The 288,358-nt window shown below is 34.7% G+C and overlaps 2 long non-coding RNA genes across 5 annotated transcripts; one reads left to right on the top strand and one right to left on the bottom strand.

The window, feature by feature from the left end:
• Positions 1-26,270: 26,270 nt before the first annotated feature.
• LOC130455059 (uncharacterized) lies at positions 26,271-181,363 on the top strand. The gene is made up of 4 exons (XR_008912879.1): positions 26,271-26,881; positions 56,376-56,450; positions 165,354-165,421; positions 179,352-181,363. It is a non-coding gene; the product is annotated as an uncharacterized LOC130455059 (long non-coding RNA).
• A 7,070-nt stretch (positions 181,364-188,433) lies between these two features.
• LOC103103763 (uncharacterized) lies at positions 188,434-203,486 on the bottom strand. 4 transcript variants are annotated; one of them, XR_001622969.2, is made up of 5 exons: positions 203,347-203,486; positions 202,156-202,365; positions 199,889-200,019; positions 197,530-197,661; positions 188,434-188,595 (listed from the first exon to the last, which is right to left on the bottom strand). It is a non-coding gene; the product is annotated as an uncharacterized LOC103103763 (long non-coding RNA). The 4 variants fall into 4 exon arrangements; XR_468918.3 differs by having other exon boundaries at positions 188,434-188,693; XR_001622970.2 differs by lacking the exon at positions 197,530-197,661 and having other exon boundaries at positions 188,434-188,693.
• Between the last annotated feature and the right edge of the window lie 84,872 nt (positions 203,487-288,358).

Below are 288,358 nucleotides of genomic sequence, written 5' to 3' on the forward strand. Positions count from 1 at the left end.
AAGGAGTTTGGTAGAACTCCCTCTTTGCTTATTATGTCAAATAGTTTGTATAGTATTGGAGTTAGCTGTTCTCTGAATGTTTGATAGAATTCGCTGGTGAATCCATCAGGCCCAGGGGATTTTTTCTTAGGGAGATCTTTGATGGCCTGTTGGATTTCTTTTTCTGATATGGGATTATTTAAGAAAACTATTTCTTCTTCTGTTAGTCTAGGCAATTTATATTTTTGTAAATATTCATCCATATCACCTAGGTTGGTATATTTATTGCCATATAGTTGGGCAAAGTAGTTTTTAATGATTGCCTTAATTTCCTCTTCATTGGAGGTGAGATCCCCCTTCTCATCTGTAACAAGGGAATCACTTTAAAAGACTGATATATATTAATTTAAGGTCGCCAAGGAATCAGCTATGTAATTCCTAAATGAAAAACTCAAGTCAGCCATCAGCCTTTTTTGGAGTTTAATTACAATAGGAGTAAGAAAGGAATTAGAGATAGAGAGAGAGAAAAAGGGAGAGAAGGGAATAGGGCTTAAATACCCCTTCTGTTTAGGCTGGGCCAAAAGGCCCAAGCCCTTAGATAGCTGGGGCAAAGAAAAGAGATCAGTCCGTATTACTCACGTGTCCAAAATGGAGAAACAGTCTCAGAGGCCCCCACCTTCAGCTTCCTTCAGAGCAAGCCTTCTCAGAGCCCACAGGAACCACACCGACCAACTCTCCACTCTCTCCTGGAGTCTTCAGACCCCCTATCTTTAAGGAAACCATCCAAGTTCCTCCCCTCAGTTCTCCCATCTACCAATCACTGTTCATCAATTTCCCTGTGCCAATGGAGGCTCTAGCTTAACCCAGGACCGCCCAGAGGTTTCTGGCTTTTGCACATGTCTGTTGAAGGTCATATTTTCAAATGATTAAATCTTTACTCCTTTGCTACAGCCCTTTCTAAATCCTGTTAACCTGAGTAGGGTAGAGATTGGAATAATTAAATTTTGATCTAGGCTGCAGCCCTTACTCAATCCTATTAGGACTGAATAGGGTGGAGATTGATTCCAAGTATCTCCATTGTATCAATTCTAAAATCAATCAAGACTCAAAGAAATTCCTGTTCTATGCTTAAGCATAGGTCAAAGTCCTTTCCATTGTTCAGCAAAGGGTTTCTGTCCTAAAGTAATCTTAAGAAGGGAAGAGAAGGAACCTCCCATGCCAATGGGGTTCCCATTCCAATAGACTATCAGTAAGAAATTTTCCAAGTATGAACTATCCCAATGGTGAAATTTCCAACATTTATAAGTCTAGGGAAATTTGAGGTTTACAATCCCCCCTGATGATCATTGGGAGACTAGTCTCCCCATTGATCATTTAACATAATTATTTTGTAGTTCTAAATTCACTTCTAACTAAAGATATACACAATATTCAATTTTCTAGGAGAAATTAGAATAGTGAGAGAGGAAATAGAAAAGAAAAGAAAGCAAAACAAATGTTTGCTAGGCGCATTGACAGAAAGCCAAATTAGGGGCAGTCCCTTTTGGCATAAGTGTGTATAGTTATAATAAATTTTCAATCAAAAGTTCAGTCCAATCAACCACATCCAAAGTTCATTCTTGATCTTCTTGATGAAGTGTAGGTTTTCGGCATCTTTCTGCAACAGTTCATTCTCTGGATATAAAAGTTTCAAGCTTCTTTCTTGAAGATCTTTTCTCGAACAAAATCAAAATCTTTGAAATTTTTATAAAAGTAAAATCTTAAACAAAAGTCTTGGATTTTTATAAAAATACAATCTCAAACAAAAAAATTTCCTTAGACTTATAAATGTTGGAAATTTGAGGTTTACACATCCTTGATGCTGTTAATTTGCCTTTCTTCTTTCCTTTTTTTAATTAAATTAACCAGTACTTTGTCTATTTTGTCTGTTTTTTCAAAGTACCAACTTCTAGTCTTGTTTATTAGCTCAATAGTTCTGTCACTTTCTATTTTATTAATTTCTCCCTTAATTTTTAGGATCTCTAGTATGGTTTTCTTCTGGGGGTTTTTAATTTGTTCATTCTCAAGTTTTTTGATTTGCATTTCCAATTCCTTGGTCTCTGTCCTCCCTAATTTGTTAATATATGCACTCAGGGATATGAATTTTCCTCTAAGTACTGCCTTGGCTGCATCCCATAAGGTTTGAAAGGATGTTTTGCCGTTGTCATTTTCTTCAACAAAATTGTTAATTGTTTCTATGATTTCTTCTCTAACTATCCAATTTTGGAGTATCATGTTATTTAATTTCCAATTAATTTTTGATTTGGGTCTCTATGTACCCTTGCCGATCAATATTTTAATTGCCTTGTGATCTGAAAAGGCTGCAGTTAATATTTCTGCTTTTCTGCATTTGAGTGCCATGTTTCTGTGACCTAGTGTATGATCTATTTTTGTGAATGTGCCATGTGGTGCTGAAAAGAAGGTGTATTCTTTTTTGTCCCTATTTATTTTTCTCCATATGTCTATTAACTCTAATTTTTCTAAGATTTCATTCACCTCTTTTACCTCTTTCTTGTTTATTTTTTGGTTTGATTTATCTAAATTTGATAGTTGTTGGTTCAAGTCTCCCACTAATATGGTTTTACTGTCTATTTCCTCCTTCAATTCTCCTAGTTTCTCTATTAAAAATTTGGATGCTATACCATTTGGTGCATACATGTTGATTAGTGATATTTCCTCATTGTCTATACTTCTTTTTAGCAGAATATATTTACCTTCCCTGTCCCTTTTGATCAGGTCTATTTGTACTTTGGCTTTGTCAGATATCATGATTGCAACTCCTGCCTTCTTTCTATCGGTTAAGGCCCAAAAGGTCTTACTCCAACCTTTAATTCTAACCTTGTGAGTGTCAACCTGTCTCATATGTGTTTCTTGAAGACAACATATGGTAGGGTTTGGGTTCTAATCCAATCTGCTATTTGTCTACATTTTATGGGTGAGTTCATCCCATTCACGTTCAAAGTTATGATTGTTATTTGTGGATTCGCTGGCATTTTGATATCTTCCCCTAGTTCTGACCTTTCTTCTTTAGCTTTCTCCTTTTGAACCAGTGATTTACTTTAGGTCAGTCCCCCTAGTCCCCTCCCTTGAGATGCTTCCCTTTCTAGCCCCTCCCTTTTTATGCTCCCTTCCCCTCCCCCCTATCCTTCCCTCCCTTTTTGTACTCCCTCCCCCCACCCCCTCCTTGGGTTTCCTTTCTTTCTTGCCCTAATGGATAAGATAGAATTCAGGATCCCACTGGATCTAGATGTTCTTCCCTCTCAGATTTGATTTCACTGAGAGTAAGGTTTAAGTAATTCCACTTCACGCTCTCTTCCTCTCCTTCTCGTATGAGAGTTCTTCCCCTCCCCTTCCCATGTGTATCTTTATATGGGAAAGATTATTCTATTTATTCCCCCCCTATTTCTTGAAGTTAATCTTAGTATTATCGCGATTCCCCCCTCCCTTTTCCTTTCTTTGCCCCCACTTTCCCCAAATCTTCTTAATGCCCCAATCTTTCCCTATGCATGTTTCTTCTAACTACTCTTATGATGATACAATTTATGAGAGTTACACGAAACATTTTCCCCACATATTAATATATATAATTTGATGTAAATATAGTCCTTATAGAAGAGAGTTTGATTTAAAGAAAAAGATAAGATTTATCTCCTTTTCCCTTTCTTTCATATTTACCTTTTCATGTTTCTCTTGCTTTCTGTGCTTGGATATCGAACTTTCCACAGAGCTCTGGTCTTTTCTTAGCAAATGCTTGGAAATCTTCTATTTTGTTGAATGCCCATACTTTCCCCTGGAAGTATATAGTCAGTTTTGCTGGGTAGTTGATTCTTGGTTGGAGACCCAGCTCTCTTGCCTTTCTAAATATCATGTTCCATGCTTTGCGGTCTCTTAGTGTGTTAGCCGCTAAGTCGTGTGTGATCCTTATGGGAGCCCCCTTATATCTGAAGCTCTTCTTCTTGGCTTCTTGTAGGATTTTCTCCTTTACTTGGAAGCTCTTGAATTTGGCAATTACATTCCTGGGAGTTGTCTTTTGGGGATTTAGTATAGAAGGTGTTCTATGAATCCTTTCTATTTCTATTTTGCCCCCTTGCTCCAGAACGTGAGGGCAATTTTCTTTTATAATCTCCTGTAGAATAATATCCAATTTGTTGTTTACCTCTGGTTTTTCTGGGAGACCGATAATTCGGAGATTTTCTCGTCTCCCCCTGTTTTCCAGGTCTGTGACCTTCTCAGTGAGATATTTTATGTTTTCTTCTAATTCATTAATTTTTTGGGTTTGCTTTATTGATTCTTGCTGTTTTATCATCTCATTTTCTTCGAGGTGCTTAATTCTGGTCATTAGGGACTGGTTTTGCTTTTCAGCCTTGTCTGCCCTTCTATTGGATGCTTCGAGTTCTTTTTCCAATTGAGCATTCTTATCTGTCAGACAGCTGATCTCTTTCTCCCATTTTTCTTTCCAGGTTTCCATCTTTTGGATAAGTTCCAGTTTGAGATCTTCCAGAGCTTGTTGATAGTTTCCATTTTGGGAGGCGTGTTCTGAATTTTTTTGGATTTCTTCCTCATTCTCCTCTTTTCCTTGGGTACTTCCACCATAAAAGTTTTCAATAGTCACTTTTTTCCCTTTCTTCCTGGAGGCTTGATTTTGGGCCATGTGAGCCATCCCTTTGGTGGTTTTATTCCCCTTTCCTTTTTGGTCTGGGATCTGGGTTATATGTGTGGTTTTTCTGTGAATTTAGGTTGCTTCAGACTAGTTCTTCCCAGCCTCCAAGGTTTGTTAGAGCGCTGGGTCCCTGATCACAGCCACACTGCCCAGGTGTTCAGCTCCGCCCAGATAATCAGCAAGTGGTCCGCCCTGGTGTTCATTGCAGCCCGCCCGGGTGTTCAGCGCAGCCCGCCCCAAGTACAGCTCTGCTGGATTCTCCAGTGAAAGCGCCCTGAGACGTTTTTTCCTGCCAGTCCCCAGATCCCAAGGACCCTGGAGTGCCCCCCCAGACAGAGACGCTCCCCACTCACTCGCTGTCCTGGTGAGAGCTCAGGTAGCTCACTCTGGTTTAGTGGGGGAGGTGGGGTGGGGGAAGGGCGGCTCAGTTCACTTTTCTGTGCAAGCTTTTCCTTCTTATTTTAGTGTGGAAATGTTCAAGCCCCACGTACCTTTGCCTCTGTGGGGTACTGGGGAGTCCTTTTGTTCCTCCAAAGGTGATTTTATGCTCCTTTGATGTAGTCTATTTCGTTCGGTGCTGGGGAGAGGAAGCGTGTGGCGTCTAGATTGCAGCCATGATTACCCGGAAGTCAGTTTTTATTTTTTTTATAACGTATACACAAAGCAGTACCACTGCAATTTTAAGAAGGAGAGTCTATTCATAATTGTGAGAATCAGGAAAGGTCTCAGGCAGGTGATGATGCCAGAACTATGGTATGAAGTGGGGAGACTGATGCCTTCTACATATTCCTCTTTCTAAATGTTCTAAAAGTGAATTTCCATATATCTGGAGCATATTGAGGAAATATATAAAAATATAGAAATTAGAAAAGGCAAATGGGACAGTGGCTAAAAAGCTGGACTAAATTCTTACATATTGGCTATGTGGCCTCAGACAAATCAAAGCAACTTCACTTTTTAAAAAATTGATTTTCTTTATTTTATTACATTAATAAATTTACATGTAAGCTTTCCAAGGTTACATGATACCTGTTGCCTTTCTCACCTCTTCCCTTCTCTCTCCTAGCATTTCCACTGGGTTATATATGTATTATCATTCAAAACCCATTTCCATATTGTTGATTTTTGTAAGAGAGTAACCTTATAAAGCCAAAATACAAATTATATACCCAAATAAACAAAAGTCACTTCTCTTTTGAGAGTCCTAGGGTCAATCTCTAAAACTATGTTGTGGAGCATGCTCCACTAGCTTGCAAAGTAGAGGGATATGAATTCCTTTACCAGGGAAACTGCAAAAACCCCCTCCCTCCAACAGTCCCAGCTTTGTACTTTCCTCCCTTTATCTTGCTGCTGGCTTTGACAAAGTTTTCATTATTCTTACTCTTACCCCAGGTCTCAAGGAACTTGCTGCTGGTAGATGCATATTTCAGGCCTTTATTGTGTGATTATGATTCTTTTGATCTGAATCCTGCTTCTTGCCAGCATTAGTGATAGTCATGTCTGAGTGCTATTTTGAATGTTAAACACTCAGTACAGACTTGTATACTTAAGGAAATAAAGGTCATTCATAGTGTTTCTGCACATAGTTTCCAGATATGCCTCTAAGGGAACTAGACTGTCTATTTTCTGTGAAGAATAATTTCTGGAGATACCTGACCTTATTCCTTCTCACTTAATTCTTCTCTATAATAATAACAAAAAAGAGTGATTATAACTTAATGACATAAGACAGCCTTTTGATATGATGTTCTTTGGTATGTAGCCCCCTAGTATTTTTTTAAAAAAGTATTTTCAGTAGCTCAATTCAATTTTAAATCATAGAATGTTAAAGTGAGAGGGTAGCTCAAAGAAGATATTATCAAGTCCACAGGTAGGTAGAGAGTGACCAATGGCCCAAATGCAATCTGTTTTTGTTGGGCTTCTAAGATAAGGATTTTTAATTATTTTAAAATACAATAAAATTTTATTTAAAACTGTAAAAAACAGATCAAGATGTCAGAGTGGAGGCAGGAAAAGCTCAAACCATTCTGAAAATCCTCTTCAATAAACCTTAAAATTATGCTTCAAAATGAATTCTGGAGTGATAGAACCAACAAGGGGAGATAGCGACGTAATTTTCATGCAGAAAAAAACTTGAAATGTAGTCAGAGAAGGTCAGTTTCACTGTGGTTAGAGGGGAGTTCAGACAAGAGCAAGATGGTGCAGCCCATAGCAAAGTTGTACCAAGGTACAAGCCAACAACAACCCCCCACCCCATATCTACTTTCTAGGTTCTGAAACTTGGTCCAAGCTAACTCTGAGACCCCACGAGACTGTCTAAGCTAACTGCAGAGCACCCCAAGCCTTAGCACAAGACTGCAGTGAGAGCCCATGCCCTAGTGCAAAATAATCTAAATAATGCCTGGCTGGTGTAGATCCAATGTGAGACTCTGAGCTCTTGATTTATCCCAAGGTGAGGCCACTAACTCCATTGAAAAGAAGTCTGTCACACACCTACCTGGTATAGGCCCAGTGTGAAGATCAGAACCCCTGCCCATACCTGAGGTGATCTCTGAGTCCAGCACAAGGTAGACTCTACTCTGAGTCCTGAAAGCCATCAGTAGTTTCTGGGAGAGACACAATCAGCTATGAAAGGTGACTTTCAGAGCTCCCAGCCTACAGATCATCATACCACCTTGGAAGAATTAAAACTTGCAGAAACCAGAACTAGAGCTGAGAGTGACAGCAAAAGAAACTTAAAGTTTAAGAATGTCTTCTCCACTCTGAGAAAAGAGCCCACTTTTAAGATAAAAGTAAAAGTCAAGAAAAAGGCTGGGAAACTGAACAAACAATTACAAAAAACCACCTTCCCATAGAAAGTTATTATAGAGACAAATATGAGCAAGGCACAGACTCAGAAGGAGACAGTTATACCAAAGAAGTCACATACAAAACTTCAAAGAAAAATGTGAATTTGTTTCAGGCTTAGGAAGAGCTCATGAAGGATTTCAAAAATTGATTGAGAGGCAGTGGAAAAATGAGAATGAGAAGTGAAAGTAATTCAAAGCAGAATTGGCCAAATAGAAAAAGAGGTACAAAAATCCAATGAAAAAAGGAATTTAAAAAAAGTAGAATTGAATAAATGGGGAAAAGGGTTCTAAATCTCATAGAAGAACATAATTCCTTAAAAGTTTGAATTGGGCAAGTAGAAGCTAATGATTTCATGAGACATCAAGACACAATAAGACAAAATCAAAAGAATGAAAAAAATTGTTGAAAAAACAAATGACATAGAAAATAGATCCCGGAGAGACAACAGAAGAATTATTGGACTACCAAAAGGTCATGGGGGAAAAAATCATGAGCATAATATTACATTAAATTACAAAAAGAAAATTGCCCTGCTATTCTTGAAAAAGAAAGTAAAAGAGAAATGGAAAGATTCCACCAATAAATTCTCAAATAACAGCTCCCAGGAATATTTTAGCCAAATTTAAAAGCTTTCAGACCAAGGAGAAAATAATGCAAGAATACAGAAAGAAAAATTCAAGTGTCATAGAGCTACAGTAAAAATTACAGAGGATTTAGAAGCTTCCACATTAAAGGTTCAAATGTTTTGGAATATGATATTCCAGAAGGCAAAGGACTAGATTTACCTAGAATCTCCCAGAATAGCATAGAATCACCTAACCAGCAAAACTGAGTATATTCTTTCAGGGGGAAAATGGACATTTAATAACATAAAAGATTTCTAGCACTCCTGATGAGAAGACCAGATCTAAACAGAAAGTTTGATGTTCAAATGCAAGCCTCAAAAGAAGTATAAAAAATGATTAAATAAAAAAGAGAGAATTTAGGGGATTTGATAAAGTCAAACTGTTTATATTCTTACATGGAAATATGATATTTGTAAGACTTTATATTTTTATTAGTATTTAAGCAGTTAAGAGTATCAATAAATAATGTAGGAAAAATCTGATTAGGATGACATGATATGCAAAAAAAATCAATCTGTGAAAAAGAGGATTGTACTGAGAGAAAAGGGAAGAGAGAGAACAGAGAAAATTATCTCACTTAAAGAGGCATGAAAAAACTATTACAGTGGAAGGGAAGATGAAGGTGGTGACATTGGAATTGGTGCATAAAGAAAATTACAAACATACTCATTGGATTTAGAATCCCATCTTACCCTATAAAGAAGTTGGAGAAGAATAAGATGGTGAGGGAGGTTAAAGGAAGAGAGAGAAAAGTTGGGGCATGGTGATTAAAAGAAAACCTTGTGAGGAGGGGCAGAGTGAAAGGAGAGAGAAAGAGCAAGATCAAAAATGGAAATAAGATAAAAAGAAACACCGAGATGTTAATCATAACTGTGAATGTGAATGAACGAATTCATCCATAAAACACAAGGAGGTAGCAGAGTGAATTAAAAAGCAAAATCCTACAATATATTGCTTAAAAGAAACAATTGAGGCAAGGAGATATACAGAGTAAAGGGAAGGTGCTAGATCAGAATTTATTGTAAATCATCTGAAGTAAAAAAAAGTAGGATTATGAGGGATATATGACAAAGAATGCTTTCCATCTCCAGAGAAAGAACTGTTGGAGTTGGAATACATCTCAAAGCAGATTGTTTTTTTCACATTAGTCTATTTATTATTTTATTTGGGGATTTTGGTTTTATATTTGTATTCTCTTACAACAATAACCAACATAAAAAAGACAATAACCAACATGGAAGTATATTCTGTATGATAATACATGTATAATCCAAATCAAATTGCTTAACATTTCTGGAAGTAGGGAGAGAAGTGAGAGAGGGAGAAAATTTGGGTCTTATAAATTAGGAAAACATATGTCAAAAATTGCTATTATATGTAAATGCGAAAATAAAATATCATTTAAAAAGGTGCAAAAACAATTTATAGTTGTGAAATGGATATAGCTTACTGAGATCTAATAGTTCATTCTTTTTTTAACAGGGTATAGTTCCAATTACCTTGTATTCATTAAGATGATTTTTGTACCCAAGCATATAAGTCCTTTTGACTTAAAGTATAGGACTCTTTATCCTAAAATATGATAGTTTATGTTTATAGAGTCATCCAAGATACAGGACCTATTTTGAATTTAATAATACAAATGAAGAGGTAATATTTTATGTGGTAAGTATAAAACAAATTTTATGGTTCTGTCATAATATGGATTTTACCATCATTTACTGACTTGTATCTTTATCATGAGATCTCTCTACTTTTATTTTCCTTTCCTTTTTAGGATTCTAACAGTTTATTAAAACATAAATGTTAATATAACATAGTATACCAATGAAATACACAAATGATAAATACACAATGGAAAATATATACAAATGGAAATAAAAACTTTATTCCTGTTATCACCAACTTTATCATCAATACAAATATTCATTGTTTTTAGTCAGCCAAGTATCTCAGAAGAGAGATCAAAGGACCTAGCATCAAGAATATCAGTCTCATACTTAGCAGCTTTGTTTTCATGGGCAAGTCACTTAACCATATCCCCCATTTTCTTACCAGGAAAATAGAGATAATAATAGTATCCATCTCTCAGGATAGTTTTTAAAACAAAATGAAATAATATTTTATAGCCCTTTGCAAAACTTATGGTGCTATATAAATGCTAGTATTTATTCAGCCTCAAGCTAGTTAAATCTAGTACATACTACTAGTTATATTTGTAATAGATAAATCATAAATTCACCTAATATGTGGCATAATTTTATTCATCATATAGATTTTGGAAACAATTTTTGTTTTTATTGAAACCTTATTCTATTGTAAAGGTTTCCTTTTCCTTTAAACCAGTTGATTGAAACATTCTATTGCTTGCTTTCTATACACTTGAAAATTTATAGTATCTTTAAAATAAATCATGATAACTCAGATATATAGTGTATTAAATCAGAAAGTTGGCATATATTGCAACAACCCAGATATTATGAGTTTATGATATCATAAATATTTTGAAATAAAAAAAGAGAGAGATTTACACCCTTTTAAAATGTCTCATTTTTTAAAGAATACAGAAGCAATAATCAAGGTAAATAGAAAATAATATACTTATTGCTTATCCAAAGTTGACATTAAAAAAGTAGTGTTTGATAGATATCTAGGAGTTACTAAGGTTGAAATACTCCACTGGAAACTTTGTAGTATAATAGAAAGAAATCTAGTTCTATCCATACTTATTCACTAGCTATATGAACACAGACAAAGCATTTGATTTCTCTTGACTTCACTTTTTTTCATCTATAAAATAAGAGGACTAACCTAGATTATCTTTAAAATTCCTATCCAATTTATAGTTGTATGAACTAATAACTTTCTGGTATTTAAAAGAATGGAATTCGGTCAAGTGAATTCTCAAGGCTTTTTGTACAGATTTACCCAGTAGCATATATGATTATCTATGTCCATCTGATTATTTATATTTGTATGTTTTATTATTGCCTTTTGTTTTTATACTAGTCATTTACCCATAACTTCTCCCCCATGAATCCTTGTGGAAGTAAAAAAACATTGAAATAAAACCAACCAATACAATGACTTTATGGAGAAGGAGTGGCAATCATTTTGGAAGATGAATGGATGGATTGTAGTGGAAGAAACTTGAGTTAGGGAAATCAGTTGGAAGGCCCACCTACATCATTGTGTAAGGTGATGAAGATTTACAACTGGGTGGGAGCAGTGTTAGAGGAGAGAAAGGGGTGTTTAGTACCTGTTTTGCTATGAACCTTTTCACAACAAATCATGACTCTTTGGTGACATAAGTTTTGTTGTTGGTTTTGTTGTTGTTGTTGTTTTTGTTTATTTTTGTTGATATCTTTTCAAACACATTGTCCTCCCTATTTGTCAAATTTTTTTCAAATTCCACACCATTGATGTTCATTTCCATTCTACCTCAGCCATCTAAAAGAGTAGTCAGTTTAGACTTCATTATTTCTCAAAGTAACTCTTATTAATTTTGACTTGAAATTCTCTTCTCTGACCAATATCTCTTATTTCTACCTTCTAAATTATTCATCCTCCTTGTGATCTATGATTTCTCTATTCTTCCCTGTTTTCTTTGTTCATTGCTCCTGGCTTGAATTTTTTTAACTCTTTATAGCCATGATGATATTTAGTTAGTTTGCCTCTTCAAAAGTATTGTTCTTCTAGAATCTTTAGTCTCCTTGTGCTTTTACTATTCACACTCTGATTACCCTTAAACTCAGGTTACTCTCAATATCCACTTTCATTAATTTTATTCCTGCCTTCATAAATGCTGCTTGTGGAGTCTTCTACTGGTTGGAAAGTCTGCCTTCTCAGAACTATATTAAAGCAAAAATAATCTTTAAAAGAGAAAATCAGGCAACCAGGCTATCTATAAGGATTCAAAGGAAAATGAAAGCAGTTAACTGGAAAAAGTCTACACAGCATGACATTATACTTTTACAACTAAAAATACTAGCTTAAGTGAACTACTTATTGACAATTTGGTAGATAAATCAAGATAATTGTTAGCCGATTCTGATATTAGGAATTCTAGAGGAAATATCCAAGGAGATTTTCTTTTTTTCCATGTTAGTGAAATTGGCCCCATCTTTCCTCCAATTAGTGATAAAGTAGCTTGAATAGAGTTTGGGAGTATGTTCTGAATCTGTGACCCAGGTGCTAGAAGGTTGAGAGGGGGAAGACTTAGACCCTGTATCAAGCTGCCAAGGACTTCTAAGGTCATTTGGAACACAGAGCCACTGATCTGATCATAGAAAGCTTTTGAACTATTGTAGAGGTAGCAATTGCAACTTCCTTCCCTCTCTCCCACCCCCCTCCACCACATCCCCAGCATAAAGCCTGGTGGGGTAGATAGGGCAGGCATTGTCAATTTTTAAAAATTTGTTTCAAATGCTGAATAAATTTTTATTTAATTGAATAGTCACATGTATAATTAGAAAAAATGATGGTCTCCCACTAAGGGGATATCATATGGCAGGTGGCAAAATGTAATGATTCCTCATTCCCATTATATAAACATTGTGTGGTGTCTGCTAAGCTGATGGACAAGAAAGTAATGTGAACTTCTAAAGCCAATGGCATTAGTGACTAAGTGTACAGGAAAGAAATCTTGGAGTGCAATTTGGAATTATACCCAAAAGGCTATAAAAGAATGCATGCTTTTTGATCCAGTAATACTACTAACTATGTATCCCAAAGAGATAAAAAAATAAGAAAAGACCCATTTGTACAAAAACATTTTATTTATTTTTTTAACATTATTTTATTTGGTCATTTCCAAACATTATTCATTGGAGACAAAGATCATTTTCTTTTCCTCCCCCCGACGCATGATTCCACTGGGTATTTTACAAGTGTTCTTGATTCAAACCTATTTCCATGTTGTTGGTATTTGCTCTAGAGTGTTCATTTAGAGTCTCTCCTCTGTCATGTCCCCTCAACCCCTGTAGTCAAGCAGTTGCTTTTCCTCGGTGTTTTTCCTCCCACAGTTTGTCTTCTGCATGTGGAGAGTGTTTTTTCTCCTAGATCCCTCCAGATTGTTTAGGGACATGGCATTGACACTAATGGAGAAGTCTATTACATTCGATTGTACCACAGTGTATCCGTCCCTGTGTACAATGTTTTCCTTGTTCTGCACCTTTCGCTCTGCATCACTTCCTGGAGGTTGTTCCAGTCCTCATGGAATTTCTTCACTTTATTATTACTTTGAGCACAATAAAATTCCATCACCAACATATACCACAATTTGTTTAGCCATTCTCCAATTGAAGGGCATCCCTTCATTTTTCAATTTTTGGCCACCACAAAGAGCCCAACTATGAATATTCTTTTCTTTTTTTTTTTAAACCCTTACCTTCCTTCTTGGAGTCAATACTGTATATTGGCTCCAAGGAAGAAGAGTGGTAAGGGCTAGGCAATGGGGCTCAAGTGACTTGCCCAGGGTCACACAGCTAGGAAGTGTCTGAGGCCAGATTTGAACCTAGGACCTCCCATCTCTAGGCCTGGCTCTCAATCCACTGAGCTACCCAGCTGCCCCTTATGAATATTCTCGTACAAGTCTTTTTCTTTATTATCTCTTTGGGGTACAAACCCAGCAGTGCTATTGGCTGGATCAAAGGGCAGACAGTCTTTTATCACCCTTTGGGCATAGTTCCAAATTGCCCTCCAGAATGGTTGGATCAATTCACAACCCCACCAGCAATGAATTAGTGTCCCTACTTTGCCACATCCCCTCCAGCATTCATTACTTTCCTTTGCTGTCATGTTAGCCAATCTGCTAGGTGTGAGGTGATACCTGAGAGTTGTTTTGATTTGTATCTTTCTGATTATAAGAGATGTAGAACACTTTTTCATATGCTTATTAAAAGTTTTGATTTCTTTGGCTGAGAACTGCCTGTTCATGTCCCTTACCCATTTGTCAATTGGAGAATGGCTTGATTTTTTGTACAATTCATTTAACTCTTTGTAAATTTGAGTAATTAAACCTTTGTCAGAGGTTTTTATGAAGATTGTTTCCCAATTTGTTGCTTCCCTTCTGGTTTTAGTTACATTGGTTTTGTTTGTACAAAAGCTTTTTAATTTTATGTAGTCCAAATTATTTATTTTACATTTTGTGACTCTTTCTAAGTCTTGCTTGGTTTTAAAGTATTTCCCTTCCCAAAGGTCTGACATGTATACTATTCTGTTTTCTCCTAATTTACTTATAGTTTCCTTCTTTATGTTTAAGTCATTCGCCCATTCTGAATTTATCTTGGTGTAGGGTGTGAGGTGTTGATCCAAACCTAATCTGTCCCACACTGTCTTCCAATTTTCCCAGCAGTTTTTATCAAATAGTGAATTTTTGTCCCCAAAGCTGGGATCTTTGGGTTTTTCATACACTGTCTTGCTGAGGTCACTTACCCGAAGTCTATTCCACTGATCCTCCTTTCTGTCTCTTAGCCAGTACCAAATTGTTTTGATGACTGCTGCTTTGTAATATAGTTTGAGATCTGGGACTGCAAGGCCACCTTCCTTTGTATTTTTTTTCATTATTTCCCTGGATATCCTTGATGATTTGTTCTTCCAAATGAACTTTGTTATGTTTTTTTCTAAATCAGTAAAAAAAAAAATTTGGAAGTTCAATAGGTATGGCGCTAAATAGATAAATAAGTTTGGGTGGGATGTTCATTTTTATTGTATTAGCTCATCCTACCCATGAGCAGTTAATGTTTTTCCATTTGTTCAGGTCTAGTTTTAGTTGTGTGGCGAGTGTTTTGTAGTTGTGTTCATATAGTTCCTGTGTTTGTCTCGGGATATAGATTCCTAAGTATTTTATTGTGTCTAAGGTGTGTAAAAATAGACTCGAATCCAGGACTTCAATCCCCAGAAATCCTTGCTCCACTTCCCCAGAATGCCCTCTAATCTCACTGAATTCTCACCTGAGCTGAGAGCGAGATGGGGTATTTAAACCTGGTTGTGAATAGGCTTGCCCTCTTTTTACTTCTGCTTCGGAGCACATGCGGCTCTCCACCTAGCAGGCAAGATGTGAGTGGTTGTGTCTAGGCCTTTGTCTGGCCTAGACACATGCTTTTCTTTATTTTTTTTTTTAAAACATTATTTTATTTGGTCAATTTACGAGCTTTATTCATTGGAGACAAAGATCCTTTTTCTCCTCCCCCACTCCTCCACCTATCCTGTAGCTGACACGCGATTCCACTAGGTATCACAAGTGTTCTTGATTTGAACCCATTTCCATGTTGGTATTTGCACTAGAATGTTCTTTTAGAGTCTCTCCTCAGTCATATCCCCTCCACCCCTGTAGACTAGCAGTTTGTTTTCCTCGTTGTTGTTACTCCCACAGTTTGTCCTCTGCTTGTGGATACTGTTTTTTCTCCTAGATCCCTGCAGATTGTTCAGGGACATTAATTACACCGCTACTAATGGAGAAGTCCATTATGTTCGATTGTACCACAGTGTGTCAGTCTCTGTGTACAATGTTTCCTGGTTCTGTTCCTTTCAATCTGTATCACTTCTTGGAGGTTGTTCCAGTCTCCATGGAATTCCTCCACTTTGTTATTCCTTTTAGCACAATAGTATTCCATCACCCACATATACCACAATTTGTTCAGCCATTCTCCAATTGAATGGCATCCCCTCATCTCAATGCCCTGAGAGGTCGTTTTCTAGCAGTTTTTAGATCCCAAGGACCCTGGTGGGCCCCCCCAGACAGAGGTGTTACTCGCTGTCCCAGTGATGGCTCTGATCCCCTACTCTGGTTTAGTGGGGGAGTTGGGGGGGGAAGGGCAGCTCAGTTCACATTTTTGTGCAAGCTTTTCCTTCTTTTAGTGTGGCAATGTTCAAACTCCAGGTACCTTCGTTTCTGTGGGATACTGGACAGTCCCTCCGTTCTTCCAAAGGTGATTTTTATGCTCTTTTGAGGTAGTCTATTTCATTTGGTGCTGGGGAGAGGAAGCAATTCGCATCTTGATTGCAGCCATGTTTACCTGGAAGCCCGACACGTGCTTTTCTTACTTGAGTTTTCTTTATATTTTAATCTTCAATAAACCTCATAAAAATATAATACTCCTTGCAGAGAGAAAGTAATTTCTACCTGCCTCAGTTTCCCCCAAATTTTAATTTTTACAGTTGGCTTACCACTTCAGGAAAATAAAATATCTCAATCTTCTGATTCTTTTCTTTACTGATCTTAAGTTTAGCTTTTAATAGCTAGTGCCTAGAAATTTTTTTGATCCATGTTTCTCTGGCTGAGGTTTTTTTACCCTTGCAAAGCTGCTGCTCATTCCAGCCATTAGATAGCTCACAGGCTCGCTCTGGACCTGTTGCATTTGCCATCCACCTGGCCCCTTGCTGCTAAGTTCTGCCTGCCTGTTTCTCCTGCTGCAGCTCCCGGCCTTGCTGCTTGCCTGCGTTTCTGTCGCACTGCCCACCCTGGTGTTCTTTCTCGCTTACCTGGTCCACCTGATTCAACCCAGATCTCTATCACCTGGTGACCTGCCCACCGGCCCCAGCAACTCTGGCCTTGGAGCAGATCACTCATCACTCAAGACTCATTTCTACCAGCTGGCAACAAACTGGGGTATTGGCCATGTGGGCTGAGGGGAGAGAAAAGAGGGAAAGGAGAAAGGGTAATTTTCCCTTAGGCTAAGCCTCCACGTGGATGGGGGTGTTGACCACATGGGAAGATCATAGGAGGAGAGAGAGAAAAGGGAGAGGAGAAGAAACAGACTTTTTCAAACAGGAACTTAAAAGCAATGGGCTATTTAAAAGGATACCTTTTGACTGTTCTGGTAATTTCATTGATTTCACCTGAGTGCCAGAAGAAAGATTCAGCCCAAAGATTTAACTTTGAAGTTGAAAATGGGTGGCTTAGCGAACTGAGAGCCAGACCTAAAGACATGCGGTCCTGGGTTAAAATCTGGCCTCAGATACTCCCCAGCTGTGGGGCTCTGGATGGGTCCCTTAATCCCCATCGCCTAGCCTTTACCACTTTGACTTCCAACAATAGACATTTAAATGGATAATTAATAATAAAACACACCCCCACACACACAGCTAAGGAACTTTAAAGACTGGAGGTTATATATTTTAAGGCATTTCAGACTCCAATGGTTTATAAAAAAATCTGTATTTCTATTTCATTTTCCTGATTGTTTTAAGATATAACTTTGTGATTTTAAGTTCATATATTACTGTATTCAATATTATTCTGTTACACTGTTCATTTAATGTACTGAGTTTTAAAATTCTGTTGCTTTTCCCCTATAACAATTGAACAAATATCATTGTAATTAAGCCCATATAAAAAAAGAAAAAAACAGCTTTTTTCTATTTTTGCCTTTGTAAATTGTCACATAGAGGATAGATGGACTTCTTCAGAACTGGTTACAATTGCTATAATAACCATTGGAAAATTTAATGTGCTAAATAGCTCAATTGATTTTAAGGGTTTTTTAAATACGATTTTTGTAATTTTTTTTTAACAATCTCTGGTTATTTTTGCCTGCCCCTACCACGAGGTAAGGCCCATAGCTGAAGTGAAATACAATTATAAATCCCAACCTTCCTACATGTGAATAGAAGTTGGGCAGTTAATCTCAGGGCATTTGTACCCCTAAAAAGCCTCCAAAAAGGAGCACCCCTTTATTTATACTCTTCAGCTCACTACTTTACTTCTATCTGAATGATATATAGATTTTTTGGTTATGCTTAACCCAAAATGAGTTTTACCTTGTTTAAAAAATATATATTTAAATACCAAGGTTGAAAGATTGCTACGTTTGTAAAAAACTTGTAACAAATATTCATCAATTCATAGGTTTTTAAAAATGCCATACAGCAACTCATGTGAAATATGATAGTGTGTTTGTTTGCTATTGTAATTAATTGGGCTATTGATAATTTTGGGGATATTGATATCTGCATATTTGTACTACTATTCTTTAAAAATGAAAAATGTTACCTTGCTCAATTCATTTGCCTTCACTCACAGTGATCATGACCAGATATGAAGAGAACATGGATCTCATTTTTGGTGAGAAAGCCTTGCATTCTATATTTTCTTAGCTGACACAGAGTGTCAATGACTATAAGCTACATTTTTGAATTTTTAAAACTTTTATTATATTTTTCTTGCATGTGCAATGTACTTTTTGAGTTTTTTATTATTTCTCTCTCCTTTTTTATATTTGAAGCACATGCCACCAGCATTAAGATTTCCTTTAACTTTTTGATTTTGCAGTACTATAAGTTTAAGATACATTTGCTAATGCATGCCCCAAAAAGCTTGAGACTATAAAAATGATGCCACTAATTATTTTTAAAAATTATGGGACTTTACTTAATGATTCTGTCTGGTTCCAGGACAAGATATACACAACAGAGCCAAAGAAAAGCCAATCCAGGATGGATTGATGCACTTCTAAGCCAATACAAAGGTCTTGAACCTAGTATGAAGACTCGAGGTTACTGTGTTTAACATGTTGTTACGACATAGGCTTTCATTGTGTCCACACTCACTCTGAAAATACTCACAGACGAGTATCCCCGAAACCTTGGCTCCTATAATCTGGTCCCTTTTCTGTCTTTCATAGTGTGGTACCTTTCTATAGTCCTGGCTACTGAGTGGGTAAATGCATCATTGCTTAGATCATTTTTGATTGGGCCCTGATTCAAGGACCTGTTATAGATTTATTTTTCTTTTACTTAAATTTTTTACACATAAGACTTTGATAGTTTATATTTTCATCCAGAAATTTTTCTTTTGTATTTAGATTTTTCTGTTACCTTTTTAATTTCTTCTTTCAATTGATTCATATACCTCATACCTCAGCCACGCATCCCTAAGTGATCCTGTATTTTTCAATCACCCTCTTAATGGGGGAATGTAAAAAATATCATTATTTAAATTGCAAAGTTTAAAATTCCTTTTGAGAAGAACTTTAGATAAAGAAAGATGCTACCTCTCTGAATCTAGAAACTGAACTGTTGGAGAAGACACCATGAAGAAGCCTCCAGACCACATGATGCACAAGAATGAACTTTGGGTGCAGTTGATTGAACATTTATTTGTAGGTATACTCTCATGCCAAAGGGGATTGCCCCCTAACTGGCTTTTTGTCAATGCGTCCAACAGTTATTGGTTTTTTTTCTCTTATCCTCAAATTATTGTAATCTTTAAAATTTATTATGTTTTTATGATCCTTTGGGGAAGTCCTCCCCAGAAGATCAAACGAGGGAATATAAAAATAGACTCGAATCCAGGACTTCAATCTCCAGAAATCCTTGCTCCACTTCCCCAGAATGCCCTCTAATCTCACTGAATTCTCACCTGAGCTGAGAGCGAGATGGGGTATTTAAACCTGGTTATGAATAGGCTCAGCCACTTTTTACTTCCGCTTCGGAGCACACGTGGCTCTCCACCTAGCAGGCAAGATATGAGTGGTCTAGGCCTCTCTCTGGCCTAGACACATGCTTTTCTTACTGGAGTTTTCTTTATATTTTAATCTTCAATAAACCTCATAAAAATATAATACTCCTTGCAGAGAGAAACTAATTTCTACCTGCCTCAGTTTCCCCAAAATTTTAATCTTTATAGGTGATTTTGAATTGGATTTCTCTTTCTAATTCTTGCTGCTGAGATGTGTTGGAAATATATAGGGATGCTAATGACTTATGCGGGTTTATTTTGTATCCTGCAACTTTGCTAAAGTTGTTGATTATTTCTATTAACTTTTTGGTTGAATCTCTAGGATTCTTTAAGTAGACCATCATATCATCCACAAAGAGGGATAACTTGGTCTCCTCCTTGTCTATTTTAATGCCTTCAATTTCTTTTTCTTCTCTAATTGCTACTGCTAGTGTTTCTAGTACAATGTCAAATAATAGAGGTGATAATGGGCATCCTTGTTTCACTCCTTATCTTATTGGGAATGCATCTAGTTTATCCCCATTGCAGATGATGTTAGCTGATGGATTTCGATATATACTATTTATTATTTTTAGGAATGACCCTTCTATTCCTATGCTTTCTAGTGTTTTTAATAGGAATGGGTGTTGTATTTTATCAAATGCTTTTTTTGCATCTATTAAGATAATCATGTGGTTCTTGCTAGTTTGCTTGTTGATGTGGTCAATTATGTGGATGGTTTTCCTAATATTGAACCAGCCCTGCATCCCTGGTATAAATCCTACTTGATCATGGTGAATGACCCTTCTGATTACTTCCTGGAGTTTTTTTTAGTATCCTATTTAAGATTTTTGCATCTATATTCATTAGGGAGATTGGTCTATAGTTTTCTTTTTCTGTTTTTGACCTGCCTGGTTTTGGAATTAGTACCATGTTTGTGTCGTAAAAGGAGTTTGGTAGAACTCCCTCTTTGCTTATTATTTCAAATAGTTTATATTATATTGGGATTAGGTGTTCTCTGAATGTTTGATAGAATTCACAGGTGAATCCATCAGGCCCAGGGGATTTTTTCTTAGGGAGATCTTTGATGGCCTGTTGGATTTCTTTTTCTGATATGGGATTATTTAAGAATTCTATTTCTTCTTCTGTTAGTTGAGGCAGTTTATATTTTTCTAAATATTCATCATTATCGCCTAGATTGATATATTTATTGCCATATAATTGGGCAAAGTAGTTTTTAATGATTGCCTTAATTTCCTCTTCATTGGAGGTGAGTTCCCTCTTTTCATCTTTGATGCTGTTAATTTGCTTTTCTTCTTTCCTTTTTTAAATTAGATTGACCAGTACTTTGTCTATTTTGTTTGTTTTCTCAAAGTACCAGCTTCTAGTTGTATTTATTAGTTCAATAGTTCTATCACTTTTAATTTTATTAATTTCTCCCTTAATTATTAGGATCTCTAGTTTGGTTTTCTTCTGGGGTTTTTAATTTGTTTGCTTTCAAGTTTTTTTATTTGCATTTCCAATTCATTGATCTCTACCCTCTCTAGTTTGTTAATATATGCACTCAGGGATATGAATTTTCCTCTGAGTACTGCTTTGGCTGGATCCCATAAGGTTTGAAAGGATGTCTCACCATTGACATTTTCCTCGATGAAATTATTAATTGTTTCTATGATTTGTTCTCTAACTTACAGATTTTGGAATATCATATTATTTAATTTCCAATTGATTTTTGATTTGGCTCTCCATGTACCCTTACTGCTCATTATTTTTATTGCCTTATGATCTGTAAAGACTGCATTTATTATTTCTGCTTTTCTGCATTTGTATGCCACAGAAACATTTTATAGCTACTCTTTTTCTTTGTGAAGGCAAAGAGCTAGAACCAGAACTTTCCCTTTGGGAAAGACTGAACAAATTGTGGTATATGATGGTGATGCTGCTTTAAGGAATGATCAACAGGATAATTTTAGGAAGAGTTGGAAAGACCTACATGAACTGATGCAGAGTGAAATAAGCAAAACCAGAACATTATGCACACTCCTGCAATATTGTGGAATGATGAATTATGATAGACTTTGCTACTAACAGCAATACAATGATCCAGGATAATTCTGAGGGTCTTACAGAAAAGAATGCTATTCACCTCCAGAGAAAGATTTGTTGGAGTAGAAATGCAGATGAAGCCATGTGGTTTATCACTTGTTTATTTGGGTACATATTTGGGGGGAAAAGGAGGGAGACAATATGGATCATAAAACTTTGGAAAGCATATGTAGAAATTGGTTATTAAAATAAAAACTTTGAAATAAGTAAACAAAAAAGATCCGGGACAGAATAGCTGAATGTTTCCATCTAGGAAAAGGAAATGACAAATATTAGCAAAATAAATAATGACCTTGATTTTAACTCTATAATCAGTCAGTGCTTCTAGAATGTAAAATTCATAGATATTGTTCCTTTTTATATTTCTCTGTATTATGCTTTTGTACCTCTTATGCATATTATATAATACTTTGATGGATATCCCTCAAATTTTTCATGTATTGCTGCATATTTTGATAAAATGAGTCTATAGTTTATCTTTCCAGGATCAACCTTTACTGCATCACATTTAGACTCTCTCTATAGTTGTAGTTTTTGTTGCAATCTTAGGTATGCTTTTTTGAATGTATCTGGTTATTTCTTCTTGACTTTCTACTTGTGGAACTTTTTGAAGGTTTCTGAGTTTTCCTCATTTGCAGTTTAGTGAATCCTCTAAGCACAATGAGGAAATCTAGCACTAAAATATATATTTTAACATTTTATTCATTTTTAACATTGCAATTATTCCTAGATATAACACCTTCTCCTCTAAAGTAAACTTTCTTTTGTAAAAAAAAAAACAAACTTTTCCAAAAACAGGTAAAATTGTGACTAAGCTGACAACAATGATTACAACTGACAATGTATACAGCATTCTTCCTCCTTCTATTCTTTTATGATTCTTTAAAAAAAGAAATAAAATACTTTGTTGTTTGTTTTCTGAACCACAGTTTGATTATTTCAGTTAATCAAGAGTTTAGTTTTTTAGTGTTTTTTTCAATTGCTGTAATGATTCTTTTATTCACTCTGCTTATTTCATTTTACATTGGTTCATACAAATCTTTATTTCTCAGAATTTCCCATATTTGTAATTTCTTGCTCAACAGAAATATTCTATTATGTTCTTATAACATTTTGCTTACCCATTCTTCAAACAACAGAAAACTACTCTTACAGATTCTTTTTCTCCAAAAAATATTGTTGCTTTGATCACAATTTAGTCATAACAACACTTTTTTGATATATGCATATACATTTGTAATCAAATGTATATGCATGTGTGTATATGTGCATGTGTATGTCTTTTTTTTGACTTATTTGGAGGGGTATATGCCTATAGTCACTTTAGTCTCATAATTCCAAGTTATATTTTAGAACAGTACAATCAATTCATAGTTTCACCCTCAGTGCAGTAGGGGGTTTATTTTCCCAGCAGAGGGCACTCATATTTTGAAAAGGGTTATATGTGGTCACCAAAAAGTCTACATGGGATGACAGAGGACAGTCTTCACTAGTTCAGTTTTATAATAGCCCTTTTTATTACAATTCCCTTTATTTATTTTTGAATAAAATTTTAGGTTGTTAAAATACTTTCTAACAGAAAAAAACTGGTCAAGTAAATTAAAAAAAAATTCTTGTCAATATAATCTCTTAAAATCATATTAGTAGTAGCAAAATTTTTTATAGAACTTTAAGATTTTCAAAGTACTTTATATCTCCAATCTCATTTGAAGCTCATACCAACCAAGTGATGTGTAAATGCTGTTTTATAGATGAAGAAACAAACTGAGACTGACCCAGGATCCTGCAGCTAACGTGTCTAAGGCAGGATTTAAATTCAAGTCTTCTTGACTCACAGACCATCACTCAATTCACTTCCCACCTAACTACTCACTGCATTTTAAACTTTTCAGGGAGAAAATGTTCTAGACACTTAATAGATGTCCAGAAAATATTATCAAGTTTTTACTCTTTATCTGTGAGTCTAAGTATGTGTATGTTCAGTAATGGATAGATTCTAGGAAAATGCCTTGGTACCTACAATGAATATTCTGCTTAATGTTAACAACCATTTTAGATAGAAAATTTGTGATTAAAGGATATTGCTAAGCCAGTACAACTTCTAAGGTCCTCAGTTTCTTTATTTGTAAAATTATTATTTTTTTTAGATTTTATGATCCCTAGGGGAAAGTTCCTTCTGACTTTAAAATTCTACATAATCCCAAATATGGATTAGACCTATTTGTTTGGTACCAAAAGGCAGAAATAGGAACAGGGAGGAAATGGAGGCACAAATTTCAGTTCAGTAAAAAGGGAAAAAGAATAACTTTACAACAGTATTCCAAGTTGGAATAGCTGTTGTGGGAGGTAGTCAATTTGTCATCACCAGAGAGTTTTAGGATATAAAGATGGGATGGGAAATCATCATGGACACCAAAGATTATTTTTCTGTGGTTCATGCTCTAGGAGAACATGCCTAGATGAACACGAGATTATATGAGTCTGCATTTTTAAACTTAAAGATACTTTATTTTCCCAATTGCATGTAATAATAATTTTCAACATACAATTTCCAAAATTATCAGATCCAAACTGTCTCTTTTCTTTCCCCCATTTGGAGATCTTAAGCAATTTGATCTATATAACATATGTATTATCATGTAAATCACACTTCCACATTGGTCATTGTTGGAAAAACATTCCTACAAAACCCAAACCCCCAAATAAAACCATAAATTCACTAATGTGAAAGAGAATGTTCTTATCTGCATCCATCTGCCTCAAAAGTTCTCTCTCTGGACCTAGATAGCATTCCCCATCATAAGTCCTTTGGAATTGTCCCAGATAATTGCATTGTTGAGAGTGGGCAAGTTTTCACAATTGATCAATATAAAATATTGCTGTTACTGTGTACAATGTTCTCCTGGTTCTGGTTGTTTTGCTCTGCATCAGTTCATGCAGATATTTCCATCATTTTTTGAAATCATCCTACTTATTATTTATTATAGCACAACAGTATTCCATCACCAACATATATAATAACTTGTTCAGTCATTCCCCAATGGTTGGACATCTCTTATAATTTCCAATTCTTTGTTACCACAAAATGAGCTGCTATAAATATTTTTGGACAAGTACATCCTTTTTCCTTTTTTATTATCTTTTTGGGATATGGACTCAGTATTGGTATTACAGTACCAAAGGATATACGCAGTTTTATAACCCTTTGTGCAAAGTTCCAAATTGCCCTGAGTCTATGTTTTTATTATGGTGGGGAATTATGTTACAGCTTAATACAGCTTAATATATATTTGATGTTTTTGATATTTTAGAATTATATAGAGATAATTTTGGAAAACCTTGTCTAGGAGGCATCTGAGTGGCAATTTATAAAAGAGAATTTGAAGAACTGAGTAGAAAATAGTGAGAAGCCAAGAAAGACTGAACAATTAAGGGTACATCACTCATTTCTGTTTGTTAACCATATGAGAACTAGAACAGTTTATGAGAGGAAACAGGAATTTGGAGACTCACCAATTTTGAATCAAAAAGAGACAGAAAGTCTTCTTGATTCATAGAACAGAAGTGTTTAAATGAACTTAAAGGCCAATGTTTCTCAGTCTGTTTTACACTGGGGGAAAATGATGTCTTTAATGGTATGGATTGCTTTATTCTTTGTTTTTGTATATCCAGTGCCTTGAAGAATACATACAATTTAGTAGGAACTAAAAATGCTTATTTAATTAACTTGACTCAACTGAGATGTATGATTAAGCTTAAGATTCTAATTTTTTTTTTTTTGCTGACCATTAGGTGACAGTTTACCAAGAGGTTAGGGAGGAAATAGAGGATATGGGTATTAAAAAAAAAGTTCAAAGAATCAGTTAAGAGAAGAGTTCATAGGGCAGAGGAATTTTTATACTATATATCTCTCTGTGCTTTTAATGTACTTTGACTGAAGAGCAGAGACTTTTATAAACATTGACTGAAAAGAGGGTCAAATGCTTCAGAGCTATCAGCTAAGATGCCTGAATGAGGCAGAGAAGAATAGCTAAAGAATGCTTTGGGCTTCTATGGCAGGGCAGAGAGTTTTACTCATCAAAGACCCATTACCCCCTTACTCCAGAATCAAAAGGTTTGGGTATTTTGTGGAGGATTGTGTTTAAAGTAACTCTAAAGATAGTAACTCCATTGAGATTTAGAGGTGAAGAACAGATGTCAGTAGTAATTTCAATAAGCCGTAGCTTCCTCCTTCTCAGTGGAAGAGAAGCTTCTTCACCCCCAAAAGTTAATGAATAGCTAAGATGACTCAAGGTTAGATGAAAGGGTTGTGATCATCACATTGATAGGGTATTATCTATTTATCTATCTGTCTATCTGTCTATCTATCTATCTATCTATCTATCTATCTATCTGTCTGTCTGTCTATCTATCTGTCTGTTTGCCTGCCTGTCTGTCTATTTTTCTATCTGTCTATCTGTCTCTATCTGTTTGTCAGTCTATCTCTCTCTATATGTTTATATTAATACTTTATGAACTAATCTACAAATACATGAAAAATTTTAATTACTTAAAAATAAGTAGTCTTTGTACTTTTACAAAAGAAAATAAAAGTTAATGTCCTTTATTTACCTACTATAGTTCTAACCACACACAGGCTTAGTTAGAATTAGACTAGCATAAGAATTAGAAGTGTTTGTAATGAAAATATGAAGTGGGAAATACCAAGTTAAATAGTTCTTAATAATACTAGTGACAAACACAGTATCTTTCAAATTGGTATTTTATTGTGCTATAAATCTCTCAACCTTTTCCTGTATAAGTGTTAAAACATATATTTAAACTCTTTGCTGAGGGGATTTCCATGTATGAAGTTATAGGAGGAAGTTACTTCCATCAACCAGAAAAGAAGTGATTTTTATGGGAAAAGCTGCCCTTCTTGACAACTCATTTCCTCTGATCTTATTCCTCTGCCATGTTCCATTTACCTTGGAATCATTAAAATGTAGATGCTTTAATACTCTCAAACAAACTAATTGGTAGCAGGAATAGTGTACACCCGTAGGGAGACCACTGGGTGATGTAACAATGCCATGTAGTTGCAGGGAATGCTAAAGCTGTGTAATATATAGGTTAGTCATCATTGAGTGAAACTAGCCAGCATATGCTGGCCAAGATCACTTCTGCAACAGCTGTGCAGAGGTAAGATTGCTGAAGTTAGTGCTCAACTTAGTTGTATCACTTGGCTTATTTGGGGGTTTTAGTTTTTTTTCTTTTCTGATTTGGTGCATCCCTAGCAGCTGCCATCTCTGCTTGACTCTCGTATTTTTCTGTGCTTCCCTGTAAACTCAGGATGAAATGATCATAGGATCATGGCTAGAAAAAGTCTTAGAGATCATTCTTGAGATGTGAAGCTATTCTGAAAACTCTGAGTCTCATTTTGAAATAATGTATCAACACTGTCTGTACATATAGAGGTATGGTCAAAATAGATAATGTGTTTTTGTTTTTTGTCACCATGGAATCAGCCCATCACCTTCAAAGTAAAGCCCAAAACAAAACAAAACAAAACAAAACAAAGGCAACTACTGAGCAGTAAAGCAGAAAGTTGAAGTGCAAATGCTCTAGAGAATGGCTTATTCTATCCACATCTATGGATTTTCATTCTTATTTAGTTTTTAATCCTTTCCACAGTCATAGATATTTTTTGCTTTTTTATTTTTTTCTCCTTTTGTGGTTTCTTTCACTTATTTCTTGCCTTCACTTACCTGACCCCTACCCCTTGATATTTGATATATATAATGGTTATTTTCCCCCCTACTCCCAATCCTGGATAAGATGAATGGGGAAAAAAAGAGAAAAGGAAGTAGATTGGAAAAGAGAAAGAATGAAAATCTATTGCAGATATTGGGTGTTTTTAACCTACTTAGAGTGAGAAGAAAACTGGATCAAATAACAACACAGTACTTATTATACAAAAGAAACATTATATTAGGACTTGATTTTGATCCCTCAAAAGAGCTTTCAATTTGATAAGTGAGTAAAAAATCCTCATCTTCTCTCCTCCATAAATTTTTTTCCCTGACTCATTTCTTCGTTAATGCTCTCTATTTTGTGCTTTCCCTCATTCTTCAATAGAATGTAAACTCCTTGAGGATAGGAAAGGATTCATTTTTGTGTCAGGGCTTAGAACAGTATCTTATGTCATAGTCCCTTGTTTCATTTACTCAAATATGAGAACAATTCATTTCTAAAGTGGTCAGTACTACTTGTCCCTTCAGTGAAGAAAGAGCCAGCAACAGACTTCAGGAAGAGGTAGGTCTAAAGACAGATCTTTAATGAGTAGTGGGCTTTTTTCTAGGCAGATAGATGAAAAAGAAAAAAAACATTTCTAACAGGAGGTATAACATAGAGGTGGGACTAAGGATTAAATTTCTTCTTTTTTGTTTTTTAAAGGACTGGAATATTATCCCACCTTGCTTCTCTCCCCATTCTCAAGCTCCTCTCACTCACAGCTGTAAGAGCACTCTTCAGAACTCTTGAATGTCATAGACAAGAACACAAAGTATTAAATACCATGGGTATCTGAAAAGCCAAATGAAAAGTGTATAAAGGCACCACTTGTCTTGCAGAAGTACAGCACTCAATAAGCCTATGTTCAATGAATTGCTGTCTTTCTGACAGAACGGATGAGGCAGGGGGACACTATTAACAGTAATTGTACACTATGAGAGATGTGGCTTTCACAGCAGGGATTTGTCATACCAGCCTAGATTTCATTTAGGAAAACTGTAAGCAGTTTCCTAAGCTTGTCTATATGGCTTGGCATAAATGTCTCTCACTCTTGCCATGGGCCAGCCTATATAGATGGCCTTCCCTTTGTGGCTGCTTCATACTGACTGTCAACTCATTATTGGCTAGATCTGATAAAAGCCCTGCCAAAGAATCTTCCTGTTGCATAGAATAAGGGAAGGAACTAGGTATAAAGTGCTTAATCTTGAGAAAAAAAGTGGCAAAACCTGCTTTTTTTTATTCCTCTTGGTGGCTTCAGTTGATATAGCCTTGAGTTTTTATAAATGTGCTTTCTGCCATTGCCTTTTCCTCCTTTTCTTTTATTGTCATATTGACAAGGGCCTGTGACCTTCTGGGTTGCACAATGTTGAAAAAGAAAGTCATTCATTTTGAAAGGACTGATTTAAAGAATCATTGACTGACAGAGATGGAACCTACCAGTGGGAGATAAAAAAGTCCTGCAGATGGCAAATGAATAGAGAACTGATAGTTATTAACATTAAAAAAATTACTGCAAGAAGCTGTTGACAAGAAAGCTTTGATTTACTAAATAACTGGGAAAAACTCTAATGGAGGAAACTTTTCTCCATTTTCTCTAAGACTGTATTTGCTGAGAAGACTCTAGATGACCTTAAGAAGCAGAGGGCATCATTTATTTGTAGGATATGTAATCTTACACTGACATGTTACTGTATTAGTGTTATGCTCATTACCCACTTCTAAAAAAAGGTAGTAAAACCCCCTAACAAAGCACCTTGATACTCCACAGATTCAATTAGCACTATACTCTAAATTGTGTTCCTTATGTACACATAATGGTACATAGGGATCTCTAGAATTATATACCATAAAAAGCCTAAAATGCAATATTATTTCTGTATCTCAACTTCAGGGTTCTTCTGTATATTGGAGACTGCAAGATCAATTTTAAAAGGCAGAAAGCAACATCCATTTCACAACAATATCCCAGTACTATTAGCAAGCTTTTCTTTTAAAGAGAACCATTTTCAGGAAGTAATTTTAGCAATAGACTTTTGGCACTGCATTAAATGTAAATGATAAGGATTTAAAAATAAACAAATAAAAATAATACCACTTTTCTTGAGTCATGGCTATAATGTGGAAATATGGTATTATTTTATTTCTAGTATAGTCAACTGTGGCTCACAGCTTTAAGGAATAATGAAGCAATTGTTAAATATAATATTGAAAATGTGCAAACACAAATGACCCATACATCTTTCCAAAAGACATTTAATTGTGCCAACCCTATTAGACCAGATAAAACACAGGTAGAGATGTTAGAGAGCTCTGCAAATAGTCACATCATGAAATGTTCTGCCCCTTATGATAAAAGGGGTGAAAACCTGCTATAAAACACAGTGCTGTGGACAGGCAATATTGTCTTTGGTACACACTTTTCTCAACCTCCCCCTTTTTTTTTTTATTAAGAAATGGAAATGAAGGCAGCCTGGGAAGTTATTGTTGCTTATGATGTGGAACAAGAACTATAGTGTCTTTGCAAAGAAGAGCAAGGTTTTATTGTGAAATCTTGATTCTTCTTTACTGCTTCTAAAGTTGTCAATAAATTCATTTTTAGTATTGGCTCTTTAGTTGAGTCACTTACTGTAGAGAAGCTGTTGATGGTAGAATTTGATTCACAGGATAGGAAAATAATCTAAGATTTTATTTTACTTATAAACCAATGAGGTAGAAGAGAATTATATGTACACCTTATGTACTCAGTGGGCAGCAAGTTGGACTGGAAGTCAGGAAGATCTTAGTCTTGCCTCTGACATTTTAGCAGTGTGACCATGCACCAGTGTTAAGTTGTATTATCTCTTAGTGTGGTTCAAAATCATAGGTCTTTGATGAATTCACGTATCTGGAGCTATAGAATCAAATCTCCCTGATGAAAAAAAGGTTTTGTCATTGTTTGTTTTTCACTGACTGGTATTTTATTTTATTTTTTTTGAAAATTTTATTTAATTATTTAATTTAGAATATTTTTCCATGGTTACAAGATTCATGTTCTTTCCTTCCCCTCCCCAAACCTCCTCCTGAAACTGATGCACAATTCCACTGGGTTTTTACATGTGTCAATGATCAAGACCCATTTCCATATTATTGATATTTGCACTAGGGTGATCACTTAGAGTCTACATCCCCAATCATTTCCCCATTGACCCATGTGATCAAGCAGTTTTTTTTTTTCTGTTTCTAATCCTATAGATCTTTCTCTGAATGTGGATAGTGTTCTTTCTCATAAGTCCTTCAGAATTGTCCTGGATCATTGCATTCCTGCTAGTAGAGAAGTCCATTACATTTGCTAGTGCCACAGTGTATCAGTCTCTGTGTACAGTGTTTTCCTGGTTCTGCTCCTCTCACTCTGCATCAATTCCTGGAGGTTGTTCCAGTCCCCATGGAATTCTTCCACTTTATTATTCCTTTTTGCACAATAGTATTCCATCACCAACATATACCACAATTTGCTCAGCCATTCCCCAATTGAAGGGCATCCCCTCATTTTCCAATTTTTGGCCACCACAAAGAGTGCAGCTATGAATTTTTTGTACATGTCTTTTTCCTTATTATCTCTTTGGGGTACAAACCTAGCAGTGCTATGGCTGGATCAAAGGGCAGTCTTTTATCGCCCTTTGGGCATATTTTGGAGGCAAATTGCCCTCCAGAATGGTTGGATCAATTCACAACTCCACCAGCAATGAATTAATGTCCTAACTTTGCCACATCCCCTCCAGCTTTCATTACATTCCTTTGCTGTCATGTTAGGCTTTGTTATTGTTGAGAATTTCAGTGATCTGATCAAGGTGGTCACTTTGATGTTAAGATAAAATATTTTTAGTCCCACAGAAATCACATCATGTACTTGCTCATCTGTTCCCTGCCACCAGCATATGATTAGTTTATAGTTGGATTACTTAGTAAGTAAAACTAAAACAAAAATAAATAAAATAAACAGGAGAAATATATAGTTTCCCACAATAGATCCAGGAGTCACAGATGTTCCAAACAAAGGTTAGAGTTTACTTAAGTTTTAAAAGTCCAATGCAATATTCATAATAGCAAGCCATTTGGCAGTTTTTGGAGGATTATAAATAACTGTTGTTTCTTCCCTTCCCTGTAACAATGACTACAGTTTTACAAATCCATTTGTGCTTACTAGTTGCCCTCCCAAATGAGTATAATCTTATTTCTCAGTGATATAAAAGTAATGCAATCTATGTTGTAATGAAATATATCCTTAATATAAGGCTAAAACTATCTGACACTTAAAACTAATCATAGAATGGGTTCCTTTGGGTTAGTAACTACTTACTTGATGGACATGATTAGTAAAGGCTCAAGGATCATGTGTTGCTTGTGTTCAAAAGAGAGTTCTTATTCAGGTAGGGATTGATGCAAATGGCTCCTAGGTGTATCTAACTATAACATCAAAAATTATATATTTGATATCCACACAGTGTCAGAATATCCCCTTGGAGGATTCATGGGAAGACCTAAACTAAGAGTCATGCTGGATGAATTGTCAATTGGTTGGCAATTTGTGTCTTTGTAAGGAGTGACCCTATTGATTAGATAAGAAATACACCAAAATATGGAAGTATGAATGAAGTCTGGGAGACATCATTTATTCCCCAAAATGAAAAGAAAATAATTTGAATATCAATACACAATACCCTGGTCCTCATGATTTTAAAAGCCTATGTAGGTGGTATTAGGGTTGTTTAGTATAGCTTTGAAAAGATGTCCTGAATTATGCATAGATATTATGCTATGAGTTTCTTTTAACTCACTGTCACCAAAAGAAACTTTATAATCATGATAAAATTAAGCTTTTTTTTCAGGAATTTATGGATTTTGTTATCGTAGTTGTTTCTAAAAGACTTTGAATGAATCTTGATTTTTTAAATAACATTTTTATTTTTCCAGATTACATGTTGATTCATTTTTAATAATCATTTTCTGATTTTTTGTGATTCAAGTTCTTTTCCTACTTTCACTCCTCCCAACCCCTCAATATAGCAGATAATATAATATACATTATATATATATCATCATACAGTACACATTTCCATGTTTGTTATATTGTAAAAGAAGACATAGTGCTTACATTAGAGAAAAAATCACGGTAGAAGTGAAGAATGGTATGCTTCAATCTGTATTCAGTCTCTGTCAGTTCTTTCTATGGTAGGGGATACCCTTTTTTATCGAGTCCCTTGGAGCTGTCTTGAACTCTTGCATTGTTGATAATAGTTAATTCATTCACAATTGATGATCATACATTATTGTTACTGTGTACAATGTTCTCCTTCCTTCCTTCCTTCAATTTACATCATTTCATGTGTCTTTCCAGGTATTTCTGTGATCATCTTGTTCATTATTTCTTATGGCACAAGGGTATTCTATTACAAGCATATTCCACAATTTGTTTAGCTATTCCACAATTGATGGACGGTTTCCAATTCTTTGCCACCACGAAAAGAGCTGCTATAAATAGTTTTTGAATCTTGATTTTTTAAGATAGTAAAGTAGCAAGAAAAACATTAAAAATAAACAATAGAGTCATGATAGACTATGGCAATGGATTATGCAAATACATATTTAGGGCTGAACTAAATTATGTAATTAACAATTACACTATTACATTATAGATAGCATCTGTCTACCCATTGTCTGAATGCATTCTATAGCTTTATTATGCTCAGTTTTATTTTGTAGTGTTTGGTGATGTTATTTAAGTTGATGTCTCACAGAATCAAATCTGTAAAAACGTTGCTTTCAGATTTTGTTATTAGTAGTATCTTTTATTAAGAAATATAGATTAGACATTTAAAGGAACCATAAAATTCAGGCTTTTCAGACTACCAATCATGATGAATTTACTTTTTTGGGGTTAATTCTATTTTGCTGATTGCCCATGCTTACTATGAATACTTGATTATAATATTCATAAAAAAGACATTTGATGTTTAGGATTTTTCCAATTCATCTTTGCCAGGTACATTGTTCTGTGCTAGAATTAGCCTTTTTTCATTCTTATTCATAAGAAATGCCCCAAGAGTACATCATCCTATTAATTCGCTTAAAAAGCTCTTTTACTGTGTGATAATTTCATGTCCACCTGATTTCCTGAAGGCTTTGCTTCAAAGCCTAAATGTCCAATTTTATTTCACACTTCCTGGTACTATTTTTTCACATCAATATCAGAGATTTTAATTTTCTTTTTGTTCTTTGCTTTTAAGTTCAAATATTTGAAGAGTGGGTATTCATCTTGATTTTCTAAATCACTGAATAAAGGTCAAACTGTAATAGCTACTTCTAGACTTCCCAATGTACTTCTTTCTTCCATGCTTCCTAACACTCTTGAGAGGCAGTGAAGTACAGTGGAAAGAATCCTGATTCTGGTATCAGGGTATCTGGGTTCAAATTCCATCTATGATGGTTACCATTCTAGGTGTCATGGGGCATGTCTCGTAATTTCTCTAGATATCAATTTCTTCATCTGTAAAATGAGGAATTTGGACTAGACAGACTTTGAATTCCCTTCTAGCTCTACCCATCTGAACCTGTGATTCTATTATTCACACACACACACACAGACACACACACAGAGACAGAGAGAGAGACAGAGAGAGTGACAGTGAGAGAGAGAGAGAAAGAGACAGAGACAGAAACAGAGGCAACAGTGAGGTGGTGTTGGTTGTCATAACTAATACTTGGGCAAGAACAATGAGGAAAATTGGCCAGACCCTGCAAAGTAGACCTGGGAGCCACATTATACAGTTCTAATGACTCCAGTCAGAGGATATAGGTTCCCATCAAAACTTTAACTACCTCTGTGGCTTAGGAAACTCGATTAACCCGCTTGGACCTTAGCTTCCATCTGTAAGATAAGGAATCTGCCCTAGATGACTTCAAAAGTTCCTTCTAGCTCTACAGCTAAGATCCTGACATCCTTATGATCAGACAGAGACTGGGGTTCTGAACAGGAAACCAAGACTAGAAATTTGACGGGTTTTTTTTCTTGGCTTTGGTGTAGTAGAAAGAAATATGATCTAGAAATCAGGATAATTGGGTTATAATCCTGTTTGTAACACAGGGCAAGTCAGTTGATGTAACTACAATTACTCATTTTCCTCATATTGAAGAAATGAATTCTAAAGTCTCCTCCATTTCTTCTTTTATGGGAGAGGTAATTGACAAATATTAATTTAATTTTGTTTTACTTTCTTTGCTGAATAAATTAGTCAAAATGAGGATTCCCCCCCTTAATTTATTTATGTTGTAAACACCTCAGTCCCCATAGTAGGGCTATAGCCTGACCCCAAGGGATCTGGGACCAATCAGTCACCTTCTATTGTCTTTGCAGTAAGTAGCCAATTGTGGGGCTACTCTTTTTTACAACCAGCCCATACATCCCCTGACACTTTCACACTTTAATCCCTTCCTCTGTTTTACAAGCTTCTCACTTCTCTTTTTCTGAGCTAGGTATCAGTTCCTTAGGGTTGTTATAACCTAAACTATACACTAATAAGAGTACCTGAAAGTAGTATGACTCTACCTTTTACTCCTTAAATGTTATGGTCAAAATTCTCTGGAGATTGTATCTTAATTTACAACTGTTAAAAAATAAAAATTGGGCCAAAGAAGGCATCAGTAACACATGACTGTCCTGCTCCCTTTGTCCCCTTCCCTCTCCATCCCCAAAGATGGATGACCACATATCCACTGATTCATGATTCAAAAGGAAAAATCCCTACTTCTTCCTTGTACTCCAATTTATGCTCTTCATGATATCCCTTCCCCAAGCCACTCTAATCTTACTCTGGATGAGAGGTGAATCTTCATGATGGCAGGAGTCACTTTTAGACCACCATGCTCAATTTTTTCTTCCACACTATCTTAAGAGGCTTGTTCACAGAGAAACAAAAAGCTTTGTCTCTACCCTTACTCAGGAAAGGGGTTGGGTGAGAAACACTTTGTAGCTTCAACTTTATTTTTTTTTCCTTTAAAATCAAGGTTGTTTTGGGATGCTGAAAAAGGGGTGTAGGCTCATGTAAACTTTCCACATAGATCTTTCCATGGTTATAACATGTGTCCTTCAGAGATCCCATATCTGGGGACAGTATTCCACGTTTTGAGGAGTCTTGCTTCCCTTTTTTTCACTTTATGTTGGATGTGAGTTCATCAGTATAATCAGATTCTAATAGGTTATGATTACGATCATAGTTATCATTGCATTATTATTCCTTCCCAAGCTAAACCATCTTTCTAGTTATCTGGGTTCTCTCTAATTGGTATCATCTTTGTTGCTATCATCTTCACTTATCCTCTTCTTATATCTATATGTTTAATTAGCTACTATAACTTTTTGGTTCTACCTCTGTATTTTGCATATGTGTCTCTTTTGTTTATTCACTCAGCAGCCATTCCAGTCAGACCCTCATCATCTTTCCCCTGGACAGTTCTTCAAATCTCTCCCTCCTCCAATCCATTTCCCCCACAAATGCCAAAGAGATTTTATTAAAGTGAAAATCTGACCAGGTCACTCCCCTATTCAATAAACTCCAATCATTTGCTCTTTTTTGGATCAAATATAATTTCATTTTTATCACATGTAAAAATTTCTATTTTTGCATAATCTTTTTAATGTATATAAATTACAAAAATGATAGTACCTGCATACAGTTTATATGTTGGTTAATGGGTGCATATTCAAAAAAATTTCACTGGTAGAAGAAGATAAAAATAGAGAACACTGGTAAAATGAAAAGGGCACTTTATTTGTATTCATAGGGATCACAGTTGAATCCTAACTCTTGCTATATAAATATTTCACAATAATTTTGGAGGCACTTTATGGGTTAACTTTTACTCAAAATTTTGGCTCTCAGCTACTTATTTACTTTTACTAAGTCAATGATCAGTGACATGTTAGTTAAAAGCAAAACACCAGCAAAATCAAGCATCATAGAAAATCAAGTGACAAGAAAACCTTTTCTTAGAGACAACTAAATTAACAGTGAGAGAGTACACAAAATAATGTGTACATATTAACATATGTGTTATGGAAGCCATGTGTAAAGTGACCATGTATATAGTGACCTAAAGTTAGGCATGTGTAAAGGATACATGTGTTCATATACCTACTGCTAAGTCATTCATTTTCAAGGGAAAGTTAAGCTCTTTTATTTTCTTCTTATTTTTTTTGGCTAGTGATTTCATATATTTTGTGCAAATATGAAGAAATATAGAATTTCTCCATAATTGTTCATTTGATATTTGAAAACCTTTTCCTTTCTTGGCAAAAACATATTTCCACATTATTCATTAAAAAATAAAAAGTGTAAAAGTGAAAAAATAATGATGCTTCAATTTGTTTTCAGAGTTTATTAGATCTGTATAGTATTTTTCATCACGAGTCCTTTTGAATTGTCTTGGATCATTGTCTTTATCAGAGTAGTCTTTCACATTTATCATTGTTATAATATTGCTGTCACTTTTTACAATAGTTTAAACATTTATAATAATTTCAAAATATCATGCTGATTTATAATATACTGATTTTACAATATTATACTGATTCTGCTCATTCCACTTTTCATCACGTCATGTAACTCTTTCCAGGGTTTTTTTCTGAAATCATAATACTTTTCATTTCTTATAGCACAATAGTGTTGCATCACAATCAAAAATCACAATTTATTCAATCATTCTTCAGGTGATAGACATCCCTTCAATTTCTAGTTCTTTGCCACCACAAAAAGAGCTGCTATAAATATTTTTGCATACATAGGGCCTTTTTCCTTTTCTTTCATCTCTTTGGGATACTGATCCGAAGTGATATTGCTGGGACAAAGAGTATACACAGTTTTATAGTACTTTTGAATAGGTCCATCTTGTTCTCTAGAATCGTTGGATCAGTTTACAACTTCAACAACAATACATTAGCGTACCTATTTTTCCATATGTCATTTCCACGACCCAGCATATGTCATTTCCCTTTTCTGTGCCAATCTGATAGGTTTGAGATAATTCCTCAGGGTTTTTTGATGTTCATTTGTTTAATAAATAATATTTTATAAGATGGCTCTTTTATAAGATGTTATTTTATCTATTCTGCCTCTCAGTTCCCTCTACTCTCATTGTATCCATTTTTCTCAATCATTCTTGCTTTGAGAACATTCAAAAGTAATTCACTTCCTCTTGTGATCTCTGTTTGTGTATAGCCCTTCTAACTTTATAATAATAAATTTTCTTAGGAGTTAAAAGCATCATTCTCCCATCTAGGAATATAAACACTTTAACCCATTGAATCCCTTATGATTTCTCTTTCATGTTTACATTTTTATGTTTCATTTTAGTCTTGTATTTGAAAGTAAAATTTTCTATTTCTCCTTTTTCCTATTTTTCTCAAGGATACTTGAAAGTTTTTTTTTTTTCATTAAATATCCTTTTCCCACTGAAGGATTATATTCAGTTTTTTTTGAGTAGGTTATTCTTAGTCGTAATCCTATCACCTTTTCTCCCAAGAATATTATGTTCTAAGCCCTTCACTCCTTTAATGTAGTAGCTGTTAAATCTTGTGCAGTCTTTTATTTCTTTTTATTTTTCCCAGATTGCATGTTGCTATAATGTTTAATATTCATTTTCTGACATTTTGCAATCCATGTTCTTTCTCTCCCAACCTTCTCTCTTCCTCAAGAAGGCACGAAATATGATTTGGGTATACTTTTATTATCACATTATACATATTTCCATGTTAACCATTTTGTAAAACAAGACACTCATTGCTTACACTAGAGAAAAATTCATTGAAGGAATAAAATTAAGAATAGTTGTTTCAATCTGCATTTGAACTCTGTTTCTTTTATGGTGATGGATAACTCTTTTTGTCTTGAGTCTCTTGGAGTTGTCCAGGATCCTTGCCTTCTTGTTAATAGTCATTTACAGTTGATTATCATATAGTACTATTGTTAGTATGTGCAATATTGTTCTGGTTCTGCTCACTTTACTTTGTATAATGTCATAAATTTATCTAGGCTTTTGGTGATTATCTTGTTTGTCATTTGTTGTGACACAATAGTATTCCATTGGAACTATAAACCACAAAATTTGTGTCATCCTGATTATAACTCCACAATTTTTTAATACTTTATTTTTGGTATTTGATGTATTTTCTCTTTCACCTGGTAGCTTTTCATTTGGCTCTAATAGTCCTGGCAGTTTTAATTTGGTATTTCTTTTAGTAAGTGATTGGTAGATTCTTTTGTTTTCTATTCCCTTTGATTCTAGGATATTAAGACAGTTTCATTTTATAATTTCTTGAAATATGATGTTGAGCCTTTTTCTTAGAACATGGCTTTTCAGTAAGTGCAGTATTTGTTATTTTATCTCTTCTTGATCTATTTTCTGGATCAGTTATTTTTCTTATAAGAGATTTCATATTCTCTTCTATTTTTCATCTTTTGAAATTGATTATTGTTTCTTTATATTTTTTGAGTCATTATCTTCCAGTTTCTCAATTGTAATTTTAAAAGAATTATTTTCTTCAGTGAGTTTTTAAGACCTCCTCCCGAATTTGGCCAATTCTTATTTTTAAGAAATTATTTTCTTCAGCAAAGTATTGTACCTCTTTTACTATCTGTTCAATTCTATTTTAAACATATTACTTCAATATTTGTTTGTTTCTCTTTTTCCAAGCTGTTAATTGTGTTTTCATAATTTTCTTGCATTGCTCTCATTTATTTTCTAAATTTTTTCACTATAACTCAATGGATTTTTCAAATAGCTCTTTAAGAGCACTTTAAGAATTCTTTTTGGTCCTGTGTAGAGTTCAGATTTTCTTTAAGACTTTGCTTGTAGCTGTTTGGACATTGCTATCTTCCTTTAAATTTGTGTCATGATCTTTCCTGTCACATAGTAGATTTTTATGCTTCGATTCTTTTATGGTTGGATTTAGTTGCTCATCTATCCAGACTATTATTGATTTTGAATTTATGTTGAAATTGTTTTCTGTTCCTGGAGTTAAATATTATCCCAAGCTTCAGGGTTTTTGCTCTTTTCTTTTCAGAACTAGTAACAGGTGAGAAAGAGAAGAAATAGGAACTCTGTGCTAGTACTGGACAGAAGAGAGGGAACTATTTGGTTCTTGAGTCTCATCCAATGTGTTTTCTTCTTATACATCTGCTCACAGATCTATAATTTTGTATTTTTGAAACTCCATGCAAATGAGATATATTCTAAATTTTGCAAAGTAATTTAAATGTTTATGACAGAATTATTTTGTACAAAACTTCAAAGAAATTATTTTTGTCATATGTGTATTTTCCTAATTTTGGTTAATTCAAAGTTATTTCCATGCTTCTTTCAGGCATAATAATGTTAATCTTTGGCAAAACAATGTATTACCTCATTGTTTAGTTAATTTCTTTATATGAAAACTATTTTATGCCCTTTGTATCATCAAAACACTCCATATTAAAAAAGCAGCTCCTTAAAGTAAATGTATTTTTTACATAATGATTCTGATAAAGATTTTCTATAAATGGGTGAGTAGGCATATTCATCAGTAGTTACTCTAGTTTGGATTTTTCAGCGCAAATATCATCTGATTTTTTTCATGCTTTTGTCATCTGAATCTCCATAAGGTACTTTGAATATCAATCCTTTCATTTCATCATACTTATGTCATTTCCATGACAGATACCTCTATAAATGCTTGTCATATCTTAACTGCTATTCCTTTCCCTGTTTTCTTTTGTGTCATTTCTAGCTTCCCTAGAAACATATCTAAGACTGTGACCCTACATTCCAAATGTGATGTTTCCACTCTCCTTCTTAGAAAAAGCAACTTGATATAATACTTTTAATACATTTTTTCATTTTTTTTTTTCTGTTTGTTAGATCAAGATAGTGATATGGGGCATAAAACCCTAGACCTAATAAGTTTTTTAACTAGATAAATCACTTATCCTCTTTGAGGCTTAGCTTCCTATCTATAAAACATAGATAATAAGAGTATCTATCTCATAAGGCTGTAAGGTAGAATGGTGATAATAATGGAAACCTTAAGCACTGTATAAATGTAAGCCATTAGAGCTAATAATTATTCTCTTTCCATTTTTCCATGGTGTCCTTTGAATGACTTTCATCTGTTATATGTGTTGCCAACCCTTCTTTAATCTGGTTTTATCTTCCACTGCTTCTCTCTGCTTTATGAGATGATACTACTCATAATCATCCATCATCTTCCTTTGTAATAATCATAATAGCTAACATTTATATAGCAAAGGCTCTATTTTCATTTCAAGGAAACTGAGGTTGAAAGAGCTTAAATTTCTTGCTCAGAGTATAAAAGTCCTAAATAGTCTGAGGCAATGGTATTCCTGACTCCAATTCAGTATTCTGTCTAATGTACCACCTTTTTGCATATATACTTTAAAAACATACCTATAAAAACAGGCCAAATGGTACCTTTGGAAGCCATCTCTTTATTTTGTAAAGTAAGCCAAACATTTGCTGACTAAGGTTCTTTCTGGACTCTTGATTACAGCAATTGCTTTGTTTCTTCAATATCTCCATAAAATTATTATAATTGATGTTTATGTCATTTTTGTCATCTGTTGTCTATGTTTGATGATCAATTACTTATTTAAATAACTCAGGATTGAGTTTTCTCAATCGTCTATTGTATATTTTTTCTCATTATTTTCTCATTATTATATTATTTTTTGTCTTTTACTCAATATGATCCTAGCTCTGAGAAGTAATTGGTTCACTTGATCCAATAATAAGATTTTCCTTTCTGTTAAATAATATTTTCCAGTTTTTGCATTATTGTATGGTGATTATCATGCCTAATACCTGCCTAATCTTATCCTTCATTTTAGCATCAATTTTATTTACTTTCACCTCTAAATTCTCCCCTGTCCATTTCCCCAAGCCTCCCTATTAATAAAACAAAAGAAATAAAATTCATTATGAACATTTGTAATCAAGCAAAAAAAATTTCCATATGTTATGATTAAAATTTTCTGGAGTCTACATATTAATTCATAATTAGTAATTAGTAAACTTGATAGAGAGAGAAAGATCACCTGATTACCTGGCTACCCTAATTCCTATTCCCTTTATACATGTTGCCTCAGCTCATTCCACAAGGGGCTGCACCTAACAAGCTATAAAATAAGCCAAGCATTAAATACTTTAGACATGGAGAAAGAGTAATGAGTGTCCAGCAAGAGAGACAGTATTTCCTGCATCCCTTATATTATAAAGCCAATTTTTGTCACCCCTCCTGGGACTCTTTGATTAGACAAACTTAACCTTATTCTGGGTGAGAGTCCTAACTTTTTTCCATACCACCTGTCACTCAGGGACTTCTGCCAGCCCCCCTTCCATTCACCAGGATTCCATGTCAGGACATCAGGGAGCCACACAGACCTCTGGCATCCACCCATAGTGCATGTGTGTGGGCAGTCAAATGGCAGGGCTGATATCAACCAAGAGTTATTTTTCAAAGAGAATAAGAGGTACAATGTATTTTAAATTCATACATATATTAGCAATGTCAAAAAAAAAACCTCTCTGGAGGCAGGTTTTACCAATAATTCTCCTGACTTCATTTTGCATCAGTTTTTAGGTTTTTTAAAAGCATCCTATTCATCATTTCTTTTTTTTTTTTATTAAAACCCTTACCTTCCATCTTGGAGTCAATACTGTGTATTGGCTCCAAGGCAGAAGAGTGGTAAGGGCTAGGCAATGGGGGTCAAGTGACTTGCCCAAGGTCACACAGCTGGGAAGTGTCTGAGGCCAGATTTGAACCTAGGACCTCCCATCTCTAGGCCTGACTCTCAATCCACTGAGCTACCCCAGCTGCCCCCCTATTCATCATTTCTTAAACAAAATAGTATTCTATCACATTCATTTACCATCATTTCTTTTTCATTTTCCAAATGGTGGTTACCTCCCAAGTTTCCAGTTCTTTATGTATCTTTTTCATTTTATTGTTCAACTTGGATGGTGGCTCTAGCAGTAGAATCACTAGGACAAATGGGAATGCACAGTTAAATAGCTTTTTGGGCATAGTTCCAAATTGCTCTCCAATATGGAGAACATTTTTTCATGCTCTCACATGATGCAATTCACAATTGCATCAACAATACATTAATGTTTTGACATGGCAAAGAACTGGAAACTGAATGGATGCCCATCAACTGGGGAATGAATGACTGAATCAGTTGTGGTGTATGATTGGAATAGAATATTATCATGCCATAAGAAATGAGAAATAAGATGATCACAAACAACCCTGGAAAGCCTTATATGAAGTGATGCAAAGTGAAGTGAGCAAAACCAGGAGAACATTGTACATAGTAACAGCAATAAAGTATGATCAACTATGAATGACATAATGATTATCAGCAATGCAAGGATACAGGACTTGTAGAAATACAGAAATAAGGAAATAATGAAGTCTGAATGCAGATTGAAGAAAGCCATTTTTCACTTTTGTTTTCTTCATGATAACTAGTGATCTGTATCTTCTTTAATAACATTATGAACAGTGAAATATGAATTATATAAGAAAACATGTACAATTTATATTACTTGCCATCTTGGGGAAGGGGGAAGATGGGAAGGAGAGAGAGAGAAAGTGGATTGTATAATGTCAGAAAGTGATTATTGAAAATTGCACCAACATGCAATATGGAAAAACATTTTTAAAGTTTTTTTTTTAATAGTGAATTAATGTTTTCCCATAGCCTCTACAAGATTTATCATTTTACTACTTTATTAACTTTGGCATTCTGATGAATGTAAGGTAGTATGTTAGAGTAATTTTAATTTACAATTGTCTAGTTAGTGATGATTTAAAGCATTTTTTTCCAATATGTCTATTGATAGCTTTGATTTCATTCTTTGAAAACTGACTGTTCATATCCTTTCATAACTTATTAATTGTGTAATGACTCTCATTATCTCATATAAATTTGAATAATTTCCCTACATATTTTAGAAAAGAGACTTTTATCAGAGAACTTTCATTCAAAGATTATTTCCCAATTTCCTGTTTCTCTTCTAGTTTTTTTGCATTGATTTTGTTTGTTTTATGCAACTTATATAATCACAATTGCTCATTTTATTTCTTGTGAACTCTTTCTCTCTCTCTCTTTTTTGTCATAAAATCTCTCCCTGTTAATAGATGTGATATTGCCATGTTCCTATAAAGTATACTACTCTTTTATATCTAACTCACGTATAAATTTGGAGTTTGACTTTGTATATAATATAAGATCTTGGTTTACACCTAGTTTCTGACAGACTGTGTTCCAGTTTTCCCCACAGTTTTTGTTGAATAGTAAATTCTTGCTCCAATAGCTAAAATTTGTGGGTTTAGCACACACTACTGTGTTTATTTGGTTTTTGTATATTGTTTAATTAGTCTCTATATTTCTTACATAATCAAATTTTCTGTTTTACCAATACCAAAATGTTTGATGATTACATCTTTGTTGTATAGGTCAAGATATAATACTATTAGGCCTCATTCCTTTATACTTTTTCATTAATTCTATAGATTCTTGACCTTTAATTTTTCTGATGGATTTAGTTATTATTTTTACAGATTTATGAAGTAATCTTTGTGATGCTGCTATAGTTTTCTTGTTAATATTTTATTTAACATTTTTGTAACAATACTGTCAGATTGTTGGTCTATCTAGTTTTATTTCTTTGTTTTGATTCCTCTTAATCTAGGTATCAACACCATATCTTTGTCAGAGAAGAAATTTGATACAATCCCATCTTTTCCTATTTTTCCTCAACAGTTTATGTAATATTGAAATGAATTGTCCGTTAAGTCTTTGTTAGAATTTGTTCATATATCTACCTGGTCTTCAGTATTTTTAAAATTTATTTATGCCTTGTTTAATTGATTTTTCTAGTATAAAGTCATTTAACTCAATTTCATCTTCCCTGCCCATCCTTTTCATGAAGATCTAAAGAATTTAGAATATAGTATACAAATCTTTGGCAAGTTTCATACCTTCTATCCCCCATTTTTCCTCCCCCTTCATTACCTTTTCTCACCTTTGCAATGAAGGTGTGAAATTTCAAAGTGTATGCTGATATAATTTGAAGGATTTTGACAGCATCATAAAAACTGAAACTGGATCCATCTTAACAAACAAGAAATAATTAATTACTGATGTGGAAGGCATGTCAGAATCAGTCATCTTTGTATAGCTATTTAATTGACTACTTAGAGTACAGGTTTAAAATTATCATTAGATTAGAAGAGTAGCTAACAGTGAGAAAAAACATACAATTCCTCCAGCTTCTTTCTGACCCATTCAAATGATCCATTAACTCCCACTCCTACCTCTCACAATGGGAAATGAAATTAGACAGAGACTTACCTCAATTATCTTTATTTTCTGCAAATTTTAATCAGTTAAGAAGTTTCTCTAAGAAAGAAAATTCCCCTTACTACTGTCCTCCAAAACCCCATCAAGCCCAGAAACTACTTTGATAAGCAAATTAAATAAAAAAAAATTAATAAGGAGGTCCATGGAATTCATGGATAGAAGCAGTTCAGAATTAAAAAAAATGAATAAAACATTTTGTTAGGACATGGTACAAGATTATGAACACTATTAATCTGAGATAAAATAATGAAAAGCAGTGGAAATAAAACAAAAAAAAAACCAGAAAGTTTTGTATGATACTCTACTGACTCATATCTTCCCAAGAATACTCATAGACAAAATTTGAGAGAGCATCGCACATCTAAAATGAAACATATTCATCAATACTTCTATTATAATATTTTTTCAGCATTAGTAATAGAGAAGCACATTTATACCTTAATATTTTTATCCTTGATGTACTATATGAAGAAGTAGAAAAAAAAATTCCAAAGATGAAGCCAGGACAAGCATGTGGGCTCTGATATATACCCCGAAGAAATCTATTCTGGAAGCAACACAATTTTGAAAACCTTGATGAATTAATACCCACAAAAGGAGATGGAAACATTAATAACTACTGACTGATACATCTTCTTTTTCATTTTATAAAATCTTTCTGAGAAAGATGTATGTGAATAAGAATGTATATCAAAAGTACCTTTATTGAAAATATAAGAAGAGAACTGGAAATCTTTTTTGAATGATATTATTTAGTGACCATATCTTTAGAGTGGCATATGCTACTCAAAGATAAAGAAAATGATGATTATGTTTTGTTAATTATTTATCTGCAAAAATTCATGTCTTGGTTGAACAAAAAGACTTTAATATTTCATCCTTTATAAAGAGTCATGTTATTTCTACAAATAGGTGGTGATGAGATTGTAAAAGTTGTTCTTTTCAAAGTGGAATTCCAGGTCTAACCATGTTCAATGAGTCTCTGACTAATAACATTAAATGAATATAAACTGGGGATATTTGCATTGATCATAGGAGGTACTTTCCATGAAACTCTCTCTATTGCAAACCCCAAATAGAAGGATTTTCTCATAGATATTGTAGTTTTATTCGCAATGATATTTTGCTGATTACATTAAGGTTGTCTCATTGAAGTGTCTTTTTAAAGAAATCTATAATTATGGGAAAGAAATGAATTTGACAATTCCTATAAGGAAAACAAAATTTATTAAAATGCCTGTTTTTCAAATTATAACATACAAATAGATGGGCAATTGAATGAATTAGTGTATTATTACTTATATTTTTGGCAGGCCCTGAAAATAGACAATGAATTGAGTTGCTTCAAAATTGAATTAGAAAACGAGTGCAGGTGGGTTATATTTGTAGAATTTTGCTCTGCATTTAATAATCATAATTGTTCTTTCAAAATCAGAGAGAGGGTAATAAATTAAAAATGAAACACATTTGTAAATACTTCTGTGATAATCTATTTCTATCATTAGTAATAAAGGTAGAATAATATTTTTACCCTAAAAACTTTGTCCTTGATATGTTTTATGAAGAAGTAGGAAAAAAAAATTCAAAAGAATATAGGAAAAGCATTTGGGCTATCATGTATATACCAAGGAAATCCATTCTGGAGGGAATACAATTTTGAAAATCTTGAGGAATTAATACCCACAGAAGGAGATGGGAATATTGCTGACCAAAATAGTTTCTGGTCCTGAAGGGAGTTTGGGGGGGCAGCAATAAGGGAAAGTTTCTCTCTTTTAGTAATGCAGGACTGTATTGTTTTGTTTCATATTCTTATAGTGAGATAGTACTATAAATTTTGGAATACCCTTATCTCTGTGGAATGAAAGTTGTTGAAGTAAAAGAAGTAATAGATAGACTGGATGGAAAAGATAGGGTTGTAAGATATTTCCAATAGTGAATTAACTGAAAGCCAATGCCATAGAAATAGCTTTGAGGAAATACATGTTGGGAAAAGAATTTGGGTTGGATTGGGCTTGTGTCAAGAATAAGGGTTAACAGATGGAAATTTTTTAGGCTCCACTCATACCCTTAAAATGTTAGGCTTCTAGGGAATGTTTCAATACATTGGATCAATCCTTTGTGGAGGATCTATGGAGGAAGATGTAAAGGAATTGCATGGATAGGTTGCAATACCATCAGTATTATTGAACTCACACCAAAACCATTCACCATACAATCATGGTTGAACAGGATTTTTATTTGTAATCTGTTTAAAACATTAGGTATTCTTTCTTAAAATGAGCATGCCTCCACCAGTCAGTACTCTGGGTTACTAGTAGCTTTTAAATTATGAATCAAGGTCTCAAGGTCTGGCAGATCAATTCAGCATCATTTGTCCTAGTGTATATATAAAAGAGTAAAGTATACAAACTTGTTCAGCTATTTTTATAACCTCTCAAGTTTGGTTACTATGTTCCTCCCAGCAGTGTATTTCAGCTTAATACGCTTTATTGCTTTTCTGCCATCAAAGAGTTTTCTACAGTTCTCAAGATTCTATTTATTCTTAAAGTGCCTATTGTGAATACATTTTATTTCCACAACTATAAAATGTCTGTTAGCTACTTAAAAATGGTTATATTTCAGAAAAGAAAGCTGTATCTTGATCAGATTGGATCTGTAAGGATCTTAAAATGTTCTAGTCACATTTGAACCTTAGTACAGTGATTAATCTCAGAAAGACTCACTTATGATTAATATTGCCAAACCCAATTGAGAAGTCTTGTTTTCGTAAATGAACAGTGGAACTATTTCTTTGTATTATGATGAAATGCTATTAGTAATAAGAAATGTCAATACCATAGAGCAGAAACCAAAATTGATTTAAGGATAATTACTCTCTTGTACTTAAATGGTAATTTTCATCCATGGAAATAATAAGCTATCCTATATCACTTTACTTGCTCATTTTCAAATTCTATGGACTATGTTAAAAAAAATTGCTTCTTTTATGCTCAAGGGAAAAACAAAGTTTGATGGGATTTTGCTTGAGTCAAACAAATGACACTTAACTGACTTCACTTGAGGATAGTTGATGAAAAGGGTTGGTTGCTTTTCTAGAAATAGTTCTTTCTTGAGCTTTTGAAAACAGGCTTCCTCTCAAAATAGCAAAATCACTGGCTGAAATGAATTTGCTTATAATGTTCTCCATATCAGCACAGTATCAAACATTCTTATTTCAAGCACATACTATATAATTTTATAGAACTTCAAATATCAACCGAAATGGAAAATTTAGCAACTAACCAAATATTTACAAATTTTAGGGTTTGTTTTTTTTTTGCCACTGTGGGAAAAAATTTCTAGTATCATGGAGAGTCAATAGAAAGGCTTTTGATGGATATGAGTTATGTGCATGTAGCCTCATATGACAAATAGAATTAAAAAGAAGCAGTGTAAAAGATACCATCTTAGAAATAAATGCACGATTGGAAAAGAATATAGGTGGGTCATATGGTACAATCAAGAAATAACTTATAGCATGATTACTTCATTCATATCCTTGTAATATCAAAAGAACTTCTAGAAAGTCCTAGTGTATTAGGTGAAGTCCCTGTGATTAATTTCCTGGGTTTCATGAATATGATGCTACCAGATGAATAGGAATAAAATGATTTATCATCTATTTTTTTGAAGGGAAGACCTAGGCTGGCTGATAAAGTAAAAGTACACCAGAATATACTAGAATAGAAAATATTGGGGGGATTTATTTGGAATTCTCATGTTCATTCACATTTTTTTCTCTATTAGTAGACATTGTTCGTCAAATAGCTCCTCTCTTCCCACCTTTTTAGTTCAACAGTTTCTACATGGAACAACAATAATTCTTTTCTGGGGAGTCGGGCAGACATAACACACAATTTCCCTCCTTTCTTGAAAGGATCTACTCTAGTCAGTCCTGCCTTAAAACTTCATTAAAGCATTGAGGTGGCCCCTTAGGTCCCTGAAGGCTATTTCAGTGGAAAACAAACAGGCAGGTTACATCAACATGGAAGAACTTTGAGGATAGTGCAGAGGCGGTCTCTACAGAGAACCAAATCTGAGACTGCTTACCTTAAGCTATAAAACCTCTTGAAGACCATTTACTAAGCATGGTGTAGAAGTGGGGTGGGAATAGAGGAGTACCATTGTCTTCCACAGTGGAAGCTGCACCTACATATTTTTTTAAAATCACTGATTTTGGAATATTCAAGCATTAAAGGCTCATTTTTACATAATTATAAATTTTATGTATATGGATTTTATCTTGTGCAGGCAACAGAACGTAGGTAGAGTTGTAATCTTATAGTTAGGAAGACCTGGGTTTAAATCCTACCTGTGATACTGTGTGATCTTTGGTTAGTGCCTTAATATCTACCATGAAACTTCTTAGTCTACTAAATCATAGATGGATCAAAATATGCATTGGCAAAGCAAGTTCTCACACTGGTAGTCCCTCCACCCTGATGAAATCAAAGGTACCTTGAGGGTCCTAATAACTATTCTCAAACTCAGGATGACTAGATGGCAATCTTTTCAAACACTGAGTTTCGCCATTTTCTTCTATTGATTAATTTTGACTTGGATGTGCTTGTTATTGTAGCTAGTAGCTATGATTCCTTTGGCAGGATTTAGAATTAAATTAAAACAATTGTCTACATACCTCCTCAATAGAATTGATAATAATAATGTGAGTTTTTGAAGGAGCCACTAAATACATAATGCTTTTCTCTATTGCCATAAACAAAATTTGAGAATAAAGAATCAATAGAAATAGTAAAGAAATGGTGGATTGAAATATTTTCTGGGTTTGGAAAGAACCACTTATTTCCATTCATTAAAAAAAAATCATTTCCATAGAAGCGACATAAAGGTGAATCAAAAGGTGTGTGTATGGGGTGGAATTCAATTGTTTAGAAAATGAGTATTTTGGGGTCTGAATATCTGAGTTGCATTCTGAATGACATAAGTATGGTAGAATTCTTCATTTTTGTCATAGATTCAGAAAGTACAGTGTTCAAATGATATGAAAGGGGAAAATTTTTTTTAAAAATCCTTGAATTTTTGCCTTCTCACCATCAGATTCTTTCCTCTACACACCAAAAAATATTATTCCCAAATTCCAAAATCCTATTGGAAGTTCAACCCTAAGACTGCAAGAATGAAGCAGATCACAAGTTTAAGGAAGGTAGACTGTTTGAAGAATAACTCATATACTGCTTCCAGAGAAAGAACTGATAGGTAGAAACAAGAAAAACATGGTTTAACATGGTTTACATATACACACATATCATATCTATAGTTAAATTATGCCTCCTCTAGTATGAAAAAGAGAGGGAAGAATGGAGCTACCTGAGAACTTTAATGTAACAAATAAACAAATGATTTTTTTAAGTGAAAAAAAAGTCCAAGAAAGGAAGAAGTCAACTTGACTGAACTTTGGAATTGTTGTAATTCCAATTTTGTTTTCTTTATTGCAAGTTTGGTTTCTTTTAAGCTTTATAAGAAACTCTTCTTTTCCCCTCTGTATGACGGTGTCAGGGGAAGAGCAATCATATAATCATAGTCTGACAGACGTTGCTAGCATCTAAACGGCGTTACCCAGTACCCTTGGTCTAATACAGCAGACAATTCAGCAGATAGCACTAATCAATCAAAATTTTACTTCTCTTTATACTGACATGACTTCCTAATACAAGCCATCAAAAGTAGTTTAAAACTTGATAATATGGTTGCCTGTTTTTAATAGAACAGGTAACATATCCCAGCTGCCGTCATTTTCTTTATTGAAAAACTGACAAAGCATTACAAAATACATCTGCCTTAAACGTTTGAGGCAGGCAATAAAATATCAAGATCTATGGTAATAAATGCATCAGCGATGTTGTGACATGAAAAGAAATAGGCATAAAACCTGTAGAATTAAAAAAAAATCATTTAAGAGCCTAGATTGGGATTAGAAAAATGAATCATATAAATAGAGCTCAGAAACTTGATGGTAGAACACTTAACTATGGGAAGAATTGGATGTTAGTCCTTGCACCACAATTGTATGACCTTTGGAAAGTCAAGATACTTCTCTGAGATTCAATAATTTCATCTTTTTTTTTTAAACTCTTACCTTCCATCTTAGATTCAATACCATGTATCAGTTTGAAGGCAGAAGAGCAAGAAAGGTTAGACAATTGAGGTTAAGTGACTTGCTCAGGGTCACACAGCTAAGAAGTATCTAGATCAGATTTGAATGCAGGATTTCTCATCTCTAGATCTGGTTTTCAATCCACTGAGTCAACTAGATGCCCCCAACTTCATCTTTCAAATGAGAATCTTGGGCCAGCTGATCTCTAATACTTTATGATTTATTAATGACTTAAAATTTTAAGAATTCAAGGTACGAACTATCTAGAAAGGCATTAGTGAAAAGGCTGGAAAAGATTGCAGTTGATTCAAATATATTCAGGACTAGTTTCACCCAGTGATATTGTAGTTGAGTGAATAAATTTTAGAACCCCCTTTCAGCACTTCCAACCCTACTTCAATTTCAATTTGAACTATGACTCTACCTATTGGTTTCCTCCATGTCCCCTTATTCTGCCCCCTTTTACCAGGTAAAACTAGGAAAGCCTTCTGTATCAGAAATTACTGTGTATTTGGAGCAACCTTGGAGGCTGTCCCGGAATGGAAAAATTATCATAACTGCTTCTTGGGGAAAACAGGATTCTTCTTTCTGATTAGCACTTCATTTTAATGGGGGAGGAAGAAAACTAATGCAGAACACAATATTTTTCATTCTTGGAAATCAAAAGAACATTATGTCAACTTTTATTTTTTAAATAATATTTTTTTCAATTATTAAGTACTCATTTTTTGTCCTTCCTCTCATTTATTTCCAACTACTAAAAGGAAAGAGTGAAAGAAACACAGTAATACATTGGTTTTCCTTGTCATCAGTTATAGGCGGTTTTGGTTTTCATAGATTTTTTTTCCATGAAAAAATTTTTCTTGATTTTCATTGGTTGCTCCTGCTCATTTGACCTTGATGCTAATTTTGTAAAAACAAAGGGCAATCCACATGTTCTCCTGGTCAGTATGAGCAATACATGTATTGAGAAAGCAAATAAATCCATTAATCCATACTGATAGCAAATTAAAATCAGATAAAGCATATGGAGAAGAATATATACCTGACAATATACAAAATGAATGAGCTCTCTCATTGGGAGTGAGATAACTTATCTCAGTCTAGTGGAAATTCTCCCATAGTATTTCAGCTGAGAAGAGGGACATAATCAAAATAACAACTCCTCTACATGTCAGCTTCTTTCCAAAGTCTTTAGAGATAGTGTCTTGATACCTAAGGTCTTTATGGAGGGATTCCCCTTCAAACAATAACCTTTCTCTCCCCTCCTCACTGTTTTCCATACTCAAGAAGCATCTTCAGAAAGGAAAATGCCATATTAAGTGTTCATTTATTCTTTACATTAGTCTTTTATATTCATTTTACATTCATTTATTATTGTTTTTAGTATTAGTTAGTGGTAGTCTCTTGGTGACGGAGAATGACTATTGTCTTTGTGCAGTTTCATCTACGGTGTACCCTCATGTGGCTTTGGAGTCCAAAGGCTGAGGCACACAGTTTGTGGCACATGGGGCATGGGACGCCAGTTGTTATGGGAGGTGCGGTTGTGGCCTGGTGTCGGTATTCACCGCAGCAGCAAGACGTCAACGTCGCTCATCTTCAAAGGTGGTGGCGGCATGGTGAATGTGGGTTCGCCAGCTGCTTCTGTCAGAGGCAGCGAGTTCTAGTTGCTTTGGTGTAATACCAGCCCACTTCAAGTTGGACTTGAGCTGATCCTTGAATCTTTTCTTTGGCTGGCCTTGTTTCCTGAGTCCAGCTGACAGTTCACCATAGAATACCTGTCTTGGTATTCGCTGTGGGTCCATGCGGATGACGTGTCCAGACCATCGTAGCTGGGTGTTGAGGACCAGGACTTCGATGCTGGTGGAGTTGGCTCTGTTGAGGACTTCCTGGTTGGTGATTCGGTCCTGCCATTGGATCCTCATGATTGACTGGAGAGATCATTGGTGGAATTGCTCCAGCTGTTTCATGTGCTTCCAGTACAATGTCCATGTCTCGCAACCGTACAGGAGCAAGCTGAGGACCACTGCGTTATACACTTTGAGCTTCGTCACAGTGCTTACACCGCTGTGTTTGAGGACTTTGCAGTGCAGCCGCCCGAGTGCCTGGCTGGCCTTTTGGATACTGGCATTGATCTCGTGGTCTAGGGACCCGTCGTTGGTGATGGTGCTGCCCAGGTACTTGAAAGTGTTGACACTGGAAAGTTGCGTGCCGTCTATTGTAATGCATGGCTGGTTCGTTGGACTCCCTGGTGCAGGTTGGAACAGCACCTCTGTTTTACTGAGGCTGATAGTCAGGCCAAACAGTTTTGTTGCGGTGGAGAAACTGTCCACAATGGTTTGGAGATGATTTTCTTGGTGGGCCATGAGAGCACAGTCATCTGCAAAGAGAGCTACCAGGATGAGTCTCTCTGTTGTCTTTGTTTTTGTGGTCAGGCGACAAAGGTCAAATAGTGAGCCATCCAGTCGGTATTTGATGTAGATGCCCAGGTCTAGATCCATCACAGTATGTCATAATACTTGGGTGAAAAATAGGTTGAATAGTACCAGAGCGAGGACACAGCCTTGTTTCACGCCATTGGAGATGTTGAAGCGATCAGAAGTCTCTCCACCAGATAGGACTTCCCCTGTCATGTCGACATGAAAGAGCTGGATCAGTTTGGTGAATTTTGCTGGGCAACCAAGCTTGCTAAGGATCACCCACAATGTGTTCCTATTCACTGTGTTGAATGCCTTTGTCAGGTCTATGAAGACAATGTAGAGACTCAGGTTCTGCTCAAGGCATTTTTCCTGCATTTGCCTCACCATGAAGACCATGTCGATGGTGCTGCGATCTGGTCGGAAGCCACATTGTGATTCAGGCAGGTTCTGCTCTGAAACAGATGACAGGAGTCTGTTGAGTATAACACAGGTGAGGATCTTTCCAGCAGTGGAGGGTAGTGAGATGCCTCTGTAGTTGTCACAGGCTGCTCGTGCGCCTTTGTTCTTGTACAGGGCTACAATGGAGGCATCTCTGAGTTCTGGGGGCATGTCTTCCTCTTCCCATATGCTGGTCAGTACTATGTGGAATGCCTGGAGCACCTTTCCATTTAAGGCCTTGTACATCTTGGTTGAGATCCTGTCTTTACCAGGTGCCTTGCCTGCACTCATTTGTTGAATGACTTTTTGGACTTCCTCTATTGAAGGAGGGATATCAAGTTGTTCAATGGTGAGGTTTTGGGGGATCTGGTCAAGGGCACTTTGGTCGACTGAAGAGGGTCGGTTGAGAAGCTGACTTAAGTGGTCTTTCCACCTGTTGCTGATGCCTTTTTTATCTTTTATGAGAGTGTCACCGTCAGAGGATAGGAAGGGAGTGGTGGTGGGTTTTGATGGCCCATAGACAGTCTTGAGGGCACTGAAAAATTTTTTGTAATTTTTCGTATCAGCAAAGCGCTGGATTTCTTCTGCCTTTTTTTCCCACCATTGGTCTTGCATCTTCCTGATCTCACACTGTGCCATGGCTTGGAGAGATTGAATCTGTCCTTTTTAGGAGCAGAATTTGGATTATTTTGCCACTCCATAAAGGCTTTGTTCTTTTTGCTCAAGAAGTCTTCAATAGCAGTGTTGTTCTCGTTGAACCAGTCCTGGTGGTTGTGTTGTTTGGGGCCTAGGACTGCCTTTGATGTTTCCTTCACTGCATCTCTGAACTGGTTCCATTTTTAGGTTGAGCTTCCAGTGAGTGGTCCCTTGGCAGACAGCTTGTCGTCCAGGCAGGATTGGAATGTTTGCAAATAAGATGGATCTCTAAGATGACTCACGTTGTAAAATGAGCAAACTGTCTGGGCGCGTTTTGGATGGCGAGGCGCAATGTGCATTTGTAAAGTTGCTCAAACCAATCGGTGGTCTGTCCAGCATTCAGCTCCTCTCATGGCTCTGGTGATCTATCTGTACATCCTGGATGTCTCGCCGGTGTACAATGATGTAGTCAATGAGATGCTACTGTTTTGATCATGGGTGCATCCACGTTGTTTTATATTTGTTCGCCATTCTGAACACAGTGTTTGTGATGGTGAGTTCAAACTCTGAGCATTTGATGAATAGCAGTAGGCCCTTGTTCATTTTGCCCACGCCATGTTTGCCGAGCACCTCTTTCCATCTTTCATGGTCCTGGCCAACGTGGGTGTTGAAGTCTCCCAGTAGTATCAGCTTGTCATTTGTGGGCACTGAGTGAAGGATGGCACTCAGGTCAGAGCAGAACTGCTCGATGGTCTCCTCTGTGGTGGTCAGTGTTGGGGTATATGGGCTGATGATTGTGGCATACCGGTCTTTGCTGAGAGGCAAACAGATCTTCATGAACCTCTCCCTGATGCCCACAGGCAAGTCTGGCAGCTGTTTGAGCAAACTGGTCTTGATACCCAGGCCAACACCGTGGATTCTGTCTTCATTTGAGGTTCTACCTTTCCAGAAGAAGGTATATCCTGTGGTGGGTTCGCTGAGTGATCCCTCTTCTGGTAGGCGTCTTTCGCTTAAGGCTGCGATGTCAATGTTATATTGCGCCAGTTCTTTACCGATTAGGGCTGTTCTTCTCTCAGGTCTTGGGGTATTCTCTCTATCAAGTAATGTTCTGATGTTCCATGCACCTAGTAGGAGTTTCTTTGTATTTTTATTTTTTATTTCGACCGCTTAAAGGGATGACCCGCCAGCCGCGGTGTGCTGATTGCGTGTTTGTAGGGCAGGCAATGTTTGGGACACCTTTTCTAGTCCCCTCTGTTGATTAGGGTGAGCAGTGCTGTCCTAGAGAGATATGCTCAGTCGCCCAGGATGCTGCCGAATGTCTCTGCTGCCCTACAGAGCTGAGCGATCACTGGTCCATGGGCCGCCTACGTGCAAGATCGTGACTACAACTGCCAGTGGTCACCTCCACCTGTTGAGTTGCCACTCCCCCATCGCCACAGGTCTTGAAGAGGATGGACAGGGTTAGGATAGATGAGTGTGCACAAAGATACTTGTGCGTGAAGGAGATTTAAGTGGAAAAGCACAGTCCCACTATCTCAGCGTTAGAAGCCTGGGTCCAGTGGCATGAAAAGTCGTTATACCTGGAGACTTCCTCAGCTGCATTGGATGGCCGTGTTGTCTTTTGTGCTCCAACATGCCCTAAGCACTCCACAGTGCTTTGTTACATCACCATCTCAGCCTGTTTTTAGTATTAAATACTATATTTTCTATAAAATGTGTTTTTGCATTTATTTTGGAGTGTCTTAATTGGATGTACATTGATTCATATGGAAAAAAATTACCTTGGTTTTTGTTGGTTTCAGATTTCAATTATTTTCCAATGGATTATTGATGAAAACCCGAAGGATCACTGCACAAAACTTCTGTATCACTCAAAGGTATTTAATATTTTGTTGAACTAAATATATAAGAATTCTAAGATAATATGGTGGTTACCAATTTAAAAATATTATAGCTCAAGCCAAAATGATTTTTAGTTAGATTTTATTTACAAAAAAGATGGAGAGAGTGAAAGTAGAGAAATGTAAAAGAGGGTAGAATAAGAAATATAGCTTATCACCCTAAATGTTGCTCTGGTCCCTGGCTCAACCTATGCATGATCCATTAACCCCTCAATAGGAGGACTTGGTGGTGAATTAAGCAAGGGTTTAACCCATGTGGCATCCTCCAAGAAGTGGAGGCTTCTTCAGAATTAATCTCTCCAGAAGCCAGGAAAGGAAGGCCAGCTTTTCACTCCCCTAAGCTGAAACTCCAAAGGGAGAAGATCCAGGAGCAGTCTTACCAGAAGCAGTCCAAGATCTTCCAACCCAAAAATTCATGACAAAGCCTTCTTGCAGGGAAGTTCATCATCTTTTATAATCACCTTTTATGTCACTTCTTGTTCCTTCCTCCACTTTATGGGGACCAATTGCAGTCTTTTAATTTGCTTAGCACTGCCCAGGGGATGGTCAGTCACTTTTGGAGTTGTCATCCACTTTAGTAAATGGCTTGAGGATATCCCCTACTTAGTGTTAAGTAGGAGTGTCTATGCTTTGGGTTAATTAAATTTAAAAGTAGACAAGGGGAGAGTCAATTCCATCTTCACATCACCTAATCACATTTAAGTAAAATAATCTGGCATTGATCAGGAACAAAATGATATTTCTTATTCTCCATCTTAGGTCATCATCTTTTTTGCCTTGTAGTAGACTGTTCTTTATAATCTAGTCACTTGGAGTTCTCTTTGATCATTTATTTATTTTTATTTATTAACAGTTTTATAATTTTGATTTTATGAAAATGCTAGCTTTTAGATATAACTTTATAACATTGATCCTATGAATTGATATTGATTTACATTTTCATATTTTTAATTCAGAATCTTCATATTATTAATATTATAATATAAAGTGTTCTTCAGATTCTGTTCACTTCATTCTGTATCCATTTATACAAGTCTTTCTGTTTCTTTGAAATATTTCCCTCATTTAATATTAGCATATAGTATTTAATTATATTTATATACTATAACTTGTTCAACCATACCCCAACTGATGAGTTTTATTTCTATTTTTTTGGGGTTTTTTTTTGCCACCAGCTAAAGATCTGCCATGAATATTATTCCTATATATAGGATCTTTTCCTTTTTCTTTGACCTTTTTTGGGGAATGGATCTAACAGTGTTAGAAGTATCAAAGAGTCTGCATTATTTTTTAACTTTTTGTGAATTATTCTAAATTATTTTCCAGTATGGTTAGATTCATTCATAGCTTGCCCAGCAAACTGATGTGTATAAGGTAGAACCCCCCAAATTTTTTAATTTAATTTTCTTGAATATTGGAGATAAAAAGGAATAAAGTACTTTTAAAGATATAAATAAATGGAAGAGTGAAGAGAAAATTAAGAGGTAAATAAAAAACTTCTAAGTCTTAGTTTTCATAGTTATTCTACCCAGAAATTCTTATGAACCAAATATGGCCACATCTGAAGATGAAAAGCAATTGCTGAATTAGAAAAATTGAATTCAAGAGATGTCACTTGAAATATGTTAGATGTTTGAAAATGGGCATATCATTTCATCTATCCTGGTGGCTCCCTAATACTTCATTTTGTAGAATAGTTTAGATCTGCATTTCGAGAGGGAGTAAACTCTGAAACTTTACTTACACAAATTAAATTGCAGGTCTGGAAAAAAACACCTTGTACTTAAGAATGAATCTATTAAATGGAAAAAAAATTAACACTAGTTTTTCTAATGGAAGGTTGCATTCCTGGGTTGTTAATTCTGTTTTCCTTATTCACTATCTTATGTATTATTTGTTTAACAAGTGAACATTGAGATCAACCATTTAAGATGTTACTAATAGAAATTTGGGAAGTGAAGAGCTTGGAATCAGGAGGATTCATTTTTCTTAGTTCAAATCTGGCCTTAGACACTTTCTCGTCATGTGCCCCTGAGCAAGTCACTTAACCCTATTTGCTTGAATTTTCTTATCTGTAAAATGAGCCTGCAAAGGAAATAGCAAAACTCACTCCTGCATCTTTCCCAAGAAAACTCCACATAGGGTCAACAAGAATCATACCCACTTGAAATAAACGAACAACATCAACAAATCAGATTCTTGTCAAAGGATTGTGCTTTTAATTTATTAGCTGCTATTTTGCTTTGCATTGGAAATAGAAACCTGATCAAAAGTGCTGCCCCTCAGCAAGTTCTTCTACTTCCTTTAGTAGTTGAGTTAGCCTTTCCTCTTTAGAATATACAGAAAGGGCTAAAGGACCTACATGATAACTATATTAACTAACATATACTTCATGCTTTTGGCTTACAGAACTTCTGACTGGGAAAAATGACATTCACTTTTTGTGCATGTATTTGTATGTATATATTCTGTGTGTGACTACAAAATACATGATAAAACATAATTTTATGTAGCTCCATTTATTGGAATTCAGCAAAGAATAAAGCAGCATGATGGCCTTGAAAGTGTACACATTTGTACATTTCCTGCCCAAATGTGTTACCTTGTTAAATTTTTTGTCATTTGTATCCAATTCATTTGTGCTTTCTCTTAAGTCTGCCACTGTGCAAGTATCGTAGCAGGTCTCTGAATTACTATGTTTTCCTAATAAAATCCAGAAAGCCTTTTAATTCACAAAAGAATCACATTGCAGGTTACTAATAAATGGTTATTGTTGGGAGGGGGCAGGGAGAATAATTAAAGAGTGGGAATATCTCAAGAAACTTTCACAAACCAATTTTAAATGTAATCCATTTATGTAAATGATCATCTTACATGGCATAGTACCTTTCATCCAAATAGATTACTGTGCTTGTTACAAATGTGAGTGCCCTACTCTCAATACATATAGAACATGACAAGCATTTTCCCCTCCTCTGAACTTGCTTTAATGATGAAATGTTAGAACTGCTTAATGAAATATGACACCAAGTATTTACAAATGCAAGAAAGTGAAACATGCATTTGAAATTGTAAGGTTAGAAGCAATTAAATTAAGCTGGTAGAGGATATCAGAGGCATTGTTGATATGGAAGAATAAATAAAATCCTGCCATCAGGAATGTAAGATCCCATCTCAAACATTAGTGGTATGAGCCTGGGTAAAGCATTATGTGACAAAGGTCCTTTGTGAGGCATTCACATATCTAGATGGTGCCATGTATGAAGACCCTCCACTGTAGTAGCCCCAGTCCTGAGCCAAAGCTATATAGACCCTTTTTTCTGATTTACTGATTTACACAATTAATCCCCTGCTGTGTGTTTTTCCTACTTTGGACTCTCTTAAGTTCTTTGAGGTTGCACCTTAAATTTCTGGTCCCCTCGATCTTATTCTAATAAAATAGACATATGCTACTTTCCCATGTACTTCTATCTACTCCCAAACATATCCATCTAAGTGATGCCCATCCTTTGTCCCAACTAATATCTTGTTGTTCTTACTTATTATTAATACATATCATTACTATTAATAAATACTCATCTTCTAGCTTGTTTTTTCATTGTTTCTGACTCTTCCCATTATCTGAAATGTGAGAATAGCACATAATATGAATATATTTTGGTATTAAAATAGATCTTTAGTTCTAACCTTTAGGTAAGCAATAAAGTAATTAAATATACAAATTTGGAATAGCTACTCACATATTTTACATCTTCTGTTGGAATGCAAATCTCTTGACAACTCATGATTGTTTAATTCTTTGATCCCTATCCCCCATGCAAAATACAATGCCTGGACTACAGTAGTCATTTAATAAATGCTCATTGGTTGATTCTAGGCATAAACTAGTAAGTTTCTTCTTCTCATTTACTTACTACTTACTTCTTATTTAGTTTCCCTTAAATGAGTATTTTCAAGTAATGATTTAACAGAAACCTACAACTATAATGTTAATGATAATCTCATCTAATTACCCTTTATATCACCCTTTTCTTGTAGGAAAATATTTGTTGTTGTTCAGACATTTCTGATATTTTGTGACCCCATTTGGGGTTTTCCTGGCTATGATATTAAAGTGGTTTGCCTTAGAATTTTCCTTCTTCAGTGTATTTTACAGATTTCCTTATTAGACCAAGAAAAAATTCACAGAGGTTAAAATGCAAAAATGTACATTTAATTTGAGTATTTTTAATATTGTAAGACTCTAAAATAGAAAACACAATAATAATAGTGGGGGAGTTTAAATTTCCCTCACAAAACTAGATAAATCTAACCATAAAATGAATAAGAAAGAAGTTAAGGAGATGAATAGAACCTTAGATAGGTTAAATAAGATAGTCTGTAAAGCCCACAGTCACCTATATAAGACTAATAGTAGATCTAAGCTTGAGAATACACATAATTCAAACATAGTTTCTGATGTGACAGCAATGGTGTCAGAGGCATATACATTTTGTTGAAGTCTTACTTTTTAACTCTCATCAAACTATGAAAGTAATTTTCAATACCTGAAAAGTTGTGGCAGTGGAACAAAAGTTCTGCTGGGTATGACCAAACTGGAAAAAACTTGATTTTGGAAAGAGTATGTTCCTGGCAGCAAATTGTGTCTGTTGTCTGAGGCCCAATGTAGTTAAATATGGCCCTGATAGTGTATGTTCACTGAGAATCAGAGGTGTTAAGTTGATCAGATTAAATTCTTATAAGAACATGGAGAAACAGATCTGATATTACATTGCTAGCATAGCTATGAATTGTTTTTTTAGAAAACAAGATGGAAATACACATAAGGAATTGTAAAGCTTTTCATGTTCATTGACCTAGGGATTTCGTTACTAAGATTTGCTCCTAAAGTATTACCAAGAAGATAAAAAAGTTCTGTATATATGAAAATGTTCATGGAAGCTTAGTTTGTTATGACAATAACGGGAAATAATGTGAATGCAATGAATGGGAGAAATGGCTGAATAGATTGTGATATTTGAATGTAATAGCTTATACTGTTATTAAAATTACAAATATTTGAAATATAAAGAAGATAAAGGAAATATAGAGAGAGAAGTGAATGAGAGAGAGACAGAGAGACAGACAGACAAAAAGATTTGGAATGAAAAGTGAAATTTCAGAATGCTTTTCAGAAAAGAAGTAAATGTCAATAACATCAAAGGAGGAGATGACTTTGATACCAGTCAAAGATACTGACTTTGAAGATAAAATGTGCTCATATAACCTAAAGATCATAGGTTTTCTAGAGGAATATGAAAAATCAAAACCCCAAATACTTGAATGAAGAATGTAACAAGAAGAATAAATCAGAACTTTTGAATAGATAAATATATTGATCAAAAGAATTCACAGCTCATTACTACAGAAAGAAAAAAAGCTTCATTAAAGTAGGAATTGTTGTCATGCTCTCAAACCAAGAAAAAATAAAAATTCACTATGTCTAGAGAGATAAATGGGGAAGTTGTTTTTAAAGCAATGAAAGACAATGAACCAATATTAAATCTAAACATATTTGCAACAAATGGAATAGCCTCTAAATTCATTGAGGGAAAATTTCTTCATTTAGGAAATGATATACACAAGAACAAAATATCTCTAAAGGGCATTTATTGTTTTCTTTGTGCTAGATAACACAACAAAAAAAGAAGTAGAAAATATAATTCAACAAACTGCTAGGGAATTTTGAGCCAAAAGATACATGGCATTGCCTGAATAATATTAAAGAAAATACATATTTTTCAGCAACAGAAAGAAACAGAACACATGCTACAGCATAGATAAACTTTATTTTTCTCAATTATTTATTAAAAATTGTTAATATATCTGTAATTTTATTTTTAAATTTGTAATTCTCTCCTCTTTCCCCCAAAAAACACTTCTTGAGAAGGCAAATTATTTACTATTAATTATATATGTGTAGTCATGAAAAACACATTTCTAATTCAAATATATTTTATTTTCCCAATCGCATGTAATAAGAATTCTCAACATATGTTTTCTAAAATTATAAGATCCAAATCATCTCCTTTCCTCACTTTCCTCACCCCCAATAAGAGATGGTAAGCAATTTGATCTGGGTCATAAATTCATTTTCATGCAAAACACACTTCCATATTAATCACTGTTGTCAGAGTATACTCACACAAAACCAAAACCCCCAAATAAAACTGTAAAGAAGCTAATGTGAAAGATAGTATGCTTTAATCTGCATCTGACTCCAACCGTTCTTTTTCTGGAGGTGGATAGCATTCCCAATTATAAGACTTTCAGAAATGTCCCAGTTCATTGAATTACTGAGATTAACCAAGTTTTTACAGTTGATCATCATACAATATTGTGTTTACTGAATACAATGTTCTCCCAGTTCAGTTTTATTTTACTCTGAATAAGTTCATGTATACCTTTCCAGCTTTTTCTGAAATCATCCTGTTTATCACTTCTTATTGCACAGTATTATTCCATCACCAACATATACCACAATTTATTCAGCCATTCCTTAATTGATGGCATCCCCTCAAATTCCTGTTCTTTGCCACCGAAAAAGAGCTGCCATACATATTTTTGTACAAATGGTAGATCCTTTCCCCTTTTTTATTATATCTTTTGTGTATAGACCCTGTAGTGAAATTATAAGATTAAAGTATATGCTCAATTTTATAGTCCTTTGAGTACAATTCCAAGTTGCCCTTCATTTGGATCAGTTCACAACTCCACCAACAATCTATTAGTGTCCCAATTTTGCCACATTCCCTCCAACATTCAACACTTTACTGCCATTTTGGCCAATCTGATAGATGTGAGGTAGTACCTCAACACGAAACACATTTCTATATTAGTCATTTTCCAAAATAAAATATGAAAAAACTTGAGAAATATAAAAAGAATGTCCAAGAAAAAGATGTGCTTTGAACTACATTCAGACTCCATCAATTCTTTCTTTGCAGGAGGATAACATTTTTGGGGGGGCTTAAGACCTTTAGAATTATCTTGGATCAGTATATTACTAAGAATAACTACATCATTACTGGTGATCATTGTACAATATTATTGCTCTGTTTAAATTTTTCTTCTGTTTCTACTCACTTAGCTTTACATCAGTTCATAAATATTTTCCTAGGTTTTTCTGAAAATATCCTGTTGGTTATTTCTTATACACCATAGTGTTCCATCAAAATCATATGCCACAAATTATTCAGCCATTGAGGGGATGATGGGCATCCCTTCGATTTCCAATTCTATGACAAAACAAAAAGAGCTACTACAAATATCTTTGAACATATAGGTTTTTAATTCTTTTTTTATGTCTTTGGGATCACACTCAATTATATACCCCCTTCTAACTGTCACCAACTGACAGTTCACACAGCAGGGGGTCTCTTACTCAGAAATCTTTTAGCTCTCTTTCCTCTTAAATATAAAAAGGGAGAAATTAAGAAAAACTCTCTTAACAATGCTATGTTTGTTCCACATTTTCAGTTTTTCTTATAAATAACACATTGTCAGATCCTGTTTTTTTTTATCCTTTTTGCTATCCATTTTCTTCCCATGTGTAAATTCATCCAATTACACCCAATATCATAGTGACAAGTTGTTCATTTACTATCCATCTACTCTGTTTCTCCTCACTGTGTCCCTTTCTTCCTTTCTTTCTGCCATATCCCTCCTCAGATGTCCAATTTCCCTCATTCAATAACTCTCCTATTCACATCCCCTCCCAAAGTTCCTCCCTTATCCTCTCTCCTTGCTTTCCTAGTTTTTAATCAAATTCTTTCCCCCTTTCCCCAAATCCCCTTTCTTATCTCCCAGTTGTACCCTCCTACTTGATTCTCTTATCCCCTCTCCTTACCCCTCTCCTCTAGGTATCTCTCCCTTTCCTACCTTTTCCTATCCCCTTGTCCTCCTTTCTCTTAACTCACCCTTCCTTTTCTTATTCCCTCAGTCACTCAAGAGGACTCCCAGTCCCTCCCTTGTGACATCCTTCTTCCCTCCTATTTCTCTCTACATTAAGAAAATTTTACCTATCAAATTCTATATGTTATTCTCTCTTTATCCCAAGTCTGATAAGAATTGAGTTTTAGTACTTCTAGCAATGATGTCATCTTTGGGTCTGTGAATTGGTGATTAATGGATTCTTTCAATGTCTTTTTTACTTTCTATTTCTAAAATTCCTGGGCTATTTTCCTTTATTATTTCTTGGAGTATGCCATTTCAATTCTTTTTTTTTATCATAACTTTCTGGGAATTCAACTATTCTTATATTGTATTTCCTTTATCTATTTTCTAAATCAGTTGTTTTTGTTATAAGATATTCCACATTCTTTATTCTATTATTTCATTATTTAGCTTTTGCTTTATTATTTCTTGTCTTAGAAATTGTTAGCTTCCCTTTGTCCAATTCCAATTCTTAATACATTCTTTTCTTCCATAAGTTTCTGGATCTTTTTTTTTATTTGGGTGGTCTTTCTTTAATAATTTTATTTTATTTTTTTGCTCTTCTATTGCTCTTGTTTTTCTTTCTAATTTTTTAAATAATTTTTCCTCTATCTCTATTATTTGTTTTTTGACTTCTTTTTTAAGTGCTTCTGAAAGCTCTTTTCAAGGTTGTGGCAATTTATTGTACTTCTTTGTTGCTTTTGAATTAGGTGCTTTTACTTCACTGTCTTCTGACAGTGTTCCAAAGTGTTCTGTGTCTTCATAATAGCTCTCCATAGGTTCTTTTTCCTTTACTTGGTTATTTTTATTTATTTTTAAATTTTAGAGTCACACTATCAGATTGTTTTTTTTTTTTCTGCAGTCCTAGGGTTTCTATTGTGATGATATGTTATCTCAGGTTTCAGGATTGTGTGTGTGTTTCCCCTGGGTCTTATTTAGTTATTGTTTTATAGTCCAGAGTCAAATGTAGTCCAGGTTTCCTACTTAAGCCCCAGTCCGTGATTGATTTCAAGTGCTCCAACCAGAGCTCATAGGTAAGTTCTGCTATTGAAACCAAATAGCCGATCCACCTCTCCCTGTTGCAATAATGAAGGGATCTACTCTTCTAGGAGTGACCACAGCTGATGGGGTCCCAGTTCCTCCACAAATATACTCACCATTGCATGCTCCTTCTTCATTCCTTCTCTCCTACCTCTGTAGCTCAGGGCAGAACACCTGTCAAGTCCATGTTCTTTGATAGTAATTAGGCTTAAGTCCCTGATCTGAGGGCCTGGCCCCCACACACTCCAAGTCATTTTCTCCTTCAGTCTCCAGCCATGGGTCAATCTAGGTTTCCTGACTCAAGGCAACAGCAGACAGGGCTGCTCCCAGGGCCTTCTACCTGCAGTTTCTTCAGATTCCAGTGGTATCCTCTGGGTAGTAGGCTTCCAGGACTTGGAAAATAAGGTGAAGTTGCTAATCTTGCCCTCCAGACAAGCTTTGTGGATTCCTTTTGGTTGGACTGTTCCTGCCCTGGGCTTATGGCTTGGAACTGAGTCCAAAGAGGCCAGGCTCCCTCTCTAGTTGTCTTAGGCTATTCAGCTTCACTCATGACTCTTATCTGTTTTTGCCACTTTTAATGTTATTTTTATGGAATTATTTTTGTTTCTTTGTGGGTTATTTTAGTAAAACAAGGAATCTTCACATCCTACTCTGCCATATTCCCACAGTGCATGTCACTGTCTAGTTTTCCAACCCTGTCAAATTTTCTGATTCTTCCTCTTCCCACATTCTCAAGTCAAAAGTTGTTTTTCTTTTTGTGAAGATTAGATTTAGCTCTCTTCTGATTATTACAATGAAGATACTTAGCTCTTCCTTTATTGTGAAGATTAAATTGTAATCCTCTGATTGTAACAATGAAGGTACTTAGCTCTTCCTTTATTGGGAAGATTGAATTGTAATCCACAATCTATTTTTAGATTTTAACTACAAAAAGGTGTTAAGTAACTACAAAAGGTGAACTAACAAAAAAAGGTATTAAATAACCCCAAAAGATATAATCTAACCAAAGAAGGTGTGAATTAAAGAGCGGGCAGTCCTGGAGAAAAGCATCTGCTGTAATTGGTAGACGTAAAATTTAGGGGAGGTGACACAAGTGAAAAAGATCTTTAAAAAAGAAGATGAGAGGCCAGAAGAAGAGATATTCGATTCAAGATTTGAGTTGGATGAAGGATTCTCTGACTCGGAGTTGGACTGGAGGAACTGGACCCCTGAAGGGAACTTGTACAGGAGACCTCAGACTGCTTTTTCTTTTAGATGGCCACCATTGGTGAGTGAAAGGCTGACTTCGTGACTACACCTTTCTGGAGGTCTTAAAGCCTCCAAGAAAGGCCCATTTTCTTCAGACTCTCTTCTCCTGACTGGGGCTTAGAAATTCTAACTGATATCAGAAGGAGCCAGATGTCTCTCTCTCTCTCTCTCTCTCTCTCTCTCTCTCTCTCTCTCTCTCTCTCTCTCTCTGTCTGTCTCTCTGTCTCTCTGTCTCTCTCTCTCTCTCTCTCTCTCTCTCTCTGTCTCTCTCTCTCAATCTCTCTCTCTCTCTTCCTTAATATCTTCCCTCTATTGTAAATAAACTACCATAAATTCCATTTACTTTAGTAATTCATTTTGGGATTTAAAAATTAAATCCCTGGTGACCACCTATATAAATATTCAGAGACCAACTACAATTAAATTTAACATTTCCTTATGATGAAATGAAAATTTGCATTTATTCACAAAGGTCTTGCTTTTCATACTGTAATAAATTTCTAGAAACCACTTCAGAAAATGTAACAAGAGAAAATATTAGCACTCTATGGACACCTCTTAGGACACCAGAGGTGCTCACGTATTAGGTGAATTGCTGATTGAGATATTAACAATAAGTGTCCATTTCTGAAAAAAGAAAGAATATTTGCAACCAAAGGTCAAATACAAATTACTTTATATTTCTCATTAGAAGAATAAATTGGTGAAATATAAAGGATGAAAAAGCAAAACTGCCTATAATTAGAATAGGGGAGTTGCATGAAAGTTCTGCTGTTAATACAGTAAGCAGCATGGTGTGAGAGAGCTATTATTAAAATGGGCAGATTGGACCAAAGTTGGGGTTTGAATCCTGAATTCCAATGTCCTTAAGCTTAGTGATCATGGGAGAATTACTTAACATCTTGCTTTTAATTTTTTCATTTGTAAAATGGAGATAATATTGCTTATATTATTTCATAGGGTTTTATGAAGAAAGAACTATATAAATCCTAAAATATTATGTAAAAGTGAACTTGTGAACTATTATGTTTGTGTATGTATATTAGTTGACTATTTTTGGTTAACTTTGGGAGATCATAATTTGGTAAAATTTTAATAGTTAGCATTTATATACATTGTTGAAATAGTTTGTTGAATGTATGAATAGTGTATGAATATGTATCCAAGCATATATGTTTACATATGTGCATATTAATGCATAGATGTTTATAGAATTACTTAATGTATTTTTAAATGTTAAAAATACACAAGAGGAAGCAAAGTGGTTCAGTGGATAGAGTGCTAGATTTGGAGTCATGAAAGCCTAAATTCAACTCTAACTTCAGACATTTAATAGCTATGTGACTCTGGGCAACTTATTTAACCTGTTTGCTTTAATCCGTGGCAGAAGGAAATTGCACACTACCCCAGAATCTTTGTAAAAAAACCCCAAAACCCCACAGTATTTACATGCTATGATCATTGGAGTCACAAATAGTTGGACATGACTAAATGAACAACAAAAATATAATATTATATACACACATATATATTAGAGAAGCAGACACAACATCATGTATTGAATCCATCCTCATCTTGCTTGTTCAGAGGAAAAATAACACAATTCAATACTTAAAATAATTATACAATTTATCTATTTTCCTAGGACAATATAATAAATTATAATGGAATCGATTCACAAGGATATAGATTAAAATAAAAATAAAACTTTGTTTTTGTTCAAAAGAAACGTACAAGCTACTGAATAAAAACAAAGACTACTTTACAAAAGACTACTCTACTCTCTTTGATCAATAGGAAGAGTGACAAAAATGTAGAGGGTAGGAGTTAGCATCACTTAAATTTCAAGGGGGAGTTTGTATCAGTTACTTATCTATCACTGGAAACTTCCTAATAATTTTACATATTGAAAATTTTGCAAGGGGGTTTTTTGAGCTCAGTTTTGGAATTTATGATATTTAGCTAAGATTCTTTTTTTTTTTTAAGTAGACATGAACATATGAGAAAATAATTACTTTACTTGCCATTCATCAAACCTTGTTCTGTTGCTAGAGATGGAATTAGGAAGTTAAATCATCTAAAAAAAATCAAGTTGTCAAGATGAAGAGATGTCAATGCCACCAATGTTTGTGCAAAAGGAAAATATCTATCAGATTGTTTTTAGAGTTTATCTGGTAACTGGCTTGAGGACTTTGTTTCATTATCGTGGTTTTTTAAAAATTCAATTGACCTCTTATTTTGGACTACCCCAGTCCCTGCTATGTTATTACATTTTCATAGCATTTTAGGGTTTCTTCACTATAGCCCTATGAGGTAGTCACTTTAAAGATGTGGAAAGCCAAAACACAAAACGTGGTGACTGGATTCTTTGTTATTATTGTTCTTAAAGGTTTTTTAACATTTGTTTTTACAATGTTATTTTATATTTTCTTAGTCATTTCTTTGCTTCTGCCATTTTCTTCCCTGTATACAGAGAAAAATCAGCTCATCAAGCCAGTTAACATTCAACTTTCATAGTTTCTTATCTCTTCTGAGAAATGTTTTATTTTTTCCTTTTACTCTAGTTGGTCATTCTAATTAATGAGTTTGGTAGCCGTTGAGTGTTATTTAGAAGAGGTTGAGAAGCTGGTTACTTCATTCTTCTTATTATTATTTGAGAAGTGACTACTATATGAATTCATGTTAATATTGAATAAGTTGTTCAGCAAGCATTTGCTATGTGCTTTTTAGAGCTAAGCTCTAGAGATATGACTTTTAAAAATGCACTAGTTTCTGCCTTCAAAGAGTTTTAAATACTATGTGGAAAGACAATATACAAATTTCAAATACACAGAAGATTAAACAAAATAAATACAAGATTATTTTTAGGAACAAAAACCCTAAGAGTTGGGGTCAGAAATCAGGAATGACATCTTGTAGAAAGTGGTGCTTGAAATGAGTCTTTAAGCTAGTAATGGATTCTAAAGCACAGTGGTAAAGGGATAATGAATCAAAGACATAGAGTATGGTGTAAGAAAATTAGAAAGGCCAGTATGGTGGGTCCACAAGGTGTATGAAAGACAGGAGTGTATAATAAAGCTGAAAAACCTGGTCAGGGATTAGGTTATTTAGAGCCTTTAATGCCAACATATTTTATCTTAGTTGCAGGTGGTCAGATCTTTACTTTAGGATAGTCATTTTGACAGCTAGTTAGAGGATGGATTGGAGAGAGAAGAGATCAGACAGAAAATCTGGTTAGAATCTTATCAAAATAGTCCAGGCAGGTTATGACATGGACCTGAATGAAGGTAGTAGCCATGCAAATAGAGAGAAAGGGAAGGATTTGAGAGATGTTGTAGAGAGCAAAATAGGGTCATTTTACACATATTTGGGGCAAGGAAAAATGAGGAATCATTGGTGGTAAATCTGGGAGAGCAAAAGGATGGTATTTCTATCCTTGATAGAAATGGGTACATTCAAAATATCTTTTTTTTTTTGAGCAGGGAGAGATAAGTTCTAATTTGGACATTTTTAGTTTGAGCTATGTAAGAGACATTTAATTGAAACAGGCAGTTGTTGCAGTACTGTCGCTCAGGAAAAGGAATAGAAACATTGCAAAGAAATCTTGATGGATGAAGATTGAGAAGAGGCTGTCTAATTTTGCTCTTAAAAGATCATTTGAAATTTTATTTTTTCAACTTTATTTTATTTTATATTCCATATTCTTTCCCACCCATTGAGAAGGCAAGAAAAAGTCCATTAAAGATACAAATAATCATGTAAAACAAACTCCTTTATTAATCTTACATTAATAACTTGTGAGAGAGAAATTCAGTTGAATGGTGAGGTCAGAAGGCAGTGTATATTTGTGTGCACAGCACAATGCTAGGCACTTGGAGACATGGCAGAGGTCAATAATTTTTTGAAAAGTATGTTTATAAGTATACACATATACATAAGTATAAGTATACATATGTAGAAGTATATAAATAAGCAACAAGTTTATTTCACAAAGTCTTTTTAAAACAGTATTTGGTTAATATTGAAACTACACATTTCTGAGAGCACAGGGAAATTTGGAAATGCCATAGGGAGAATAAGTAAATAAACTATAATGCCCTTCTCTGGCTTTATTAAATATTGATGGCTGGTACCCTTGTGGTAACAGAACACTAATGATAATGAACCCATAAGAATTTGGGGATCCTCAAAAAAAGTCAGTCCTCAACATTGGAGTTGGAGACTTTGTTTTATGTCTTCAAAGATGGCTTTGAGCAAAATCAGCCTTGCATTAAAAAATAATAATAAACAAGCAAGTAGAACTGATGACATAATGCATTCCTTATTCTTAATGAGCTAAAACAGAGCAAAGAACCTAAATTGTTTGATGGGATTTAGTTGCATCTGTGCATTGTTACTGGAGAACGGCTGTTATAGATTTTTTTTTCAATTAATGACCCAGTGGAACAGTGACACTCAACCTTTTATAGCCAGGGAGCTACTTTGTTATTGAACAGACTTGGAAAATCACAAGAGAAATGAACACATGCAGAATATAATGAGTTTTCAGGAAGGTAATTCTTAACCCATTCATCTAAGTAACTAAATGAAAGTTACCATAGAAGCAGGACCAAATAGTGCTTAGAGAGATGTGTATCATAAAATCTGAGAATCATATGAATTTAGAGCTAGAACAGACCTCAGTAGCCATCTATTTCAATCCATTATCTGAAAAGGAATCTCCACTGTAGCTTGCCTAATAATTGACTATCTAGTTTTTGCTAAAGGACCTCTAATGAGGGGGGGAGGACCCACTATTTTTCAGAGAGAAGTTTTCATTTTTTTCATTTTTCAATAATTTTAGTTGCTAGGAAGATTTCCTGTCCTCTTGCACATAATAACCTTTCAAATACTTGAATACAGTTATCACATTATTTTCCAAGTCTTCCTTTTTTCACATGTACCCATTTCCTTTAACCAGTCCTCATGACATGGATTCGAGGCTCTTTAACATCTCTATTGTCTAGAATGCTCCTCAATTTATCAATATTCTTCCTGTAATACGGTTCAATCCTAAACTTAACCAAGAACAAAAAACTGAACATAATACTCCGTAAGTGACCTCATTCATGGTATTCTTACCTCTTTATTCATAGAATCTATGGTTCTCTTCATATATTCCAAGATCACATTTGTTTATTTTTTATTTTGACTATCACATCATACTCCTGATTTATACTGAGCTTATGTGAACTAATCCCTTACATTTTTGCTCAAATTATTACCTAACAAAGGTAATAGACCTTGCCAATTTTATACTTAAGAAACTGATTTTTTGAACCAAAGCATGAGATTTTAAATTTATCTTAGATTGCTCTTATCTCATTAGATTGAGCTATGTGACTCAATCAAACTATGTAATCTATGATTACATAGACTGATCTAAGTAACAACAATCTTGTAAATTGTCAAAATTATTTAAATGTTAACCAAAAGATTAGCTCTCTCTTCTTTCTTTGTGACATCTAACATTTGCCATTTGTTATCTATTCCTTAATCCAAGTTGCTGACAAAAATAATAACACAGTGTTAAGAATGGATTCCTGGAACAATATATTAGAAACCTTCTGCCATGCTGACCCAGATCTATCAACAGCTATTCTTTTAAGTCCTTCCACTTATTAAATTCTGAATTTATCTAATTGTTCTAATTATCTAGCCTGCATATCTCCAGCTTTTCCATAAGAGTGTCATGAGATTCCTTATCAAATGCTTAGCTATAATTTAGAGCATTCATAATTCAATAATTCTCTGAAAAAACAAATAAGATTATTCTGTTCTTGATGAATGCATGCTGTCTCTTGGTAATTGTTGCTTCCTTTTCCAAATACTAAACATAACTTTAATAAATCATTCTATTTTTCTCAAGAATCAAGAGTTATGCTTCCTGGTATAAATCAGAGTTTGAAGACAATATTATTTTTGTTTTTTTTAAAATCCAGTCAATATTTTCACTTCTTTATTGTTGTTTAGTTGTTTCAATCATGTCTGACTCTCCATGACCCCATTTAAGGTTTTCTTGGCAAGACTACTGGAATGGTATACCATATACTTCTTTAGCTCATTTTACAGATGAAGAAATGGAGACAAACAAGATTAAGTCACTTACCTAGAGTCACACAGTTAATAAGTGTGAGCCCAGGTTTGAACTCATGAAGATGAGTCTTCCTGACTTCAAGCCTAAAATCCTAACTATTGAACCATTTAGTTGCTCATACTTTCTTTTCCTCTAGCATAGTAGTATTTCTACGGGATTTTTTAAAGTTACCTCTCAAGAGGTGAGTAAGTTGTGTCTTCTTAGAGATCTTTAAGCATGGCTATATAATCACTTGTCTATTATCTGATAACAGGGATTTCTTTAGTACATGGATTGAACTAGTTTACTGTTGATGTCCTTTCCAACTCTCAAATCCTCACAGTTTGTGTAAACCTAACCTAATTTCATTTCCTGGAAATATCATTAATAAAGCATACATGCATTTTTAAACATCAGGCATATGAAAATGTCTTATAATATGATTGTGAATGAGAGGAATAGATGAAAGAAGTTATGAAGATTTTAAACCATTTGAATGATCCACTCTCAAGTGTACTTATTTTTAGATCAAGGTTAACCTTCTTGGAAATCTCTTGGAATTCAACAGGAATATTCTTGGTCTTGTCTTGCTTAAGATTTTATCAGTGATAAGATTGAAGGCATATATATATTAATATATACATACATATATATGTATATATAGGATGATAGAGCCAGAGTTGAAAAGGAGGTTGGGAATTTTTAATAATGGGACAAATCTAATGATCTAAATATTTATAGAGCTAAGACAAATTATTTTACCTGGATCTTAAAAATTGACTTCATGAATATAGAATGAACAATGTTGCTACAAGGTTGTTTGTAAGAAAATGAGAGTTTTGGTAGGTTTGCATTATGAGTCAATAGTGAACTTCAGACATTTTTAAAAGCAAATGTCAACTTAAACTACATTAATACAAGGAACAAGACCAAAGGTATATGATAGCTTCATATTATACCCTGCTCAGACTCCATCAGAAATACTCTTTTCATTTTAGGACACCATAGTTCAGGATGGAAATTGGAATCATTGAGCTAGAAGAGGGTGACCAGGATGGCGAGAGAACTGAAAAACCATGTCATGCAGGAATCGATTGAAGACAATAGGGGTAGTTAGTTTAGAGAAATGAAGACTTCCAATGGGAAGAACATTGTAATCATCTCCAGATAGCTAAGGGGCTAATCTGTGGGAAAGGGATTAGATTTATTCTTCCTGAACTCATATAAGAGAATTAAGAACTATACATAGAAAATCATGGAAAATGGTTTGGGCTTGATATATGAAAAAGATTCACTGCAGTTACAACTATTAAAAAAAAACCAGGAATGGGCTCCTTTGCATATTATTGAATTCTCAGTTACTATAGGCCTTGCAGCAAAAAATGATTACCTGTTTATTGGGGGTGTTACATAGGGAATTCTTGCTCAAGGAAGGTTAGACTTGATCCCAGAAGTTCTTCCATCTCTAGGGTTCCAAGAAGAGAATAATAATTAGAAGCATTTCCTCAATGCTTCAAAAGGAAAAAATAAAAGCTTTAACAGGAGACAGTTTTGTTTTAAAAACTGTTCTTGTGACTCATTTTTCCAGGGATCCTCCATAAGTATCAGAAAAATGCCTTGAATAAAAAATAAAAGTGTTTATTGAGGTAATTTAAATCAATTAGGAATGATTTCTTTTGGTATTTATTTACCTCAGTTTGAATTACCATTCAAATCTAAGTTTCTTCAGGATTCATTAATAATTATAATTTCTATTCTTGAGAAGCTAGAGAACTAATTTTGGATGATCATAAATAGTTATTATAAGATTAATTTTTGGTTAGGAAATAAAAAATTAAAGTTAAAGAATTTTATGTCTGCAAAAACATTAGAAATTATTTAATAATAGGAATTGGGGAAAATGTTTTATTTTCAGGATACTTAGAAGTATTTTAGAACCTGAAAAGGAGCACTAAAAGGTTTCATCCTCATTTCTTTTTTTTTTTTTTAATATATTTTATTTGATCATTTCCAAGCATTATTCGTTAAAGACATAGATCATTTTCTTTTCCTCCCCCCCACCCCCCATAGCCGACACGTAAGTCCACTGGGCATTAGATGTTTTCTTGATTTGAACCCATTGCTTTGTTGATAGTATTTGCATTAGAGTGTTCATTTAAAGTCTATCCTCTGTCATGTCCCCTCAACCTCTGTATTCAGGCAGTTGCTTTTTCTCGGTGTTTCCACTCCCATAGTTTATCCTTTGCTTATGAATGGTGTTTTTTCTCCTGGATCCCTGCAAGTTGTTCAGGGACATTACACCGCCACTAATGGAGAAGTCCATTACGTTCGATTATACCACAGTGTATTAGTCTCTGTGTACAATGTTCTCCTGGTTCTGCTCCTCTCGCTCTGCATCACTTCCTGGAGGTTGTTCCAGTCTCCATGGAACTTCTCCACTTTATTATTCCTTTGAGCACAATAGTATTCCATCACCAACATATACCACAGTTTGTTCAGCCATTCCCCAATTGATGGGCATCCCCTCGTTTTCCAGTTTTGGGCCACCACAAAGAGCGCAGCTATGAATATTTTTGTACAAGTCTTTGTGTCCATTATCTCTTTGGGGTACAGACCCAGCAGTGCTATGGCTGGGTCAAAGGGTAGATATTCTTTTGTCGCCCTTTGGGCATAGTTCCAAATTGCCCTCCAGAATGGTTGGATCAGTTCACAACTCCACCAGCAATGAATTAATGTCCCTACTTTGCCACATCCCCTCCAGCATTCATTACTTTCCTTTGCTGTTATGTTAGCCAATCTGCTAGGTGTGAGGTGATACCTCAGAGTTGTTTTGATTTGCATCTCTCTGATTATAAGAGATGTAGAACACTTCTTCATGTGCTTGTTAATAGTTTTGATTTCTTTATCTGAGAACTGCCTATCTATTTCCCTTGCCCATTTATCAATTGGAGAATGGCTTGATTTTTTGTACAATTGATTTAGCTCATTATAAATATGAGTAATTAAACCTTTGTCAGAGGTTTCTATGAAGATTTTTTCCCAATTTGTGGTTTCCCTTCTGATTTTAGTTATATTGGTTTTGTTTGTACAAAAGCTTTTTAGTTTGATGTAGTCAAAATTATTTATTTTACATTTTGTGATTCTTTCTATATCTTGCTTGGTTTTAAAGCCTTTCCCCTCCCAAAGGTCTGACATGTATACTATTCTGTGTTTACCCAATTTACTTATGGTTTCCTTCTTTATGTTTAAGTCACTCACCCATTTTGAATTTATCTTGGTGTAGGGTGTGAGGTGTTGATCTATTCCTAGTCTCTCCCACACTGTCTTCCAATTTTCCCAGCAGTTTTTATCGAATAGTGGATTTTTGTCCCAAAAGCTGGGATCTTTGGGTTTATCGTATACTGTCTTGCTGAGGTCGTTTTCCCCCAGTCTATTCCACTGATCTTCCTTTCTGTTTCTTAGCCAGTACCAAATTGTTTTGATGACTGCTGCTTTGTAATATAGTTTGAGGTCTGGGACTGCAAGGCCCCCATCATATGTGTTTTTTTTCATTATTTCCCTGGATATCCTTGATCTTTTGTTCTTCCAAATGAACTTTGTTATGGTTTTTTCTAAATCAGTGAAGAAGTATTTTGGTAGTTCAATGGGTATGGCACTAAATAGATAAATAAGTTTGGGTAGGATGGTCATTTTTATTATATTGGCTCGTCCTATCCATGAGCAGTTAATGTTTTTCCAATTGTTCAAGTCTAGTTTTAGTTGTGTGGCGAGTGTTTTGTAGTTGTGTTCATATAGTTCCTGTGTTTGTCTTGGGAGATAGATTCCTAGGTATTTTATTTTGTCTAAGGTGATTTTGAATGGGATTTCTCTTTCTAGTTCTTGCTGCTGAGCTGTGTTGGAGATATATAGAAAAGCTGATGATTTATGTGGGTTTATTTTGTATCCTGCAACTTTGCTAAAGTTGTTGATTATTTCAATTAGCTTTTTGGTTGAATCTCTAGGATTCTTTAAGTAGACCATCATGTCATCCGCAAAGAGTGATAACTTGGTCTCCTCCTTGCCTATTCTGATGCCTTCAATTTCTTTATCTTCTCTAATTGCTACTGCTAGTGTTTCTAGTACAATGTCAAATAGTAGAGGTGATAATGGGCATCCTTGTTTCACTCCTGATCTTATTGGGAATGCATCTAGTTTATCCCCATTGCAGATGATATTAGCTGTTGGTTTTAGATATATACTGTTTATTATTTTTAGGAATGACCCTTCTATTCCTATGCTTTCTAGTGTTTTTAATAGGAATGGGTGTTGTATTTTATCAAAGGCTTTTTCTGCATCTATTGAGATAATCATGTGGTTCTTGCTAGTTTGCTTGTTGATGTGGTCAATTATGTGGATGGTTTTCCTAATGTTGAACCAGCCCTTGCATCCCTGGTATGAATCCTACTTGATCATGGTGAATGATCCTTCTTATCACTTGCTGGAGTCTTTTTGCTAGTATCCTATTTAAAATTTTTGCATCTATATTCATTAGGGAGATTGGTCTATAGTTTTCTTTCTCTGTTTTTGACCTGCCTGGTTTTGGAATCAGTACCATGTTTGTGTCGTAAAAGGAGTTTGGTAGAACTCCCTCTTTGCTTATTATGTCAAATAGTTTGTATAGTATTGGGGTTAACTGTTCTCTGAATGTTTGATAGAATTCACAGGTGAATCCATCAGGCCCTGGGGATTTTTTCTTAGGAAGTTCTTTGATGGCTTGATGGATTTCAATTTCTGATATGGGATTATTTAAGAATTCTATTTCCTCTTCTGTTAGTCTAGGCAGTTTGTATTTTTGTATATATTCATCCATTTCTCCTAAATTGGTGTATTTATTGCCATATAATTGGGCAAAGTAATTTCTAATGATTGCCTTAATTTCCTCCTCATTGGAGGTGCTGTCCCCCTTTTCATCTTTAATGCTGTGAATTTGCTTTTCTTCCTTCCTTTTTTTAATTAGATTGACCAGTACTTTGTCTATTTTGTTTGTTTTTTCAAAGTACCAGCTTCTTGTCTTATTTATTAAATCAATAGTTCTATCACTTTCGATTTTATTAATTTCTCCCTTAATTTTTAGGATTTCTAATTTGGTTTTCTGCTGGGGGTTTTTAATTTGATCGCTTTCGAGTTTTTTCAATTGCATTTCCAATTGATTGATCTCTGCTCTCCCTTGTTTGTTAATATGAGCTTTCAGGGATATGAATTTGCCTCTGATTACCGCTTTGGCTGCATCCCAAAAGGTTTGAAAGGATGTTTCGCCATTGTCATTTTCCTTGATGAAATTATTAATTGTTTCTATGATTTCTTCTTTAGCTAAACGGTTTTGGAGTATCATATTGTTTAATTTCCAATTGGTTTTAGATTTGGTTTTCCATGTACCATTACTAATCATTATTTTTATTGCCTTGTGATCTGAGAAGGCTGCATTCATTATTTCTGCTTTTTTGCATTTGTGTGCTATGTTTCTGTGACCTAATGTATGGTCAGTTTTTGTGAATGTGCCATGTGGTGCTGAGAAGAAGGTGTATTCCTTTTTATCCCTATTTATTTTTCTCCATATGTCTATTAATTCTAATTTTTCTAAGATTTCATTCACTTCTTTTACCTCTTTCTTATTTATTTTTTGATTCGATTTATCTAAATTTGATAATGGTTGGTTTAAGTCTCCCACTAGTATGGTTTTATTGTCTATTTCTTCCTTCAATTCTCCTAGTTTCTCCATTAGAAATTTGGGTGCTATATTATTTGGTGCATACATGTTGATTAATGATATTTCCTCATTGTCTAGAGTCCCTTTTAACAAAATATAATTACCTTCCCTATCCCTTTTGATCAGGTCTATTTTTGCATTGGCTTTATCAGATATCATGATTACCACTCCTGCCTTCTTTCTATCAGTTGAGGCCCAGAAGGTCTTACTCCATCCTTTAATTCTGACCTTGTGGGTGTCAACCCGCCTCATGTGTGTTTCTTGAAGACAACATATGGTAGGGTTTTGGATTCTAATCCATTCTGCTATTCGTCTACGTTTTATGGGTGAGTTCATCCCATTCACGTTCAAAGTTATGATTGTCATTTGTGGACTCCCTGGCATTTTGATTGCCTTCCCTAATTCTAATCTTTTCTTCTTTGGCTCTACCTTTTAGTCCAGTGATTTACTTTGAATCAGTCCCCCTTGTCCCCTCCCTTGATGTTTCCCTTTTTAGTCCCTCCCTTTTTGTTCCCTCCCCCTCCCCCCTCTCTTTCCCTCCCTTTTTGTTCTCCCTCTCCCCCTCCCCCCCTTGGTTTTCCCTTCTCCTTACCCTTGTTGGGTAAGATAGAATTCAAGATCCCAATGGATCTGGATGTTTTTCCCTCTCAGAGTTGATTTCCCTGAGATTGAGGTTTAAGAAAACCCCCCCCCTCTCTTCCTCTCCTTCTTATAGGAGTTTTCTTCCCCTCCCCTTCCCCTGTGAATCTTTGTGTGAGAACCATTATTCTATTTGGTCTTTCTTTACCCCCTATTTATACATTACATTTTCCCCACATATTAGTATACATAGGTTGATATAAATGTAGTCCTTATAGAAGAGAGTTTGAGTAAAAGAAGATAACATTTTTCCCCTTTCCTTAATATTTACCTTTTCAGGTATTCCTTGCTCTTTGATTTTCGGTATCAAACTTTCCACAGAGCTCTGGTCTTTTCTTTGCAAAAAGTTGGAAGTCTTCTATTTTGTTGAATGCCCATACTTTCCCTTGGAAGTATATAGTCAGTTTTGCTGGGTAGCTGATTCTTGGTTGGAGACCCAGCTCTCTTGCCTTTCTGAAGATCATGTTCCATGCCTTACGATCATTCAGCGTAGAACTTGCAAGGTCTTGTGTGACCCTGATTGGCATTCCTTTATATCTAAATTGTCTTTTTCTGGCTTCCTGTAGGATTTTTTCTTTTGTTTGATAGCTTTGGAATTTGGCAATTACATTCCTGGGAGTTGTCTTTTGGGGGTTTAGTGTAGAAGGTGTTCTGTGAGCTCTGTCAGTGGCTGTATTGCCCCCTTGTTCTAGAATCTCTGGGCAATTTTCTTTGATTATATCTTGTATCACCATGTCCAGTTTGGTGTTTATTTCTGGCTTTTCTGGGAGTCCAATTATTCTTAAATTTTCTCTTCTCCCCCTGTTTTCCAGATCTATCACCTTGTCGGTGAGATATTTTATGTTCTCTTCTAATTTCTTGGTGTTTTGGCTTTGCTTTATTAGTTCTTGCTTTAAAGCCTGGTTTTCTTTTACAGTTTGGTCAAACTGGTTTTGTAGATGCGTGAATTTCTTTTGCATCATTTCCCACTTTTCCTCCCAGAGGGCTTCCATCTTTTTGGTCCTTTCTGATTCAAATTCTTCATGGGTTTGTGGAGAGTTTCTATTTCCTTTGGAAGATTTTGGAGAATTTTCTTGTATATCTTCTTCTATCTGCTCTGTATTTTGTATTTTGGCTCCATAGAATGTGTCCAGAGTCGCCCCTTTCTTCTTATTTTTCTTGGTATTTTGGGGCTTCTGTGCTTCTGTGGAGTTTGTCATCTCTGAACGTGGAGGATTGGCTTTTCTTGTCTTTGTCTGGTGATCAGAGGCTTTAGTCCTGGGCAGATGTTGGTTCTATGAGCGTTCCCTGGGTTAAACTGAATATGCCTCACTGGAACTGGAATGGAAGGGTCGGACCACGAGGCCACACTCTCCCCCTGGCTCGATTTCCGGAAGTTGCCTTCAGAATCCCTGGCCATGAGGCTGTTTCCTCGGCCTGAGGGGGGATGGGCTGCCGCTTCCCCAAGCTCCGAGAGCACAGACTTTCACTGAGACTTGGATAGCAGGATCCAGCCCGTGAGGCTGTCTTGCCCGCCCTGAGGGTTGCTGTTGTTTTGACCAGCTCTCTGCAGCGGAGGCCCCAGGCAGTAACTTTCACCCGGACCGACCAGCTCTTTGCAGCGGAGGCCCCAGGCAGTAACTTTCACCCGGACCGACAGGCTCTCTGCAGCGGAAGCCCCAGGCAGTAACTTTCACCCGGACTGGGACTTGGGTAGAAGACCCTGAGGGTTGTTGTTCCTCAGACCCTGCTCTCTGAGCCCGGCACGGCTGCCACTTCCGGGAGCCTTGGACTCTGCGCTCCTACCCCTGAGGTCCGAGGGATCTCGGGTTCTGGCTTTTAAGGGGAGCCGTACCTTTTGAACCGGGTCCAGGTCCAGGAGGAGGGTTCCCAGGGTCTGTGCTGTTGATCGTTTTGAATTTCGGCGCCTTAGGAGCTTCTAGTTTGAGATCGGTCGGGAAGGGTTTTCCGGAGATCTGAACTTCAGCTTTCTCTAAGCCGCCATCTTAACCGGAAGTCCCCTCATTTCTAACAAAGGAAATAAGGATGGAGTAATTTGTTATTGAACCTCAGATCCTACATTTCTAATCCTTTTAACTAGTAATGAAAAGCTTGTGAGATAGTACAAATATTGTTAGCTCCTTCTTGAGAGAGAAGGAATTTGAATTTGTGACTGGACGGTGGTTATAAATCAAATAGTTGCATAAGCTAGAATTCAGATCAAGGCATCCTGACACCAAGGTTTCTTTTAGGTATCACATAGCCCTGGGACAATTAATTTTACTTCTCATCTATAAAATTTAAATAGGAATATCAAAAAATATGCATATAGTGAAAATTAGCTACCTCATTGCAAATTAGCCACCAAAAAAATGTAAGTTGTAACTATTCAACTTGCCCAGCAATATTATATAAGTCATTGATACTCATGGAATCTGAGTCAGAAGGGACCACACAAAAGTTCTGGTCTAACAACATCTCCTTTAAAACCAGAATTTTGTCTTTAACCTATCTGTCACCTGTAAGATGGCATCTAGCTCTTGCATGAAAACTACACACTAAGGAAGAATGTACTATTTTCTGAGGCAGCAGATTTGACTTATGGAATGCTCTAAAAGTTAGTTTTTCTTTAGGTCATATTTAAATTCCCCTTTTTTGTTTTTTCTACATTTTGCACTTATTCCTTTATTTTTCCTTGCTTGTGACAAACAGAACTCTATTTCCTTTCTGACACAGCAACCCTTCAAATACCCGAAGAGAATAATTTTGTCTCTCCTAAGACCTTTCTTCCCCAGATTAAGCAGTTCTTATTCCTTCAAACATTCCTTATATTGCACCAACTGTATGCCTTTTGCCATTCTGTCGAGTTTTCTTTGGAAATCCTCCAGTTTATCAGAATATTTCTGCAAATGTGATATTCAGCACTGGACATCATCACGTTCACCTCTGACCAGAGCAGAGTGCAGCATGGATGTCATCAAGGTATTTTTTTATACTTAATGTAGCCTAAGAGTACAGTAGCTTTCTTGCTTTCCATTAAGATATTGCCAACCAATATTAAAAATTGATTTACATTTATTAAGCTCCTATTATGTGCCAAGCACTATGCTAAGTTCTGGGGATACAAAAGGAGGTAAAAAATAGTCCTTGCCTTTAAAAGCTCACAATCTAATATCAAATTTGCTATCCTCTAAAATCTCTGGACCTTTTTCAAATTATTTATTTATTTTTTGTTTAGCCAAATCTTCATCTTGTATTCTTAGAACTGATTTTATTTTTTAACTCAAGTCTAAGACTATACATTTTCCCCTATTGCATTTTATGTTATTATATTAGGCTAAGTGGTCTAGCCCAGAAATGTGCACTGCTAATATTTGTATGCCTAAAGGCTAAGAAAGGTTTTTGCATTTTAAAACGTAAAAGAACTTTATTTAAAAATATCAAAGCTACTTTTTGCTGCTGGCTGAGGTACAAAAACTGGTTGCAGACTGGATCTAGCCTCTGGGCTCAATTGGGTTGTAGTATGACTGTCTCAGTTCTTGCTGATCAATATCTTAGAAAATCTTTAGTCTAAACTACTATGTTAGCAACATTTCGCAAATTGGAAATTAGTCTGTAGATATAAGTATTTAAATAGTCATTGATAAGTCAATTAAATATTTCCATACTTAGTAACAGGTCCTGTTCTATCCAAGCAAAATTATTTTTTATTCATGTTTAGAGTAGTAACATGATTTCATGTTATTACAATGCCAGAAGAAATACAAGCTACCAAATAGAATCATACTGGAATATTTTGGTAAACAACTTAAGCTTTAAACTTATTTTGGAATTAAGTTAGGATACAAAATGATAAATGAAAACAACCTACATTAGCTATCAATGTCAAAAATATATATCTTTGATTTCTATAATCATGGAAGTTCAATATAATAATTAAATAACTATTCATAGGTCTTTCTTCTTATACTTTGTCCATTGAAATGGCCTCTCAAAATTATATACTAAAACTTATTTTTCTCTTAATTCTTTTATAATATAAAAGATTTATTGATTTTTAAGTGTTATATTTTTATTGAACATATAAATTTAGAGTTCGCAACAGTAAATGAGAATTTTCAAGAGGATAAAATAAGGGACCTTGATATGAAAGAATGAAATTTCCTTACTTTGTATTTACCAGACTCATTCATATTTATAGACTACAAGTTAAATATAAGTTAAACACTGTAAGACCAACCTCTTTATGAATCAGGATTATCTCATTATTATGAATATGGCTCTGTAACTATTATCCCTCACATATTTTCTGTGACAGATTTTTATTGAAATTTTTATAATTCTTCATTACTACAGGAGAGTATCAAGATGAAGATGATATTTTATTCAAATTGAGACACTCGAAATAAGCCATTATCAAAGTCACAGTGGATGTATTGTTTTGGAAATGATGCAGTTTTGTCAGAAAATATTCAATTCAAAGTCTATGCCTTTAAAAGACAAATAAGAGAAATCCCTTGGTTGACTATATAACTTCTTAACTCCCACCAAAGATTTAGTCAGTTCTATTATGAAATGTTAGAGAATTGAGGTAAAACTTGAAAACTTTTATGGAGGGTTTTTTTTTTCCTCTGCAGCAATAGTCACTCTTTTTAAATTGGTCATGTTGGTGGTCAGCAATGAATCAATTTATTTTTCCTCATTAGTTTAGGCATCATAGTGAATTAAATAAAAAACCAATTAAATATCAAATGGCTGTGACAAGACCAAATTCCTTTGGCTAATATTTGAACATGAAAAAAATTGTATAAGCAAAGAGTTATTCATTTAGAAAGTGTTCTCATTTCAGCAAGACCTCATTTCTAGTATTTAATTAAATGATGTTCCAAATGATATCTTTCCAATAGAATAGGAACGCTTTCTCCATTTATTGTTTTGAATATTTCAAATAATTAGAGAAAAGTACTTTTATGTACTTAGTATAATCTAATGTTATGAAATGTAATTTGTATTTCATTCTTTGGATGATGATGAAAGACTGATAAAGAACTAGTTGAAAAATACAGTTAAGAATAAGTACAGCTGTTCAAAAGTGACTTATTCAAGGAAACAGAGTCTATCCACAAATTATTTTAATTCTCCATTTTTACCATGTCCAAGGATTGCCAAAATAAACCATTAAAATTTATGTTTCTTTTTTCCCTCAGTTTCTTCTCTCTTTATTCCTGGTAGTTTCTCCTGATTTTTTTAAATTTTATTTAGTCAATTTAGAACATTATTTCTTGGTGTCAAGAATCATATTCTATCCCTACAACCCCTCCCCCAACCCTTCCCATAGCCGTCACGCAATTTCACTGGGTATTACTTGTGTCCTTGATCAGAACCTATTTCCATGTTGCTGATTTTTTTTTCTAGTTTGCACTAGAATGTTCCTTTAGATTCTACATCCCCAGCCATATCCCCTTGATCCATGTAGTCAAGCAATTGTTTTTCTTCTGTGTTTCTACTCCCACAGTTTTGCCTCGGCTTGTGGATTGTGTTCTTTCTCATAAGTTCCTCTGAATTGTTCTGTATCACTGCATTGTTTCTGGTAGAGAAGTCCATTATATTCAATTGTACCATAGTGTATCAGTCTCTGTGTACAATGTTCTCCTGGTTCTGCTCCTCTCACTCTGCATCACTTCCTGGAGATTTTTCCAGTCCCCATGGAATTCCTCCACTTTATTACTCCTTTCAGCACAATAGTATTCCATCACCAACATATACCACAGTTTGTTCAGCCATTCTCCAATTAGAGGGCATCCCCTCATTTTCCAATTTTTTGCCACCAAAAAGAGCGCAACTATGAATATTCTTGTACATGTATTTTTCCTTATTATCTCTTTGGGGTACAAACCCAGCAGTGCTATGGCTGAGTCAAAGGGCAGGTGGTATTTTGATGCCCTTTAGGCATAGTTCCAATTTGCCCTCCAGAATGGTTGGATCAATTCACAATTCCATCAGCAATGCATTAATGTCCTGACTTTGCCACATCTCCTCCAGCTTTCATTACTTTCCTTTGTTGTCAAATTAGCCAATCTGCCAGGTGTGAGGTGATACCTCAGAGTTGTTTTGATTTGCATCTCTCTGATTAAAAGAGATTTAGAACACTTTTTCATGTGCTTATTAATACTTTTGATTTTTTTAACTGAAAATTGCCTATATATTTCCCTTGCCCATTCATCAATTGGAGAATGGCTTGATTTTTTTTTACAATTGATTTAGCTCTTTATAAATTTGAATAATTAGACCTTTGTCAGAGGTTTTTGTTATGTAGATTGTTTCCCAATTTGTTACTTCCCTACTAATTTTGGTTGCTTTGGTTTTGTTTGTACAAAACCTTTTTAATTTGATGTAATCAAAATTATTTATTTTACATTTCATGATTTTTTCTAACTCTTGCTTGGTCTTAAAGTTTCCTTCTTTATGTTTAAGTCATTTACCCATTCTGAGTTTATCTTGTTGTAGGGTATGAGAGGTTGATCCAAACCTAATCTCTTCCATACTGTCTTCCAATTTTCCCAGCAGTTTTCATCAAATAATGGATTTAGGTCCCAAAAGCTGGAATATTTGGGCTTATCGTAGACTGTCTTATTGAGGTCACTTACCCCAAGTCTATTCCACTGATCCTTCTTTCTGTCTTTCTGCCAGTACCATATTGTTTTGATGACCACTCCTTTATAGTATAGTTTGAGATCTGTTACTGCAATGCCACCTTCCTTCACATTTTTTTTCATTATTTCCCTGGATATCCTTGATCTTTTCTTTTTCCAAATAAACTTTTCTATGTTTTTATTTTTTCTAATTCAGTAAAAAAAGTTTTTTGGTAGTTCAATGGGTATGGCATTAAATAGAGTAAATAAGTTTGGGTAGGAAAGTCATTTTTATTATGTTATCTCATCCTACCCATGAGCAGTTAATGTTTTTCCAATTGTTTATATCTAGTTTTAATTGTGTGGAAAGTGTTTTGTAGGTGTGTTCATCTAGTTCCTGTTTTTGTCTTGGAAGATAGATTCCTAAGTATTTTATATTGTCTAAGGTGATTTTGAATGGAATTTCTCTTTCTAATTCTTGCTGATGAGATGTGTTGGAGATATGTAGAAATGCTGATAACTTATGTGGATTTATTTTGTATCCTGAAACTTTGCTAAAGTTGTTGATTATTTCCATTAGCATTTTAGTTGATTCTCTAGGATTCTTTAAGTCGACCATCGTATCATCTGCAAAGAGTGAGAGCTTGGTCTCCTCATTGCCAATTTTAATACCTTCAGTTTCTTTTTCTTCTCTAATTGCTACTGCTAGTATTTCTAGCACAATGTTAAATAATATCAGTGATAATGGGCATCCTTGTTTCACTTCTGATCTTATTGGGAATGCATCTAGTTTATCCCCATTGCAGATGATGTTTGCTGATGATTTTAGATAAATACTGTTTATTATTTTTAAGAAAGGACCTTCTATTCCTATACTTTCTAGTGTTTTCAAAAGGAATGAATATTGTATTTTGTCAAAGACTTTTTCTTCATCTATTGAGATAATCATGTGATTTTTGTTGGTTTGCTTGTTGATATGGTCAATTATGTGGATGGTTTTCCTAATTTTGAACCATCCTTATATTCCTGGTATAAATCCCACTTGATCACAATGACTAACCCTTGTGATCACTTGCTGGAGTCTTTTTGCTAGTATTTTATTTAAGATTTTTGCATCAGTGTTCATTAAGGAGATTGGTCTATAGACTTCTTTCTGTTTTTGACATGCCTCACTTTCGAATCAGTACCATATTTGTGTCATAAAAGGAATTTGGTAGAACACCACTTTGCTTACTATGTCAAATAGTTGGTATAATATTGGGATTAGTTGTTCTTTGAATGTTTGATAGAATTCACTTGTGAATCCATTAAGCCCTGGGGATTTTTTCTTAGGGAGTTCTTTGATAGCTTGTTCAATTTCTTTTACTGATATGGGATTTTTAAAAAAATTGATTTCTTCTTCTGTTAATCTAGGAAATTTTCATTTTTGTAAATATTCATCCATATCACCTAGATTGCCATATTTGTTACCATATAATTGAGCAAAATAGTTTTTATTGATTGCCTTAATTTTGTCTTCATTGGAGGTGAGGTCTCCCTTTTCATCCATGATACTGTTAATTTGGTTTTCTTCTTTCCTTTTTTTATTAGATTGACCAGTACTATGTCTATTTCGTTTGATTTTTCAAAATACCAGCATCTAGTCTTATCCATTAGTTCAATAGTTCTTTCATTTTCAATTTTATTAATTTCTCCCTTAATTTTTAGGCTCTCTAATTTAGTTTTCATCTGGGGATTTATGATTTGTTCGCTTTCAAGTTTTTTTGATTTGAATGTCCATTTCATTGACCTCTGTCCTCCCTAATTTGTTAATATATGAACTCAAGGCTATAAATTTTCCCCTGATTACTGCTTTGGCTGCATCCCATAGATTTTTAAAAGATGTCTCTTCATTGTCATTTTATTCCATGAAATTATTAATTGTTTCTATGTTTTTTTCTCTAACTAACTGATTTTGGTGAATCATATTATTTAATTTCCAATTAATTTTTGATTTGGCTCTCCATGTACCCTTACTGATTATCTTTTTTATTGCATTATGATCTGAAAAGCTTGAATTTATTATTTATGCTTTTCTGTGATGTTTTTATGTTCTAGTGCATAGTCAATCTTTGTGAATGTACCATGTGCTGCTGTCAAGAAGGTGTATTCCTTTTTGTCCCTATTTATTTTTCTCCATATATCTATTAACTCTATTTTTTCTTGGACTTAATTCACATCTCTTATCTCTTTCTTATTTATTTTTTATTTGATTTATCTAAATTTGATAGTGGTAAGTTCAGGGCTCTCACTAGGATAGTTTTACTATCTATTTCCTCCTTCAACTCCACTAGTTTCTCCTTTAGAAATTTGGATGCTATACCATTTGGTGCATACATGTTGATTACTGATATTTCCTCATTGTCTATACTTCATTTTATCAGGATGTAGTTACCTTCCCTATCCCTTTTAATCAAATCTATTTTTACTTTGGCTTTGTCAGATATCATGATTGCAACTCCTGCTTTCTTTCTGTTAGTTGAGGCCTAATAGATTTTGCTCCAACCTTTAATTTTAACCTTGTGAGTGTCTACCTGCCCCAAGTCTGACATATGGTATGATTTTGATTTCTAATCCACTTTTGTATTTGTTTTCATTTTATGGGTAAATTCATTCCATTCATATTCAGAGTTATGGTTTTCACTTGTGTATTATCCAGCATTCTGATATCCTCTCCTAGTTCTGCCCTTTCTTCTTTTGCTATATCCTTTTAAACCAGTGGTTTGCTTTTAATCAGTCCCCCTAATCCCTGTACTTAATAAGCTTCCCTTTCTGCCCCCTCCCTTTTTGTTCCCTTCTTATGTTTTTAGTGTCTGTTAAGTTCCCTCCCCCCTCTCTTTCCCTCCCTTTTCCTACTCCCTGCCCCCCCCAACCTCCTTAGTTTTCCCTTCTCATTTTCCCTGTAGGGTAAGATAGAATTCAGATCTAGATGCTCTTCCCTCTCAGAACTGATTTCACTGAGAGTAAATATTTAAGTATTTACCTATTTTTTTAAATATTACCTATTAGCACTCTCTTCCTCTCCTTCTTATAAGAGTATTTTTCCCCTCCCCTTTCTGTGTATCTTTGTGTGACAAAGATTATCCTATTTATTTTATTTCTTCAAGTATCTTCAAGTATCTCTTAGTGCCATCTTCAATTCCCTCTTCCCTTTTTAAAACCTACATTTCAAGTAAAAATGTCTTATAAAATATTTTTTAAAAATAAGTTGATAGTTTAACATTTAAGTAACCAATAAGATTTTCCTTAAGAAGCAATATAGGAGAAGGTAGATGGTTGAGTAAATTAAGAGCCAGGATTAGACATGGGAGGTCCTGGCTTGAAAATTGATTGCTGACAGTTCCTAGCTGTGTGATCTTAGGCAAGTCACTTCACCCCCATTGCCTAGACTTTATCTGTCTTCTTTCTTAGAACCAATACACAGGATTGATTCTAAGATAGAAGGTAAATGTTAAAAATAAGTAATGTATTTTTAATCTATGTGAAATGAATTAGCTTAGAATTTTTAAAAATACTGTAGTATCTTGGAACTTGTCATTAGTTCTTTCCAGAAGGCAGGTCAAATACCAAAAAGGCCAAGTACCAAATGAATTTTTCACATAAGTAATAATATAAATTGAATCGATATGTTCCAGACACCAGAACACCCAGATTTTATAAGGTATTATATGAATTAACTGAGTTGTATTTTACTAAATAAACATTAATAATACATAGACACCAATTTTTTAAAAAGTCATTAAATTATTTGAATAACTTTATCTTTATTGAGAGAATTTCATGGACTAAGGGGATGGTGGGGAAGAGTAATGTAATTGTTTGGAAGAGGAGTCCCCTTCCATAATATATTCTTTTTTCTGTCCCTTATCATCACTGAACCCTGCTTGTGATTCATGAGGTGTGTCACAAAAACCATCTCCAATGATGTTTGTTTTTGTCTATATTTCAAAATTCCTCTGAAGTTGGAAATGGTCTGTTCATTTAGCAAATTTTATAATTCTGCTTCATCAGGGTGATATTTTTCAACCAAGTGTTGCACTTCTACCCATTTTGCACAATTTTCTTTGATTAACAAAATGGGGACATCTTCTTTTGCCTCCTCCTCATCTGAAGAAACTCCTCCTGTTACTAGCTGTTGCTGCTTCCTTTGATATTCCAGCAGCTTCTCAGAGTTAAGCTTTTATTTATGCTCCTAAACTAATAATATGTGATCCTGTGTTTTGGCTGGAATAGATATGTGGTTTCTGAGTGGCAAGCGCATCATGTGCCAAGCAAATGTCAAATATGTGACACTTTTTCTCATCAAAATGCTTCAAATACCAAATTCAAAGAGTTCTGAAACCATCAAGGACTGTTAGTGGTAAAATTAGGGGTTATTGACTGAATATATTATACTAGTGGTTGCCAGGGATTAATTCAATCCCAATAAAATTCTCAAGTCAGTTTGGGATTTTATAGTGGTTTAATTACAATAGAGGGAAGAAATTAAGAAGAAGAAGAGGAAAAAAAAAAGGGAATTTAAAATCCTAGGCTGAGCCAGGCAGGAGTTCAGAGGCCTACGCCAAGGGGCCTTCTCAATCTAGCTTGGCTCCCAGCCACGAGGCCTCCTCCAAGATGAGGGGCCTCCTAGGAGGATAGCATTTTAGGAGGTAAAGGAAAAAAAGCAATCAGACTAAACCACTCACCAAGCACGCTAAGTTTGCTGCCACAAGCTCCCAATGCTAAAAAAGCCCAATGTCTCCACAAGAGAGAGATCGGAGAGAGGAAGTGACGTGAGATATATCAGCCATTCTTTACATCACTTCCTGCATTTTATATGTACCAATGGTAGCTTAAACTTGATGTAGGACAGCCCAGGGGGTCTGTCAAGTTGTTTCTTATCTGTCACTTGCTAGCACATGTCTGTCATAGGCCATCCTCCTCAACACTTAATCCTTAAGTAGGGGTGTATACATTCCTGGTTGTTAGGATTTTAAAGACTAATCAGGGTGGAGAAAATCTAAAATTCACAGAACCAAGTTTTGACTGTATTCATATCTGCCTCACAACACAGAGGATAAAAAAAATACTCATAAATGACATATTGATGACTTTTCAAGAAATCCTAAACAATGTCCATCCTCTCCTGGTCAATTTCTTCCCTAAAGATTTCATTTTCATATAACCAAAAATAATGGTGTTTCCTTTGAAATCCACATATTCCTGTTTCTCCATTTTGTCATACCAGGAATAGGCTGTGTTTTTCTCCTTTGAAACAAAGTTACTCAGTGGAAGTAGTTCATGTGTACTTTCACTTATAGTACATGGTATACATATATATATGTATATATATATATATATATACACATGTATATATAGGAACTTTATGTAATATAGTATTTCACTGATACAATGATCTAGGCATATGGGTTCAGTGAAGTATTTTCAGAACATTATCCTTCATGTTTCTTGTCCAGGTCTTCTCATAAATTGTCCACAGGAAAAACATGTCAAAAGTCTTCTAGATCTTCTGGAATTATATGAACACCAGTATAACTCTCACCATTCTCAATTGCTACACTTTGATCTTCCTACATGTCCAAATCACCTCCATTTTCCGATTGTACATCTCTTGGATGCTACCTTTTTTCCTATTTAAGATAACAGGATAATTAACTCATTGTTAGAAGGTACCTCAGGGGTTATCTAAGCCAACTCTCTCATTTTGCATGTGAGAAAATTGAGGGTCAGAGAATTTCAATGATTTTTCCAAGGTCATAGAAGCAATAAATGCCAGAGCCATGATTCAAACTCATTTGCTATGACTCCAATCAAAGTTGATGATCCGAGCCTAGTGCTTTTCCTTCTGTTCTACAACATTGTCTATTTTTTTGAAGGAAAGTCATATTTGATAATAAAGTTCAGTCCATTCACGGCTCACACTCATGAGCCCCTATGTTTTCTTTGGATCTCTACAGTTTTGATTCTTCTGGAGATTCTGTTATTCAGTTTCTAAACAAAATTTTTAAAAATTGTTTGAGTTCTTTTTTCTAATATGAATGCCTTAAAGGTTGCTCTTGGAATGACTTTGCTTAAATAGATCTCATATCAGGCTTTCAGAAAATCTGTGTTTCCCTTCCCCTTTTCTTGCTGTTTTAATGAGATACTTCTCATAATTTTAAGCCATCTTATTTTAAAAGGTCTTTCAGATGATTTTACTAGTGTTGTCCTTGGCTGTCACATGTTTCTGCCTGGTAGCTGAGGTGCTTTCTAGTCTCTGTTGATCTCCTTATGGTAATTACACTGATGAAGCTTTTGTAGAAAAGGGTATATTAATCATGCCATTTTCCCCATGTTTTGTTTTCAGTGGTTTTTTTGAAGAGGTCATTTTTTTAAATCAACTTGTCATGTCTAACCCTTTGTTGCCCCATTTGGGGTTTTCTTGGAAAAAATACTAAAATGCTTTGACCTTTACTTTTCTGGCTTCTTTTACACATGATGAAATTGAGACAAACAGGGTTAAGTGACTTGTCCAGTGCCATATAATTAGTAAGCATCTAGACTTGAATTCAAGTCCTCTGGACTCTAGGGCTGGCACTGTATCACCACCAATTAGTTGTCTTATCATGATGGAAATGAGCTATTTGCATGCTCAATAATCTCATCTCTGTTTTTTTTCTTCCAATTTGGGACTGATTTTGATTTTTTTCTTTAACACATTGCTGGTCTATCAGCCTATATATGCCCAAATCAGAAACTGTGTCTCACTTATTTCCTATTGAAATGAAATAGTTTTTAATTTTTATGTTCATTGGTGATTGCCATGTCCACAACTTTTCACCTTTTCTCTTAAAAGAAGTTTTCAGAAGAATGATGATTCTGATAGAAGTAGGATTTTTGCCTTTTATATTTTCCAGTTTGATTTTTTCCCCTCAGCCCTTTCATATAACCATTTTCATAATGAAATCACCAAGTTAATACATTAGTCATCTTACGTCATAGGATCTCATGGAAGATCTGGAAGGTCCTTCAGAAACCAGAATCCAATTCCACCATTTAAAAGATGAGAAAACTAAGGGCTTGAGAATTTGTGATCTGCTCAGCCTTATACAACTAGTAAGTATGTAAGGTAGGCTTAAAATCCAGGTCATTTTGACTCATATAACATTCAAGCTGCTAGGTCCTCAGAAAAGATTTTTATATAAAAGTACCATAAGAATTTTAATGAAATTTCTTCTTCTTATAATCATCATGACCAAAGTAAGATAACCAAATGCATTTTCTTTTTGATTTTGGGCAAATCATCTTTATCAACTCCTTTCTTTGCTTCTCAAGGCAAACTTGTGAATGATCCTTCAATTATGCGGTGACTGTTTTATATCCTATGGTTTCATTAATACTAAGGCTAGATAAAAAATCCTGATATTCAATTTCTACAAATGTAAATTGATGTTGGAGAAGGGTGACAACTTAGATTGCTGAAAATTAAAATAATTTGTTGATGGTCTGGAAACTAAAATTCTTAAGATCCTCTGCTTTTTCTGATTCTCTTTTTAAAAAATGTCCATGCAATTTTTAAGAACTGTTTTCTGACATTTCGTCATATTCCCTCTCCATATGCTTCCCTCTCCCCAAAATGGTAGGTAATATGAAATAGGTTGATATTCATTATGCTGTGAAATATGACATATAACACACATTAGAGAAAAATTTTATGGAGGAAATAAAGTGAAGAATGGTATGCTTCAATCTTCATTCAGACACCATCAGTTCCTTCTATGATGGTGGATAGCGTTTTCATCATGGGCCCCTTGGAATTGTCCTGGATCCATTCACTATTGATAATAGTTAAGTTATTCACAGTTGATCATCTATACTGTTGTTGCTCTATTACCCTTTCATTATTAATGTAAAAAGAGGAGATGATACACATAAAGAATCTATGCATATTGCATTTTCATGTTTTTTGTTGGTTGTCTTAAACAAAGAATTGATCATTTAGTGACTATACCATTAATAATGAGACAGAAGGCGAAAGAGTGACTCAGGAAAACCTGGCAGCCTTTATCACTTAAGGTTACCTTGGGCAAGCTATTAAACCTCTATTTGCCTCAGTTTCTTCCCCTGTGAAATGATGATAATAATAGCACCTACCTTATAAAATTGTTGTGAGGTTTAAATGATATAATATTTTTTAAACAACAACTATCATAGTGCCTGGCATATAGTAGGTGCTTTATAAATGTTCATTCCTTTCCCTTTCCCTGATGAGGCTTTCTATATTTAGTTAGGCTGGTTGGTATTTGAAGCTATTCTAATGTTTTAGAAACCATGAAAGTTTGAATTCTGCTACTATCCTCTTGAGGAAAACAGTCATCTCTAGTCAATGATGAGAAATCAAAGACTTTTGTGTAGAATTGTGTAGAATTTTTCATCATGGTAGATAGTAGAAGATACTAATAAATAGGCAAAAGTGTAATGATAGTGGTAGGGATAGAAATATAAATTCACTCTCACATAAACTTGATCATGTGTGCACAAATTAGAGATTGCATATATGAAAAACAGAAGATGCAATTGAAATGACCAAACCAAGTATTTATAAAAGGATTTAGAAAAAATGGAATTAAAATAAAAAAGAACAGGAATTATGTTTATTCATGTTTTATCACAATTGATATTGAAATTAACTAAAAATCTGAACATTTTATAATTACATATGCAGTTTTATATCTTCTTCTTGGCAATTCCAATCATAATAAACCTGTGAATTCTCAAATATATATGACCTATAAGCTTTTTATTATAGTCTTCATAGAAAACTTGAATGGATGTTTTTGCATAATCCTCAAACTATGAATTATCAAAAATTACTCATTCCAATGACATAAATGGGCCTGGAATCTAAAAAATTGTTCTGGATATCCTTTTGAACATTTCTAACTAATTACAACCTGAATTGTAGGGTTGAGGGGTATGGGTCAGTCATGTGTATAGATGCAGGACAGTGTTGGTAGTTATGAAAGAAGGCAGGGCTTTGCTTTACTGTTTCAATTTAATCATTCTAGCATGAATTTCCTGCATGCTGTTTCTGAATATAATTTTATTAGATTATAAAAAATTAACTGTTTTAGTCCTGGAGATTTAGCATAGAAGCGAAACTGAGCAGACTATACTTCTTCCTTTAACTAGATCATAGAATTTAAAAAACAATGACTCAAAAACTTCTGTAAATATGATTAAATCCAATTCATATTAATCTCTTCTTGACCTGTGAAAAAATCAGGTGATGTTGATTATTGCTTGGGTACAAAAATATTACTACATATTAATTGTGTATAATATGGGAAAATGAAAAACAAATAATTTTAGGAAGAGTATTGACAGAGAAAGGGGCAGAAAGGGAAGGGGAGGAAAGAGATAGACAGAGAAAGGGAGAGTGGGAGGGTGAGAGATGAGAGGCAGGCAGAGAGTAAAACAAAGAAAAAGGAGGAAGATAGGAGGGAGAGGGAAAAGAAGAGGGAGATAGGATGAATATGAATATTATTAGTAGCCCACCTAAAAGATATTTAGTTACTTTCTACTGTTATCCAGTTGCAAATGGATAAAGAAGGACTGTTTTATTCTGCTAAGTAGATTGATTTATAGGTCAAATTTAATAAACTCAAATAGAGAGGCACCAAAGTATAGTGAATAGAGTAATTGAATTAGAATTCAGGATGAGCTGAATTCAAAACTATCTTAGATATTTGCTAGCTATATGACTGAGTAAATCACTTAATCTTTTTGAGCCTCCTACATATTTCTAAGATCAGAGATTGTGATCTGAATCAGTAAAGGTTGTTTTTATGGTAATGAAATTATAAAATCTTCAACTATAACCCAATGATAGTAAAGGACTAACCAGAGAGTTTTGCAATTCTTGCCCTACATATCTGACCACCATGCAGAAAGTCATAATTTCTGGAATATCATTCACATATTGGCACCATATTCTGGCCCTTGTCCCTTCCTGTGGACCCACCATCATTGTCCTAGAATTTGAATCTTTTTTTTTTTTGCCTAATGTCACTACTTTCTAGATATAATCCACAGGGGATGGGCAAAAGGGTAGTCTCTGTAGTAGGCAATTTTTCACATGTTTCTTTGGCCTACCATCTTTGAGTAGTTTATAATACTGTTCTCTCAATTCTTGCTGATGCCAGCCAAAGTGAGTGATACATCAGTTATAGTTGGTTATTTTTCTTAAGATATTGATGGAATTGAATAAAAGAAGTGAAATCACACTGGTTACTTGAATATTTAGTGAAGCACATTTTAAATGTGTTCTCAAGAGTTGGAAAAATAGATGGCAAAATATAATCTTAAGGATATGTAAATGCTTTTCATTTTTCAACTTAAAGGATTAGGTATGTAATTAGAGTTTATGACAAATCAATTATTTTTAAATATGGTAAGCAGATGTTACATCATAACTAGAGGAAACAGAAGAAAAATTAGATCATTTTACTGGAAACAAATGAACAGATGCAAGGAAGAAAACATAACTAATAAAACAAACAAACATTTAGAGTAAATGATTAGAATTAAACAGAAAAGTGAAATAAGAGTGTCTCAGATTGAGGAGTTTAGGCTAAGCCTTCCTTTTCTCTGATAGTTTTATATTTGATGACTCTTGTGAATAATATGGTGATTATCCATATTTTGCTCTTTGTATTTTCATTCACACTGGGGTGGACTTGCCACCTGCCCAAGATTTCTCTCGGCAATTCAAAATTCAAGGTATACACTCATTGTCCAGAAACCTCAGCAAAACTTGGAATGTGGCCACAGTGGCTGTGTTTGTGGTTACCACATTCTCGGAGATTGGGAACTGCCAAGATAAATTTGGCAGCCATTAGAATAGCTGCTGCCAACATTGGCTTTGAGTCATTTCTGGCCCTATTTATGAACATCTGGTTGAAACAGGAGCCAGGAGTTTGCAATGTTTCCCAACCCCCTCCTCCCCTTCTTTAATACAAATGAGAAAGAAGGAAACACCAAGAGAGATTCTCCCCAACCTGATCTCTCTCTTTCCTCTTAAGGAAAGTCTTGGCCAGGTGTACAGAAAATTGAAAGCAATAAGTTTTTTTTTCTTCATTTAGAAATATGTACAGCAATACCTTTTGCCCTTTTCTCCCACTCATATCCCCTCTGAGTTATAGTTTTGAAATATTCTTCTTCCCATACATATTCTAGTTTGCCTCAAGGGCTCTTATCACCTTGCCAATACTCATCCACTCAAACAACACTATATCTTCAGATGTTTTGGATCAATGCTTTCTAGACAACTATATGTTATTTTGACCCTATAGGAACCTAGTAGTTTAGAAGATAACTGGTAGCTGACACTTAGAAATTCCAGAATAATGTATTAATTTCATTATGAGTATACAGAATTTTGATCTAATTCTTTAAGTTTAACCTCAATTCTGTGGACCTTGAGTACTTCTGTCTTCAAGTTCTACTATATGTACAGAAGATAGCTGAGAAAAAACCAGATAAGACATGAGGTGAGAATGTTAAGGTCACTGTAGAATAATTTTGGTTTGAGGCTAGATTACAGAAGTGCTTTGAAATAACATATAAGTAGAGTTCACCAAAGCTGAAATATTAGACAACAGAAGGTGCTTTGATGCAAAGAAAAGCCATTTCATGTTAAAATAAGAATTAATGAAACTTATAAATACTTCAAAACCATAACTTTGGAAAATCATTTTACTTAAAAATAGAATTCTAGTTTTAAAGATAACATTTGCCATTTATTGCATAGATGCAGAGGTCTCTGGGATAAAGAGTATGAATTGCTTCCCAATTGTTAAGTTATTTTTACAAGGCAATGAATTAAAGTAAAAATCCTTTAATAAATACCTACTATGTGCCTTATGTTAGGCACTGAAGAAAGGCATAAATAGCCCTTGTTCCCAAGGAGTCATAATCTAATGAGGGAAAACCAAGAGCAAACAACTCTGTACAAACAATGAGTTGGAAGTCAGCTCAGAGGAAAGACACTAGACTTTAAGGACCTGGAAAGGTTTCCTCAGAGGAGGAGAACTTTAAGTGAGATTTTATGGAAACAAAATCAAGGAGATAGAGATAAGGAGAGAATATGAATCAATGAAAATGAGTGAAGTGGAGAGATGAAATGACATATGCAGAAGGGCTTTGGGGTACAGAAGAAGACTAGAAGGGTAGTGAGGAGTTAGGATGTGAAGTCATACAAAGGATTTCACATATGTGTGACAAATACAACATTTACTGAGGCTCCACAGCAGAGAGACATATTGCTACTAGTACTACTTGTACTTATATGCCTTTCCCTTAATTTCTTTTTATTTCTTACCTAGAACAAGTCCTTTTTTCTTTTTCTCTTTCAGAACCTGCTCCCAAAGCTTTTTTTGTAGTCTGAAACATTTAACATCAAATATGGGAGACAATGACATATAAGATTTTATATTCTTAACTGAAAACCCAGATTCTTCCCCAGATGTGCTAAGTCAACAAGCACAGAGCTTCTTTCAAAGTAGACTATCATTTGGGGAAAAAAGAGTTTAATTAAATTTAAGGAACAAAAACACCTCAGTGATCTTTCTTTTTTGATTTTGCCTATAGGAAACACAGATACACATAGGTATAGACATAAATGCTGAAACCCATCAAGTATACTATTGATATAATTCTATATGCCTCTAACACTTTACTTTTAAATTTTATATATATTCTTTATTCATCTATATTCATTCTTGTAGAAGTCAGCATCATATGTATTCTATTGGGAGAAGGTTCTGGAAGAAAGAATAGAAAAAGAGAAAAGGTCTTAACCTAAATAAGAAATAGAGGAAATTAAGGAAAAGACATAAAAGTACAAAAATACCTATAACAGTTTGTTTTTTTTTTTGTAGTGGCAAAGAATTGAGGGGATACCCATCAATTAAGTGATGACTATAATGGTTAAAAAAGGGGTTTCCAAATTATAATAATTAAAAGGTTACCATATTATAATAATTAAAATTAAATTATGAGGCTGATAGTAACTTTATTACATCAAAGTAGCAACAGTAAAGAGAGGGAAATGTAAGAAAGAAGTAGGGAGCAGTTTAGCTAAATACCCTAACTGCTGTTCTATGGAATGAAGTTCCTCTCCAACAAAGTCCCAGTCTCTAGCCAGAAGTCCAAGAGAGTCTCTTCAGCAAGAGTCACCAGACTATGCATCTCCCTTCAGCAAGAGTCACCAGTGCAGTAGTGTCTCCAGCAAAAGTGTCACCAAAGCAAGAATGTGTGTCTGAATCCAAATGTCAATCCCAATGGGAATCTGATTGTCCTTTCAGCAAGAGCCACCAGTGCCAGAGACAGAGAGAGAATCTCCCTTCAGAATCCAAATGGAAATTATAATGAGTTCCAGTTCCTTGGTCTCACCTTTATAAGCTGTTTTCTCCACCCATCAGTTTTACCACATCACATCTCAGGAACCAATCATAGTTCCTTAATTTGTCTGGCACCACCCAGGAGGGCAGTGCCTGTGGGATCAATTTCCTGCCTCTGAGTGTGTTAACTTCCTTTCACTGTGAGTGTGTGTATCCTTGCACATCTTAAATGATGTCCAACTCCCTGACTGATTAAATTAAGAGGGAGGGGAATTCCAAGTCCCTTATTGATTTAAATTAAAACAAAGGGAGATGAATTCCTTTCTCACAGACTAAACAAGTTGTGATGTATGATTGTGATGGAGTACTATTGTGTTTTAAGAAATGACAAGGGAGATGTGTTCAGAAAAATGTAGGAAGACTTATATGAACTTATGGAAAACAAACAGAATGCAGAGAACATTGCATACAGAAATAGTAATATTGAAATAATGACCAACTCTTAAAGATTTAGATACCCTGTTCAATACAATGATCCATTACAATTCAGAAAATGCTATGTACTTCCAGAGAGAGAACTGATTAACTCTGAGAGCCAATTAAAGCCTTTTTTTTAAACTTTCTCTCTCTCTCTCTCTCTCTCTCTCTCTCTCTCTCTCTCTCTCTCTCTCTCTCTCTCTCTCTCTCTCTCTCTCTCTCTCTTCTCCCCTTTCCCCATGGCTAATATGGAAATATTAACATGATTCTAAATGTGTAATGGTTATCATTTTGCATGTCTCATCAATGAGTGGGGAAGAGACTTGTGGAAGGGATAAAATTTGGATCTTGAAATTTTAGAAGTGTTAAAAAAAGGATATAGGAAGAAATGGTGAAGGCAATTTCGAGTGGTTTAGGTTTGTAAGGAGAACAGAGACTGAAATATAGGGAAAAGCAATTTGATAAAGTTTGATGATAAAATGAAGAATAATTTGAACTTAAAAAAAAAGAAGGAAGAAAAGGATTAAGGTATAAGGACTCAAGAAAAAGACTCAAGTGAAAAGAAAAATAGGTTATGCAATTATAGTTTTAAAGTGGAAAGTATCTCAGAGACCATGAGAAAACTGAGTTCTAGGTAGTAGCTGCAAGTTTTCAGAGCTTATATACAAGCAGGAAGAATCAGAGGAAGAATTTGAACCCTGGTCCTCTGAAGGTCCACCTGTAGTGTCCGGTGGTAAAAATTAAACATTAACATATGAATCTACTATCTTATCAGTAGCATTTTTTCAAGTATATAACCATATCTGGTTTTGTTATATAAGAAAAGTGATATATACAATTTAGAGTTTTCAAACCTGTTAGCTATAATGTAAATAGTCATTAAAAAAAGATGAAATTATTAAGCAACATTATATGTTACATAATCTATTTCACTTGGTGATCTCATCATTTCCCTTGGTTTTAATTATTTCTATGTTGATGATTCTTAAATCTAATGACCTAATTATTCAGCTGTAACCTTTCTGCTAGCCTTCAGTTTTGAATATACAACTCTCTGTTGGACATCTCAAACTGAATATTCTATAGATATCTTAAACCTGATATTATCAAAACTGAACTCATTTTATTTTCTCCTAAAATTCTCCCATCTTTCTAACTTCTCTTTTAAAAGTGAGGGTATCACAAGTCCAGCCTCACAATTTCAACATCATACTTGACTCCTAACATGTTTTCAAGCTCTATATCTAATTGTTTAATAAAAGCTTGTTGATTTTTACCATATTTAAAATGTCTTACTTATGCCCCCCCCCTTTTTTTTCCTTTCACACTTCTACCATTCTGGGGCAGGTCCTCATTATCTTATTATTGTAGTAACCAGCTGGTTGTTCTTTTGGTCACAAGCATTTTCCTTTACAATTCATTTTCCACTTGACTGTTAAAGTGTTCTTCCTAAGGACTTCCTCTGGCCATGTCACACCCTCACTCTCACTCATTGATTTCAGTTTAAACTCTCCTGGCTCCCCATCACCTCCAGCATATTTGAATATAAAATCCCACTTGGTTTTAAAAGCTCTTATTAACTTCCTCTCCTTCTTCCTCTTGAACCTCCCTAGTTTTCTTAAAGCTTACATTTCCCCATGTAATCTGTGATCTGATCATACTGATCTCCTCATTGTTTCTCTTGGATGCTCTATTTTCCTACTTCAGGCCTATCCCTCAATTCTGGAATTTTCTTCCTCTTCCTCTGAACCTTTAAGCTTCCCTAATTTCCTTTAAATGCCTGCTAAACTTCTCCCTTCTACAGGAAGTCTTTCATTATTCTTCTTAATGCTAGTGTCTTCCTTCTGTTGATTATTTCCAATTTATTGAACATATCGCTTGCTTGCACAAAATTGTCTCAATGTTGTCTCTCCTGTTAAGATGTAACTTCTTGAGAGCAAGGACTATCCTTTACGTTACTTTGTGTCTCCAGGGATTTAGCACCGTTCCTGTTATGTAGTAGATGTTTAATAAATGTTTATTGATTGACTGACAATGAAAGCAGCAGTAGATTTAAAATCAGAAAACCTAGGCTTGTTTCCTGGTTCTGCTGTCTACTACTTCTGTGACCAGTGATTCTGACTGAGTCTCAGGTTCATCATCTATAAAATGAGCAGTCTAAATTTAGATATCTTACAAAGCCTCTTTTGCCTCCAAATCTATGATTTTATTATACTACATTTTATTAATGGAAGGGGTTCATATGCATATGGTGGAACAGACTATCTGGAAAATTATCTGAGTGAGGTAGAATTATATAGGAATCACCATTTTTCAGTAACAACTCAAAAAAGTTCCATGAAGAAATATTTTGCAGGTAATTTATAATTCAATTCAAGAAACTTTTATTAAGTGTCTATGATATACGCGTTACAATGCTGGGCACCATGGATACAAAGACAAAAATGAAAAATTTCCTGAACTCAAGAAGTTTATATTTTCTCTGGAGTTATAATAAATATATTATAAATAAATAAATATAATGAATATAATATAATGTATAGATAAGATAATATAAAATAATTTCAAGAGGGTGAAAACACTAACTAGGGAAATTAGAAGAGACTTTGAGTGTTTATGCCTGACATATATCCTGAAGGAAGCTAGGGAGTCTATGAGGGAGAAATGAGGAAGGAGGGTATTCCATGACTTTTTTAAAGTAGAAAGAACAGTGATAGAATATTGTCTCTGGAAAATGAAAAGAGGCCAGTTTGACTGGAAAGTTCAGTGTTTGAAAGGAATTTTTTGGAAATGTCTGAGAAACTAGGGAAGAACCTGATTGTGGGAACTTCAGATGCCAGGATAAGGTCTTAGAGGCAATAGGAAAATGATGGTGCTTTTTGAGCATAGGAATGTTATTTCAGAATAGAGAATTTTATTTTGGCATTTTAGAGGAGCACTAATTAAGAGGTGGGAAAGACTCAAAATAGGGATATCAATGTTAAACTACTCAAGTTTTCAGGGAGAAAGGCATTGAGGTCTTTAACAAAAGGTATAAATGTGTATGTGGATAGAAGGAAACATCTGTGAGAGATGTTATAGATGTAGTTACAGGAAGAATTTTTGGATATGAGTTATAAAAGAAAGAAGTCAAAGATGAATTAGGTCTTGAATCTTAATGACTAAATGGATGGAGCTGCCCTCAATAGAATTGAGAAGGTTTGGAGAATAGGTAGGGTTTTAAGCATAAAAAAGGGTTCTGTATTGGACATAATTTTTTAAATTAAATGTTTAGTTTTTTTTTTTTAAGATTACACAGGGATACAAACTTCAGTAATCATTTTCTGATATGTTAAGATCCATGTTCTCTCCCACCCTTCATCCTTTCTATGCCCAAGAAAGTAGGTAATATGATATGAGCTACGTGTGTTATTATGTAATACATATAAATGGCATACTTCAACCTGAATTCAGACTCCATAAGTTCCTTTTAGTAAATAGCTTTATCTTATGATTCTTTGGAGTTGTCTTGGATTCTTCCATTGTTGGTAATAATAGTCATTCACAATTGATCATTGAACTTTATTGGAATTACTATATACCTAAGTTCTTTTGGTTCTGCTCTCTTCAGTTTGTATCACTTCGTAGTAATCTTTCCCAAGGACATGTTAATTTTTAAGGTATTAAATTTCATTTTATTTTCTCCAATTACATGTGAAAACAGTTTCCAACATTTTTCAAAGAATATTGAGTCTCAGATTCTCTCTATCCCTCTCTCTCTACCCACAAAGCCCCACCAGTACAATCATGTAAAACATTTTTCCATATTCTAAATCCTCTTGTGGAAGTAAATTCAAATTAAAAAACATTAAGAAAATGTTAAAAAAAGTTTGCCTTAGTCTGGTTTTCTCTTCAGCACAATTTTGTATGTATGTATGTATTTTTTCTATTTAACCAATTATGCTTTTTAGGAAGTTCCTTTTTTCTTTAGATTTTCATGCCTTTTTTTAAACCAATGGGGTTATTCTGTTTTTTAAGACATTAATTTCAATATTTTTTGTTCCTACTTTATCAAGCTGTTGACTTTTTCCCATGAGTTTCCTATATCACTCTCATTTCTTTTCCCAATTTTTCTTCTACTTCTATTTGATTTTTAAAATCTTTTTTAAGTTTATTCATTAATTCTTCTTGGGCTTAGAGCAATTAATGTTTTTCTTGGAGGCTTTGGAAGCAACAGTATTGACTTTGTTGTCTTTTTTGGAGTTTGAGTCTGCCTTGTTACCAGAATGACTTTCTATGTTGAGTTTCTTTTGTTGTTGTTGTTTGATCATTTCCCTGCCTTTTTTTTTTCTCTTAAAAAAAAAATAACTGTTATAAGTTTGGCTCTGTAATTGTGGTGAAGGGAGCACTTTTCTAACCTTCAGTTTGTTTGTTCAGTTGCCTCCAGAGCTGGCACTGCTTTCAGTTCTTCCAAGGTGGTTTGATCTAAGGAAAGCTGTGTTTAATACTCTCAGGGCTTGTGCTCTGCTCTATGAATAATCTCAAGAACTCTTTTACCCTTGGAACTGTTACCAGGGTCCCCTGCTCCTCTGTGGCTACACATGCTGGTGGGTGCTGGTGTTATTCCTCGCCCCAGAACTGTGCCCCAGGGCTGCAACCTGGTCATGTGTATAGGCAACACACAAGAGTTGTGCACCCAGAGCCAGCAAAGGGACCCCTGAAATCTTTTGAGCAGTCGTCTGACCTCTTCCCCACCTCTGGAAGCCTTGGCTACTGCCTCAGCTGTGCCCAAGGTCTTTTGCCCCAGTGGTGCCTGCCATGGCCAGTGCTTTGTGCTCCACCTGCACCCTAGTGCACTAGATCCTTGTGCCAGCCTTCTAAGTTGTTTTGGACTGAAAATTATTTCACCCTGTCTTTTTGTGGTTATGCTGCTCCAGAATTCATTTTGATGTATTATATCACTGCTTTTTAGAGGCTAATTTGGTAGGAATCACATAGACCCTGTACTTCTTCTGCCCTCTTGGCTAAGTTCCTTCAGCTGTGTTTATTTTTCAATGAAAATACAGTATTCAAAAGTATAATGTGCATTATATGGCTTTTGATGCAGGAGTGGGACTAGAACTCAGGAAAGACATGAGCATGTAGATATGATAATTATCTTCAGAGAGATGACAAATGAGCTTATAGGATCTGATGAGACCACCTAGAAAAATTGTATATATAGAGAAAAGGGAGCATGTAGCTTGTGTGAGAATGACATAAATAATGATCTAGCAAAGGAGACTGGAAAGCAACAGGCAGGAGGGGAAAGAGGAGAGAGTAGCAAAACAAGAGCCAAGGGAGGGAGACTATAGCAGAGGCAAGATATGGTGGACAGTGTCATAAACTGTAGAGAGGTCAGAGACTTCCTTAGATTTATCACTTAAGAGATTATTGGTAACCATGGAGAAAGCAGTTTCAGATGAGCAGGGGGTCACAAGCACAGTAGCAAAGGGTTGAGAAGTTAGTGGGACTTAAGGAAATAGAAGCAATGAGTTCAAATGACTTTTTTCTAGGCTGTGAAAGAGAAGAAATAGAGAGTAGAAAATATGTGTGAACCAAACAGTTCACTGAAGGGAAAAGTCTTTGCCTTACTGTGGTACTGCAGGAATAGGAAGAAGCCTCAAGCTCAAAAGAAAGGGCTGTGAAGGGGTTCGGTGATAATTAAAGATTCATTCCTTTAAAAAATTGTTAGATTTGGCTTACTTGAAATTCAAAGTTAGCAACAAAGCTTTCAAAACTTCATTATTATTAACTTGACATGTTTCCAAAGTCAGGGGAGGAAATATTTCAGCATCTTATCTAGTTGCAGGCATTATGGTAGTAAACTTCATGTAACTAAATATTCTGATTTCAATACTCTGATAGTAGAATATATTACCTAAATAATATGGTTTGTTGATGGCATTCACACTAGTTCATAGGAATTGCATATTTTCCTTTATCATTTCTTATAGCACAGTAAGAATGAATTTCATGTGCTGCAATTTGTTTATCTATTCTCTAATAGATGAGCATCTGCTTTGTTTCCAATTCTTTGCTGCCACAAGAAACTGTTATAAATATTTTTGTATATATAAAGACGATCTCACTAATGTTTTCCTTGGAGGTCTAGTAACAAAATCTCTAGTTCAAAAGGTAGGGATATTTTATTTTATTTTCAAAATGTCAAATAGCTTTCCCAAATAGCTGTATTATGTTTGCTCCTCCAATAATAATTTAATGTTTTTATTCCACAACACCTCTGTCATCAACTATTGCCAATTTTTGTCTATTTTTTTTGCTCATTTTCAAGGTATAAGGGAAAAATCACAGGATTATTTTGATTTACATTTTTCTTGTTATTAGTGATTAGGAGCATTTTTTCATGTGAAAGTATTCTCATATGAGAATAATTTTCAATTCTTTTGAGAACCACTTGTTCTTATCCTTTGATCACTTATTTATTGGGGAATGACCATTAATCTTAAATATAGATATTGTTTACATATATTAATACATAAACATCATCAGAGAAATTTGATACAAAGATTTTTTCCCTATTATACTACTTCTTTTTTTTATCATAGGTGCATTAATTTCATTGGTGCAGAAGTTTTTTGGTTTCTATAATCAGTTATTTATTTTATCTTTTACAATTACCTCTATCTTTTGTTTGGTTAAGAACATATCTCCTACTCATATCTTTGAGAAGGAAATGATCTGTTTCTCTTCTAAATTTTTTTTTAGTATTATCCTAAATATTAAGGTCATGAGTCAATTTTGGAATTTATATTTTGGAATATTCTATAAAGTCTTGTTCTAGGACTAATTTCTACCAAACTGCCTTCTACTTGTTCTCAGCAGTTTTTATCTAGTAAGGAATATTTCCTAGGCAATTTGTTTTCTATTTTGCCAAATATAGGATTATTAAGTTCTATTGTTGCTAATTCTCTTTTGTCTTGTTGTTTCTAATGGTTTATCTCTTTTAAACCAGTTCAAAGTGGTTTAGATATTTGCTGCTTTATAATATAATTTGAAGTCTGGAAATGCTTTATTTTTATTACTTTTTATTATCTTCATAGATATTTTAATTTTTCATAATGAATTTTGTTATTATTTGGTCATTTCACTAGGATCTCACTGTTTTCTATCTTCAGTCCTATAGGTAATTTCATCTGGCCAATATTGAGCCACATAGTCATTTCAAATGAACAAAATGAACAAAATAAAGCCAAAATAATTCAGTGTAATGCACTTTTCAGAGTAGAGTTGTCTTAGAAAATAAAGCCCTATGAGCAAGCAGATATCCCTTAGAAATAAGAAACTGAGAAATTATATGAACTTTTAAAGATTCACATATCCCATGAGTTGATGATTGTCGATGATGATACCTTTACAAACTCTCTTCCTTTTTAATTTTTTAAAAAAGTTTTTCATAATCACCACCCTGGAATACTTTAGTTCCTCAGCACCTCTTACTTGGACTACTATATACAATTGACTCCTAAACAGTCTACTTGTCTAAAATATCTTCCCTGTCCAATTCACAGAGCTGATCATATTACTTTCCTGCTCAGCCAATTACAGTGACTCTTTGCTGTTTCTAGAAATCAGAAAAATAAATAAAACAAAATGAAACAAAACAAAAACCTGTTTTATATTTAAAGCCTCTTATAATCCAGCTACTCCACATTTATTTTATGTTACTTTGTCTTATACTTTTAATCCCCAGCAAAACTAGGCTTATTAGCTTTTTTCCTACCTGATTTTCCATTTCTTTTCTCAATGCCTGAAACTCATTCCCTTCTCAACTTTCTTCTGAGAATTTTTAGTCTCCTTTAAAGTTCAGTTCAAATATCATCTCTTATATGAAGTTTTTTTTCTGATGCCATCCTTCTTCTAATGCTAATGTCCACCTCTATCCCAGTCTTAATTTTTGGCTTTTGTTGTGGCTGAGGAAACAGTACCCTCAACCTCCCCAACCCCCAGGCTAAAATCTTGGGTTTATTTTGTATATATTTTATACTTATATATCTGTATGTCTCTCCTATAGAATACAAAATCCTTATGGTCAGGGACTGTTTAACCCCCCTTTTATTTCTAGTGTCTTGTCTAATGCCTGGAACAAAATTGTTGCTTGATAAATGTTTGCTAACTGGTTAGGTGATTAAGGGCTTTAGACCACCATTTAAGAATCTATTAAAGATATTTGTTAGGTGATAGTCCTAAAACAATTAATAAAATATTGGAGGAAACAATTTCTTATTGACCCTTTGGATTAAGCCTACACTGGATACAAACATATAAATCTGGAAAATATTATTAAAAAAAAACCCTCAGTCCTTAGCTCTGAACATGGTACTTTCTCGGGCTCCCAGTTATTTTATTCTTGTTCCAGGTTTCCAGTAGCACAACTTCTGGCTGCCAGTTGTTCTTTCCTGGCCTAGTCTCCACTCTATCCTTTTCCTGGCCCAGTTTTCAGTTGTGCTGTTCTTGGCTGCCAGTTGCTTGTTTCTTGCCCAATTTCCCCAGGCAGCCACCTTTGTTTTACATCTCCTGCCACCAACCCCTGATGAGATTTCATTCATCCTTTTAAAACTGGGTGTATTAAAAGCTGCTGACTTCTGCAAAGGCTTTTTGGGGATGTATTTTTTCAAAAATAAACATTCTTTCTCTTCCTTTTTCATTTTCTCTTCCTCAGAGAAGAGAGAATACAATTAGATAATTTATTTAAAACAACCATAGGCCCTATAAGTTCTCTACTACTAGCTGTTAATAATTGACAGCAAATGTAAGAGGTTTGCAAAGCTATAATTATCATTATTATGATTTCTAATAATAGTAGTAGGTGCTGAACTAGGAAATAAAACTAGAAAATCATAGAGATGTAGTCCTAATACCTAGACCAGAGAAACTTGGGGCTTATGAAACAAGTTAAGGAATTTGGGGCTGCTGCCAGATTACTTGCCTTTATTATTCAAAATCCATTTAATAAGATTACACTGTAGTTTCAGTTTTGCTTTAAATGTAACTGACAGTAATTAGAAAGGAACTAGTAAAAGTAGTCTTATGTTGTAGTTAGAAAATTACTGACCTCTTGAGTGAAAAGTTAGAGCACTATCAGAATTGGATTACACTCTGGACAGGAACAGTAATGCCTCAAATCCATTTAGCACATCTTATACGCCCCTCTGACCCATCAAAGATAATATCTTGTTTTCTTAATGGCTTGATGAACCTGCAGTGCCCATTGGCCTGAGGGCCTTCAGCCTTGCTCTATACACAAATTATATAAGATATCAGATAACAGTCAATTGAAAAAATAATACACAAACTATCCTTGGGTAAAAGTGAAATACTGATTGCCTGCAGTTTTTCTTTTCAATGTGAAGATTGAGGCAAATATTGAAAATATGGAGATAAATAAGTCTTCACAGTGAAAGGGAGAGCCAAAAAGAGTGCCTTCTGTGTAATCAAGGAATGTTGATGCTGTGGATGCTCTTAGCAAAGAATCAATTCAATTCCCTTATTTTATTTTATAGAGGGGAAATTGTGATCCAGAGTAGATCAACAGCATTCCCCAAGTTATCCAGCTGGCAAATGGCAGAACTGAGACTGAAATAAATTCCTATCTTTCAGTGAAGCATTTTTTCCCAACCTACCATGCTTTATACTCCATTGAAAATATAGGGAAAAGGTGGCAAAAATATATTTCCCCTTCTTCTGTTTTAAAAAGTTTATTAAAAGAGAAAAAAGGGAAACAACCTTTTAAAGTTATCTTTACCTGTCATTATTCCATTGTTTGATCCTTTCTTAGAATAAAGTTGATAGACATATTCAACTACTCAAGCAGAAATGTGAGATTATTGAAGATCTAGTCTCATAATCACCTCTTGTGTAATTCGCAGTTGACAATTTATAAACTTCTATTTTTCACAAAGATTGTTCAAGGGTTATGAGATGTCACTACCTCTATCCCTAGTAATTTCATATTAACAACTGAGTCTTCAGAGGTATGAAATAGTCATGAAAAGGCCAGATTTTGGTCCCAATTTTGGTCATTGGATTGAAAGGAAGGTTTTCCATTGTAAAATGAGGGTAAATTCCACTTTTTAATACTTTCGTCCTGAGTAAATAGCATGAAACACATCTGGGAAGATAATTTCATGTTCAGTTAGTGAGGATCAGTTTCCTTTCATTCCAAAATGACTTCTTGAAGATCTTGCAATAAGAGACTGCATCATTCTAAAATATTTACAACAGATCACTTTGTGGTGGCAAAGAATTGGAAACTGAGGGTGCCCATCAATTGGGGGATGACTGAACAAATTGTGGTATATGACTATGATGGAATACTATATAGCATCATGAGAAATGATGAACAAACTGATTTAAAAAAAACTTGGAAAGAAATATATAAGATAATGAACAGTGAAATGAGTAGAACTAGGGGAACATTATACACAGTTACAGAATTAACGCTAGAAGAATAAACTCTGAATGTTACCTCCATAAAGTGAAAAAGAAAGGTAAAATATGAAAGATTTGCTCTGAGGATATCTTTTGTGATGTGGGCATGGGCAGAACACTTGTAGATGGAATTTATTATGTAGATATGAAGAAAAGCTAGCTAAACATATATGAAATTTGTGATTTTATCTGTGTACTATGCTTGTTTACTTTGGTTTTGTAAAATTTTGAATAATAATAATAATAATACAAGATATTGCATCATTCTTGGTAAGAGAGCTTTGAATTTTAGTCACTGACAATATGCAGAGAAGCATGTCACTTGGATTGACCAAGATACTGCATACAGGGTTTAAAGATGAAGATTTTCTGTCACTTCTCTCTTCCATCTTATCTTTTTTATTCAAGTTGACATTTAGAAAGTAATACTCTTTGGTATTTTTTTCTTCCTTTCTATCTTGTGAGCCTGCCCTCAGGACCTTTTGCCTCTGTGTAACCTAAAAAGTTTGTGCATCCTGCCCTCACTGTCACCTCAGTTTAGAATTATCTAACTAAGGTATACTTGGATTTTCATCATTTCTCTTTTTCCTTATCTCTTTGCCCCCTTTTTCTAAAACATGAGAAAATCATATGGTCTTTGTGTAACTGGGTCCTGCTGAATCTAGGACAGGTATCAGTGGTATTATAATTCCATATTATTTCCTGGAACAAAACTGTATATCATATATTTAGAACTATTGTTAAAGATAAGAGTGGCAGCATGGTGTACAGAATAGAGTTAGATTTGGAATCAGGAAGATGAGGCCAACTAAAATAGCTTCTTCTACTTTCTTTCCTGCTACTTCCTTCTTTATCTGTTAAAAGTCAGCTTCTGGCCTTATCATTCCACCAAAGCTTCCCTCCCCAAAATTAGCAATAATCTTTATTTCCATTTCCAGTGACCTTTTTTTCTATCTTTATTCTCCTTGAACTCTCTGTAGTCTTTGACACTATTAATCACTTTTTACTCCTTGATTCTTTCTTTTCCCTAGGTTTTCAAAACACCACTCTCTATTGCTTCTCATCTTACTTATCTGACTATTCCTCCTCTTCTTTGCTAGATCTCCTTTCAGATTATTCCTTCTTCAACAAATTTGCTAAGAAAAAGCTCCACAGCCAGATGGATTCATAAATAAATTACAACAAACATTTAAAAAACAAGTAATCACAGTATTATGTAAATTATTTAAAAAAATAACCAAGGAAGGAACTCATCATATTCTTTACATGAAGCAAATATGGTGTTGATACCTAAACCAGGAAGAGAAAAAACAGAGAAAGAAAACTTTAAATCAATTTCCTGAGTGAATACTGATGCAAAATTTTTAATAAAATGCTAGAAAGAAAATTATAGCAATATATCACAAAGCTCAATATATCACTATGACCAGATGGGTTTTATACCAAATCATGTCTTACAACTAGAGGTTTCCCTTAGGGTTCTAGCTTGGATCTTCTTTCCTTCTCCCTCTATAATATTTCACTTGGCAATCTCAACAGCTCTTACAAACTCAATTACCGTCTCTATGTAGATGATTCTCATATCCTACTTATTCTGCCTCCAACTCTCTGCTGACTTCTTATCTTCCTTCTTCAATTGCCTTTCACATATTTATAACTGAATATCTACTAGATATCTTAAACTCAGTATTTTTCAAACAGAACTCATCTTATCCTCTAACCTATTTCACTATTTAGCCCTATGCTTGCCTATATTTGTTGCCTTGCTTGCCTTGCTTTGCCTATATTAGTTATCATGTTGTCTGCCCCAAAATTAGATTTTGATCTCCTCAAGAGCAGGGACTGTCTTTTGCCCCTCTTGTATCCCTAATGTTTGGTACAGTGACTGGCACATAGTAGAATCTTAATGGGCATTTATTATAATAACAGTAAAACTATTTGTAATTATTTTGAAATTAAGATTATGATTACATAATAATAATAATTATTATTAAAAGTAACCACATAACTCCGGACAAACCTCTAGTAACTTCTTTGAGCAGTAGTAATTCCCTAAAATTTAACTATTAAGCTAGGTACAGATGAACTAGGTATTTGTGGAAGGAATTTCTACAGCGATTCATATAGACAGTTACTGAGGATTATAGTTTTAGATATAGGAATCAATTTTGATAGATTTTTATGGTCATTATTCATCCATCAATTCAATGAGAGTTCATGTGATTCATTTTCCTTTTCCAAAGTAATATTGACTCTTTGAGTCATTCAGTTTTATAGATACTGAAAGTGCTTTAGATATAACCAGTCCCTAATGATTGTACAAAAACTGAATTCCAATATATTTGTGATTTGGAAGAATCAATACCTGGTACAGAAGCTTAGGAAATTCTCCCCCTTCTTCTCAGAAATCTGGTTAATAATGCTAGTACCAACATTAGTTGAAGTCACCGGAACACTCAAGAGTAAGTCCACTTTGCATGCTGACCTAGTCTAGTAAGTAGAAAGCTAGAGACAAATCACTGCTTTTATAAGTCATTTGGTACTTATAACTCTTAGGTCTTTTGAACTATTTTATTAAAAATGTTCCTCCAATGTCAAATTAGTTGAGCTGATATTTATCCTATACTTGAACAAAAAAATCCCCAAAGATACAAGAAAACCCCTAAAATGCTCTTATGGATCCCCTTACTCATAGATAAGTCATAGGATTACAGATCTACTCTCTATCATTTGTTCTCTATTCCACTGGTAGCTGAGTGTATCTACATAGACCCAGTATCTAAACAAAATCAGTGAAATCATACAACTGCTTCCAAATATTTCAGTTTCTGGGATTAATCTAGAGATATATCGAGTGAAAGTGATTAATCTATCTTGCATTTAAAGCTCCAGTGTTGTAGAATCTCATGGCTCAAAATAAATCAATTACTCTTTGAAAGATATTTAGCCTTTTAGTTTTTATATTTTTATCCAGAAAAAATAAGGAAAAGTAGGCATTATAATCATGCTTTCTCAAATCTTTCTTTTTCCTCATATAACACTACACTGATTATACACTGATAGGATGTATCTACATATGTATGTAAATCTATCTATCTATCTATCTATCTATCTATCTATCTATCTATCTATCTATCTATCTATCTATCTAATTAAAAGGAAGGAAACCAGAGACAGTTAAATGAAAAACATTCCAAGGGATATGTGAGAATCCCTAAAGTGCCCAATGAAAGTTCTTCTGATGAAACTTCCATCTCCCATAGGTAAAGCATCAAGATCAAGAGTGGGAGAAAAATTTAGAGATTATCTAGTCCAACCCCTTTTTATACAAGAGCAAATTTAGAGAGAGGTTAAGTGATTTGCCTGAGATCACTCAGGTATTAAGTGATAGAACCTGGATATGAACCCAAAATATCTAAATACCAATCCAATATTCTTTCCATGATACTCAGTCTTTCATGTCCTTCCTTGCCCTGTTTCTTCATGTTAGATGATTAACATCAAACAGAATTTTCTCTTCCTCTCTCTAAGTTTAATATGGCTGACATTCCAGACAAGATAAGTACATTGTCTTGATTGTTTTGCATTGTTTTTGGGCAAATTTATTGGGCAAAATGAAGACAAAAACCTCTATTATCTTTCCTCTTTCACCTGTCCATCACTTTTCTCTTGTATAATTTTGCACTCCATTTGCTCACCCTTCTCTAGTTCCTTCAGTCACCAGTCCCACCTATTGCTATGCATACCTTGTACCTGATATTGCATTTAGTTTCTCAGTAACTCAAAGGGAAGAAGGAAGGTGATATACATTTCTATAATACTAAAAATGTTTGAAACCTCTGTAAATTATACAAGATGCTGCATATAACATTCTTTTAAAATACATTTGTATTTAGTACAAGATATACAGCATACATTACAGGGATCCCCAAACTATGGCACTTGGGCCACATGTGGCCCCCTGAGGCCATGTATCCAGCCCCCACCACACTTCCAGAAGGGTCACCTCTTTCATTGGTTTTCAGTGAGAGGAGCACATATGGCGGCACTGCAAAGTGCAGAGTCACTCATGTACAGTACTACTTCCAGTGACATAATCCTTTGTATGGTGCCTTAGAATGAGGCACAACGCAAAGGATTATGTGGCTGCAAAATGGAAGCCATCAGCATGGTGACCTGGGGGAGGGGATTCCGCACTGTGTATACCGCTGCCTGGTTAGGGTTAGGATTAGGGTTAGAGTTAGGGTTAGGGTTAGGTTTTTATAGTCTGGCCCTCCAATGGTCTGAGGGACAGTGAACTGTACATAGTAGTTTTTCAGTATTTTCCCTAAACTATCTAGTGGTAATGAAAATTTTGCCATGATAAATTCATGAATGCTGATAAAAGAGGAGGAGAATACCTGAGTTATGGCCAGCTGCAGGTAGCCAGTTTTAGATAGAAACTTATTTTCTCTTTTCTCCCTCCCTCCTTTTAAAACATTGATATCTATCTCAAAGAATACATAATTTGGTGGTTTTTAGAGATTCTATCCAGGAACAGCTGCTCAGCTATTGTATGAATAATATATTTTTAAATAAATAAGTCATGGAAACAATAATATGAACAGACATATGTTGAAAAGATAGATATCTTTATATGAGAAGTCACTATAGTAGGTGGTATTGGAAAGGCTACTTTATTAATTCATTAGCCTCAATAGGGATATTCCCCTTTCTCACTCCCATTATTTAAAAGTGAAACTATAATATTGATTTTTAAAAAGATTGATAACACTTCCAAAAGATCCACACCCTATAGACCTCTCCCTTGTAACAAAGATGTATAGTTAAATAAAACAAATTTTAAAAACCATGCCTATGTCTGACAATATATTACATTATTCTTTCAGTGATGCAACTTGACATAGAAGATGGGTTATGCTCTTTAAAAGATAAACAGAGGAACTATGTTCTTATATATAAAGACACAAATGAAACATTCCTTGTTCTCAAGAGCCTTACAGTCCTCTTTCTTCCTGGTTTACATGGTGCTTTTTAATTTTATTTTTCTTGTGAAGTTAACAAACAAATAGAATGAGAATTGGCAAATGTATAGTAAAGAAAATTAGAATAATAAAAGAAACATCAGATTGCCCTGATATACAACTCATTTTTCTCTTCTAAGTATGTAATAAGATAAATTTATAGTTTTCAAAGATAACTTGCTTGTCTGGATTACCCTGTGGCTTTCCTTCCATTCCTTTCTGTTTAAAAAAAAAAAGATTCAATGACTCCCTTTTTCTTTGTTACTCTATCATTAACCCTCTTTGCTCTTCTACTCCCCTTCATTTTTTTTTTTAAATATTATTTTATTTGGTCGTTTTCATACATTATTCACTGGAAACAAAGATCGTTTTCTTTTCCTCCTCTCCCCTTCCCCCCGCCCCCGCCTTTCCCTCTCCCATAGCCGACGCATGATTCCACTGGTTTTCACATGTGTTCTTGACTCGAACCCATTTCCCTGTTGTTGGAGTTTGCATTATAGTGTTCATTTAGAGTCTCTCCTCAGTCTTATCTCCTCCAACCCTGTAGTCGAGCAGTTGCTTTTCAGCGGTGTTTTTACTCCCACAGTTTATCCTCTGCTTGTGGGTAGTATTTTTTTTTTAGATCCCTGCAGATTGTTCAGGGAAATTGCATTGATACTAATGGAGAAGTCCATCACCTTCGATTGTACCACAATGTATCAGTCTCTGTGTATAATGTTTTCCTGGTTCTGCTCCTTTCGCTCTGCATCACTTCCTGGAGGTTGTTCCAGTCTCCATGGAATTCCTCCACTTTATTATTCCTTTTAGCACAATAGTATTCCATCACCAACATATACCACAATTTGTTCAGCCATTCCCCAATTGAAGGGCATCCCCTCATTTTCCAATTTTTGGCCACCACAAAGAGCGCAGCTATGAATATTTTTGTACAAGTCTTTTTGTCCATTATCTCTTTGGGGTACAGGCCCAGCAGTGCTATGGCTGGATCAAAGGGCAGACAGTCTTTTATCGCCCTTTGGACATAGTTCCAAATTGCCCTCCAGAATGGTTGGATCAATTCACAACTCCACCAGCAATGAATTAATGTCCCCACTTTGCCACATCCCCTCCAGCATTCATTACTTTGCATAGCTGTCATGTTAGCCAATCTGCTAGGTGTGAGATGATACCTCAGAGTTGTTTTGATTTGCATCTCTCTGATTATAAGAGATGTAGAGCACTTTTTCATGTGCTTATTAATAGTTTTGATTTCTTTGGCTGAGAATTGCCTGTTCATGTCCCTTGCCCATTTGTCAATTGGAGAATGGCTTGATTTTTTGTACAATTGATTTAGTTCTTTATAAATTTTAGTAATTAAACCTTTGTCAGAGGTTTTTATGAAGATTGTTTCCCAATTTGTTGCTACCCTTCTGATTTTGGTTACATTGGTTTTGTTTGTACAAAAACTTTTTAATTTGATGTAATCCAGATTATTTATTTTGCATTTTGTAACTCTTTCTAATTCTTGCTTGGTTTTGAAGTATTTCCCTTCCCAAAGGTATGACATGTATACTATTCTGTGTTCGCCTAATTTTCTTATAGTTTCCTTCTTTATGTTCAAGTCATTCATCCATTTTGAATTTATCTTGGTGTAGGGTGTGAGGTGTTGATCTAAGCCTAATCTTTCCCATACTGTCCTCCAATTTTCCCAACAGTTTTTATGAAATAGTGGATTTTTGTCCCAAAACCTGGGATCTTTGGGTTTGTCTTATACTGTCTTGCTGAGGTTGCTTGCCCCCAGTCTATTCCACTGATCCTCCTTTCTGTCTCTTAGCCAGTACCAAATTGTTTTGATGACCGCTGCTTTGTAATATAGTCTGAGATCTGGCACTGCAAGACCCCCTTCCTTTGTATTTTTTTTCATTAATTCCCTGGATATCCTTGATCTTTTGTTCTTCCAAATGAACTTTGTTATGTTTTTTTCTAAATCAGTAAAAAAAAATGTTGGAAGTTCCATGGGTATGGCACTAAATAGATAGATGAGTTTGGGTAGGATGGTCATTTTTATTATATTGGCTCGTCCTACCCATGAGCAGTTAATGTTCTTCCAATTGTTCAAGTCTAGTTTTAGTTGTGTGGAAAGTGTTTTGTAGTTGTGTTCATATAGATCCTGTGTTTGTCTCGGGAGATAGATTCCTAAGTATTTTATTTTGTCTTGGGTAATTTTGAATGGGATTTCTCTTTCTAGTTCTTGCTGCTGAGCTATGTTGGAATTATATAGAAATGCTGATGACTTATGTGGGTTTATTTTGTATCCTGCAACTTTGCTAAAGTTGTTGATTATTTCAATTAGCTTTTTGGTTGAGTCTCTAGGATTCTTTAAGTAGACCATCATGTCATCTGCAAAGAGCGATAATTTGGTCTCCTCCTTGCCTATTTTGATGCCTTCAATTTCTTTTTCTTCTCTAATTGCTACTGCTAGTGTTTCTAATACAATGTCAAATAATAGAGGTGATAATGGGCATCCTTGTTTCACTCCTGATCTTAATGGGAATGGATTTAGTTTATCCCCATTGCAGATGATATTAGCTGATGGTTTTAGATATATACTGTTTATTATTTTTAGGAATGACCCTTCTATTCCTATGCTTTCTAGTGTTTTTAGTAGGAATGGGTGTTGTATTTTATCAAATGCTTTTTCTGCATCTATTGAGATAATCATGTGGTTCTTGTTGGTTTGCTTGTTGATGTGGTCAATTATGTGGATAGTTTTCCTAATGTTGAACCAGCCCTGCATCCCTGGTATAAATCCTACTTGATCATGGTGGATGACCCTTCTAATCACTTGCTGGAGTCTTTTTGCTAGTATCCTATTTAAGATTTTTGCATCTATATTCATTAGGGAGATTGGTCTATAATTTTCTTTCTCCGTTTTTGGCCTGCCTGGTTTTGGAATCAGTACCATGCTTGTGTCATAAAAGGAGTTTGGTAGGACTCCCTCTTTGCTTATTATGTCAAATAGTTTGTATAGTATTGGGATTAACTGTTCTCTGAATGTTTGATAGAATTCGCTGGTGAATCCATCAGGCCCTGGGGATTTTTTCTTAGGAAGTTCTGTGATGGCCTATTGGATTTCTTTTTCTGATATGGGATTATTTAAGAAAACTATTTCTTCTTCTGTTAGTCTAGGCAATTTATATTTTTGTAAATATTCATCCATATCACCTAGGTTGGTATATTTATTGCCATATAGTTGGGCAAAGTAGTTTTTAATGATTGCCTTAATTTCCTCTTCATTGGAGGTGAGATCCCCCTTTTCATCCTTGATGCTATTAATTTGCCTTTCTTCTTTCCTTTTTTTAATTAAATTAACCACTACTTTGTCTATTTTGTCTGTTTTTTCAAAGTACCAGCTTCTAGTCTTGTTTATTAGCTCAATAGTTCTGTCACTTTCTATTTTATTAATTTCTCCCTTAATTTTTAGGATCTCTAGTATGGTTTTCTTCTGGGGGTTTTTAATTTGTTCATTCTCAACTTTTTTGATTTGCATTTCCAATTCCTTGGTCTCTGTCCTCCCTAATTTGTTAATATATGCACTCAGGGATATGAATTTTCCTCTAAGTATTGCCTTGGCTGCATCCCATAAGGTTTGAAAGGATGTTTCGCCGTTGTCATTTTCTTCAACAAAATTGTTAATTGTTTTTATGATTTCTTCTCTAACTATCCGATTTTGGAGTATCATGTTATTTAATTTCCAATTAATTTTTGATTTGGGTCTCCATGTACCCTTGCCGATCAATATTTTAATTGCCTTGTGATCTGAAAAGGCTGCAGTTAATATTTCTGCTTTTCTGCATTTGAGTGCCATGTTTCTATGACCTAGTGTATGATCTATTTTTGTGAATGTGCCATGTGGTGCTGAAAAGAAGGTGTATTCTTTTTTGTCCCTATTTATTTTTCTCCATATGTCTATTAATTCTAATTTTTCTAAGATTTCATTCACCTCTTTTACCTCTTTCTTATTTATTTTTTGGTTTGATTTATCTAAATTTGATAGTGGTTGGTTCAAGTCTCCCACTAATATGGTTTTACTGTCTATTTCCTCCTTCAATTCTCCTAGTTTCTCTATTAAAAATTTGGATGCTATACCATTTGGTGCATACATGTTGATTAGTGATATTTCCTCATTGTCTATACTTCCTTTTAGCAGAATATATTTACCTTCCCTATCCCTTTTGATCAGGTCTATTTGTACTTTGGCTTTGTCAGATATCATGATTGCAACTCCTGCCTTCTTTCTATCGGTTGAGGCCCAAAAGGTCTTACTCCAACCTTTAATTCTAACCTTGTGAGTGTCAGCCCGTCTCATATGTGTTTCTTGAAGACAACATATGGTAGGGTTTTGGGTTCTAATCCAATCTGCTATTTGTCTGCGTTTTATGGGTGAGTTCATCCCATTCACGTTCAAAGTTATGATTGTTATTTGTGGATTCGCTGGCATTTTGATATCTTCCCCTAGTTCTGACCTTTCTTCTTTAGCTTTCTTCTTTTGAACCAGTGAGAAAGTGTCAGTCCCCCTCGTCCCCTCCCTTGAGATGCTTCCCTTTCTAGCCCCTCCCTTTTTATGCTCCCTTCACTTCCCCCCTCTCCTTCCCTCCCTTTTTGTACTCCCTCCCCCCTCCCCCTCCTTGATTTTCCTTTCTTTCTTGCCCTAATGGATAAGATAGAATTCAGGATCCCACTGGATCTAGATGTTCTTCCCTCTCAGATTTGATTTCACTGAGAGTAAGGTTTAAGTAATTCCACTTCACGCTCTCTTCCTCTCCTTCTCATATGAGAGTTCTTCCCCTCCCCTTCCCATGTGTATCTTTATATGGGAAAGATTATTCTATTGATTCCCCCCCTATTTCTTGAAGTTAATCTTAGTATTATCGCGGTTCCCCCCTCCCTTTTCCTTTCTTTGCCCCAACTTTCCCCAAATCTTCTTAATGCTCCAATCTTTCCCTATGCATGTTTCTTCTAACTACTCTTATGATGATACAATTTATGAGAGTTACACAAAACATTTTCCCCACATATTAATATATATAATTTGATGTAAATGTAGTCCTTATAGAAGAGAGTTTGACTTAAAGAAAAAGATAAGATTTATCTCCTTTTCCCTTTCTTTCATATTTACCTTTTCATGTTTCTCTTGCTTTCTGTGCTTGGATATCGAACTTTCCACAGAGCTCTGGTCTTTTCTTAGCAAATGCTTGGAAATCTTCTATTTTGTTGAATGCCCATACTTTCCCCTGGAAGTATATAGTCAGTTTTGCTGGGTAGTTGATTCTTGGTTGGAGACCCAGCTCTCTTGCCTTTCTAAATATCGTGTTCCATGCTTTGCGGTCTCTTAGTGTGTTAGCCGCTAAGTTGTGTGTGATCCTTATGGGAGCCCCCTTATATCTGAAGCTCTTCTTCTTGGCTTCTTGTAGGATTTTCTCCTTTACTTGGAAGCTCTTGAATTTGGCAATTACATTCCTAGGCGTTGTCTTTTGGGGATTTAGTATAGAAAGTGTTCTATGAATCCTTTCTATTTCTATTTTGCCCCCTTGCTCCAGAACGTGGGGGCAATTTTCTTTTATAATCTCCTGTAGAATAATATCCAATTTGTTGTTTACCTCTGTTTTTTCTGGGAGACCGATAATACGGAGATTTTCTCGTCTTCCTCTGTTCTCCAGGTCTGTGACCTTCTCAGTGAGATATTTTATGTTTTCTTCCAGTTCGTTAATTATTTGGGTTTGCTTTATTGATTCTTGCTGTTTTATCATCTCACTATCTTCGAGGTGCTTAATTCTGGTCATTAGGGACTGGTTTTGCTTTTCAGCCTTGTCTGCCCTTCTATTGGATGCTTCGAGTTCTTTTTCCAATTGAGCATTCTTATCTGTCAGACTGCTGATCTCTTTCTCCCATTTTTCTTTCCAGGTTTCCATCTTTTGGATAAGTTCCAGTTTGAGATCTTCCAGAGCTTGTTGATAGTTTCCATTTTGGGAGGTGTGTTCTGAATTTTTTTGGATTTCCTCCTCATTCTCCTCTTTTCCTTGGGTACTTCCACCATAAAAGTTTTCAATAGTCACTTTTTTCCCTTTCTTCCTGGAGGCTTGATTTTGGGCCATGTGAGCCATCCCTTTGGTGGTTTTATTCCCCTTTCCTTTTTGGTCTGGGGTCTGGGTTATATGAGCGGTTTTTCTGTGAATTTAGGTTGCTTCAGACTAGTTCTTCCCAGCCTCCGAGCCCAGGTATTCAGCTCCGCCCAGATAATCAGCGGGCGTTGTTCAGCGCAGCCCGCCCCAAGTACAGCTCTGCTGGATTCTCCAGTGAAAGCCCCCTGAGACGTTTTTTCCTGGCAGTCCCCAGATCCCAAGGACCCTGGAGTGCCCCCCCCAGACAGAGACGCTCCCCACTCACTCGCTGTCCCGGTGAGCGCTCAGGTAGCTCACTCTGGTTTAGTGGGGGAGGTGGGGTGGGGGAAGGGCGGCTCAGTTCACTTTTCTGTGCAAGCTTGTCCTTCTTATTTTAGTGTGGAAATGTTCAAGCCCCACGTACCTTTGCCTCTGTGGGGTACTGGGGAGTCCTTCTGTTCCTCCAAAGGTGATTTTATGCTCCTTTGATGTAGTCTATTTCGTTCGGTGCCGGGGAGAGGAAGTATGTGGCGTCTAGATTGCAGCCATGATTACCCGGAAGTCTCCCCTTCATTTTTAAAAGAGATGGACAAGGGAAGAAGAAAGGGAGGAAAGACGGAAGGGAGAGACAGACAGACAGAGAAAGAGATAAAAAAGAACAGAGGGAGAAAGAAAGAGACTGGGATAGAGGCAAAGGAGAGCCTTACATTCTAATAAATGTAATAAAAATAGACTATAAGTACTTAAGGCAAGTAGGAATACTATGCTATTAGAGTTCAGAGGAGAAAGATATTATTTGCGGATTTGAGATTCTAAATTTTCATAAAATATATAAGATATATTGGTTTATTAAAATAGGTAGAATTTCAACAATTTATCATGAAGGGAAGGAAAGCATATCAGGCAAAGATAACATGGACAAATGGACAGAGAAAAGAAAACACAGACCAAGTTTGGGGAGAACCAATCACCTCATTTAGCTGAAGTATATATTTAATAAATATGAACAATAGAGAGAGAGTCAAATCTTGAAGTGAAGGTGAGAATCAGATTATTCAGGACTTAAATTCCCAGTCCAGGATTTTAGAATTTATTTAATAAACAATGGGAAGCCATTCATTAAATATTCTTGAGAAAAGAAGAAACATGATTTAATGCTGGAACTTTTCTGCCTAAAATTTGAATCAGCTTAAAAACTAGTAGTGAACAGTTAGAATATGCAAAAAGTATAGCTGAAGTGCTCATCAGGACAAATTTTTCTAAAGGTTTGCTCTTTATGGCTGGACTTATAACTATCTTTAAAAATATAATTAGAGATAGTCATTTCTTGACTCAACACATAAAATTATGTAGATTTAGAAACAAATTAATACTTCTATATCTTAATCATTTTTTCTAGGCTTCCCCCAGACTGGAATTGAACTATCATATAATTCTCTACTAGGTTGATATATTTCAAATTAAATGAAGCCTAATAATTGTCAAACCAATTAGTTAAAATTCAAGTAGGAAGAAATTCTGGACTAAAGTATCTTAATTTACACGTAATCCATTAAGTAAAAACTGCTATTCTAATTAGCAATAATGTAGTACAATTAAGAAATAAAATTTGATTGGTAAATTAGAATTTAAACTTAATTGGTAACAGCTCTTCTAATTAGTATAATGCACTTAAGGAAGACTTGTATTGAGTGGAAGTAAATATATAATAGTTATATCAGAAGTGAACAGTAAGACATTAACTAAGCTCACCTATATTCTTACCCTTTAGGAACTGAACTTCAACACAGAAATTCTCTGCTCACCTGTGGCTCCAGATTTATCTATTTAAAACTTTTCTATTATAATTTTTTCAGATTATGTTGATACAATTTACTTTTTTGTTTATAGAATTTTTAATAATTGTTTTCTGCTATTTTGCAATTCATATTATTTCCCTTCTCAACCTTCCTCAAGATGGTAGATAATGATATATTTTATGTATGTGTTATCATATACATATTTTCATGTTCATAATGTGAAAAAAGGCATCATTTACCTTAAAGAAAATTCATGAAAGAAATAAAGTGAAGAATGAGCATACTTCAATCTATATTCAAACTCTGTAAGTTCTTTCTATATCAGCAGATAGCCTTCTTCATTCTGAGTACCTATCCTGAATTCTTGCATTGCTGATAATAGTTAAATCATTCACAGTTGATCATCATACATTATTGTTATTGCATACAATGTTCCTCTGGTTCTGCTCACTTCCACTTTACATTATTTCATACAAATTTTTCCAGGTTTTCTTTGGTGATCATCTTGTTGATTATTTCTTAGATTCCTAGAGCTTTAAATATCTATGTCATTTATGGCTCCAAATTCATGTTTTTTTAATTTTTATGAAATTTCCAAGAAATCATGTTATTCAGTAATTCTTCATATTTGAATAGCACTCTTTTAAAATATTTTTGCATTCATTATTTCATTAGATGTTCCCTACAGCCAAATTAGAGCATTACTATAAGTATTTCCGTGAAAAGATTATAAAAATGTGGTTCATCAAGGTTAAATGATTTAGCACAGGGTCATATAGCAAATTAGGTACAGACCCAGGTCCCCTGAACCCTAGCTAGACTCAGCACCAGCCATGCATTAGACCTCTTCCTACATTCTGGGTTGAAGCCACATTAGGTTTTTTGCTGACCCTCACACATGATCCTCTTATCATTATTTTCTGTGACTTTGCATTAATTATTTCCCATGATTGAAATATATGTCTGTTTTGCCTCTACTTCTTAGAACCCCTTGTTTCCTTTAAAATTCTGCTTGAGGAGCAAAACTAAGATGGTGGTGGGGTAACAGGAGCTTTCTGAGTCTCCTTCCAACTGCTCATTGCAGAGAGTCAAAAAAAAAAAGACAAATGAAAATCAGAAGAGTAAAGGGCCTCTCCTACTGGAAACAGACTTGCAGGTAGGCAGTGCTTGGGGACAAAATTACACTTTTCAAAGTGAGAGCTGGTCACCCCTCCCCCATACCAAATACCTTGCCAGAGTCAGAGCTAGGGGCTAGTTAAGGGCACCACACACATACCTCTGAGGACAGTGCAAGCCATTGACAGTGAGACTTGAGACCCAAGACTGAAGAGCACAGAATCTAGGCAGTAGTGTGTGGAGATTGGGCAGAGACAAGGCTGGTTACAGCAGAGGCAGCAGGGCCAGGAGAAATAGTCTCAGGCAAAATGCTTTAAAGCAAGCTACATAAAGAATTGCCTGACCTCCTCACTTAGACTTCTAAATGCGAAGGGAAAATGCTACCAAGGCAAAGTTCTGCAAGACAGAAGCTAAGAAAGCCAACATGCAGGAACTCCAATCCATTAGTAGCAAAAGGAATAAGCAGGAAAAAATTAAGCTTTTGATCTCAGATAATTTTTATGGAGAAAAAAGAGAAAATACAGAAACAACAGCAGAGAGTGACAAATAAGCAAACACATCCAAACTTTCCCACAAAAATGGAAACTGATAACAAGCTCTCAAGGAACTCAAAAAGGAGTTCAAGAACCAAGTAAGATAGACAGAAATGGGAAGCAAAGTGGGGAAAATAAATGAAAGTAATACAAAAAGAAAATTACAACTTAAAAGACAAAATTACCCACATGGAAAAAGAGGCACAGAAATCAAATGAAATAATAATCAAATTGGAGACCAGAATTGACCTGCTGGAAGCCATGAAAAGCAGGATAGACGAAACCAAAAAAGGTAAATCAAAAGATGAAAGCAGAAAAACAGGTTTTAATGACTAGAATTTGGCTAGTAGAAGCTAATGATCTCAAGAGATAGAGAGAATTGATGAAACAAAATCAAAAGAAGGAAAAACTAGAAGGAAACATGACATATCTCATTGAAAATAGGTCCACAAGAGACAATTTGAGAATTATTGGTCTATCTGAAAGCCTGGAAAAAAATAAAAGTCTTCACATCAATTTACAAGAAATTATACATGAAAATGGCTCTGATATTCTTGAACAAGACAGCAAAATAAACATTGAAAGAATCCATAGATCAACTCATGCATTAAATCCTCAAAGGACACCTCCCCCCCCAGGAATGTAATAGCCAAATTCAAGAGTTTCCAAACTAAGGAGAAAATATTACAAGAAACCAGAAAGAAACAGTTCAGATTATCAAGGAGCCCTAATCAGAATTATACGGGATCTGGTAGCTTCCACACTAAAGGCCCAAAAGGCTTGGTATATGATATTCAGGAAAGCAAGAGAATTGGGTTTACAACGAAGAGTCCCTTACCCATGAACAAAACAGAAGATTTCCAAGCATTCTTAAAGAAAAGACAAGAAGTAAATGGAAAAGTTGATATCCAAATACAAAATTCAAGAGAACTATGAAAAGATAAACAAGAAAGAGGGGGGATAGGGGCTTCAGTAAGGTTAAATTGATTATTTTCCTATATGGAAAAATGATATCTGTAGCTCTAGAAAATTGTTTTCATTATCATTGTATACAGGAGAATAGGCAGAAATTGTTAAAATAAGTTGTTTAAAATGATATGCCAAAAAGGGGGGGGGGTATAGATGATACTAAGAGAAATTTGAATGAAGAAATATAAAATAAATTATGCCACATAAAGAAGGGAATGGGGGGCAAGAGGAGGAGAATACTGTTATAAAATGGGGAGGAAGAGAATGGTAATAGGTAATACTTAATCCTTTCTCTCAGTGGAACCAGTTCTGAGACAGAAGAGCCAAATCTATTGGAGTATAGAATACTATCTTACCCTATAGGGAAATTGAGAGGGAATAATGAAGCAGCAGAGTGGGGTGGGGAGTATTACAAGGGAGGGAAAGTTTGGGGGGATGACAATTAATAAACCTTAAAGAAAAATAATAGAGGATTAAGAAGGGAGGGGGTGGAAAGGGAAGCAAAATAAGGGTGGGGATTATGAGAACTGATTAAAAGCAAACCACTGGTGTAGAAGGAAATAATGAAAGAAGAAAGGGCAAGACTAGGAAAGGAAATCAAAATATTGGGGAATACACAGGTCATAATCATAATTCTGAATGTGAATGGGATAAACTCACCCATGAAAATGAAGCAATTAGAAGAGTGAATTAAAAACCAAAATCCTATCATATGTTGTCTATAAGAAACACACATGAAGCAGGTGGACATACACAGGGTAAAGGTAAGAGGCTGGAGCAAGATTTATTGGGCATCAACTGAGAAAAAGAAATTAGGAGTCACAATCATGATATCTGACAAAGCCAAAGTAAAAATAGATCTGATTAAAAGGTATAAGGATGGTAATTACATTCTTATAAAAAGCAGTATAGATACTGAGGAAATATCTGTACTCAACATGTATGTAGCAAATAGTATAGCATCCAGATTATTAAAGGAGAAACTATTGGAGCTTAAGGAGGAAATACATAGTAAAACTCTACTAGTGGGAATCTTCAACTTTCCTCTATCAGATCTAGATAAATCAAGCCAATAAATAAATAAGAGAAGTAAGAAATATGAAGAAAATCTTGAATTTTATTGGAAATTAGACTTAATAGATAGATGGAGAAAAGTAAATGGAGATAAAAAGGAATAAACCTTCTTTTCAGCAGCCTATGGTATTTCTCAAAGATTGACCATGAAGTAGGGCATAAAAACATTACAAACAGATGCAAAAAAGTAGACTGAATAAATGTAAATTCTTCAGATCAAAATGCAATAAAAATAGAAAGGCTACATGGAGAGGCAAATAAAAAATCAATAAAAAATCAAATGATCTGATTCTCCAAAATTTGTTAAAGAACAAATCATAGAAACAACTAGTGATTTCATTGAAGAGAATGACAATGAGGAAGCAACATATCAAAAATTTTAGGATACTGAAAAAGAAGTACTCAAGGGAAAATGTATATACCTGAGTGCCTATATTAACAAAAAAGAGAAAGGAGATTAACAAATTGTTCATGCAACTAAAAAAACTAAAAAAAGAATATATTAAAATCCCTCAGATAAAGACCAACTTGGAAATTCTAAAAGTCAAAAGAGAAATTAACAAAATTGAAAGAAAATAGATAAATTATTGGCTAATCTAATCAAGAAAAAGAAAGAAGAGAACCAAATTAAAGGTATCATGAATTAAAAGTGTGATCTTACCTCTAATGAAGAGAAAATTAATGTAATTATGAAGAACTGTTTTGCTCAATTAATGGCAATAAATATGGAAATCTAGGTGAAATGGATGGATATTTACAGTGATATAAATTGCCTAGATTAACAGAAGAGGAAAGAGAATACTTAAATAATTCTTTATCAGAAAAAGAAATTGATAATCCATCAAAGAATTCCCTAAGAAAAATTCACCAGGGCCAGATGGATTCACAAGTGAATTCTATCAAACATTTTAAGATCAATTAATCCCAATACTCTGTGAAGTATTTGACAAAATGAGCAAAAATGGAGTCTTTCCAATTTTTTTATGATACAAATATAATACTGATTCCCAAGTCAGAAAGACCAAAAACAGAGAAGGAAAACCACAGACCAATCTCCTTAATGAACATAAATACAAAATATATTAAATCAAATACTAGTTAAAAAGAATATAAGAATTTATCACAAGTATTGTTGACTATGGCCAGGTGGGATTTATACCAGGAATACAAGGATGGTTTAATATTGGGAGAACCATCCACATAATTCACCATTTCAACAACCAAACTAATAAAAACCACAATTATCTCAGTAGATGCAGAAAAATACAACAAAATAAAACAACCTGTTCCTACTGAAAACACTAGAAAGTATAGGAATAAAAGGCCCTTTTCCCCCCAAAATGAACTATATTCATTCAAAATTATTAGCAAATATCATCTGCAATGGGGATATGTTAGTTGCCTTTCCAGTAAGATCAGGAGTGAAGCAGGGATGCCCCTTATCACCACTATTATATAATAATTAACTAGAAACACTAGCAGTAGAAATTAGAGAAGAAAAATAAATGGAAAGGTTTAAATGGCAATGAGGAACCTAAACTATCATTCTTTGCAGACAACATGATGGTATATCTAGAGAATCCAAGAAAATCAACTAAAAAACTACTAAAACAATCAATAACTTTAGCAAAGATGCAGAGTACAAAATAAACCCATACGAATCATCAGCATTTAAAATTACTCTAAATAAGATAAAATACCTAGGAATCTACTTGCCAAGACAAATGCATGAATTATGTGACCATAACTAGAAAACACTCTTCACCCAAATAAAAACTAGATCTAAACAATTGGAAAAATATCAATTGCTCATAGGTAGGACAAGCTAATATAATAAAAATGACAATCCTACCTAAATTAATTTAGTTACTCAGTGTTATACCTACCAAACTAAGAAACCACTTTTTAAAATAGGATTATAAAAAGTTATTACAAAGTTTATCTGGAAGAACAAAAATTTAAGAATATCAAAAGAAATAATGAAAAAAAAAACGTGGAAGATGGAGGCCTAGCTTTACCAGATCTCAAACTATACTGTAAAGCAGTGATCATCAAAACCATATGGTACTGGCTTAGAGATAGAAGGTTGGATCAATGGAATAGACTTGGGGTAAATCACAGTAGCAAGATAGTATTTGATAAACCCAAAGATCCCAGCTTTGGGGGCAAAAATATACTAGTTGATAAAAACTGCTGGGAGAATTAGAAAACAGTTTGGGAGAAATTAGGCTTAGATCAACATCTTACACCCTATACCAAGATTAACTAAGAGTGGTAAATGACTTAAATATAAAGAGGGAAATCATAAACAAATTAGATGAACATCGGATAGTATAGCTGTCAGATCTATGGGAAAGGAAGGAATTTAAGCCCAACCAAGAGATAGAGAATACTACAAAATATAAAATGAATAATTTTGATTACATTAAATTAAAAAGTTTCTGTACAAATGAAACTAATATAACCAAAATCAGAAGTGAAGCAATAAATTGGGAAAAATATAATAAAAAAAAAACCTCTGAGAAAGGTCTCATTTCTCAAATTTATAAGGAACTAAGGCAATTGTATAAAAAACTAAGCCATTCACCAATTGACAAATGGCCAAGGAATATAAATAGGCAGTTTTCAGATAAAGAAATCAAAATTATCAATAATCACATGAAAATGTCCTAAATCTCTTGTAATTAGAGAGATGCAAATCAAAACAATGCTGAGGTACCATCTCACACCTATCAGATTGGCTAACATGACAGCTTAGGAAAGTAAGTAATGTAGGAGGGGATATGGTAAAATTGGGGCATTAATGCATTGCTGGTGGCACAGCTGTGAATTGATCCAACCATTCTGGAGGGCAATTTGGAACTATGTCCAAGGGCACTAAAAGACTATTAGCCCTTTGATTCAACCATAGGACTACTGGATTTGTACCCCAAAGAGACCATAAGGAAAAAGACTTGTACAAGAATATTCAAAACAGCACTCTTTGTAGTGGCAAAAATTTGGAAAATGAGGGAGTGTCCATCGATTAGGGAATGGTTGAACACATTGTGGTGTATGATAGTGATAGAATACTATTGTGCTGTAAGGATTGATGATATGGAGGTTTTTCCATATGAACTGAGAGAACCTCAAAGAACTGATGCAAAGTAAAATGAGAAGAACCAAAAGAACACTGTATGCAGAAAGTAAAACACTGTGGAAAAATCCTATGTAATAGATCTTGCCACTAGCAGCAATGCAACAAGCCAGAACACTCCTGAAGGACTTATGTAAAAGAATGCTTTCCACAATGAAAGAAAGTACTATGAGAGGAGAAATGCAAAAACAAGATATATGACATAATTTATCATATGATTATAACGGGATGTGATTTGGGGATAGGTTTTTAAAAAATTCCTCCAAAACAAAATTAATATGGAAATAGATATCAAGTGACAACATTTGTACATTCAGTGGAATTGCTTGTCATCTCTGGGAGCCAGGAGGAGACAGGGGAAGGAAAGAAAATGAATAATGTAAACATGGAAAAATATTCTAAACAAATGAATAAAGTTAAAAATAAAAACAAATAAAAACAAATAAAATAAAAAAAACTCTGCTTGAAAAATATTTACCTGAATACCTTCTCCAACATGTTAATATTTTTCTCTTCAGAAAATGTTGCTTATTATTTTGCAAAAAATATTTTGCAAAAAATATTATTTATTTACAGATTGTCTCTCTTGATAGAGTAAGAGATGCTTGAGGGCAGAGAATGTTTAACTTTTTTAATCTTCATATCTGCAGAGGCTTCCATAGCAGTAGACATTAATAAACATTTATTGACTGATATATCATATCGACCGGTTTTTATTTTACTTTGCATTACCTCCAGCATTGAAATTTCTTAGTAATAGTTTCTTAAGTGAATTAAAATTCTGAAGAATTTTCTTGTCAAATATTCCATTCTTTAGGGATTTCTGTAATTTAAATTTTCTCAGATTCTGGTTCTTTGTGTACTTCAAGTTATCACTTCAAGAATTATTTCATTATAGAAAACTCTTATCAATATTAAATAAGTATAACAAGCTACTAATTTAAATAAAAATAGTACTTTTCACCCTTTCACCCAAGTCAAGGGATCTCTACATATGTGAGAAGTACAAGAGGCAATGTAGTGAATAGATAGTTCACTGTTGAGTCAGGAAGACTTGATTTCAAGCCTTGCTTCTGACACACATGAACTAGGCATTTGACTCAATATCTCAGTGTCCAAGCAATTGTCTAATACTTTTAAATTACAAATAAACTGCTAATCTCTATCAGTGGAGTTTCCCAGAGAAATTAGAAGTCTAGACAAAAAAGATAAACATTTAGTTATATTTATTTTTGTTTCTAAAAATATTGACACACATATCTAAAAATATATATGTATACATAAAATATGTACAAATTTATATATATATATAATATTTCTAAAATGTATGTACATATGCAAATGTTTTTATATCTATTTAGTTGTCAATCTGTCTGTCTTTCTCTCCACTTTAGAAACCCCCTAAAACAGTTTTCTGGTTCACAGTATTTTTTTTTCCTTATGAAAAGATTCTTTTTATCAGGCTATATAATTTAGACTGTTTCTGTGGTTCAAGAGCCTGACAGAAATTAGACTAGAAAGAAATCAGATTTCAGTCAAGAAAGAACTTTGATAATAACTGAAATTACACTCTACATCCCTAGGACAGTAAGTCTTTAATTTACTGACAGTCACTGCTCACAGATGCAGCATTCATTCCTATACAGGGATGAGAAGGACTAATGAAATTTTTACAACTTGGCAACACACATTTTTCTTGTTTAGTGATAGGTTGAAAAAAACAGCCAAAAACTATTTTCTAAGTTATCATTAAAGTTTGAGTTCTCTGATCTATATGTCCAAATTTATGTATCCATGTTTATCAATTAAATAACTTCCAAACATATAAAAATATAAGCTGACTGCATGATCTCTTTCAATTTAAGCTTCATTAGCATATCATCTAGGTATTTTTCTTTTTAATTCAGGAGAGTCTAGAAAGAAACAATCTAGGAAAAAATACAAGTGATATCATAGGGTTTTATGATTATGATAAATAAGACATCAATGAAAAGTTTTTCTTAAATTATTCTACTTATATATATATACTAATATGCTACTAATATAATTTTATACTACTAATAATTATATTTGAGATGTATATAGAACCTTAAGCTTTACACAATATATTTTTCTTAAACTGAAATTTACATAAACAAATTTCAAAATATATTAACATGGTGTTAGTTTATGTATATTATTTTAAGAATCTTATGCAAATAATGCAAAATTATTTATATTCCTCTTCTCTCCCCCTCCTCCACATATTTAACAGATAAAGTAACTGAGGTTCAGAGTTGAAGGAACACTTGCCTATAGTCAGAGGACTAATGTCAAAAATAGGATTCAAACCCAGGTCTCTCCTGATCCCAAATCTATCATGTTTACTGGTGTATTTGCCACTGCTCTAGCATTATTAACCTAGTCCATCCTTCTCATCACCCCATTTTTCTAGAAATTCATTTATAGTGTAGATTTTTCCTTTTCCTCTTATAGCATAGGAATCAATCATAAGTGCTGGAGAATTGATTTCATGGCTTGACAATGGGAATTATTTGATCCAAATAGTTTTATTCACATCCATTCCTCAGTAGGCAATGTAAGGGTATAGAAATATAGTTTTAACTCCATGTCTGTCTGTTTCTGTCTCTAAATTAAATATTTTGGGGAGTTCAGGAGAGAGAAAGAAAAGATTTTGCAATGTATCTGACCAGTTTTTGAAAAACTTTCTTTATGTGCAAGCAATATATAATCTGAAGTAAAACTAGATATATTAGAGAAAGAACGCAGTCATGATATTGGGAGCTTCTTAAGAAGTTGAGAAGAAATGTAGCAACATTAAGAAAAAATACATCTGTGAAGAACACATGGGGTCAATAGAATGTTTGAGAAGAATTAACAAGCTTATCCAAAGAGGAAAGATTTTAAAGATGGAGAACATCATTCACTGTAATATGGCTTATAGAGGTAAAAAGTTGATACTAGGTGATGCTTTTATTTTTTTACATTTAATGATGGCAAGATTGTTATTTTATTTCAATTTACTCTGACTTTTCCAAAGAGTTTTAAAACCTATTTATTTATAGCTCTCAATCCAATAATTCTAAGTCCTACAGCAAGAAGAGATACTTTAGGTTCAAATTAGTTTATTGTCTACTTATAATTTTTTATGGGTGAAAATATTTTAAACTTAACTGTGAAATAGAAAAGTTTCTTTGCCTGATTTGAAAACAGAAGGGATGAAGGGAGGAAGGAAAATGGGAGAAGGGAAATCTGACTGCTCTACCCTCTAATTAAACCCAGTATTTAACTACCTTAACTAATTACATAAATTCCTAAAGGGAAGTCCAACAGGTAACCAGATTTCTCACAGAGTCCTTGGTGAGTCAGGTACAGGAGTCCAGCTGATATCCTCAGCTGTCCCAGCAAAGTAGAGATCTTTTCCCCAGTCTGGCTGTCCACTAGGAAGACTAGAGATATTCTTTCACCACAGCTAGTAAATCCTCACGGCCAGTTGTTTGATGGATGGATTTCCAGAATGTCTCAGCCACACACTTTTCTCCTTCAACTTGCAGCAATTTCCAACAGCAATCTGGAAAAACTGTCTCTTCAACAATTTGGAACCCTGACCCATTAGCTTGGAATCAAGGCCTGTCAATATTGCTCTTGCTATAATTCCCTTTCCTTGCTACAGTGTCAGCATTTCATTATATTTTATTTCTGTTACTGTGTACAATATTCTCCTGGTTCTGCTCACTTCACTTTGTATCACTTCATATAAGTCTTTTCAGGTATTTTTGTGATTGTCCTATTCATCATTTCTTATGGTACAATAGTATTCCATCACCATCATACACCACAACTTGTTCAACCATTCCCTAACTGATGGATATCCCTCCAATTTCTAATTCTTTACCACCAGAAAAAGAACTGCTATAAATATCTTTGTACAAGTTTATTCTTTTCTTCTATCTTTAATCTCTATAATATACAGATTTAATAGTTGTATTTCTGAGCCAAAAGGCTATGAATAGTTTGATTGCCATTTGGGCATGGTTCCAGATTGTTCTCCAGAATGGTTGTATTAGTTCATAGCTCCATCATCAGTGAACTAGTGTTCCAATTTTCCCTCATCCCCTCCAACATTTATCATTTTCCTTTTCTGTCATCTTAGCCAGTGTGATAGGTAAATGGTGGTACCCAAGACTTGTTTTAATGTGCATTTCTCTAATTAATAGTGATTTGGAGCATTTTTTCACATGATTAAGCTTTAATTTCTTCATCTGATAATTACCTGTTTATACTATTTGATAGTTATCATTTGGGACATACATACCTAATCTTTTAAACTATTCTAGCCTACTTCAAAGACAAGAACTCCAGATAATATTTAGGAAAATAAATCTCATTGTTAGTAAGCCTTCCATTAGTAAATATGATGTTTCTGATGTTCACCAGTGCCCTGGAGTAGAACTGCTCTCAACTTTTCCAGGCTAGTGTTAGTATATAGGACTATTCTTGACCAGTCCCAAAATGGACCAATTCAAAGATTCATGCTTGAGATTTAATAAGACATTTATTCCATACAAAATAAAATAAAATTGGTTTTACCAATGACAACAGATAAAATATATTTCCTTTTTTTAAGATAATATTCAGCAGGGTAAAATGCTACTGCTCTTTACTTCTATCAAAGTAACGCTGTATCATTTTAAAGCCATTTAAACACTATAACCATTTGAATATGGATAAGAAAGTCATTCTATTAAGGCAATAGCAATTCTTCTAAAATATATAGACTCAACCCCAACTGGTCAAACTTTTTCTTGAACTTCTCTTTCCAGTTTTCCTCAATAGTTTATCTATGAGTGAGCTCATTCATTGGTTTTGCAATTTAATTAGAGGTTTTAGCATATTTTAAATAACTACAAAATCCTAGAAAAAGTTTTACATCTTGAAGAAGCTTTGCATATGGCCAGGTGAGAACTGATTATACTTTCTCTGGACCAGTACTAAAGTATGGCTTATTAATATAAATTTTGTTATAGAAAGAATTAGAGGAGAGAGAGAGAGAAAGAGAGAGAGAGAGAGAGAGAGAGAGAGAGAGAGAGAGAGAGAGAGAGAGAGAGAGAGAGAGAAGAAGAAGAAGAAGAAGAAGAAGAAGAAGAAGAAGAAGAAGAAGAAGAAGAAGAAGAAGAAGAAGAAGAAGAAGAAGAAGAAGAAGAAGAAGAAGAAGAAGAAGAAGAAGAAGAAGAAGAAGAAGAAGAAGAAGAAGAAGAAGAAAGGTTTCACTATAAGTTAAGTGAAGAAATGATAAAATAACACATAGATGCAACCAAAAAAATTTCATGGCATCAAGCCCAGCTTAACTACATTATAAGGTAACATAAGAATTTTCAGATTCTACTAAATATTTACTGTCCCTAATCTTTGAACAATCATGGAGAAAGGAATAGATACTTTTGGCCTAGGTGAACGATTATTAAGAATAATGAAGAATATTTCCATAGAAGCCAGTGACTATGACCTCACTTTCTGACAACATTCTATGATGTTTAATAAAGGAATGATTTGTGTGCATTTAGAAAGAGAAGTGAACACTAATAGCATGGATTTATCAATGAAAAATCATGCCAGATAAACCTCATTTGCTTCCTTGGCAGTCTATATTGGTAGATCAAGTAAACAACACATAAAATACAATACCTGAGTTTCAACATAATACTTAACAGTCTCTCTTGATATAATTTTGGAAAAAAAGATGGAGATCCTGGAAGCATATGCTAATATTATAGGTTTTGAAACTAGTAAGGTAATTGGAGCCAGCCTGCAATCATTAAGTAGAGGTGGGAAATGTAGAGTTGGATGCCCAGTGAATTATTTTTTCAGTTGTATAGTTCAATATTTTCACCAAATGAATAGATAAAAGTAAATACCACATTTATCAAAGATGTGATGATAAAAATCTGAAAGCAGTTAACAGTTAATATGCAGTTAATATACAAAACAGTTAATATACAAAAAAGATCTCAACAAGAGAATGATATGACAAATTTTATCAAATGAAATATGCACAAACCATCTTTGATTTCATTGGTAAAGTCTATAAATGCAGAAGATCCTTCTTTTGACTTAATAGAAGATCTTTGAGAGGTGCTATGACTGAAAAAAATAATCACCCTAATGATTTTTTTCCTCACCTTTTGTAGGCAGGGACCATTGAAGGATGAAATATCATAAAGATTAATACAAATCCTTTATTTATTTTTTAAAATAATTTTAAATAATACAGGGGAGAGGAAGTTTGCCTAAACTTCAACTTAATCATTTATTGGGTGTCTGTTATGTGCAAAGTGCTTAAGAAGGTACTGATATTGAGGGGATTTAGTAGAATTTAGTAGATTGCAAATCTGACATAAAGCCAAAGTATGACATGGAAGAAAAAAAAAGACAAGCTAGTATAACCTTAAGTTTCATTGAAACAAAGAACATGGTGTCTAGGATAAGGATGGTCGCCTTATCGGAAGAAACTAAATCTCTAGTGGTATATTCAGCTCTTGACACTATATGTTAGGAAGAACATTCAGAAACTGGAGTATTCCCAAAGCATGACAACTAAGATTCAGAAGACAATGCAATCAATTTGTTGTAGAAAGTGAGGATGGCTAGTTTAGAGAAGATGTAGGGGAAGATGAAAGTTGTTTTCAAGTATATGAAAGGCTGCCATGTAGAAGAGGGATAGCCCTTATTCTTCTTAGGTTCCAGTTACAAAACTAGGAACAATAGGGAGAGGTTACAAAGAGGTACTTTTTTTTAGTCATGATTTAAGGAAAAAGTACCTACAATTAGAGCTAGCAAAAAAACAGAAGGGGTTTTAAGCAGTAATGGATTCTCCATCACTGGAGGGTGTTGAGCAGAGGCCAATTGATTATTTGCTAGGAATCTTTTAGAATGGACCCCTATGTCAGTATAGATTGTATAGCTCACTTCTGTGATTCCTTTCAGGTCTCAGATTCTACAAGTCTCTGAGATGATTGGAGAAAGGGAGTACAGTGATAATATAGTCACGAATTTGTTCCTGCTGAAATATGTGGGTGTGTTAAATTGACAAGAGGGTGCTGCTATTATAAAATACATTATGAGTGTAGAAAATTAGAGTTAAAAAATCTTTAAATTATGTTTAAATCAGCAGTAGAGTGATTCAATCTTTATATTATTTCTGGAAGTGGGTTTAAATTTCCTGGATAATTTGAGACTGTCCACTGTATTATTTAGTTGGTTCTGCTCCGACAAGACCAATTAGCCAATAATTTGGGTTGTTAACAGAAAAGCCTGCTTGGAAAGATTCTCTTCCAGTTAGGATAAAATGAAATAATGTACCTTGTAATCCATCTCAGGCAACCTTTAGAAAACTTTTCAACATCAAGGATATTTTTATCCTTTAAAAAATTCTTATGAATGTCTTTTACTTCAATCAGGCATTAACATGCCTGAGCTTATTTAAGTAATTTCTAGGCATTTTAACTCCCTTATAGGAAAACAAAAAAGGGTCCTTCTTTAAAATGAAGTTGTAATGAACTCTGGAGGTTTGAGAAAGGCAAAAATGTGTGTTACTGGGGTTGTGCTTTTAGATGGTCAACATATTTTCTTTAGTTATGGCTATTTCAATGGTTCCAAAACAGCAAACATTTAACTTATTATAGCCAATTAAACATTTATTAAATAACTATTATGTTCTGGGAAATGCTAGGGATGCTAAGTGCTAGGGGAAAAAAAAGGAAAAAAGAAAGATAATTCTTGCCTTCAAGGAGTTTATTATCTAATGGGAGAAGATAACCAACTAAAGAAAGTTTCACATGAATTTAGGTTCAACTTCAACTAGCTAAATCTTATAGGATAAATAATAGTTTCAGGACTGACACATCCTCTAACTGCCCTTCTCACACTCACAGAGATGACACACAAGGAAAGATGCTGACCTAGTCACTGTGAAACTGTCAGAAATATGTAAAAGTCTGCCTTGGGATTTCTATGAGCCTGTCTAAAGCTCTCTTGCAAAAGAAGTCTTGTTGTTCTTCATTCAATCATGTTAGACTCTTCATGACCCCATCGATCATAGTACACCGGGCTCTTGTATCTTCCGCTATCTCCTGAAGTCTATATTTGTTCATATTTGTTGCTTCCATGACATTATCAATTTCAAAATTTTGGTAATTTTATATATATATATATATATATATATATTTACTTACATATTTTACATATATATATTTTACCAGTGTCATGTTGATAAATAATTGTTTTCTGATGTTTTGTGATCCTTATTTTCTCCCTTCCTCACACCTCCTTCTTGAGATGGCCAGTAATGACATAGCTCATACATGTGCTATCATGTAATGCACATTTTTATGTTTGTCACATTTTGAAAGAAGATACATATCGTATCTTTTATATATTTAAAAAAGTCATGAAGGAAACAAAGTGAAAATGGTATGTTTCAATCTCTATTCAGAATCCATCCATTCCTTCTGTGGCAGTAGAGAGTTGTCTTGGATCCTTACATGGCTTATAAATATTAATTCATTCATATTTGATCATTGTACTTTATTGCTATTAGTATTTACAATGTTCTCTTGATTTTGCTCCCTTCATTTTGAATCACTTTATATAAAATTCTTTTCGGGCCTTTTTTGTGAACCTTCTGTTCATCATTCCTTATGGCACAATAACATTCCATTACAATCTTATATACCCCAATTTGTTTAGCCATTCCCCAATTGATGGACATCCCTTCAATTTCTAATTCTTTGCCACCACAAAAAGGGCTGTTATAAACATTTTGGTATAAGTAGGTTTTTCCCCCCTATCTTTGATCTCTTTGGGAAACACATCTAGTAATGGTATTGCTGGGTCAAAGGGTGTTCCAAATTGTTCTTCAGAATAGTTGTATCAGTTCACAGTTCTAATGAGGTAGGTCCGATTTTCCCACACACTCTCCCACATTTATTATATTTCTTTCATGTCATATAAACCACTCTGGTAAGTATGAGGTGGTACCTCAAAGTTGTTTTAATTTTTATTTCTCTAATAGTGATTTGGAGCATTTTTTTTCATATGACCAAAGACAGCTTTAATTTCCTCATGTGAGAAGTGCCTCTTTATATCCTTTGACTGGTTATTTCATTCACCATTCAGTCATTGGGGAATGGCTTGTATTCTTATAAATTTGACTCAGTTCTCTGTATATTTGAGAAATGAGGCCCTGGTCAGAGACCTAAATTTTTTTTCCCAAGTTTTTTGTTTACCTTGCAATTTTGATAGCAATGGTTTAATTGTTTAAAAACATTTTAATGTTGTCAGTGTTATCTAGTTTATGTTTTATAGCATTCTTTATGCCTTGTTTGGTCATAAAAATATATCATTATCCATAGACTTTACATGTGAACTATTTTGTGCTGTGCTTTGTTTATCATACCCCCTCTTAATTCTAAATCACATATTTATTTTGACTATGAGATGAGATGTTTGTCTACACCTAGTTTCTGCCACTTTTTTCCAGTTTCCCTAGCATTTTTTGACAAACTATTCATATAATTCTCTGTCGTCTCTTTTTTTCCGTTTGCCTTCAATCTTTCCCAACAAATTGGGTCTTTCCCAGTCTTCTTATTATATAGCCAAAGTATTAAAGCTTCACTTTCATTTCAGTCAATAGTTTGAAATGATTTTTTACATATTGACTGATCTGATCTCCTCATTGTTCAAAAGTATCGCAAAAGTCTTCCCATCACCAGAATTCAAAAGTATTCATTCTTCATCATTCAGCTTTCCTTACAGTCCAATCCTCATAGTCATACATGGCTACTGGGAAAAACACCCCCCTCCTCAGAATCAGTTTTGACAATACAGACACTTGTCAGCAAGGCTATATCTCTTCTTTTTGGTATGCTGTCCAGATTTCCTCCCAAGGAGCAATCAGGTTTTAATTTCATGGCTTCAGCCACCATTCACAGTCTTCTTTGAGACCAGGAATATAAAATCTGACATTCCTTCATTTCTCGCTATTTTCCATGAAGTGATGGGACCAGTTGCCAAGATCTTAGATTTTTTGTTGTTAAGCTTCAAATCAGACTTTATACTCTCCTTTTTTATAACGCATCAAGAGGTTTATTCTTCAATTTCTGCCTTCAGAGTTATAACATTACCATATTTAAGATTGTTGATGGTTTCTCCAGCAACCATAATTCTAAGCTTCTGATTCATTTAGCCTGCATTCTTCATGATAAATTTTGTATACAGGTTAAATAACATGACAGTATACAGCCTTGCTATATTCCTTGTCTAATATTAAAAAAATTTGTTCCACATTCAGTTCCAATTCTTGCTTCTTGACCTGCATAAAGGTTCCTTGGGACACCAGTAAGATGGTCTCGTATTCCTATTTCTTTGAGGAGTTGTCACAATTTGTTAGGGTCTACCCAGTCAAATGCTTTAGTGTAGTCAATGAAGTAGAAGCAGATTTTTTTCCCCCTGGAACTCCCTTGCTTTCTCCATAATCCAGTGAACATTGGCAATTTGGTCGCTACTTCTTCTGCTTCTATGAAAACAAGCCTGTACTTCTGGTAATTCTCATTTTACATTTTGTTGAAGCTTAGTTTGCAGCATCAGAATCATTAGCATAACCTTATTGGTATGTGAAATGAGCACACTTGATCAATAATTTGTACAGATAGTTCAGAGTAGAGAATTCTGACAAAATGTGGTCCACTGAAGAAGAATGACAAACTAGTCCATTATCTTTGCCAAGGCTCATGGACCATATTAAAATGATTAAAGATAGGACACCAGAGGATGAGCCCTTCAGTTCAGAGTGTGTCCATTATGCTACAGGAAAAGAGTGTAGGACAACTACAGGTCACTCAAGTACTAATGAAGTGGTTAGGCCAAAATTTAAATTAACTTAATGCTCAGCTCTGGATATGTCTGGTGATAAAAGAAACATTCTTTGTCATAAATATTTATTGAATAGGAACTTTTCCTATTCAATATTTCCAATTCAATATTAAATAGGAACCTTGAATGTAAGATCTATGAACCAAGGTAAGTTGGGTGTAGTCAAACAGGAGAAGGAAAGGTTAAACATGTACATCTCAGTTATCGGTGAGTTTAAATGGATGGTAATAGATGAATTAAATTCAGGTTATCATTACTTAAATTATCATGGGAAAGAATCCCCTGAGAAAAATAGAGTAGCTTTCAGAGTCAATAAAAATGGGGGGAAAAGCAATACTAAGCTATAATCTCAAAAATGAAAGTGATATCTGTTGGAATCCAAGGCAAGCCATTTAATATCATGGTAATTCAAATTTATGCTCCAATCTCTGAAGCTAAAGAAAGCAAAGTTGATCAGTGTTACTTTTATGAAGACTGACATTTTCTAGAAATAGCACCACAAAAGATGTCACATTAGTCACAGGGGATTGGAATGTTTTGGAATGATAGGCAAGTTTGATCTTGGAGTACAAAATGAAACCATATAGAGACTAATAGACATTTGCCCAGATAACTTTCTGGCCATAGCAAACTCTTTTTTCAACCACACCAAAATATGACTATACAAATTGACATCACCTTTGGTCAATATTTAAATCAGATTGATTTGTATATACAAAAGGTAGAGAAGCTCTGTACAATCAGTTAAAACAAGACCTATGACTGTATCAAGAGCTCCTTATTGCAAAATTTAGATTTAAATTGAAGAAAGTATGGAAAACCATCAGGCCATATAGCTATGACCTAAATAATATCGTCTGGGAGTACAAAGAAGAAGCAATGAATAGATTTAAAGTATTAGATATGGTAGAGTTCCTGAAAAACAATGTTCAGTGGCTTCCAATTTTATATAGGAGATAACAACAAAAAATGCACTAGAGAAAAAGAAGACAAAGAAAGGAAAATGACTGCCTGATGAGACTTTACAAATACTTCAGATATTTCAAAGAAGAGGGAAAAGGAAAGGAGAAAGGGAAAGAAAACCCAGCAGAATTCCAGAGAATAACAAAAAGAGGGGAATGTTTTTCCAATGAGCAATGAAAATAAATAAAAGAAAGTAATAGAATGGGAAAGATAAGACACCTGCTCAAGAAAATTAGAGATATCAAAAATAGTTCACACAGACATGGGAAACAGGCATGATAAAAGACAAAATTCTAGGGACTTAACAGAAGACAAGGAGCTTAAAACAGGTGGCAAGAATATAGTAGTAGTAGTAGTAGTAGTAGTAGTAGTAGTAGTAGTAGTAGTAGTAGTAGTAGTAGTAGTAGTAGTCTCTCAGTAACCGAGGATGACGATTGTCTTTGTGTGTTTTTGTGCACAAAGACACTTGTGTGTGAAGATTTAAGTGGAAAAGTCAATGCACAGAGATAGTCCCACTCTCTCTCTCGGCGTTGGAAGCCTGGGTCCATTGGCACGAAAAGTCGTTACACCTGGAAACTTCCTCAGCTGCACTGGATGACCATGTTGTCTTTTGTGCTCCAACAGGCCCTAAGCACTCCACAGTGCCTTGCTGTATCGCCATCTCAGCCGTTGAACCTTCTTGTTGGTTTCTTCCGCCTGGCAAGAATATACAGAAGAACTATACAAGAAAATTTTAATATCACTCTTAAGCACAATGACCTAGAGCCAAATCTAGATTTAGCCAGATCTAGAACCACTAATCTAAAACAGAAATCATTGAGAATGAAGTCAAATGAGCTTTAGGAAGAACTATTAATAATATGGTTAGTGGAGGTGACTTCTGCTGAGCTATTTAAAATACTACAAGATGATGCTGTCAAAGTATTGCCCAAGTCAATATACCAGCAAATTATGGACACTCAGCAGTGGTCATTAGATTAGAAAAAGAGGACAGTGCCAAAGAAATGTTCAAATTATTGAACAATTGTGCTCATTTCACATGCCAGCAAAGGTTATGTTTAAGATTTTGTAAACTAGGCTTCAGCAATTTGTGAACTGAGATGTATGAAAAAATTTACAAAGCTTCTCAATATTGATGAATATGAGATGAGGTCTGCTGTATTCTGAAGATTTCCCTATCATATTTTTCACTTCTGTAACTAGATTTTATTTTATAATATCTGATTGGCAAGTTATAAATGCATATGCAAGGATTTTTGAGGAAAGTTAGTTTTTAACTAGTTGTGAAAGAAAGCAATTGATTTAAAAAAATGAAATTTACCCAATAAAGTCACTGCTTTAGTAAACAGCAATGTTTTCTATTTCAAGAAGTGCAGCAGCAAAGCTTACTTTGAGCTCAGAAGGTATCCTTTTTTCTAGCAAAGGGAATTAGTGAAACATTTTTATGGAGTGTGGCTCATTATAGCTTCTTTCAGGTAAAGGGAAAACTGAATTCTAATTATATAAGTCATACTTTAAATCTCAAGACTAATTCACATAGATAGATTCAACATTCAACAAATAGATCTAAAATATACACTATATCCAAGGAACTGTGTTGACACTGGCGATACGATACCCAGATTAAAAAAAGAAGACATTTCTTCTCTCTAGATGATTTTAAAGGGATACAGGGCAGAGAAACAGCTAAAATAATGCAAAGTAGGCAGTGATAGAAGCAAAGGAGAGAACCAAGGGAAAATGCTCCAACAAAATTCAAGTAGGAAGAGAACACTTCTAGCTTGGTCAGAGAAAGTTAGATGCATACAGTACTAATGATGCTAAAAAGGATTAAAATCTGGTAAGGTGAACATTAGGAAGAACATCCCTGGTACAAGGAATGAGCCTGGGAATGTTAAGTAGGTTTAAGCAGGCATGGCAGCCTCAGGAAGGCAGGTGGAATGGAAACATCAAATAAATTTAGGAGTGTCAAAGCTAAGGGAGTGTTAGAAAGGCAGAAAATTTTGGTCAAAAGAGTTTGATTAGTGGGTTGTTTTACCCAAATGTAAAACACTTCTGTATAATTATGATATCAAAAGTAAGATCATTCATATTGTGTGGCAGAGGTCAAGGGAAGATGATCACCTAAAAGGAGAAAGCTGATGAACTGGGAAATAAGAGCACTGGAGTTTATGTTAAAATGTAAGTTGAACTCCATAAGTATAAAAGTTAGGACTGAATTTTGAAAAAAAAAAAAAAGAAAGACTAGAGGGGAGGAGCAGTAGATAATCACTACCAAAATCTGAATGGGGTGACATATCTAAATGTTATAAATCTGAAAGAAGGAGAACCCTGCTACTGAGAGAAGGTGGGTAGGTAGAAGACCTGAAAATGGCATTGAGCAACAAGAAAAATGCTTAATTCCTCTCCTTTTTCAGTGTGAGAGACTGGAGAGGAGGACATGAGACAAGGTAACTCCAGTCCTGGAGAGGGTAGATGGGAATGCATTGTGTTTTGGCAAAGCAAAGTTTCTGTGATTTCAAGGAGACTGAAGGAATATAAAATGTAAAGTCTAATATGAAAGGCAGTTTTTAAAAATAGAATGAAGGTTATTTAAAATAGAATGAAGTTTCTACAGGGCAGTATGGAAGGAGAGAGGAGTGAAAGTGGTCACATAAAAGGAGAAATTTGAACGAGGAAGGAAGAAATGTTTAAGTTCATATTAAAATGTAATTTTAATTCTCCAAGTAAAAGAAGAGTTTGAACTGAACTTTGAAAAAGAAAGCAGAATGATTTGGGGAGAGAGTAGAAGGGAATTGATACCCATGAGAACTTGTGCTGACGTGGATGGTATGAAGGAATTGGAGTGTCAAGGAAAGGAAGGTTTGACCTAGGCCAGCTATGACACAATCACAAAAAATGGGGTAATAGATTATCAAGTCATTTCTAGGAGCTATTGTTATTTTTATAACTACCCTAAAATATATTTTTAGATCGGAAAGGTCTTAAAAAGTTCTTTTAAATCCCTGCTTTCAACCAAGATAATTGATAGAACTGAAGATCAGGAAATAAGTGTTTTAGGTGAGGCTCACGAAGGATCAGGTCCAAAAATGACTGACATGAGAATGCTTGATTAAGAAACTAAGCCCTGACAATGTTTTGTTTTGCTTTAGAAATTCTTATCCTGGGGTCCATGAATTTTTGTTTAAAAATATATGTATGTAACTATTTCAGTATAATTTATTTTGTAGTGCTATATATTTTATTTTGTTTTTTAAATATATATTATTCTTATGTACATTAAATTTAATTAAATGTACATAAAATGTATATATTATTCTGAGAAAGGGTCCATAGGTTTCCCAAGAATACTTCTGTGATACAAAAAAGTTAAGCAATTAGAATATGGACTAATAATGGATTTATACTATATATAGTTTAGACTATGACATTTAATCATGTAAAGTAGTTTTATGTGGTAAAATGCTACATTAGAAAGGCATCCTGAAAAATGTTGATTTTTTAAAATATGGTGTTAAGATTTTTATCCAGTCCTGTGATTATATCATTGCAGAGACCCCCAAAGTAAGAATTTCCTCTTCTGATGATTAGCACTTTATCTATATCTTTATTATGCCATATTACTCTCCTAGATGCCCTCTACAATCCATCCAAACTGGCCTACTTATTACTCCTAGTCATCACTTCTCCACTGTCTATCTTTCCTCCCTTGGTTATACTCCCTCCTTGTAATAATTACTGCTAATACTGCTGACTAAATTAAATGAGACTTGCATTACCTAGTTCTTTCCATGTTGCAATCCCCGGTAGAATGTGAATTCTTTAGGGACAGAGACTACCATTTTTGTGTTTATATTCCAAATATCTAATATAGTGACTGGGATGTAGTAGGCTCTTAATAATGCTTGTAAAATCAAATCCAGTTAGAGAATTGAAAGAGGACCCTGAGAAAAATTAAGTGATTTGCCCCATGGTCACACAGCTGGTGTGTGTCAAAAGTAAAACTGGTATCCAGTTTTTCTTGGCTCTAATGCCATTCCATGTTTATTAAACATTAGAAACACCTTTGGAAAGACTCCTGGCATATTCAGCAGAAAGTGGCAGTCATTAATTAACTTTCCTCATTTTATTTTAAGTTAAATTAAATAGTCTCATCAAGAGATATGGACAAAAAGGCTGGAATAGGGTAAAATTGACACTTGGCATACCTTTCTGACTGAACAACAAATGCAGAATTGGCACCAGTAAACATCATCTTGAAAAGTGCTGCTCAGGTTGGATGCAGAACTGCAGTATTTTTATCAGAACAAATTTAAAATAATTCCTTACGATTTTATATAAAAGATAATATTAACTGAAGTAACCATAGTTGAATATGTGAATTTTATGTATATTATGTGAATTTTGTTTAAAGATTGACTAATTATACTTAAAAATAATTACCAGGGTAATGGAGGAAGGTCTTGGAAGATGCTTTCAGTTGATGCTTTAATTGTAGTTGAAGACACACTTGTAAATCTCTAAAATCAATCAACATGCATTCATTAGGCATTATTATAGCTTCTGGGGAGGGAGGGGGGAGGAAGTCCCTCTCAAAGAATTTCCATTCTTTTAGAGGAAATGATATATTTGTTTTAATCTAAATTAATGAAACATAAAGCAGAATAATGGCAGGACTAGCAAATGAGGAGAAATTAAGAAAGGTCTTTTTTTAGAAGGCAGTACTTTAGCTGATTTTTGGAAGGTAACTAAAATTTTAAGAGGCAAGGGGAGAAGGACATTCCTGACAGGAGATGATATGAGATTGCCCATATTACCACATAGCAATGAGGGATGGAATGTCCTGTAAGAGTGACAACAAATAGGTGAGTCTGGCTGGATCATGGAATAATCCATAATCCTGAAAAGAGAAACTGGAGCTAGGCAGTGAAGGACTTCATATACCAAGCAAAACAGAATTTTTTTATCCTAAAGGCAAGGAGCTACTGGCAGTTTCTGACATGTTCCTTGAAATATTAATTTGACAGCTTTGTGGAGGATGAATTCGAATGGGAAAAGCCTGTATATAAGGAGACCCATTATGAAACTTTTGCATTCATTGTGATAAAAGGTGAAGAGTGCCTAAACTATAATAGTGTCATGTGAGTGAAGAAAAGAAGGTAAATAGGAGGAAAATGCAGATAAAATGGACAAAATTTATCAATATTTATCAATTTATCAATGGACTATGGGAATGAAATCCTGGCAAGAATAGAAGGAAGATAACTCTTAAGAGTTTAACTTGAATGATTCTTGTAACCAAGAAATAATGTTATAAATTGACTAAATAAATTAATTTAAATTAAAAAATATATAATTTTTTAAAAAGAGTTTAACCTGAGTAACTGGAAGGATTATGGTACCTTAGAAGAAATAGAAAAGTTAGCTAGAGGGATGAGTTTGCCTATATAGAGATTTGTTTTTAAGCTTTTGCTCACTTTCTCAGATTTCTTTAAAATTTCTTTAAAATACATTCATTAGAATAATTAGTTGATAGGCAATGTAGGCAAAGAAACAAAATGTTCTCCAATAATAATTAAAACAAACTCTAAGAACGTGACCTTTACATTTAAAATGAAAAACTTGGAGTACATAACTCCTTTCTTATAACAAAGTAGATAATATCCTAAGAGTTATCAGAGAGAAATAAAAGAAGAGTCACAGTCCTAAGAGTGAGATGTAAACTTAGGTCCTCTTGGTAGTGATGGTAGAACATTTCCAGGAGTGAAAGTAAGAATTTTAAAGTTCTAAAGGTCTTCTCAGAGGTCACCTCATTCTATCACCCACTTAAAAGCAAGAGAAAGCAAGAATTGCAATTAATATATTGATAAGGAAATATTTAAATAACATTAGATAGATAGAAAGATCTGTCATCCTGTCTCAACTGATGTGCCATTTCTTGCCACAGATGTGCCCAAAGCAATCCACTAGATGTGGTAGATTTTTTGACATCGTGAGAATTGTAGTAGAGCACACGTACTCCCATTGAGTAATTTCTTGCCCATCCTTTTACAGTCATAGATTTCAGAATTATATGGATATATGTATGTCTCATGTTTATTTTTCCTAGATACTGCTCACCCTTTGAACTTCTGTTTAAATGATATGAATAAAATATATGTTTATATGAAATCCAACATATTTTATTTTCTCAGCTTTGTGTCATTCACAACTGTGATTAAATTACCTTCTGTGTGTTGATATACTTAACTCCACTTCATACATTCCACTCCACAAAAGCACTACTTTGATTGCTTTCTAATACCACGCTTGTGATTCTAGGTTCTTATGCCCTTGTTCTGCCTCCAGGATACAGGTTCTAGTTGGCTTTGCCATACTGGAGAGAAAGGTTTGGAGCAGAGACCCAGTAATTAAGTGGATTGTGACTGTTTCAGAGCCAGTTTTGATAAGTTGAGAGCTCTATCATAAATTTGTTCATTGGGTGATGAAATGCTCTGGTCTCAGCAGTACAGAGATTATGACCTTATTTGATGAGAAAAGTACTCACTTTTATTAAATCACAGCATCCTGAAATAGTAAAATGTTTTATCTTGCAATTTGTTGAGAAAAATATTGAATGAGATAAGACTAAGGCAGAGCATCAGGATAAAAGAAAGAAGTACCCAAAACTGAGTCATACATTTCCCAAATTGGTCAAATATGCTTCAATGAGTTGAAAATATTTCCTTTTATCCAACTATTCAGGAAGCCTCTATTTAGGAGGTACATTAAAATAATTTTAAACACGTAAACTAAGGTTTTACGCTTAGTGCAGCACACAATCACTTAGGAGACATTCCTGGATTAGGTTACTTTAACTACATTAATTTATTTCAGTTATATGTATCTGTTCCAACTATGACTTCATTCCAAAGTCAGATTAGATAGCATTCTTGCTAATGTTTGGTGAAAATTACCTCATGTAAACTTTATAGTTAATATACATGTAAATTTTTAAATTTTGAATAGCCTAGAAACAGAAGAATCTCATGTCTAGATACTTAAAAAACAAAACCAAACACACACACACAAACACATACACCCCAAAAAATCAACCAACCAAACAAAAAACTTTACATAATTTCCTTTTATTCTAACAGCCTAATCTTACTTTATCTGACCTTGACTTTATAGAGCTCTTTACTAGCCTGTCTATTCCTTCTTTTAAGTCTATTGGAGACTGCTTTGTATTTCCAAAATCCACTGTTGTATAGGAGATATTTAATAAATTCCTTCAAGTTTATATAGTTGGTTTCAAACACAGATACTTAATATGTTATGTCAGAATTGTCTCAACAATGAAATATCTGGCTTGTCAATATGCAAATAAATGAGATTTTATGCTAAGAGAAAAAAAAGTCATTTGAACTATGCTTCCCTCTACAGCCACATCTGTTAGTGATGTTTCCTTGACTAGAAGATCCAATATAGGAAATATGATCCATGAAGGGCACAGCAATACTTGTCCATAGACAAAAATGAATACCAACAATAATGGAAAGGAGTGAAGCCATGATGATCTCCAATATATTCAAGGGCTCTATGTTACTGCTCCTTGCCCTTTTTCTCAGATATATGTTTGGATAGTACAATACAGATCAGCAGCATTCTCATTCTATTCTCATTGTCATTAGCTGCCCCATTTCTGGGTACAAGTGATCTCAGATTTCTCACTAGTCACAGTTCCAACTTCTGATCAATTTTCTGTATCACAAATCATTTCAAAGGGAGAGAATCTGGAACCAAAAAAGTTGATACCTTAACTGAACCACATTTCCTAGCTTTACTTGAACTTTCTCCTAAAAACTCATTCTAAATTCTTAAGCACCAAAATAGACTTTTCTCCTCTAAAATACACTAGCCACTGTCCATCCCATTTTGTGTTTGTTTTTTTTTTAAATACCTGGGTAGAAGTTTTATTGCAATCTTTTGCTACTTGATTTAGTTGCTTTCCCTTTAGTGGCACTTTGGGGAACATCTAAGGAATGAGATACTTCATCACTGGTAGGAATGGAATCCTAAGAAGATGACAAAAATGTTTTGTTTATTTCATAGAATCAAAGAATTTTAGACCTGTCAGATTTCTAGTCTAAACACATTAGCTGACAGACAAGACATTAATACCTCTATAGAATTTTTCATAACTCCCGATATGATTTGACAATATACAATAATACAAAATTTCCCCTCATATTTTTAAGGAAGTCTAGATGATAGTTCCATGAAAATGTCAAAATGTCTTTACCCAAGGGCATAATGATAACTTACATTTTTATTGCACTTTGAAGTTTGAGAGCAAGCATTTTACCTCATTCATATTTGATCTTAAAAATTCTTTGAGGTAGGTAGACAAGCACTAACTTAAGTAGCTTATTGACATGTAATCTGGAAAAAAATTTAAATTTAAAAAATAGCATAGGCAATGAGGAAATAAAGCTATTATTCTTTGCTGCTGATACCCATGTAGAATTCTATATACTCAACCAAAAAATTAATCAAAATAATTAACAACTTTAGGAAATTTTCAGGATATAAAACAAACCCATATAAATTCAAAAGATAGAAAGAGAAATTCCATTTAAAGTAATTGCAGACAATGTAAAATACCTGGGAGTCTATTTGCTAATCTAGGCAATTCTATGTTGCCTCTTAAATGTACATGCTACGATTTTCAAGTAAGAAGAATTTAACAAGTAATGATCATTTATTAAATGCTAACTGCATGCCAGAAAGTATGCCTGTCTTGGATGAGGTGCAGAGCAGAGGGGAGAAGAGATGAGAAGACAGCAGCAAGGCAGATGGAAACGTGTACATGTTGGCTAAGTCTTGATGTCCTGGTAGAAAGCTGGATGGTGTTTATGGAATACTTGTAATCAATTGGTTTTCCTCGCCATGTAAAGGATTTATAAAATGCCAAAAGATGTCCTGAGTGCCACCATCACTGCCATATACTAGAAGAAAGGTCAGAAAATTGTCAGAACTGTGATACCTTTTCTGTATTTTTGTTTGTTTGTTTTGTTGTTTCTGTATAATCTATGAAGCATAGTGATCATTCAAACATCTTTAGAATGTTGGTATAGCTATGCTCCATAGGATGACACAATGCAAGTGCTAGCTGCAGGAAGATGGAGAGCCGTATCATAAAAACAATCACATCAGGTTTTAACAAATGACTCTGATATGATAGCTTCATAACTTATTCAGAGATAAATGCCTAGAACAATAGACACTCCCATTTTCAAATGGCTATCAAAATATATTCCAAGGTAAATAGACATTTATATTGTTCATTAAAAAACTTTTATTATGAGTTCGTTGCATTTTAAGAGGATCTATTCACCAATGATATTTTCCTACTGTATATAGCATAACAACTTGAAACCTTTATTGCTAATTCATAGTTGGGGTTTTTTTCCAGGTTACATGTCAATGTAATTTTCTAACATTTTGTAATCCATGTGTTCTTCTTCCCTTTGCCCCTCCACCTTTCCCATAGTTGTACAAGTGTTAACATACAAAACATATTTCTATCTGTCATGTTATAAAGTAAGACACAAAGCATTCATACTAAAGAAAAATCGTGTGGGATAATTCATAGTTTGTCAAATGAGTATGTCACTTATCAGTCAATCAGTTATTGAAAAATAAGCATATATGAAATGTTTCCTTTTTACCAGGCATTAAGCTAGGTTATGAGACTAAAAACAGAAAGAAAAAATTATTTCCACTCATAAAGTTATTTATATATTAATGGAAGAGATAACGGTTTGTGGATAGAGTGTCCCCAAATTCTTCATGATATTTAAAAGTTTAAAATTACCCTATGAATTTTGAGAAATCATTTTAGTATAGTCAGAATAACAAAGTAATAAAGTTTCAGTAGTTAAAAATGGCACTAAGATTTTGGGAACATCTAGTATACATATTGTAGTAGAGGCATGGAGAGGACTTGTAAACCAAGATGCAAGAACCAGGGCTCCAAATGGAATGTTCCCAGGAGTTGGCAGTTTGAGATGACAGGGGGAGGGGACTGTAAGACACACACACTCTCTCTCTCTCTCTCTCTCTCTCTCTCTCTCTCTCTCTCTCTCTCTCTCTCTCTCTCTCTCTCTCTCTCTCTGGAGGCTGGAAGCTGGCTGAAAAGTCCCTGGTGGGGCCGGGTGGGGGGCTGACTTGGCTTTTGGATTTTGTCTCTGTCTCTCTGACTCTGGGTAGTTAAAACTGATAGGAAAAAGACACTTGGCTTTTGAGTTGGTGGTCTATATGAGAGTTGAGCTGGCCAAGAGAAACTTAGAGACTATGAACTTGGTTTTCTTTCTGGGGTTAAGCTGAGAGACCTTACTTATTTTTTGTGAAGAAGAAAGAAGATTTAAAAGGCTGTTGTCCTCCATCTCCCTAACTGTCTAAGAGTCACACTTGTGACTTCCCAAATCCTCAATTTTACTGCATTTAGATTAGGGACTTCCTCATCCCTCTTACCTCAGTTTCCCATCCTGTTATCCCAATAAACCCCTTGACTGAGAAAGCAACTAGAGTATCTTTATAGTTCACTCAGGAGGGAGAGAAGAAGCAAAGGCTTCAAGAAGATTGGGGAGGTGAGAGAGGCAAAAAAGGAGAGGGTTGGTTAAGGGAGGGAGTGAGGGAGGAAGGAGGTTAGGAAATAGATTGATCCATCAGCAATCAGTAGGGATTAGTAGACAAAAACCCCAGAGTAAACCTCAGAGCAGTCCCCTGTGTGGCAATATCCCTGTGTGGCATCCCTCAGCATTTCTCATTCCTATCTCCATTACCAATAAGCAGATTTAGGTTCCTGTAGCAGCTCTCTCTAGTCACAGCCAGTCAGAGAACAGCAGTCATTGTAAGAAGAAACAGAATCATTTCCCTTCAGTTTACCTTCTCTATTGTAACAAGAAATAGTTTACCTCAATCTACCTTCTCTAATGTAATAAGAAACAATTTCCCTCAGTTTACTTATTTTATTTCAACAAGTAATAGGTTTCCTCAGTTTATTTCTTCTATTTCAATAATCATGTTCCATTCTAGCTTCTAACCATGACTTTCCACAGTTTTGACTGGGAGCTTTAAGATATATTCCTCTTTCCCTGACCTATAGTTGTAGTGAGAGGTACATAGTTTGCGGCGTTAGTTTTCTCTTTCTTCCAACCTGAATGTGCAAAGGCATTTTTTAAAGGATGGTGTTTGATCATGATTCTGCTTTATCACTTTCACAAGTTTGTTTTCTGAATTGTGTTCTTTTTTGGGAGTTAGTCTACAGAATCCCAAGGTGCTCCTTTGTATGTGTTACATATCTTTCAGTTTAAGAAGTGGGGTGAGTAGTGGTTGCTTTTGTTACATTGCTTTGTACTTGTATGGGCATTGGGCCATACTAGCAATAAAGAAAAACTTCATTTTATTCTAAGATTTTCTTGACATACAAATATAAACTATGTATTTAAACATTTTTCATCACTCTCCCTTCCTCCATCCTCTCTCTAACTTCATATTAAAAATGGAATTCCTTTCTACTTTCACAGTTTTGCTGACACCAGTTGTACTTAAACTTTACTTCAAGCTGGGCTCTTGATGCCCACCATGGAGTTGGCATCACTGAAGAAATGAAGTATTGCCAGGTTCTAGCCCTGCAATGTGGTAATTTATTTCTTCTGGCACCATAGCTCCATTGGAACCATACAAAATTTCCATACCTAATACACTCACAGACCCATGCAGAACCTCATCCCTTATATCTGCACGTATAGAATCTTTATTTTCCCCTCAAGCTAAATCTTTCTCTCTCTTCTCCCTTGACCTCCACTCAGTCATTTTTTCTTCACATTAACAGGTTTTCCTTAAGAGGTGAATGTCTTCTTTAAAAAAATAATTAATTAACTAAACTTCAAACTGGCCTATTTTGTAAAATTTCAAATGAAGGTCATTTCAGCTTCATTTCTAAATTGAAACAGGGTTTCCAACATATTGGAACTAAAAGATGTTAGAGATTGAGGGGATGGGATTCTCAGCCAATAAAAACAAGCCAGAATAGAGTCCAGAAGACTCTAATTTCAGTAATTTATGGATTAATATAATGAATTTCATCATTTAACACTGTTAGAACAAGAAGAAACAATTACCTAAAAAGTTAACATTTTTCTGCCTCTCCTCATCTTCTCAGTTAGAATAGCAAGAACTCAAGTTATTTAGAGGCTTTTCTGTAAAGTTCAAAATAGATAAAAGCAGTACCTGATTTTTAAAAAATTCACATTCTTCTGAGGGGATAAACTACATTATGTACAATAGGTAAATTTAAAGTATATTTTACAAAAATCTAAAGTAAAAGGAAGCACTAAGTTTTGGGGTTCAGAAAAAGTCCTAATGTAGGTTGGTTGGTTGGTCATTGTCCTTCATCCTTGAAGAGGACTAAAATAACATCACAGTAACAGAATTAGTGTATAATGACTATGACTGATTAGATCAACACAAACTCAGAAGATTCTACCACAGGGAGGACACTAGTATTCCATGTGAACATTTGGAAAATCATAAAATAGTAAAATGGTATAGGTGATGTCTTTTGACTTGCATAAATTAGATTTAAGTGAGGCAGTGTTGCACAAAGTCTTCAGTCTCCCTCTCTTTTTCAGTCATTGAAGTCCAATGGCCAAAGTCGATATGATGGGGATGTCTTCAGATACATTGGATTACCTTGGTGTCTTCCATGCCTGACCAAGCACTAAGTGCTCCACAGTGTCTGCTTCAGCTACCTTCATGGCCTGTTGGAACAAATTGTTCTCATTCATCTACTCCACAGCAGATATTGTCACAGCTTGTATTAGAAATCCCATTAATTCACCAATGATGTTAAGTACATCAGTTACCCTCATCCTGGTTTGGTTCATTTAATTTGTTGTCCAAGATGGTTTTACCAGTGTGTAGCATATTGCAGTTCCTTGCAGCCAAAGGTGAGAGTTAGGTGGCAGTAGCTCATCAGACATTATCCCTCCTTAATTCTTTTTGAGATCTACAACTAATATTCTTTCTTTTCCTCACACATGACAATCCATCTTCCTTTATCCATGGCTTGATTTGGCTGTCTCGTACAAGAACAATCTTGCTTCTATTCTACCTGTCCTATCCTTTGAAGATAAATCTCAAACATAACCTTCTATGTAGCCTTTACTGATCCCATCTGCTAGTGCCTTCCATCCCAAACAGCCTTGTATTTAACTATTTTGTGTTACTTGTATTTATTCTCTTTTATTTATTCTGTGTATATGTATACTAGATGTTCCCAAAGTCGTAGTGCCATTTTTAACAACTAACACTTTATTACTTTGTTATTCTGACTATACTAAAATGATTTCTCAAAATTTATAGGGTAATTTTAAACTTTTAAATATCATGAAGACTTTGGGGACACTGTCCACAAACCGTTATCTCTTCCATTAATATATAAATAACTTTATGAGTGGAAATCATTTTATTCTTTCTGTTTCAATCTATTTCCTAACTTCCTTCCTCCCTCACTCCCTCCCTTAACCAACCCTCTCCTTTTTGCCTCTCTCACCTCCCCAATCTTCTTGAAGCCTTTGTTTCTTCCCTCCCTCCTGAGTGAACTATAAAGATACTCTAGTTGCTTTCTCAGTCAAGGGGTTTATTGGGATAACAGGATGGGAAACTGAGGTAAGAGGGATGAGGAATTTCCCTAATCCCAATCATTCTGTATCTCCATGATTCATATAATCCAAACACATGGATAAAGTAACAAAGGGTTTATGGGCCTTGTTTAAATATCTGAAATACTAGGCAATGCTTTATGCTTAAAAATGAATTTTGTGTAGGTACTTGACATGTCAGGATTATACCATCTAATAGAGATCTGAATAATGGATCCAAGATCTGTTTTGCTCATCTCCTACTTTCCTGACATTTTTTTTGTCATCATTTTTGAAGTTGTAGTACAGTATCGTTTGCTTAAATACTTTATAGGGTTCCTTTTTAATTTTTAGATCTTAAAGCTTGAAATGTATTAAGACTTTTGGGACACCTTGTATAACATTTCAGGATCTATATAAAACCATAAATGTATATTAAGACTTTTTGAACATTGTGTATTTCAATCCCCAAATGACATTTAACAAATAAAATAGGCATTTTTGCTCCTTTATTACTTATCTCCAGATTCAGTAACTTATCATTGCATACTTATCTCTTCTTCAGTTTTCTTTTCCCCTTCATCTCTTCTCTTGGCCTGTAAACCTTAAAATTTCACAGACTTATGAATGTTAAAAATTTTACTCCACATTGAGGAATCCTCCAATTCCCTACTTGAAATAATTCCCTACCAGATAATGAGAACTCTACTTGAATGTGAAAACTCCTTGCTATGGGAGTATCCCTACTCCACTCCTACTTAAGACTGCTTTAGGGCAGAAAACTCCTTGCTAAACAATGAAAGTACTTGAAAACCATTCTTATAAAGGAAAGGAGTTCTTTGAGCCATGCCTGTTTTTGGAATTGATACAATGGGATGCTAGGTGCCTATAAAGGTGGGGCAACTTATAAACTACTTAGACCTAAAAGGTGAAAACTTACTCAGAGGTTTTCTCTTAATGAAATTAGTTGACACAGCAGCATTTTTTTTTCTGACTTACTAAAGAGATTAATCTACTCAGCTGTGAATTCAAAATGGGCTGTCTTTTGGAAAACATCTACAGTGATTGGTAGATGGAAGAACTTAGGGGAGGTGACATAGGAGATTTTGCCCTTAAAAATAACAGCTCAGAGAAGAGCGGAAGTCATTCTGAAACATTCAGATTGAGGAGGACTCATTCTGAAACATTCAGATTGAGGAAGACTGATTCTGAAACATTCAGATGGAGGAAGGAGCTGGTGAAAGCAGCTGAGATGATGCTGGCCTGGTGTCACTACAATCCTTGCTTAGGCAGACCTTGTGGTGAGTCTTAAAAGACTGACTGACTGATCTCTCTCTCTTAAGACTCAGGTCTAGGCCATGTTGGCTTAAGGCCCTTCATACTTATTTCCTTTTTTTCTCCCTTTCTCTCTTTTCTTTAATTCCACATTTGTATTAATTAAAATCTCTATAAAACCCATTTGACTTGGGTATTTGAATAATTGGGAATATTTCCCTGGCGACCACCTTATATTTGATTTAAAAACCAAGACACTGTAGTGAAACATATTTTCTGAGGTCAATTCACTATTTTAAATCTCACAGGCCCTTACCATCTTCAAATACGTCCAGGCTGCTCTATTCCTCACATGGTTTAGATAGGATAGAAGCAATATTCTGGTAATGCTTAATAACTGACTCTCTAAATGAAAAAAAAAAAAACATTTGCAATATACTTTAAGTTTAATCTTTATTATTAACATTTTCTCCATCACTGTCTTATATTCAATCAAGTGTAAAATGGAGATTTGAACCTCAGACTTTAATCCCCAGAAATCCTTGCTGGTTCCCAGATTGCCCTATAATCTCCCTGAATCTCACCTGAGTGCAAGATCACAAATTATTATTTAAAGGGGCTCTCCGCCTACTCGCGCTCTCTCCCTGCTTCCACTTCTAAGCACACGCATCTCTCAAGATGTAGTAAGTGAAATTGAATGGGCCTTTCAGCCCTCCTAGGCATGTGCTATCTTATTTTGTATTTTCTTTATTTCTTAATCTTTAATAAACCTCATCAAATATAATACTTTTTAGCATAGAAACAATTTTTAATCTTAACACAAGTGTAGCAAAAAAAAAAATGAACCATCATTTGCTGATTCGTGAGGTATAAGTGCTCCCAAAGAAAATTTCACAATTTGGTCTTGTGTACTCATTTACGTTGGCTCTAGCACATCCTGGGATGGAAGTTAACTATCCTGTTCCTTCCATTGAGAAAGCAGACATGAGGCATCACTCTCTTCCCTGCTTCTATGACCTACAGACCCTAAGCACCATCTTCTGATCTTGGTCTACTTGTGCCACGTCATCCAAGTGTTGATTATTCATCCAGTTTTATTTGGGTTTAAACAGTGGCAAAAATGGCTCTCTCTGTATTAGCATTCATTTTTCCTCCTTTTATTCAGGGGGTAAGAATTGTCAATGTAGGTGAGTGTTGGCTTGGTCAGATCTACTGCCATGGACAAACCGCAGATCTTTGCCATTTGAGGGTTAAAAGCACGTAGCTATAGTGTGTAATGTAATATAGTTTTCCATGTGAACCTTTAGGTAAAGTTAAAGCTTTGCTATTGAATGGGGTTTAGTTTTTAGACAAGGGTTCAAAGAAATAAGTGAGCTCTCAGAAGAGGACAGTAACAATGATAATGTCACTTGTATTGTTAAACTTTGCTATGCATTTGTGCTGGGGCTCTCTCTCCCTTATTCCTCACTCCTCCATCAATATTTATCTGTCAGGACCATTTTATTTTTTATTTTATTTTATTTTTAAACCCTTACCTTCCATATTGGAATCAATACTAGGTTTTGGTTCCAAGACAGAAGAGCGGTAAGGAGGAGGCAATGGGGTTAAATGACTTGCCCAGGGTCACAGCTAGGAAGTGTTTTGAACCCAGGACCTCCCATCTCTAGGTCTTGGCTCTCAATCCACTGAGATACCCAGCTGCCCCCTGTCATTACCATTTTAATATTTTGAATTTTTTCTTTGGCCATTTGTAAATGTCATGTCTTTTACTTAAAGGTTTCCATGACTTCAAATCAAATTGTAGCTTCCTCATTATGGGATCTGTATTTTCTTTATCTTTTTTATCTATCTGAAACACTTAGGAGAATGCTTTGTCAAGAGTAAAGATTGTTGACTGACAGACTGGGTCCTTCCCATGGCCAGCTAGAAATGTGGCATTTTGATTTTAAAATCTTTTTTTCTACTTAATCAGACCAAAAATCAGACCAATGTATAGCTATACATGAAAATCATATATCACACCTGGAGAGCTTCTTTTGGAAAATGGATAATAAATTGGACAAATGAGAACCATAGCAGATACTTGAGGTAGGTTACATGGAAGGATATGTGAAGAAATGGTGTTTTCTCATTCCTCTTGAGGAAGTACATGATCCAAGTGAATTTTAAATGATCTGCTCTGCCAGGTCTCAGACTCATTGAATATTTATTTATTTGATACTAAAAAATTTTGGAATATGGGATTCTTACTCAAGTGTAATATAGACTAGATGGCCCCCGAGGTCCCTTTCAGCTCTTAAGATTGTATAAAAAATATCTAGCTTAATGGGACAGTTATTCAATATTGGATGAGGACAATATAACACTAGGTACAAAGTCCTACAGGGAGGATTGTTTCCTTTTGCAATGCTGTTTTTTAATACAGTATTATAGTTTGTCCCTTGAGAATATTAAATTCAAATAAGAGTCCCAGAGGCAAGAGAGCTATAGATTTTGCCCCCATTATTTTGCAACCCAAATGACAGCATGTCATTTAATAGTGTGGTTTGCATAGAAGATGGATGATAATTCAATGAAATTCAAGAAATACTTCAGTGAACAGAAGGCAATGCTGATAAATTGTTGGGTTTCAGGAATAACAAAAAGACTTGGTATAAAATTAATGTTCAGAGACAAAACAAATGTAGCAAAATGCTTTTAATGTTCTATATACATAGTGAAACAACAAGGAAAGCATATGTAGTGATGCTTTTTATTTGGAAATAATCACATTGGTATAATATACAAATAATATACAAACTTAAGTCTAGGTACCTTACTGACACATAGCATGCACACTTCCAACAGTTTGAAAGTTGTTCCTGACACCATATGGGTTATTTGATTCTCTTTCTTATTTATATTCTCATACATAGGAAATGTAAGTTGTATGTTTTTTTGGACTATCCTTTTCACATAGTTAAGGCTAATTTTAGATCTAACTCATGAAAAAAGAAGCCACTTAATAAAAGTAGGTATCTTTATGATAAGGGGAAAAAACATCAAATGACAAATATTGAATATCTACACATGTATTTACAGCAAATTTCAAAAAGATGCCAGCTATTGTCTTTTTTTTTTTGCTCCTTCACCAGTCAGTATTAATTGAAATGACAAGGGGATATCAAGGAAACTCATCAAAGGACTTAACTTTGTCAATTTGAGTTTCTAAAAGTTACAGTGAATTTGGCGCCTCATCTTTTCACTTAGTATTTTAGTGCCTGAGGATAATAGAAAGGGAATAATGGAATAGATAGAATAATTTGGGAAGAAATTGTGTTTGAAACCATATTATCAAATAAATCACCCTCCATGGGAGAAAACAATACAGAAAGATCTTGGCTTTAGCAATTGGATAAAGATAAGTATTCAGAATGAAGCAAGTAGGGCTTAGCTAGATAATAGCTTGACTATCAGGGGCAATGTTGCCAATTAATGATAATAGAACCATATAGAATTTCACAGTATTGTGCCTAGGCATGCAGAGAATATTGTTAACATCAGCGTGCTCATGTGTCATTAAACAGATAGATTGAAAAGGTGGTAAAAATTGGATCAAAGCTCTGTTACTGAAAGTTACTTTTTAATTGATAATCACTTTTTAAAAGGTAGTTTCTGGAAGAATAAGAAGTGAATATTAAAATTTATTACACAAACATTTTATTGATACATTGAATTGCAGAATCCAAAAAATTGAACTCATCCAACAGAAAAATATGTCATATATATATATAGATAGATATAGATATATAGATAAGCATTTATGATCCCACTGTCTCAGTTATTCATTGATAACATATCACATGTGATATGGCATTTGTCTAGAAAAATCATATTGCACTATTTGGAGATAAAATGGAAACTACAAAACAAATACAGAAAACAAAAAATATCATTTTATGTCTCAGACATAACTATTAGAAAATGTTTTAAATTATAGTAATGAGGAAGGTAAACAAAAAAAATGTTAGGTAAAAAAGACTTCCTTCCTTCCTTCCTTCCTTCCTTCCTTCCTTCCTTCCTTCCTTCCTTCCTTCCTTCCTTCCTTCCTTCCTTCCTTCCTTCCTTCCTTCCTTCCTTCCTTCCTTCCTTCCTTCCTTCCTTCCTTCCTTCCTCCCTCCCTCCCTCCCTCCCTCCCTCCCTCCCTCCCTCCACAAAGTCGGCCAGTCCTATGAAATCCTGCTTGGGGTAACGAAAAATGAAGAATAACAGGTAACAAAAAAAAAAAGAATGGACACTATATGAAAGAGAAAATAGTGCCAAATTTATTTGCTTCACACAGAACTTTTATAGGCAAAGACTACTTAGACAAAATCCACAGGAATTTATGACTCTTCATTCCCGAAACTCTAATCTTGGTCCAGGGATAGGCAGATGTTCAAAGGTTAACCCGCATTCTTCGTTTAATACAAATCCAAACAAGGGAAGAGGGGCAAACAAGGGGATAGGCGCCCACCTTATCACAATTTGCTTTTCATAAATGTTATCCTGCTTCCTTCATGTTTCCTGTTCCATCCTTGGTCCCAGGATGGGTAAAGGTTAATCCACATCTTTGTCTGAAGCAAAGACAAACAAAGGAAAGAGGAGGCTCTGCCTCCACTACAATTCCCCCTTTTTGTTTTGCAAAAGTACTCTGTGGAGGGCCAAAGTCCAGTCAATTTTGCCCAAGCTGGACAAAAGGAGTTGGAACAGACAGGGAAGAAGGATCACTAAGATAACTATGAACAGTATGAAAGTCAATATGGTTATACTCATTTGAGCTAAAGGAGATACCCAACTTTGGCCTGACTTAATCCAATTGTATAAGGAATCAGCAATATGTTCGGGACGAAAGTCCTCAGCTAAAGAGCTATCCATCTCATCAAAGATATGGTTCAATTGTTGGATATCCTCTGAGATGTTACTTTTTAACCAAAGACCTTGTAAATCATTTCTAATTTCTTCAAATGCATCAGATGTGTTAGCTTTAACAGGAAGGAGGCAAAAGGCTGAATAGCGATAATCACACCTTAATTTCCCCTTAATAGCTAAAATTTCTAATTGATTGGTTAATAACAATACATCTTTAGATATTTGTTGTAAAGCATAAAAAACCCTTGTATTAATATCTTGCTGTAAGTGTAAAACCTGGGTTACATTCTGTGCTAGCCCATGTAAGTATTCTGCATCATGTTCCAGGGTCCGTACATTAGCTACACTTTGTGCTAGAGAAACACTACTGACAGTTGTAGCTGTTATGGCGGCTATAAGAGCTACAATACCTAAAACTAAGCAAGAAATACACCTTCTTTTCCTAGGGCTGATTAGTTGAGACAGTTTTTCCATTGCTCTATCTGCCGGTGAGTGATACCATCCCCCTGAATGTTTAGCTCTTAGCAGGGCTAAAGGAGGCCTACGTACCACTAAAACTGTGTAACCCTCAGGGGTCTGTGTTATGCACTCAGTAATGTTGCAGTGGAGACAAGTAATATTCCAAGCTTGTCCTATCTGTTTAATGCTAATACTATTCTGTGGTCCTATCATGAAGGCAAAATCTTCTGATAAACAGGCGGTGATGTTATAAAAGCCTGTCATATAATGATGTCCTATACTGGTGCTATATTTGCTTGTGCTAAATATATTCAGTGGTATCTCTAATACCCTATAGACCATAACTACCACACCTTTCATGGCTATAGGAATCTTAGCATAATTGTACCCTAATCTGCGGTTGTTATATGTCTTGGGAGTTCTCCACCCTGGTGTAGCAAACCCTCCAATGAAGCAACCATGATTTCGTTTATCTGGGGCTTGGGATAAAAGAATCATTGTGACATACAGAATCGTTATGCTGGGAGAAAAAGGTTAGATTATGAAATTGAATCATGTCAAGATCATGACGATCACATTCTAAGAATGGGGGAAAGACACCATGGCTCTGTTTTCTTGAGAAAGGAAGTTCCCACTCCTGAATATAAGGACAGTATTGGGTTTTCTGTTCTATGAAAGTTCTGTTGGTCAGGTACCCATTTTCCTGTCTAGTATTTTGTGTTTTCCCTTGCCATCCATAATATGAAATCTTTCCCCAGGCTGTGAAAGTCCACCCTTCACTTACCTGGTGTGGTCCTATTTTATCTGTGTCATTGGGCGCACCATAAAAATGATCGGTCAGATTGACAAGGGGAATACAGGCAGTGTCCAAAGCACACAGGTGGTTTTTTGGTAAGTCCAGTCCAATTAAATTGTATGTTCAGATATGATACCCGTTCAGGAATGGCTTCAAAAGGTGGATGCAAGACATTGTATGCAGGTGTTCTAGTTTCCCCCCTCTTTGTAGTCCAGTTCCATCCCAGCCCAAATTGACGAACATGAAGGGATACATCAGGGAAATCCTCTTCTTATTCTACAAAGTTAATCCATGGGGGTTTCTCCCATAAAACCCAGTGAGTCTGTGTCTCTGTATTAGCCATGGTGAGAGTGCTCATCAGAGTCATCAGGAACAGGATCAGCTGTTTCTTTCTTCTCTGGAGCACACGGGGCCTTTTCCTGCCCCTTGGTCGGCGTTGAAGTCTCATTGTCTCCAGGCGGCCGGATAGGCTTAGTCCATCTGCAGGGGATCCATCGTTGTCCTTGACCTGTGGAAACACAAAGAAATCCTTTTCCCCTGATTAAAACTCTATCACGACCATACCAGGTGTTATTTTCATCCTTCCATATAACATAGTCTGAATCACCGGCTGGGACAAGAGTATCATCCCCCTGAGCCGGTGCCATGCCATGCCAGTGTTCAAAAAATTTTTCAGCTTTAGTAGCTTGTTGTGTCCATATAAGATTATTAATAGTAAAAACTGCTGTTGCCAAACGATCCTGAAGGGACCGCCAAGCTCCCCCTTTTTGTTTAATAAGCATCATTTTCAGGGTGCGATTGGCATGTTCAATCAGTGCCTGACCAGTAGGATTATATGGGATGCCTGTTATGTGTGTAATATGCCAATTTCAGCAAAAGATGGAGAAGGCTTCAGAAGAGTAAGCCGGGCCATTATCAGTTTTTAGAATTTCAGGAGGGCCTTGTGTTTGAAAAGTCAAAAGGCCATGGGTTTTAATTGCCTTGGCAGATTCAGATCGTAGAGCCGAGGCCCATAAGAACCCAGAGTATGTATCCACAGTAACATGGACATACTTGGCAAGACCCAAAGAAGGGACATGAGTGACATCCATCTGCCAGATGTGCAGTGGATGTAATTCTTGAGGGTTCTGAGCACCCTCCTTACTGCTCCCAGGTTGGAATGGGACACACTTGGGGCATGCCTTAACAATTTGCCGGGCTTGTTCCTTAGCTATTTGAAATTGTTTTTGCAAGGCTCTAGCAGATTGATGGAAAAAGAGAAAAAGGCAATAACGGGGTTTCAAGAGCCTGATCCACACTATGATTGCCCAAAATAATCAGACCGGGCAAAGAAGTGTGACTACGGACACGAAGGACATATACTGAACGCGAGCGACTGCGTAATACATGTTGTAATTTTGAAAAAATAAGGTGGACCATACCACGTTTAGATTGGATCACTGAATTTGCTAATTTAGGTAAAGCTTGTGCAACATACTGGGAGTCAACAATAAGATTAAGGACTCCGGATATTTCCACAAAGCCAATAGGGCTGCTGCAAGTTCATTTTGTTGAGTGCTGGAAAAAGGGGTACAGAAAATCATTGGTGGGTTGGGCAGAGAAAAGATAGCAGCTGCTTGTGGGTTGGCATCTACAAAAATATTAGGACCATCAATGGGATGATTGGATATAGGATTTGGAACTATACAGTATTGATTAAAAACTTTCCAAAAGGGAGATAAGTTAGTCTGTGGGCAGAGGATACATGGAAATTTCAAAAGACTGGACCATTCTGTATATGATTCTATTCAATCCTGTAATTGTGCTTTGGTAACAGGAATATGAATAACCTCAGGATATCTTCCTATCCCTTGAATGACTGCTTTTATAGCCCTTTTAATAATTTGTCCCATCAATGAGAGATATAAAGGAACCGCCTTGACTGATTGAGATTTGGAATGTATCCATAATATCACTTTGTCACACTGGACTACAGCTGCTGTAGGAACATGTGGTGTTCTAAAATTTTGACCTCCACAGGTTGCTGAGGGTCAAAGCGTGTCAAAAGAGCTGTATTAAGAGCTTCTTCAACATTTTTTAAGGCAGAGATAGCCTCAGGGGTTAATGTTCTGGGAGAGTTTAGATTAGCATCTCCCTCTAATAATTGGAACAGGGGGCGCAATTGTTCTGTAGTGAGTTTAAGGAAAGAACGTATCCAATTAATATCCCCTAACATTTTTTGAAAATCATTTAAAGTTTGTAATTTGTCCATTTGAATCTGTATTTTCTGAGGTTTTACCTCATGAGGCCCAATTAGGCTCCCCAAATAACTAATCTCTTCTCCTTTTTGAATTTTTTCTGCAGCTATTACAAGGTGGAATTCAGATAGGTGTTGCAGAAGCATGGGGAATAGTGCTTCAAGCTGCTCTACAGTAGGTGCTGCCAATAGAGTATCATCCATATAATGAATCACTTTAACTTTTGGGTATCTACTCCTAAAATGTCTGAGGGCTCAATCGTCTTGTTGACACATAGTAGGGCTATTTCGCATCCCTTGAGGCAACACTACCCATTCATAACAATCCATGGGCTCTTGGAGATTAATACTAGGAACTGAAAAGGCAAAGTGTTTGCAGTCCTTTTCCTGTAAGGGGATAGTGTAGAAACAATCTTTCAAATCTATAGCCCATATTTTCCAATTAATAGGTAACCAAGAAAGAACCGGTAGCCCCAGCTGTAGGGCCCCCATTTCTTCCATGGACTCATTAACCTGGCGTAAATCAGTAAGCATACGCCACTTGCCAGATTTCTTCTGTATTACAAATACAGGAGAATTCCAGGGACTAGTACTTGGTCTAATATATCCCTTTGTTAGTTGTTCTTGTACTATTTCTTTTAATGCTGAGAGCTTGGAAGCTGTAAGGGGCCATTGATCTACCAATATGGGCTTGTCATGTTTCCATGTTAGTGGGACAGCTCTCAGCTCTTCAATGGCCCCTTTGAAAAATCCGTGCTGATAATGCACTTCATGCCCTGCAAAATGTCCCTACCCCAAAATGTGGTATCTAGTTTAGCATTGATTAAAGGTGTAATTAGTCCTTGAGAATTCCCACAGCACCAGGAGAGGGGGCTAGAGGTCTTACCCATAGTAGTGACTCCCCCTAGGCCTGTCACTGAAACTTCTATGATACTTCCTGACCATGGAACAGACTTGAAGTCAGGCATGCTGAGGACTGTAGTGTCTGCCCCAGAATCAATTAACCCTTTAATATCAATGCCTTCAATTTCTACCACTAGCATAGGTCTGATTTGACTAACCCTCTCTGTCCAGCAAACAGTGGCATTTGGTTTCACAAAAGCTAAGACATCCTGGATAACTACTAAGTTCCCTATAAGATTTGTAAGCTTTAACTGTATTTTGGAGTCTTGCCACATGTCCTTGTTTATTGTTTCTGGCAAAATCTCAACATTATTAATAGCAGAACAAAGTTTCCCAGCCATAGGTACTCCAATGCCCTAAACCTGAAGGGTTTCTAAAGGCAGCAGGAGTACAGGCTTTTCAGGTCTTATAGGGAAATCCTGTTCTTCCCCTTCTATCCCTGAAAGGGCTGATCAGGGGATCGGAAAGGAGCTTGATGTTTTTCCCAATCTAGAGAAGTCTGGTACAGGGCAGGGAAGGCTCAGGGATTATTTGAAGGGGCCTCCTGGGGGCCCCTCTGCTCCTTTCCCGATCTGCATTCACGGGCCCAGTGATATCCCTTATGACACTTTGGACATTTTTGGGAAGGCTTTGGACCAGTCCCCAATAAATTGGACCTACATTCCTTTCTCATGTGCCCTAATTTCCCACATCTATAACATTTTATCTGAACTTTGCCCTGATTTTTCATAGCCTGTTGTACTGCTGCTCCCACCATAGCAGCCTGAGCTTGAGCCTGATGGTTATAAGACCCTACTTCAAGAGCCTTAATGACCATTTCCTCGAGAGTTGCGAAAGCTGGTAGATTAATTAATACTTGCCTATAGTCAGGGGTAGTGTTTTGTTTAACTATGGTCTTTATTAGCTCCTCTAATCCTTGCACAGTTCCTAGGGTCTGTTCCACTGCCTTCTGTACTTCTGCTACATAATCCTCAAAAGCCTGATCGGACTTCTGCCTCAGTTTATTAAAGTCCATCTTTGGGACCCCTCCCATATTTTCCCATGCCTTTATTGCTACAGTGGCAATCACCAGGTATATCTGAGGAATATATCTTATCTGATGTTGAGGTAACTGATTCAGCCCTTCTCCTATGAGTTGGTTCAATGTAGGGACTCCTCCAGGCATCATAGTTTGCTGCATCCTAAGCTGCTCCTTCTCTAATAAGTCTTTCCAAATGGCTCTCCATTGTACTACCTGTCCTGGAGAGAGTGAAACACTTACTATCTGTTTCCAATCATGGGGAGTAAGATTCTCACCAGCCATAAGATCCAATAAAGAAAGCATATAGGCTGCTTGAGGACCGTATTTGGTACATGCCTCTTTTAGTTCTTTCAAGGCTTTCAATGGCAGGGGAGTGAAACTCCTAATTTGCATGAAGGCATCTTCTAATACAGGGAACAATTGTGCCTGTCCTGTGTCCAAGTCTCCTAGAGCCCTTTGCAAATCAGCTACACACATGAACCTCCCCACCTGTCCTTGTCTCATCTCACTGCTAGATGTCACTGGTGGCTTGTCTTTACGCATTGCCCCAGTCTCAGACCCCAGGGGAACAAATTCTTGGCTTAGGGAAGGGTACAATCAAGCCCCCAGGACATAGGGTGGACAAGGGATATTTTGTCTCTGGTGTCCTTTCTGCACATTCTCTTCTCCTTCCTCATCTTCTTCCTCAACCTCCATTTTTAGAACAGCCTGCATTATCTTATTAGCTTCTGGATCCTCAATACATAACTTTATAACATTATATATAACTATAAAATGGGGAGGTTGTATCTCCCCATTGGAACCAAATTTTGATCTGACACGATCCCATTCTAAACTAGATATGATCTCCCCTTCAGGAAACCATGGTGCTAATTTTCTTATGTAAAACACAAAATTTTTTAGCACCTTTGTCTTTACTTTGACTCCATGGGCCATTAAGGCAGTGTGTATGATATGTTGTGCCTGCCAGTCCATATCTTTTAAGAGGACTGGGATTGAATTGCCCATAACTTACTGAAAGATGAACTAGAAAGTGAAGGACAGAAAGATAAAGAAAGTGGGGAACAGAGGAAGCCTGCAAAGGCGGCACTCTCTTTTAACTCTGTTCGATCTCCCTACTTACCCAAGCTATAGTCTCGTAGAGGGAGTCGTTATTCTTTGTCATCCTAAAACCAGCAAAGGAATCGGGGTTACGAATGCAAGTCCCAGTTCGGGGGTCCCTGTTCAGGCGCCAATTACAAGACTCCTCCACAGGGTCGGCCAGTTCTGTGACATCCTGCTTGGGGTAACAAAAAATGAAGAATAACAGGTAACGAAAAAAGAAAGAATGGACACTATACGAAAGAGAAAATAGTGCCAAATTTATTTGCTTCACACAGAACTTTTATAGGCAAAAACTACTTAGACAAAATCCACAGGAATTTATGACTCTTCATTCCAGAAACCCTAATCTTGGTCCAGGGATAGGTAGGTGTTCAAAGGTTAACCCACATTCTTCGTTTAATACAAATCCAAACAAGGGGAAGAGGGGCAAACAAGGGGATAGGCGCCCACCTTATCACAATTTGCTTTTCATAAATGTTATCCTGCTTCCTTCATGTTTCCTGTTCCATCCTTGGTCCCAGGATGGGTAAAGGTTAATCCACATCTTTGTCTGAAGCAAAGACAAACAAATCCACAACTTTGTCTGAAGCAAAGACAAACAAAGGAAAGAGGAGGCTCTGCCTCGACTACCCTTCCTTCCTTCCTTCCTTCCTTCCTTCCTTCCTTCCTTCCTTCCTTCCTTCCTTCCTTCCTTCCTTCCTTCCTTCCTTCCTTCCTTCCTTCCTTCCTTCCTTCCTTCCTTCCTTCCTTCCTCTTCAAGAAAGCAGTACTTATATCCTTAAAATTATCTTTTTCTAGTATAATCTTGCATTGCTCAATGCTTAGCACAATATATTGCAAATAGTAAGCACTTAGTGTTTGTTGAGTAGAATTAAACTGGGTGGAAGTATGTGGACAATCTCAAGCTACTATAATTCATTTGTAGTTAATGTATTTCAGAGGCTACATATAGTATCTCTCAATAGATAATCATCAGGTGCTTCTGTTCTCATTTCAGAGGGAAAAGAAAAACAAAACAAAAATCCTATTTATTAAGCCATTATTATGTGTAACAACACCCTGTCCTTAGAACTAAGGATATGAAGACCCAACTAAAGACAGAAAAAGATGTCCAAAAGGAGCTTACTTTCAACCCGGGGACATGATACATAAATAGAAAGCAATGTGATATAATGGAAAGAGCAAGGACTAAATAATCAAAAGGACTTGATGCCATTCTTCCAAGCAATGGAATTAAAAAAAAAAAGACAGAAGTGAAGTAATTCTTACCTTCAAGGACTTAATCTATTAGAGATGCTAAATGTGTTTGTAGGTTCATCTATATCTATAATATCTTTCTATCTCTGTCTGTATGTATTTCTATCTATGAAGGGGATAAAAGATAGTTTGGGGAGCAAAGGTAGTAGATGTTGAGATTAGAAATAAAAATTCTTCCCTTCATCATTTCCCTTTTTCTCAACTGCCATTACTTGATGAACTGTGAACTCTTTTCTAAACTGAACTCTTCTCAACTGCTTTGTGCCCTATAAGTCAACCTGCCTCTGAACCATAAACTTGTTTTATATAGATCCATTGCTTTGTATTTCACTAAAAGGATAAAGATTGAGAAATGTTATGGCTAAAAACCTGCTGTAATCTTACTCCCATACTCCCTCTGTCATATGGGAAATAGTACCTTCTCTTCTGTTAATGAATTCTTTTTTTAAAAATTAAATTAAATTAAATTAAATTTTATTTTTTCTGCTAATGAATTCTGAGAGACACTATGGCTTTTATCCTATTTCCTTCATCACATAGCTGGTATCTTCCTTCTTGACACTTCAAAATAGGTTTCTCTATCAAAGACCTTTGTGGTCAGGCTCAGCTTTTCATTTCATCTACATTTTCTTGAGTTATATTTTCTTTCTATCATAAGACATTGATTACTGAGGTTTTTGAGTCTAAATGTAATGGCTTTATTGTCATTGATGATGAGATTACATAATGATAGACATGCTGGAAAATTTGTTGTTTCTTATCTAATTAAAGTTTTCCTCCCAGTTCCATCTATAATTGCTATTTGGACAGTTTGGCTTAATTGAGTCTCATGCTAAGCTTTCAGGCTCATTTTTCCTTTTCCCTGGCTTTTGGTTGGGGCAGTGATACTGCTAGCAATTTCTTATCATTCATCTCCTTTATCCCTTTTAAATTCTAATTTGATGGTAATTTTGACCTTTGTTTTAAATATCTGTTAATCAGTCTCCAAACAGATAGCTAATTCTGACTTTCATTCAAATTCTTTCCTGCCTCTTAATGTTTTGTCATTATCATTTTGGTTATGTATCATCTTTTTTGGTGATCATCACGTTCAATACCTTCTGATCAATGTTCCTTGATATATATATACTATATGTAATGTTCTGAGTATTATAAGAGCCTTTGGTCTTCTTTCTTCTTTTCTTTCTTAAGTCATATTTTTCCAAGATGATTTAAAGATATTTTATTTCTATTATACTACCCTTAAATTGGCTACCAAGGTATGTCTGCTATCTGTTTGTCTCTCACTCTATCCAATCACCTATTTATCTGTAGTATCAATCTATCTGTGTCTATATCTACACTGTGTTGGGTAATGGAGAGTTTGGTCAAGTTCTTTATTTAATTTTTCTATTTCTTCCTCAACATTTGTTGGCCCAATGGCATAATTGATTTCATTACAATCCAGGCATATAGGATTATCAAGAGCACTGGAAGGTGTGAAGACCAGATATCCCATAAAATGATATTTTTTGTTGCCTTTGGTTCCAAGTTGAAACTAGCTTTCTAAAGATTTTTTTCACCCCTCCAAGTAGAATTCTATTTCACTTCAATTCTTTAAAAGTACCATCTGCTTTCACTTCTAGGGAGAATGTCAATTTGGAAATGGCTCAGTTCTTTCATAGTCTATCCACTCAATAGTTGTTGAAGAGTTGAATGAATATATGTCAGAGTATAAAAATTGGGTGCATTTTAACACATTTTTCCCTTTTTATAATGCCTTCACTATGATAACGGCAGTGGACTGCAAAAGGAATGAGGATGATTATGTATATTTCCTATGTTTTAGAATTTCATGACTTATTATGGTCTACAAACTCTTTACCTAGTGGCCAGCCTGTTGAAGATGACACAAATAAAATGTTGAATCTCATTAAATTTAGCCAATTGTTCTTGCCCACATGACTATAAGTCTTCAAGGAGTTTAATTTGGGGGGGTAGGGAAGGGTTTAGTTAAGAAGTCAAAAAGCAATCTATTTTAAAGAAAATTTCACTTTAATACAATTAAGATAAAACACAAAAATACTTTAGTCCCTCAAGATCCAGAATAACTCATCTCTGGAGTATTTCAGCTAGCCAGAGTTTTACTAAAGCACTGCACATACTGCCTTAGGGGACAGAGAAGTACTAGGCCTGGGAGCAGGTGCAGGGCTTTCAGTAACAACTATAGTCTGAAAGTAAATTCTGACACTCTTATCTTAGAAAAAAATGTCGGTTGATTCATTTCCCCTCACAGTATTATTTCCTTTCCTTTTGAAGCAGTCACAATGTTGAAGCTGGATTCTTGCCATTTTTCATTTCTCATACTCCTACCCCATTTGAATCTACACCGTGGAAGACAATATGAGGGGGACAGATAGGGGTAGAATTTCATTAGCGAAGCAGTTTCAGCACAAATGGTTATTGCATTATTCAGGATGCATACTGGACAAGAAGATGGTTGAATGTTCTTTTCTTTGACATTTACTAAGTGATTTATTTTAAAAAGTCATGTATAACTTTTTTTATTAGTTATTCTTCTCAAGATGCTAGGAGATGGATAAGTATTGTAGACTCCATTTCCCAGGCAGAGATGGACATTAATCTTGAAGGTGTACCTCAATGAAGAACATTGTTGAAAGCCCAAAGAAAATTTTTACTTTTTGAAATAGCCTTTTGGAGAAAGGGAACTGGATTCTTTGACAAGACAGACAGAGATTGCTCCAAGTGCATTTGCATTTTGATTTATATTTTGTGAAAGTTTGTAAAATACTTTCAACAAAGGTTTTTAATTCTTCCACTGGAATTTATTTTTGCTTCTTTTTAACAAGAATGTATTTCCTTTGATTGCATATTAATGTCCATCTAATGAAAACAAAATGAGTGGATGCAAATGTGCCGAAATAAAACTTCAGTTATTATATTTTAGAATTTCTGCCCAGTGTTCTACAGGGCAATTTGGATGGGATGGACATTGTAAAATAGGGAGATGATTCTTTCCTCTTGATGCTTGTGTCTCTTTTTTTTTTGTTTGTTTTCAAGCAAACTGAGAATAAATTCACAAAACCATTGTGATAACACATTTCAAAGTGAAGTTCCTGTAACCTACACTGTTACTTAATAAAGCTCCAAATTCAGCATTTCCTCCTTTGATTCTCATGTAAGGGGGTCCAAATATTGATTTACCAGGAAGACGTGATCATACAATGATCTCACCCAGGAAGAGAGGCCATTGTTAACATATATATGTATATAGAAAAATATATGTACACACACACACACACGCACACACACACACACACATATATATATTTATATATATATATGGTATATATGCATAGGGTATTTGTCATTGATTTAATGTCATAACATTGGTTTTAAAATTAAATAGAAACAATTAGAAGTTCCTTGAGTGGGAAACTGGAAAGCAAACTAACAACAACAAAAAGCAAAAATATAAATCAGAGCCCTCTGTGAAAGTGACAGTGCTTATAGAAGACAGATGGACTTTTTTTTTTCTTTTTTGCTGCAAGAGCTAATGAATGTGTCAGTGACATTTCAGATACAAATGAGCGATGTTTCTTCTGAGGCTCCCAAATTTGAAGCTAGAAAGGAGATGATAGGTGGCACTCATCATGTAGTTAAATTAGGCTTACCATCTACTGGGTGATCATTTTAAATCAAGGCAATCCATCATGTGTTGTAGTGTATTTTTAATTTCTCCAGATATTTGTAGGGATAGATTGCTATTGTTCCATTAGATCACATCATTGCATTATTTTAAAATTGGTATTATTAGCCAGAGGCACATATAAAATATATGACTTCTATGTTAAAAGGAAAGGTGCCCTTCTTGCTCAGAAGACAGATAAATAGTGAAAGAGCTATATAATCTCTGACACTGAAGTTTCAAGGTAATTTGATAATCCCCTTAACTAAAAATTAGTATATAACACTATATATTATGGTTGGTGGCACATATAGGCCAAATAGACAATTAGTTAACAATGACTTTTTGCAAACCTCCTATATTACATTAACTAATTTTTCATTAATTGAAAGATACTTTGATTTTATTAGACATTTTCTAGGCACTTAGTATTAATAATACTTGCATATTAATAGTAGCAATCTTAAAAAAGTATTGATTCATTTCAAATCCATTTTGAAAAGCATTATACTTATTTTCTAATTAATTTTTAGTTACTTCTGTGTGTCTTTATGCATATCCAAATACATGTGTGCCAATGTATCAGAATATTTAATCATAAAATATTTTTGCTCCTGAAAAATGTTTTAACTACTTCATTTTCTGATTGTCATATCTGGATAAGCCAAACAAATATTAATGAAAAAAGGGTACATGCTCCAGCATCATGTGTAATTGCAAAAATATGAAAATGACCTAAAAGACAAACACTAATGAACAGTTAAACAAATTGTGGTCTATCAATATACTGAAACACATGTGAAAAATATAAAAAATCAAGGCAAGACCTTTATTTTATTTTAAATTTTGAAAATTTTTTTCTACCCAATTTTTTACCTTAGAATCAATATTAGTTCCAAGGCAGAAGAGCAGTAAGGGCTAAGCAATGGGGGTTAAGTGACTTGCCCAGGGTCACACAGCTGGGAAGTGTCTGAGACCAGATTTGAAGCTACGACCTCTGGTCTCTAGGTCTGACTCTCAATCCACAGAACTACCCAGCTGTCCCCAGGCAAGACCTTTATAAAGTAATGCAAAATAGACTTCTAATAAAGCAAAGAATGAATTTCATGCTGAATATTACACAAGAGGAAAAGTGAATGGGATGAATGAATAAAAGAAAAAAAGAAAAAATACTGAAGGAGATGCTAAAAGAATGAGGAAAAGTTATGATACTTTATGGACTGAAAATAATTTTAAATGTAAGCAGTTAATAAAAAGTTGAATTGTCTGTATCGATACACATCCTGCAAAATGCCAGACAAAAAAGATGGAATTAAAACTGCTTGGAGAAATATCAACAATCTCAGTTCTGCAGGTAAGACCACTTTGGTGTCAGAAAATGAAGAAAAATTAAGAAGCCTCTTGATGAGAACGAAAGAGGAGAGTGTAAAAGCTGGATTTGAGCTTAATAATAATAAAAAAAAATCTTTGCAATAATTTCCTGACAAAGGTGAGTAGTGCGAAGAAATGGAAGCAGTGTCAGATTTCATATTCTTAAACTCAAAGTTTACTCCAGACGTTGACTGCACTCATGGAATTAAAAGGTACTTGAGCCTGGGGAGGAAAGCAGAGACTCTACCTTAGTGACAAAGGTTTACGGAGTCAAAGTTATGGATTTTCCAGTATCAGTGTATGCCTGTGCGAGTTGCAGTCTAAGGAAAGCTTTCAAAATTGTGGTGCTGGAGACTTTTGAGAGCTCCTTGGAAAGCAAGGAGATCTAATCAATCAATACTTAAGTACTGTTTACTGGAAGTTCAAATACAGAAGCTGAAACTTATATACTTTTGCCATATAATATGAAGACAAGACTCAATAGAAATGACTCTGATGTGGGGCAATATTGAAGGCAAAAGGAGAGGGTTAGGACAGAGGATGAGATGAATAGATAATGCCATGGAAGCAAAGACCATGAACTCCCAACAGATTTCAGCAAAAGGTAGAGAATAGAAGGTCCTGGAGATCTATGGTCGTGTCTATAGTATCAGAAAGAATCAGATAGGAGCCAAGGACTGAACAACAATTTTTTAAATGAAATATTCAACTTTAAAAGGTTCATCTTTTAGAATATAAAAACCAAAGCTGCTAATAGCCTGGTTGTGTTATATTATATATATAACCTATATTTATGAATATTCAGATATCATAGAGTATCATAATAACTTGATGTTAGTATGTCTGCTGTATAGTTGGAAATTCTTGAACCCCTAAAACTATATCACCCAAAATTCTTTTCTGTATTACACAGAATGCTTTTCCCTTTGTGCACATTTGGGTCTCCACATATTGGTTATAAGTTCTGAGACTCTGCCTTACTCCTCGTTTTTTCCTCTCTTCTCTCGTGATCTGGTTGGGTTTAGGTAGTTCTTTTATTTTAGTTATTGTTAGTAAAACTTTTAAAAATATACTTAGTTATTGTATATTAATTAAAAAACCCACACTGCCAAGAAGAAATGCAGAACATGAATTTCACCCAAGTTAGCTCAATCATACCTATGAAATTCTATTTATACCTCCTTGTCTTTATGATATCAAAATCACTGGAAAAATATGAAGTCCTTCAGATGTTTTTCTACATTATGCCAAATATCTGCATACGTGAAAACATCAGAATGATTGGAATTTCTAAACACAATCACTTTCCTGGTGTTGAAATTCCCTGAAGTTGCCTGGATCAGGCTTCTGTCAACATATAGTCTCTAATTGGATCCATATTTGAAGCCTTTCCCATTTTTCTAGGACCTACCAAGGTTTTTATTCTATGGTTCTGACATTGAAGAATCATGTTACCTCTATGCCATGATGAAATATAAGAGGAGGATTATATTCATTTCATCACCCGTGAGAAAGGAATAAATCCAGAGACTTTGAAGGGCAGAGCCTGGAAGAAATGCAAAAGTTTCCATCCACAGCAGGGCATGGTGGAGAAGGCTTGGAATCTTGAGGAAAGAGGAGATTCCAAGGAGAGGCAGTTGATCTCTCTATCTTGAGCAATTGTCTCCTGATCTATTAAAAATTCCTCATTGAACTTAATTCCCCATTTCCCCTCAAAGATAGCAAGAAATGTGGCAGAAACCTGAGAAGAATAAGAAATAGCCTAACAAGATCTCACACAGCTCCCTTGACACTCTGAGTCTGGACATTGGCTCTTCTGTGATAGATCCGGGGTCACAAATCCTGAACCTCAGAAACCAGGCTGGCAAGTCTGAGTCTCAACTTTGGAGGGAGGGAAGGGAGATTAGACAGACAGGAACTTCCTTTAACCTCTTTTCTATAGACCCTAACCTACAGACATCTTTTTGTTTCACCCCAATCACAATTGTTAGAATAAAGTTGTCAGTTATCTTAAATCAACTTCCTTGTCTTATTGGAGGAGAGAGAAAGCTGATTTTCTCTCTCTTTCCCTAAGGGAAGTGGTTCATCTATTAAATCAGTTATTGGAGGGGAGTAAAGGCAGGGTTAGCATGGAGACATATTTGAAGAAGACTGAAGTGGGGAATACATCTCACCCTCCTTCTACCTTCTGGGCATTTATCATCTAGTTTTTCTCCATTATACCAAAACCAACCCTTTAATACACACCTCAATATCTAACTCTTCCTCTTTCTCTATTCTAAATCCTGTGCAATATTGCTTCTAATCTAATCAAATAGCTAAAACTATTTTCAAATTGATCATCAATTTCTTGTTACTAATGGGATATTTTCTTAGTCTTTATTCTTTTTGACATCTTTTATCATTTGACTCTGTTGATAATCTTCTTTGCCTATATCTTCTCTCCTTTTTTGGTGCATTGCTACCTCTTAGTTGTCCTAAGTGACTCACCATTCCTCAGTTTCTTTTGCTAGAATTTCATCTTTATCAAGTCCCTCCACTGTGTTAGCTCTGTTCTCTTTACTTTTTATATTCTTCCACTTTCTTCAGTTTCTAATGGATCAGTGATCAGTTCTTTGGGTATAGATAATTCCCAGTTATATTTATCTAGCCCTAAACTCTCCCAGATTCCAGTCCAGCATCACCAACTTCCCATGGGCCATTAAGAACTAAATGGCCCACAGGCATAGGATCATACTTGGAAGAGACCTCAGAGGCAACAGCATCATTTTAAAGATAGGAACTAAAGCCTAGAGAAATTAAATGAATATAATCTAAGATTGTGTTTTAAGTAAACAAAGGTCATAGCTAGAATTAAAACCCATTTGACTCATTACAAATGAAGCATCCTTTCTTCTATGTCTCAAGTTTAGCATGTCTAAAATAGTAAATATCTTTTTTCCTCCCTAAAATTACCCTTATTCTGAACTTCCCTATTACTTCTTTGAGTTCCACTAACCTTCCATTCTATCAGGCTCACAATTTTGCTGATATCTACAATTCCTCACTGCCATTTACCCCATATATCTATTTAATTTCCAAATCTTGTTGATTTTGTGTCTACAACATTTCTTGATTCTATGTCCCCTTTCATTCACTTTTACAGCTATCACCTTTCACCTAGATTATTGCCAAAGCGTCCTATTTGTTCTCCCACACTCTAGAGTTTCCCCACTCCAATCCATCTTCTACACAGCAGCAAAAGCAATTTTCTTAAAGCATAGAAGAGATCCTGAGACCTATCCCACTCAGTAAATTCCAGTGGCTTCCTTTTTATCAAATACAAACCATTTTGGATTTAAATCTTTCATAAACCAAGTCCCTTTCTGTCTTTCAATGTTATCCCTTCTCACCTCTTCCTCCTGGAATTCATGATTTCTATAAAGAGAAACCTTTTAGAGGAACTAGACTCTGGAAACAGTCCCATCCTATAATCTCCAGCTTCCAACTGTTAATATTTTTGTGAGTATGTTCTATCTTTTCTATATGTACAGATTGTCTCCCCCATTAGAAAGTATACTCCTTTATGGCAGGGATTTTTTTTTTTACTTGTAATTTTATTGTCTTTAACAGTTCAGTTTTGAGCACATAGATGCTTAGCAAATGCTTATTGATTAATTCAAGTTGTATTCTGATACTTGATCTCGTGGATATATGGATAAATGATTAGATGAATAAAGGAATAATACGTTTACCCCCTATATACTAATGAAATTGCCAATTCTGAAATTTTATTCCCTAAAAATAAACAAAAAATCAGAAAGTTTGCTGTGAAAAAAAAATATGTTGGAAAAAAACAAAAAAACACCCATTGGTATGTTCAATTTGAAATTCTCCAAGATGCATTAATGGACACACAAGCTTGAAAAAAATGTCACTGAAGTTCTTTTCATCCTGTCTGTGGCCTTTGATTCTGTTTAATGCATTCTGTGTAGAACAAATTTAGTTCAAATGAAATTGGTACATTTCTTCTTGAAATGATTAGTCAGCAAAGAATAATCACATGAGATTTATTTGCAAAGTTTCATATAAGGACAGAATATTTTTACAAAGGGAAAATAATGCATATCTTGGCATATTTTATGGCATTCATATTGGGATTATATTCATTAATTGATACTAGTTGACTTCGTATACTCATATTGTTCTTATGACTTTTCTACTACTTTTTTAAAAGCTAAGGTAGAGCTAAATATGCAAAATACATTAGAAAGAACTCCTTGAATTCCATTAAATTTATTGCCATTTTAATTAGCCAGCATTTATTAAGCATTTCCTAGGTGCAGAATACTATGTTAGACACTGTTAACCTGGAAAAATAACAGAAACTACTAAAGTAGTTACAATTACAAGTCTTTAATCAGGGCAAGGAGAACATAATCAAGAAACACCACATAGAGCCACCACCCTAGAAGGATTATATTCCTGGGGAGGAACATAAAACCAAAGCTCTGAGACTTACTGCTTAGCTACAGAAAGTGGGGTGCTTAAATACGTTTTGGAAGAACCAGTGCATCAACCAGGTTATATAAGTTTACTAAAGCTTGGGAAAGCTGAGATAGCTGAAGTATGGTGGCTGGGAGCTGAGGTTAGGGTGATTGAATAACTACTTGAGTTGATTACAGTTTAAGGGCTTATTGTCTTCTTTAAACTCAGTCCTTGAGGAAAAGGCAAGCCCATTTCAAACTTAATCTATTCTTTGTCTTTTGTTTTAACTTCTAGGGAATAGTTTAGGATCAGTCATCTGAAGATTCCTTCAAGACAATGTTGTGAGCAGTAAAGATACAGAAACAGATATGTTCTCAAGGACATTGTATTCCAACAGGTGGGAAAAGGTATATGCAAAAATAACCACATAAGGCACTCAACCCTTTTCCAGCCTGTCTATTTACAAAATGGGGGTGATAATAGCACCACTCCTCCCAAGGTTGTTGATCAAATAAGATAACATTTAAGCCACTCTGCAAACCTTAAAGCCCTCTCTAAATGCTAGCTACTCTTAACAATTATTAATAGGTAGTCTATAATGGATTACTATCCAGTTGTTCATAAAATTATTGGTTGTTTGAATTAAAACCTGCTTCTGTGCAAAGACAAAACAAATCCAATTTGTTAAATATTTCATGTTAGGTGTTGTTAAAAATGAATTACAATTATAAAAATATTTTTCAATAGATAACTACCAAGTTGGAGGTAAGAATTATTTATAAAAAACCAATTCACAATAGAAAGTGGAGTAATAAATTATTATGTTGTCATGGGAGAGTTTTGGGGTGAAAAACCCCAGGCTCTAGATAGGTTATCTTTTGCAAGAATGTAAGTCTCCAAAACTTACCTTAAAAATAAAAAGAGAGATCTTTCTGGTGGATCCAAGGTGGAAGGGTAACTATAGTAGCACCTCTCTATTTCACCATGAAAATCCTCTCTGACCAAGAGTAAAATATCACCATAAATTGAATACAGGTGTGAAAGAATCAATAAGGAGACAGAGTGAAACAACCCTCAAAAGAGGAGAAACTCAAAAGGTAGGCAGAGACCATCTGGAGAACTGGGATGGGAGGGGAACAGAGCTAGCAGGAGGCATAGCAGCAAGTGCAAGCCAAGAGCAAACTACAACACCCCCCTCCCCCCCCACACACACACATCTGCTCTCACAGATTCCGAACTTAAGTCCTCATTAAGTCAGACCCTGAGATCCTACAGGGCAAATAGTGTCCAAGCCAACTCACACCCTTTGAAATTTCAAACCTGTGGAGAAGTCCAGAGTCCTAGCCCAGGGCAATCTGGGCTGAAGGGGGCTGATCCAGGTGAGCCCAGAGTAAGCCAGTCTAGGTTTGGGATGAGGACCCAGTTCTCAGGGGGGAGCCTCCCAGAGATCTTTTTGCCCAAAACTAAGGGTGAAGCTCCAGGACAGGGCAATCAAGGGTGTGCCTGATTGAATAAAGAAGACATTGAGACTAAAAAATTGAGCCTAAGCCTGGGGTTAGAATCTTATCAGCACCTGACCTGATCAAGTTCAGACTGAGATCAAAAGCTTACACCCAAGTCTGAAGAAAGTCTTTAAGCTATCATCTAAAGGATCAATAGAATCAGCAGGGGGAGGGGGCTTTCAGAGCTTTCAGCCCCCAGACCATCTGGCAAACTAGTAAAAACCCAGAAAATAAGCCAAAAAGAGCATCAAGGAAGTATTGAGGTTTAAGAGGGTACCCCAACTTCCCAGAAAACAGAGTCTAACTATAATTAGAAAGGAAAAATGAGCAAAAAAAAACCACCTAACTCTAAAGAATTTTTATGGAAACAAAGAGCAAGATGCAGACACAGAAAGGGACAGCAAAATCAAAGGAAACACACGTGCAAAGTCCAAAAGAAAAATATGGATTGGACACAGATTCTGGAAGAGCTCAAAAAAGACTTCAAAAACCAATTAAGAGAGGTAGAGGAAAAGTGGGGAAGAGAAATGAAACTGATACAAGAAGAAAAGGAAAGAGATGCAAGAAGAAATATGCCATTTGAAAAAGGAGAACCAAAAACTGACAGTGGAAAACCAGTCCTTAAAAATCAGAAAAAAATAAAAAAAAAAGAGAAATTTATTAATTTGCAAGTCATATCAACTGGCTGGGGAGACAGTATGCAGGTGGAGCACTGAATCCTCCAGGAGATGGGGTATGAAGATGTTATGCTTCTTTGATAGCAGGGGTTAAACGATAAGAAAAGGGGGATGGGGTGAATTTGGAATGAGGTAATTGCTTTGAGGTTGAGGTATAGGGGATGATCTGTGCAATTCAAAGGATGCTAATCAAGAGTGGAACCTAGAAGTACATATCTATATTAATTGAAGGTCTTCAAATGATGCATATCTGTGATAATTGGATATTCTGGGGAAAGTCCAAAGAGGGGATTGATGCTCTTAGAATGGAATTTCTCATGTCCCCTTTGACCTAGAAAACTTCTGGAGTTTGGGTTATTTAGGGGGAAGCCTATACCCCCATATGAGTGTGATGACTTGTTTTGTGGAAACCCCAAATTTACCTTTGTTCCTTGGGAATTTGCCTTTAGAGAAGTAGCAGACTAACCTTTGTATTAGACCGAACCTTAAAGTACCAATGATCTCAGTCTAGATAGAATTAGTAAATATAATCAAATCTCAAGTACCCCTTTGTCTTAGAAGTTTCTCCCTTTTTATCTAGGTCTCTCCCAGGTAGTCCAGTCCCTGACTGGAATTCTCCTTTCCTGGTCTCCCTGTAAGTCAATCAATTGTCCTAAAAGGTATATAAGACCCCAAGTTCTTCAGCTCATTGGAAAATCCCCTTTTGAGGTGCATTTTCCCAGAGTAGTAGGACTGTGTGGAGGCCATTAGAGCATTGTTTCCATTGTCCTGATTAAAGACTTGTTCTTTCTAACTACTTTGGTGGTTCTGTGTTTTCCAAGGTTGACAGATGTATCTATTATAAAAGCTATAAAAATTCCCAAGGAAAGGGACTGGAGTGTTCAGGAAAAGCTTCTTGGAAAAAGAGGTACTTATTTTAGATTTTTATGAATAGATATGATTTGACTAGACAGAGAGAAAGGAGCATATTCTAGATATGGGGGAAATAATGAAATACAAGGGGGCAAATATGACCATAGAGTCAGTAAAGAGAGTAGGATAACACCTCTGTAAAATGTTTTCTCTATATGTTATACTTCATTATTTTCATTTATTTATTAATTTATTTCCTTTGTTTCTCTTCAGCTTCAGGTAGGTCATGGTTCACTTAGAATGAGCTAGGTGAAAGGGAAGAGCTATAAGGAGCCAAACAGTATCCATTTCCATTTCTAATTCTAGTATGTGAGATTATACATATAAATCCCTATTGAAACAGTTGGTATTTTGGACATTTTGCTGGATACATGATTTCATAAGCTTTTCCTTTAACTAATGCAAATTAGAAACCATCCATACCTTCACATTCTTTATAATTCTTGCACACTTTTCCCCATAAATTTGATATAGGGGAATCTATGTCTTTTTATCAGTCAATTTATTAAGCTTAGCTACCAGACACAGTGCTGGTTGATGACTGTAGGTGGGTACAGAGACAAAAAACAAAACAATTTTCCCCACTAAGTTTTATGTTCTATCAGAAAGTATGGACAAATATAAATAAATACAGAATACAAAATAAAGTAAATATAGGATGGGATTCACATATGTGAGTTGAGGGAGGGAAATTAATATGTCTCTGAAATTGTGAATATGGGAGTCTGGGAGGATGATCGTCGCTCTTGACAGAAATAAGGAAGCTTGAATATTGTTTAGTGTTTCAGAGTTACGAAGGTATCATTTGGACTGTCTCATTCTCACTTTCTTAGTATTGTACCCATGCATTTTATCAGTAATGACTTTTATGTCACTTAGGTAAAGATAGGTGATAACATACTGTATCGGGATATCTATTTTACATATTTCCAACCTTTATTAAATTTTTCATAATTTGAATTTTTCCAAGTTTGTGCTATGAGTAATGTTTTAACTCAGTAGTATTTAGTTAACTGTGAGTATTTTTATTTCATGTAATTTACAAGTTATTCCATTTTTATTTTCTATGCACAGCTTGGGGTTCTACTTAACTGAGATTTTTTTTGTATACTCATCACCTTTAGGCAAACAGTAGAACAGTGTTTTCAGTTATTTTAGGCTCATATGTGTTAAGGTTCTTAATTTCTCACATATGTAAAGGAAGCAAATGAAGTCTGCTATTCTGAGTTGGTATGCTGGATTTTTAAAATATACATTTAACTGCTAGTCACTCATTAGTCATGAGAAGTCTACTTCTCATATAAATGAGCCTCGTTTTGGCTTCCAAAGCATGAAGTTTTATATCCCACTTCAAGGGAAAAATTCCAGAAATTAGTATTTACTCCTCTGTGTATCATCTCTCTACAACTTTTCAAAACCAAAGTCTTACCATGGTCTACTGCCCTCATGTGGATCTGTTTTGTGATGATCAAAATAATGGTTGACTTGAAAAAATGATGTTAATTTGTTTTCTTCATGTGGGAAGTTTTGTAGTTAGATTTTTAATAACACAACCATGCTTTTTCTTTGTATAATTCCCTTAAAACCTATATTCAAGAAAGTCATGTTTATTTACCAGAAATACCCTTTTATACTTGATTTTTTAATCCAAAAGAACAGCAGTTAGCCATCAAGTAGAATGCCTTTGCTTGTATATTTGTTTTTCCATTTATATTAGATATGATTAAAATGCATATAAAAATTTGAGACCCAATTCTACGTATATAGCTATTTAGGGAAGAGTCATATTTTTTGAGAGCTAACTTTTTAGGGAAATTTCATGATTAGTCCCAATTAAATTCAGGAACACAGTAATTTTAATATTTAAAATTTTTTCATTATAGATTTTAGGGCTGAAAAGGACCAAAGAGATCATCCAGAATCATCTAGTCTCACCTCTACATTTACTCACTTGAGGCTTAGAGTGACTTATTAAACAATTAACAAAATTAAAAGAATGAAAATTCTGCTAAAGATAATGATTAACAGTTCAATAGAAGTTTAATTGTTATACAATAACTTACAAATATTGTTTAATTTGATCCTGTTATATCTATATTTTGGAAAGGGGGAAGGAAGGTAATACAAAGGGAAAATGGCACATATAAATAATATTGAATTTATTAACAGAAAGGATGAAGGGAGGAAGGAAAGTGGGAGGAGGGAAATCTGACTGCTCTACCCTCTAATTAAACCCACTATTTAACTACCTTAACTAATTATGTAAATGCCTAAAGGTATGTCCAACAGGTAACCAGATTTCTCACAAAGAAAGAGTCCAGCTGATGTCCTCAGATGTTCCAGCAAGTTAGAGATCTTTTCCCCAGTCAGGTTGTCCATCAGGAAGACTGGAGATATTCTCTCACCACAGCTAATAAATCCTCAAAGCCAGTTGTTTGATGGATGGATTTCCAGGATGTCTCAGTCACACACCTTTCTCCTTCAACTTGCAGCTCCAGAGAGAGCTTTTCTCTCAATTGAATCCCAAAGATTCCAACACTCCTAGGCTCATAAGATTCTATCACATGCTCCTGCCAATGATTTTGCAGTTTTTATCTTCCCTTGATACAGTCCCGCCTTTGTACAAAGCCTAAATTGTGTTGAAAACACTATTTTGGCATTCGTGCACAACCTAAAATATTTACCGATCACCTAAACTAAGATATCTACCCAAAATAACAAACAACCTACACTCAACTATGTTAATCTATCTAATACTAACCTATTCTAGGGATTTTAACAAGGAAAGGAAAAAGGAATTAAATAATGAACAAGAACAAACGTCAAAGAGGAGCAAAATCAGAACAAGCAAATAACATCAAAACAAAAGATGAACATAATTTCCATGTGAACACCAAACTCACAATACCACTCTCATCAGATAATATAGTACATTGTACTACTACTTATTTTCCCTTGATACAATCCTCACAATAATTTTTGCATATTGATACTATTGGTTGCCCCATTTTATGGATGAGGAAACTGAGGCAGACAATGATAAAGTTATTTACCCAGAGTCACACAGCTAGTAAATGCCTGACAAGACCAGATGATCACTTGCCAATTATACAGAGAATATATTAAAGTGGGGAAATTTTTGAGATGGAGACTATTGCAATAGGCTAGGCAAGATATCGTGCTAAATTACAAAGATGGTTATATGAGTAGACAGGAGGGGTAAGAGTCAAGAGATGTTGCAGAAGCAAAAATAAGGAAATTTGGCAACTAGGTGAATATGTGAAATGAAATTAAGCAGTTGAGGATTATGCTTAGGTTATAAACGTGGGATACTCAAAAATGGCAGTGCTTTGTATGTTTCTGCTATCTGTCTACTGGTGGTTTGACTTAAATCAATTATATACTATATGAGGAAGGAAATGCCATTTTTCCAGATTCAGAAACATCAAATTAAAATGAGTAAAATCATATTATCCTAGCATGCCCTAAACTTGATGGTATCTTTTATCATAAGTGAATGGTTTCTGGGAATAGTAAGTAATAATGCACAGATATTCTGAGAGCAGGAGAAATGGGATGATTAGAAGGAATGGGGGGATTTAGTGGGAAAGGTAATATTTCATTTTAAACATATTGAGTTTGAGGTGTTTCTTGGGCATCATATGTGAGAAGTCCAATAGACAAATAGATGGTGATTAGGGACTGAAGCTCAGAGGAGAAATGGGGCAGGATATGTAGGTAGGAGAGCTCTCTGCATAAAGTGGTAATAAAACCATGGGAGAGGATGATGTCCCCAAGGGGAGGAATGTATAGAGTAAAGAATTTAGGACAGAGCCTTTGGTAATGGTCACATAGTGAATTAGGGACAGAAGAGATGCTAATATCCCCAAAAGGAGCACAATACCAGAGAGAGTAGCTGAAATGGGGGTTGGAAAGCTTGGATTCTAATTCCAGATAAATTAACTTGTTAAATAGTGTGAGCTCTGACAAATCAACTTCAGCTCCCTGGATCTCAGTTCCTCCAACTGAATGTGAGGGCTTTAGACTAGATAAACTTCAAAGTCCCTGCCACCTCTAAATTTCTAATTTTCCCGAGTTCCTGTCCTATACTTGTTCTCATATACCTCACTGCCTCTGTGTGAAAGGTTAGGTTCACCTAATTCCTTTAGAGAAAAATTCAGACTGTTCAAAGGTGATTTTTAGATGTCACATTGATTGCACAACCACAGGCTAATGATCACAGTGATGGAAGGACAATTAGCAAATTAATGGATTTTGTTTTTGTTGGTCACATTTAATTATTTAAAAGGTATCTATCTCTAAGAAGCTTAGTTTTTCTTATCTTGATTCTCAGCACCAGGGCTATAAAATTGAAGGGCTTGCATTTACATTACTTTGAATAGATAAAAATATAGGCTTTAGTCTCTTAAAAACACCTGGTTTATTTTGTGTGTTAGATATAATTAACCATTCAATAATTGTTCTTTTGGGGAAAAACATAATATTATTATTGGAAGCTCACTGTACATTATTTTGAAATGGAGTAAAAAATAGGAATAGTAGAGCTATTTATTATATTTTTTGTTTGACCTTGTGTTAAAGGATGGAAAGGTTTGCAATTTGCAAAACTGTACAAGAACTGAGAAGTGCAAACATAGGTATGATTGACAGAGGCATGTGACCGTGGGTCACATGGGAGCCTGAGTGGGTGGATCTGGGAAGACTCCATCTTGCCCCAACAGACTTTTTCTTCTGGTCTCCTGAAGAAGTCAAGAGGAAGGTCTGGAGAGGATTTTCCCTGTGTTGTACTGAGGAAGGGTTCCTGTATCTAGTTGTGGGCAGCGTTCAGTCTCACTTGGACATCAGGACTTGCTTGGACATCTAACAACAACAGATCCTGGCTCTAACTGCTTTTTTGGACCTCTGCTGAGTAAGATTTGGGAACTTGGTTAAGTTTTAGTTTAGTAACCTAGTTAGCATAGTTAGTTAGTTTTTAAAATAAGAATAAACATAAGTAAATCCCTAAGCCCTTATTTCTTTTCCTTCCAAAACAATAAAGTAGATTGTTATATGTTTTTTCCTCTTGTGTTTCCCTTATCCAAAATCCTATCCTAACAACCTAAATCAACTGTTTTTGTTTGTAAAGAAAGGCATGTGATTTTTCTAGACTCATAAACATAATTAATATAAAGCAAAATAACATTATCCTATGGATCCTCTAGACCTGCTCCTATCTTTTATGATGAGTAATTTATTTCTGTGAATGGAAAGTAATAATGCACAGTCATATAGAAAGCAGGAGGGAGGGAGAAAAGCCTCCAATACTTCCTTGAAAGCACAAATTCATGAACATCCAGTAAACTGCTTTGTTCTTAAGAATAGTGATAACCAAAGCATATGTAGTGAAGCATTCCTATCTTAAATATTGCAGTTACATCAGTGTTTAGCTTGCCATTGCTGGTTTGACACCAGGAGGAAAAATGGAAGCTAAAACAAACTAAAATAATACTAAAAGAAAAAAATCACATTTGTATTTATTGGGTATTGAGTTAAGTCTGTACTGGCTGTCCTCTAGTGTTGACCACTCAATAAAAGAGGGATGAGGAGAGTACTCTAATCATAGGTATTTAGAACTAGTTTGCTATGCATTAATTGAGAATTTTGATTCGAAGCACATTTATTGTTTTAATTCATGGTTATTTTTAAAGGGTTAACCCCACCCCAACAGGTGAGCTTGTAATTAAGAACAACCAGGATGGGAATTAACCTTAAATGAAGGGTTAAGCCTGTTAGAATAGTACCAGACACACCTAGACTAATGCTAGGCAATTTTATTTGGACTGAATTCCCTGCAAGTAAATCTGAGTAACTAAAGTCTCCCATATCTCTTTTCTCAAACTTCACTAGTGACCTGAGACTTCTTCTTGTCCTCTGGGGTTTTAAGAACTCAAATTCTTGCCCAATGAAACTGTCTGGTGTTTATGACCACCACCGTGTGGGTTAAGTAACAATGAAAAAGTGAAATTATTAAAAATCTGGCTAATTACATCAGGGGGCTTAATTTTAAAACCACCGGTGCCCCCTTTATAAGCTTTTGTTGAGACTTTTTATATGTCTTCAGATGAATCTGAATTCTTTGTTTGCTTTGACGACTTTTAATGGGAAACATTTGCTGCACCTCTGTTTACAGCTGAGAGCTCATATGATGTCATAAAAATGACAGAACCTAGGAAGTCTTGTTTCTAATGTGATCACTATTACATTTGATTCATTGTGTGCTGAATATGTGTAAAATGATATTTATTAATGCGTTGCCAGGTCCTTCGAGGGGTTTTCCTTTGTTTCCAGAAGAAGTGTAGAACCATTCTATCTTCTCATTCCATGCCACTTTCCTTTGATAATCTAACATTTAGGACCTCATCAGCCAGCACTATGACTTCACAAGTCCTGAGAAACAATTTGCAAAACATTTTTTGTCAAAGTAAAATTTCTGACAGTGGAATTCAGTGAACTTGTCAATGATGTATGTGACATCGCCATTTTATCTGCAATACAGTGAAAACACATTATATGAACATGATTTCCAATTGGGAACATTTAAAGAATTCTTTTAAAGAAAAACTATATTATCATCATTGCTAATTTTTACAATTTTTATTGAATTTTGTCTAAAGGTTAATTTAATCACTGTGTACAGGACTCTCCTTGCTTTATCCTTCTTCACTTCTCCAAAGCTCCCACTATATACCACGATGCATCAGATTTCAAATATCTTTGCCCTAAATGCTCAATATTTGCAGGGACTCCAACAGTATCCCCAGTGTTCAACCTAACATACCTACAGCTATTTATTCATAGGCAATGAAACCAATCCCTCCTGGGGTCACGTTAGAAATAAATAGAAGTACCTCCACATTGGAAGTAAGCTTCCTTCAGATCAAGACTAGAGGAGGACTTAGAGAAGGAGAAAAAAAGAAGGGAAAAAGACATCAACCCACAGGGACCTACTGTTCTAAGTGTTCCTAAATCCTTAGAGGAAAGAGGAAAACCCAATGTGTACTCATGGAACCGACCATAGCTTTTTTTTTTTTTAATCCCTCTATAGTATCATTATCATCAATGAATCATTAAAATTCAACTACAGATGCTATGTTAGGTCACACATGGGTTCCATGCACAAATTACCCTGACTTTTGAAATATGAATTAGTATCATATGTGTTTTCTATTTTCCTTAAAAATACTATGTAAACCACTTTAATCAGATAATCTTATTTATTAATAGTATTTGAAAAACTAATAATATTTGCAAAGCACAATTTATGTAATAGCATGAGATCCTTTTCATTAAGTCGCATTTGCATTAATATGACTAATGAAACCTCTCACCCAAACAGCCTGCTGTATTTGTCCTGTAAGAATATTTTCTTCAGCAGCAATCATGAGACTAAATTTCAGAGCTCATTCAATTGCTCATCTCAAACACCTGTCTGTGTGTGTACCCATGGATTCATGGAACTTTGGCATGATCATAGATAACTATTCAGTCCTTCGTTGTGGATGTCATCCTTATAACTCATCCATTCTTGCTCTAGACCTCTAGTTTGGAGGTAGAAAATGTGCCAGGCAATTAAACCCATTGCTCTAAATGGAGAAGCTGCAAAACTGCATCCTCCAAATGTGACATAATTTCAGAGTTGGAAGATTTTCAGCAGCCATCTAATCTTCCTCCACTTGATAATCCTCTACTGTCATCCAGTCATTTTTGAAAATGTTTAGTGGATGGAAAATCACTTCACAATAATATAACAATACTAGAATTTCTTTTTTCTTTTCATCTTGTAACTTTCTTTTAGGGGCAGTGAGGTGGTGCAGAGGATAGAGTGTTAGGAAGACCTGAGTTCAAATCATTTAAAAACTATGTGATCCTGGGCAAGTCACTTAAACTTGTTTGCTTCAGTTTCCTCATCTATAAAATAACTCAGAGAAAGCAACAGCAAACTACTCCAGTAACTTTGCCAAGAAGACCCCAAATGGGGTTACAAAGAATCAGACATGACTGATTAACAACAACTTTCTTCTCCATCAGGGACAAATTGAACAAGTTTAATCTCTTTCCCATGACAATCATCCAAGTAATTTTCTTTTACTCTCTCAAGTGTCCTATTCTTTTGACTCATAACCTCAGTTTTTTTAATCAATGCACATATTACTAAAGGATGAAATGTACTCCCTTCAGGATCTATGACACTTTTTTTGTATGATCTCTGGGTTGGCAATGTCTGTCCCAAAATGTGATGTCCAGGTGAAATATAATACTTCAACTCTGTTGTATTTTACAGATGTGGATTTATCAGGTCAGTTACATATATGTACACATATATAGATATAGAGATAACTTTTGCAAATTCATAGATGCTTAGTTTTATTACTTAGATTTTTTGCTTCTTTTATGAATTATTAGTTTCCTAGTACATTTAGATATCCCCATATTCCAGTTACAACAAATTGCTTCTTTATTAATTTGTATTGCTTTTAGAAGATTCCATTCAGTCTGTACTTTCTTTTATCTATTATATTGCTGAAGTCAATAACCATGTAAAATGTTGTACTCAGAAACCCTCTATTTTTTTCCTTATATAACAAAATAAGGCATCATTGATGTCACTTCACTTACACTTTCTGGAAACACTGTTTATTGGAAACTGAATTTCCCAAATGATAGAAAATATAGAATACTTCACGAGTTTGGAATTATAATTATATCTGACGTAGCATAGAATTTTGGGGTTACTACAGATATTAGAGATTATTAGTCTTAGCCCCTTGATAATATTTATGTAATTTTGTTTTATAAACTTTTATATTAATTTGAATTTTTACTTTGTACATAATGATAAATTCTATAATTATATTCTTAGACATAAGCATCGTACAACTTATTGAATATAGAATCAATGAATGCTTTTTCTTTAAAAAAAAGACATGGTTTTAAGTGGAAGTGAGAGGCGACTGAATTAACATTTTGTGTTACATATGCATTTTATCAAAATATTGATATTTTTCATAGACTAATTCAAAGGCTAATTTTTCTCCAGAAATACATCGGCTTTTAAACTAATCAAGAACATGTAACATGTAGTAACATGTAGGCTTTAATTTTATGTGTGAACTCTCTATTGTTTATTACTTCAAAAGACCCACCATTTCCTTAATATAGGGGGTCTTTGTTGATCAAGGCACATTGAAAACCCTTCATACTTTGAAACACAGTCTGCAAATAGTTTTGGCCAAGAAAGTCAAGTCACCAACCTTTTCCAGGAGAAACTTCCCTAAATTTAGTGAAACTTGTTCTCAGAAGATAGAGTTCCTTGCTCAACCTCAAATCCTTTCCAGTTTTTTAGGACCTCCTAGAGCTCTCATTCTGTTAGGGTAACCATTCTGAAGCTAGTGTTTTTTCCACAGAATAATGAGCCACTAGAAGATGAATTTTAGTGGCAGAAACCCAGTAAATACTTAGTCTTTTAGGAACATAGATTTAGACTTGGAAGGGGACTCAAACTATTTAGTACAACTCCTTCATTTTACAGTTATGGAAAATAAAGTCCAGAGAGGAAAAATTATTTATCCAAGGTCATAGAGATAGTAAATTTCAGAAGCTTGATTGGAACCCCTGATCTCTGACTACAGAGCAAATCATTTTTTTTTTCATTTTTCCCATACTGTTTTTCCAGTATCTAGCCACCATTTTACTTGTACACCTATATATATTAGAAGTGAAATTTGGAGGAATTTTTAAAAATTAAATTCAAATTACGTAGCTTTTATTTCATCATCTAAGCTTATCGCTTTTCATTTTTTATATGCAAAGGTTTGCTCTGCTGAGCTAAGCAGCAATAGAATTCTCTAAAAACCCATAATCAGAAATAGCAGAAGCAAACACATATTGATCAGGCATAGTAAATCAATTGTCCTTCTTCAGACCAACACTGGAAAATAATTACTTTGGGGAATTAAACTGTGACCTCATAGAGCATAATAGGATTGTAACATTTAGCCCTAGATTCTATATTTTATGGCTTGTCAGACTACTTTCCCTGAGGTTATAATTTTTCAGTCTTGATTTATGAAGACTAATAATTTATCCAGTTCTCTGTGTGTATTTAATAACATCATCTTTTAACATGAAGCTCATGACAGTCTCATAGCATGAGGCTGGTATTCTGGTCTCTGATTTAGGAGAGAGAGAGAGCATGAGAGAGAAAGAGAAAGGGGTTGGACAGAGAGGGGGAGAGAGGGAGAGCGGGGGAGAGAGAGAAGGAGGCATGTGTTGTATGTGTGCCCTGGACTTGGAAACAGGAAGACTCTGCCTTTTACTACAACTACAACCCCTAAATATCTTTGGGAATTCAATAGATAAACTATGCTATGATGAAAATATTTATAGATATTGCCCACTTAGACATAACATTAATGCATAAAAATTTAATAACAGCCATTTTAGTTGCTGCTACCATGCTAAATACTCAGTCTTCAAATTACATAAAATGAAAAGATTTCCAATTATGGAGACTCAGTGGAAGAAGAAATTAAGTCCATGTCGGTGTGGTACTTTTCACACAGCTAATAAATATTAGTTGTCTTGGACTGTTTCTATCTGAAGCCTATTCGAGAGGACAGAAGAATGACATAACAACAACAATAAGAATAACTACAGACTATGAATTCCCTTAATACAAAATAAGACATCAAGATGTCTTTGAGTGTCAAACATTCAATGACATTTTGAATTAAAACTGAAGCATTATTAGAGGCAAAGTTATTTTTCCAAATTACCTGGACACAAGCACTGACTCATTAAAGTTTTAAGGACAACAACTTTACTTAGATATCATCATGCCAAACATTCACAATACTCCTACTTTATGAAATGAAAAAACTTTCAAAATATAGTTTTTGTAGAAGAAACCAAAATAATGTAGGAACAGAAAGAGACACATGCCATTCCCATCATGCTATCTGCTACTTGACTTGTCCTGAAAATGCTTTTAGTGAGCCATTACCTAACTTCACAATACTTTTATTTGATTGTAAAAAGTGACCATTTTATCAACTTTTGTGTTTGCCCTCTGGATATTAAAAAAAAAAAAAGAAACTTGAAGACCTACTTACCCCCAGGACAATTTCTATTAGCTCTCTTTCAAAAATAGGAACGAGAGAAGGAAATGAATAATAATTATTTTTACTGGAACTAAAGGTTGAAGAAGCACTCTACATTTCGTCCTCAAAACAGCCCTGTTAAGAAGGTACAATGGGTGAAAAATGGAATAATTAACATAAAGATGGACTTTTCAATCATTTTTGATGAAAACAACAAAACCAAATAGGAAATCTGATGTTCAAATGGAAAAATCAAGAGATACATAAAAAGGTAAACATGAAAGAATAATCATATGAGACTTGGTAAAGTTAAATTGCTTATATTCCTATGTAGGAAGATGATATATTCAATTCCAAAAAATCTTTATCATTATTAGGTCAGTTAAAGGAAGTTTATATAGATAGAGGGTATGGGTGTGAGTCAATTATGTTAGAACTATCTTTTAAAAAATGATGAAGGGACGAGAAAAAGGAACCCACTGGGAGGAGGGGAAAAAGAGAGATAGAATAAAAAAAATTCTCACATAAAGTTGGTGCATAAAGAAAAAAATTTACAGTGAAGGTGAATGGGAGTATGGTAGGGAATGCTTAAACCTCATTCTCAATGAGAATTATTCAAAGAGGAAAGATTCACTTATTACAGCTTCACTGTATTGTGGGTTTTTAGAAAAAACTTATTTCTATTTCTGTATAGCAGAGTTTTCACTACATCTCAGGATTTTGTGGATGAATACTGTACTGTACACAATGGAAATGCAGTACGCCACCACCACTTGCACGAGTTTGCCAACATGAGATTGTACACATACACTATTGGCTGATGGAATGAAAGGCAACACCAACTACAGCACTGGGTTCTGTATCCTGGCCGCTGATTAGCTCAGTGACTGTAGCATCAGTCTGTTTGCTCTTCTGCACTGTGCCCTTATATTCAGCCGTCTCTCCTTGTCCACTACACATCAGGGTCTAATCACTGTGCAAAGTGTTGCTCTGAGGTGTTGTGTTTTTGTGAAGTTTTCATAAAAGTTTGAATTTATTTCAAGCCCTCTGCCACCCCAATGTTCTGCACCTTCTAAGGCTTCTGGCAGTGAACTCATGAACCAGAGGAAGATGCTTACCTTCAAAGCATAATAAAATAAATATAATGCCGCTACTTCTCAGATTTTCACCTATTGTGGAGGTTTCTAGAACATAGCTCCCTTGATAGGTGAGGGATCACTGTATATGCAAACTCAGTTGTGCATAGAATTATTAACTTATCCAATAGTGAAATAAAAGGGGTAAGAGATAAGAGGGAAGATTAAGGAGGCAGTTGTCGAAAGCAAAATACACTTTGACTGAGTGAATAGAGATGGATACAGACAGACAGATACACAGAGAGAGGCAAAAAGAGAAACAAAGAAAGGAAGAAACAGAAGAAAATGGAAATGCACAGTAATCAGAACTATAAAAGTGAATGGCATAAGTTTACCCATAAAATGGAAACATAGCAGAATAAATTAGAAGCCTGAATAAAAGAATATGATGTTTACAAGTGAATACTTGAAACAGGAAAGTATATTCATTTTTTAATATAAAGGGCTAGAGCAAAATTTAATAATATACTTCAGCTGAAATTAAAAAAAATAATAAAAGACAGTAGCAGCAATCATGGTCTCTGAAAAAGCAAAACCACAAATAGAATTATTTAAAAAATTATAAGGGAAACTATATTATGCTAAAAAGTACCATAGACAATGAAGTCATATAAAATTTTTTATAGCATGCTTCTCTGGTAAAGGTCTTATTTCTCAAATATATACTCTGTATAGAACTGAGTGAAATTTATTTTTAAAAAAGAAAGTTTTGCCTAATTGATGTAGACCAGCAATTTTCAAAAGAAATCAAAGCTGTCTGTAGTCATATGAAAAAATACTCTCTATATTATAATTGATTAGAAAAATGCAAATCAAAACAACTCTGAGGTACTCTCTCACAACTATCAAAAATAACAAATGCTAGAGGAGATGAGGAAAAACCAAGTATGCTAATAAATATCATGGTAGAATTGTTCTGAAGAACAATTTGGAATTGTGCCCAAATGCCTGTAAAACTGTGCATTGATCAGCAATACAACTGCTAGGTCTTAATACCAAATAGATCAAGGTAAAAAGGAGAAGGGCCATTTTATGTATAAATATCTTTATAGCAGCTATTTTGTAGTGGCAAAGAATTGGAAACTAAGGGGATATCCATCAGTTGGAAAATGGCTGAACAAGTTGTGGCACATAATTATAATGGAGTACTATTGTGCCTTTTAAAAAATGACCAGAGAAATGGTTTTAGAGGAAATATGAGAAAAACTAGGTGAATTGATGCAAAGTGAAGTGAGAAGAGCTGGGAGATCATTGTGTGCAACAAAAGCAATATTGTAATGATGATTAATCAACTGTGAAACATTTGGCTATTTTCATTAATAAAATGATCTAAGACAATTCCAAAGAACTCAATGAAACAAAAGAGTTAACTGAGGAACTCTTGCAAATTGATGCATAATTGTCTCACTTTATTTTTCTTGCTTTTTTTTTCCTTTTGCAATGTGACTAATATGAAAACATGTTTGCATGACTTGACAAATATAATTGACATTATATTATTTGCCTTCTCACTCAGTGTGGAAGGGAAAGAATTGGAACTCAAAATTTAAAAGGAAAAGAAAGTTAAAATTGCATAAATATAAATAATTTTTAATATTATATGATATATAAATATAAAATAATAAAGTATTAAAAACAGAAAACAGCGATTAATTATTTTTTACCTGATGGACAAATGAAGGAAGTCAGGGTGAGGTTTTGAAACTCAGAGATTGCCTGTACTACTTAATAAAAAATTGGCTAATATTAACTGAATGTGCAGTGTTAGCCTTTCATGGTACCATTTCCAAGCAATGACCTTGCTCTGTCTTCTTGCCCTAATGGGCTGGGAGATGGGGAAGGAAGGAATGGATTGTTATTGTCCTCAATGGTCTTTAAAGGGCTATTGTGGATTTTTCCCTTCTTGACAGACTTCTTTTGGACACGGGCTTTTTTATGTTCTCTAATGACATGTCCTTGTTCCCCTCTTTCTTCTATAACCTTAAGAATGTTTGTAAAAATAAACACAAATGAATGAGAAATAAAATTGTGTAAAGCAAATAAATACTGTAGGCAGAATGGAAAGGAAGAAAGCAACTCTCAAGATTGGGATTAATTTAGATGCTTCTAGGAAAGGGTGAATTTTGATCTGTATGCTAGAGAGGAGAAACACCTATCAGTGAAAAAGATAGATAAAGAATGTTTATTGCAGGTATAATTCATTCGTTGTTTTCCTGCCCTGGGCTTAGAAAAACAAGCTATAATAAACCACAGAGCATCATCTTTAACTAAACTTTCCTAATAGGAACATTTATAATAAGTTGAATTTTCCAAGTTACTTTTATCACCATAGAATTGTTGCAAAATTACATTCCCTTCTTTTCCACTTAGATATCTAATGAAGAATTAAATATCTACTTTCTTTTACTCTTTTTAAAAGTTTCTATTCACATTTAAAGTAAGTAGGCATGGGTTTATTATTGACATGTCAAAATGGCATAAATATTATCTATTTTTGTGCCTTTTAAGTAATGACCAACCACTTATTACATAGATAAATTTTTCTACTTTATTGTTTTTCTGTATGTGACCCTTATATTTTCAATTCAATAATTCAAGCCTCCACAGGTTTTCCTTTCTTCTCTAAAATATCTTAATAAAGGATCATATTTAGAAAAAGATGGTACTTTTGGGAAAATATGCCTGGAGGAATGGCAGTCTTATTTTGTGGGAGAAGCATCACACTCACCAGGATGACTTTCAGAAGTTTCCACCCATGTCTTCAAATAAAACTGACTGTAAAAATGTCTCTTGATCCTTTGGGTTGCCCTGTTGTTTTTCTATTGAATTCTGCATTTGAATTCAGGTTGTCAGTATATATTTCCTACCTGCCTCTAATTTATCACTTCAGTAAGCTGTTCTGTACATTTCTAGATGAAAGATTGATTTATACTCCTAAGACATTCTCAAGAAAAGAAGATCAACCTTCACCTTTAGATCTAACCTTGTGCCTGGCAAATTGTTGTTGTGTGGACTTTGGGAACAGTTTTGCTATTATACAAAGTATTTAAGGTTTGCCTTTGAATGAATAAAAGAATATCCGTTACCTTGGCTGGAAGGGATATGTACCTGCATGTACATGCACATGTTTGTGTGGAATGAGGGAGAATTTGGCCATCGGTGTTTTTCTCTTCAAGACTTCTTTATATCTGCCCTCTGTTTCTGTTTTGTGAAGTAGCCTGTGAAAGTTTAATAAACAGTTGTCTGGAGCCCTTAAGGAATTCAAGCCTTTTCCTGTTCTACACTTGAAATATAGAACCGATTCCCACTTGATTTGAGAAGTGCCACCTCTATTAATATGTTGACAACTCTTCAGAAATACATCTTTTGAAGAACTTTCTTGCATTGGGGACATAGACCAAAATAGAAATGTAAACAAAAAGACAAACAAAAAGGAAAACATCAGCCCCTTGGCATTTACTAAGTTTTATCCAGTAATTTATTTTGTTAGAAGACATTTGGGAGAGTGCTTTCTCATTCTTACTTATGCAAAATATTGCTTGGATCATTTGCTGTTCATAAGGAGCTCTTAATATATATCGAAATAATGGTAGTCAGAGGAAATCTCATCCACTGATGAGCTCTGCATGGTTGGGAGCACAACACACATATAGATTAATTCTGCTTTAAAAGGAAAGTAGAATTAAAATTATTTTTTTTTGTTTTTGTGTTATGAAAATGTGAATCTAAAAATTTGCCTAATTTGGTATTAATTCTGCTTATTTGCGACTTCTGCTGTGCTTAGGAGTCAACAAGATTAGAGTTCGTTGTAGTGATCAAAAGGCTCAATCATGCTCAATTGAGGCTCTTTAATTGGTTAATATTAAATATTCTATCTTGGAACAGTTACAGAGATTGTAGTCATTAGATTTCAAAACATATTTTAGGAGATTCCCCAAACCTCCAAAATTAAATATAAAATTTTCAGAGTATTAAATAGTTTCTTAGTTTTTTCATCATTATTTATAACATAATATAACATAGTTTATGATAAGAACATCACTGGGCTGGATGAAATATAGGGTTATTGGGAGAAAAAAGCATTTTGCAAACTTTTAAGCTCCTATAAATATGAGGAGGAATAGTAGCTATAAATAATAATAATATATTATTTTTGGTCTGGACGTAGGATTTTAATGACATGAGTAATTTCAATAAGTAAAAAAATAAATATAGAAATACTATCAATGCAGATCAGAAACTGTTCTATAATTTATAATATTGGAGAATTACTTGGGGTTCCTGAGATGTTAAGGGATATGCCCATGGTCACTCATTCTGTACATGTTAGAATCAGGACTTGAACCCACATCTTCATGACTTGAAGGCTAACATTGTTTTGCATTACAACATTTGATGATACTAGGTGGTACAGTGGTTAGAATTTGGTGCTTGTAGTGAGAAAGTTGTTCCATCATATCTGACTTTTTGTGATCCTATTTGGGATTTTCTTGACAAAAATATTGCAGTAGTTTGCCATTTCCTGCTCTAGCTCTTTTTATAGGTGGGGAAATTGAGGCAAAGTTAAATGACTTTCCCAAGGTCATACAATTAGATAATGTCTGAAGCTGGATTTGAACTAGGGTCTCCTTGACTCCAGGCCTCAGGGTTGGCTGCCCAAGGAATCAGGAAGACTTGAATTCAAATCAGTGATCATGTATTTACTAGCTCTATAACGCTGGGTATGTCATTTAACTTCTGTCTGCCTCAATTTCCTCAACCATAAAATGGAGATAATTATAGAATCTGCCTTTCAAGGTTGTTGTGAAAATTAAATGAGTTATCTGTAAAAAAAAATACTTATCATAATGCATTGACAAGTTATGGGTGTTAATAATGATTTATTGCTTCCCTCTTTCACTTCCTTTCCCATCTTCTTCTCCAGTAGCCACTGATGTGTCTTTTAGTCCTTATGCTCTTGTTATAAATAGTAACCTAGAAAATTCTGAGTCAAATTCCCTTTCACCTGAAAACAAAAACAAAAAAAAACCCTCTTGATTTAGAGGATTTATTGTTGAAACTTTGTATTTCATTATATTTTGCTGTGTTTGATACATTTTTAAATAACTTTTCTCTCTTAATTTCATGTCCACCTTATGATGTCATATACAAAATATACATTTGAAGGTATTTAAGTAATATTTTAAAAAATAAATCCTTTTTTCTGCCTTAGAATCAATAAAGTGCATTGGTTTTAAGACAGAAGAGGGGTAAGAGGGAAGAAGATGGGGTAAAGTGATTTGCCCAGGATCACACAGATAGTGTCTGAGATCAAATTTGAACCCAGAATGTTCCAAATCTAGCCCTGACTCTCAGGCCACTGAGCCACCTACCTGCCCCAAATCAACTATTTTTAAAAAGAATATGAGGAATTATGGAAATGCATATTGAAGAATAAGATTTTACCAAAAATGAATGTGGACATATGGTCTCCTTTTATTGGTATAATAACAATGTACTTTTTGGGCTCTCCAAATAATAATCACCACTTTTCCACTTTCCCATCTTTGTAAACAGGAAGAAGCCACACTGTTAATCTGGAGAGATACAAGGAATGAGAAAAACATGAAAATTAAAATCATTTCAGATTTCATGTGAAACGTTTTAGAATCTGTGTTTGCCTTTACAGAAATTCTGGTGGAAGCCTTTTGCTAATACAATAAAAAGTATGGAATTCAGTTCTTAAGGGAAAGCCAAACGCGCCCTCATCTTGACTTATCCCATGATGTTTGTTGGTTACCCACACCTCTCTGACTCCATAGGCCTCCATGGCAACTTTGGCCCAGGGCTGTTTGTTTAAAAAAAGTCAGAATCTCTTTTCTCCCCCCTTGAGTATTGATGCTACAGTGCCTGATTTCACCCATTGTACCAGATACTTCAGGCTGTTGTTTTTTTGCTGTAGTAGTTTCTAGTATGAATCATTTCATCAAATTGCTATGTTAGGTAATTTGTGGTTATGAGATCTGAGTCTTTGCTTCTCATTTTGAACAACTCAGATGAAATTGGAATAAACTGGGCTTGTTTTGCAGAATGAATGAAAATATGATTTTTAGAAGGAAGAATGACTAGAAGTGGACATTTCTGTACTTTAAGCTTCATGCGAAAGATCTAAATGAGGAAGGGAACACGACAATATTATTCATAGCAACTTCTGTTAAATTAACTGCCATAACTTCCCCAAACAATGCCATTTCTATTTAAGCAAGGCGAATAAAAACAAAGTTCTTGTGCTGTATGTTTGTGTATTTTATAAACTCTAATGTTTAGCTTTGCTTATTATGCCCCACAGAATGAATTTCACAATATCTTATGGAATTTCAACAAATCTGAGGTCTGTCACACAAAGAACAAATTTCCAAAATAATGTGACTCAGTCCAAAACACTATTGTTTCAGAACTCTAGTCAAAAGAAATTCCGATATAAAAGGAAGGGACTATCAAGGATAGAATATAGGACTTGGTTTCAGGAAGACCTGAATTTTAATTCTAACTCATTTAGTAAGTAGATAACCTTGTGCAAACACTCTCATCTCCAGCTTCTTTATCTATAAAATGAGGAAAATAATGGCAGCTGCCATACACATTATTATGAAGATCAAATGAAATCCTCTACAGGTAAATGTTTAGCAAAGCTTAAAGTACTATGTAAATGTCAACATTGTGAGGTAGAATAATTATTTACCTTGTATGATATCTATTAGTCTTACCTTTTCCTCCCCTCCAACCCTATTGCAAATCCTGAAGATCTTTATCATAAAGTACTTTTTAGCTCAAAAAATGTTAAAATTCAGTAATTCTATTAAATAAAAATAGGTTATTTGGTAAAATGTGTAAAATGTTAAGCCATTTCATCCATGAACAGTTTAGAACTATTCAGCTCATTAGATTGGTTTCCATCACAAAGTTGCCTTGGAAGATTTCAGAACATTGGGATAATTGCAGTTGTTCATACCTAGGTAGGTAGATAGATAGATAGAAAGATAGATAGATAGATAGATAGATAGATAGATAGATAGATAGACAGATAGATAGATAGATAGATAGATAGAGGGGGAGGGGGAGAGAGAGACAGAGATAGAGACAGAGACAGAGATAAATGGATAGTAGATGGATAGGTATATGGATAGATAGATGAATGGATAGATAGACAGACAGATAGAATATTTATTTATTAGGAGGATTAATAGGTTCAGGAACAATCAAAAGCAGTCAACTTAATTCAGTAGACACATTTATTAAACAGCTATTTTGTGTAATGTTGGGTCATTTTAGGTGTGACAAAGACTTCGATTTCAAGTCCAGCTTTTGTCAAAAACTGGCATTGTAATTATGGACAGAGTCATTTGATCTTTCAGTATTCCGGGTCTGCCTAATATTCCAGAACAAATGTTTTGAAAGCTATACATTCTCCTTCTGATATCCTCAAAAGTGGAAGGCATAAGCAATGAAAATGCCAAGATAATGGGTAGAATAGCATAATGGTGGAAGGGAAGTAGGTACCAGATAATTCACAATTAAGATAAATTACTAGCTCAAGAATTTCTGAATAAAAAACTATATTCCTTATACCTAAGGAACCTCTTTCATATTTCAAAGATTTCGAGGGGTAGGTACATGAACCCCAAATTAATAGATAAAGAAAAAGAACTCTACGTTCACTAGGAAAATATTACCTATGGCGCAGGAGACGATCTTATATATCCAGCAAAATTTGGAATGGCTACTTGGATAGTAATCCGGAACATTGATAGACTGATTGAAAGACTTCTGTAAACCAAAGGGTTTCGTAGAGGATTTCTTTGATCTCTGTTGGGAGGCACAGTGACTGGCATGGTTTCTTAACTCTACAATATAATGAAGTTGGATTTTTCTTCTTTTTATCACTGTTAGTTTTATAGACAAAGAAAAAAAAGAAAGTCAGGAATATATCAGTTCAAAATATACAACTATATATATATATGTCTTTTTATAAACTTCAATTTTGCCAGCAAGTATTCCTTTTGGAGTCTCAATGAATCTTATTTGTTCTGTTGATTCCTCAAGTGAATCCCTAAAACAAAGTCTCATAAATGACTACATTTAATAGACACATAGGATAAAAGGTTTAGAACTAGAATAACTTTAGGAACTAAATGTAGTCCAATCTTTGCATTTTACAGATGAGGAAACTGAGAATGGAAGAGATTGTGACTTATTAAAGGTCACAAAGTTAGGAAATGCCAGAACTCAGGTCCTCTGACTCTAAATCCAACTTTGTATCATACTCCCTCACAAACAAGTCACTCAGCTAGCAGAGCCTAGAACTTACAATTTAATGCTCTTTTCAAGATACTGTATAGCATTTCCCTTTGGCCTATTTTGTACTTGAGATTAGCTTTCAGTAATTAATCTTCCTCCAGCAACAATTCTCTTCTTTTTTCCCTAAAATTCCTCATCATTATTGTATCTTTGGCTCAGAGACTCTTTAAGTTAAAGACAGAAATTAGTACCAATCTACAGTTGATATGTCATGTGGTGTTTGACCTCAATGCTCTGTCTTACTTTTCACAATTCTAACATTTATCTTTGGAAGAATATTAGAAAATAACTTAGAAGTGTTTTGCCAAGCATGAAGTGGTAGAGCTGCATCTTGTTACTAATGTGACTGATAAAAGTTCTCAGAACTCCTTCAAAGAAAGTAAGAAATGCAAAAAGAAGTTGATGGCTATGAAGAACATCATTATAATCAATTTTTAGCAAAGAACTTAAAACACTATATTTGGTACAACCTACAACACAATTTCTGCTTCTATTAAAACAAACAAGCAAACAAACAAACAAACAGACTTCTGAGCTTTTCCCCATTATCAGATCATTGGCCTAACCTCCTCTAGAGAAAAAAAAAAGATAATTATCAGTCTTCTTGGTCTTCAAATTGCAACAAATGTAAAGATTACAGTGGCCTATTCTTTAGCTTTAAACACATCCTTTCCCCACAGTTATATGCTGTGTAGTTTTCATGTCATAATGGATAACCTACAACTCATGAAACATCATTTGAACATCATAATAGCATGAAGAATTCTGACTTCTAATAACAAAATGAAGAGAAATAAGAACATCTCATATGGACTGAAAGTAGTATAAGATCAAAACAAATGCCAACACTGGGTCCATATCTCAGGATGCCTTTGAATATGAATAGTTCTGCTCTTTAGCTAGTGTCTCTCTTTTCAGGGCTTTTTGGTTTTATGTGGCTTAAATAAGGACGTGATATTTAAAGATGAGAAGCAATGAATTCACCTTGCCCACTCATTTAGAGGCAATAGTGGATGCCTTTCATCACCTTTCCTAAAAACATATTTATTATATTATTTCTAATCTATGAAATTTACTTTCTTTCCTCCCTCTCATTCTGACTAAAGGCATCCTTTCTTGTAAAGTTACCATAAATCCTAATAAATTTTATGTGTAAATAATCGTAAAATATGAACAGAACATTTAATCGTAAATTACTTTGAAAATTTAATCACTATATTTAAGGTATTACTGTTTTCTTCTCCCTTCTTTGTTACAATTTATTATTTTGATGGATCCAGGATTTCATGTATGCATACCTCTTCCTGTATTGGACTTTGTCATTCTTTAATTGTGTATGTCAGCATATATATGTAAATATGCTGCATAAAACAGAATCATATTATGGATTTGCATGTGAATATCTCAATTTTCAATTGCATTTTTATTTGAATGGAAATAATTTATTAATAAATTAATATGTACTTTTCTTTTTGTAATCATATTCCTAAAATTATTTGATTCTCACAAGCACTGTATAAGGAAGAATAGGTAACATTATCTTCCCTTAATACATAAGAACAATAATTATTTCATTAGTTTATACTTGATAGTCTTAAACTAAAAGGCAGTTGTCCTTTATTCTAGGGTTAAAAACAGAATTAAATTAATTCACTAATTGTTGTTAGTCTTTATTCATAGCAAGTGAAATCATATCAGGGGAAAAACATTCTAGGAGATATTCAGATGAAGTGTTTTAATGAAATATACAGTAATATTATTTTAATTAGCAATTTTTGCTATAGTCTTTGCCTACTTCTTTTAGTTTTCATTACTCAAAAGATTACACAGTATCCCTTCAGGATAAAGTTGACAGTGTAAGCAATATATAGAAGACTTGAGAAATGACCAATGAAAAATCCAGGGTTTTATCTGACTTCACTAAACTAAGCATTGTAAGATACAGATTAGTTTGCATGTGTCTCTTCTCTTTATTAACTATTTACAATACTTAAACAGAATCATAATAGTTGGGGTACATGTCATTTATCAATTTCTAATGACATGATTTTTCAGAGGAGAAAGAAGATATTTGGGAATTTAGAAAATTATAGTTAATAACACATAAATAATAACTGAGCAGAAAAATTCTGATAACCAAAAGGATGCTACATGTGCATCCTTTTAGATTTTTTCCTACTTTACATAATGGGATACATTTTAAGTTATAACAGGAACAATGACTTCCAGAGGAGACATTAAATTAGCCAAGGATTAAAAAGTTTGTGACATCTTCCATTAAAAGTAATTTTTTTTTTATCATTGGTTGCACTCACACGAAGAACAAAACTGAGAACCAAATAATAAAATCCGTCTATAATGTGAACCAAATGAAGGAAAGTATCAGATGTATAAGAATGCCAAAAAAACAAGGTGGGTCACCAAACCTTAAACATCTGTGAAGTGAGTAAACTTTTGAAACATTCACCATGACTCTTTGTGAGGCCAAATAACTATTGATTCTGGGAATTAATCCAAATTTAAGAGATATTCATTGAGTCCTTGCAATGTGCAGGGGGTATTGTTGTAAGGACTCTGGCAGGACAAAGATGAACAAAATATGGTCATTGTCCTCAAGGAGTTTATAATTGAGTAGGAGAAATAAAACATGTACTCATAGCAGAATGCGGTAAATGCTTTAGATGAGGTACAAAGTGCTATAAGAGTAATTACTTCCATCTGGAAGAATAAAGGAAACCTTCTTGGTATGAGCTGGAGTATCTCATAGGACTAAATGCTTTTTACCCTATTTGATTTCTGTTGATGTGTATATTACTAGTGATCTAATGTTTCTATGATGAACTGTCTATATGTCAGGACCAAGCTGGTCCTCTACGTTGAATAAAAATACAAGGTACTGATTTATTTGTGACTTTTCTTCTTTAACCAAGAAAACACAGAGGTAGCACATCTTTCAACCTGGTCATTTTCTGATAAACCTCTAAGCCAAGAGGTCCTCTATCTCCTTTGGCCATTCCTGGAAGTGGAAAAAAATGTAACGATCCAATCCAAACATCTCTTCCTACTTCCTCTATATCATGCTGACAATTGTCAGTGATTAAATATTTTTTAATTGCCTACAATATTCTAGGTACTGTGCTAAGCACAGGGGAGACAAAGAAAGTTAAAAGAGACCTGCTAACTACTATGAGCAAACAAGCTCTGTATACAGGATAATTTGGATAGTGTAGGGAAGGCAATAGAATGAAGAGATAGTGGGAAAATCTCCCTCTAGAAATGAGATTTTTATCTGAGATTTGCAAGAAGCCAGGAGGTGGAGATGATGAAGAGGAGGAGCATTCCCAACCTATGCCCCAGGCAGGAGGTGGAATATTTCCTTTTAGGAATAACAGAGTATTATTAAATGACATGGTATGTGGGGGAAAGAGTTTAAAGTGTAAAAAGACTGAATGGTAGCTTTGGGATGGGGCTTTAAACAATAGGGGATTTTGAAAATTTGATCCTGAAAGGTTCCACTGAGAACTACTGAAGTCACTGAAATTGGGGATTTTGCAGGACATGGTTAAACCTCCACTTTAAGAAAATTGCATTGACAGTCAGATGGTGGATAGATTAGTGTGAGGAAGAGACTCATGTCAGAAAAAGCAGTTAGTAGACTTTTTGCAATAGTCCAGGCTTGTATTCTGTGAATTTCAAAATGTGGGGGATGGAGGGACTACATTCCCCTGCATGCCTTAGGGGTCCCTCTTACTTCCTGGAATGGGATTGGTCATGAATGGACCAATCCAATGCTGGGGGAGGGACCAAGGGACCAGCCCCTATTTCCTGGCATGGGATTGGTCCTGAGATGGACCACTCCTGTGCTAGGTAGGGGCCCCTTCCCCAACTACTTCCGTTTAGGATTGGTCTAGATAAGGACCAATTCATGTGTGTGTGTGGGGGGAATCTCACTCTTTTATGAATGAGGGTGGTGATGATGGAGTAGAATTGAAAGTGGGTAGTTAATTTCAGCAGGGGGAAACTCGGTTACTTTTGTTTAAATTAAGCTTTAAAGAGATCAGAGTGAGAGAGAGAAGTTTTTTCTTTTAGCTTTTTCTACAAAATTCCCCATACTTAGCATAGTGCTTGGCATGTAGTAAGTGCTTAATACATGTTTGTTGACTAACTGCATCAGAACGGTGGCAGAATCGGAGGTGAGAATGGGATGGGGCATATACCTTCCATCTCCTGCTGAATACAGCATGTCTGTCATTAGAGGAAAGGCTCCTAGGGGCTGGGGTTATGTCTTGCATCTACTCCAAAGCAACCTTATATATATATATAAGCGAGTCTACTTGGGATGTGGAGGACTTCCAGGCAAAGAACCCCATATCCTGTTGTGCCATCCTTTGAGAGTAGAAGAATGGTGCTATTCATTCATGATGTCCATTGCCACACCTAGTAATACCATTCACATTCAAAGGTCTCTGAAAATCTATAAAGTATCTTTCTCCCTTCCCCCTCCCTCCTTCAACACTCCCATCCCAAAGTTTCTACCTCATTCTAACTAGCTCTTCTACTGCACTCTGGAATGCCTGCTCGATAGGCAATAAATTTATCTTGATCCTAAATCTTTTCCTCTTCCACTCCATCCATTTACTAACACATGGAAACCTGGCTTCCCTGTGAAGACCCAGTCCCAGGTCATTCTTTCTAGTAATGGCTGTACCTTTACACATTCTCCTTAAGGCAAAGAATTGGAATACTCCTTCTTCCCTATTGCCACTTCCAGGTTCTCCCCCTTCCTCTATCACTCAGCAACTTTTATTCCTTTCATGTCCATGTCATTCATAGTTACTACCCAATCAAAATCCTGATAATTGTCTACAGACTTACTTACCAGGTTACTCTCCTGAATCCGATAATTGGCTTCCAATTTTTTTCTCTTCTCCAACTCCTGCTTGCATATTAGGGGATTTCAACATACATATTAATTCTCCCTCAAATACTTACCTACTCAGTTCCTCAACCTATTTAACTCTCATATGCAACTCCTAACCCAGTCAGCTACATACAAAAATGGTTATGCCCTTGATCTTGCCATTGCTTACAAATATACAACCACTGTGTTCAAGAATTCTGAAAACATTTTATTCAACCATAATCTATCAGATTTTTACCTTTTTACTCTGTCTCGCCTTACAAATCCCAAATTTTTGTCTGTACTGTGACTTCCAAACCTACCCCCCTGCTCCAGTCAATTTTCTCCCAGTCTATTTCCCCTGCACTAGACACTTTTCTCTTCTTGATCCTTTGGTGAAGCAATTCATTTCTGCATTGTCATCTCTTAAATCACTAGCCTCTTTATTCTATCACTAATTATAACAAGTCAAATCTAAGCCTTGGATAACTTCCATCACTTATTGCCTTTGATTCTCTATGCCTGCTCCTGAATGAAGGTGGAGAATATCATGCAACTGCTCTAGTAGGTCCACTATAAATTTATGTTACACACAGTCCCTACTGGGTCCTAATTGCTGCTAGGCAATCCTACTATACTTCCCTTATCAATTCACTACCACTTCCCACAGTGACTCTTCCCAAGATTTTCATGTCTCTTCAAACCTTTAATGGTTCTCTCTCTTACTGGCATCTGAGAACTTTTTCTCTTATTTTAGAGAAAGAAAATTGAGGTCATTCACTGAGAGTTCCTTTTTATCCTCTGTTGTCTCCTATGACTCAGCACCTTCTGCTATTTTCTTCTCCATTATTCTTATTTCATTTGATGAAATGTCTTTACTCTTTATCAAGGATAATCTCTTTACTTGTTTAAATGATCCCATTCCACTTCACCTCCTCTAACAGATTGCTTTTTTTTTATCCACAATCTTTCACTTATTTTCAATCTCTCCCTCTTTACTGGTTAATTTCCAGTTACCTACAAATATTTACATGCTTTGCAATGTTGAAAAGGAAAAAATAAAACTTTATTTGATACCTTCATTCCCCACTATCATCCTTTATCTCTTCCACCATTTGTTGCTAAACTCTTTGAAAAGACCATCTACTATGGGTGCCTCTACCTCCTTTTCTCTTACTCTATTCCTAACCTCTTACAATCTAGTTTCCAACATTATTAATCCACTGAAACTTCCCTCTCCAGTCACTAATGATCTCTTAGGTGCCAAATCCAATGATCTCTCCTCAAACTTATTCTTCTTGACCTCTCTTTACTCTTTTCTACCATTAATGACTCTCTCTTCCTCTGAACTCTTTTTTTTCTATTTTTTTGGGTGACACCATTCTTTCCTCATTCTCCTCCTTATCTGACTACTCTTTCCTTTCTAGATGTTCTTCCAGATCATACACTTTAACCTTAGGTGTCCCTCAGCCCCTGTCCACCCTCTTTTTTCTCCCTTTATATTGCTTCACTTGGGGATCTCATCAGTTCCCATGGATTGAATTACTATATCTATGATGATGATTCTCAAATCTATCTATCTTATCCCAAATTCTCTGCCGACCTCCAATCTCCTATTTTCAATTGCCTTTCAAAGGCTCAAACTGGATATCCAGGAGACATTCTAAAATCAATATGTCAAAAAAAATAACATCTTTTCCTGTCAACTTTCCTTCCCATGCCACCCCCAACCCTATACCTTCCTATTAATTTAGAGGGAAATACAATGTTCTCTGTTCCTCCAGCTAAAAAAGTAGGAATTATTTTGGATTCATCACTGTCTTTCACCTCCTATATCCAAACCACTGTCAATGCCATTAGATTTTGCCTTTGAACCATGCCTCATATAGGCCCCCCTTCTTTTTTCTGATATTCCTATATAGGTCCTCATTGCTTCACATCTGGATAATTTTAATAGACTGCTAATAGTTCTGTCTGCCTAGTCTATCTCCATTATAATTCATCTTCCATTTGGCCACTAAAGTGATTTTTATAAGATGCTACCATACTAAATAAATTCCAGTTTCTCCCTATTATCTCCATGATCAAATAGCAACAAAAATAAAATTCTGTTTTTCATTCATACTCCTTCCTATCCTAGCCCCATCCCACATTTCCAGACTTCTTACACCTTATTTTCCAATAAATGCACTTCAATCCAGTGATACTGGTCTCCTGGATATTCCACAAATAAGACACTCCATCTCTTTCCTTGAATATTTTCTCTGGCTGTCTCCATTCCCAGAATGTTCTCTCTTTTCTGTTCTTACTACTGACTTCACTGGCTTTATTTAAGTCCTATCTAAAATCCTATCTTCTTGAAGCCTTCTCAAATCCCTCTTAATTCTTGTACTTCCCCTCTGTTAATTATTTCCTATTTAGATTTAGCTATTCTTAGGAATACAAAGATCCAGAATAATCCCAAAATATTTATGGTAAAAAATGCTTACCACCTCCTTAGAGAGAACTGATGGATAATGAATGAAGACCAAAGTCTACTATTTTTTGCTTTCTCTATATGTGTGTATGTGTATATGAGTATGGGTTTTGCAGTTTGTGTTTTCTTTTACAACATGACTAATTTGAAAATGTTTTGTATGATGACACAATTTAACATATATCAAATGCCTTCCATTCACAGTGAAGGAGTGGGGAAGAGAATGATAATTTGACATTTAAAATATTTCAAGAGAATTTTTAAAATTGTTTTTTTTTTCATGTAATTGGAAATAAGAAGTGAATAAACTTCTAATTAATCCCATAACCGTTTGCTCTGTATATATTTGCTTCAATGTCATTTCCCTTTTTATAAAGTAAATTTCCTTGAATGAAGGACTGTCTTTTGCTTCCTTTTGTATTCCCAGTACTTAATATAGTATTTGGCAAAAACTGGGCATTTCATAAATGTTTATTGATTCATCAACTTGAGATAAGTGATGTTATCAAGGTAGAATTGACAGAACTTGGCAATAAGTTTGGATATGCAGAGGAATGAGAAATACTGAGGAATAGAGGATGATATCTAAGGTTGCAAGTCTGGTTGATGAGAAAAAATGGGGGGGTGTCCTGAAAAGTAATAGAGAAGTTTGAATGGGGAGAAGTTTTGTGAGGGGAAATAGAACAGATTCCGTTTTGGACACACTGAGTTTACAAAGTCTAAAGGGCATCCAATTCAAGATTTCTTATAGGTAGTTGGAGATGCAAACTAAAGGTCAGTAGAGAGTCTATGACTAGATAAAAAACTTTTTGAGAATGATCAGCATAAAGATGATGGAATCCACTGGAACTGATGAGATCACCAAATGATGAAGTCTTTAAAAGAAGCTAAAAGATCCCAGGGGAAGAGTTCTGGGAGTCTCCATGGTTAATGGGTGAAGCCTGGATGAGATCCAGAAAGGAAGAGACTGAGGAGTTGCCAGATAGGTAGGTGGAAAACTAGGAGAGAGTAAAGTCACAAAATGCTAAAGAGAAGAATATCAAAGGGCCAAAGGTGATCAACAGTACAAGGGACTATAAAGATATGAGGAACAATAAGTATTAGTAAGAAACTATTAAATTTGGCAATTAAAAGATTAGTAATACTTTTGGAAGGAGATTTACCCCCAAAGGGGCAAAGTATATAGAATTGGAAAGCAGATTTACCATGATAGTCCATAAAATTTATGACATTCAAGGCCCTAAAGTGATTTCCTGACTTGACCCAGTGAAATTATCTTTATTTCTACTGTTCAATTATGTTTTGAGGGCTTCAAGTCTCAATATCCTGTTTTTCTCTCCTAGTTAGTTTTTTTAACTAGACATTTTAGAATTATAGTATATAATTAAATTTATTGACCATCATCCAGTTGTTACAAGATAGTTTTCTCCATTTTTCCATTTTATCTTCACTACCAGAAGTATCCCAGAATCTTTTCCAGTCTTTTAGGGAGAGTGATTTTTGTTTTGATTCTGATCTCTTCCTAGTTCTATCCTTTTCATTTTCTCATTTATTTTTCTTTTTTATTCTTCTTATGATTAACATCAGATTCTAGAGAATAAGATTTCTAGCGCCTCTTCTTGCTTTTCTTCTTATGCTTCTTTTGGTTTGTTGCCATTTCTTTCAGTGATAGAAGAACATGCTGAAGCAGACCTGGATTCTGACCATTGTCCCCTTTTCTTTGAATGACTACCATCATCATCTGAATCTGATCCATATTGAGAATGTGAATGTTTCTTGTAGATTTTTTAGACTGTTTCTTGTTTAAATGTCGTGCTAACAATCGTTCTCCAGCATATGCATAAAATCCTCAAATGTCCTTTTCTTTTCAGACTCTGGAGTGATGTCCTCAGAGGTTGGTTACTTTACGAATCTTTCTCAAATATCCTCCCAGCTTGCATCCAATATCAGAGGAGCATACTCTTGAATGCAGACTCTTCTTTTCCTCTTCTGTGCCTCTTCTTTTTCTCTTTCTTATTCACGGTATTCTGCCTTTCCTAACAATATATTAAAAGCCAATTTAATGTTTCCATCACCTAATGTTGTCAATCTTTAGCTGAATTTATTACTGCAAATATTTAAAAGTAGTTTTTACTTTAATAGAAATCCTTTATCATTTAGGATGTCTTTTATTATCTTCTTTCCATCCTAATAATATGCTTTTAGATTCTCAACATGATCCAGGATGACTGAGAATGTTGGTGAATCTAATATTAGAACTAATTGGTGGATATTCTCCTTCCATTATTAATATCTAAATTCCTTTCTCTCTTTGGTATGTTGAGAAGTAATCTGGTATTAGAAAGAGCACTGTGCTTGGAATCAGAAGAACTGGGTTTTAATTTCACTCATTATTTTTGCGACCTTGGGCAAGTTATTTATTTTCTCCGAGTCTTGGTTTACTTATCTTTAAAATGGACAATAACATTCATATTATTTGCATTCCTGTTAGTAAAGTCCCTTTTGTTGTTTAGTAATTTTTTTTGTTATTTCTGATTCTTCTTGATCCCTTTTGGGAGTTTATTGGCAAAGATACTGGAGTTATTTACTTTTTCCTTCTTCAGCTCATTTTATAGATGAGGAAACTGAGGCAAACAGAGTTAAATGACTTGATCAGGGTCACACAGCTAGTGTCTAAGGCCAGATTTAAAAAAGGAAGATGAGTTTTCTTGACTCCAGGCCCAGTACTCTATCCATCATGCCATGTAGTTGCCCTGAGTAAAGCCCCTAGGAAATCTTAAACTGCTTGATAATTTGTGAGCTGTCAGTATTATTTCTCATTGTGTGAATCTGTGGATGGGATGGTGGTGATGGATGTCAAAAGTTAAATGGCATAGTTCTTCAACTATATATATATATATATATATTACATTTATTAAAAGTCTAATAACTAGGATATGGCACACTGCTAGAAGAAATTAATAACATTCAAAATAATGTTCCTCATAAATTAAACTAGAAAACAGCAATTAAAAAGGGTATAGTTGTAAGAAAGTCACATACTGTCATAGGTTTTCCTTCAAGAGATAAATAAAGGAGTTACTATCTAGTCCTACTACACTGGAGCAAAGATCAGTTCTGTAAAATCTCTGACTATTAATAATTCAACCTTTTTTTTTTTTAAGAACTTCAGGGTTGGGAAACCCACTGTCTCCTATAGCAGACACACATTTTTTATAAATCCCAGTAATATTTCCTTGATAAGAAACTTATAGCTGCCTCCTTTTGGGAAATTTTACCCATTGCCCCATTTTTTCTTGCCCTCTGGATCCAATTAATGTCTTTTCCTTCTAATTGCTTTCAAATACATGAAGGCAGATATCTTTCCTTAAGGAATAGTTATTCCTAGTTCCTTCAGTTTTTCCCGTTATAGCACAATCTCAAATCATTTACCATCGGAATTCTTTAGATTAACTCCATTTAATCAATGCCATTCCAAAACATGTCATTTAGAATGGAAGAAAATACCTGTTTTTGTGTCAGGGCAAGACTGTTGTTCTTGATGTGAACACTAAGACTGACTTGCTTCAAATTATGAATTAACTGTCTTTTTTCCCCAACCATGTCACTGTTGAAATTTTGAGTTTGCAATCAAATAAAACTTCTAGAACTTTTCCAAATAGATTTTCCTCCCTTATTCTGTATTGTGAAATAGTATCAGTAGTTGTTGTTTTTAAATTCATGCAACTCATTTTCATTCAATTTCATCTATCTAATTCCTTTGTTTAAACCCATCTTGATCTTCTGGATTCCAACTGTCATCCATCATTGTTAGCTACCCCCCAAAACTTTGTATTTTTTGTTAATATAATAGGTATTTAATCTATGTATTCATCCAAATCACTGGTAAAATGATAAATGGGCCCAGAACAGATTCCTGCAGAACTCCCTTGATTATCACTCTCTAGATTGACAAAGATTAATTAATAACTATGCATTAATTACTGTTATTCCACCAGTTTCTAAATCTAATGATATTTATATCTAGAACTAATTTTAAGATCATAAACTCATTGCCTTAGAGCTGAAAGGGTTGACAGAATTGAGTACAGTAGCCTTTATTGTGGAAGAGGAAATTGAACCTCAGACTTGCTATGGGACTTAATCAAAATGATATACCTAGTAAATATGTGAAGTGAGATATGAACCCATTACTTTCTTTATTTTAAAATTTCAATTTTTTAAAAAATTTTATTTAATCAATTTAGAACATTATTTCCTTGGTTACAAGAATCATATTCTTTCCTTTCTTCCCCTCCCCCCTCCTTTCTTGTAGCCAACATGCAATTTCACTGGATTTAACATGTGTCCTTGATCAGAACCTATTTCCATGTTGTTGATGTTTGCATTAGGATGTTCATTTAGAGTCTACATCCCCAACCACATCCCCTCCATCCATGTATTCAAGCAGTTGTTTTTCTTTGGTATTTTTACTCCCACAGTTTTTCCTCTGAATGTGGATAGTAGATCCCTCAGGGTTGTTCATGATCACTGCATTGCCACTAAAGGAGAAGTCCATTACATTGGATTGTACCGCAGTGTCTCAGTCTCTGTGTACAATATTTTCCTGGTTCTGCTCCTCTCGCTCTGCATCACTTCCTGGAGGTTGTTCCAGTTCACATGGAATTCCTTCAGTTTATTATTCCTTAAAATTTCAAATATTTTTTAAAATTAAATTAATTTATTTTAGAATATTCCTCTTAGACCTACATGCATTGGTTAGCATAGAGTTGAATATTTCACAATTTTCTTTATAAAAGTTAAAGTGTGTACTCTGATCACTGCTTCTTCACTGGATAGTCCCATGACTCCCAACAAATATTTTGTTTTGAATTAATATGAAATATATATGAAAAAATAATATGAAATAATAATGAAGAAAAACAAATAACCATATTATCCATGTCAAAAATGTATCTTTCATCATGAAACATGAATCCATTAGGATATAAGTAACAAATTTTTATCATTCCTTTTTAATCATGATTTATTTCAATTGACAACATATTGATATCTTTTAAAGTTTGTATCTTTAAAGCATTGTTATTACTGTATAAATTGTTTCCCTGGTTCTGCTTATTTGATTCTGCATTAGTTCATAAAAATCTTCCCAAGTTCCCCTGACTCACTTTTAAATTTTTTCTTATGCCTCAATAATATTCCATTACATTTATACATCACAATTTCCTTAGTTGTTTCTAATTTATACATATCCCCTTAGTTTATAGTTTTTTGTCACTATAAAAAGAGCTGTTATATTCTTTTTATTTGATCTGTTTGCAATACTGGCCTGGTAGAGATATTGCTTGGTAAAAAATTATGCACAGTTCATTGATTCTGGGGATACAGTTCCAGAATTGTTTTCCAGACTAATTCACTGTACTACCTTTACCATGCTTCACCACCCCCCACAGCCAATTAGTTTTGACTCATAATTCTTTACTGTACTGTGCTAACTGTCTCCATTTTATACAAAAGAATAAAATTAGTAAAATGATTTCTTGAAGTCCATTTTGTTGAGTTATGTCTATAGCAATTTTCTGTTCTAATAACCTCAAAATGAGTTGAGATTCATGTGGGTAATTTGCTCTTTTGAAGAACCATACTAGTTTTTAGTAAATATCACTTCCCTATACAAAAGCTCACAACTAACTCTTGAACAATAATTATATAGATTTTTGCAACTAATCAAAGTCAAATTCAAAAGACTTTATTTTCAGTTTCCACCTTCTTACCTTTTATTGAAAATTAAGATATTTCTCCATATCTGAGGCTGAAGCATTTTTCATGTTGTATATGATTTTTGAAAGATTTCTGACTACTTCACTTGAATTCAATTCAAGAAAGGCACACAATAATAGAACAAGGTTTTACTAAATTATCAACAGGTTCTGAACCAAATGATATTCTAATCTTGGTAAAATTCTTTAAATGATCTTGTGTATCAAGAACATTTTGTGACTTGTATTGAGCTCTGGACTCCACAAAGCCTTCCAGGTATAATGAGGCATTGTTGAAGAAACTGGTGCAACCCTATATATTGGAAAAACAAAAACAAACTGGATAAAAAATTGTTGTGGCCTAGTCTATGACATATAGCGCATAGGCAAATTGTTACATTGGTCCATATGCTTTTATTATACAGACAGTAACTAAACATGAATTGTTTCAAATAACCTTGTTGGAAAGGAAATAATTCTGGCATGACTAGTTCCTGGTGAAATCATGCTGAGTTTTTACAATCACTTTTTTCTTTTTTTAAACTTTTCATTAACCATCTCTGTAATAATGTGTCTAACATTTCACCATGAATGAATGAATCAAAAAGTATTATTACCCAAAACTTGAAGAAAGTCAGGAAAATGAAGAAGCAGGAATTGTAGGGGAATGTTGCTAACATGGGGAATGGCAAGTAAAAACACCCACATTTGGGAGATGGAGTGTCTTATGAAAAGAAAGGCAAGGAGGTGATTGTTAGCGGATGACAGAATACGTGAAGTGGAGGAAGGTGTAAGAATTCTACAAATGCAGGAAGGAACCAGGTTATAAAAAACTTTGAATCTTAAAGAGTTTTATATTTGAATCATCAGATAATAGGAAACCACTATAAGTTTACTTTTGAAGAAAGGAAACAAGAAGTATATGTGTATAGATATTTATATGTACAGATAATATAAATATACACACATACATTTATACAAGCATACATAACATACATAAATGCATAATATATATTAAAGTGAAGAAATAATATATATGTATATATTACATAAATATAAATAGTTTAGAATTCAATATTAATTAATCAATTTCTATAGTTTGCAATCTCCTTCTTTTACCTTTTTTTTTTTGAAAGCCAGTTCTGTACATACCACATCTTTAACAAATCTAACTTGATCAGTGGTTTCCTTCTGCATCCATATTGGGGTTCTCTGTCTTCTTCCTCATCAAAACACTGTTTGTTCAGAATGTTATCTCCTTGACTGATTTACTGACAGAATTTTAGTCCCTGGGTTCCTACCTATCTTTACTCTGAACTCTTTAAAATGTATTCTTTTCAATTTAGGATGTGTGGTGTCGACTCATTGCACTTTCTTTCTGGGATAAATGTCTAATTCTCTCTACTTTGCCATTTAAGAACAGTAAGAGCAGGCTTAGATTAAATCTCTTTCTTGAGGCACTAAGCTTGTTTGTAATTTCTCCATAATATTTATTTTGCATTGGGCATAACACATTTTCCTATCCTTTTAGTTATATTTTTAAATGTATGTTTATGTATATGCAGGCCTGTTTAGGTGTGTTTCTGTTTCCAGACTGATTGCAAGCTCTTTGAGAAGAGGAACCAGGTCTTTAACATTTTTGAATCTTCCTTGCCTTGCCCATGATTGATGTTCAGTAATGTATGTATGTATTGATTTACTAGAGTAGAGTAGACCAGTGCTGTATCTTAACACAAACAATTAGAAAGAATAGAATATGCCAGTTGTTTGACTTCTAAAGCAACCAAACTGCAAACTACATAGAAACTTGTAAATTTTTCTTAAATGAGGAAAGAAAAAAATTATCTTCCTTATAAAATCACAAATATATTTTTTTTAAAATATCTTCAACTAAAAGAAAAGACTTTGTTTTCTAGTTGAGGGTTAACCAAAGCCAAGCAGGGACAACTATATTTGATGTTCCCTTTTATTTCTGTTTTGAAACACCATGTAAAAATACTTTTAGTTTCTTTGATGTAGGTAGAACACAAAAGACTTAAAAACGTGTTTCTTGACAGAAGTGGCAGTGACAGCCCCACCAGTACACAAATCATGTAACACTGGGTAAATGATTAACAATATCTAGTCAGATTTCCTAGAATAAATCATTCCTTCTCTTCCTATGGAATAATTTACATATTTAAAATTATATTTATTATTTATTCTTCACTGCTAGGAAAATACTTCTGCATGCATAAGGTTTCTCCTGTGTCCTGGAGCCCAGGACTAACTGATTTTGGAGCAGACTAAAAAGTTTTGGATCCTATGTTAGTGCATTAAAACAACTGAACAATCCTAATTTTGACTTTTGAGGTTGTCTTCTGTGAAGTTTTTCCTGAGCCTTTCAGATGTCACTGTTTCTAATCTCTTACAATTATCTTGTAGCTGCTTCTCATCTCCGTGTACTCATACTGGCTCAACAGAATATAAACTCCTTGAGGACAGAAACTATTTAGTTCTTTTCTTTGAAGACAAATTCCTGCAGCAAAGTAAATGCTTAATAATTGTTCATTGAATTGAATATTCTTCAGCTGCTTTGTGTCTGTAACTTCTGTGATTTTTTTTCAGGGACCTTTTTTATTACTGAAGAAAATTATAATTGGATAGTTGCTTAGGCCTGAAACAGCCCAGCGGGTGCATGATGCTTGATTACTAAAATATATCTGTGGCTTAATCAATTTTTTAATATTTATTGAGGGTCTGGCTGACTGTCTTGGCTATCAGCCTCCCATTTTAGCACTGCACTATGAATTTCAGGGATTTGAAACTTGACAGAGCCTTCTTAAGGCAGCCTTACATAAATCTTGACTCTTAAGGCTACTACCTACCTAGATAAAATATACTTCTTGTCAGTCTGAATCTATGCTAAGAAAGAATACCTAAATAAAAAAAAATAATTCACTCACTTTCTTTTCATTTGTTTTGCAACTTGTCAGCCCTTGCAATCTAAAGTCGAGTAAATTTAATGGCGCCAAGGACTTGCGATGACTAGTTTTTAGACATTCTGCATTCTCAGCACCAACCTCATTATAACTGAACCCCTTGAATCCATATTGCAGCAATTCTGGCTTGATTTTTCTCTAAGGACCTTATTCCAGTAGAAAACAACAGTAAATTTCTAGATTAAATGCATACTTCTTCATACTAGGGATATTAGGGTGGTTCTAAGGTAATTTAAAGGATTTGAGGTGGATTACTACATTGCATACATTAAGTAACACAAGAATTAGAGCACTATGTTGTTGGCAAGACTTGTTTTAAATCCTGCCTCAACTGTTCCCTACTGCAAATCACTTAACCTTGAGCCCCATTTCCCTCTTGTGCAAAACATAGACACCAATCACATCTCATGAGTTTCTTGGGAAGCTCTACTGAGAAAATAGATCAAATGCTTTACAAATAACCCATTGTACCTTCTAGCAATCCTAATGATAATTATGACAAAATAATAACAATAATAAAAAGCTCTCATTTTATAGCACACTTTAATGTTTTCAGAGTTTTAAAATGTTATCCACTTTTGTCCTTCAAATAATGCTATTATTCAGATACTATTTTTTATACCATTTAGGAGAAGAGATAAAGTGTCAAAAGAAAATTATTAAGCTTGATTCCTCCCAAGACATCTAGTTGCCAGCTAGTTAAATGAGTCATTTAAGTGACTGACCCAGAGTCACACAGCTAGTATCTGAGTTGGGTTTTAAATTCAGATCTTTCTGATTCCCTCTCCAGTACATTATCCAATCTGCTTCTATTAATGATGATAGTAGCAATTACTCACATGTCTCTAGTACATCATAGTTTATAAATAGTTCTTTGTAACAACCCTATTATATTCCCTGTTTTTTGGATGATATAACTGAGGGTTAAGTAAGAGCCAAATGGCTTGAACTAGCTCACACAGCTAGTAGGGATTTGAATCTTGATTTCTCTTCTGATTTACTATCTGGGTTTTTTTTCACCCAGAAATATTTATTAAGTACTACTTTATATAGTTCCATTAATAAAAAATAGTGTAAGATGCATCCCTCTTTTTAACAGGCTGATTCTATAGTGAGGAAGAAGAGGTAGAAAATGAATACATTAATAAAAATAAAAGATTTCATGCACTATTGTATCCAACATATCTTCTACCCAGGACATGGAGCTGGTGAATAGCTGTGCATACAGAGAAATAGAATAGTTTGGGCATCTGAATCAATTAATGAGACAGAAAGAATTAGAGTGTATGAGGCTGCATATTTACAAACTAGCAAGGAAGAACCACCAAGCCAATAGAGAGAAGGAACAACATCCAGGAAGGCAAGAACAGTCAGAAACAAAGATTCCTGTGAAACAAAACAAAACAAAACAAAAAAACAAAACCTCCATATAAATGAAACAAACAACAAAAGAACATATTCGAAGTTTGAAGTATTTATGGACACACTGATAGTGTGGACCTGTCTTTCTGTCTGTCTATTTCTATATGGATCCAAATTCTGGGACCACTACAGAAGTACCATAGGAGTGGAAGTTTTATAGTAGTTTATGGATGAAAATCTAGGGAAGATTAATGAATGTATCAAAGAGCATTCTGCCTTGAAGTGTAGGGTTTTGATGATCAGAGAGAATCAGGCAAATTATGTTCCAGGTAGAAGACATATCATTAGTAAAAAGAGGTTCATACACATAACATATTTAGGGAATTCTGTATGGACCAGTTTGACTGGTGTAGAGAACCAATGTAAAGGAGCATAAGAAGGCTGGATTCTCATGTGGTAATACAGAGAGTAATTAAAAGTTTTTAGATGGGAAGGAATTCTTCAGATCTCACATAGCACTTGGTTGACATATACCCATAAAAAGTCCTATTGTTTATTATAGTTATTTCTGTACATATGCCTCTTCTAGATTAGAAATTGGGTGAATGCAGAAACTCTCTAAACAACATAATTGTTGTATTTCTCATTACCCAGCATATTGCTCTTTTCGTACAAAGTAGAGATATTTTTTGAAAGAATGAATAGTAAATGAATGAATGGATAGATCCGATATCTATGGAAAGTCAAGGTGGCTTTGGAGGAATAGAACCTAATAATCTTCCTTTGACCCTTTTAAATTTAATTTATCCAAATCTAAAGTCTATTTCAGAATGTGCCTATGCTTCTTTTCCTTTCAATTCACAAATTCTAAGGTGGCATAGTGATCACTCCCGTCCACCCCCCAAACTCGTTTCCATTCTTTCTACCCTAACGATTTTTCTTTAGTTTAGAATCAGATTCAAAATAGGATCTCCTATTGGTTTCTCTGCTTTAATTATGATTAAGGTAAGTAAGGGAATAATTTGCTACTTTGCTTTTGCATATGGAGTCTAGAAAATTGAAGTTTTCCTTCACTACTCTATCAGACCATTGTTCCAGATTTATAGTGTAACAATTTCTTTTTCTTTTTTTTTGGAAAATCTTATTTAATTAGATAATTTAGAATATTTTTGCATAGTTGCAAGAATCATGTTCTTTCTCTCCCTTTCCTCACCCCCTCTGATAGCCAACATGCAATTCCACTGTGTTTTACATGTGTCATTGATCAAGACCTCTTTCCATATTATTGATATTTGCACTATGGTGATCATTTAGAGTCTACATCCTCAATCATATCCCCATTGACCCATGTGATCAAACATGATTTTTTTTTCTTCTGTGTTTCTACTCCCACAGTTCTTTTTCTGAATGTGGATAGTGTTCTTTCTTATAAGTCCCTCAGAATTGTCCTGGATCATTGCTTCTAGTAGAGAAGTCCATTACCTTCAATTGTACCACAATGTATCAGTCTGTGTATAATGTTTTCCTGGTTCTGCTCCTTTCACTCTGCATAACTTCCTGGAGGTTGTTCCAGTTCACATGGGATTCCTCCACTTTATTATTCCTTTGAGCACAATAGTATTCCATCACCAACAGACACCACAATTTGTTCAGCCATTCCCCAATCAAAGGGCATCCCCTCATTTTCCAATTTTTTGCCAGTACAAAGAGCGCAGCTATGAATATTCTTATACAAGTCTTTTTCTGGTGTAACTACTTCTTGAACTCATCTATTCCTTCATTTTGTTCAGGTGGACTCTTGACTAGTCAATTCTGTTTCTGGCTCTATTGATCTTTTTTTTTTTAACCCTTACCTTCCGTCTTGGAGTCAATACTGTGTTTTGGCTCCAAGGCAGAAGAGTGGTAAGGGCTAGGCAATGGGGGTCAAGTGACTTGCCCAGGGTCACACAGCTGGGACATGTCTGAGGCCAGATTTGAAGGCTCCATTGATCTTGACTAGAATACTTCCTCTCAACTGTACATCTATTCTCTGGATCTTAGATTTGCCCTTTAAACTATAGTCTCTTAAAATTTAATGCTTTGATACTCCTTTTCCCATTTTTATTAATTTCTTTTAAATATATTATACTGTAATTTTTTGGGGGGGGGGGGATGCACACTCCTTAGATGGAGAAATGAGGGTTGAAGGCAGTGAGGAAAAGGTTGATGAAAATGGCTTCCCTCACTACTTCCTCCCGGAGTCCCTGAATGACTTGAGGGAGACAAAATGGAGATTTCCTTTCAGTGAAGACTTGCCCCTTGATGGCTGTGTGGGCCCTCAAGGGCGGTGGGGAAGTCTTCTCTCCAAGGAGAGGTATGAGGGACCTCAATCCAGAAATGTACTGCTTTGGGGTGCTCATAGGCCACCCCCTCCTGTCTTCTTGAAAGCTGTCAACTAGATGGAGTCTGCCAGTAGGCTTACTTGCTAGATATAAATAAATGAGATTGAATTCACTATCTGATTGCTTATTTGATTTAATTTTTGATTGGGGCAAAGGGTCGAGGTTAGAGGGGTTCTGGTTGCCCTAAATCTCTTTCTAAATAAAACTAATTACTGAAGTACAAGGTTTTCTCATACCTAGGGGAGAGGTAGGAAAAGGGGAGAAAACACTGCTCACTGATTTGAGTCCAGGATCTCAATAGCTCATGGAATGACAGTCTTTGAAGAAATTGGGTTTCTTGACAGCAACCAGCAATGTTTTAAACAGGAACTCTTGATGTTAAGATTTTTGTCAGTGTCAGAAATCTCCACAGGTGTCTTGAAAATGGCCTAGAGAAACAGCTCCTCCTTCTGTGTCTCCGCCCTCAAGACCCATCTCCTCAGGAGAATTTCCCAGAAGTCCTTGTTCAGTTTCCAACCGTTGTTCTTGCCTCATGCAACTGTTGATTGTCAACATTCCATTCACCCCCAATGGTTCTCTTTCCTACTCCACATCGTTACAATACCTTTCCATACTCACATCTCAGATATGGGCTTTACCCACCAAAATTCCATATATCTGAACTCATATTGACCTCTTTTTGTTAGGATTTTAGCTCATTTTGCTCATTACCTCTAATTAGAGGTAGCTAGGTAGGCAATGGTTAGAAAGTGTTGTGGTGAAAAAAATTACCTTTAAATATTGTTATAGTATTAATTTATGGTCGCCAAGGTATTTACTTATGAAATTCCTAAAATGAAACACTCAAGTCAGAATGTACTTTATGGTGGTTTAATCACAATGGGAGTAAGGAAACAGGACAGGGAGTAAAGGAAAGAGGAGGAAAGGGAAAAGGGTTAACTCAACCTTCTGGCCGAGCCAGAGGGAGATTAGGCCCTAAGGCCAAGGTAGAAAGAAAATCAGTCCTTGACTCACGTGACCAATCTGAAGGAAAGCTGTCTGCGGGCTTCCTCTCTCCTCCAGTTCCTAGCAAAAACTGGCGTCTAGCTCTGTCCACAGGAAGTGAGCGAATTCCAGAGGCTGTTCCCTACCTCACTTCCTGTGCCTCACAAGTGCCAATAGTGGCTCAAGCTTGGCTTAGGACAGCCCAGGTGGGCAGTTAGTTATTTCTGATTTGTCATTGACTAGCACATACCCATGTAGTGTGGGTGTGCACAATTTTGGGTGCTAGACCAAGCAATATGGAGATTTTAAAATTCACAATCCCCACTGATGATGATTGGGGGACTAGTCTCCCCAATTGATCACTAAACATAAGTGTACTGCACCCCAAAAATTTCTAACTGCAAGTGTATACAAAAATTTACCCACTAAGAGGAAAACTACAATAGTTGTAGATTAGGGGAAATAGAGGAGAAAGAGAGCATTTTTCTTGCATGTACAATATACTTTTTTTAGTTTTTTATTATTTTTCTCTCTTTTTTATATTTGAAGCACATGTCACCAGCATTAAGATTTTCTTTAGCTTTTTGACTTTTCAGTAATATAAGTTTAAAATACATTTGCTAATGCATGCCCCAAAAAGCTTGAGACTATAACAATGATGCCACTAATTATTTAAAAAAAATTATGGGACTTTGCTTAATGATTCTGTCTGATTCCAGGACAAGATATACAAACAAGAGCCATTTCACAGAGCAAAAAAAAAGCCAATCCAGGATGGATTGATGCACTTCTAGGCCAATACAAAGGTCTTGAACCTAGTGTGAACACTCGAGGTTACTGTGTTTAACATTGCTAGACACAGGCTTTCCTTGTGTCCACACTCACTCTGAAAATACTCACAGACGAGTATCCCCAAACTTGGCTCCTACTTGGCTTCTATAATCTGGTCCCTTCCTTTTTTGCCTTTCATAGTGTGGTAACTTTCTGTAGTCCTGGCTACTGATGGGTAAATGTATCATTGCTTTGATCATTTTGATTGGGCCTTGATTCAAGGACCTGTTATATATTTATTTTTCTTTTACTTAGAATTTTTTCACATAAGACTTTGATAGTCTATATTTTCATCCAGAATTTTTTTTTAATTTGGATTTTTCTGATATCTTTTCATTTCTCTTACCAATTCATTCATATACCTCATACCTCAGCCATGCATCCCTAAGTGATCCTGTATTTTTTAATCACCCTCTTAATGGGGGAATGTAAAAAATATTATTATTTAAATTGCAAAGTTTAAATTCCTTTTGAGAAGAATTTTATGTAAAGAAATATGTTACCTCTCTGAATCCAGAAACTGAACTGTTGGAGAAGACACAATGAAGAAGCCTCCAGATGACAAGCTGCATAAAAATGAACTTTGGGTTTGGTTGATTGAACATTTATTTGTATGTATACTTTCATGCCAAAGGGGACTTCCCCCTGACTGGATTTTTGTCAATGCATCCAGCAGTTATTGTTTTTTTTTTCTCTTATCCTCAAATTATTGTAATCTTTAAAATTGATTATGTTTTTATGATCCTTTGGGGAAGTCCTCCCCAGAGGATCAAACCCAGGAATGTAAAAATAGACTCGAATCCAGGACTTCAATCCCCAGAAATCCTTGCTCTACTTCCCCAAAATGCCCTCTAATCTCACTGAATTCTCACCTGGGCTGAGAGCGAGATGGGGTATTTAAACCTGGTTGTGAATAGGCTCAGGCTCTTTTGGACTTCTATTTTGGAGCAGACACGTCTCTTTCATGGTGTGAGGTTATCTTGTCTAGGCCTCTCTGGCCTAGGCATGTGCTTTCTTATTCTGTATTTTCTTTCATCCTTAACCTTTAATAAACTTCATAAAAATATAATACTCCTTGCAGAGAGAAACTAATTTCTACCTGCCTCAGTTTCCCCTAAATTTTAATCTTTACAAAAGCTAAACCTGGAGTCAGAAGAACTAAGTTCAAACATGGTCTCTATAACTCTTAGTAGTGGTCTGACCCTACTCAAGCCACTTAACCTCTGTTTGCCTCAGTTTTCTCAACTGTAAAATTGGCACAATAATAGCACCTACTTTACAAGGCTGTTATGAAGACCAAATAAGTTAATATTTGAAAAAAAAGTCACTTGACATATTGCCCAGCACTATAGCAAGAGCTTAATATATGCTTATTTCCTTCTTTTAACCTGTTTTGCATATTTACATGTAAATATCTGAAGCCATATGGTGTCATTACTGGTTCCTTTGTTTTTAATTTTGTATCCTATAAACTTTTGGGTGTGTCTTTGCTTTGCTTCTTGGTAGCTACTGTCTATTGCTTCTAACTCTAATAAGTAGTTTTATTCCTCTAATTTTCTTTTTACTTTATAGTCCCTTCGGTTAGATTTGCAGTACTCCAGATAAATGTATTTTTCATAACCCTTTTTAGATATACATTATCTCTGTAAGAGTTCATCATTTCAAAATTTTAATATCTGGCCTAGAAAACCAAATCCTATTCTTTGACACCAGCACTTTGATTCTCAAATCTCTCTATCTCTGTTTCTTTCTCTTTCTGACTTTCTCTGTCTCTCTCTCATCTGAATTCCTCATTTTCGATCAGCAGCTGTGATGAGAACATGGCCAGTGCTCCAAAGAACTTTCTGTCTTGCCTGAGAATTGTAAATTTTTAGCAATGTTGTCTAGGTTCTTTTGTAGTACCATTTGTGTCTATGAATCACCAGTAAATGGTGTAATAGCCATCCAGACTAGCAAGTTCTGAAAGACTTACATTTTAGTTGTGTACTCTAGGAAGACAACAAAGGGTTCTTTGGCTCACATACAGGTAAATACCCCAGCATTTTTTACCAGGTAGTGCTTCATTACTTCTCCCCTCTTCCTCCTCTGTCCTTTATTCGATGATTTCCTAACACAGCATTCAGGTGTGGATCCATCTTGTTATTCCCTTTGGTACCATGATGACTTTCTCATCAGAGCATCTTTCCTTTCTGGGATATTGATTTCATAACTCCATGTGGTAAATGGGCTTTCTTTTTCTTCTCAATGCAACATTCTTCCATTCATTCTTCCAAGTGTCTCAGTACACAAACTGCTACATCTGGAGTTAGGAAGATCTGAGTTCAAATATGGCCTTAGATATTTCTGAACAAATTGGTTAACCTGTGTCTGCCTCAGTTTCTTCATCTGTAAAACAGGGAGGATGATAGCATCTATCTCCTACATTGTTGTGAGGGTCAAGTTAGATACTTGTAAAGTGCTTTGTAAACCTTAAGCGACTATAAATTGCTACTTTACATCCATTTTTCTTTCTTTTTTTTTTAACCTTTACCTCCTATCTTAATATCAATTGTAAGACAGAAGAGTGACAAGGGCTAGGCAATCCAGATTAAGTGACTTGCCCAGGATCACACAGATAGGAAGTGTCTGAATCCGTATTAGAACCCAGTTCCTCCCTAATGCCAGGCCTGGCTCTCTATTCACTATTCACTCTATATTCACATATATACACTGCCATCTACCTAGTCTGCCACTATTTTCTAGGTTGTTTTTATATTGAAATTTACCCTTGCTTTATATTTGTGATTGCTTCACTCTCTAAGGTTGGTAGAGAGAAGCTTCTCATTACTTTGTATTTTGTTTTTGTTATTTTTTTTGTGAATCTGTACTTTTATCTGTGCTGAGAATTCCCTAATTCACCAATACAGATGGCAACTGGACTGCAACTTACATTCTTAGAGAATTACTTGAAGCCCTGAGAGATAAAGTGACTTTACAAGCATCAGAAGCAGCACTTGAATTCAGATAATGGCTCCACAGAGAGTCTATATCAGATTCAGGATCTCAACTCAGGTCTTTCATACCTCAAATGCTGCCTCCCTTATTATGTTATGCTTTCTTAAAGAACTTTGATGCATTTTATTATATATTACTGATTGAGATATTTTTAGAAAGAGAATAAACCGTTTTGGCATTTTCTTTTAATATCCCATTTTCTATTTTATGCTATCCCAAAGTTAAAAGTTAAGGGAAATGAGACTATGTAATTAGATGATCATAACAATTTTATATGAGTAATCAGTGATATATATATATATATATACATATATATAGACATATATATATATGTCTATACATATGTATTCTAAAAGCATAGTTTCCAGATCACTTAACATATGCTGTAGCTAATTAAAAAAAAAAAACTTTTCCCCAAAATAAAAAAAATGTATATTAAAAAATTGTATCACTTTAAAGTATTGACAATAGGTCAAATATTTGGGTTCAAATACTGGTGCAGATGATGGAGATCTATGACAGGAGCTGATCTGAAGGTGAAATCATTTTATATTCAGAGTCAATGAGGAGAAATTGAAATTATTGAGTAGCTTGATTTTGAAATTCAAAGAGCAAATAAGGGTATTAAATGTATTTCCATAGAATCTGTCTTTATAACCTAAACAAATTGCTATAGTAGGAAGGATAAAGTAGAAAATACTTCAATGTGGGGAAATGTAGAAAGCAAGAGGGGAAGAAAGAATGAGTGCCGGCTCATCCAGCTAACGCATTCTCAATCTAGATGTCACCCAAATGTCAACAGACTACATGTGTACTTTACATGAAGAGATTCTTGAGGGTCATAGAAAATAAAGGTTTTTTATTTGGGGTGGGGAAAATATAAAGAGTAGGATAAGATAAGATAAAATAAAATAAAATAAATAGACCCTAAAACAAATAAGCTCTTGAGTCTCAAACAAGTCCAGAGGACTGGCAATTAAGAGAAATCAATGATCTCCTTCCTACATATTAAGAGCTCTCAGTTGCCTTGTGTTCATCAGTGTCTGAAAAGCTTTGGTACTTCCAAAGTAATGGAAAATTAAATTAAAAAAAGAACAAAAGGGTGAAAACTATAAGAATATTTTTTCTCTCCTTGCTATGTTCGGTTTTCCTTCTCAGCATAGACTAATAAGATTACGACAGGTTCCCTAATGTAGTGTATGAACTTCAAATTGTGCCTGCTTTTCATCAGAATTCATGCTGGTTATTGGTGTGGGTTTGCTCTATTTAGGTGTATTACCTGTGCCTTCCACATTTTATTTTGTCCTATCATTGCAGCATGTTCAGCTTCATAAAATCCTATAGTAAACATTTATTAAGTGTCTACTATGTGCAAGACAATGTTCCAGAGACCAGGAGCAAGAAAAGATGAAGAATGACCATCCAAATCCTTAAGGAGCTTACTATACACTAAGCATGTCATTTTCTATTGGACAATTTAAAAAGAAAAGGACAATGTGTTATAATGTAAAGAATACTTGCTTTAGCATAATGAGAAAACTAAGTTTATGTCCTAGCTCTGATATTTATTCATATATGGCTTAAGCAAATGCTTTCTGAGGTCCCTTGTGATTTTATAGAGTCTAAAAGAGCTAGTCTTTTAATAAGTGGTTTCGCATTCATACATTCCAAAAGCAATTAGACACTGTATAAATTTACCACTATAAGATCAGAGACTTAGAACTTAGAAGGATTTTAGCATGTATCAAGGTCAAATTCCTTACTTAACATATGGAGAAACTGAGTCCCAACGGGGAAAAGTGACTTACTCTTGGTCTTGCAAGTAAGTAGTGACAGAGGCAGGGTGACTAATGAAATGAATGGTTAAAAAAAAAGAGAGACTTACACAATTTTAGCCTCTCTATTTGTACATATCATGCGTCTGAGCCATTTATTTTTTCCTACTTTGAGAAGTAAAGTGGCCATAACAAGAAACTGCCAGTCTCTGAAAACTTAGAATTTGAAGATTTTGCCATTGATTTTGCTTGGAGCTGAAGTTACCTAAGCTAGAGTAGGCGACATAGCTACTTCAAAAGCCTTTTCTCTCTTTATCCATTAGAGAAGATGGCATGTACTTAAGCTCTTTTACACTTTCAGCGAAATGCATAAGATTGACATATTGCACTTCACTATGGATCACTCAGAACAGTCGTCTATCATTCTCCGCTGCACTCCTATAGCAGAAGCATCTCAAGTCTGTTAAAGGCTCTTAGCCAAAGTCTAAAGTGGCGACAGCTCTGTACAAATGGAAATTGTTACCAAATACTTCTGAGTTCCTTAATTTGTTCTCTTTAATAGTCATGAGTGTGTGTATTTCAGTATTTCAGTGTCTATTTCTGTCCCAAAAGAATGAGAACTACTAATAATAAAAAGGTCAAGTCATTGTGGACTATGGTCACCGGAAGGAAAACTTTAAAAATGATAGAGGTTTTCCTATTGGAATCTGTTCAAAGTAATTCTTTCAGCCTTTCCTACATAACTTTTTCATAGTTAGTGTCATTGCCTGCCTAACCACTATTTCTGAATGGCATCTATATTTCCCCCCATTTTCCATCTGGTTAAATGTTACCAATAAATAACAGCATAATCCAGAACTGCTCCATTGTCAAGACCCAGATTGTTTATGTGTCATTTGCTATTTCCTTGTGTTCCTTAGTTCTCTGCATGAGATAGATTGCATTTCTGTAGCAACATTTAGAAGTAAAAATAAAAGGCAACTGCAGGAATCTGAAATATATGTAATAAAATTTTTGTCACTTAAAATATATATGTACATATACATACATCTTTTCCCTCTCAAAATAGTTTCTTTAGTTTGTTCTTTGCATATTTTTTCTTTCATTATCTTTTTTGTCATATTTATCATGTGACATTCAAAGCATTCAGCAATAAAAATGAGTTCACTTTCACTTCAAAATAATCCCTTATGTATTTTGAGAAAGTTAATAGGCTTGGTTCCATTACTAGAAACTAAGATAGTAAATATATTCATATTAATCAAATCTACCCCACCTTACCAAACTTTAAAACAGTGGAATTTATATTTTATCAAATTTTTATTTCTTTTCCTTTTTGTTTTGCCAGTGGCAGAATCCTTAGAAAACAATCTGTTTTTCCTCCCTAGCATGAGATAACAGAGACTATAGGCTCTCAATAGCCTAGGGCATAGATGTATGCCTGTAAGCAATGTACAATCCTTGCATGATTGAATTAAGAATAAAACAAACATGTGACTGACCAGAAGGCTGTTCTTTTGTTTTGTTTTGTTTCCCCAAATTCTCCTTCTAAGTCTGATATTTAATAACATTTTAATTGCATAATGCATTAGTAGACTTCCCCAAGATGGAAATAAAATTACGTTAGTCCTATGAAAAAATGCTCCAAATCACTATTAATTAGAGAAATACAAATTAAAACAACTCTCAGGTACAACCTTACACCTATTAGATAAGTTAATATGACAGAGAATGAAAATGATAAATATTGGAGGGTATGTGGAAAAATTAGCATACTAATACACTCTTGGTAGAGCCATGGATGAATATAACCATTCTGGAGAGCAATTTAGAACTATTCTCAAAGGGCTATAAAACTGTGCAAATCCTTTGATTCAGTAATACCACTACTAGGTCCAAAGAGATCAAAGATAGGGGGAAGGGATCAGGTACAAAAATATTGTACTTGTACAAAAATATTTATAGCAGCTCTTTTTATGCTGGCAAAGAACTGGAAATTAAAGGGATGTCCATTAATTAAGGGAATGGCTGAATAAGATATGGTTGTAATGGAATGTGATTATGCCATAATAAATGATGAACAAGATGGTCATAAAAGACAGGGAAAGACTTATACAAAATGTGGCTAAATGAAGTGAATAGAACCAGGAGAATATTGTACACAAAGACAAGACTAATGTAAGAGGATCAATGATGAATGACTTAACCATTATCAACAGTGCAAGGATCCAAGGTAACTCCAATGAACTTGTGATCAAAGAGATATCTATCACCATAGAAAGAACATATAGAGTCTGAATTCAGATGAAAAGATATCATTCTTCATTTTGCTGCCTCCACAGATTTTTTTCTAGTGTGAGATGTGTCTTTTACAAACATGGAAATATATATGTGTGTATATATATATATATATATATATATGTACATATATAGTATATATGACAACAGATGCACAATCTATATCATATTATTTGCTATCTTGGGAAGGATGGAGGGGTGGGATTTAGGGAGGGAACATGGATGACTAAATGTCAGAAAATTATCATTAAAATTATATTGACTTGTAATTTGGGAAAATACATTAAAAATAAAGTATTTGATATATGTGCATATATGTACACATGTATGTATGTATATTACTATGTTGGGAATTTGGTGAGGAAAGAACAAGAGGGGACATATAAATAATTCAGATTTATTGGTTGGGAAGGGGAGGAAGGAACAGGGGTTATAGGTGAAAATTATACTAGTTATCTTAAAATCCAATGTCTATAAACTATCTAAAACTATCTTTCTAAGCTAAACAGTAAATTTCCCCAATAGCCAAATCTCACACAAGGAGTCCAATCAAATGGGCCAGGATCTTTAGTTGATTTGTATCCAAACAGGTCCAGAGATTTTCTTTACTGATGCTGCCAGCAGCCAGATGCAAAAGCTTTCAAAAGCAGAAACCTGTTTTTCTCCAAGCCTTCAAACAAGGTTCTTCAGGAGAGAAGTCTGTCCTTTGGGCATAGAATCTTTTCCCAGATCTCCAGCCTTAGGCTCCCACTTAGTCAAGCACTCACTCTGACATTTGCTCCTCTCAGCTTTCTGCAAACCCTTCGTTCTTCATCACAATATGCATTGTATAATACTTTTTTAGGATGATCAAGAAAAGAGTGAGTTGAATTCTAGATAATATATACTGACTAGATTATAATCCTTACCATTCCTATTTGCTGAAGCATTGATAGATATATAATCTTTGAAGAATCATGGAGAATGCCAAACAGGTAATGTAATATTGGTGCCTGTCAAAGGTACTGATTTTCAAAAGAGGAATAAATTTTATTTTTCAGTTTTCATTTCTCAGAAAATAAAATATAGAATCAAAGAGAGCAAACATGATGCCAATGATTAACATTAACCCTTAGTTGGACAAAGGATTGTTGGCAAGAATTGGCAACAGGTCTGAGTTCCAAAAATGTATCACACCAGAGGATTAAAACTCAAGAAATGCTTGGAGGGAAAATGTCCAATATAGACATGGCAAAGTCAAAGTAGGCTTGGCACATACAGTACTTTAGAAAGTATAATAGATATTGTTAGAGGGAGAGATTAGATGGTTCTGTCATATTTTGGTAATCCAAAGAAAAGAATAAAAAGAGAAGAGAAGAGGGACAGACTGGAAGAAGAAGTTGGAAGAGGAAAAAGGTTAGGGAAAATTGTCTTACAAAATGAGAATGTGAAAATAGATATCTATCTAAATAAGGAAGGGGTGTGTGGGGATAGCTGACACTTGAAACTTGTTCTCATCTGAATTTAGTCTAAAAAAGGAAGAACATGCACACACTGATAGGCACAGAGGTACATTTCCCATAAAAGGGAGATAACAAGAAAAAAGTGAGGAGAATTAGAGGGAAAGTAGGTCAAGGCAGGAATTAATTCTATGTAAAACAAATGATGCATACACTTCTCTATCTCCCTTTCTCAGATTTAGGCTATATCTCTATCTAAATGACACCTAATAGGAGAAAAATTCTTTTGTGTAGGGAATAAAAATATGATCATATAGGACTGTTATTCCGTTCCATGAAGTGAAAGAACAGAAAAGATGAAAAAGAGAGCAGAAGGAGGAAAATTGGGGTGGAGATTATGTCACTAAAAATCTCAGGGAGAATACAACACTGGGATGAGGTAGAAAGGTATATTCTTTTTAGATAAAGCAAATAATTTTCAGAGAATATACAGAAATACTATCAGTAATGCCAACAGACACTGATTTAAGACTTCTTTGTAGGTTAATTAATGTGTTTACTGTTTTTGTTCAATTGTATCCAATTCTTCATGACTGCTTATGAAATTTTCTTGACCAAGATACCAGAGTGGTTGGCCATTTCCTTCCTCAAAGTACTAAAGCAAAGAGTTTAAGTGATTTTCCCAGGGTCACCCAAATAGTGAATGTCTCAGGACTTCCTGACTCCAGCCCCAGACTCTATCTACTGAGTCTCTTAGATGCTTCCTAATTACTGTTTAGTAATTATCAACATTTAAATTCAGTCTTAGTGAGATAGTGGAAAGTGTACTACTTTAGCAGCAGAAGACATATTTGATTTAGTTTCTAATCCTGGCTCTACTACTTAGTGATTTATGTGACTTTGGGCAAGTTATTTTATCTTTCTAGTCCTCAGTTTCCTCATATAAGGAATGGGAAAATTGGGATCTTGCTCTTTAAAGGTTTCTTCCACATTTAAATGCTATATTCTGATAAGAGGATATAATAAAAACCTTAAAAAGCAAATGTGAAGTTCTCCATTTCAGAAGAGAAAATCATGATAAAATGCAGTTTTAGTGTAATTTAGTTTAAATTTAATTTAGTTTAAAAATGCAGCTTAGAGTTTAAGCGTGGAAGCATTTTTTAAATATATTGATCCAAAGTTAAAAATAACGCTTCAAAATAATAAAAAAAAAAATTAAAGATTTGGTTTAAAAAAATCCTAGATTATTAGCTAATTAATGAACTAAAGGAGAATATTAGATGATGGGATATATAATAATAATAGCTAAAATTTTTATAGAATTTTCAGGTTTGTGAAAAACTTCACAGACATTACTTCATTTTGTCCTCACAACAACCCTGAGAGGTAGATACTATTTTTATCCACATTTTATAGGTGAGGAGACTGAGTAAAACAGTGGTTAAGTGACTTGCTTAGGTTAAGTCACACAGCTACAATCTGATGCCAGATTTAAATTCATGTCTTCCTAACTCCAGGTCCAAGGCTCTAATATATCATACAATTGTGAAAATGATCAGAGAAAATTTGCATTTCTATATTGCAATGGAAATAGCTCTAGATTGGAAGTCAGAAGTCTTGGATTCTTTTTCTAAATCTTCCACTAACTGTGAGTTAGCAAATTCCTTTCCTTCTCTGGACCTTCGTTTATTTGTTCTATTAGAGGCACAACTTAAATGGTTTCAGTGATAATAGAGATCAGTTGTGAGTAATTAGAAATGGAAATGATATTTATGAAGGACAAGTCATACCAGCTTGATTTCATTCCCTTTCTTGATAGGATTACTAGAACAGAAAAATGTATATAAGTATAGCTGGATTTCAGTAATCATTAACAAAAGGTTTTGGGGCACCTTCATGGAGATATTAATTGTATTATTGGATCAAACTGAATGATGTGACCTCATTGGAGAGAGAGATATTCATCTGTTGAACTAGAATGATGTCTCTAGTAGAGTGTTTGTTTTTGAGCCAGGACTATTAAAATTTGTTGTTTTTCTCAAAGACAAAATAAAAATAAAAATAAGTATCACATTTTTAGATAGTACAGAGTTGAGGGTAGCTAATATGTTGGATAATTGAATTATAACCCAGAAATTAGCTCATGGACCTGAAAGGTGAATCATATAAATCAAGATAAAATTTGAAAGTATTTTATATAAAGTATTACACTTGGTTTACCATAAATATAGGCTTAAGATAGCATTGATATGGTTGGGAAATTGTTTGAGTAAGGCAAAAAAAATGACAAAAATTTTAATGGATTATCTTATATAAGCAAAGTTTGATTTACCTAAATTCATACATTACTTAATGTTGAGTTATTTGATATTTTACACATGAAAACGAATTCATTCTTTGGATGAAACTATGCTACGAGCAGAATAGCATCCATAATGAGATGAATTTGCCTTTGTACTCTACCTTTGTTTTACAGTATCTAAAGTTGTGTCCTGTTGAGAGTGCCACATTTTAGGAAAGACAGTGACATATCCATAGATTCAAGAATGCTGACAAGAATTATGAAAGAATTATAAATCATGAAAATATAAGAGGATGAAGGAACCAGGAAATGTTTTACTAAAGAGGAAAAGAGATTAAACTGAATCTGCTTGACCTCAAAGGCTATAAAACATAGATGAATTGTTAGAAATTCAGAATGACTGAATTTAGTTCTACATAAGCAAAAACTCTCTCATAATTAGATGCCCAGTGAAAGTTGACAAGTGAACTTGGGTGATCAATTGTCAAGGATTCTAACTAAAAGGATTCCTGAACATATCTGGAATAGATGAAATTCTCTACAACTCTAGGAGGACTATGTTACTTCCCTGTGATCAGTTCTTATTATATTAACTGACCCTATGTTTCAGTTTATAGTTTTAAAGTTTCCTATTTTAAACAGTATTAATTTAGATTTCTTGTTTGTTTGGTTTTTTTACTAAACAGGTTTTGGGATTTACACACAGATTTTATGAAATTACAAGTTTTGAAGAGAAACTTAACTGAATAGATTAATTTCCTAAGTTCACATTGAAAACATTTTCAAATTGCAGAGTTTTGCATTGTTAATTCTTGAAATGACATTACTTTCCTTTTTTGAAACTAACCATTGGCTTTTAGAAAAGATTTAGAAACAGGATTCAGTGAAAATGAGTGAGATTTGGGTTTATTCTATGTTTAGTTCTAATTGGTTTTTCTTAACATCTGAGGTTCATGTCCAAAGGAAACAGAACTTCAAAGTGAAAACAATATAATGTATTCTTTTGAATTGAAAGACATAGACAAAGATCATCATCCTAAGGCATAAAAACCTGACTTGAAAACAGCAGCCCCTGAAACACAGGTTTATTTCAGAATAAAAACAACCTCTCCTGAATTGAGGAAGAACTGACCTCTTATACAAGGCTATTACTTCTGTTATTAATAGTTGAAATGATGAGGTGAACTTATTTTTCCTGATGGACTTATTTCCTGCCCTCCTTTCTTAACAATTCTTAGTCTGCTTGGAAATGAAAGAGCCACCGAGGGCTTCCTTTTGGTCAAATTGCTACCGTCAAGCAATGCAGTGCATTGCTAATATGCTTCAGTAGGCCAGGCATGTACCTTTCTATAAATGACCTCATTTGGATGTTGAGAGCCCTCTTGGCTAAGCACTATTCAAAATGCAGGAGCGAATCTCGATGACAAGAGTAAGAACAGACAAGTGAAGCACACAGACAGACCTTATTTAAAACTGAAACTCAGTTCATTGGAAAGTTATACTTTATATCAATGTCAGGGAATCCTATTGTCCAACCTTCCTGATGAGACCACCAGATACAAAATCAGGTAGGAATGTTTCCATAAAGCAAATTAGGTAAAATCTAGGTCATCAGGCAGAGCTTCCAGGGACAGTTAACACTCTGGAAAAATTAATTTAAAAATCTTTGTTCTCTAATAGGCAATGGAGTAAATATTAAATTCGTAGTAGGGTTTTCATGCATTCTATCTAGGCTTTCCCCCTTTTTTTGGTAAATTATTATTTTTTTAATTTACACTTTAAATAACATTCACACATAGAGACATCTGCTTGAGTGTGGGGAAGTGTGTGCATTAAATCCATTTACTCTGTCTATTACGAGAATTCTGCCAAAGAAAGGAAGCTTTTAGTGAGTCTACAGAAGATGAGATTGAATACTAATACTTTTATTCAACTATAAAAAATAATTACTTTATCTTCCTGTGGATAACTTACTATAGACCTCTGCTTCCCTTAGTGTCTCCCCTTTTTCTTGCCCACCTTTTCGCCTTTTTCATTAGTCTCTTTCCTTCTTTCTCTCTTGGGTATAGATATTGGGTACATTTCAGTATCTAGCTTGGTGTATGCTTATTCTATCCTTTTTCAACCACTTCATATGGGTGGACTTCAAGTATTTATTGCTCCCCATCCTTGCCTTTCCTTCCTCCACTGAATAAGTTCTTCCTTGAGAACCTCATTCATGTGAGATAATTTCCCCATTTCCCCCCTTTCCCCTTTCTTCCTTCTTAAATTGTATCACTTTTTCTCACTTTTCCATTCTTCTTTGAGATCTTTCCAACATAATAGACTCACACTGTGCCCTCTAAATTGCCCTCCTTCTAATTGTCCTAATGATGATAAAGTTCTTAAGCAGTTTTATTCCCACATACGTGCACATACACTCAGTTTACCTTTTTATTCTATTGTGTTTGAATGTTGAATTTTTTTATACAGCTATGCTCTTTTACATCAGGAATGTTTGAGAGTCTTCTATTTCACTAAATATCTATTTTTCCCCTTATAGGATTTTACATAGTTTTTCTGGATGGGTTGTCTTTAAGCCAATCCAATTAAATGACTTGCCCAGTGTCACACAGCTAGTAAGTATCTGAGGCTAATTTTGAACTTAGGCCTTCTTAACTAGACCTACACTCACTTCCCCAGACATTCTGATACATAGCACATGACAAATAGAGCAATAACCCAGGAAAAAAAAAGAGACGTAGCTTCAAGAAGCAATAACAGTGTAGGAAAATGTAGATGTCTTTGTATTCATTTACCATACCCCAAAGATTTTTCCTAATGAAATGGCTAAGATCTAAGAGTATAATAAAAAGCCTTCCATAAGTGACAACCATATGAATTTCACCAAAAATATGTCAGTAAAGAAGCATTGAACAAATGGCTGATTCATGAATATTTGTTTATAGACATGGAAGTGTTTATGGGGGAGCAATTAGGGACTATATTATTGCCTCCAGAATTTGTTTTAAAGGACAATTTTTAAGAAGCTTAAGTTAGTGATAAATTTTGATTATGCAAAGAAATGGTTGAAACTATGTTACCCATTATAGTAGGCTGAAAAAAGTGAAGTTTTTCAAAAAGCAACAGATCTCTTAAGTCAAAATCATGTGGCAACAGAATTCAATATCATCCCCATCTTCCTGTCTCCTACCATAGTTTCATGAAAGATCATTTCAGTGAGCTAATGGAAGATGAGCCTATATTATAACACTATTATTTTTCTACAAAGAGAAATTATTTCATTCACCTGGGCAATAAACAGCTTTCTCTTCTATAAAATGAAGATAATAATTGCAGCTGCAGAAAAGATAATGAGAATAAAATGAGGCAATATATAGATAAAGCACTTTGAAAAACTTGAAGTTCTTTATAAATGGTAGGAGTACATCTACAAGGACTACTATTATTACTGGCTTGCGTGACCTTGGGCTCGTTGCAGCCTTTCTGGAGCCATTTAATATAGCTGAAAAATAGGCCTAACAATAGTGTCTACCTCAGTGTGTTATGAGGATCGTGAATTATATATATGTTAGTAGTTATTAATACATTGTCACATATGTACTTAGAAAATACTTAAAACAATATTGCTTCCTCAAATAATTGTTTGAAAAGTGGCCATAATTTGCTGCTGTGAAAATGAGATAGAGGGGCAGGAGGAGAATATCTAATTTATCTTTTGTCTAACTCACAGTAAGGAAATTTAAAAAAACAAAGGAATGAAGAGGGTGAATAAAAGGGGTGGAGAGTTTATCCCCTAGAAAAACACAAGGCAAGTATCTCAAAGGTAGTTTCAACAACTCTGTCCTTTTAACACTGATGGTAGCTGGAAAGCTCAGGAATGATTTGTTTATTTGTTTGTTTGTTTTTAAATCCTAGGAAGTAGCAATCTAAATAGACCTCAGCTCTTTCAAACATGACAAAGCTCCACTTATATATGCTGTGTATTTTCTCTCTCTAATATCAGAAATTTTTGCCCTTTCTCTTTCTTTCTTGATTCTACATCCCATTACCATCCTTCTTACTTTTATTCTCATTTATGCCACATCTATCCAGACCATCATTATTTCTCCTGCAATATGTTTTCCTTCTTTGTTCTATCCTCAGCACCCCTCCTACAGTCCCCTTCTCTGGTGTTTGATGCTATTCAAGTTGTTCTACTGCTCAAAAGTTATCCATGGCTTCCAATTATTTACTTAGTAAACTCCAAACTTTTGAAAGGAGTGAGCCATGGTAGAAAGAGAGCAGACCTCTGCCAGGAAGATTTACCTCTGACACATACTCACTGTGTAGCCTTGAGTAAGTCAGTGAAACACATCATTCATCCTTCCATATCTGTGCCTTTTCATTGTTTAAACCTACACCTAGAATATATTGACTCCTCATCTCCAACTCCTTGGATCCTTGATTTCTTCCACTCAAATACCTCTTTCTACCTTAAGCTTTTTCTGTTCCTCATCCCTCCTTCCCCCCCACCCCCAAACTAATGTCCTCCCTCATCCTTATCTGCTCATGCCTTCCCTAACACTTTGGACTTGTTATGTCTTTTGTGTGTGTAATAAATATATATGTGTATGTGTGTGTGTGTGTGTGTGTGTGTGTGTGTGCGCGCACATGTGTTTTCTCTCTTTCTTTAAGCTCCTTAAGGCCAGTGCATTGACTTGGTTTTTGTATCCCCAGAATATGAAAGAGAATATAGACTCCTTTTATTTATTTTAACTTAAACAATCAAGAACTTGGAGTCTCCCACCTTTCACATTTAGTTAGTCATAAATACTTAGTAAGAATGTTTTACTAAAAAAGGAAGTTCATACCCTAAAAGATGACAAGCACTGCCCCTCCACAGCAGTGCTAGGTAAATTGGGAGACTGTGATTGATTTCTGAGACAAGAGGAGGAGAGCTGATGGGTGGAGAAAACTGCTTATAAGCCAGAGTCTGGGACCCTGGCTTTCTTTTGCTGCCTTTTGCTTCATGGGCGTGAGCTCTGGTGAGATTCTTTTGAGGCTTCGGATTTTGGCTTCCTGATTTGGACTTTGGATTCTGGTGAAGATTTGGCTTTCTGCATTGGAGACTGGGGCTGTAGAGGGAAGCTTACTTGAGGGAGACTCTTGACTTCTTTGCATGAGAGATTGCCCTTTGTGGCTCAGCTGTTTTGGCATCAGTCTTTGATGGTTTAAACACCTGGTTGGAGACATTCCCATGGGCTGGTGAGATTTGCATTTGGATATTTGCATTGACAGTCTGGAAGCACTTGGACCCTGACTTAGGATATTTGTAGCTAGGCAATATTCTCTACCTCCTTCCTACATTTTTTTTCTGAAATAAAGCTATTAAAGACACTAACTCATGACTTAATATTTAATTATTATAAATGCAACCATAACAATTTTTAATTCTTATATTTGTCAAATACATTTTAATTATTACACCAGTTTCTTTCATAGTACTTGATATATAGTAGGCGATTAATAAATGATTGCTTGCTTTATTAAAGGACCTTTGCATTTTTGTTAATAAAATTCTGATGGTCTTATCTTCAACATTTTGCAATCCTCCATATGGATGTGTGAAGTATAGTGAAAATGGCAGCTCATTCTACTGTACCACTAATAATCTGTTCGTCTTGGATAATATTAAACTTGAGATCTGGTTGAACTTTTAGATAGATTTCCCTCAGCCATATGGAGGTGAGAATCTGGAGCTTAATAATAAAGTAAAGGTCTGAGAGTTGTTTAGGGAAAGTTAATCTAATCATGGAGATCAATGAAAGTATTAAAGAAGGAAGAAGAGGAGAATGGAGGGAGGAAGAAAGGTGGAAATCAAGGCCAAGCATGAGAATTCTAGACCACAATGACTTCTAAGTTTCCATCTATGAACCTTGGTGTGGAGGACCGGAGAGGGGGGTTGGGGAGTAGAGATTGAGAAATAACAATTTTCAAATATAAGTTGTCACAAATATTAGCTAATTTAAACTACAGGTGTCAAAACCCAAGAAACATGGTCATGGAAGTGCCATTTATTCAGATAGTTTAAAAAAACAAACCAGAGAAACCTCATCTGATGAGTGACCTGGAGGTTAAAGATATATTGGCCATTATTAGATGGCAGAAAATGGATAAGCAGTGTATGAATTACATTGTATGTTGGAACAATAAAGGGCTACAGGCTGGTCAGTAGTGGGTACAGTGTTGATTATGGATTTCATCTATTATCAGTTTTATGGCACATGGGAATGCTCATGGGGTTGCTGATTTCAAGCTGAGGTTTTGCCTCTTGTTGCTTCTGAACCAGAACACATAATGTGGACAAGCAGGGAGATTGAAGAAATGATGAAGCTCTTAGGTTAGCTCTAGTTAAATATGATCACTGGATTCATGTTGAAGAGCAGAAGCTATTTTCAATGTTCATTAAAATCTGTTTCCTGGTTTTTCAGATGCAGAAACTGAGGTCCAGACAGATGAAGTAATTTGTTCAAGGTCACAGACATAAGAGGCAGCACAGTTCTCTGATTGTACATTATGTGTTCTTCATACCATATTCTAGACAGCTCCAATTTTTTGTCAAATTACTCCCATTTCTAGTATTGGAGTGAGATATTTTCTATCAGTGGTGAAACCAGAAATTCCTATCTTAGTTAATACTATAACTGAAGGCTGGTTCCTCTTTTTTACTTTCCCAATTCAAGGTGAAGTCATAAATTCTGCTTGCGACTCTCCCTCCAGGTAAGAACCTAGAGACTATATGTTGAAACACATTTAGTAACACATATAACATTACCAAAATGTGCTTTATACCTTCCCTAATAACTACTCAGTATCATTTCACTGTAGGAAGGTTACTGTATATGGAAATACAGTTTCAGCAAAATAAATCCAAATAGGAAATATTTTGGGGAAAATGGGAAAAAAGGAAGGGACAGAAGATTGAAAAGAAAGAAAGAAAATGGATTTAATTACCTAGTTGTCTTGCAGTTTAAACATTTCTGAGATATTTAATCTCATACTACTAAAAAAAGGAGGAAGATAGGGTAAAATTTTGACTACACAGTCATTTAAAAGACTAGGAGACAAAAAAGTAGCACTCTGGATTCTTATTTTAGAAAGATTATTCCAAGTTATAGAGGAGGAGGGAGAGAGCAACACACATGAATTCTACTTCTATTTAAAGGGCATAGAGTTTGTAATGAGATAGTGGATTTAACCTATTGGTAACATCTATCTATTAGTAAGGAACAAGCTCCTTAAAGAAAGCAAATTTTCTTGGCAATACAATTCCTTTCTACGACCTAAAACAACCAAATTTTAAATAAAAAACATTTTTTTCTTTTGTAAATTCAGAAAACCTTTCATTGGCAACCATATTTGTATTTCTAATAAACTATAATATTGTCTTTAATAGTTAATAGATCATACAATATGAAAATAAATTAGAGTTCTTTCACCCCCAAAGAGATTTAGCACTAAATAGCTCTATTATTTTTTTTTTCATAAACCTTCTACTAATACTTTAAAATTCCCAATGATCATTTTCTAGAGGGAGATTTTAAGCTTACACCACATTTTGAAAGTGTATTGTGAAACGTTACTGTTTAAACCTTAGAGTTAATTTTTAAATAAATTGTTTAATAAAACCAAGTGAAATTTGAAGAGAGGTAGCATGGCCGAGTGGTTAGAAGACTGACTTGGGTTTGAGTAAGGAAAGACTTGGGTTCAAGTTGTACTTTTGACATATACTAAATCATTTAGCCTCTTATTGTGATACAGAATAATTCATGATGTGCATGGGAGCAAGGAATTTCCATACTGTGATTCCTACATAGATGAAATAAAAAACTCAGGACAATGAAGAAAGCAAAGAAAGGAAGAAAGGAAGTGATATGGGACTCTGGGTTTACTTTTATGTACCCCAAATTATAGAAGTGCTTCAGGTCAAACTGTAAACAGGAAAATTCCTTTCCTTCTTTGCATTCTATAATTTGGGGGGGGATACTTTTTATTTTATTAATTTCTCCTTTAATTTTTTAGGATCCCTAATTTAGTTTTCTTCTGAGGATTTTTAATTTGTTCACTTTCTAGTTTTTTTTTTTTTAATTTGCATGCCCAATTCATTGACCTCTGCCCTCCCTAAATTGTTAATAAATGAACTCAGGGATATAAATATTTCCCTATGTATTGCTTTGGCTGCATCCCATAGATTTTGAGATGATGTCTCATCACTGTCATTTTCTTCAATGAAATTATTAATTGTTTCTATGATCTGTTTTGGAGAATTGTATTATTTAATTTCTAATTAATTTTTGATTTTGATTTGATTTGATTGATCTATGTACCCTTACTAATTATTATTTTTGTTGCATTGTGATCTGAAAAGAATGAATTTATTATTTCTGCTCTTCTGCAATTATTTGCAATGTTTTATGCCCTAGTAAGTGGCTAATCTTTATGAATGTACCATGTGCTGCTGAAAAGGTGTATTCCTTTTTTGTCCCTATTTATTTTTCTCCATATATCTTCTAACTCTAATTTTTCTAAGATTTTATTCACATTTCTTAACCTTTTTCTTATTTATGTTTTGGTTTGATTTATCTAGATTTTATAGAGGAAGGTTCAGGCTTCCCACTAGTATAGTTTTACTTTCTATTTCTTTCTTGAGCTCCACTAGTTTCTCCTTTAGAAATTTGGATGCTACACCATTTGGTGCATACATGTTGAGTACTGATATTGCCTCATTGTCTACACTGCCTTTTATCAGGATGTAATTACCTTCCCTATCTCTTTTAATTAGATCTATTTTTACTAAGGCTTTGTCAGATAATCATTATTGTGCCTTCTACCTTCTTTTTCTCAGTTGAGACCCAATAGATCTTGCTTCAGCATTTGATCTTTATTCTGTGAGTATCTACCTCCCTCATGTGTGTTTCTTGTAGACAACATATGGTTGGATTTTGGTTTCTAACCCACTCTGGTATTTGCTTTTGTTTTATGGGTGAATTCATTCCATTCACATTCAGAGTTATGATTACAGCTGTGTATTTCCCAATATTTTGATTTCCACTCCTAGACCTGTCCTTTCTTCTCTCACAATTTCCTTCTACACCAGTGTTTTGTTTTTAATCAGTCCCCCTATTTTCCACCCTTATTTTGATTCCCTTCTCCCCCCTTTCTTATTCCCCTCTTATTTTTCTTTAGGGTCTTTTTAATCTACCCCCATGTTCTCCCTCCCTTGTATTGCTTTCCTCCCCACCAGTATGTCTGTTACCCTTCTACTTCTCTATAGGGCACGAATCAATTCTCTGCCCTAATGGATCTGATTGTTCTTCCCTCTTTAAGTCAATTTCAATGCAAGTAAAAATTAAGTATTTCCTGTCTCTAACCTCTTTACCCTTCTAGTATGTTGTTTTTTCCCACACTCCCTCCATTTGCTTTTTTATGGCATATAAATTTACCCTATTTTGTTTTTTTCACATTTCTCTAAGTATTAACCTCTTTTCCCCTCTAATTTTCTACATGTATATATTTATGCATACATATATATACATATATATGTCTTGACATTTCATCTTATACAGTTTGTTACTGTTCTTTCTAAGTAGAGTTCTTCTAGCTACCCAGGTGATAATAACACTTTTTAAGAGTTACCAATATCCTCTTTTCTTGTAGGCATACAAATTATTTTTAACTTATTGGGTTCCTTAAAAATGTTTTTTTTGTTTTTGTTTTTTTTTTGTTTTTTTTTTTCACCTTAATTACATTTTGATGATTCTCTTGAGCTTTATATTTGGGCAACAAATTTTCTGTTCAAGTCTGATCTTTGCTTTATGAATATTTTGAAGTCTTCTATTTTATTAAATTACTATACTTCCCCATGGAAGAATATGGTCAGTTTTTCTGGGTAGTTGATTTTTAGTTGTAGACCTAGTTCCCTTGATTTCTGGAATATCATAATCCATGCCTTTTGGTCCTTCAGTGTAGATGCAGCCAGATCCTATGTTATCCTAACTGTGGTTCCATGGTATCTGAATAACTTCTTCTTAGCAGCTTATAATAATTTTACCTTGGTCTGATAGTTCTTGAATTTGGCTACAACATTCCTGAGTATTGTCAATTGAGTATTAAGTATAGGAGGTAATCTGTGGATTCTTTCAATCTCCATTTTTCTCGCTTGCTCTAGAATGTTTAGGCAGTTTTCTTAGATAATTTCTTGTAGAATGATGTCCAGGCTTTTTCTGTTGTCATAATCTTCCCGTATTCCAATGATTCTTAAATTGTCTCTCCTGGACCTGTTTTATATACCTTCTGTTTTGTGGATGAGGTGTTTTCATATTTTCCTCAATTTTTTCATTGTTTTGATTTTGTTTTATAGTTTCCTGTTTACTTGTGAAGTTGTTTGCTTCTAGTTGTTGGATTCTAGTTTTTAAAGACTGACTTTCATCCCTAGCTATTTGGTCATCCTTCTCCTCCTGGTATGATTTTCTTTGGAGTTCATCTTTCATCTTCTTTGCCTCTTCTTTCTTCTCTTTTGCCTCATTTTCATGCTGATTAATTTTGGAATTCAACATACTATATTCCAGATGATTTATTTTGCTTCTTAAGTTCTTTTTTCAGTTGTTTTTAGCCTTTCTTAATTGTATTTTGAACTGTATTTTGATTTCTTCCAAAGCCTGTGTCCAATTCACTAGAGTTTCTGTGCTTTTGCTTGGTGTTCTTTGATCTTCCTCTGTCCATTTACTCTTTTATCATTGCCTGTATAGAAGCTGTCAATTATAATTTCTTTTTTCTTTTTTCTGTTGTTTACTCATATTTTCCCCTTCTCCCCCTCTCTCCCTCATAGTTGCCTGTAGTCTTGCTCCTCTCATTATGTACTGATTCTGTTTCTTTGGGTTTGGGTTATTCTGTCCTAAAGGGGCCTCTTCTCTGTTTTGCTGATTGATCAGGTTAGTTAGATCTTCCCTAGCTGACAGCAGAAGCTAAGAATGAGCTGGGCTTCCCACTCTGTTATCAAGATTGTTACCTGCATTTTTTTTCTGCAGTATTTGCCCTTAGAGCTGAGTCAGCAAGGCTCTCAGATCAGTCTGTGGGGGAGGGGTGTTAGAATTTGAGCTTCCCTTCTCTCTGGAGGCTTCTTATCTGCTCTATTGATGATATTGAGCCAGAGTGGAGTTGATCTGCAAAGGTAGCTGAGCCCTGAAATCAAACCCTTGAGGAGGGTGCAAAATTAAATTGTTTGAGTGCTACTAGGCTACCTGCTCTAAGCTTCTCATCCAGCTGCCTCTAACCAACCTGTGTTCAATGCCCTAAGCCTGGAACCACTGTGCCAGCAAGATATTCCCTCAGACTAGCACGCTTGCCCCCAGAGATTCCAGCCACTGCTGGAGGTTCAGCACTCCAGTAGGTGGGGAAGAGGTCATAGGACCTTCCTTCTTCTTTCCCCTTAAACCTGCATGTTCTTTAAAGTTCAGGCTTGGGGGGGGGCTGTACCTTTTAAATTGAGTCCAGAAGGAGGATTCCCTAGCTCTGTCCTGTTGTTAGATTTGGTTTTCAGTTCCCTCGAAGCATTGTGTTTTTGATTTGATGAGGAATTGTTTGCAGAGGTATGAATTCTTGCTGACTCTAAGCCACCATATTGACTCCGCCCTGGAGTCTTGCATTCTTGCAAAGGGTACCTATCCCAAATATCAGGGTCTCACCTATAATCCCCCACAACAGAAGAAGGCAACAAGGAAGCAAGGGAAAAAAGGAAGGAAAGAAAAAAGAAAGGTGGGAGAGAGAGAAAAGAGGGAAGGAAGAAGGGAAAGAAGGAAGGAAGGAAGGAAAGAAGGACAGAAGGAAGAAAAGGAGTGAAGCAATGGAGAATTTTACTAAGGAAACTTAGGACAAAAAAAGTTCAAAATATGTGCTTAGGTAGATTAAATTTATATAATTGCTTTATTAACTCCTCTATCCAAGGAAGGACTGTGACAACCTACTTGGTAGAAAGATTGCTAGTATCGTCTTCCTCTTCATGAAACTTCCGAATTATCCTAACTTGTCAAGATCGTTTTTATCAAGAGACAGTAATAAAATGAGTTAGCTATTCCTATTAACATTTTAACTCAATTATTTGATTATTATATAATTATAGGATAATGGGAGCATGAATTTAAAGATATAAAGGATCTAAGAAATAATTGAGTCAAATTTCCTCATTTTACATATGGGGAAACTAGGGCCAAGAGATGTAAAATGAGTTGATGCAGGTCATAAGGTTGTAAGTTACAGAGCTAAAATTAAAACCAGATGTTTTGATTCTAGTTTAGCACTCATTTTAGTGTACTATATTGTCTTTTAAATTATTATTTTATATTATTGTTCTACTAAATTAACCAAACAAATATTTAAGTACCTTCTATGTACCAGGCACTGTGCTAAATGCTGTAAACTTTAAAAGAGCTAAAAGACACTCCCTGCATGCTCAATCTAAAGTGGGAAAACAATATCCAAACAAATGTATATATATGCATATATAACAATCTATATGCAAATTAATATGAAATAATTAAAAGAGGGACAGCAAGTGAAATAAGAGGAATTAGAAAAGGTATCCTATTGAAGGTATGGCTTTAGTTGAGAATAAAAGGAAACCAGAGATCAATAATCATAATGGATATCTGAAGCCATTCTAGGCATGGGGGACGGGCAGAGAAAATGCTCAGAGCATGGAGTGTCTCTTTTCACGAAGCAACCAGGAGACTGTCACTAGATCAAAGAATATGGGAAAGGGAGTAAAGTTTAAGAAGAATGGGAGAGATGGAGGGGGTTAGGTTTTGAATGTCTTTGTATGACAAATAGAGCATATTTTATTTTATTCTGGAGGGGACAGAAAACCACTGGAGTTTATTGGGTAGGAAGGGATATGATTGTACTTATGTTTTAGGAAAATCACTTTAGTGGCTACAGGTTTTTCCTTTATTGAACTGAAAATGCCTCTAAACCTTCTACTCATTGCTTTTATTTGTTTCCATTGAAGACAAATAGACCAAGTGTAATCCCTCTTCCATATAATAGTCAACTAAAGAAAGGAATTTAGTTGAGTTATCACATTCCATCTAAAGCTTTCTTTTCAAATTCCCACCTATCACTAACTCTTTTGCTACTCCTATTTGCTAGATCTCTATTCCTCTCCTCATCTTGATTTCCCTCTTCTGAAAGTATTAAATTTTTGAAATAACCTTATTAAACTTTAGCACCTGGATCTGAATATATTGAGAGGTGTGTTAAGTTTAGGACTAAGTCCCTCAGTATTATAAACTGCCTTGTTGTGGACACAGTTTCTCTATCATTAAGCCCAATTTTGCATTGACGTTTTTGGATGGAGTACCACAATGTTGATTCATATTGAGTTTGCACTCTTCCAAAAACACCCAAAACTTTTCCACAGTGCTATTATGTAGGTATTCTTCCCCCAACTTGACTCTAGTTTAGTTGGGTTTTTGGAGTACAGCCAATTTGTTTCTTCTAAATTTCAAATTTGGCCCCTTATCCTAATTTGTGACATTATTTTTGGTTCAAGAGACCATCATGAAGTGAGTTAGCTAATCCTATTAATGTTGTATCCCTTGAAAATTTGGTAAATGTACATTGCTTATATCCAAGGTATTTATTAAAAATGTTGAGTAATATAGTTACAAATCTCTTGAATTGTCCACTAGACACTTTCCTTCAGGTTGTCATCAGTCATTTCTCCTTAGATCATTCAATCAGTTCTAAATCTACCTTGTTACAGCAATGCTTCCATTTGACAGGTGAGAATTTTTCATTATCATTCGTCCATTCATCCTCAACCTCAGCATAAAATGAGAATGGTTACGGACTAAATGGTTCGGTGGCAGCTGCATATCAGCAAGCCCTGTCAAATATAGTTGCTATTTCTTCATCTTGTCCATAAGGTTAGCATAAGAGTTTTCTGTCAGCTGAATTGCTGGGATCCAGGTACATTATGTCTCTTGTATTCTTTGATCTACTTGTCTAGTAACTCTGTAAAAAGTAAATAAAGTCTGTATAACATTACATGTTCTTTGAAACTAAAGAATTTATAGGTCAAATTAATTTAAACAGTCACCTAGTGAAGGTCCTTCACTTTACAGAGGAACAAACAGGATATCAGGGATGAGAAATGACTTCTTTATTGTTACACAAATTGTTAAGAGGCAGAGTTGTATATGAACCCCAGTCTTCTAGTTCCAAATCCAGAGCATCTTCTATTAGTAAGACTGGATCTTAGTTTTGTTTTGTTTGGGGTTTACCCCTCCCTCATTTCCCTTTTTATACTGTCTCTAGTAATATAATCCAAATAATTTCCTGGGAATTGAACTGATGCTCAGTAGTCTGGTTTACAACTAGACTACCTTCTCTCTCTCTTTTTTTTTAAGCAACAGAATATTTGTCATCTTCAACTCATTTTCAACATTATTTTTTACCAATTTATAACAGTCTTGAGCAACCACAAGTAATGTTCTTTTGCTATATAAGATTGTTAGTCTTGATTTGGTTACTTGAAGTAATTGAAAGCAACAGTGCTATTTCACCTTCTTACATATCTTTGGTTTCATCTCATTGTTAGTGGTTTTAGTTATTTTTTTATTATGAATTTAATCCTGATTGGCCACCATGATGATGAGGGATCTGAAGTCTTTTGAATCTGTTTCCCTTTATATTATTGGAGTAGCTGTGTAAATTATTTTCCTAATTATGCTCACTTCATGCTATGTCCATTCAGATAAAGCTTATTCTCTGAATTGACAGAAATCTTCACTTGACATAAATGATATAATATTTCATTGTCACATATTGCCACCATTCCAAAATTAATGGATACCCACTTTGTTTTCAGTTCTTTACTTCACCAAAAATGCTGCTATGAATACTTTTGTATATATGTCTGTTCTGTTTTTGATATACCAAGTTGTGACATCACTGTGCTAAAGGATGCTTTTTAGCCATTTTCATTCTATTTCTTAGTAGAAAAATCATTTTTCCTTTGGAAAAAAAAGCAGGTTGAATTGAGCATGATCCCTGGAGCATATTATAATCTACTCATTCATGTACTTACAGCAATTATAACTCTTATTTGATCTGTTCTTGCTACCAACATGATCAAAGATGACCTTTTTCCTTTCTTAGCTTCTATGACTAGCTTCATTAGGTTTTGAATCTAATACTTTTGATACTATTCCTATAGGACTATGCTAACTACACCTTTGTATTCATCTTCATTTCCTGCCTTATATGCCATCATATAAATACATATAATTATGTATGTGTATTTATAAGAATATATGTATACAAATACATGCATGTAGATATGTATGTATAGAAACATGCGTATATATACACACCCCACATATTTTAATTGATTGACCAGTTCCCTGTGAACCTGCTTCAGTTCTTTTAGCAACTTTTAATTTTCTTTCACATGAAAATTTTTTGTTTTCTCACTTTCTTTCTTGAGAGTTGCCAATTGCTCTTGGGCAGAGTTCTCCTACAGAATTTTAGACTATAGAATCTTATCTAGCCTTTCTTTGAAGTCTTATAAATCTGTTCTTTCAAACTCTGCTTTTGTTATTAAGTTATGTTTAGATTTCCTATCATCACAAATTCTAAAACAGAATGATTTATTTCTTAAGACACTCAATACTTTGAATTCAATAATTAATTTCTTGTTGTTGACAGTGTAGTTGTTGACTTCATATCCTTAACTTTTTGGAGCATAAAATAAATTTGAAGTACAGATGATGACAAATGGGAAGTTGGTATGAAGTAAGTAAATCATTTGCCACAGGTTGCACTGGTAATAAATTACAGTTAGAATTCAAACCCAGGTCTTCTTACTTCTGGTCCAGTATTATATTATATTAATTATTATATATTAATATATTGCATATTAATATAATTAAATTGGTCCATTTTCATGACTTCTAATTAAGGATACAAAATTAATTTAATAAAACTAAAGAATGAACTGTATTATGAGCATTCATTAATACTAACATGATTTTCTTAACCCAAACATTTGTTCTTCAATGTAAATTTTTTTTCAAATTAATATTTTATAATTCATTATACTTAAGTTGTCTTCTTCATCTCATGAGTATTTTTTAATGTTCACTGAAATTCAGCTGCCACACTTAAATTCTTCATTTTATAATAAGGAAACAAGTATGGGTAAATATAATTATATTTTTATTGCCAAATTATTTTTATATATTCTTCGTAATTTTTCATGATCCCACTCTCAAGATAGCAGTAATGTATTCATCTTATAAAAGTGCCTTTAGAGTTCCTAAGAATTAAATAAATTATTATATTATCATATTTAATGATTTCAGTTAAAAAGTAATTTTATGGTAAGATTGCTCTTCTGGTGGTATGATCATTTAATGAAGAGTACTGATTGATAATAACTTAACATTCTTCCATTTGTTATATAAAATATCCTTATTTCATTTTAGAAAATACCTCTTCAAATATTTCCAACATAAGGTAGAAGGATTAAAGCTAAAATGATGTTTAGGGAAGAATAAGTCTGTTTTGCACGTAAAATATTCAATTGTGGCTACAGGATTTATGTAATATTGAACAATGGCCGCCAAGGAATTTACTTATGAAATTCCTAAAATGAAACACTCAAGTCAGAATGAAGTTTATGGAGGTTTAATCACACTGGGAGTAGGGAAAGGAGAGGGAGAGAAGGAGAGAAGAGAAAAGGGAAAGGGCTACTCAACCTCTGACCAAGGCAGAGAGAGTTTTAGGCCCAAAGGGCCAAGGTGGAAAGAATGTTTTTCACGTTTTTATTTACTTTACAGATGCAAAGAGAAGACCTTAACAACTATATTTATTGTGCATAGAGTACCTTTCCTAAATCTCTATTATTCTGCAAATAAAGCCTTTTGTGTAATTTCACTGCAAGTAAAGAAAAGAGAATGTTGTTGTTTATTCTTTTATTTTTGGTGTGGTCCATACCACATGAAAAGAGACCTCAAGGAAGATCCTTCAGCATTATGTTAGATCTATGCCTAGGGTGAATTTATTGAAGATTATGGATGAGAATTGCATAAGATTAGAAGGTATGGATTTGTTCCAATCTGTATCAACAGAGGGAGTATCCACATTAGTGAGGTTACTGCAGTTTGTACTGCATATCAAGAAATATTTGTTGAGTACTTTATATATGTTCATGGCAATACAGAAGATGGAAGAATTTGCCCTAGAAGAAAATGATAGATTGGTGAACCCTAGTTTAGCTACTCTACTGAATGTCTTGGAAAAAGAAGGGAAATTTCCTTTCTAATTATGACTTTTGATTATCTGGCCTTTTCAAAGTAATATTTTCAGCCCCCAATGATTGTTCAATTGACATTTTGTTTTGGGCTTTGTAAAGGTACTGTGTCTCCATTTAAACAGAGATTCTAGACAGTATACTGTGGCTTTTAAGCAATGGAGGCATTTGGGCCAGGAAGACCTCAAATCAGATTATAAGTGGCCAGTCTATTGTTCCTAGGGATCATTCAGTTGGGTCAATTTTTTTTTTTTTTTGGAGGGATGCTGGTAGAGCATAAGATCATTGGTTTGTCAAGATGCTACTTTCCTGGTTATTGGAAGGTGCCTGGATGGTGCAGTAGGTTATGAGCATGTATCTTGTAGAGCTCTAGGGGATTAGGTTTTGTGTAAATGGACCAGCACAATACATGGATGTAATATAGAAGAAATCTCTCCATTAGATTTGCCATACTCATTTCTCTCAGGGGAGGAAATGAATAGATCTGATTTAGTCATATTCAATGAATATTTTGTGACTTAGACCGAAGGTGACCTCTTTTGATAGCAGCTTAAGTGAATAACTCAACTATTAATCTCTTTCTTTCAACATTACACTTTCATTCCTATTTTACTTTATACCTCTCCTTGTTAAGAAAAGCTCTTTGAATTTTCACCCCCACCCCACCCTTCTGAGGAATGAAAAATTTTGCAAAATTCCTTTTGACCTCCTTGGATTAAAATACGACTCTGAATGTATAAATAGGAAGAGTTCTTGAGAATCTGTTAATATCTAATATAGCTGGACATAGCCAAGAAGTGGTTTCATATATGTGCAATTAAATCACTCTGCTTTACAAACAAAGCCTCACAATGTGCTCAAACATATGGAGATGGAGCATCTGGAATATAAACTGTTGTGCTTCATTGACTTCCTCACTCACATCTTGACTTTTGAGTTTGCTAAACAGGTACATATCCCCCCAAACCTGTAAAGGAAATGTGGAGACCATCTGGGGATATGCTATATAGAAATGATGTTATTAGAAGGGTCAGTAGGCAATTTTGCCAAATGTCAAGACCCTATAGTGCTTGAAAATATTTCTTAGCTTGAAATCGATAATAAAAAAAAACAACCTTGCAGTTGTTTTTCAGACTGTTTGTTTTCAATGAAACATTATTCATGCATGAAATTGCAGGAAACAGTTCTAGAGATATAGTAGAAGAATATAACTTTTGTTCAAATGTGGCACTTTAAAATGGTCCAAAAATTTGGGAGTAGTGGTAGATCAATTAATTATTGAGTAATTAAACATTGTGTAGGAATATAGAATAACCTATAAGAGGTCTTATAACATAAATTTTTATCATGTCTTAAGTAGGGTTTTTATGACATGAAGCATTTTGAATGAATCTCTGAATTTATAAGGTTTTGGAAATTTCTTAATGAGACTAACTGGTAAAAATAAGGGCTAAAAATCCACAGAGTTCCATATGTGTATATTTCAATATTCAACAATACATTTATTAAGAATGTTCTAAGGCATGTAAATATTGATAAATATTCAATGTCTCTTTAAAAATAACTTCAATTTTGACCAGTAATATATCATAGAAGAATAAGCAGCTTTTAAAAAATATGTATTTTTTCTAATTACATGTTAAACTTTTAACACATACTTTTTTCTAAATTTTGTCATCTAAATGCTTTCTCCTTACTTCCCCTCCCTCTCATTGAGAAGGCAAGAAATTTAATATGTTATACATGTGTAGCCACAAAACATATTTCCATATTAGTCATGTTGCAAAATTAAACAAAGGTCAAATAAAATTTAACAAAATAAAGTTTTTAAAAATATGCTTCAATTTGCATTCAGACTCTATTCTTTCTCTGGAAGTGGATAGCATTTTTCATCCTAAATCCTCTGGAATTGTCTTAGATCACTGTATGGCTGATAATAGTAAGTCATTCACAGTTATTCCTCACATAGTATTACTTTTACTATGTACAATGTTCTCCTGGTTCTGCTCTCTTCACTTTGTATCAGTTCATTGTAAGTCTTTCCAGGATTTTTTTTTCCTAAAAGCATCCTCCTCATCATTTCTTATAGCACAATGGTATTCCATCATGATATACCATCTCTTATTCAGCCATTCACCAATTGATGGGGCATTCCCTCAATTTCTATTTCTTTGTCACCACAAAAAGAACTGCTAAAATATTTTTGTACATAGAAGTCCTTTTCCATTTCCCTTCTTTTTTTCCTCTTTGTGATACAGACTTAGTACTACTATTACTGGGTTAAAGAGTATGCACAGTTGTATAGCCTTTTTAGAATGGTTTCAAATTGTTCTCTAGAATGATTGGATCTATTCACAACTTCAACAATAGTACAGTACCATCCCAATTTTCCCACACTATCTCTGACATTTGCCATTTTCCTTTTCTGTCATCTTAGTCAATATTACAGTGTGATGTGGTAGTTCAGAGTTGCTTTAATATTCATTTCTCTAATTAACAGTGATTTAGAGGGTTTTTATATGACTATAAATAGCTTTGATTTCTTTACATGAATGTTATATAATTCTATAAATATTTTCCAATTTTGGCTAATGAATTTTTATAAGAAATTTAAATAGTTAGTGTTTCTATTATCCCTAAATATTTATGACACTTCAAATGAATTATTTTTATACAGATTTTTATCACTGTAAGGTATCCTCAGAGTGGAGATAGCTTCCACTGTTGTAGATCACAATTCATCTGTCATTTACTTGCCTTATAGTATTGCTTTGTGCACTGAGAAATTAGGCGAGTTCCTGTGGTCTGAAAGTTAATAAATGTCAGAGGCATGACTTGAACTCTAGTGATCCTGACTATAAGTCCATCCCTCTGTTCAGTATGCCAGACTCTCTAAATTAAATATTACTGGTATTTAATTATCTTGCCATCATCAATTTAAAGAATAAAACTCAGCACTGAAAACTATCACACCTTTTCTTTGATTTCTAACTCTAACATCCTAGTGTTCCATTCGGATTCTTTGTTTATGCCATTACAATGATATGTCAGTATCTAAAGACATGAACAAAGCATCTACGAGGTTTATATGTAGTTGTATTTTCTTCATAGCAGTGAGTTCTTGATATTTTTTAGATAGATATCTTCAAACTGAATTTTCAGCACTATACAGGACCACTTTTTTTTTTGCTTGTTTTTGAAGATTGCTGATCACTTGGTATATATCATGCCATTGTCTTGTCACTACATACATATTATCTTTTTTACTATACATTTTTTATATCCTTCTAGCGTCTGTTTCTAACTTACAAGGTAACAATCTTAATGGGTGTTTATTGTGCCTGTTTGCACTTACTCACCTAAAATGGTGAAGAATTTGACACTGACTTCACATTTGTTTAGACTAAAGAACAAATGTCCTGGTGTTGAGGATTAGAACCAGTCCTGACAGAAGAGGCTATCTTTTCCAGTACTGACTGAGCACGGGTAGTTAATTCCTCATTCCAGTCAAGAAACAGAGATCTTATAATTTTTTTTGTCCTTGCCTCTAGCCTAAGTCATTTCTTAACCACCTCGGAAAGGAAAATGAAGCACGGAATACAAATGGGATTTTTCTTATATCAACCAAGATTAGAGCACTGACTGGCTCACTCACTTCTAGGGCAAGGGAAAATGGAATTTTTTTCTTAAAAAGCTGAAAGTACAGGAGAAAATAAGAGAAAAAGAAATAAAAATCTAAAGAAAGAAAGTCTGACAGGATAATAGAAAGGACCTACCTCTGTCATACTTGACAGATTTCAACTAATGACATTCTAAGTTTTCCTGTGCTGACCACAGCTTGCTACTATTCTCTCTGTATCTAAATTTTAGATCATACCTTTAGTTTCAAGACAAGAATGCTTTGCCACTTGCCTATGTGCTTTGCACCTTTACAATTTCATTATTATAGACAATGGCTTGATTATTCATGTATAAAAGACAAGTAGTCAGATGTCTGGTCCCTATTGCTACCTTAACCGTTTTACATATTTCACAAATATTTCTTTGCACCTTTACATCCAGGTAAGGCCATAAAATTAGGTAATTATGTTGTTTTCAGTCTCACTGATGCCTTCCTGCAGGTATGTGGAGAAAGAAGAAACAGTTTGGTAAGAATTCTGATCTGCAGATCTGCCACAAGGCCTAGCCTGGGGCAAGGAATCTTGTAAAAATGACTATAAAGAAAGGAGTCTGTGATTTCTGTAGATTGTTAAATGTGGCGGAAGATTAACTCTTTCTGACCTGCATTTTTCAAATTATGCTTTGAATTTTACATGTATGCTACTTCATTTTAAAGGTGATTTTTTAAACATGAAATTAAAAAAATTATAATTAAACAATGCTTACATTTTCCATACATTTTCATTTTCAAAATAATACATGAAGTAGAATTTGAAAAGATAAAGCAGTAAATGTACTGGAATGAACACTGGAATGGCTTAGCTCTTTTCTTCTTTACATCTGGATCTTTGGCAATAGAAATTTTTCATTTCTTCTCCTGGATAAAGCAGAAGTTTTTCAACAACAGCATCCACAAAAAGCTTTGACATTTTGTATATATATCTTGGTGTTGAGGAGGAAAATTGCACTTTCTCTTTTTGGATGCTTGGGATGTTACAGGAATTTGGTGCTTCCATTGTTATCTGTGAAAATTGGCTTCATTGTTCCTCTTTCTAAAATATTTAGTTCAGCAAGTATGAAGGCCAGCTAATACAGGAAGTGCAATGCTGGCTTTCCTTCAGTTTGAGTATTTATCTATCAAAACTATCTCTCATCAAGTTGCCATGGCTATTATCTCTATGAAAATCCATAAAGGTCATCTTTTGATTGACTGGGCACAGGGACATTCTTTGGTTATTTTATTCCAATGATCAGCCTAAGGGGACGGAATAAGATTTCCACCACCAAAGAAGATGCATTTGGCAAAGAAAATTGTATTTTTCAACAGACTACCAAGCTGCCTTTAGCTACAGTAGAGATATCAAATCATCATGTTTGACAAGAAAACTGAAATTTCCTTTGGGATTGTTAGGATGGTTCCATAAGTTGGCTGGGCATTCGGAAGGGTGAAAAACAGCTTTAGTGCATTCAGAAAATACTTCAGGGACCTGGAACCTTCCCTAGCAATTTCAAATCCTGCAGGCAGGCATATTCAAGTGAAAGTAGAAATGATTGAATGTGATACTCTATGGGGATGCTTGCTGAGATGTTAATATTCATAGTTAATCTACCAGAGTCATTGTGGTCAAGAACAGCAAATAAATACCTATGTCCACAAGAGGAATTTTCAGGGAAGACTATATAGTTTTCAAAGTAGAGAAAATCTGAGGCGGTGAAAACTGGTTTTAATACTTCATCCCAAGGTGATCTTCAACAGGTTACTTAAATTCTTAATGGCTTCAGCTTCCTCATCTGTAAAATTAGAATGTGGTGCTAAATAGCCTTTGAGGTATCTTCCAGTTGTAGCTTGATAATACTATGAACTATGAGTCTATTAATTATTGCTACAGACAATATAATTGTCAACTGAGAGTCTACTTAGAAATGCAAAGAGTTGAATAGAGATAAATAAGCAACTAATTCTGGAAATGATTATCACACTGGTTACCATTTCCTATTTGCATAATTCATTTTCTATCTGCATAAATAAATTTAAAAAATGTTTTATTAGTTTACTTGATATATATCATTTTCATAACCTCCTGGACTTTTTATTTTTATTTTTGTTTTTCCCTGAACAGAGTATTTATGACAGATAGGCATGAGGCAAAGATTCTAGGTTGGGTCCAAGTCTTTGGCTTCTGTTTCCTAATCTTGAACTATATTTTTGAACATGTTATTTTGTTTCCCTCCATTATGCCAGCCTTTGTATTGAATTCATCATGTTGGCTTAGTTCTCTGGGGGGGTGAGGATCCTAGAGAGTTTTTTAGCAGAATTTTTCTGTCACCCTGTCCTTTGCTATGGCTATCAGCACAAAAGATGTAGTTAACTTTAGGATGTTCTTTTTGTTTATCCTTATCCAAAGCATTGTAATAGGAGATATTAGACTATCCAATGAAATTATATTTCTTGTTACCTTTGGATACATGATAAAGACAACTCATCTGACTCTTACATAACTCTCCAAAGATAGCTTGTGAGGCATTTTAAATTTATTTATATCTTTTGATTTCATTTATACTGAAAATGTCTGTTCATATAACTATGCAACAAAATAAAATTATTTTTTTAAAAAGTTAGATGAAGAAGTAACTAAAGATCATGAGCAAAGGATCAGAGGTATCAAATGGTAATTTATAATAACCACATCACAATCATTGTTGAAAAGGCAGGGTTCTTTGAAAAGAACAGACTTTAGACTTTGAGTAGTTATGATGCTTTTTCTAGGATTCATAGCTTTCGTACTCAAATATTTGTTATTAATATAATTAATGTCATTTAAAATATCTCTATATTAACTTCCATTTTAAATTATAGAATGCTCAAAGAAAAGAATTGCATTTTATCCTTTTTATTTCTCCAAATACCTTATTTGTACTATGTTTGTGGCAAAAGAGGAATTTGGTAGAATTCCTACTTCATCTATTTTTCCAAATAATTATTAAGTATTAGAATTAGTTATTCTTTGAATATTCGTTGAATATTTGTCAGAATTCACTTGTGAATCCAGGTGACCAAAGGGATTATTTCTTAGGGAATTCATTGATGGCTTGTTAAAGTATTTGATTACCTCTTCTGTTAATCTGGACAATTTATATTTCAAAGTATTAATCTATTTCATTTTGATTGTCAGATTTATTGGCATATAGATGGGCAAAATAACTCCTAATAACTGTTTAATTTCTTCTTCATTATGATTTTTGTCTTCATCATTTTTGATACTTTGAATTTGGTTTTCTTCTTTTAAAACAAAATTCTATTTAATGAATGATTAATTTTGTTGTTTTCTAAAATAAAACCAGAACTTTGCCTTATTTATTAGTTCACTGATTTTCTTACTTTCAGTTTTATTAATCTCTCATTTGATTTTCAGGATTTTCAAATTGATGCCTAATTATGGATTTTTGATTTGTTGGTTTTCTATGTTATATTTTTAGTTCCATGTTCATTCTTCTGTTCTTTATTTTATTGATATAAGCATTAGAGATATACATTTCCCTTTGGTATGTTGTATCTTCATTATCATTCCTTTCAATGAAATTATTATTTCTGTGATTTACTAATTCTTTAGAATAAACTTATTTAGTTTCTAATTAATTTTTCCTTTTTATTTCCTTTTTCTTTTCTTGCCCTTTGTTGAATTTAATTTTTATTGTATTATGATCTGAAAAATGCATTCAATATTTCTGTTTTTCTGTAATTGATTAGGAGGTTTTTATGCCCTATTATAAGGTTAAATTTTGTGAGATTGCCTTGTATTGCTCAGAAAAAAGATAATTCCTTTCTATTCCCATTCAGTTTTCTCCAGAAGTCTATCATATCAAACTTTTCTAAAATTCTGTTTATTCCTTAATTTTTCTTGCTTACTTTTAGTTTGGATTTATCTTGTTTTGAGAGGGGAAGGTTGAGGTCCCCCCATTCATATGTTTTTGTTCTCCATTTCATCCTGTAACTCATGTAACTTCTCCATTAGGAATTTGGATGTTATGCCATTTGGTGTATATAATTTTAATATTTATGAGGCTTTATTGCCTATGCTACCTTTTAGCAAGATGTAATCTCCTTATTTATCTCTTTTAATGAGATCAGTTTTTACTTTTGCTTTTTCTGAGATTATTATTGCTACCTCTGTTTCTTTTAAGCTTTATCCGAGGCATAATATATTTTGCTCTAGCCCCTTTTACTCTGTATGTGTCTCTCTGCTTTAAATATGTTTCTTGTAGCCAATATTTTGGGATTCTGGCTTTTAATCTATTCTGCTATTTTCACTTTATTGTGTGAGTTCAGTCTATTTGCATTTAGAATTGTGATTACTAATTGTGCTTTTCTCTCCATCATTTTCCAATTTAACTTAATTTCTCTCCTTCTCCCTCCTTTTAACCTTTTCCATTCACAAATGTTTTGCTTCTGAACTTCTGAACACTGCTTCTCTGGGTTATTCTCCTTTTGTCCATTTCCTCTTTATTTTAACACTCTTTCTCTTCTGCCTCCCTATTAAGTAAGAAAGGTTTCTATAACTAAGCATGGATATTATTCCCACTTTGATCTAATTCCAATGAGTAATATGGAAGCATTCCCCAACCTCTGCTGTCTTCCTCTCAACTGCACTGACCCAAATGTACTATTCTTGAGACATATTTACCCCCTTCTATCTTACCTTTTCTCCCATTATGCTCCTCTTTTTTGCCCCTTAATTTTTTTTTGCATATCATCTTTTCCTATCAACTCATTCCCTTTCTTCCATTTTTACTTTCTCACTATCCTAAAAGTGAAAAACTACTAATGATGATAAATTTCTTAAGTATCTTGAGTGCATTAAGTACATTAATTATTTCACATATCATAGATATCTGAATTATCATCTTTCCATGTATGAATGTAATCAGTTTAAACTTGAGAACTTTATCTTTTCACTTTTATGTTTATATTTTTATGCTTCTTTTGAGTTTTACATTTACTATTTTTTTTTGTCAGGAATGCCTGGAAGTCTTTTATCTCATTAAATATCAATTTTCCCCCTTAGCAATATTATGCTCAGTTTTTCTGCATTGGTAATTCTCAGTTGTAATCTTAGATCCTTTACCTTTCAAGATGTCATATTCCATAACCCCTGGTCCTTTAATGTAGAAGCTGTTAGTTCTGTGTAATCTTCACTGTGACTTCACAATATCTGAACTGTGTCTTTGTGGTTGTTTGCAGTATTTTCTTTTTTGCTTGGGAGTTTGATAATAATTATGGGATATTTTATTTGGGAGTCTTTCTCAGAAAGTAATTGGTTGATTCATTAACTTTCATTTTTTCTCTTCTTTTTCATGGATATTAGGTCAGTTTCCCTTGTAATATAATTTTTAGACTTTTTAAAAATCATGCTATTCAGGTATTCTATTGAGTTTTAGATTTTATCACCTGACTCTTATTTTCTGGATCAGATGTTTTTCATTTGAGATATTTCAATTTTTCTTCTTTTGAATTAATTTATTTCTTTTTATCTTATGGAGTTATTAATATCCATTTTCCCAATTCTATTTTTAAGAGCTTATTTTCTTTCTCGAGCTTTTAAAATCTCCTTTTCTGTTTGGTCAATTATATTATTTAAGAAATTGTTTTCTTCAACATATTTTTCAGCCTCCTTTGACCCATTCTAGCATTTATGGAGTTGTTTGCATCACTAAAAGTTTTTCCAAGCATCCCTGAAAATTTTTCCAAGCTATAGACACTTTCTATCAATTCTCTTGTAATTTGACGTTTTAAGTTCTTTTTGATTTCTTCCAATGATGCTTTTGGAACCTAACACCTTTTTTCACACATGTCTTTGAGCCTTCATATGTTTTTCTTTTGGCACTGTTGTTCTCTTCTGAGTTTGTATTCTAATTTTCCCTGTCATTAAAGTAACCCTCTAAGTTCAGGTTTTTACTTTGTCTTTTGCTCATTTTTCATTTCTGCTGGGAACTTTCCTTGCACAGCATTTAGTGGGTTGGTCCTCACTCTGTTGTTACTTTTCTCCAGGGTGAGTGAGATGGCATGACTCTTACTGGTATCTTTTCAAAGACTACCTGAAGTGGGCTAATGCCAACTCTGAAGGTTTCCCTAATGTCACATGAGCTGGGCTACTCCACCTTCTTACTCTAGTGAAATAGGTCCTTCTTGCTTTCCTTAGTTTTGAGAATTTTTTTTTCTGTGTATGTTTGGAGATGGGTTTTGGTAAACTTAGAGTACTCCTTAGAAGTGGAAGACTGGTCAGTTCACTTGCTGAGTCTTACTTTCTTCATGTATTGTGAGTAGATTCTATTATGTTATTTCCAATACCTTTTTTCTACTCTAACTTTCTATAATTCTGTGATCCTGAGAAATAATGGCTCATTCAGTATAGTTCGGGTGGTATGAGGAAAAAAATCACCAATTTAAAAAAATATTTTAAATTTTCTATAAGAGAATAGAATTGTCTCCTGAGGTTAATTTCAATATATGCATACTCAAGAACATTTGTAATTTGTTAGACTAGAGCATAAGAATTAAAAGCAGTAGATTCGTTTTGTGAATGGGCAAAAATATTGACCCTACTTTTGTCCTTTTCAAGTTGGAAAATGTTATATTTATTTTTGTTTATTATGAGTTTAAAATTTGAGCTTATGCAGATTTACTTTCATTTAATATCCAATATAATTTGTTCCTTCTAAAAATAATAAATGTTTCCCTAAACAGATAGTAACAATTCTAATTTTAATCTTGCTAGATTTTTAAGATATGTTCTTATCTTTCCCCTTAAAAATGCAATGGAATGAGATCTTTATTATTTTCATGTTTTAATTTTTTAAAATCAAATATTTCCATTATTGCCAAACACAAATGCCCTAGAAATAAGTAGCTTAACTTTGTCACAGACTTATTAGCTTGATGATCTTTTTCTTTCTCAATGAATTATATTCAATTTTATTCAAAAAGGTAATATGGTGAGATATAGAGAATGTGTAATTTTGAAGTCAGAAAATATTAGACTCTAATCCTGTCTCTAATACTTAATAGCCATATGACCATGAGCAAGTCAGTTAACTTCTCTAAACCTTAGTTCCCTCATCTGAAATATAGAGAATAATACCTTCCATTCTTTCTTCACAATATTACTGAAAGACTCAAAAGAGATGTATTTGTAAAGTGCTTAGCCAACCAGCAAGCTCTATATCAACTATAGCTTTATTATTTTCTCCTGAAAGTGTCAGTATAATGAAATGAAATCAGAATTTGACTGATTCGTAGATGCTGCCAACAAGCTGAATACAACAGCCTTAGGGAATTTACCTAACTGAATCTTTTTTCCTTTCCTTTTTAGTAGGGTAGAATTCACAACAATTAAATAAGCTTGGCAACTTTGTCTGGAAACTTGGCATTGTGGAAAATAGATACTCAACTGACTCAATAACTTATTTAGTATTTTCTATTGCATGGAAACCTCCTGGAACTCTCTTTGACAAAGTGGAGCAATAGATAATTTATTGACTTGCTTTAATGACAATTTTGTCTTTCACAAAGTGAAGACACCATGGAGAACAGGGGAGGTACTAGAGGAAGACATTTTTTAAAAAGGGGGAAGAAAATGAGATCTCCAAATCAGAGGACAGAGAGATTGATTTCAGTTCCTTGTTTATTTTTTAAAGAGATGGTTATTGAATAGCTAGAAAAGGAAGCATTGATAAAAAAGAACCTCATCAAAACATCACATATAATATTACAAATTTTTTTTTTCATTTGAAAGGGCTACTAAATTGGCACATTGGAAGAATTCTGTAATTTACCTATATTTAACAAAGTATTCAACACAGGGATGTGGCCTAGACAATAGTACAATTATTTTAAAAAATCTAATTTTTAGTGACAACTTTTATTTTCACATCACATTCTTTCCTTTTGTTTCCAATCTACCATTTCCCCCTTAATCTTCCCACATCCATTTCTGAATGTTTTCCTCCGTTGCTTATAATAAAGATTAAGACAAATAGATAAGCAACAACCAGTTCATCAAAACAAACCATATGTGACAGTGCAATATATACCCATAGTTCCCAGTTTCAGCAATTAAGAGAGCTTGCATTTTTCCTGCCTTCTCCCAGACCAAGATAGGTTACCATAATTAAGCAATCTTATTTTGTTGTTCTTGTTCTTTCTTTTCAGATTGTTAATATTGGCTATATTGTTTTTCTTCTTTTGCCTACTTCACTCTTCCTCCCTGCTCCTACAGCTACTTCAGGCACATCTATTGAAGACTTAGAAAAGAGTATTCTTGTCACAAATACTTTTAGATGACTTTACATAAGAAATTGATATTTTATTAATGTAAATACACTAAAGAAAAGGCATTACAACTTGCTTTACTGTTGAATGCTAAAGCCTATGGGACCTTTCCATTTGACTTGAAGCTGAAAACTTCAAGTGTGCTGTCTCTCCCACTGGAATGTAAGCTCTATGAGAGCAAGGTCTATACTTTTCTATTTGTATTCCTAGGATTTAGCACAGTGTTTTGACATAGCAAGAGCTAAATAAATCTTTATTCATGTTTTCTTTCACTCATCATTTCATATATCTTATTATACTTCTGTGAATTCTTCATATATATATTGTTTTATGGTACAGCAATGTTCTTACATTTATGTATCACAATTTGGTTAACCATTCTCCATTTAATGGAGAAACTATTTTGGCAATAGTACAATTTAATATAATGAAAAGTGGTTGAATGGCCAGACATCTGATGCCATCCATTATTCCATAAAGATTTGGAATTGGGACACCAGTGGAGGGTTTTAGGAATTTATTTATTTATTTATCCATTCATCCATCCATTCATTTATTTATTTAAGGTAGAAGAGTGGTAAGGGCTAGGCAATGGGAATTAAGTGACTTGCCCGGGGTCACACAGCTGGGAAGTATCTGAGGCCAGATTTGAATCTCCCATCTCTAGGCCTGGCTCTCAATCCATTGAGCTACCCAGCTGCGTCTGTTTTAGGAATTTATATTGATTTCCATGTTGTTTATTGATTTAGATAATGGTTTATGTGATATCTTAATCACATTTGCAAATGAAACAAAGTTTGAAGGAATGGCTAACACCTTGGATAATAAATTAGGAATGCAAAAATATTTTGGCACATTAGAACATCATTCCAACTCTCATAAAGTAAAATTCAAAAGAAATAAAAATAAAATTTTACAATTAGTAGTTGAAAAAACCCAACTTTACATATTGAGTATGCCTGATTAGACAGCTGTTGTCTAAAAAATATCTGGAAGCTGTTTTAGTAGAATGCAAAATCAAAATGTCAACAGCATGATAAGGCACCCAAAAAAAGCTCTTTTGGTCTTGGGCTTTACTACAAAATTCAGAGTTTCCAGGAATTAAGGAGTTGATGATTCTTCTGTTCTCTGCCAAAGTCAGGCCACTTATGGAGCCCTGTACTCACTTCTGAGGAACACAGCTTTGAGAGTAATCAGGGGAGAGGAGGCAGGATGATGAAGGACCTTGATGTCACGAGAGTGTCATAAAAATGCGTTGAAGGGACTTAAGTTGATTGATCTGAAGAAAAAAGACATAGAGATGACCTGACACCAATATTCAAGAGTTTTTTAGTAAAATATTTGAAGGGCTATAATGTTGAAGTCAAAGTAGCTTTGCTTTATATGGCCTCACAGAACAGATATCATTGTCACCACTTGTCAGATCATTATTAAAGGTGACAAATAGGGACTATTCCAAATATGAAAATATGAGATTTTTAAAGTTTGTTGTATTATATCAACTTGAATCAAATTTGGATAGTGATTCTATGTTTTTTTAACCATCTTTAATGGTAATTTTGTACTTATAGGGACTTTTATAACATTAGTTAGCTATGAGCCTTCCGTTCCTTTTACTCTTCACATTCAATCAAAAGTTTTTTGCCCAAACATTATTTTCTCCCTTTTCCCCTTGAATTCTATGTGCACTGACAACATACCATCATAGTTCAAGTCCTCAATGTCTCTTACATGGAATTTTGTAATAGTTTTTCAACTATTTTCCCTGATTTCAGCCTCCCATCTTCAACTGATCCTTCATGCAAATGTCAAAGGCATTAATCTGAACATGTTAATACCTTGATCAAAATCCTTCAGAGGCTTTCCATTGCCTATAAGATAAAAATAAAACTCCTTAGTCTGCAATTTGAAGTATTTACATTTTTGTCTCCAACTTGCCTCTGTAGTGGTGTCACAATTTTATTCCATCATGTTCTAGCCAAACAGATCTATTATTTGTCTAATCCATTCCATCCATTCTTGATTTCTGTTAAAATTTTCAGGACATTTCCTATGCCTTGAATGGAGAAGTTAGCAGAGTGCCTGGCATATAATGTGAGCTTACTAATGAATTATTAATTGATTATAACTTGACTAAAACAGTGTATCTCTACCTGTTGACACTTTTCTCATTTTTGAAAGTGTAAACCTTAAAATTCCTTAGACTTATAAATGTTGGAAATTTCACCATTAGGAAATTTCATACTTGGAAAATTTCTTACTGATAGTCTATTGGAATGTGAACCCCATTGGCATGGGAGGTTCCTCTTCCTCCCTTCTTAAGATTACTTTAGGACAGAAACCTTTTGCTGAACAATGGAAAGGACTTTGACCTATGCTTAAGCATAGAACAGGAATTTCTTTGAGTCATGATTGATTTTAGAATTGATACAATGGAGATACTTGGAATCAATCTCCACCCTACTCAGTCCTAACAGGATTGAGGAAGGGCTGCAGCATAGATCAAAATTTAATTATTCCAATCTCTACCCTACTCAGGTTAACAGGATTTAGGAAGGGCTGTAGCAAAGGATCAAAGATTTAATTATTTGAAAATATGACCTTCAACAGACATGTGCAAAGCCAGAGACCTCTGGGCGGTCCTGGGTTAAGCTAGAGCCTCCATTGGCACAGGGAAATTGATGGACAGTGATTGGTAGATGTGAGAACTGAGGGGAGGGAACTTGGATGGTTTCCTTAAAGATAGGGGGGTCTGAAGACTCAGTGGTGGTGGTTGAGGAGTTTGTCTGAGTGGTTGGAGTGTGCTCTGAGAAGCTTGCTCTGAAGGAAGCTGAAGGTGGGGGCCTCTGAGACTGTTTCTCCATTTTGGTCACGTGAGTAATAGGGACTGATCTCTTTTCTTTGCCCCAGCTATCTAAGGGCTTGGGCCTTTTGGCCCAGCCTAAACAGAGGGGGTATTTAAGCCCTATTCCCTTCTCTCCCCTCTCTCCCTCTCTCTCTCTCTCTCTCTCTCTCTCTCTCTCTCTCTCTCTCTCTCTCTCATTCCTTTCTTCCTCCTGTTTGTAATTAAACTCCATAAAAGGTTGACTGCTGACTTGAGTTTTCATTAAGGAATTACATAGCTGAATTCCTTGGCGACCTTAAATTAATATATATCAGTCTTTTAAAGTGATTTCCTTGTCACAAAAGCCTGGCTCATATAGAACTTCTCTCATAATGTTTTTTTTTCCTGACCTCCCTAACTGAAAGTCACCTCCCCTGACTCACTTTATTAAGTAATTTTATCTACATTTCTTTACTCATCACTTTTTTCTTTATATCACATTATGTGCATCCTGCAGACAATATTACATCATGTATTCTCATAGGGAAGAGATTTTATTACTTTTCCCTTTTGTATATCCAGCATAAATCATAGGATTTTTTGTCTTTTTTGGTCATTATGTTGGTTTTATTTTCCTCTAGATCTCTGATTTCATGAGTGTAGGCATAGCCTGGTTTGGAAACTACTCCAAAGGAGATCAACAACTTGTCCAAAGCAATTTGGAACTACTTCCTAAACATCACAATACTGTGTAGATACTGACCATTATGACTATGTCCGTTTCCTAAAGAGATGAAAGAAAAAAGGAAAAGGACCTTATGTGTACAACACTATATACCAGCTTTTTAAATATATTGTTAAGAATTATAACTTTCATAATCATGCATATATTTAAAATCAGAAAATATTTAATCATTTTATTCATTTATACTACATAATATGCTACAATCAGAAATGCCACAAACCAGTTATGTACAGGTGGTTGTAGTCCTTTAAATCTAGTTAGTGGCCCTATAGCAATTATATGTATAAATATAATGATTACAAAATTACTTTTTATGGCACTGTGCCTCTATACTTTGAAATCATAGTTTGTTTTTGGTTCCAAGGTGATCATATTTATTATGGTATTAGATGGTATATTTACTAGATTAAAATTGAGAACAATATTTTTTCTACCGTTATTTTATAGTATCAATAATTGATTTTGGAGAAGAGAGGAATCTTACAGATTACCTAGTTGAACCTATGTTGTTTACACATGAAGAAATGGGGATCCAAAGAAAATGACTTGTTAAAGATTATGTGGTATTTGTAAAGGAACTAAAACCAAGATTTCCTCTTTCTTGGTGGTTTTTCATTGATTTTCCAAAGAGAATGAATGTTTACAGGACCTACCATAGCATTTTACATAAAGATGACACAATAAATCTTGAATGAATGAATGCACACCCAAATCATATTAGATTTATCCTTGCCCGACCATTATTGGAAGTTACATTAATTTATTAAGTTGATTAGGGTATCATTTACCTTAGTGACACAATAATGTTGGGATCTGAATGAACTAATAAATGGTTAAGGCATGTCTAATTTACAATGAGGTGTGGTAGTATATAAATGAAGAGAATCATATTCAATGTTTATAAAATATGGTTAGGCCATATGTTAAATTAGGGGGGTGTAAGTCCCAGGCATCCATAACTAACTACATCCTTCAAGATTATTCCTCAGCTGGCCCATGTTTCATCCTTGCTCTTGCCTCTTCTCTTATAAAAGGGAGATTGTAAGGGATCAAGATTGTAAGAAGCATGGAATACAGCTCTCTCTCTCTCTCTCTCTCTCTCTCTCTCTCTCTCTCTCTGTTGATATATAGATATAGATATATATATGTATGCGTGTGTGTTTTCTCCTGACTCCTGTGCTTAAAAAATTCATGCTCTTTCATGATGATTCTGAATTCTGTAATTTTTCATGTCAAGCCTCACACTAAGAGAACAGATACAGCTTACTCTTTTAATTTAATTGGATAGCATTTCAATTTCATAATGCCTTACTTGGAATGAGAGGGATAAGAAAAGTGATAGGGTAACTCTATTTCCTATTAGCATGATGATTACCAGCTGCTAATGTATTTTTTTAAATCAGATATTTTATTAAAATAGATTTAGTATTCCAATATGTGTATCAAGATAGTACAATAGTAATATGATGGAATAATAATACCATGCTTATTATTTCCATGAAATACATTGATTTGATTTTATAGCAAGATGAGATAGTCTCTTTTAGATCCCTCAAAATCCTTAAATCATCCTCAGCTAATTATTTTGACAGGGGTCTGATTGATGTGTGTTTTCCCATGTAAATGAGTTTGTAACAAACATGAAAACTGTCTTCTTAATAAACACTTCACACTAATCCTCATCTCTACTGAGATTAAGTAGTTAGTGAGTGTGTGTAATTTGTAAGTACTAGAAATATTTTTCCTATATTTTCTCATTATTTTTGAATGTTAATTTTAGGAAGGTTACTTGGAATTCCAAGACCCATGCCTCACCTAGACCCTCACTAATCTGAAGGTGTGTATTATAATATTTGCAAGTGTTCCACCTTGCATTCCTTTTATAATTATCTCCTCTTGAATCTTTGTTTCATAATACTCTTTTTTAAAAAAAATCATTTATTTATTTATTTAATTTAAATTATTTTCCCTTGGTTACATGATTCATGTTTTTTCCATCCCCTCTTCCCTCCTCCTACCAAAGCCAAGGAGCAATTCCACTGAGTTTTACATGTATCATTGATCAAGACAATAGAGTGATTGTTTAGTCTACATCCTCAATAAACCCAATGAACCATGTGATCAAGCAAATGTTTATCTTATGTGTTTCTACTCCCACAGTTCTTTCTCTGGATGTGGATAGCATCTTTCTCATAAGTTCCTCTGGATTGGCCTGTGTCATTGCTTTGATGATAGTAGAGAAGTCCCTTATGTTCGATTGTGCCATAGGGTATCAGTCTCTTCCATTACCTACAAGGTATTTCCTCTTCAATACCTTGTGGTCACCACAAATTTAATATGCCTCAAGCCCAACTCATCACTCTCTTGACAAAATTAACTCCCCCTGCTTATGTTCTTATTTCAGAATATATGTGTTCCTATGAAAACAATGTCATGATTTGCTAATCTATATCTGAAAGCTCCAAGTTGTAATGGACTCTCCTCCCCTCCCAGGCAAATGGTCAGTACACCAGATCCTGAAATAATGTATATATTCTGGATGGTAGTTTGATAGAAGTGAGATACCAAGGTTTGATGGTCACTTGGTACCCCACAGAGAGGTTAGGCCTGAGGTCTTTCTTTGGGCTCAGTAGGCTTATTTGACTTTAGACAAGCTTAAAAAAACAAAGACAGGGTTTTATTTGAATCTCAGGAAGGTGGATGGGAGGATTAGGTTTAGGATGCCCTAACCTAAATTTCTAACTAAACCACTACCCTTTTCTAAGAACCCTGCAAAGGGTGTCTTCTTTTCTTCCAAGCTGCCTCATCTCCTACTCTGGCTGTCTAAAAATCCCCAGCTGTCTTACTACCTGACTAAAATCCTCCCAAATAAGGTTTGGTAAGGTTTATATAGTTCTTTAGATCAATGGCAACTAGGTCCAGTACACTGATCTCTGTGAAAAATCGTTTCTCTTGCCGGTTTGTACCCATTATTCTCCTTTCCTCCTAAAAATCCCTACTTTTTAGCTCTGCTGCCTCTATTTTGGTTCCCAAAAATATCACAATTCAATCTGAGATTCAGAGAGAGAAAGGATTTCAGAACCATTTTACTCATTTCCTTCCTCATTTTTCTGAGGAGGAAATAGATCCAGGTGGGCCTTTCTCATACAATCAGTGTCAAACAAATATCAGTCTGAATAATTGTTGTGGTCCCAACTAGGTTTTTGTCCTCCTCTTCTACCTCCTCCACTTTCTCTTCCTCCTCCTCCTCCTCCTCCTCCTCCTCTCCTCCTCCTCCTCTTTCCCCCTTAACTTTTGGCTTAGAATCTATCCTAAGTCTCAGTACCAAGGCAAAAAAATAGTAAAGGCTAGATAATTGGGGATAAATGAGTTGCTCAGGGTCACACAAGTAGGAGGTGTTTGAAGCAAGATTTAAACCCAGGACATCCTGTCTACAGGCTCCAGTTACCTCACTGCTGCCACATCACTGTGCCTTTCTAAAGGGCCTTGGTTTTGTTTGTGTAACTTCTTATACGTAAGACCACAAGTAAATTGTCAAGTTAGGGCTAGAACTCAGGTTTACATTTACTTTGCACATGGTCTTTATCACTTTCCATGGGTCTTGCCTTAGTTGTCTAGTGCCTGTTCTTTTATAGGCATTTTTGGGTAAATCTTCATATCTCCCACATAACAGCTCTTTGACTTGCCCTCAAATACAGTCCCATGAATTCAAGGCGCCAATAGAATGTATTTTTTCAGGCAAGCTATCTTCTTTCTATTCTGGCTTATATGTTTCAATTCAAGGTTTGCTTCCTTGTTGAGTTGAAGAGATGATCTGAATTGTAATATAAGATATACAAAATACAGTCATTTTCCTCTTATGCCCTCCTCCAAAAAAAAAAAAGGAGGAAGAACTGTTCTCTTAGTGTTTAAGAGAGGAGAGAGAGATATCCTGGCACTAAACATTTAGCAAATGCTATATGACTGGCACTTATTTATGTAAGGGAATTAGATGGTTGAAAGGACAATTGGCTTTAGCAATAGGGGATTTGAGTTCAGTATTCATTATTTGTGTCACCTTGGGAAAGAACTCTCTCTCTCTCCCTCTCCTCTCTCTCTCTCTCTTTCTCTCTCTCTCTCTCTCTTTGTCTCTCTGTCTCTCTCTCTCTCTCTCTGTCTCTCTCTTTCTCTCTCCCTCTCTCTCCCCCCCCCCCCTCCCCTCCCCCCTCTCTCTCTCCTCCCTCTCTCTCTCTCCTCTCTTTCTCTCTCTTCTCCTCTCTCTCTTTGTCTCTCTGTCTCTCTCTCTCTCTCTCTGTCTCTCTCTCTCTCTCCCTCTTCTCTCTCTCTCTCTCTCCCTCTCTCTCTCCCTCTCTCTCTCTTCTCTCTCTCTCTCTCTCTCTCTCTCTCTCTCTCCTCTCTCTCTCTCTCTCCCTGTTTTATTTTCCTTGTCTTTAAAATGTGGATAATGACATCAACCTCACAGAAACATTTGTGACAATCAAATGAGGTACCATATACAGCACTTAAAGTGCTATATAAAAACACTAGCTATTGTTGTCATACCATCTATCCTCTTGTTGATTTTTCTGCTTCCTGGATCTTTGCTACAATCACTCCTCAATAAATGACTTGAGTTACTATAAAGTGTGAAAATGAAAGAAGATCTGACTTCCTTTTAGAGAGATGATGACAGCAGAGGACTTTCTCACAATCATCTCATTAATTGCCATAGAATTTTAGTTTCCTGAGTCTCTAGTCCTAACTCTATTATAGGCATTTGAAAATGAGATTATATAACATTCTGGACAAATAGTTAACATATCCAGTTCAACTGAAATAATCCATTCAATAAAAATTATAAACATCACTTTTATCTGTAGACTAGGAAAATATGGCTATTTTACAGAGATGGCCATTGACAAAGAATCTATAATAATTCAGAATACTAACACAAAGAGGATATCCTGTCTTTCCCATCTTTCTTACACAATTACTCCAGATGACACATTTTTATTTTTTCTCCCTGGCTACCAGAGGAGGAAGAAATTAACATTTATTTTCTCTATGTTTTAAATAAAAATTCTAGCTCTTCAGAAAGAGTACAAGATCTTTGAGGCCAGGGACTTTATAACTTTGTCTTTGTATCCCATATCCTAGCACAACAGCTATCCAATAGTATGCTAAATGATTCAAAATTATTTCTTCCCCTAAAACCTACACAATTTATTGACTTTTTCTCTCCTATTTCAAGCAAAATCTCCTCATGTATAGTCTTAGTGTTATTATCAGCTCTTCACTGTCCCTCACTGCCTGTGGACAATCAGTTGCCAGAGGCTTTATCTATTTACCTCCATAATATCTTTTAAGCCACTCATTTCTCTCTTATTATACGTTCTAAAGAGGTAGAGATAACTCTGTAAGACTGTGAAACAAAAACTTACCTTTCATCTCGGATCTACATTGTTAACTCACAAGTCTTGTGGTAAGGAAGGCCATACCTTTGACTTTCTTGGTCCTTTTAGTTGTAGCTCTTGGAGGTGGTGATCTAAGAAGCCATTGTTGAAATCAAGTCCTGCTGGATGAGGAGCACAAGAATCAGCACTCTCAGCCTCCCTAAAACATTAAATTGCCAAACAGGGCTAGGAATATTCCTTTATCAGAGCTTCAATTTATGAACTGTATGTCATAGAAAGAAACACAAAACAAGAGACAACTGGGGGGGGGTATTGACTAGTCTGAGATAAGCAATATGTTTTTTGGTCCAATATTCATGTGGTCACTTTTCCTTGAAGTCTGAGAGAGAGGCATCTTAAGCCTGATAATGAAATAGTTCTTTTGGCTCAAATGCCAATTCCCTTAAATATAACCTAAAATCATTGGGACACAGAAAAACCATTCAATGGTCATTTGCAAAGGAAATTGCTTTTGTTACTTCTATACTGGTAATTATAAAACAAGGAATCACATATAATCCTTTAGGTAATAACTGTGACTATGATTTTAGAAAGAGATCCAGCTAAGTAAATTAATTGTGTATAAGATATTAATCATAATAGTATAATAGTAACCATGGTAGTAGAAAAGATAGATATAGTTGGGATTTTAGAATATTATAGCTACTAATAAAATTAAGAGCTTTTGTTACCAACTTTGGAATTTTAAGAGCATAACTTGACTGAATCCTGATTCTTGATCAAGATAACAGAACAATTATTGAGTCAGTCATAGACATCAGGAATCTATTATAAGGATAAGATGGTATTTGCTTTTGTGAAGGATTTATATTCACTACAGGTTCCTCAGAGTTTATAGCCTGGAGAGGTGCCTTTGGTTTATCTTTAAATCTCCTCCCAGGGTCAGGATTGTGAGTTGTCATTTTATATAAGTGTATTATTTATAGTATTAATTAGAGAAGACTAAAAATTATATTCTGATCAGATTCATTCTCGTATTTTCTGTTATTGTTTCTTTCAAACTGCAATGATGAAGAGTGCTTGTGATATACCATGAATCTAGAGACTGAAACATTGAAAAGAGGTCCTGATCTTTGTAAATCTCTCTGATGTCCAAATGAGGAATCTTAATTGATGCTAAATCACCAGAAGGGACAAGGGCAAATGGTGGCTTTTATTTGGAAAATTTATTTGGAATTTATTAACTCTCTCATCAAGTATTTCCTACAATTAAGTAACATATTCTGCATATTTGGCTTTATTACTCATTTATGCTAATTAACTGTCAACAGTCTATGAATAGACTGTTGTACTTATAAACAAGGTTTTTGTCATAGTCTGGGCATGATGAATCCTCATGCTCAAGTTTCCCACAATTGAATTTGGAACTTTAACTCAGGAAGATGACCCAGATATTTTTATTTCTAACACACTGGTCATAAAATGTCCTTCAATCAGATCAAGTAAACAAGCATTTATTAAACATCAACTGTATGCCAGATATTATATTCAGTGCAAGGGGTTTATGGCTCCCCAAAAAGTAGTTGGTATATATGCTTGGCTCTTTGAGAAGTACAAATATTGGGGTTTGTATGATTTCCCTCTTTACAAATGTCACTCCTGTTCATCTACTCCATGACAATAACTTCTTACTATTCTCATATAACACTACATTTTTGTCTCTATTCCTTTAAACTATTGTCTATGGATAGAAAATGCTCCCTCTTCACCACTGCCTCCTAGTATATCCTTTTTAGCAAAGTTCATCTTGGTGTCTTGTTTTACAAGAAACTCTTCCTTTTTTCTGCCAAACTACATTTGTTGCATTTTTCTTATACTTTGAATACGCATGAGTATGTACCTGGTGTCTACACCTAAAGATTATAAGGTCCATGAAGGTAGGGAATGCTTCATTTTTGTTTTTGTATTTCCATTCTCTAGCACAGTAGCTGGTACATAATAAGTAGCTTATAAATGCTTATTGACTTGCTTGTTTGATTGATGTAAGCCTACATTTTCTTCTTGTAAAAGCAATTAAAAAATGTCAAGGTGCATTAAGTCAGGCTTTGAATGTAAGAATATTTTTGTAAGTTGATATATTTATAGAATCCATGATGTAAAAGAAAAGTATCCCTTTAAAAAAAGTGTGCTCTGCTCCCAAATTGAAAATTACTAATGCATGCTAGTTCCATTGTAATAATTACATCCACCAGACATTTTAAAGTATTCACAGAGCAACATATGGCTTAGCTTTTTAGCTGCAGTGAAAATGTGGATTTGTAAGAGGAAAAGTCAGTTTGAAAATCAGCAGGCAACAGTGATCCTGAATCCCCTATACAGCCATAAAATGGTAAAACCCATCTGCACTATATACAAGTTGATGACCTTGGATTAATTTGGTGTCATTGTTAGACTGTCATTGTTGCCTTGCTCATATGATTGATTTAAGCTTGTGTTAGTTGAGGATGAAAATTTATTTAGAAATTGAAATAACTGTCCATTCAAAAAATGAAAAATACTTTTATGCTTTATTATTAAATCAAACATGTCTAATAACTATTATAAGGTTATTGTATTTTCCCCCTAAGGAGTCTACTCCTTAAAGAGAAGTGAGACCAAGTGGTCATCCTCCTAGTATATCTATTTTAATAAAATAGACCAATAAATGAGTCTATTCCCTTAATCACATGAAATCTATGTGTGGCAACTTCTTCAGAGTATATTAGCAGGTAAGATAACTATATTGATTTTAAGCTTCTTGTTCAATACTTCAGGGATCTGTGATTTTTTTATATAGTGACTTCTTTAACTCATGCAGAGTGCAATCCCTCTAAGCCTTTCCATTTGGTCTTTGGGAATAATAATGGCTTAAAAATCTATCACATTACACTACAGCTTTTGCAGGGATGAATTTCTCTAAACTTAGCTATTTTATAAACTAAAAAAATCTTGGTTTAGGCTTCTGGCATTTTAGTCAAGTCATTCCTTTTATAGGATTTTCTGGCGTAACTCTCTCTTTGAGACCTTATCACATATTCCTCAGTCTTCGCTAACCAGACTTGACATTAATGAATCAGTGATGTGATGCAACCCATATAATCTATAATTTTCAAAGATTACTGAGTATGCAATGAAAGTCAGGGTATTAACACTTTCTATGTCTATCTAATATATATATGTATATATATATGTACACTAATGTATTACTAAAAGGGTTTAGCAGGTTATTTAACATTTATTCCTACATCAGAAGAAAGAAGAAAATTTGTGTTGTAATTTTTAAGAGAGCTTTATCTATGATATATTAATATACAAAAGCTCAAGTATAAATATTCTTTTTAATTTTTTAAAACACGAATCCTAAAATTCCATATATCATCTTGAGTTTTCACATCATGTGAATGAAGCTTGCAAGTTAGTTATCAGAAATCAGCCAGTAAACATGTATTAATCATTTACTAGGTGTCAAGACATTGCGATAAGTGGTAGGACTTCCACTCTTCTGGTGATACAATTCATGTGTAACTCCGAACACTCTCCTTTCTCCTCATATTTATGATATATGCAAAGTAGAAAGAAAGCCACCTTACAAGAGAAGATCCTAAAGGCTGTGGGGGCTAGAAAAGCCCTTTGGCAGAAGGTGGTACATGACACAGAAACAGGAGATAGAATGCCATGGGTGAAGAGGAAATAGACCATTTGGCTGAATCATAAAGTGTATGATGGTTGGCAAGCCTCTGAAGATTTTTAAATGGGAAACAGAAGAGATTCTATATTTTAACCTAAAGGTAATAAGGAGTCACTGAGTTTATTGAGTTATGGGGAAGAGGACTAACGTAGTTAGGTCTATACATTACTGGAAGTCATTGTGGCAAATACATGGAAGATGGATTAGAGGGAGGCCAATAAGGAGACTATTGCGATAATCTTGGTTAAATAGGAATGAGGACCTGAAGTAGCAATGTGCCCGTGTAAGTAGAGAGAAGGGAACTTTCATGGACAGGATATTTATAGGGGAAAGTCTATCCTGCCAAATATGTTAGACAAAATGAGCGTAGATCTATTTCTCAATGACTATACCAATGTCAGGGTTGCATATCCTCTGAATGAATATTGAAGTACCAAAGAAAGAGGGACCCATGCCAGCTTGGTTATGAATAGGTTTTATTGGGGTTAATGAGGCTAATTAGAGGAGTTTACTCACAAGAAGCCAGTTGTCTTGGTTGGCAAAAAGACAAAGTAAAATGGTGGATCCCCACATTAACCCTAGGTCAGACGAGATATTATTAGATACAGAACAAAGAAGGCATCATGCCAGGAATGAACCATGATTATATACAAGTTTTTTCATAGGATAGTTGGAGCTTCTTTTGCTGTTTACATTTACTTAAGGTAGTTTATGTTCTCAGTGGAGCCATAGGGGATGTTCTCATTATTAGGACTAATATTTATTATGGCTTCTCTGATTCAACGTCTTTTTTCCCCATCCACAACCTGAGGTGGGTCCAGGTCCCTCCTCCTTCCTTCCCATATTAAGGATTGGCTTTCCATAAAAACAAATGAAGTTTCCCCTCTTCCCTACCCAGTTGAACTTTGCTTCTTTTGAGTGGATTTCCCCCATCCCTACCTAGGGGCATGTCAACATGGTGTAGACTTTAGTGATTGACCTTCTCAGATAAGGAGATAAAATTAAATACCTGTCTTGGGCTTTGAGCTTCCCAGTCATCTAAAGATCCAATTCTGATCAATCAGGGCAGATTTGGAACATTTCTGAGAAGCCACAAGAGACACCATGTCCTCTACCATATTTGGTCCTAATAATGAGGGGCATTTCCCTATAGACATAGCAGGACTCAGCCAGAGAAAACAACTCCCATTATACCTTTGTTGCATATTCTTGCCCAGTAAGGTCAAAGTATATTTCCCCTTGTTAACAATTCAGTGACAACTCAGTGGCTCATCTCATTCCAGCATTCACCTTCTTGAAACGGCGGGTATTCGAACCATCTCAGCATAAGAGATGTAGAATAGAAAGCCCAAGGTTTGCTAACAGATTGGTTATGTGGAGTCAGTGGTAATGAAATGTTTAGGATGATATCAATATAACCGAACCACAATAATTTTGAGTTGAATTGATGCACCAAAGGAAGAGGAAAGCTCATAGTCATAACAGAAGACTATATCCTGGGAAAGTCCTGGAGGATGGAGGAATTGGAGGATTCCAAATACTTCCTCCTTACCTCCTTGGCTTTTTCAGCTCAATAATCCCCCATATTAGAATGCAAGCTCCTTATTTTGATTGCTTGTATTTTTATACTTAGGGCTTTGCACAGTGCACTCACATAAGAAGTGTTTAATAAATGCTCATTCTTCTTTTCTCTTCATCCCCCATTTATCTAGATATCAATCCCATTCTCCACCTTTCAGGGTCTTTATTTGTATCTTCCTTCAATTAGATGCCATAAAGACTTTCCTGAATTCCTTTCCTACACAGCTGTCTGCTACTATTGCTACTCTCTGTGCCCTCAAATTACCTAGTATTTTCTTATCTGGGTATCCAATGTATTCCCCAAGCACTGCAAAGACTGTTACATTTTTGTCTTCATGTCTCCAGCACCTAACACACAGTGCCTTGGATTTTGATTCATTTAAGTATATTATTCTTTTTTAATTGTGCGTGAGAGGGGTAGGGGTGATATCTAGACCTTCAATTTCACTGGAAAACCCATTAACGAATCTTCTACCAGTGCAAATCTGTGTTCTTCAATTTATAGCCTTTGACTCAAGAGATGATTGGGCATAAAGTGGTTATGTAATTTTTTGTTTTTAATTTAATCCTTCTTCCCTCTGCCTTAAGTTAAGTAAATTGCACAGGTTTAGTCAGTATGTATTAGAGTCAGGATAGAAACCTAGGTCCTCCTGAATCCTAACTATGCATCATGAGGGACTTCTGGTTACCTTTATTTATTTTTTATTAAAATTTTTATTTTTTCAGATTACACATTGATATAATTTTCAATAATCATTTTCTGATGTTGCAATTCATATACATTCTCTCTTTTCCATCTCTCCCCAATGGTGATTATCTTTATTCTCTTACTATTAATAATGATAATGAAAGATAATGGGCCTCAGGCTCCTTCCATGGAACTAACTTAACTATAAATCTGCCACAAAAGCTGGCCATGGTTTCTACTAAGTAATCTTACATTTCCTTTCTGGAACATAGAGATCTATTTTAAAGCAATCAAATCTTTAATAATAATGCTTTATTATTACTCTTATGTTATTCAGTGTAATCATTATTAACAAGTTTTTATCTGATAAGATGAGAATTTCTTAACTAGAGGTCCATGAATTGATTTCAGGGTTTCTCCGAAATTGAATGGGAAAAAATACCTTTATATTTTCACTGTATTCTTTTAAATTCTATTCTTTTTTCTTATTTTAAAACATTATGTGGAGAAGACATTCACAAATGTCACCAGACTTCTGAAACTTCCATGACACAAGAGTTAGAACCCTTGCACTAGATCTCAAAAATCTCCTTTTCATTTCTAAAATTCTATAAATTTCTAATAGAACCATTTAGAGTAACATTCAAAAGAAATATATAACCAAAGTCAAAATAAGGATTTGCTCCATTTGGAATGTTTTTTCCCTTCTAGAATTTTTAAAATGTTTTTTTAAAATAAGTTATAAATACTATCTGTAATAAGTTTATAAAAGATCATGGACAATGAACATAGAAATATATATTACATTGTAACACATGTACAATCCATACCTGCCATCTTGGGGAAGGGACAGGGAGAGAACATAGATGGGAAATGTTAGAATGTTAGAACATGATTATTGAAAATACTTGAAAATTGAAAATTGAAAAACTTGAAAAATATTGAAAATTACACCACTGTGTAATCTAGAAAAAAATGAATCATATTAAAAAAATCTAAATCAAATGGACAAAGTTTCAACATGTCCTTCAGTTTGGCCTTCAATTTCAGGTAATCATTTCTCTGCTAGGGCCATATCTTTTCCTTTCTTGCTCTGAAAGAATATGCTCAAAGCACTAACATAAGCAATACTCTTCCTTAATGGGAACCATGACTATTTCTATGTGAATATCCATGCCTGCCTTCTCTGGAATGAGCTTGTAGTCCTATATATAGCCAAAAAGTCCCCCTCTTCTTTCAGTCCTAGTCTTTAGATTAATTTCCATGAGTAAAATGTGGTTTTTGCCTAGCCCTTCTTGTTGTCATTGTAACTGTCTGTCTATTCAAGTGATCTTTTAGCAGGACCTGATATTGTCTTTAGCTATAGGAGGCATCCTCTTCCAAAGATATCTGTCTGGATAGATATTTGCCATCCTTCTTTGCTTCTTATTCTTCCTATCAAAGCAAGGATTTACATGCAATAAGCCTAAGAACAATAATGGAAAGGATTAAAACATCTAAATGAGTTTACACAATATAACATACTGAGGAAAAAAGAAAACATTCTTTGGAGGGAAAGACTGCACACTATTGACAATTTTTCTACTTAATTGAATTTCCTGTTCATTTATATTTGAGAAATATTGCTCATCAACTATAAGTAAGTTGATCAATTTGTTGTTATTTAAAGGTCAAGTACCCAAGAAGAGCAGCCTTCAAGTCCTGCCTTTGACATACTATGACCCTCAGCATTCACATTTTATCTTTCTACTCATAAACTAAAGTGAAGCACTATCCTGTATCAGAAAAGGAAGTTTCCTTATTTGGCACCAGTTTGGTTCCTATCTCAAATTCAGGCAATCTGTTGACATTATAGAAGGTAAATATGTGTTTAATAATATCTGAAAGGCATTATCCCCTGTCCTCATCCTCTTCCATTTCTCCCAATAGGAATTATTTGAATAGTTCAGAGTACAAATAAATAGTCAATAGTTCCACTGGTCAATAGTTCCACTAAGTACTCCCTATTTTAAATATATACTTTAAGAAATGTAGAATAGTAGGTCTTGCTTACTGCCTCATGATAATGTGATAATAAGGGGCAGAGAAGGTGAGGGAGGAACTAAGCTGTTATCTAGGATCTTCTGCAAAATTCAGAGTTAAAACATGTGAAGTATCTCTTTTGTCATGCAAATTTGCAGACTCACCTTTCTGCCTTCATTATACATGGATGCATTAAGAGATTTTCCTATTTTGATCCTAAGTGGGAAAAAAACAAGTGAATGAAAACAAACTTGGTTCCTATGAGTCCAGTTTGAAGTTCTTAGAAATCATATAATCCTGACTTTCATTTACAAATGATGAAAATGGAAGTCAGAGAAATTGAAGTGATTTGCTCAAGGTCACACTGAGGAATATAATTCAGCTTTTCTTGTTCCATGCTCTATATTCCTTCTATTATCCTATGTGCTTTACCAACCAAACTTGTAATCAGACCATCTTGTAATTATACCATCAATTGCAGCATCAATAAAGTTCTCATGAAGGTGCAAAGTTAAAGATGCCTTTGATAACAGGCAAAATGAAGCTGGAGGAGAAAATAAAGTCTTTCTTTCAAATTTTACAAGTTGCAAGAGGAGAATGCTTTAGAAACACCCAATAAATGACAGGGATTTTAAAATTAAAATTTGATTAGAAATGTGAAATGAGATAATTGAGTCTGAAAAGCAATCAGGCAATTAGAGAATACTTGTTAGAATTAAAATGCCCTAAGTTCCTTACCCTTTTTGGCTCTTGATAGCTTGTAATTAACAGACATAAAAGTTTCTCAAAGTGACTTCTGAAGTTTTTTCCTCTTTTTTTATTATTATTTAATATCTTTGCCTGAAAATTTCAGACTGACAGATTTTAAGTACAAATGTTTTGATATTGCGGCCATTTCAGGCTCTTCTTAGGTCAGAATTTCTTTTTTTTTCCTCTCTTGTACATGGGCAACAGATTCCCTCACCACAGTATTGTCATTATTATTGCTGTTAAAACTGGGGCATTGTAAAGCTTAGACAAGTAAATAGACGTTAAATATTTTGCAAACCATAAAGTTTCATAACTGCCAAATATCATCATCATCATCATCATCATCATCATCATCATCATCATCATCATTATTATCAATCAGCCTGTGGTTACCAGGCCATCAGTTTGTTGTTGGTTTCACTCCTTGAAACTTTTTCTTGATTCCTGAAAAGATTAAATACTATTTAAACATATTGGGTGGGGGGCTGTTGGAAACTTTATTAAGGACTCTGAAAAAAAGTATACATACTTTTTTTTTCTCTTTTCCCACTGCAGAATTTTTATTTGATGCATTATTTTTTAACATTATTTTATTTGGTCATTTCCAAACATTATTCATTGGAAACAAAAATCATTTTCTTTTTCTCCCCCCACCCAACACCTCTCCCATAACCGGCGCATAATTCCACTGGGTATTACATGTGTTCTTGACTCGAACCCATTTCCGTGTTGTTGGTATTTGCTCCAGAGTGTTCATTTAGAGTCTCTCCTCAGTCATAACCCCTCTACCCCTGTAGTCAAGCAGTTGCTTTTCTTCGGTGTTTTTACTCTCACAGTTTATCCTCTGCTTGTGGATGGTGTTTTTTAGATCCCTGCAGATTGTTCCGGGAAATTGCATTGTCCCTAATGGAGAAGTCCATTACCTTCGATTGTACCACAGTGTATCAGTCTCTGTGTACAATGTTTTCCTGGTTCTGCTCCTTTTGCTCTGCATCACTTCCTGGAGGTTGTTCCAGACTCCATGGAATTCGTCCACTTTATTATTCCTTTGAGCACAATAGTATTCCATCACCAACATATACCACAATTTGTTCAGCCATTCCCCAATTGAGGGGCATCCCCTCGTTTTCCAATTTTTGGCCACCACAAAGAGTGCAGCTATGAATATTCTTGTACAAGTCTTTTTCCTTATTATCTCTTTGGGGTACAAACCCAGCAGTGCTATGGCTGGATCAAAGGGCAGACAGTCTTTTAGCACCCTGTAGGCATAGTTCCAAATTGCCCTCCAGAATGGTTGGATCAATTCACAACTCCACCAGCAATGAATTAGTGTCCCTACCTTGCCGCATCCCCTCCAGCATTCATTACTTTCCATAGCTGTCATGTTAGCCAATCTGCTAGGTGTGAGGTGATACCTCAGAGTTGCTTTGATTTGCATCTCTCTGATTATAAGAGATGTAGAACACTTTTTCATGTGCTTATTAATAGTTTTGATTTCTTTGGCTGAGAACTGCCTGTTCATGTCCCTTGCCCATTTATCAACTGCAGAATGGCTTGATTTTTTGTACAATTGATTTAGTTCTTTGTAAATTTGAGTAATTAAACCTATGTCAGAGGTTTTTATGAAGATTGCTTCCCAATTTGTTGCTTTTCTTCTGATTTTAGTTACATTGGTTTTGCTTGTACAAAAACTTTTTAATTTGATGTATTCCAAATTATTTATTTTGCATTTTGCGACTCTTTCTAAGTCTTGTTTGGTTTTAAAATCTTTCCCTTCCCAAAGTTCTGACATGTATACTATTCTGTGTTCGCCTAATTTTCTTATAGTTTCCTTCTTTATGTTCAAGTCAATCACCCATTTTGAATTTATCTTGGTGTAGGGTGTGAGGTGTTGATCTAAACCTAATCTTTCCCACACTGTCCTCCAATTTTCCCAGAAGTTTTTATGAAATAGTGTATTTTTGTCCCAAAAGCTGGGCTCTCTGGGTTTGTCATATACTGTCCTGCTGAGGTCACTTACCCCAAGTCTATTCCACTGATCCTCCTTTCTGTCTCTTAGCCAGTACCAAATTGTTTTGATGACCGCTGCTTTATAATATAGCCTGAGATCTGGGACTGCAAGGCCCCCTTCCTTTGTATTTTTTTTTCATTGTTTCCCTAGATATCCTTGATCCTTTGTTCTTCCAAATGAACTTTTTAATGGTTTTTTCTAAATCAGTAAAAAAAAATTTGGAAGTTCCATGGGTATGGCACTAAATAGATAAATGAATTTGGGTAAGATGGTCATTTTTATTATATTGGCTCGTCCTACCCATGAGCAGTTAATGTTCTTCCAGTTGTTCAAGTCTAGTTTTAATTGTGTGGAGAGTGTTTTGTAGTTGTGTTCATATAGTTCCTGTGTTTGTTTCAGGAGATAGATTCCTAAGTATTTTATTTTGTCTAAGGTAATTTTGAATGGGATTTCTCTTTCTAGTTCTTGCTGCTGAGCTGTGTTGGAATTATATAGAAATGCTGATGACTTATGTGGGTTTATTTTGTATCCTGCAACTTTGCTAAAGTTGTTGATTATTTCTATTAGCTTTTTGGTTGAATCTCTAGGATTCTTTAAGTAGACCATCATGTCATCGACAAAGAGTGATAACTTGGTCTCCTCCTTGCCTATTTTAATGCCTTCAATTTCGTTTTCTTCTCTAATTGCTACTGCTAGTGTTTCTAATACAATGTCAAATAATAGAGGTGCTAATGGGCATCCTTGTTTCACTCCTGATCTTAATGGGAATGCATCTAGTTTATCCCCATTGCAGATGATATTAGTTGGTGGTTTTAGATATATACTGTTTATTATTTTTAGGAATGATCCTTCTATTACTATGCTTTCTAGTGTTTTTAATAGGAATGGGTGTTGTATTTTATCAAAGGCTTTTTCTGCATCTATTGAAATACTCATGTAATTTTTGTTGGTTTGCTTGTTGATGTGGTCAGTTATGTGGATGGTTTTCCTAATATTGAACCAGCCCTGCATCCCTGGTATAAATCCTACTTGATCATGGTGAATGACTCTTCTGATCACTGCGGGAGACTTTTTGCTAGTATCCTTACATACTTTTAAAGTTCATTCTGCTTTATTAACTTTCTTAAGTTTATCTAACATTCTTAAGTCTATCTTCTTTTTTCTATGTAGCCTTCTTACATTAATTAGATTATAAATTCCTTGAGGGCAGCAACTATCTTTTTTGTATTCATATTCCCAACACTTAGTACAGAACTTGGTCACAATAAACATTTATTGACTATACTTATTGACTATTGACTAGATAATCAACAAAACACAAAATTACTGCCAGATTTGTAGTGATTTTCAGCATCTAAAGTTTCAATATAAAACCTAGCTTTCCTCATCATCCAGCAATCATTCATTAAGCACTTGTCAAATACCAGGTACTGTCAGCCTTTACAGGTACCAAAAGAGAAGGAAAACACCTGCTACCCTCAAGTACTTTGTGCTTTATCAAGAGATGCCAATTTGCATTTATCAATACATGCAGAATAAGTAAAATGTGATTGGTCACTAGCTGCTGGGTGCGACAGATTAGGAAAAATATCTTTAGAAAGATTTATGATTGAGCTATGTCTTGAATACCATTGGATTCTAAACAGTCAAAATGCCTATTTTCTAAGTATGTAGGAGAGTTAATGCAAAGGCATGGAAATGAGAAATAGAATAATAAAACACTACTTGAAGGACAGTAATAAGAGAAACAAGTTCCTTATCACTGAACTGTGGAGAGCATGGAGGGAAGTTCTATATATTAATAAAAAGTAGCATAAGGCCAAGAGAAGAGAGAGAGAGGAAGAGGGGGAGGGAGAGACAGACAGAGACCAAGTCAGCAAGAGGAAAGATTCTTTTGGTATCTAATATTCAGAAAGATTAAGAATTGGGCAAAGGTTTCTTTCCCCAAGACCAAAAGAAGCCTACTAAAGAGTATAATGGAAAACCAACTGTGGTTAGCAGATTTATATTGAAACATTGATAAATTGTCATAACAGTCATTATTTTCAGGTATTATTTCATCTTTCAGTCATTTTTGGCTTGCATAGGCATCTCCTTAATTTTATTATCTTTACATATGAATAACAGCTTATTAAAAAAGGGAAAAAAAACTATCTGAATCTTCTTTTGTTTTCTCTGTGAAGGAAAATATTTCCTTTTGGAAGTATAGAGATAATCAGTGCTGTGGAAAGAGAGCTAAATTTAGGTTCTGGAGAGCCCTGGTTTCAAATTCTGCCAACATCATGCTTGGTGGCTTAGTATATAGAGAACCCAGCCTGAAGTAAGAAGACTACAAACAAAAGGAAGATAGACTTTAAAAAGTGTTAGTAATGCAGAATAAACCTAAAATTATGTATGTAGTATGAATGTAATAATTTTTACCTAAAATTATGTATGTATTATGAATGTAATAATTTTTAAAATCCTTAACTTTTGTCTTAGAATCGATACAAAGTATTGGGTTCTAAGGCATAAGAGTGTTAATGGCTAGGCAATTGAGGTTAAGTGACTTGTCCAGGGTCACACAGCCTTCAGACTTCAGGCAGGTTGAAACAATGGTGTAAAATTTTAAAATATTACATTTTATGAGGATAAATGCTAAGCCCTACACTTGAGTTTTTAAAAAATGGAGAATTTTATAGGATGAAGGTGAAATTATAGATAACACACTGTTCAAACAAAATCAAGGAAGGATTTTAATAGATTGATATAAGTTCATTATGAATATATAATATGACATAAAGGGTATAATTGCACTGGATTCTTAGGTGGCATTCATAGAACTGAAGTATTCAAAAGGAGGAATAAAATAGTCCCATTGGAAACTGTCCTAGTCATATCTATTTGGGTCTACTTTTAGGCATTATATTTTTGGGAGGACTTTGAAATTTTAGAATATGTCTAAAAGAGTGTGACAGACTATTTGTAGGAAAGACCTATTCCTTTTGGACTCTACATTGAAAACTTTTCATGGCTCTTAAAATCTATTATAACAAAAATATATCTTGTTTTATACCTCATTTCTTATTTACAGTCATAATTTTATGACCAAATATGTTTATGCATACATCCAATATATATATATATATATATACATATGCTATATAAGTATCAATACCGATATACATCTAAATATGTCTATGTGTATATATATGCATTTACATATTTATGTATATAATACATGTAAATATATACACATATATAAATATCTTAGCCAAGACTTGTGCTATTATTAGTGTGTGATTAGTAGTTTGTCTGTAACTTACAAGTTTAGAGAGTTGCGTGGATCCCTGAGATAGTAAGTGACTTGTCCAAGATCACAGAGCCAATGAGTTTTAGAGGTAGGACTTGAGCATAGTTTTTTGTGACTCCAAGGTTGACTCTCTGTTAGTAAACAATGCTGATTTTTTAATTTTTTTCCCTTCCTTCCTTCCTTCCTTCCTTCCTTCCTTCCTTCCTTCCTTCCTTCCTTCCTTCCTTCCTTCCTTCCTTCCTTCCTTCCTTCCTTCCTTCCTTCCTTCCTTCCTTCCTTCCTTCCTTCCTTCCTTCCTTCCTTCCTTCCTTCCTTCCTTCCTTCCTTCCTGTCTTCTTGTCTCCCTACCTCCTTTCCTCCTTTCCTGTGTATTGATTTAGAATCTTGAACCCTAGAGACTACATTTCCTATAATTCCCTTTTCCTTTTCCTGTTTGTGCATCTCCTTATGTGGGGGTAGTTTTGAGTTTCTGTTTCAGCCCACATGGGGCTCTGGTTCCATGGTGGGAGAGGGAGGAGTGACTTTTTGGTTTTTGCTAGCCTTACTACCTTATACTTCAAGATAAATATTTAATAAATAATATTAAATATAATACTTGGAATACTGGATATTAATTTTATTCTTTACACCTTACTGCTTCCCTGCCTTCCTTTATTTTTTTTTCTTAGGGATGAGGGGAAGATAATAAATATTTATTTTAGTATCTAGTATGTGCCAGACACTG

Source organism: Monodelphis domestica, chromosome 6 (assembly GCF_027887165.1).
Source record: "Monodelphis domestica isolate mMonDom1 chromosome 6, mMonDom1.pri, whole genome shotgun sequence".
Classification (NCBI taxonomy): Eukaryota; Metazoa; Chordata; class Mammalia; order Didelphimorphia; family Didelphidae; genus Monodelphis; species Monodelphis domestica.